At 36.6% G+C, this 288,358-nt stretch overlaps 1 protein-coding gene across 1 annotated transcript; it reads right to left on the minus strand.

Moving 5' to 3' along the window:
• Positions 1–36,949: 36,949 nt before the first annotated feature.
• On the minus strand, positions 36,950–185,834 carry LOC144450227 (histone-lysine N-methyltransferase EHMT2-like). The gene is made up of 9 exons (XM_078140819.1): positions 185,542–185,834; positions 178,925–179,020; positions 161,786–161,884; positions 149,020–149,118; positions 142,656–142,745; positions 138,125–138,217; positions 97,665–97,751; positions 51,976–52,074; positions 36,950–37,412 (listed from the first exon to the last, which is right to left on the minus strand). The coding sequence occupies exons 1-9, from the start codon at positions 185,578–185,580 to the stop codon at positions 37,389–37,391; spliced, it is 726 nt and encodes a 241-aa protein (XP_077996945.1). The 5' UTR covers positions 185,581–185,834; the 3' UTR covers positions 36,950–37,388.
• Between the last annotated feature and the right edge of the window lie 102,524 nt (positions 185,835–288,358).

Consider the following 288,358-nt stretch of genomic DNA (forward strand, 5'->3'; position numbering starts at 1 on the left):
TCATGGCTGCCAGGTCTTGGTCATGCGTACATCAGTCTACCCAGTCGCTGTCATGGGGTCAGTAGATGGCAAAACGTATGCGGTTTGCAAAACCTTCCTTCAAGTCTTCATTTTGTTATCGTGGTCGTACAGCTGGACGCAAACACTCCAAACCTAAGTTTTCGATTCCAACTATTATTAGTAATCGTTGTCCTGGGTCAAAAGATCTGAGGTGCGGAACAGGCTACTACGGCAAATTCCTATCTCCATTGATGCTACTTATGTTGAGTCGCTGCCTATTCGTACCATAATAACACCTAGGAGTGCACACCTTGTTAAAAACAAACGTGACTCTGTTCTAGTGATAATTCCGAGAGTTTCTTCATGCTTCCAGAAATTACAACTAAATGCTGGTCTGGGGAATGTACGTTCTATTAATGGTGAGATCAGTGATGTAATGTGGACATTGATCGAACGACCAGTTCCTGCACATTGTCAGGGTCTAGGTATCTCTAATCTCCGATCACAGTATCGTTATTTCGGTTTGAAAATTCAGCGACCACCAAATGGCAAGTTCAACATCTGGTGAAGGAATTTCTGAACAATTGACAAGGCTGACTTGCATGACAAACTTGCGGTCAGCATCGCAGACTATAGCATTGCAGACTGTCCACCTGTCATGAACGCCGAATGCTTGTCAGAATTTTATCATGAAACTGTTAGGAAGGTATTGGATACGATTGTCCTTATAACTGAATGTGTCATCACCCAGAAAGTGCGTTGCCCATGGTTTTGTGAGGAACTACTGTCATTGATCATGAGAAGAGAAGTGTGTAAATTCGAAAATAAGTGGCGCACATCACAACTCGAAATCGATCGGCAAATCTTCTGTACTAAGCGGGTTGAATATTTCTGTCGCTGTGATGAAATAAAGTCAGCTTTCCATCGGACTAGCATTAATGAAGGAGACAACAGAGGATTATTTAATATTATTACTGAGTTATTAAGTACCAAGGCATTCAATTCAAACGCATTTCAAAATGACATCCAAGTACCATCCAAATTCCTCGAATTCTTTGAAGCCAAGGTATCAAAGCTTCGTGTCGGACTTGTTGTTCAGTCCAAATCACATTTTCACTGAGTTTGAGTCTGTGTCAGTTAAAACGCTAGTAAAGCGGTTGTCTCCAAAATCATGTGAACTTGATATCCTCCCAAAAAACCTTGTCAAGAACTGTATTGACTCTCTTGTGCCTTTATTAGCTCATTTATACAATATTTCACTTTCGTCTGGCACCGTCCCTAGCCATTCTAAATCATCAATCATTTGTCTATTGTTGAAGCCTGATCTTGACCACAATGTACTGAAAAAAAAACTATAGGCCCGTATCCAATCTGTCTTTCTTGTTGAAAGTTCTTTAGAGAATTGTCACGCAGCAGCTAAATGACCATCTCGCCAAGATTCAGCTATACACCAAGTGTCAAGGCACATACCGAGTAATCACAGTACTGAAACTACACTCCTCCGCGTCCACAGTGATATTATGCTTGCATTAAGTGACAGAAAAGATGTAATTCTCGTCATGCTGGATTTATCTGCTGCCTTCAATACGACGAGGTCTTGTTAAATAGACTGCAATTTCATTTTGGTATCACAGGTATGGCTCTGTCCTGGTTCAGATCGCATCTAGTCAATCACCACCAGTATGTTAAAGTCAATTCAACTAAAGCATCCACATCACATTTGAAATATGTTTTTCCACAAGGATCGGTATTTGGCCTCGACTACATGATGTATCTTGACGACTCTGGTATTTATGTTATTTGCAATAGGCCTGATGAAGTTGTAGCTGATGTAGAGGCATGCGTCGACGATATTCGTAGCTGGATGATGTCCAATATGTTGGTACTCAATGATGATAAATCTGAGGTTGTTCATTTCTCCTAATGCCTAAAATCAGATGTATCAGAGCTAACTAGCCTTAAGATTGGTAGGATTGATATCACTCCATCCTCTTCAGTTCAGAATCTAGGCGTGATTCTAAATAGCGATGGCTCCATGTCTAATTAAATCGGTCAGATATGTAGAAATGGTTATTTCGCGTTGCACATAATTGGAACGATTCGTCGACTTTTGGACAAATAGTCTCTTGTATGGAATAACTAAAATTCAAATTAAATGTTTACAGACTCTTCAAAATGCCGTTGAGCGTCTTGTCAGATCAGCCGAGAAGCTGTGTCTAATTCAACTGTGTGGCAACTTTAACGAACATACCGACAAAGAGCCTTCTCAGTTTGCCCACCTTCTTTGTGGAATGCACTACCATTTGATATTTGTAGCGCTAAGACTATCTATCTGTTCACATGTCCAAAAGTGGATTGAAGACGCATCTTTTTAGACATTATTTAATTTGATGATTTCAAGTTGAGTTGCTAGGTTTCGCTGCAGGTCAGTTGACTCTTCTGAAAATTTTATCGAAAGAACTTTTAAACGACAAGGAATTTTAAAGTCATTTGTTGCCTTTCTTCTCTGACATTTTATTGTACATTTGTGTTAAATTATGTGGAATATAAAGCATTCTTAACTACTGAAGATCATGACTGTGTGAATGAGATGGTCTGGTTGATTATGTTGTATATTTGAAGTATTGTTCTGTTGGTAATTCAACTTTTCCAGTTAGTGATTTATATGCCATGGTTAGCCTGGAAAACTTTTGCCTGTTTTCTAATAGTTCCCATTGAAGCTCCCTTAGCATTGCTGTACCACTGTCAGTTTTGGTGTAGCGTTGAAGAACAAAGCGGGCCTGTCCGTCTTTGAATCATTTCAATGTCATGTTTGTCAGTAGTTGTATGCGGGTCCCAGGTACAACAAGCATAATTTCTAGGATGGAACGGACAAATGTAAAATATGACAAGTACATTATTTTGATGTCTTTTGGTGCGGATTTTAAGTTCCAGCGTAGAAATCCTAATGTTCTGTTGGCATATAGCTACTATGCCGTTAATGTGATGTCTCCATTTAAGATCATTTGATAGTTCAATTCCCGAATACGGATGATGTTTTACAGTTTCAAAGGGCATTCTCTTTGATATGATAGACGTGTATACGGTTTGTGTTTGAGGATGCTGTGTATTAATTATGTAAAATTTAGATGAATTAAATTTATGTTCCACTTGTCAGTCCAAGAGACGAGGGAATGTAGATCTTTTTGCAGCTGGAAAGGGTCGTTCAGATAGTTGATTTGCCTGTATAAACGACAGTCATCTGCAGATTGTCAAAGATTTGTATCTTTGGAAATATTTTCGGAGATGTCATTTATATAGAAAAGGAAGAGAAAAGGTCCTAATACGGTACCGTGTGAAACACCCAGGTCAACTACAATTGGTGTTGAAAGTTCTCCATTAACATCAACACGTTGTGGTCTGTTGTTATCGCATGGTTAGAAAGGATTCCATCCACTTTATACTTTTACCACGAATTCCGTAATAATGCAATTTGTGTTGGCGTTGGTGTGGAATGACATTGAATGCTACCGGGTGGATGTCATTTTAGTCGGTATGTGGTCACTCATAATTTGTAGAAGACCTGCGTCATTCGATGTAAGGTTCAGGTTTTGTTCCTTTTATTTATTTGTTTATTTATTTATTTATTTATTTGTATATTTACTTATTCATTCATTCATTTATTTGTTTATTTACTTTCTTCATAAATCTATCTTGTTAACATCATCCCTCATTTTGTAGAGATCAGCTTTATGGATTTCGTAAATTTTCCTTGGTTTTCTGCAGTTGAATTTTGCTTTAAGATCGATGAGTGCAGTTGGAATATCGTAGTCAATTATGCCTGGTATTACTTGGCATCTATTTACGAGTTCAGGTTTTGATGTAAACATTAACTCTAAGATGTTAACGCCTCGAGTTGGTTTATTTATAGTTTGTTTTATTGAAAAGTTAGCTGCTATTTGAAGTAGCTTTTTACATAGACCAGTTGTACGACTTGAAATGTTGTCTTAAAAATATTTTAAAATGTCAATAGTCTTTCTTATTTCAAAAAATAGCCAATTCAACAGAGAGGGTGCGCACACTTGAAAAGCCACCTGGCCCTAAGATTTATTGAAATTGCCATGTGGTTGGACTAAGAGTAGTTTTTCAGCAGAACACAGATTTGATGTTGGAACATAAATACCAATTAAATCTGACAGGTACAGTGGTGCCACATGATTAATAGTGATCAGTAGGATTTTGAAATTAATCCTGACCTCAACTGGAAGCCAATGTGAGTCAATGAGTACAGGAGTAATATGGTCAACACTACGTGTATTGACGAGACAGGATGCAGCATTCTAAAGTGATCGCACACAATATACCTGGTATTTTGAAATTCCATACAATAGGCCGTTGCTGTAATCGAGCCAGGAAGTCACAAATATATGTATTAATTTCTCTGTACAGGCTTTGTTTAACAGTTTGCGAATGTTTCCATTCTTGTATAATGAAAAGTAAACATTCTTGCAAATATACGCTACGATACGATATATTTTAATACCCGACCAAAAAGAGAAGAGAAAAATGACATCACAAATGTAAATACAATGAAGCAAATAATCAGATCGGATAACAGGAATCAGAAAATAGCAATGCTAATCGTGTCTGATCCCTGGAAACAGTAAATAATGGTATAAGTTTAGGGTGTAAATAAAAATAGAAAAGGTAGCTCTACCCTTGTTCCCCTTAGCTCACCCCCCCCCCCAATATATCTCTGAGCGGCAAAATACAAGGAAGGCATATCTTACATTAAACTTTCCACTGTTATATGGTATACTCTTTCAATAAATCTTTACATAATAATGCTATGAATCACTGTTTTCTCGGTTCGTTTCTGGTGACCTGATTTATTGAATGCCATGTAATTGCACCTGTGTATGTCATTGAGTGTTTACTATAATATGTTTCAACAGAAGGTACACATAAAGTATCCTGGTATTTTTGTATTGAAGTCATGGTTTAACACATTGAAGTATTCATCAATAGAATGTGATACATTTTTGTGCAGTAAATCATAAACAAAAGTCCTGACCAAAAACCTATTCATCTTATATACATCGAGAATCTAGCTAATTATGACATCCTCTAATGGAGCTGTATACAATGTGAATAGCATAGGACCTACAACTGATCCTTTTGTGACACAGTACTTTAAATGTGACATAGACGACACTTTGACATGTTGATGGCGATTGAGAATGTATGATTTAAACCGGGCTCGAGCTGTGCCAATGACACCAAAACGAAATTCCAGTCTATTTAACAAAATTTTATGGTCGATTTTATCAAATGCTGCTGATAGCTCCAACATGATAAGACCGACAGCCTTCTTATTATTTCAATCGGTAGCTCATTGTTGCTGTCATCGAACTGGGCACCGAGCCCGTTCCAAAGCGTCGAGACTTTGGTTTCGAAGTACTCTAGAAAGTTGTATGGAATAGTCATGACAGGGATGTCACATGGAAGAGTATTGGCATTTAATGCCTTGGTAATAGATAACACAGAAACGGTGTTGAATAGCTTTTTGTTGTCTGCTTCCTCACTTCAAGTCTGATAATAGGTTGATTTCGTTTTATCGCACAGACGGAAGTATTCAAGTCTTTTAGTTAGAAAAAAATAGCGATCGATTTCAAATTGCGAAATACGCCATTTAGGTTCAAACTTACGCATATCTTTCCTCAACACTATGAGTTCGTCGCAAAACCACAAGGCCAACACTATAGAGTGCAGAATATCAGTGATCTTTACCATATCACGTGAATCAGGGTGTTTAACATAAAAATCCAAGTCAATTACAAACAGAAGATGGCCAGACACCAGTGCAGCTGTTTCTAAGAGTTGAAAATTCAGAAGTCGGTGGTTGTTGATATATTTTTTGTATATTTTTGGAGGACGATAGATCGCAATAACAAGCAGAGACTGACTTGATGATCGGAAAGTTATATCTAGTGACTCAATAACTGAAAAGGTTTCCGATGGCTCGAAGATTCGACCGGGTTAATATAGCTCCTTAACCATCAAATTCGAATAGAACAACAATACTGATGGACAGTGTAGCCACTGATCTACAGAAGGAAATCAATGATCGCAGGATCGGCGGCACTCTTTAGCCATGTTTCTGTAATGTTGAAAATATTCATATTTTCGACAAACAGTTTTGACGCGAGAGCAGCAATCTTCCCATTGACAGAACAGGCATTCAACAGAGTAGCATTCAAATGTAATTTCTGGAAACAAGTTGAGATCCTTGGGATTTTCAGTAAATACAGTCACGTTTTCTTTCTTTTAAGGGTGTAATCACATTTTACATAGCATTAACTCACTATAAATTACTTCATTAACAATTGGAATTTGCTGCAGTGTCCAACCCAGCACCTGTTATATATGAAGCTGAATGACTTCGAAGTTCGCCAACTGGTAATAACTGTTTGAATCGAAAATATTGGTTTGTGATGTTTGTGTCCAGCTATTCAACCACGCAGTTTTAAAAAAGAATTGAGGGGCTGTCTTGTACTTGCATAGCATATCATTTGTTCTGTTAGCCACATCCCCCCAAGACACTGAAGTAGGTTGAATGACAAAGACCGGGAGGATGTGTTGATTCTGGTGCTACAACACATATACTCAGAAGGGTCTGCGAAATTACTAATTCAGCAAAGGACTAAAACCCTGCTACAGTTCACAAGCCGGTTCTAGGTATCGCAATAAAACAATCAGTAGAAATACAGAGTTAGAATGGTAAATGTGCAGGTTAAAGTCTTTTTAAAACTGGGAGCACGCTCAACAGGTAGGCAGCCGATCAACAGCGCCATCTACGGCATCTTCATTTGTTGTTCCATACCGGCCAATTCATATGACAATGTTTATTCTTATGATATGAGACTTTCAATATATTAATATTTATGTTTGCATATTAGGGGTAAATATTGCGAAGTACTTTAGCTGACCTCACTTTAAAAAAACAATTATTCAATTTTGATTCCACTTGTGTGGGTGGTTTTTATCATTTCTTATTCTCGTAAAACAATCATGTGTACAAGAACTTTGCATTTCCCAATAATACAATTCATTTTTAGAATAAACTTATGATTATTTGGTTTCCATGGATTTAGTAAGAATTTAAACCCCTTTCAAGTTTTGTTATTCAATTTATGGTAGTATTTTCAGTAAAATGAAACATTTGAATTTTATATTTCATAGCCTTCTTGACATAGCTAATCATTTGTCTCGTACAGATGAATGCTCTATGTAAAATCATGTTATACCAGGCAAACCGTTAAATTTAAATTTTAGTCAGTACTTAAATGTCTGATTGCGGGTAAATCAGAGGTCAATTACAATGTCGATATTTTTCTGATTCAATTCTTACAATATTATTATTATTAACAGAGAAGACAGATAAATTAAAGAAACTAAACACTCCTTTTAACACTAATATGGTTTGAAAGTATCATTTCAGTCTATCACATGTTTGTGTAAATTTACGACACTGATGATGACAGGAGTAAATAAAAGAATGATATGAAAGATATTGGCAGTTTAATTTGGTGACAAGAATGGTGAAATGAATAGGAATCACATAATATCTTCATGTCCTAGTGAACCTTCAATATAAGTAAACTCAGCTTATAATACCAAAGTGTATGAGAAAATTGTGTTTCTTCAAGTTCTAATAAGTTGACTTGATATCAGTACGGTGTATGAGAACAATATGTACACATTAGTATACATCGGTATCAGTAATATCGTACTGACTTTTGCAACATTGTTGGTTAGATGCATAAATATCATTATACCGTAAGGTTGATATTTCATGCAAGATGTGGTGGCTAATATTTATTGTCTTGATTTTTCCGTTAGGTAATAGCAACACAGAAATGTGAGTTACCTTTGATGATATTAAAGGGTATATTGGACAGTAGCCTATATGTAATTTGTTATTTCAAAGCCTTGTCAAAGACACGTTACTTGCAATGGGAGAGTTTGGGAAAATGATATATGTTGTTTATGCTAATGTAAATTAGTAGTTAATATAGACCTTTTGATGTACTTTACATGTAAGGGGGATTTGATAATGATGACAAACATGCTAAATTCATTTCCTACTGTAATGTAAATGAAAGGAAATATAGCTTTCACATATTTGTATTAAATTTGAATATGCTGATTATACTTTTACATAATTTACATATTAATTATGATGATTATACTTTTACATAATTTACATAATATGCTGATTATACTTTTACATAATATACATATTAATTATGCTGATTATACTTTTCCATAATTTACATATTAATTATGCTGATTATACTTTTACATAATATACATATTAATTATGCTGATTATACTTTTACATAATATACATATTAATATGCTGATTATAGTTTTACATAATATACATATTAATTATGCTGATTATACTTTTCCATAATTTACATATTAATTATGCTGATTATACTTTTACATAATATACATATTAATATGCTGATTATACTTTTACATAATATACATATTAATTATGCTGATGAGTAAACACATATCAATCATGAGTTTTTTGATGACGATAAAAAATTATAAAGGTAGTTTTCTATTTCAATCCTTAAACTGATAGAAGTATAACATGCCTTGGTGTTTTTGAAATGATTCATATCTATACACTACATGTTATTCATATGAATTAAGCTACTTAAAAATACTAGTTGAATTATTAAGCAAGTGTAAATGATGTAGTAGATGTATAATAATAATATAATTATCAAACGATGGTCCTAGTATGCTTTATCACCCTTAGATCTATTCATAGACATGTTACGTGCCAGGTTTATTTTGCAAAAACAGCATTTTATGAATATGGTATTTCCGCTAATTATGCTATTCACTAAAAACCCTCACTGAAACCATGTTCAGACTTTTCTTGACTTTTGATATGTTGTTCAGCTTACAATTCTGAGTAAGATGCATTAAAAATAATTTATGTGGCAATTATGTCCGGGTCAAACCTTATTCTGATTGGACTAAACTCTCAAGTATAGATGTGATATCATCGTTACCAGGGAGGACAAAAAGGCATGTCTCAATGAGGAAAAAAGACAAGATAATTGAACTAGAGGAACTTGAGAAAGTGATATTATTACAAGCCAACCTGAATGGTATTAAAGCAATGTCTCAATGAGGAAAAAGGCCTCATCTTCAAAATAGAAACAACTACGACCGGCCTTATAACAAATACATGGTCACGATACCATATGCGAAGGACGTCCCAAGAAACTGTGTCGGATCAACATCAAATATAACAACTCTGAGTCAGTGGCATTCAAACAGCAAACCACTCCACAAAAACGCTTTAATGTCACACAAGGAAAATACAACATCTGAACATTGAACCTGGGTGATATATAATGAGATACCTTTTAAGGACTGTCATCAAATGTATATAGGAGAATCGGGAAAATGGACAATACTGTAGCTTTCGCTAACAATTTTCCCAAAATATATAAGCGCTAACAAAATCTGACACAACCATCTCAAAATCAACACAGAGACAGGGATGATGAACTATTGACATCTACAATCAGCTGATCACACCACCACCTAGTGGTCAGTTGTTACTATGGAATTTCTCATTATGATGAGGATCGTCGGCCAAAAAAACCAAAATCATTGAACTTCTTGTGCGTCATAACATGTGCAAATCATTTGATCTACTAGTTGATAACCATTTTTGGTCAGTCCACTTTACAATTTTGTATCGCAATTTCACTATATTGATACATTGAGGTAAAAGTATGTACGTTTATTTGAGTATGTGTATACTTATATGGAGTGCAAAAGTAATGAGGAAAACAGTCTTTACAAATAAGTACAATCATTGATGCTTGGAATAAATATTCTTTCAAAAAAGGCTGTGGGAAGATATAGGTGGGTTAACGAACCAAGACATGTTGGTGTACTAAAAATAGATAGATACACCGCAACATCTTATAAACAGTAACTTGTGCATAGCATCGTCGTAAACCACAGCCTTCAAATGTTGGTTATCCTAGTATTTTTTAATGAGACTAGTAACTTTTACACGAGTCTTTTCAGACATTCATTTACTCAGTGCATGCAAGGACTGTTCACGTTATGTCCGCCTACTGTTGGACTCACTGTATACAGTCAGAAAATATTGTTGCTTCAAGGGCATGACCCTATAAACAGGACATTCATTCACAGTGACAAGTCAGGTATAAGTAAGAGTATTAGTATATTAGCCATCTCTGTTTATGTTAATATAATTTAGTATATTCGTTAAACATGACTGACATACATTTGTCCTATAAAATATGTTGATGTACCTTACAGCATTAATGAATAATTTGCATAATTAATTCATTTTTGGTAATTAGGCTATATCTTACGAATGCATACTTCAATTTCAATATAAGCTAGTGCATATTGAAACTCTGAGTCAGTGGCTGATGAAACCCAAAAATCCAGGTGTGAAGTTATGAATAAATGTGGAAAGTCAGAAAACGCAACTTGAAAATATAAAATTGTGTCATATAAAGTTTGTATAAACATGGTGGAAAGTATTCAAACATCGATGTTATTGAATCGAACAATTATTTGACTAAACTCATTCTGTTTGCGATACTTGTATCATTATGATGGAATATAAGGCCTACTAAAGACATGGAGTTCTCCTGCATGTTAACTTTACTGAAATGAGAAGGCTAGGCAGTCGTGCCGGGCATGCATATCGGTCATACAGTCTTTGCATCTTAATGATATGTAAAATACAACGTAGTATGACGTGGCATCGAATATGTTATGGCCTGCGATCAGTCTATAGTTACTAAATGCTATAACTATCACTGAGACGACACATCAGACTTACACAAAGTACGCCATCTTTATTACATTGTGAGCTGACGTCATCAACAACATTATACATGACCTTTGACCTATAACTGTGACTTCATACATGAACTCATATATACTAACATCTCCCCTTTTCCAAGATTTGTCTTTGTAAACATCTGACTTTGACATTATACAGTGTTTTGTTATTGCATTGTCTTTGGCAATTATGTAAAATCAGAGTAACGGTTATTGCATTGTCTTTGGCAATAATATCAAATCTCAGGCGAGACAGTAGACTACTGTAACGTGTTAATCAAAGCATATGATATGAAATCAATACTGTACTGTCAATAATTGTTCATTGTTCCGAGTCTTTATATCTTTATATGGTCCATACTTGCAGTTGACAGTTGCATGCATAACTGTACATTTATATAGTTGAACACAAACTATAACTAAGTTTAAACTTCAATTTAGACAGTAAAGTCTTTATACTTGTGTGGTACAACGCTTTGCCGCCCACACCTTGTGGTTACTACTTTTGTTACTGGTGTTGAAACCAATGGCTTAGAGTCAATGATATTGTCTTGAGATTTAGCTGTTGTGATGCTTGTTAACATATCCTTTTGTCCAGATGAGGGCGCTGTTTTGGAAGACTGTTTCACAGTGTTTTCCATTTCTGACTTTACAGGATGAGACATTGTTGTTTTCTCAAACTTACTGGGTGTTATTTGTGATGTATGTGGTTTGACATCACTATGATCTGGTCGTAGAAATTTCCTATTTCTTCGATACAGTTTGCCTTGTTCTGACTCTATCAAGTACGAACGCGTGCCAACCTTTGCTACACACATTCCTTTCTCCCATGGTTCTCTATGTCTTATCGGCTGTAATCTCACCGAATCCCCTATCTCCAATGCTGGAAGTGGCTTAGCATGTTTGTCATATGCTGCTTTGGCTTTCTGACGTTTGGTTATGATGTTGTCATAAACACCATCAACAATTTGTGGTTTTAGTAATGGTTCAGATGTTGGTATAGTGGTTCTTGTCCTTCTGGACATTAGTTTTTGAACTGGACTTGAACCATATATATCAGGTGTATTTCTCCATTCAAGCAAGGCTAATCGCATGCACTTACTATCACGTTTAGCTTTCTTAACAAGCTTCTTAGCAATCTTCACTGCTGACTCTACCTTGCCATTACTTTGGCTGTGATATGGCAAAGTAGTTGTGTGTTTAAACTCCCATTCGCTAGAAAAAATGGAAAATTCATCGCTGATGTATTGCGGACCATTGTCTGTTACCATATCCGCTCTTCCTTGTCTTGCGAAATGAATCTTTGTAGTATTGATTATAGTTTGGTCGTCTTTATACTGTGAGTGTTTACTGCGCAGGTAGAACAGCGTTCTAATCTAGCGAGTACGCGCTCGCTTTGCTCATTGTACCAACTGGCAAATCTAGTTTCTCATATATTTGACTGTCTGAAACATGATTGTTGACAGATGAAGGCAATATTATGACTCACTTATTGTTTTGGTCTATGGCTGAAAAGTGGTCTACAAATTCTTTAGTTGTAATACTCCTATGGATCTATAATGAACTTTGTGACAGTGAGCTTAGCCATTTTTTCAACCCAGGGCAGCATGTCAATGTTTATTGAGCCCGGTATAAACAGAGTGTGGACAATATACACTTGTATAATGTATTAAGGGTAAAATTGCGATATTGAAAAAATGGGCTTATTTTAGGAGGTTAGGAAATTTGAAATTTGAGAATCTGGGGGGGGGGGGGTCTGTGAAAGGAATTTGGCCAAAATAAGTTATCCTCAGCCACCTCGTCCTGTAAATTATGTCTGTTCCCTAAGCTACTAAACCTCTGTGTGTGGATATTATCAATTGTTTCAATTCTTATTTTTGAGTGTGTAGGAGCATGCGGTGCTTCAACAAATGAATTAGAATTGCAGAAAATAGTATTACTAACCTTGTTGACTGCATTAACTGTAGCTTTGTAGTCTAACAGCAGACTGCAAACCTCTGAACTGCCACTCCGTGCTGCTTTGTGTAATGGGGTATCTTTATCCTGTAAATATAGGAAAGTATCAGTGATAAGAATGATGTTTATTATGACTATTTCCATATAAAGATTGGCACTGTAATGAGTTATATATGAAGCATTAGATGTATAAATATTGGCTGTGATATTTAAAGGCAGATGTCCCCTGTATAAAGGGGATCATGGGTAAGGTATGCATATGCGGGAAATTCAAACTGCTGTAGGGAGCACTGACTTTGCCCTCATATCTTCATATCATTTTGCACTGAAAAAGTTTCACATGGCTCTCATTCAAATATACTGTTTGAAAATATACAGTGATGCAACATGAGTAGAAATAACTGACGTTAACTAAGTTTGGTAGTCAATATAGCAGGTTTATCATCAAATTGACGCAAAATTTGTTTCAAATTTGTCTAGTAAAAACCGTTTGTCCAGTTGTCAATTAGGCTTACAAGTTACACAAAGCATAAGACAGTGTGAATGGTGCAAATAAACAACGTGCGAAATGCCAAATACCGAATGCAAACAATACAAGCAAACAAAAGGGTCTGTATGCACTCTATTAGCCCGATATTTTGTCTAAAATCATCCAATTCAAGCTCACATGTACGAACGGTATGTGAAAATGATACATTGTTACTGAAATAAAATGACATTACAATGAAACCAACATGTTTCTCTGTTCCTCAGTTTGATCATATACGTTCTGGGTTGCTACACTCCTTAGTAAAATCACAATTTCATTCTACAACTTTTTGTGTGCGCGCCAAGTGTTTTCTGTCAAGTAGTTGTGTCTTTGACGTACCTAGTACCTAGTAGGCAGTGATGTAGATAATAGCCGGTTACCGGTCACAACGCCCAGCTATAAGTATAACAGTTGTGGGACCGGCTCAGGAAAGTACGCATACCTGACGATCATTGAAAAAAATTCTAAGGTCGGAAAATTAAATATGAGTTGCACAGAAGTACTAATAGCAACTAAAATACCCAAAGTGGTAAAAAAAATTTTGACGATTACGCGGTAAAACAAAACTGGCCACGATATCGCTAGTGAAAGCCTTCGAACTAGTTTCGTAGGGACGTTGAATTCGGATGAAGGAAGCGCGAAGCGAAGTATGCAGTATGCATGATGCATGATGCAACAACACGACGTTTACGTAGAGTAGAATTAAATGTTTTCTAAACTTCAGCGAAAAGAAATTTTGTCGATCAGACACTGACTATTTTCAAATTCTTAAAACATCTGAGAAAACTGGAGAGGAAGCAAAATGTAACACCGACAGACAAACTAGGCGTACGGTACATGTACAGAGGCGAGACACACCATGTGGTGCAAACAATGGTCGTGTGTGTCACGTATAAGGCATCAGATGTACATCACGTATAAGGCATCAGGTAATACATGCAATCTGATTAAAATCCGATGTGCTGAAAGCGGCTAGATGTCCTTATTTATCTATTCATCGTGTTGTGACTTTGTTTTGTTCGCAGTGATTGAACAAAACAACTGTCACAACACGATGAATAGGGGTAAGTAAGGACATCTAGCCGCTTTCACCACATCGGATTTTAATCAGATTGGTAATACATGTAGCTAACCAAATATTCTTGGACTGCAGTCTTTCCTGTAACAAGTATTGGAAATTGTCAGAAACCTGATGATTTTATGACTGAATATGTTTCGATCAAGAATTCCCATACTTTCAGTTAAATTTTCTGATGGCCGGGAAGCAAGACATTTTTGAAACTTTTAGTGCGATATTTGATACTGATAAGTGACGTTGATGACGGGTATAGTGTTATAATTCATAAACAAATCTAACATTGGCAACTCTGTTATTTCTATAATGATCCTCAAATATCAAGGACAACTGTCTATGTTGTACACAAAGATCATACATCACTACCAAGTCTAGTTCCTATAAGTCCTTACCTGTCGACTACGATATCTAGCTCTGTGCATGTTGTGGAGATGAACCTAACGCGAACTATTAAACTAGACTACAAGTACAATCATGGAGGCATCAGAAAATATTTGTTTCATTCGAATTTGAGAGTTCAGAAATCGTATTAAATTCTTTCCAGATTTCTCAAAAATCGTTTCCATATGTTTTGGCACTATTCGGCAATAATCCTCGTCATGCAAATGACATCGACTGACATCGTAGTCAAACATACGGAGACAGAGCGGAGACCAAACTAGAGTCGGTACTCACCCCACCACGACGTATGCATCTTTGTGTTTGTTTTGAAATAGCTGGGGTGGTACGCGTACACATCGGGATAACTCAGAGAAGCACATGTTTGTGATTTTATTGACTGTTTTCTGAGATGAGACATTGGGTTTCGAAATAATCAATCATAAACAGCCATAGCAGATATTTTCACAGAATTAGAACACGGAAGGAAAATAACGGAAACATCAATGACATTTCTACCAAACTCGAGATTGCAGGTAGCTAGCTACAGTAAGTGTGGAAGTGTAAAACTTAGTCCACTCTGGTTCGTGCGATAGTTAATTTTGAAGTTTTACCTATTATGTTGTCAAAACACGACCTACATGTAATCTGTAATCTGTAAAAAAATAATTGTCATCTATCTAACGATTTTGGTGTTTTCAAATTTACGTAACAATCGACCAAATGCCGACGCTAGTGTACGTGTACAACTGTAATCTAGTACATTGTACAAATGATACAAGTAAGTTAGTTTGTACCCAAGAATTTCAGTTTACAATTTCAATTGCACAATTTGTCACTGTGTAACAGTGTTTGGATGGTGTTGGAACAGGTCCCTCAAAATATAATTTTCTCGGGCTATAATTTATATATATTTCTTTATAGAAATACGTGTTTCACCCAGACTGGGTGTCTGGCCGTACGTACGCACCGGATAAAAACATAGCAGAAACACTGCAACTAGACTTGAAAAAAATATAACAAGGGACTCTTCGGATTAGGTAAGAACTACATGTAACCAATATGTGTGAACAACCACTAATATGTTGATAAACTACCTGGGTCGGATTTACCAAATGCTCCTCCCAGATAAACAAACGTATTCCGTTGCACATGCGCAAACCTGCTTCCGTAGCGTGGGCACATAGCCTGGTTGCACCTTGGGCTTTAAAATAGTTTAGATTATCTGACTCATCAATGTGTGGTTAATGACATATATTGGAGGTTGTAGTATGGACTACAGGGTTAGCTTAATGTGGGTCATGAACAAACAATCGAGCATCTGAAGGACAAATTTCATATTTACAAAGGTTTTAGTATTGTCATGGCTAACAGTAGCAAACATTATGAAACGCAAATCAATAAAGAAGTTCATCTTATTCTAAGGTTGAGATATTTAGTAGCTCTTGTCTGTAGTTTTGCCATTCTAGATGTTCCAATGTATTTTAGATGATAACCGGTTGTAGATAGATTGTCTTCTTTTATAAGGTTGGACATTCATCATGATAGTTGAAGGCAGACCCGTTGCTGCCCCCCCCCCCCCGGCATTCTTGCCCTCGACCCATTACCCCCTCCTCCGACCCATAACCCCTAGTTATTTTGACCCCCGGCCTTTTGCCCACTTTTGCACACTTTAGAAGCTTAGAAGTTCCTATTTCCATAGAACAATTGACTCAACAATGAAAATGTGCTTAGATACTGTGTGTTTGCGCTTATTTACTGTCCTGTCAAAAGACAGCCATCTGTATTAATGTCTGGGTGGGTGTGGGGTGGGGTGGAGGATTTACTCTAAATTTTGGAAAGAGGAGTGTTAGAGTTTTTATGATAATTCTATATGAACAACATGGATAATTAAAACTTACCTCAACTAGCAAAAATATCACGTTGCACTGCTACAGATACAATCTATAGTTTGCAACAGATGGCAACACCAATGCAACGTGAGGACATGTGAAATAATAGGATAGTTGTTTTGAATGCAAGAATATTGGATTTATATACAGAAGGTTTCGACAACTTTCACCTTTAGCTACAACTAGAGTTTTCTAGATCAGAGTTCATAAGTATTTCCTTTACTGTTTTTATTTCACATCAATCACCACGCTCTCTCCTGTTAGGGACACTTTACTAACATTACTATCATTGCTACATCGTAAATGGTCACACAGTGAACGATGGAGGGCATAGTTTACGACGGTATGTCAGATCAAACATTTATAAATCACGACGATTATGACAATTTAGCTGTTGGTCATGTGAATGGAGTCACACAGCTCAAATGGTTTGACTGACCGGCTCTGAAACTACAAGGTTGAAAGGTCGAGCCTCGCTACTGATGTGTCTTTCTGAATGGCTGAAGTTGTTTGGCAAGATTTAACAATGCTTGTGCCGTATCGGCCCACCTGTATAATAATGAACCTGGTACGATATAGTTTGCAATTGTAAACATACATGTGTGTGTGCTAACAGATGAAGCAACAATGTATTGTATGCACCTCATGAATTTGTGACCTCTAACAAGATTGTTTATGCTGTACTAAAAATGTATCACGTGAAGATGTGCCCAATTGGGAACAATGAAAAGTGCTTATAAAACTCTCTCTCTCTCTCTCTCTCTCTCTCTCTCTCTCTCTCTCTCTCTCTCTCTCTCTCTCTCTCTCTCTCTCTCTCTCTCTCTCTCTCTCTCTCTCTCTCTCTCTCAAAGTCATCTGACTTGCTACACATGAGGCTTCAACGCTCATCAAGGTAGGTCGAGGCTAATTCGCTGCGTGTACTTTTATGTGATCAATATCAATCACCGCGAGCTTCTGATGTGTTGCATCAGTCATTACAGTGGCGAACATAACATTTCATAGAAAGTTGCAAACTTTCAGGCCAAGCTTGATTTTGACCATTGGCAAGGAAAACAAAGAGCAACAAGGGGATCCGAAAGCAGGCGTTCATCATTGAACAGTTCTATCGATGTTATGATGAAAGTACTGGTGCAGAAGACAGAATTTCCGTACAACAAAAATAGCGCCAATGGTATTGCAGCACAACTGTACAGTTTTTAGATTTTTTATACACGTTGATCCATACTAAGTATAGGTGTTCATGTGGTGAATTTTTATACAGTTGCCTATCCAACCCTGTTGCTATCGTTGCAATATATGCGATCATTTGGCTGTTACTATGAGCGTTTTGCTAGACATATTTGCATACAGTTTTTGAATGGCCGTTCTATTGTCTAATATGTTATCTTTGTGATATACATCACCATATGGCTGTTGCTATGGGCGTTGTATTGTTGCTAGGAATATTTGAGTACATTTTTTGAATGTTTATTCATGTCTATTAATCATTGTTAATATCATTGCAATATATGCGATCATTTGGCTGTTGTTATGGGCGTGGTCCTGTTGCTAGGCGCATTTGCATACACTTTTGGAATTTTTTATAATAATAATAATAATGTTGGGTTCTTATATAGCGCTTTCCCACACCGTGCTCAAAGCGCTTTACATTAATATCCAGTTGTCTATTAATCCCTGTTGCTATCGTTGCAATATATGCGATCATTTGCATGTTGCTATGGGCGTGGTGTTGTTGCTAGACATTTTCGAATATTTATTTAGTTGTCTATTAATCATTGTTATTATTGTGAAATACAAAACTGAACTCGGTGTGGTCATGGTTGCTATGACCAATTGCGTCAAAATGTTTCAAACAAAATCTGCAGAATATCACTTTTAGAAACATCTCACCAAATTTAAGTCTCATTTTTAAGTAGTTTTTGAGATGTATAAGTTTTTGATCAAAAATCACATTTTTACACCTAATTTGCATATCACGGATGTACAATTGACAGTCGCCTTCGGAAAGTTTTAGCAATGGAAAGTAACACAGGATTTAGGTGCAACATGAATAATTTTCAGTAAAGTAACGATCATCATAAGCCAATATGAAAATAATGACATCGGCTATATTTTCATGGACACTCGACAAAAGATTATTTGACACAAAAATTTATAGTCAGATGTGGAATCAATTTGCTTTTACCATTTCTGTAGAAGACGACCACAAATGTAAGATAAACCTTTAATATGTATTCATCATAGCTATCAAAATATATTTAATTTTTCAAATTAATTTGTCAACATAAACACACTTGTAAACAATATACATGCGATGTTATCGGATTAAAATCATTGACGCTATTCTAGAAATATTGGAAAGTGATTATATTAATATTTGAGGTACGTGAACTGAAATCCAGAAATACTGGTGAGTGTGAATAACAGTGTTTACTTTTTTATTGTAAGTATGGTCTTCATATTTATCCCATAATGCCATTGTATGCTTTTTATTGTTTTTATTTGTTGTTGTTTTTTTATTTTTTTTTCATCGTTACCTTTCTCTGTGTATTTCTTGTGATAGGTAATACATCGCACTGTTCAACCTTTACGCCATAGTTACATTTACCCAGATGAGACAAGTTACTTCAGTGTATTCCTCGTTACTTTGGATAAGACCTACAAGTATATACTTTACATCAAAACTGGACTTATTTGATGACATGTTAATAAAGGTAGCTAGAACTAAATAACTGAGTCTGTAAAAATTAAGTTTAAGAGTTTGTTGAAGTCAATGTCACCAATCAATATCTGTATATTTATTAAAGTTTTCTGTCAGTAGGACAAAACGGTTAAAATCAAATACAGTGAAATCACAACTTATTCACTTTAGAAAGAAACGTACTGCATGTAGTAGTTTTATTTGTATGATTGTATGCAACTAAGTACAAATATATTAGTATTGTTATGGATGAATATCTTTTGTAGTTCTTTTCTGTTACCACTAAAGAAACATTTGCTGAGTATGGTGATAGACTGTAAGATGCGTCGTGTCATTCCGACCTCACCACCCTCGGGTTGACCGATGAGTGATGCCATCGCAGCGTACCATGCAGACTACTTTAGGTGCATTCTGTTCCAAATTCAGATCACTTCATTAAATTGTTCAATGCTACTGTGATTCTAATTCTTGAATTTATTGCCCTGTTATTTTACTCAGAATCGAGCAAAACTGTTGTATTTAGGTGTCCATAAATTTGCACCTACTCTCGCTAAATTATTAAAAACACTGGTTGGGATGCGTGTATTCCACGCAGACGGACTATTACGGCTCGGTATTGTAACAGACTTTGTACCCTTGACAGTGAAAGATTACCTACTAAGATTCTCATTTGGGACATGCTCTTTACGTTGGCAATTGGTCTTCTGTGATGCACAACAAATTTGAAAGTTTAGATATTATAGAATTGACACCATGTGATATTCACATTGTCAGGTTACGTTAACAGTCAAATTGCATAGAAAACTGGTATCAGCATGATCGTAATAAACCGGAATTACGCTCTTTATGGGTACATATGGACGTGAAAAATATTCACATTTAGATTTGTCCAGAGTTGAACGCTTGTCTTTTTTTTTGTTCGGTTGAGAATAGGAATTCTTCCACTTAGGTTCGAAACATGTCGTTTTAGGGGCGAGGGCCCGGAGGGTTTACAAGCTCGCCAGTGTGTGTAATGTAATGTAATACAGATTCAATTGAGGACAAATCCTACGTTTTATTTCACTGCAAACTCCACAATGTACTGCAATATATATCTCACTACAAGAGGGCAGCAGGTGGTATCAAGCTTCGAGAGAAAATTCATGGGTCACATGGTCGATTTAAAGCGTCCTGATTGGTTTATTCGATGCCATGATCATGTTCCATTAATGTTGGTAACAGGTAAAGCATTACAGACTAAATCTATCTGTATACTTTCTTTTCCTTTATTCTTTTTTCGAGTCTTCTATATTTATATAATTTTTTTCTGCGATTATTACAAATCTTTCATTCGTTAAAAGACCAGAAAGTGTACAAGTACATACATGTAATATTAATTATTAACCATTCCATTTTCTGGCCTTATAACCAAAATAACAAATATGTGTAGACGTGTATAATGAGTTTATTAAATATACTATAAATAAAGAAGTAAGTATGTAAATGTGACTCATAGCTAACTTGGGCCTTTATTACTTATATATCATTATCATTTTCAGATTTCACCAGAATTGTTGCCTCATGCCCCTGCTCTATCATGACTTAATAATGCACTTATAATATAACTTATAATATCTTACTTGATTCATGTCAAAACTTTGCATACTTTAATGAGTCAGACAAATGGAACTTTATAAACACCAATAAACCTATAGCAAGGAGTAATCATTTGTAAAATTGTTTGCAAAAAAACTGTTAAGGTTTTATGGTCAAACATGTCTAAAAATATCCATATTCAAACAAGTAACATCAACAAAAACAGAGATATTACTACCATTTGTACACGATGGGTGGGTGCAACCAGACTCATTTCTGTAAACAGTGAGCAGGAAATTCAAACAACCTGACTCATTGTAATTTAGTTTGCAAAATCAGTTTAAACTTTGATTACCTTGGATAATACTTGGTATGCATGATATCGTAATTTTGCTCCAGAAGTAAGTTTAAGTTCACACATATCCAATGAAATGATTGAAACTTGAACAAGTCATTGAGAATGACATAGTCCCCGCTATAATTGGGTTTTAAGGAATTATCACTACTCTGATCACGCAACAACATTTGTGAACCTAAAACAAACAGACTTAGATATAATGTGTGTGCTTGTTGGACATGGAATATGCCTCCAGCAATAAAGGATTGGTTGGGTATGGGGGATCATATCACGATGAAAATGGAGTCTGAGTTATGGGGCTTTGGACATGGAAAATTCACAAACAAAATGGCTGCCAGGCAGCCATATTGGATCGTATCACAACGAAAATGGATATGCAGATGTATGTCATAAAACACTATCCTAATACCAACTTTGAATGATATCTGTTTAAGCATGTCTGAGTTATGGCTTTGGACATGGAAAATTCACAAACAAAATGGCTGCCAGGCAGCCATATTGGATCGTATCACGACGAAAATGGATATGCACATGTATGTCATAGAACACTGTCCTAATACCAACTTTGAATGAGATCTGTTCAAGCATATCTGAGTTATGGCTTTGGACATGAAAATTCGCAAACAAAATGGCTACCAGGCAGCCATATTGGATCGTATCACAATGAAAATGGATATGCACATGTATGTCATAGAACACTGTCCTAATGCCAACGTTGAATGAGATCTGTTCAAGCATGTCTGAGTTATGGCTTTGGACATGAAAATTCACAAACAAAATGGCTGCTAGGCGGCCATATTGGATCGTATCATGACAACAATGAATATGCACATGTATGTCATAGAACACTGTCCTAATACCAACTTTGAATGAGATCTGTTAAAACATGTCTGAGTTATGGCTTTAGACAGGGAAAATTCGCAAACAAAATGGCTGCTAGGCGGCCATATTGGATCGTATCATAAAACAAATTGACGTGCATATGTTTGCCATAGTATGTTGCCCCTGTACCAAGTTTGAAAAAAATCGGTCCAGGCATCTCCAAGAAACGGCTGCAGACGGACGGACGGACGGACGGACGGACAGACGGAACCCAATCCATAAGTCCCCGTTCCGGACTTCGTCCGCGGGGACTAAAAAGTACAAAATGTTTTACTGTAAAAATCTGTTGGCTGTCAATTTTGACGACATAGTAGTTTAGAATTTTAAACTGGTACAATATTACCTTTTAAAAACTCCATTACTAATACCAGTCTAGCTCAGTCCCCAACGAAAGGTGTGTTTGGAACTTTTAGATTCAAAGCAATCGTTAGCCGTTTCGGACTCGCCAAACCTAGTAGACCGGCCATGTGTCCTCTCCGACAGTACATTAATTTGACCCCATACAATCAACACAAAAGGTTGATGTGACTGCAGCCAACCTCCATTGGCATTCGCTGTACATCGTGTGTACATTGTATATGTTTTACCAGCACCGTCTCTTACAACAATGCAAGGTCGAACGCCAGATTGATTCGTATGTATCATGTCATGCCACACATTACAATTATCGAATAAAGTCTATATACAAAATTTGGATTTCATGAGAGTGTACGTCTTATCGTAACTTTGAGTTACACATTGAAAAGTTTGTAAACTGACGAGGATAAGGATGATCCACGCAATACCGCGAACTTAAATACACTGAGACTACTCTACATCAAATTCCGAGTCCTCACCAGAGTGACGCATTGCCGTTTCGGTGGAAATATCCTTATATCGCGTACGTGTTGAAATACACATATGTCGGACTTAGAATCGACATGTGTCTGAGACCACGGCACATATACTATACTGCTTTTAATATCATGTTATATTACAATACACGGTTATCCTATATTAGGTAATTATAAAAGCTCATGATAGACTGATTTCACATTGCATTGATGTGTTAATGAGATTGGTTCATCTTTGCTTTTGTTTCACTATATAAAGATCATGCTTTCATAACATCTGGCAAAGGTAGACAAGGAAAATCAAACCGTGGCAAAATGTATTAATGTTACCAAAATGAAAAGAAAATATAAGCCTGGTCACAAAAACGAAAGCTTGTTAAGATAATTTTAATATCACATTTATCACCATAAATCTCAAAGTTCTCTATGTTAACTTTAGTCTTCTGTGAAGTCATTTGTTGATACGGGAGAGTCGTCTTGGTGGGGATCCTTCATGTAGAGGTGGTAGCGAATTATGTTGTTAAATATGTCGTACATTTTCGGAAGACAGGTACGCTGGTGACGACGGTGGCGGCCGCGGCAGAGATACAGTAGTCTGGAGGCCGGAAACACTGTAACCACCCCAGTTATATGTAGCTTGAGCTGGTTGTGCATCAGCTACAGGTAAACGAGTATATGGATTATATAAGTTGTGGTAGGTGTAAGTTGGGTATCCAACAAAACTACTAGATCCATACTGTACGAAGGGATGGGATGGTACTAGCAATTGCGCTTGGGGAAGATTTGTCGGTGCGAAAGCTGTAACATTTCTTGGAGTGTTCTGACCAGTTTGGTTCAATAAACTCATCTGCATTGCTTGTTGTAATTGTGTGTATTCTTCATTGGTTGAGCTTGGATATATTATGTTTTGGTCATCCATGGTGCTGCCAGTGGAATGAGACAGACTCGGGGCAGAAGTGGAAGGGGATGGTAATTTGGAATTCGGAAACGTTACTATGTACTTTGGATCAGTTTCCAACAGTTGCCGTACGCGATCTTTTGGCTTCGCGATAAGTCCACGCTTTTGTTTGTAGGAGGCGATAATTTGCTGATATTTTCCCTTTTTCTGATCAAGATTCGTTGGTATTTTACTGCCATAGTGTGATTTCAGGACAGAAATGTCATGGTTCAATACATAGCGTTTGGGTCGCAAGCCCATTGCAGTTTCTACCAAGTACATTGCTTTGTTGCTAATTATCAAGGAGGTTTCTATTTTCCGTTCAAATGACGACATCAAACTTAAGTACAGTAACTTGTAATTCTCATTTCTGGGTCAATTCAGTTTCCGAGTTCTTGACCTTCTTTTCTAACTCACCGCGTCGCTTCGCAAACGTATTCAGTCCCACTTTCTCATCCGAATGGCTGGGGTGGTTGATGTCACCAGAAATCTGACCTGATACTCATGTCGCATGTGGCAATGTGATTTATTGGGTCCTTCGCGAAGGTGGCAACGACCACACCTTTGTTTGGTAGTATGTTGGAAAGGAACTGCTGAGTATTTTCCGTTTAACTGATTAATATTTCCTTCAGTACCTCAAGTTCGTCTTGTAGGTCGCGCTCGTTGCTACGTAAGTCTAAATCTAGTCTGTATTTAGACGGGTCATATTTGGCTTTATTTCTAAAATAAAAATCCTTCTGAAATATTACTTTATTTCTTACTAATTGTGTACATATACATGTATATAGCCTGCAATATGCGATATAATAATCAGCATGTACAATGCACATTGTCTGTTCTATATACATGATACGGAATGTGCGCTACTCACTGAGCCTGGGATTCGAACACATAAAATATAATCCATCTTGACTTCAAGGAACGTCCAGCTCACACCATGTTTAAATCTATTAATTTCAGCTACGACAATAGTATTACAGATAAATTACAAAAAAATCAAGACGACTGTTGACAGTCAAGTGTAAAGTCTAGTGATGAGGCATACTCGACTTCACCATCGATATCTAATGACTCGGCAGATACGTCTCCATCACTGGTCTTGTCAGATATCAATTTCTTAGGTTGCGGTCCCCGATTGTCGTCTTTGGTTTGTCTTTTTCTCGACTAGGTAGAAGCCCTTCTACGTGATTTATTCGTATTCGTCGATAGTCTGCATTACCTACTGGCACTGCACATCTGAATAGGTCATTCATATCAACATCGTTGTCCGATAACCTCCCCACTACTCCATCCTCATTTTCATACGTAATCAGAAACGCAGTGAACAACATCGACGGAATGTGATCAATGATTAAGCTGCAACACTACGGCAGATATATTTGTCTGCACTTTCCATGGCAATGCACTTGAACTTGTAAAGCATACCGATACGTAGTTATCAATTCGAAGTTCTTGTCTGAGGATTAAATCATTTGTCATGTGTGTACAAATGATTGGCGATAATTCGTTCAGATTCACAGTGAGACTGTGAATGTTCATTCCATGTTAATACTGAGCTCTATTAAAATCAGTTGTCCTCTCTTGAGGCTTTTAAAAAAAATAGATCATCTATGTCATACTTTATAGGAGTACCTGTACCAAATGGTTTTGACCACCCTCGTTATTTATGAAACAAATCGGAAGTATCACGAACTTGTTGTTACATTTTGACAACCGAATCTCAAACCACACGTGTGCGATTTACTAGAGGTGTACTTGAAAGTCAGAATCGCAACACAACATTTTTTGATTATTTTGAAGGCATATGGTGATGATTCAAACTCTATGTAATATCGCACAACTTACATTAACTTACATAGATCACTAGTATTCCTCTTTGCGTCATAAAATAAATAAGTGTGAACACTATCAATCATAGCATAAATGATATTATCAAGTGATATTTTGCGACAAAATAATTTACGCACCATTTTCTATTTTGTTTTGCGAGATTACATATTATATTGTATATTATTTTGTCACATTTCCCATTACAACCCCCTAGACAGAAAAGACTTGATTGTAGCATAAAATATTATACATCTTGACTTCCACAGATTTCCGTATCAACCAATTATGCAACATTTACATGTAACTGTATAAATACATATGTAAATTAAGGACTCCATCGTTTTTAATGTATTAGATTGTTCTCAATTTTTTGATAATATATTTGTAAAACTATGTATCGTCACACGAAAATGTATCCTGTTGCGTTGTAGAATGCTCGAGTGTCTGCGGCTGCGGTCTTCGGTCGTGGTGTATATAGCAAATGGTAGGTTTTCATAAGCCAGTTGAGAAAGTGAAGGACGTTCGATGCGTTCCTTGATTTTACTAACACGGAATTACGGTGGGTTGAATGCTGGCGAGTATGTGGGTGTGGATATTACTTCGATACATTGAGTGCCTGCTTGAGCGTTTAGCCAAATGCCCAAGGCCTGAATGACCTGACTATGATGTATTGGAGCATTGTCCACTACAAGGAAATCACCAGGTTGGAGTGCAGACGGACCATATTCGTCTACTGTCTCGATGCATTGATTGATGAAGTCGGAATATGTTACTGAATTTGATGTTCCCAATGCATGCCATCAAGTGGCCAAGTTATTTTTTAATATACACTTCAATAAAGAAATTAGAAATAAGGGTAATTTCCAAATTTGATTTCCATCCTTCAATTAATAATCTATGTTTTTGTATTGTTTCTAATTTTCTAATTTTCTACTGTCACTACAAATCAGTAAACTGATGTCATTTTATCTGGCCAAATGGAATTACTCCTTCGATGTTAATTTGAAAATTCTGGAAAAGGGTAATGCCGAAGACATTCTATTGGAAAGTAATACAAAATAGAAACAAGCAGTCATCGGACATGACTCAGTCCCGCAATGGATGTTTTCAGAGAATTGCCACACGTCATGGAAGTGTGATGTATTAGATTGTATGAAATATAGTGGCAATGGCATTGTAGGACAACTGTATAGTTGATTGAATATTTGCATACATTTTTTGAATGTTTATCTAGTTTTCAATTAATCCCGGCTGTTATCTTTCAGTAATCATTTGGCTGTTGTTATGGGTATGGTCTAGTCAGAGGTAACATATGCTGACATCTATGCATATTTCATTACCAAGCCGAATCTGTACATTCACTCACAACTAAAATTGTACAAAAATTTAGATGTTTATCAATTTGTTGTTACTGGACAAACTTTTGATGTAATGTGTAAACAAATCCAAATTACTAATGATCAAAACACTGGATTTCTGGTTGTTGAAAGGTATGACATTCACAATGTATCTTCACTTCGCCTCTGAACTCCGTATGGGTTGCACTCAAAGCGGACGCCACAGTTATTGCCGTTCATTGTATTTGTATGGCTGGGCTTGGTGAAGCTTGTTCACATCATGGAAGTACAACCCACGTTATACTTCCATGTTCACATGTAGGAGCGGACCAGTTCTACATTGATGCAGTGATTCAATTCAAGAGGAGAACAGACATGTCAGCATGTACTTCAAAAATTTGCTCATGGCTCCCACCAACCTTGAAAAAGGTTACCTTTGAGGAAATATCAAAGATCAACTTCGGCAGACCAAACAAGAAATTCAAACACCTGTGCAACTCCAGTGTTACGGGACGTGTGGTTAGCGTTAGTGACAAATCTACAGGGAAAGCCCCGCTAGCGAAGTCTGCACCACCATTGAAACAAGGTGAATTAAAAGACTTCGTGACTAAAAGGAGTAAAAAGTGCTGTGTTGCGTATACACATCCTGACACATACAAGTAATTTGTACCAATGTCAACAAAGCTAGTCAACCCACTGAACGCTACAACCCATTGTTCCATGACCTCCTGTACAATGAGTTTTTGATAAAGTGTGACAATGTTTATGAAAACATGACCTTATCAAAAAGTGAGGCTGAGGACATAGAAATTGCTATACGTAAACAGGCCACTTCCAATGTTTAAACAAGCCATCGAAGATGACACAGCCCCCGCAGTGGATGTTTGAGACTTAATATGATTTAATAGCTGTAATGACCGAGGAACAGTGTTTTAAGTTAAGGACAATGGTGGAGTCACAAGAACATTTTATTCATTGTGCAGTGTCAATTTTAGGGATGGTGTACAATAAAAAGTCAAAATTACACAGACTGACGGTGTGTCTTGTGAACATGTACTTGCACCAGATTCAGTAATCAAAAATTGGGGTGAACCTTGATGTATACTACCAACAATTGCAAATTTACCAGGGCAAGTCTGTTTTGGTGTTGGAGGACCTGGGTTTGTTTCTATATCACCTCCAAGCAGGAGCAACATCCTGGTGTAATAATTATAATACAAGTAAAGGTGAAGAATACAAGCGCAGCGGAAGGACAATATCTTTGTTAATTTTACATTGATCATGTAGTGCACAGAATAAAAACTTCCTACAGACTGCCTGTATTGTTGGACACACATTCCCATGATTGTTGTATTGCTAATACCTAGTCAGTAATTTGAAATATAAACTAAGACAATTGAACTTTCTATTTCTAGTTCTTTCAAGTGTTTGTATCCTTGGTACAACTTATATTGTAGTGAGTTCTAGGACAAGTTTCTAATAATGTATGTACTGTCCTATCACCTGTCTTTTATTTTATGTATGTACTGTCCTATCACCTGTCTTTTATTTTATGTATGTATGTACTGTCCTATCACATGTGTTTTATTAGATTTTGGTTGTTGTCTTTGCTTTTGTTCTCTTTGTGTTCTCTAGTTCTCTAGTGGTCTATGTTCAGACCAGCAGTTAATTTGGGACGGTGCCCAAATCCTACTTTAACCTCCTCAACTGAAGAGTGTTCTCGGGTTCTGAGAACTTTGTTATTGTATTTATGTCTGTTGTGCAAGGTGTGTGCCTTTGTTGTGTCTGTATGCTTGTAAACCAGTACAGGATCCAACAATTTACTCACTATCATCTATCTGCAAAAGATAACAAGAAAACATGCATTAGCCAAATCTGTACCATGCACTTAAAAAAGTTCAAGTTTATCAGTAGCATAGATGTCATAAGTTGTATACCCATTAAATTAGAATTTTGGCGAAACTCAAAATGTGCTTGATAGAATTAAAGTGTATTTCACCTCTACAACTGTGATCTGTTTGTCCCTCATTGAGGTAAGATGTGACGTGACACAACAAATCGTGGGAAATCATGCTTTTTTTGGTGAAAATATGTCAATGTTATTCTATCTAAAAATAATTTCCATATTACCCAAGGACATTTTTACCTTAATACTGTGTATATGTAAGACAAGTTGTAAGTAAGTTAGACTTGTGAGACTCAAACATGATACTTGGACATTTTAAGTCCTTGCTGAGGGTGAAATATCAAGTAACAGGTAAAGATAATAATGTGGTAAGTGTTTCCATGGCACTCATGTTGTATTCAGTAAAAATTACTATTTCATTGGAGAAAGATTGTCTTTTTTTTTCACTCTGTTTCTGTGCACTTTATGTGGACTGAAGGTGTTGGTAAGTGTATGAAAAAGCTTGTTTTTATGTATACAAAATTGTTACCATACCAATGAGTTATTTCTGTGCATAAAATAGACAAAAAGAGCATGCAAAAATATCAACATCTGTCAACTTTTGTCAACATGGCATGAGAAAATGGCATACTTATTTGGTCTTGTTAATTTTTGAAAATCCTTTCATTTTGGGGTCATGTATGTCAAGGCTAAAAAATAGGTTGATAAAGTGACTATAGGGGTCTAAGTTAACGGTGTCCACAGGACCACCACTTTTCCATTTCGGACCATCAAATTTTATTATATTTGTTTAGGAAGCGTGATAACTGCTTTGTTCGAAAAGATGACCAAAAGGAAGGCAAACGGTACTTCCGTATTTGTTCTCTAAAGCAAAGTTGGCTGTGTCATTACATCGCCCAGCTGTCATTCAAGCAACCGTTTCGCGTCGCCCACCTTCACGACGCACCAGTAACTAGTATTACTATGTTTCCCGGGTATCCATGAAACTAATACTACTTTATATCATGTATGACGTTCGGTAATACTATTGGATATCACCAACAATGGATACGTATAAATTATGATAATTAACACCATCTAATGGTGCCATGTGGTTTTGGAATGATAATTGAATGTTGTGTCTGACTTAGCGTCGTGTTCAGGCTTGGTTGTGGGGCTTGAGAATTTCATTCCAAACCACAGCCTAGTGAAACGCGGACGAGTAACGTACGTACACTCATTGATTCATCGTGTCCCTAAAATCATAAACTGGATAATGTATTCAGTTACTTTTGCATTACTTAGAAAATTCAACATCGATCGTGATTCTACGAAGTATTGCTACAACTCATCGACGTGTCGATCTAGGGGCATGGACACGGCGGCCGGGGATATATACTGCAACTGTTTCATGGCTTGTGAAAACACTACTGATATAAGTTGTCTTACTTCCGAGTTGACGTTCATTGGTTTCGCGATCCCGTTCGGGTCGATTGGCAGAAAATAAACAGGTTATACATTGCAAATTAGAAGTATGCTTATACGACATACACGGTCACAACAAGTTCGGTTTAGAACTGGTGTAGAAAATACTATAATGTCTCCATCATGGTCATGGCCTCATGCAGTCAAACGGCGCCCAACTATAGTATAAATATAACGGCTGTAAACGAAGTGAAACCCCTGTTTTTTAAACGTAAACCCGTTGTATACATGCTGTCACAAATGCAAGAAAACATATTCGAACTCCCTTACCTTTACCGCACAATAATGTAGGGTTAAACTTACAACGGAATCTACTGTATCGTGGAGAATGGAAGAAATTTTGTGCGAGCACTACAATTCATGAATGAAATCTAAAGCACATACGTCATCAGCCTCTTTTTGGATAACGTTGGCGATCTTGCACAATATTCTCAGATTTGGATTCACACTATTAGACATATTCATATATTAGACGAATTGGATAGGGACCAAATAATTCTCAAAAAGTACAATAAACCGTTTTCCGGCCATATTTGATGATTTTGATAAACAAATATGCATACTTGCGCTTACAACTTTCATTCAAAAGCTTTATTTACACACATACCATTTACCACAAATGTACAATTATGATTGGCACAGCATGAAATGCATTGTATGTAATGAAGTGTGCACTAGTTTTCATACTGGTACAAAGCGAATTGACAATAAAGATTAATAATTATCCAAAGCACATTGACAATAAAGAATAATAATTCTCCTTACCTTTTATCGATGCAGATATAAAAAACAAAAGTCACTCTTACAAACATCCGAATCTAATCTGAATTTGAATTCGATAATCTAAATTTGAATTCGATTATTGCAATTCTGAACCCATGTTCATACACATGTACAATTTACTCTACAAATTATTGTTACAGACATGTGAACTATTTTAAATGTTTGTAAATCAGCTAAACCACATCGCATCCAAAAGAAAATCAGCGTGCATATGTAACTCATATCTAATTATGAATGTACCAATTTTGGAAGGAATCGGTCCATGATTGTTCGAGATATGGCTGAGGACGGACACACGCATGCATGCACGGACGCACGGACGCACGGACAGAACCCAATTTATAAAGCCCCCGCCTCGGACTTCGTCCGACGGGGGCTAATTAGGCAGCGTGCAGGTTTGATTACTGCTAGTAAATTTGTGTTGTACAAATCCAGGTATGCCGTCCCAGAGTCTTATTCTCAATATATGTTACCCTTCTAAACACAAATTTTCAAATGTTATGGTTGTATTCATGAAGGAGATGCATTGAAAGTTTGAAAGTGCATCTAATAAATGATTGGCATGTAGGAGTTGTAATTTTACAATGTGGTCTGTATCGAAACACTAAGTATCCCTTTCTTGCTGGTTCCCCTGATGCTTTAATTACATGTGAGTGTCATGGAATTTTTACAGTTGAAGTCAAGTGTCCCCTCAAATGTAAAGATAGGACTCCACAAAAGCAAACAGAATCAGATGCATCATTTTGTATGCAAAACATTGATGGAAAGTATGTTTTAAAGTGAACTCATCCATATTTTTATCAAGTCCAGCTACACATGTTTTTAGTTGGTATTCCGTGTAGCTATTTTGTTATTTGGTCACCTGTGGGTGAAATAATTCAGCAAGTGTATTTTGATGAAATCTTCATGGAGCAGATGATAAAGAAATATGATAATTTTTTTCAGGCATTGTATTCTCCACGAGATACTAGTTAAGTGGTTTTGTCCAAGTTGTTCTAAGAAAAGGACAGGGAAAAAATAGATTGTCCTACTCATTTGTCGGTTTAATTGTGTTTGTTTGTTTGTTTGTTTGTTTGTTTGTATTTGTAAACAAAACTGAGCCTGAGCTCGCTGTTGTTCAATAGGTGAAAAAAGAATTGTTCATTCATGAAAACCTTTTACTTGTCCAGTGAGTTCACATAGTTGATAGTTTTTGTGGTCTACATATGCACCTTTGCAATCAATTGTTTTTTCATTGCTTATGGCCATTGTCAACAAATATTACTTTGCAAGTTTCTGCAGGTACAAAACTGTTCTGTCCATAATAAACTGGATTAATATAGCATAACATGATTTTTTTGGATCAGTTATTATAAGTAGAATTGTTAACATAATCACATAATATTTTGACATGTCAATATGAAGAATTATTGCTCTAACATTTATATAAATATCAAAATTAAAATCAACAATTTTTTGTTTCAACATTTATATAAGTATTTCCTCTTGTGCATGTCCCATGTCAATATATTTCTTTTACTTCCACTTGCACATCTACTATATTTCCTCCAGTACTTGAATTTCTTTATTTTCATAGAACTATTTTCAGATAAAATCATGACAAAATTTGCAGATGATTTAATTACCTAAAACCTAAAAGATCGTGCACTCATGAAAACAATGACGAACATGTATGTTTTCCTGATAGACTAAGCAAGATGTATCAAGGACAGCTGGTCCAAATTGTTTTGAAATAAAAAGGTAGTCAGTCTAGAAAGACGTCTCTCTATTACTGCTACAATGTTTACAGTTTTCAAGACTTGTTGGTATCATACCATACAATGTAACCAAAATCATATCAGACGCGTGCTCGTTGGTAATCTTTCTACTAAATATTATGTAAATGCATTGATAATTCTTTGAGATATACTGCAAAGTAAACACGCTAAGGTGAAATGATAATCTGTCTAGAACCAGCATGTATATTAAACTACTGTATTGTTCCATGGACAAGGCTTTTTTCCTTGCCTGTCATTGTGCTGTACTGTGCTGTCACGGTACTCAGATTAGATGATGTTATTGTGAGTGTAATAAAGATCTATTGTTTCAATAGATTTCAACCGAGTGGTGTTGATGAAGAGGTTGTTTAGAGCTCAGCGCCTCTATGTACACCCAGCAAGATTGCTGTCCAAGCTACTAGCATGTCTCGTCTAGTCTCGCTTCACTTCTAATGTCATTTTTGCCCTTTTTCACGTTTTTGGTTTACATGAAGGTTTAGTACATCCATACGAAATATATATTATATAACATAATTTAGGTTAGCATTTGCATTCTTTGTGACACTGGGTAAAAAGTGCCCCCTGTCGGTAACGTCTAGATTTTTTTGAGAGTGGTTTCATACTTTCTGTTCCCATGTTCATATGAATTTGCCTCTCCAGAGGGCGCCGTGATAACTGCGTCATAGCAGTACGTTCATCACGTCTCTCCAAATCCACTTTGACACACAATCTTATTATATTGGTTACTCAGTACTTTCGTTTAGAATGGCTGACACGCGCGGTACATTTAGGCTTTATAAAATGTACTATTATCAGTGACAATAAAGAACCATTTATTACAAACATTGGGTGGGAGAAATCCCTAATTATTCTTTGCCTCTACAACAGGTAATCTGAAACGAAGAAACTAAATTTTCACTGTTGTGAGTAGTTATAAAAAAATTAACAAATAATTCACACATTAAAAACACATTTTATCATGTATTTTTCAGAATTATAGTCAAATATTTACAATACAGGCACTGATAACATACTCTTTCCTGTATTTACCCATTCATTTATAACGCTGCCCAGGTATAGGTGATGGTAAGGTTAATGGTTGGATTACATTATTACTTCTGAAAATGGTCTTTTAGCACCAGGCATTTAAAATAATGATTCATTTTCTAAATTTTGTGCATGGCATTATGAAAGCATACATGTAGTAGGTGGCATTCCTGTGTTGTATCTTTTGATTTTCTCCATTATTCATTGATGATTTTCATTCATGTGTTCCTCTACATCAAATAGTAAGACACAATCATACATTTAATCATATTCAGACACTTGTGTTGCTCATTTTCTTTCAAGAGATACACTTTTCCCGCCATACGTTCATTCAATTACTCAATACAACAAATGTTAGCTTTTAAAGATAATTTATTATAAGGTCAGACAAGCACTCAAATATCATGTAGAATTGCATGTAAAACAAGCTTTCACTCAAACAAGCTTTCAGTCGAAGACATCATCCCCCATCCCAATTGTTGTGTTATATGGCAATGTTATTGTACACTTTTTTATGGTTTCTCTAGATACAAAACAGCATCATTCATTGACCAACTGCTATATGACCTTGAATATGGAGATCAAAGTCAAAGATCAAGATTTTAAAACGGAAGCTTACCTTTGGGTATAGACATTTAAAAGGTGTCTTTTGTGTATTCAACTTCTTGAGTTAATGTAGAAACAAACAATTTGGTTATTTTACTTTGAAAATGTTTTTCAAAGTGAAATGTCAATGTCTCATTAGAAAGTTCATCATTGATAATATGAGGGTAGGCACTTGAATGGAGTCAGTGTGATTTATACATCCAAAGTTATGATGCATATTGTGAAATTTATCAACAAATATGGCTGCCATTTGGTCATATTTGATTCAGTCACAAAACAAATTGACGTGCATATGTATCACATAGTATGTTACCGTTGTGCCAGGTGTGGTTTAAATTGGTTGGTGCGTGCCATAGATATGAGGGTGAATACACACATGCACTCACAGACAGATGGACTGAACCCAATGTAAATATTTTCCCCTCTGGGTGACTATAATAACAAGTAACATTGCATGTATATGCGATAAGATGCACCTTTAAGTATCATTCTTCGAATTGGGCAGTGATGACCAAACTACTCACTTCTACAACTTGAATCATTACAAAATCTGTTGTGAGATATTTCTACTAGGGCAAGGCCATGGACTACAAAGAATGTTTCATTAAAGTCTTGCCAAACCTTGACAACTTTCTGGTGGGAATTGGATGACTGTGTTGTTTGTGTGCAACTGTAATGACCATGAAAACATTGAACATCCAGAGACAGTGTAGAAGCCTATGAAATATACAACAACATAATATGTACAATAACATGAAGTACATGTATCAGTAAAATGTACCTTGACCTCACAAAAATCAGTTTGAACTAAATAGATACATTTTGGAGTGATTTAATTCAGTATAGTACACTAAGATATCACATACCATAGGGTACCATACACTATGATATCACACACCATAGAGTACTTAGATGCAGTGTGTATATTACAGACACTATGATATCACACACCATAGAATACTTAGATGCAGTGTGTATATTACAGGCATTATGATATCACACACCATAGAGTACTTACATGCAGTGTGTATATTACATACACTATGATATCACACACCATAGAATACTTAGATGCAGTGTGTATATTACAGACACTATGATATCACACACCGTAGAGTACTTAGAGATGCAGTGTGTATATTACAGACACTATGATATCACAAACCATAGAGCACTTAGATGCAGTGTGTATATTAAATACACTATGATATCACACACCACAGCGTACTTAGATGCAGTGTGTATATTTCAGACACTATGATATCACACACCACAGCGTACTTAGATGCAGTGTGTATATTACAGACACTATGATATCACACACCATAGAGTACTTAGCTGCAGTGTGTATATTACAGACACTATGATATCACACACCATAGAGTACTTAGATGCAATGTGTATATTACAGACACTATGATATCACACACCATAGAGTACTTAGATGCAATGTATATTACAGACACTATGATATCACACACCATAGAGTACTTAGATGCAATGTGTATAGTACAGATACTATGATATCACACACCATAGAGTACTTAGATGCAGTGTGTATATTACAGACACTATGATATCACACACCATAGAGTACTTAGATGCAGTGTGTATATTACAGACACTATGATATCACACACCATAGAGTACTTTATAGATGCAGTGTGTATATTACAGACACTATGATATCACACACCATAGCGTACTTAGATGCAGTGTGTATATTACAGACACTATGATATCACACACCATAGAGTACTTAGATGCAGTGTGTATATTACAGACACTATGATATCACACACCATAGAGTATGTAGATGCAGTGTGTATATTACAGACACTATGATATTACACACCATAGAGTACTTAGATGTAGTGTGTATATTACAGACACTATGATATCACACACCATAGAGTATGTAGATGCAGTGTGTATATTACAGACACTATGATATCACACACCATAGAGTACTTAGATGCAGTGTGTATATTACAGACACTATGATATCACACACCATAGAGTATGTAGATGCAGTGTGTATATTACAGACACTATGATATCACACACCATAGAGTACTTAGATGCAGTGTGTATATTACAGACACTATGATATCACACACCATAGAGTATGTAGATGCAGTGTGTATATTACAGACACTATGATATCACACATCATATAGTACTGTATACTTAGATGCAGTGTGTATATTACAGAGTACCATAGTGATGAAATATTCCTTATTGTCCCCATCAATTCACTCTGACACTCAATCATGTATCCTCTCATAAATGAAATCTCTGTGGAAACTTAATTGTCCATAATACATATATTTCTTGCCAACACTGGTAACACATCAAAAAACAAATGTAGTATGGTAAGCATTTCCCAGTGAAAATTAAATGGTCTTGGGTTTTGGTCAAAATTCAAGATTGTATATTTTGGCTAATTCACGTCAGTCTTGAAAAGAAATTGTATTCATGTTCCTGTTGACCTTGACTATCACTAAAGTCATTCCTTCATCACATCTATGTGGGTTTGTGTCTTCTTTCTGAATATAAGCAGACATGGTATCATCCTTGATGTAGAATCTCGATGGATGTTTACTTATAGTTCCACAATGTCTTTTCTCATCCCTAGCTAAATGGTCTTCTCATTTTCTGTATTTAAAGAAGAACAAAAAATCAGGTTTTAGTTATCAGCATACATGCCTTGAATGGACTGTCTGGGTATTACAGTTTTGAGTTATGCAGTAAATATGGATTTTGAACTACAAATATGGCCGTCATTTGGTCAAATTTGCATATATCGCAAAACAAAGTGAGTTGCATATGTACCACATGATATGTGGTCACCTATATGAATGAAGCAGCATATTGCATGTCTGAGAAATGACATATTACGGATGGACAGGCAAACAGATGGATGAACAGATGGCGCCCATTCTCCCCATCAATTGCTTTAAGTCAATGTGATTTATCCCAATTAGTAAAGACTTTGTGGCCACTGTCTCCAATGAGGCTGATCAACAATGTGGTGAGATACACTTTGGTGGTGCTGAATTGACCATAAGAGCACAGAAGAGCAAGTACATTCATTGTGGTGACCATCCTAATGCTGAATGACTTGAACATGAAAATCAAATGACTTGAACATGAAAATCAAATGACTTGAACATGAAAGAGTACATAAAAATAGTAATTGATAAATGTATTGATGACTTCATAATACCTGACACAACAACAGAAAGAGTGACTACTGGTAATGACTCTACCGAGATTCATTTGAGTAGTATCAACCGAGACCATGCATACTGTGTTTCTTGTCACAATGATAATACCTACATTAAAATGAAAGATGCTCAGTAAATAACGATGGTAACTATCTGAAACTATACATTTTCAGAAATGTGATTATGTATACATTTGTTCATGGTGTTTTTTTTTCATACTGACCCAAATTGAGTGTTTTGGGGGTGACAACACAATTTCATTAATTCTATTAATTAGTCAATGAAAAAGTGTAACTTGACAATAAACTACAGAGACACGATGTTTCTGAGTGTTTTAGATTCTTCAGATGTAAAACATAAATTCAACAAAATTATATGCTTCTTACATGTCACGTTCCTTTTGAAACAAGACAGTGAAAGAGAGGTATTATAAATCTAAACTCTTAAATCACAGTACTTCACTTTCACTTCATAATATTGTAAAAGACAGGAGGTGATAGGAACATAGAACTTTGTTGAATTTATGTTCACATTCTGATGAATCTAAAACTTTCACATTATGACGCCACATTCTGCTGTCAAATCACATTTTCTCATAGGATTTTTTATAGTTCACACCCAAAACATAACCGTTTATGGTGAATGTGAAAAAATTAACAGCACAACAGTAAAAGTCACATACGGTTATTATCATTAGTTATACATGTAAAAGACGTTACAGCATAGAACATCATGCATCCACTATGTCTTGACTTTGTACTTGGTTTATCCATCCATCGTTTTTGTAAGAAAACCAGAATTTTTATGTGAAACACATAATGAAAAAAAACTAAGCAATCGGCCCACAAATCTGATGCACTGAAATTGGAGTGAGTTGAAACTGGGTCGAGTTGAAATCTAAACTAATCTTTGACCAACACATAAACGAGATTGTACAAACAGAAAACCGCCTAGTGGGAATAGTATGAAGGATTTTCAAGTTTCTCGACCAGGATACTTTTATTTTTCTGTATCCTAGACTAATCAGACGTCATCTTGAATATGTTTATTCAGTTTGGACACCATATAAATCAAATCAAATCACAGACAAAAAGTCTTCATACTTGTCTTTGGTCAAATCAACACCATCGAATCAGTACAAAGAAGAGCTACAGAATTGATCCCAGGAATGAAAGATTTATCATACATTGACAGACTAAAAGCCTTGAAGTTACCAAATTTAACTTACAGATGTGTTCGCGGCGATAATTGAAGTTTATAAATACACACATGGTTTCTACAAAACTCAATCTCCCTCACTATTGTAGTGAACCCTTCAACTCGTGGTCACTCTTTCAAGTTTGCCGGTAATTTTTCACTTATAGAGTCAATTTTTCACTTATAGAGTCTTCCGACCTTGGAATAATTTGTCTGAAGATGTTGTGAATGCACCGACCATTGATTGTTTCAAATCAAAACTTCATAAATACTGGAAATCAGCACCATTTCAGTATAACTATACCATTGACCCATATTTCAGAAACTACAGGCGTGGAGACTTCACACTTGATTGACACTTACATCTCACCAAATGAAACTTTGTACAGGTCACTGACCTACATCAACAGTACCAAATGATGATGATGATGATGATGATGATGATGATGATGATGATGGTGGTGGTGGTGGTGGTGGTGGTGGTGGTGATGATGAATTGATCCATCACTGTATGATCTCTACATTGTAACAACTCAACCATTACATTACTAGAGTGATATAACGGTAGTTGCATGAATAAAAGTTATTTTATAACCTTATTTCTGATTTAGATAGTTATCTCATTCAGTGTTCAACATTGATAAATCTACTGCCAAATTTCTAACTTTGTTACATTACAAACATAAACAAGACATCACATATAAAGCCAGAGTGACCAGCTTTGTTTCATTATCAAATTCAAAATAAGCAAATTTCTAGGTGACACGCAAGTATCAATCAACACCATATCAAAACTGACGAAAAATTTGATTGGTCAATCTATGGTCTGCTGTCATATTCGGTTCTAAAATGACAATGTAGATTGATGATGAAACTATATGCAGTACGTATATAGGAAATTTGTTTTACATGTAATACACAAAAACTTACCGCTACAGATTTATTTTCTCCACATTGTATTCTCGTCATCCATTGTTGATTGCTTCAACTCAAAATAAAGGCTGTGAAGTTGTATGTCAGCATTACCAGTTGTTGAAAGGTGAATGCTAGGCATATCTGACGACTCCATGGATGGCGGCTGCCATCTTGCTTTTAGGGGAGAACCATTTGATATGGGGGGGGGGGGGGCAGGAGGAAATAGGTATGGCAGCAATTTTTGTCCCCATCACTGTAACAGCAATTTTTTTCTATTGTCAATCCTGCATTAAATTATTTTTCCATATGCAGAAGCAATGCAATTTTTTTTCACGGTTACCAATTTTGTAATATGTGGTTCATAACTACACAGGGAACCTTGCACACCCTGTGACATTCACATGCCTAGGACAGGGGTGTGCACATAGCTGTACCAGCTCAGTTGAGCCACAGTGACTGTATCAGCTATGTGTACACTATCCATGTAACAACTCTGGCCAACACACTAGGTATAAACATACCTAGATTTGTAACTGGTATGCCAACATCAATGTAACATGGATGTGAAAAATAGCAATGCATCATAGGCTTTTACAACATCCATGTACAAGAGCTTTTTCCCACAGCCATGTACCAGCTATTATAGCATAGCTGTAATATAGATATTTCCCACAGCCATGTACCATCTATGTGAGCAATGCTAGTCAGATATGAGCAAACGGGTTGCTACTGTAACAGGGTATTATTCCGCCATAGCTGTTACATGTACATTGCATGTGCACAACTGTGTGCTAGATATGCAGTACTGGGATGTGCAAAACAGTCATGGCACAGAGGCGGTATTCCACATCCATTCAACAGGTTTATTTTTCACAACCATGTACCAGGTCTGTGGAAAAATATACCCTGTAACAGGGCTGTGATGCACACAGTTGGTATAGCTGTGCTCTTCTTCCTAGCACTAGGATGTCCTAGGATGTTCCCTGTATATACCTACATGTCACTGGTTCATTCTGGTCATCCAGACTACACCAAACCGACTGACACTTTTCAGTACCTCCACAGACACCCAAACACATGTCACCCAAATTCAGTCTTTAATGGTTGTTATTAAATTGAAACAATGAGGTATGAACGTGCAGTAACGAAGAAGATTTCCAAAACAAATTGAAATTCTTCATAAACAAATTGACACAAGAGGATACAATAAATCAGAAGTGATTTGCTCGTTGGGTCCATTATGAGAATAGGGAGACATTTCTAAAATCAGACACCAACTCAAAAGATTCCTCTGGTCTTCAAAACAACATATATAGTCCCAACATCAAAGCGTCTAAACTAAAAGGTGCATTAACAAAACATTGGGAACTGCTAGAAAATAATGTAACCTTGAACCAACTCTACCTGACCAAACCAATCATAGCACAGAATAGAACAAAACAAAAATCTTAAAGACATACTTCTCACAACTAAACTGAAGTCCTCTGCCTCTAAAAGCAAGGCTGAAAATAGCCTTGCTGATCATAATGTGATTGAAATACTAGCATCTCTGCTCTTTTTAGCCAAACAAATGCGAGAATGCTGTCTTGTTGGACATAACTGCGACTGATGGAGGACCCCAACAGCCAGTCCCAAACGTCTTAAAACAACAGTAAACTAGGTATCGACCAGGGGACTTATCGCCAATGTCTTCCCTGCTAACCTACCCTTATACCAGGGTCAAATAACCTTGACAAACCGGTCACTTGACTAACTGAACTTTAAACCAATTTATCATACCAATTTAACAAAATAATCAGCTTTGGAAAATGCTTCCTTTTATTAACAAACTTGAATTAACAACCCTGTGGTTATATGGTAAACGCAATGTCATAAACTTATTCAATATTGATGGTGTTCGGAGTCCCCTTCCCTTTCTTACCGCCGACATTTAGCTGACTCTCACCGAAGCAGCTTGCTTCCTCTATTTCGAACACCAATCTCGCAACCTGATTCGCTCATCAAAATGGATTTAAAGAGAGGTCTTGGCGGCGACAGTAGGGACGTTCTCAGGAGAGGGAACATATGAATATGAGTGAGTGCTTCCGCGTCATTCCTAGGTAGCAACGGATATCAATCGGTCGTCTGCTCATGCTCGCACTTTGTTTTGAAAGTGCGCCACAAACATCGATGTAAGGTAAAGCAGGAAGCTACGGTTCGGCACACGACCCAATGTTGTTCTACAGTGAGTAAGACTAGGTTTCCAGTAGTTTCAAGTGTTTATATTGATACTTTCGTTGAATCTGAAGATTATTACATCAAAGGAAAGAGGTGAACACAGAAAATACACATCACCAGTAGGCTTTATTGCAAAACTATAGTCATGATCGTTCGCTCACCTTTCACGCACATACATTGCTTATGCGTAAGTAATAATAATACATCATTTTACATTGCACAATTTGTATCACATATTGTTATTCGATTATAAATATCCATAATCATAGCTTTATTGTTCGATGATGCCCATGACTGATGCAACTTGCACATGATTTGAAATTACAGGAGGCCAGACAGGTAACCTCTTTGTATATTTGAAATCCATGTCGTCAAAATGTGAACTTGCTTCACTGAACAAGAGTAGTGTGTACTTGCACAGGACAATAATGTAAAGAAGAAATGGAAAAACAAGTACTACAAAGAATAGTTTTTTTTTTAATATTCTCAGTTTAAAATGAATTAGTACATTTGATTAAATATCTCCCCTTTGTTGTAAATTTTTCATTAGGACATCAAAATTGTTCAATATCAGTTCTGTACAATTAATTTCAATAGTATATTAAAGCTATAACAGTAATACCAGTATATATTTGTTATTTATAATGTAATGTGAGGTAAAATATGAAATAAATTACTGACACACTACTCAACATTGTTTTTACAATTCATTTGACAGTTGTTTGTTATTGCATGTACAGGAAATTATTTGTAAGCAAAGAGAATGAATACAAGTTAAAAGTGACTAAATCTAAGTCACAATTTGAAACTTCATATATTGTTACAATTCACCCCACATTGATCTAGGATTACAAGTTAGGTGTTATTAAATACCAGTTGTATGGCCTAGAACCAAAGAATAATCCTTTGTAATCCTCCTGATTCAACTGATAAGATAAACACTGATGTAAGACCTGGGGATTGAAACCCTTGCCTTTGATTACTAGTTTTTAAAATCATTTCCTGTACATACTGTGTAACAGATGTTGATGATCAGATCACATTATATTTAGTGTTTTAGTTCTCTACTATTTATTGAGTAACAGAGACAGACATGGTTTCCTCTTCTTTTCTTTTTTAACTACAACAAAACACATTCATATGACCGTTTTGAAAGTTCTTAGCTTTCTAGTATACTATTAAATCTATCAAATCTATCAATGGTGTTGTAGCCCAACTGTACCATACAGTTTTAAAAATGTGTAATACACGGTGAGCCATTCGAGGTATAGGTGGTTATTTGTTGTCTATTAATCCCTGTTGTTATCTTTACAATATATGTGATAATTTGGCTGTTGCTATGTGTGGTCTCGTTGCTAGGCACATTTGCATATATTTTAGAATGCTTATTCATTTGTCTATAATTCTTGTTATCTTTACAATATACGTGATTATTTGACTGTTGCTATGGGCATGGTCTTGTTTGTAGGCAAATCTATATACATTTTTGAATGATTATTCAATTGTCTATTAATCCCTATTGTTATCTTTGCATAATGTTATCAATTTGCTGTTGCTATGGGTGTGGTCTTGTTGCTAGGCACATTTGCATACATTTCTGAATGTTTATTCAATTGTCTATTAATCCCAGAGGTTATCTTGGTGAAATACATCACCGTTTGGCTGATGCTATAGTTGTGGTCATGGTTGCTAAGGACATTTTTAGCACAACTCAACTGAGGCTCAGTAGTGCTATAGGGATCGCCCAGCATCTGTCTTTCTGTCTATCTGTGTGTGTGGATGTGTGTGTGTGTAAATAAAATAAAGTACAAATACCAGTAATGGCATTGTAGCACAACTGTACAACAGTTTGTAAAAATGTTTATCCATATGCTAGTCCATGCTAACAATAGGTCTTCATTTCTTAAATGGCTATCCAGTTGCCTAACCAACTATGTTGCTATCTTTGTGATATACATGATCATTTGGCTGTTGCTATGGGCGTGGTCTTGTTGCTAGGAACATTTGTGTATATTTTTTGAATGTTTATTCATTTGTCTTTCAATTCCAGTTATCTTTGCAATATACATGATTATTTTCCTGTTGCTATGGGCGTGGTCTTGTTGCTAGGCAACTTTACATACATTTGCTGACTGTTTATTCAATTGTCTATTAATCCCTGTTGATATCTTTGTGAAATACACTACTGTTTGGCTGTTGTTATGGGCGTGGTCATGGTTGCTACGGATATTTGCATAATTTTTCGAATGTTTACTCACGTACCTACCAGATGGTGTTGTTATTTGATCAAAATATAGTGCCATTTGGTTGTTGTTAAGGGCGTGGTCATGGTTGCTAGTGCCAATTGTGTCAAAATATTTTGAGGAAAACCTGCAGAATAACACTTCTAGAAATATCTCACCAAGTTTCAGTCTCATTGACCAAGTACTTTTTGAGATATAAATTTTTGACCAAAATTCACATTTTTACACCTAATTTGCATATTGCTAATGAGATCATTACATGGTTAATATTTCTTCATCTATACACCAACAGATGCATCCGTGTTAAATTAAATTGGAATTATAGGTTTTTGACCAAAAAGACACATTTTTAGCCCTAATTTGAATATTTCTGAGGAATCATCATGTCATAAACAAATCTTAATTTACTCATCCCTAAGAATGTTCCCATCAAATTTCATGCTAATCTGCCCAGTAGTTTTGGAGTTTAGGTTTCAGACACTATGCCATGCCTATAGCTAACAAGCGACCTATGGGTCAGAATAGCTCCGCCGTTCTTTTTAGTTTTTATTCTGGTAGCGATGTAATAAAGTGGTTAGTGGTTTCAAATGATGTCTCACTATAAAACACATTTTACACAGAAAGTTGGTAAAATATTGTACTTTTATACCATAGTCACCATGTTATAAAAAAATTTACTGTTATGAAAATTACACAAAATCTCAGAAAAATAATGACTGGGAAATGTGCACACACACACACACACACACATACACACACACACACACAGAAATTTTGAGGTTGGCTATAAATAATTCCAGTGTCTTACAGCTTTAACCCTGGAAAATTTTAATAATGAATAGGGATCTAAAATAATTTTGAGGCAATTCGAATTTCAATTTTCTAACAAATTTACCAAAAACACTGTCCATAAGCTTATTTGTCAACAACATTCAACTTGTAGTAGACATAACATCGTCTAATATTTAAATTTACGGAGTGTCTTGTGACCTGCGCCTGTCAGCAGACTCGGCCATTTTTTTTTCATCATTCCATTGTATTAATAAACTTTTCTTTCTCTACAGATTTATAACTCTAATCTCAATTTTTGCACATCGATTTTTTTCAATCACAGTTTTTGATTAGTTTTCTCAAAAAATCTAAAGTTGTTTCAATCAAACTAAATATGACTGCAGTTTCAAAACTCTAAAAAGTTGCGTATATCCACACATACGCATCACGTTTAGATGAAATCTCGGGATACGTGAGACATCGCAATAGTTTGTGACATCACCACCCACCATTTTTGAAATTTTCATTGTCGTGCTATGTACAATGTCAAACTACTAAGTAAAAGTGTTTTCAGAGTAAAATTGAACAGAAAACTAATGATCGGACACAACGTCAACACTTTATAAAAAGGTATATGCAGCTGTTTTACTTTTTTGACGACGCTGAAGAATGCTAGTTGAAAGTTTGCAGCATCGTGTTTGCCCTGTAATTCACACGTACTGTACATGTGGATATCAATGTATAGCGTCAGCTGTTGTCAGTTCACACTTCGTCTTTAGAAATAGTTGAGTATTTGTCATTATTGTAATTAATGGTCGTCTACATTGTTCTTTTCCAAAGACACTTTTTAATACTTCATTATATTTTAAATCAATGCGACCATGTGGGCAGAAAATGAAAGTACAATTATTAAAGTGAGTGTGGGGGGTCGATGGTAACCAAATTGTGACACTTGAAGGTGGTGGTCAGCAACCTTTGAGTGGTGGCCGCCAAGACTGAGTCCCGGACGCTAGCGACCGGTGCCGACCGGTGTTGGCAGATCCCTGCATATTATCTGAAAACATCAAACTTTTATAGTGGGTCTAAAGTGTGATTTTAGTGAGTACCAAGAACTCCACGTTGCTTGCTGCTGGTTGTGGAAAATTGCCCGGTCAGATCAAGCAAGCTTCAACTTCCGGGTCAAATCAGTCGTTTTCTACCGAAAATTCTTGAACGGTCCGGACCGTTACACAACGATCCTACTAAATTTACTTGCCATGGTTATTTAAAACACATAAAAATCCACCTTTTTGTGAAATTTGTAAACTTTCCGGTCCGTATTGAGGAAACTATGACTCGAGCGAAAACCGGGTCAAAATTTCAAGGCCTCAAGTATACGTCCCGAATTTGTCGGAAAATCGGTATTCCTAAATGTAATGCCAAAATTTATTTTGTTGGCACGAAAGAAGAGATGTCAGTTGAGGTTTAGGCGTTTTAGTATCTAAAATGGGGGACTCTAGTGAAAGTTACGGCGAGTTGAAAATACCAAAAAATAAGGCCCGTGAGCAGCCATTCAAACTGTAACAGTCGCTATATGGAGGATAGATTGTATGCAAAAGAGACCGGATGTTGCGGACTGGCTGATTATGTAGAAGGGGTGCCGAATTTGGATTTGCAACCCTGTTTCGAACAAACACTTGTCATTTGGGCGACCAATGCGTAGAATTATGAGTATAGCACATATTACATTGCTTGTTTGACGCCAATAGTGTCTTTTGAAAAGTGGCAGTTTACTTAAAGTCTCGTCGACTGATTTCCAATATGGCGTCGGTCACAATGCTCATTAACATACTAATTTTTTTGTTAAATTACAAGAAAAAAATCATAAAAAATAAAAATGAAGATGTGCTGACTTGAAATTAACAAATCTGAGTAAGCTACCCCCTGCGCATCAACACACCAGATATCAAAGCAATCTGACAGGTAGTATTTTAGGAGATGATGAAAATGTCATTTTTTGAAAAAAAATCATAAAAATTGAAAATAGCACAGATCAACTTGGCATGAACAAATCTGAATAGCCTCCCCCCCCCCTCCCAAGGGAACATGCACACCAAATATCGAAGAATTCTGACTGTCACTTTCGGAGAAGATGATGAAAATATAAATATTTGACGGACACCAATGATTCCACCTATACTCTATTCCTTAATACACACCTATACCTAAAGCTATGCTTTCAGCTTTCACTGACAGCGGAGCTAAAAAGACAAGTTATAACAATTTGGGAAGGGTCAAAACAGGTGTGTATATATATATTCAGGCCATAGATATATGTATTGGTGTATATTTGGCAATACATAGGTCATTTTAACACCTTGTGTATATCATTAATGAAACCATAACAACAACAAATAATAGCAAAGACATAAAACACAACATGTATCTCATATTATCTTAACAAAGCCCATTTTTTAGAACAGGCAAAGTCAGAGAGGCCAAGCCAAAATGATTTGGTCTCATGCCATTTTGTTATTTGTGTGATTTTTTAAACCAAATTTACTGTGCAGATATAGTTTAATTTACCTAACAGCATACACAGTGAACCTTGCACACCCCTGTAACATTCATATACCTAGGGACAGCATTGTGCAAATAGCTGTACCATATCAGTGGAGCCACAGGGGGCTGTACCAGCTATGTGTACAATATCCCTGTAACAGCTCTGGCCAACACACTAGGTGTAAAATACTGTACCTAGATTTGACAGATGTATGACACTAGACTGGTATGGTAACATTAATGTAACATGGATGTGAAAAATAGCAATGCAGCATAATTAATTTATGTTTTTACAACATCCATGTACAAGAGCTTTTTCCCACAGCCATATACAAGACATGTTAGCATTGCTGTAACATAGGTATTTCCCACAGCCATGTCCCAGCTATGTGAGCAATGCTAGTCAGATATGAATAAAAGGGTTGCTATTATTCCAACATAGCTGTTAGGGACTGGTCAATTTCTTCGGCCTGGGGGGCCAGTGGATTGGGATTGGTGGTGGTGGGGGGGGGGGGGGTCACCCTGTTTTTGAAATTGGCGGGGGGGGGGGGGTGTCATGCTGTTTTGAAAATTGTGGATGGGGGGGGGGGGGGGTCATTGTGTTTTAGATTGTGATGGAAGAAAAAAATCCTTTCTACAATGGCGTATAGCCTTGTCTGAAATGTGGTACATGTCAATATTTGTTCTTGTCCCTGTTTCTTACATGGATTCTTTAACATTACTTATTAGTTCAAACATAACTATACATAAATTATACATATTCATATACATGTACCAGTATTACCTAGCTATCACACTACATGTAGTTACAGAACATGTCATGTAAATGCTTGGCTGTTTCACAATCAATGCTTCACTTATATTGCAGTTTGGGGCAAAAGTGAACTTTAAGGTTTCATAATGGTAATTTTCATAGATAGTTTATAAATGAAGTTAATCTAAATTGTTCTACTCATCATGTTATTGACACTACAAATCACCACATCTCATCAGATTCCAGTTTCTATTATACACTAGGTATGACCACCTAAAGTTCTCTAACATACCGGTGACTTTATTATACATGCAATATTAATGGCCCTATACTAATGTTACATGTCCATTTTATGTGATATGGGAAACTCATTTAAAACATACATTGACTTTAGCTTTTCGAAGCTTGGAAATAATTACCTCAAAGGTTATGAATAACCTAAACATTGCCTTAGTATCTCAAGCAAAAAACTCCAGATCTGCCAGGGGGAAAACCCCAATGACTGCCTCACCCCCAGAGGTCACTCATGCATTCAATCAACAATCAGATGCACCAACAACCTTTTTACTGTCATAATGGTATTAAACGTTTCTTAAATATTTTCATCCTATTCTAATTTGAGATGACATTGTCTTTTCAAGATGTGAAATGTTTGCCAAGTCTAAAATTGCCTTAATCTCCAAATCTTCCCTACCAATGATACTACCATTAGATGTGCTGACCTTTACTACATGTATATAATGATGCCATTTAACTTTTTAAGAACATATTTCAACCCTTAGTGTAAGTTATAAAGAATAGTTTCTGATACTTGCTGTCTTGTAATGCATGGATTAAGTTATTGCTTGAAAGGGTCTGAATAGCCTAAATATTGGTTATAAGAGTAAAAATCCTCCAGGGCTTCTAGAGGGAGACCCCCTCAGACCCCCGACAAGAGGTGGATATATCTCTGTCTCAAGCTCTTCCCCTCTTACTGTCAAGATGCTATCAAAGTATATTTCAAAAGTATTTCAATCCTATGTAGTTGCTTTTTACATGTTGGCGTTGTCTTGTAAGGCTTGGAAATTATTGTCTGAAAGGGTCTGAATAGTCTCAAAATTGACTTTTCAGAGTAAAAAACCTCTAGGGCTTCTAGGGGGAGACCCCATATGACCCCCCCCCCCCCCCACATGAGGTGTACACATCCCAGTCTCAAGATCTTCCCCCTACCTCTTACTGTCAAGATCCTATGAAACTATATTTCAAAAAATATTTCAATCTTATGTAGTTGCTTTTTACATGTTGGTGCTGTCTTGTAGAGCTTGGAAATTATTTTCTGAAAATGTCTGAATAGTCTCAAAATTGACTTTTAAGAGTTAACCTCCTGGGCTTCTAGGGGTCAGTGAGTTTTTATCAGCCCGATTTAAGAATCTACCTCCCTCCCAAGGCTGGAAAAGCTGACATTTATGTGCACAACTGTGTGCTAGGTATGCAGTATACACAGCTATGGTACTCGGATATGCAAAATAGTCATGGCACAGGGGCGGTATTCCACATCCAACAAGCATATTTTTCACAACCATGTACCAGGGCTGTGGAAAAAGTTACCCTTTAAAGGGATTGTGAGGCACATAGGTGGTACATAGCTGTGCTCTTCTTCCTAGCACTAGGATGTGGTCACATCCTAGCAATATGATGTGCACATCCTGCTAGGATGTACAAGGTTCCAAGGTGTAATGATGCTATTTCCTTTCCTTAAAAGTTGTATTTTTTAATATTAATAAATATATTTACATATATACCTGAAACTGTCCTATAATACCTTTATATGGTGACCACTGACCTTGCATTTTGTACTGACCAATGCAACTACCCTATATCATAAATCTATCCTGAAAGTTCAGATACAAATTACATTTGCAAGTACAGCCTGTTTTTTTGACAAACATTGCGCCCCCAGTGGCAAGATTTACAGTCCTGTTTTTTGAGGTCGAAATTTAGAAAAATTATTCCTGTTTTGTTACTTTTGGGGATTTTTTGACCAAATTCGATATGTGTGTATATGTCACCATGTCAAATAACATATTAGTAGTTATTGTTGGAAAATTTTGTTTCCCTTTTTATTTATTTAAATTTTTATTATTATATATTTTTTATTTTAAATTTATCAATTCACGTCCAATTTTTACTAACTACATCCCCACCAAGCATCAAATTAGTCCCACTAGTTTCAGATATTAAAATTTATGCACAGACAGATAGACAGACATATGGATATGTTACCATGTCTAAAGCTTGGTAGCATCTCATTGTTTAGTTGTGCAAAAATACTGTGTTTTCAAGTGACCTTGTAGGGATTAACAGTGGTTCCTAGAAGAGCATGCACGATAGTAATCCATAGTATCACTATTTTGTGCGATACGGTTGGTATGAAATATGCATGAGATACAGGTAATAGTATGAGTTTGGGTTTGGAGGTCTCAGAGGAGTACCATTTTATACACAGTCCTCTTCCCCCAGGTCTGCCAATCTCGATTTGTTGTATTTTCCCTACGTAGTCTTTTTTCAATCCATTTTCAATATACAGTGGCGCCAAACGTAAAACTTTATTGCGCATGCGAGAGCAAATAAATTTTTAATAGCCGAGGGAAATTGATTCTGACTGAGTAGCACTTGACCCTAAAGCCATGCTATAGGGTCTATGATGAAACATTTATGTCATAGTAACTTGACGATCATATTGAAAATAAAATAGTGTGCCTGATTCAGAGAGCTTTTGACGACGTTTTGTCCAGAAACACGCTCACATTTTCCAATTCACATGGTACCTCACAGATTTACTCCATATTGACTAATTCAGTGATGAACAATTGAGTATCGAATCTTGGCAGGCTTGTAGGTTATTTAGCCAAATACAATTAAATATATTTAATATTCTTTTCATGTTTATAACATTTTTATTGTAAAGGCAGAAGATGTTCATGATATATGCTTGAAATTGCTATAAAATGGTTGTAAGACTGTCAAGCTTAAAACTACTTTAACAATATATCTATCAGATTTAGCACTATGGCAGATGATTAACTTTTTAGAGAATTGTATGCAAATCTTTAAAAAAAAAAGTCTATAAAACTTCTATAGACGAATTTGCGTAAAGCATGTAAAAATCCAACTAATTAAAAGTACTTCAGAATTTCTATAATAGTCTACAAAAGTTCTATAAAACCTTTTTGTAAGGGTAGCTGGTTTTTTATGAAAATATGCAAGTACTTACCTTATCAGCTTGACAAATTACAGTCAAATATTCTCTGATGTCACATTGTACACGTCACAGAGTAGATAAATAAGATATTAGTCATCTAAAATCAACTTACGACATTTACTGAATTTACTTGGGCCCCAGCTTCCAGCAACAATTTACAGATATCCAAATGCCCCTTCCAAGCTCCGAAATGTAGACTTGTCCATTTATCCTATAATCAAAGGATACAAACTTATTAATTCCCCTTTTTATAATATTGCAATGTATTATATCAATAAATATTATTTTAATCTCTTTGTGTGAATATACAAATATTTTCTTGAAATGTTTCCTAAGTCTTATTATTATTATTATATAGATTGATTAATGAGTAAGGTCGGTAATTGTGAGTGACTGTTTGGTCCCACAGCTGCCGACGACAGTGAGCTGGACCCTGCCTGTTGACAAAATGCAGAATGCACACACACAACCACCCATTTGTAATTTGCTGTCTCAATCTTAGTTCTCACTAGATAAGATTATACAAAAATCACCTTCACTCTCTAGAAATTCATTTGGCATGGGTAGCATTTAAAAAAATGGCAATGGCATGACCTTGTTGGAATTATGGTATATATTCGTGTCCCTGTTTCTTATCTGTAATACTATTCTTTAATATTATTTCATCAAGAGTGATAACATAACTATACATAATACATAATGTATTACCTACCACACAAGTTACAGACCATGTCATGTTCTACTCTTCAATATAAAGGGATTAATACACATTGTACATTTTCTATTTTGGACACTACCCGGTACATGTTATTGACACTAATACAAATCACCACATCTCATCAGACTTCAGTTTGTATTATACATTGTAGGTATTAGCACCTAAAGTTCTGTAACATACCAGTGACTTAACTATATCTGCAATGGTAATGCCACTATACCAATGTTATGGACACTACATGGCCAATTTGTATGTGTTATGCATGTGAAACTCATTTAAAACTTACAAAAACTTTAGCTTTTCGAAACTTAGAAATATTACCTTCAAGGTTACAACTAATCTACAAATTGCCTTAGTAGACACACACAAACTCTAGTTCTTCTAGGGGAGATCCCTAGGACTTCCTCACCCCCAGAGGTCACGCATGCAGTCAACCAACAATCAGATACGCCAAAATTTACTTTCATAATGGTATTAAACTTTTTAACCAATGGCATTGTAGCACAACTGTACAGTTTTTTTAAAAAAATGTTTATCCACATGTTGAACCATGCTAGGTATAGGTGGTCATTTGCTGAATGATTATCCAGTTGCCTATCCAACCATGCTGTTATCTTTGCAATATATGCGATCATTTGGCTGTTGGTATGGGCGTGGTCATGTTGCTAGGCACATTTACATACATTTTTAAAAATATTTATTCTTTTGTCTATTAATTCCTGTTATCTTTGCAATATATGCGATCGTTTGGCTGTTGGTATGGGCGTGGTCTTGTTGCTAGGCATTTTAAAAATATTTATTCATGTCTATTACTTCCTGTTGTTATCTTTGCAATATACGTGATCATTTGGCGTGGTCTTTTTGCTAAATAAATTTACACAAATTTTATGGAAGTTTTTTCACTTGTCTATTAATCCCTGTTGTTATCTGTGAAATACACGACCATTTGGCTGTTGCTAGGGATATTTGCATACAATCTTTGAATGTTTACTGACTTGTTTGACCAAAATATACTGCAATTTGGTTGTTGGTAAGGGTGTGGTCATGGTTGCTAAGGCCATTTTTACACCTAATTTGCATATCTTTCATGGAATCATTGTATCTTTAGTATTTCTTCATCCATACATCCCTAGATGCATTCCCATTAAATTCCAGCCCTGTCTGCTCAGTGGTTTTGGAATTATTGATTTTTGACCAAAAGACACATTTTAGCTATAATTTGCATATCACCGATGGGACCATCATATCATGAACGATTCTTTAGTAAAACCACCCTGAAAAACGTTTCACCCAAATTTCAGCATTATCTGCCCAGTAGTTTCTGAGTTTAAGTTTTTTGACCAAAAATAGCATGTTTTTACCCAAATCTGAAACCGATGGTAAGATCATTTTGATTTGAACAATTTCCCAACTTTACAGCCAAGGTAATGGACCCACCAAATATCATGGCAATCGGTTCAGCGGTTTTTGACTTTAAGTTGTTTACACACACACACACACCGACACACATATTGACAGACAGACAGACGCCAGGTGATCCCTATAGCAATACTGAACCTCAGTTCAGTTGTGCTAATTATGATGGATTGATTTAGATGTACATGGTACATGGTCAACCTCATTTGCATAATTTTGAATAAAACAAGTTTCGTGTTACAATCATGACATGATTGACATAATACACAAATATCCTTTTACATCTGCCATACTTAGTAGACTGAGTGACCATTATATAATATAAGGTATTGGCCAGGAGAAATTACAGTGACAGGGGATATTAGAATAAAGTGGGACCTAATTAAACTTAAGATCAGACCATCCAGTATAGCAAGAAAAAAAACTAAACATTGTAAACAAAACATTGTTGATCTGGAAAACAGGATTGCCTAATTACAGAGGAAGATTTCCATTTCCCCAATGAGCTCTACCTCGCCAATCTACCTTGCTTGAGATCTACCTGGTATCAAAAGGGGGAAGGGGAACATTAAGTATTTCCTGAACTTAGAAAAGCATCACAAAAAGAAGTGAATGTATAAAGCCACGCACTTGAAGAAAGACCATGATGTAATCATTAACCAGCTAACATAAACTGTATCAGGAATCAGATCTTTCTACTCAAATCTATACGAGGTCCAACCATTTGGGGAGGAAGAATGTCAATGCTAGGAGACCCTGATACAGCATCTCAGGAATTACTTGTTGCCATATCTTGCAACAGAGGAGCTTTTTAATACATTAGCAACAATGATACTGTAGCACAACTGTTGACAGAACACATTAATTTTCTGTAATCATTATGTGGTCTTTTGTGCTATACATATTTGCATACATTCTTTGAAGGTGTATTCCCGTGCCTTCTCATACATGGTGTTATATCTGCAATATACACAATAATTTAATATTAATATGGGTGTGGTCTTGTTGCTAGGCATATCTACATACAATTTTGCAATGCTCATCCATTTACCTTACCGTCACCAGTGTTATTTTGGCATTATGTCATTGTTTACCTTTGTTGCTAAGGGCATTTACACATTTTACATATTCAAGTTCATAGTGACGAGTAGGAAACATTTTAGATTAACTTCTTTTATAAACTATCTATGAAGATTACCATTACGAAACCTTCAAGTTCACTTTTGCCCCAAAGTGCAATATAAGTGAAGCACTGATTGTGAAACAGCCAAGCATTTACATGACATGTTCTGTAACTAGTGTGGTAGCTAGGTATTACATGTATATGTATTTGTATAGTTATGCTTGAACTAATAAGTAAGAATTCATGTAAAAAACGAAGAAAAACAAATATTTACATGTACCACATTTCAGACAACCTGCTATATGCCATTGTAGAAAAAGGATTTTTTTCTTCTATCACAATCCAAAACACAATGACCCCCCCCCCCCCCCCATCCACAAGTTTGAAAACTGCATGACCCCCCCCCCCCTACTGCCAATTTCAAAAACAGGGTGACCCCCTCCCAATCCACCCCCCCGGCCGAAGAAACTGACCGGTCCCTAAAATAGTTAAATTCATCTTATCCCCCTGTAAATCTGTTGTTTTTGGAAATGTTGTGAAATTAATAGAATAATTTTCCACAATCCAAAGTTACCAGAATATCTCCATCTACTATGGAATAATATTCACTCTTACTACTAGCCTGGGTCCCCCTGCAGTCCAACCAGAACTGCATGACTAACATAAGTATCATCTACTAGAGATTGCCAGAGTTGAGGAAGCAATGTGAAAGAGGCTTATCAATAATGAACTTGATCAAAATGTAATGTCTCAATGTTGATGATTACAGTATTGCATTTTTGCTCTGGATTGTTTCCAATTTAGTGAGACTTCTGTATGGCCCTCTCATAACATGACTCTTAACTAAGAATTAAGATACAACACGAAAACTCTGCCACTTGTTAACTGACCTTACTGATAAGTAATGAGTATTTATTTTGGATTTAAGCAACTTTCCTTTAGGTCTGTTCATATTGCTTGAATACAATTGTAAATTAACTTTGAATAAACACAGGCATTCCCCTAGGCTAATCACATCTCTAGTCTGTGCATAAATGTGTACTTTTCCATATATTGAAATGTCACCATGCATTAAAAGCTTGATTAGGCCAAATAAAAAACATTCTTTGGTTCCGGTTACCTGACCCCCACCTATTTTTTCACGCCGACCCTAAATTTTGTTTTTACGTATTCGCGAAAAATATTAATAAAATTGAGAAAATCGTGAAGTCTCACAAGAAATAGTGGGTGCGGAAACTGACATCAACTTAAAAAGACAATATAAAACTATTCTGTAATGGCTGTACATCTGATAGGAAGAAATAAACAGCACAGACTGAGACCATATTGAAAACAATGGAAAACCTCACACATGAAAAAAAATATAATAAAATAAAAAAAAACTAAATTTACTTACCCCACCTATTTTAAAATTGAATGTAATTGGAACCATGCAATTTTTTGGTTATGCCTTACTAGTGGTTAGCTAGCTGTGTTGACTGTTTACAAGTCACTTCCTGCATGTATGTACAATAAAGATTATTCTTAACGATTGTTTTTTTCGGTGTTCTGCAAAAATAAACTTGGTCTGTCTATTTTACTTTTTTAGAATATAGCGCCAATGGCATTGTAGCACAACTGTATTTAGGTGTTGTTATGGGTGTAGTCTTGTTACTAGGCATATCGCATCCATACTTTTGAACCTGTATTCATCTTGCTACCCATCCTTGTTGTTATATTTGTAATATGCATAATTTCACTGTTGCTAAGGGCTTGGTCTTGGTTGCAAAGGCACATTGTGTCATAATGTTTTCAACAATAACTGGCGAATAACACCTCCAGAAACACCCCCACCACATTTCAACCTCACTCACCATTCAATTTAAAGATATAAGTTTTTGACAACAATTGGCATTTTTAGACCTAATTTGCATATCACAGATGGTATCATCATGTTATGAATACAGCTCCATTGACATATCCCCAGATGCATCCACATTAATTTTCAGCCCAATCTGCTTTGTTTTAGAATTATAGAGTTTGACCAAAATGTTCATATCATTAATGGGATGGATCATCATGTTATGAACAATTCTTAATCTAAACATCACTAAGAATGTTCTCATCAACTTTCAACCAAATCTGCTAAATTATTTTGGAATTATAGATTTTTGACCAAAAAGACACATTTTTAGCCCTAATTTGTATATCACTGATGGGTCATCATGCTGTGACCAATTCCTAATATAAGCATCCTGAAGAATATTCCAACCACATTTCAGCCCAATATGCTCAGAAGTTTTGGAATTAAAGAGTTTTGACCTAATTTGCATATCATTGATAGGATCATGATGTTATTAACAGTTCATAATCAAAACACCACTAAGAACGTTCTCATCAAATTTCAGACCGATCTGCCAAGTATTTTTTTAGTTTCAAATCACACATCAGTGGTAAGATCATTTTGAATTGAACAATTTCCCAACTAAACGCCCAAGGTAATATACCCACTAAATATCATGTCAATTGGTTGAGCTGTTAAGTTGTTTACACACACACACACACACACACACACACACACACACACACACACACACACACACACACACACACACACAGATGGACAGATTGACAGACAGACAGACAGACAAACCCTTTGCCATGACTGTATCACTACTGAACCTAAGAAGTTGAATTATGCTAAAAAAAAAACAACATAGTACAGTTGTTTTCTTGAAAAAACAAACAAATACAGGGTTAATTATGTTATGCACACACTATTTCTCAGACATCATTATGGACATGAGATCTCAAAACAAATCTTCATATAATTCCTGATTAAACCTGCACTAGCTGCATTATTTTTGCATTTTGTTCATCTTAACAATGTATTCATATAAATATGTTCAATAACTTATTAAATGAGATTGTACTTATTAATTTGTGGTCAATTATATCTATAAGCAGTATAATCTTGGGTTGAAATCTTTGCCATTGGGAAATGTGTAATGCTCCACTTGCTGAATTTCAAGCATTTTTTTTATCAAGACATCAACAATATATACCTGTTCAATAATTTATAAAATGACATAATGTTAATTTCTGCTCACTTAAATGTGTATGCAGTATAATAACGTTAGGGGCACTGATATATTGTCCGTTCAATCAATCACTATAATTGTATTTTATTGTGTGCACACCTATGCATATATGTACACACACATGTTTACATTCACATTCACTAAACTTCAGGGTGTACTACATGTATATACTGAATCGTTAAACAAGTTTCAACAAGTGACATAGCAGTCAGAATAGCTCCACTGTTTTTTTATTTATTTGTTTGTCTGTTGTTGTTGTTGTTGTTGTTGTTGTTGTTGTTGGTGATGGTGGTGGTGGTGGTGTTGGAAGGTGGGGGGTGGGGTGGGGGGTGGGGGTTAACGTGTAGTAGTGGTGCTGTTGTCCACTATGAAGTTTCGTTTTAGCAAAGTAATAAAGTGGTTAGTGTTTTCATATGCTGACTCACACACACTAACGAACACATTTCACACAGAAAGTTGGTAAAATATAGTACTTTATAGTCATGTTACAAAAATTCTATTTTTATCCTTATTTTTGCATATTAATAACCAAATCAATGTGTCTTCAACAAACTTATATCTGCTCATTCCAAGGCACTCACATAATAAATTTCAACTCAATTGGCTCAGTAGTTTTGGAGAAGATTTTTGAAACATTTTTACAAAAATTTCTATTTTAGACCTAACTTGCATATTTATTACCCGGCCATATATGTTTACATAATTATATACCTATAATACTTTTATCTGATGACCTTTGACCTTGGAATTTGTGCTGACCAATGTAACTAAACATTATAAATCTATAATGAAAGTTTGGACAAACAATTATATTATGAAGTATAGAAGATACATGTAGCTGGTTGTTGACAAACATTGTGCCCCCAGTGGCAAGACTTACTGTTTTTTTTAGGTCAAAATTTGTCATAGAAGACAGGCAGAACAAATGAAACATGCTACTAGCTGGAGATAAGTGTAAGTTTGTTGAGAACTAAGTCTTTTTACCAAAACAGTTTATAAACCTTGCACATACTCAGAATGGTTAACCTGGAAATGTTTGATGTTTATAAGAGAATAATTTGAATTGGTGGTGTATGATGGAGGTGAAAGCACTTCTTCAATAATTTCACCAACCAAAGTAAAAGAATGAAATTGTCACCAATTCCATGAATAAATACTGTTTTGCTTACAGATTGATACATGAGAAAAGATTTGCCGATTTGATCTAGCATGGAAGTATCACCCACCATTCTAGAATGGTAAACTCCAAACAAATTTGTCTTTACAGATGTCACATACATGTACATGTGTAATCTTATTGAATACATATTTCAATCAATAAGCCATTTGTGATAGTTTTGATTAGAATGGAATTCAATGCAAGGATTACATTTCATGTTAAAACAACATTACAGAGTTCGTTGCAATACATGAATGGCGGGGGGTTCGGTGGATTGGGCCGACAAAACGTCACTGAACCCCCACCCCTATATATAAAACAAAACAGGCTAAAGCACGATAACCCCCCCCACACACATCATATTCACATGACAGGTACTTTTTTATCGTAACTCAGTGTCGACTACTTGACAGTCTTGCAAATACATTATAAGATCCCAGGTTAAGATTATCATAAAATTATTGACTACACAGGGTAAATATATTCCAAGAATGGTTTAATAGAATCTTGAGTGAAAGGAAGGGGGAAAGCTTGAGAAGAGAATGTATACATCTCTCATTGGGGTCCGAGGGTGTCTCCCCCTAGAAGCCCTGGAGGTTTTTTACTCTGGAAAGTAAATTTTGAGACTATTCAGACACTTTCAGATAATAATTTTCAAGCTTTACAAGACAGCACCAACATGTACAAAACAACTACATAGGGTTGAAATATTTTTGAAATATAGTTTTTATAGCACCTTGACGGAATAGCTTGAGACTGGGATGTGTCCACCTCATGTGGGGGGGGGGGGTCCTAGGGGTCTCATCCTAAAAGCTCTGGAGATTATTTTTACTCTTAAATTTTAGGCTATTCAAACCCTTTCAAGCAATACATGTAACCTCCAAGCTTTACAAGACAGCACCATCAAGTATCAGAAACTATTCTTTATACCTTACTTAGGGTTTAAATATGTTCTTAAAAAGTTAAATGGCATTATTATAATAAAGGTCAGCCCATCTAATGGTAGTACCATTGGTAAGGGAGATTTGGAGTTTTAAGGCAATTTTAGAAAGTTGAAAGTTAGTGCTGTGGTAGGCGATATAATGCTACGAGGTTCGACACATCTTCCCATCTTTGAGAACAGATATGTCAAACCTTGTAGCTATAGTGTATACATCCAATGCTAGCATAACCATGGCTGGCCACAGTATCATAACCACACGTTGTTACAGTTTGTTAATATCATAACTAGGCAAAGCCCATAAGGTCACGCAGGGTAGATTCATTTGTGACCAGCTACCTCACGATGATATTGTAGATAGCACCCTCTGCGTGGAGATGTGCACAGTATATAGAACATGCATACGAAGTCATTGTGCTGCAATGCATCCTTCCAAAAAACATCACATAGTATATAGGACACACATGTGTACTAGTCATTGAGCCACTACAAGCTATTACAGTGCCCAATTCATAAATTCAAAGTTGATGTAATACTTATAATTTTTTGTCCAAAAGTCAGACATTGTTCAAATAAATATTGCAAAATGAATAGAAAATAACCTACTTTAGATCACAAGGTGTTTGTGCTAATGTATTAAACAAACTAAATTTATTATTGTACAGTTACTTGAATATGAATAAAGTGGAGAATATATACTCTGCACCAAGCTTATGAAGAAAAAAACAACACTTTTCAGATGCCAAGGATCAATATTTGTTTTGTAAGTCATAATATAAATATCATAACTAGGCAAACCCCTTAAGCTCCCACAGGGTAGATTAATTCATTACTGGCTGCCTAATGATGATATCGTAGATAGCGCCCTTCGCGTGGAGAATGTTCATAAGTATTTAGAATATGCATGCATAGTCATTGTACCGCAATGCATCCTTGGGTAAAACCATAAAAAAAAAACATCGCATAGTATATATGACGCGCATGCGTACTAGTCATTGAGTCACTATGCAGCAGCTTCGCGGCTGCTGCGCAAGCATCCCCAGTACAATGCATGTGTACACTACAGGTTAATAGCTGAAAATAAACTTTACCATATACCACATTTTGCCTAGCGTCGACTCAAGAAACTACGTAGGTGTAGTGAAGCTACATATATTTTATCATACTCGTAGGACATGCAATTGTGTAGTACTAGTACAGTTTTTTGCTGCATTCTGAGTGAGAGATAGTCCTGCTTGCAGACGGTGCATGCATTTCGCCCAGTTAAGCCAGGGACAACTTACTCCATATGCAAACAGGACTAAGCGAGAGAGTGCTGACCAGACCGGTTGTTGATCGTATAAATTACTGCTCGAAACTGCATGGGGCAGAAATTAGACTGCCCGGATAAAGCTAGGGGTTCAATGCTACACATGTATAATATAGAGTAGACAGAAAAAACTGCAATCAGGCTTCTACTAGTACTTATTGTGGTTTTGGTATATTGACGCTAGTACATGGTATCTCAATGTAGCACACTTGTGTGGTTTCACACAACTTAATTGTCAGCAAAACTACTAGTATTCTTTTGTTTTCATTACTGTAAATTTACCAACCCGTCTCACCTTTTTCTCTAGTCTAACAATATAGCTTCCGCTAATTTCTAAAGTACAGCCATTTTTGTTTTGTTTCCTTTTTAGCACAACTGAACCGATAAGGTTCAGTAGTATTGTAGGCATGGCAAAGTGTCTGTATGTCTGTGTGTGTCTGTGACACTGTGCATTTGACACTGTATCACACAACCGACTCTTACTCAAATTAGCACAATATGGTGTAGATGGTAAAATCAACAAATGTCTCATTCCATTCCTAAAAGAACGTAAACAACGGGTTGTAGTGGGTGGAGAACGTTCCACATGGGCAGATATGGAATCAGGCATCCCACAGGGAACAGTACTCGGACCACTGTTATTTCTCATATACATCAACGACCTACATTGAAACTTACACTCAACTGTACGACTTCGTAGATTGACTGCATAATTTATAGAAACATCAATAGTAAACATGACACTAAAACACTCCAGGAAGACCTAGACACATTATCTGAATGGAAAACCAAGTGGCAAATGAAATTCAATCCAGATAAATGTTATGTATTACAAATTCCATCATCATCAAGGTCAGAAATCATCACCAAATATGTATTAGACAACTCTATTTTACAGGAGACAAAAATTCACCCATATCTAGGGGTGTAGACATTCATCAAAATCTCAAATGGAACACACATGTAAACAGAATAACAACATCTGCAGGAACCCTTGGTTTCATTCGCAGGAACCAAGGCTCATGTACAAGATCAAATAAAAAAACAGCATACATCTCTCAGGCCAACCCTAGAGTACTGCTCTGCAGTGTGGGATAACTACACTAAAGAATTAGTACAAAAGGTAGGCAAAATACAGAGAAGGGCAGCAAGAATGGTCTACAACAACTATGACAGGAAAACGAGTGTAACAGAACTCAGAAATGAATTGGAATGGGAGAATCTATCAACAAGAACGAGAACATCAAGACTTAGCATATTAGACAAAGCCATAGGGGGCCATTTGGCACTGCTGGTACAAAACTACCTGTCACCAACTCAATGACAAACTCGGCATACGCACTCTAAAAGCTTCATACAACACCAGGCACGCATACACTGTCACAAATACTCAATTTATTCCACGGACCATCAGATATAGTCAACATAACAGATTCAGAACAATTCAAACAAGCATAATCAACATTCAACAGAACACAGGACAACAACATCAAGGACTAATAACAATCATTGCGCACATCACATCCTACTCGTTTTGTTCCACTAGGGACGTTGAGTAGTATCCTAAAGAAGAAGAAAAAAGTGTGGATGGATATGCCAAAGGGATAAAAATGTGTCTTTATGGTCAAAAATTTTTAATTTCCAAAACTACTCCGCAGATTGGGCTGAAATTTAATGGGGATGCATCTATGGGTGTACAGTTAACGAAATAGTAAGCATATAATGATCTCATCAGCGATATGCAAGTTAGGTGTAAAAATGTGAATTTTGGTCAAAAATGTATATCTCAAAAAGTACTTGGTTAATGAGACTGAAACTTGGTGAGATGTTTCTAGAAGTGTTACGCTGCAGATTTTCTTCAAAATATTTTGACACAATTGGCCCTGGCAACCATGACCACGGCCTTAGCAACAACCAAATAGCAGTATATTTTGGTAAAAAATAATAACATCATCTACTAGGCAAGTGAGTAAACATTCACAAAGATAACAGGGATTCTTAGACAAGTGAACAAACATTCAGGTGTATGCAAATATGCCTAGCAGCAAAACCACGCCCATAGCAACAGCCAATTGATAATGTATATTAGAAAGATAACTGATCATTAGACAAATGAATGTATACATACTGTATATTAATTTTACAAAATCACAAAGACAGTGAGACTTGCAAAACTATAAAGGAAACTGTAATTCTTCTTTGGAAATTTAACTTGTGAAGAAAGATAATGGTAAGCTTTAAGAAGGGAATCTTACTTCACAAGAGCTTATTAGACATGTTAATGAAATAGTTCCTATTATTACACAAGTCAAGCTAGATTTGTGACGTTTTCCAATTTGTTTATATAGTCTACAAAGTACCTTTTTCTGAGTACAGTGAGTGGGTACTTGTCTAAGTTCAGTTTCAATTTCTGAATTCAAAGTTCCTTAAAGATAGTATAATATCATCCATGCCATAGCTTCATGTCAATCATTGATGGAGTTCAATCCCATTTCATGAGAAATGACAGTATGTACATTTGTATATTTTTATTTCGATATGTATAGTGCTATATTCTGATCACATGTAGTAACTCTAGTATATATCGTATAGAATATGTAGCATGAATCACTGACAATAAATACACTCAAGATCATAGTTTTTGAAAAAATAAGTGTATGCACCACCATTACAATTGAACCATTGATTTGTCATGCTTTGAATATGCAAAATACAGTATCAACAATCCAAATAATATTAATTTTTGAGTGGTCACTAAGTATTCAGCTAGGGGGTCATGTTTGAATGAACAGCGCTTTGTGCGCGCTCTGCAAAAGTGATTGATAAATCTGCCAAGTACAGACCGTAAATAGCCGAGAAAAGGACCAAGATTTTCTGCAGTTGTGAGGAAAAATTTATTAGTTCATTTGGTCGCGTGTCAACTACTATGGATACTCGGTCTGTGTCGAGAAGCCGGCCACAAAAAACTACTAGTATGTGCACGTCAAAATACTTCCAAGATGGTAGCCACGAGGCAGCATGTGACTCAGGTTCTGACACTCGCACTCGCAGTAGTAACCCAGGTTCTGACACTCGCAGCGGTACGTCGGAAGACGCAACTAGCATACCTGTCATGGAAATGAGGTCAGTTATTAATGAATGCCTTGCCGGACTAGTTTCAACTGTGGACGGTATGGCTAAAACACTAAATGAAATGAGAGAAGAGCAGAAGGTAATACTAGGGCGCATAGAGACGGTTGAAAGAAAAGTTGTTGACATTGAGGCCAGCGTCAACTACACAGAAGACGAACTGACAACTCTGAAGATGCGGGTTGAAGACCAGGAAAAGCGATATGAAGAACTGGCTAATTCCCTGCAGACTACGAATGATAAGATGAAAATGATTGAAAATACGTGTTTAAATATGGAAAGGTATTCAAGATCATACAATCTGCGCTTCGGTGGAGTGAAGGAAGAAAAGGGTGAAAGCTGTGTTGAGGTGATAAAAACTATACTGAAAGAAAAGCTTCGCATGTCGGACATCATTATTGATAACGCGCACCACACCACCACCAGCTAGAAACCCTGTCAATGGAAACCGTCCTCTGTCTCCAAGACACATAATTGTCAAGTTCCCTCTACGAATACAGCGACAGCAGATTCTAATGAAAAAACGAGAAGTACTGAAGGATTCCGGAATATTTGTGCAAGTTGATATGTGCAATGCGGACTTTAAACTAAAGCAAGGACTGAGAGATGTAATAGAGAAGGCCTACAAGGAAGGAAAACGTATTCGTTTTGCAAACGGCAAGCTTACGATCAATGGTACTCTGTTTTGTGGCACGTGACATTCGAATTAATCGAGACTGAAATAACAGATTGGTCTGTATGAACATGTTAAACCACATTTTTGCTATTTATTTTGTATGTATCTAGAGCTATTTATTCACAGTAAGATGTAGAAAATGCCGTGTGTTTTTTCTTTCTTTTTCTTTCATTTTTCAAGATTTTGGGTGTAGAAATTTTCAGGTAAAGTATTTTGGGGCCGTGGGCCCGGGGTGACGTGTAATATTGCTCTTGCAAGTATAGAGTTACTTTCCCCTACCTGTTATGCTTGAATAGTCCTGATAATTATGCACCTGTTTTTTTGTTCCGTTTTTGCTTCACGGCTATTCTGTTTTATTGAATGAACATGGGATTGGCAGTAGATCAGTATGCTAATTTATAATGGAATTTGCATTCTCGCACATTCGTGTAACTACTACACACTGTTGCAGTTTTTGTCACCTATTTTTTCTAACATGATGGGCAGCTTCCAATGCGCCTGTTTGGCAGCATGGTTTTTCTTTTTGAACTGTTTTCCGTTTTTCTTCGCATGTGGGATTTCCACTGATGTTGTAGTTAGTGGGGGTGATTTTTTTCTGCATTGCGAGTTTTTGTGTACATGTCTTATTTGGTTGTCTAGTGTATGTTTTCATGTTTTCACCGTTCTGTAAAATTAGATTGAATTTTATTCATAGTATTATTGTACAATGTCTGAAAACTTGAAGGTAATTTCTTTTAACATCAGAGGTTTGGGAAACCAAAGAAAGAGGAAAAAGGTTTTTGACTGGTTGAAAAAAGGTAATTATAATATCATTATGCTCCAAGAAGCACAAAGTACACAAGATGGTGAGACCAATTGGTCCAAACTCTTCCCTGGTTACTTTGTATTTTCCCATGGAACATCTGCAAGTAGAGGGGTTGCTACAATTATTAGAGATGTTGACTTTGTGATTCACAAAGTTAAGACTGACTTAGATGGGAGATTTACTTAAATATCTATAGACATAGCAAATAAGCCATTCCTTTTGATTAATACATATGCACCAAACTTTGAAGGCCCCCATAGTTTATTTATGGAACAACTGTCTGATGTACTTAGTGAGTTCCACACTGATCCACAAAGGGAAATTATTTGGGGTGGAGATCACAATTTTTGTTTAAACCAAGTATTGGATAGATATGGTGGGAATCACACTGCCTGGAAACGGTCTGGTGAGATGTTTGAAAACGTTATGAATGATTTGGACTTAATTGACATCTGGCGTATTAGAAATCCATCATCAAGACGGTATACTTGGCGCCATTTACGCCCAATTTTAACCCAGAGTCGTTTGGATTACTTTTTAATTAGCAATTCACTTCAGTCATCAATTAGTTCATGTGATATTGTGCCAAACATCTTATCAGACCACTCTGCCATTGTGCTTTCCATGGGTGATAAAAGGGGAAAACTAGGTAATTCTCTTTGGAAATTCAACAATAGCCTTCTAAAAGATTCTGAATATCCACAGCTTATACAAGATAGTTTACAGGGATGGGTAATGGAGTACCATGATCCACAAAACAAACAGTGAGGGGTTGTGGGAATTCATTAAGTACAAAATTAAAACCATTACAATCAACTATAGCAAAACAAAAGCAAGAGAGAGAAATATGCATGTAACTACCCTTGAATCACGCTTGAGGGACCTTGACATAGAGCTTTGTAACAGGGAGTCAGAGGAGGTTAAATCTGCCATAGAGAAAACCCGTAATGAGTTACAACTTGAATATGATCACCTGACAGAGGATGCTATAGTAAGGTCTAGAGTAGACTGGTATGAGTTAGGTGAAAAAAACACTAAATAATTTTTGAGTTTGGAAAAATATAATGCAAAAAAATCACAAATTACACAACTGTATGTTTCTTCAGAAAATCTGTTGACAAATCCTAAGGATATTAAAAATTATATGAAGGACTTCTATGCCAAGCTCTATGCCACGCGTAACTATGTTGTTGATGATTCTGTTGTCGACTTGTTCCTTAATGAGGCAAACTTTCCAAAACTCAGTCAAAGTGACCAGGGAGGATGTGAGGGGACACTTACGCTGCAGGAGTGTTTCAACTCTCTCTCCAGTATGAATAAGAATAGGACACCAGGTAATGACGGCCTTACAGTTGAGTTCTATCAAACTTTTTGGCATAGCGTGGGACCTTTTGTCATTGATTCCCTAAATGAAGCATATAAAAAGGGTCATCTCTCTAGTAGCCAATCTCAGGGAGTGATTACTCTTATAGAGAAAAAAGATAAAGATAAAGATATATTTCTAACTGGCGCCCTATAACTTTACTAAATACTGATTATAAAATAGGTTCACGTTGCATTGCTAAAAGAATGGGAAAAGTTCTAGAGAGTCTTGTCAGTGTAACCCAGACAGCCTTTGACAAAAATCGCTCTATTGACCAATGTGTTCGTTTTATTGAAGGCATTCTGGATTATACAAAGGACTTGGACTTACCTGGTGTCCTATTGGCCATTGACTTTAAAAAGGCTTTTGATAGTTTGGAATGGAAATTTATGTTTCAATGTTTGGAAAATTTTAATTTTGGACCTTCCATTATTACTTGGGTCCATACTTTTTATCATAACCCTTCAAGCTGTGTCATGAACAGAGGTTCATCTACTGGTTACTTCGATCTCACAAGAGGAGTCAGACAAGGAGACCCATTGTCACCTATTTTATTCATACTCTCATTAGAAGCCCTATTAATTAAACTACAGCTGGATGAGAATATACAGGGTATTGGGGTTGAGGGTTATGAGATTAAAATTTCTGCCTATGCTGATGACCTTACATGTTTTTTAAGTAACGAACAATCTGTCAAGAACCTTTTTTCACTACTCAGTAATTTTCCATTGGTATCGGGTCTGAGTGTAAATTATGACAAGTCTGAAGCACTTTGGTTAGGGAAATGGAGTTCTCGTCAAGATAGGCTGTTCGCGGTGAAATGGCCTATGTCACCTATCAAGATTGTTGGAATTTTCTTTTCTTATAATCGCAAAGTAGCATATGAGAAAAATATGAGCTCGCCAATTAAGAGTCTTACAAATGTATTACACAGTTGGAATTGGGGCAATTTATCTATTATTGGTAGAACTCAGATCATCAAAACCCTTGTTATTCAAAAATGTTGTACCCTCGCAGTCTTATCAATGACTATGTCCACCAACAAGATATTAAAAAATACCGCCAATGGCGTTGTAGCACAACTGTATAGTTTTTATAAATGCTAACATGCAAACAATAAGTGTTCATTTGGTGAATGACTATCCAGTTGCCTATCCAACCATGTTGCTATCTTTAAGATATATGCTATCATTTGGCTGTTGCTATGGGCGTGGTCGTGTTGCTAGGCATATTTACATACATTTTTTGAATGTTTATTCAATTGTCTATTAATCCCCGTTGTTATCTTCACAATATATGTGATCATTTGGCTGTTGCTATGGGCGTGGTCTTGTTGTTAGGCACACTTGCATACATTCTTTGAATGTTTATTCATTTGTCTTCTATTCCTGTTGTTATCTTTGCAATATATGTGATTATTTGGCTGTTGCGATGGGCGTGGTCTTGTTGCTAGGCATATTTACATACATTTTTGAATGTTTATTTAATTGTCTATTAATCCCCTTTGTTACCTTTGCAATATATGTGATCATTTGGCTGTTGCTATGGGCGTGGTCTTGTTGCTAGGCACATTTGCATACATTTTTTGAATGTTTATTCATTTGTCTTTCTATTCCTGTTGTTATCTTTGCAATATACATGATTATTTGGTTGTTGCTATGGGCGTGGTCTTGTTGCTAGGCAAATTTACGTACATTTTTTCAATTGTCTATTAATCCCTATTATCTTTGTGAAATACACCACCGTTTTGCTGTTGCTATGGGCGTGGTCATGGTTGCTATGGTATTTGCATACATTTTTTGAATGTTTACTCATTTGCCTACCATATGATGTTGTTATTTGACCAAAATATACTGCCATTTGGTTGTTGCTAAGGGCGTGGTCATGGTCGCTAGGGCCAATTTTGTCAAAATGTTTTGAAGAATAACACTCAGAAACATCTCACCAAGTTTCAGACTCGGTGACCAAGTACTTTTTGAGATATAAGTTTTTGACCAAAAATGAACATTTTTACACCTAATTTGCATATCACTCATGGAATCATGGTATGCTTAATATTTCTTTGTCCATACATCCCTAGATACATTCCCATTAAATTTCAGCCCAATCTGCTCAGTAGTTTTGGAATTATAGATTTTTAAACAAAAAGTCACATTTTTAGCCCTAATTTGCATATCGCTGATGGAATCATCATGTCATGAACAAATCTTACTTTACACCCGCTAAAGAATCTTCCCACCAAATTTCGCACCAATCTGCCCAGTAGTTTCTGAGTTTAAGTTTTTTGACCAAAAATCACATTTTTTGACCCAAATCACACACCTGTGATGTGATCATTTTGATTTGAAGAATTTCCCAACTAGACACCCAAGGTAATGGACCCACCAAATATCGTGGCAATCGGTTCAGCGGTTTTTGACTTTAAGTTGTTTACACACACACACACAGACACACACACACACAGACACAGACAGACAGACTGACAGACAGACAGACACCGGGCGATCCCTATAGCACTACTGAACCTCAGTTCAGTTGTGCTAAAAAATCAACTCAAAATATATTCCTTTTTGTGGAAAGGACATGATACGCAACACGGTGATAGGTGACATAGGCCAAGGGGGGCTTGGTATGCTGGACCTATGTTCCATGCAGAAAGCTTTCAAACTCAAGTGGGTAAAGAACTATTTAGCTAACGATTTTCATCCCTGGAAACTTATCTTAGATTTTTACTTGAAGTCATTAGGAGGAAAGTTTATTTTTAAATGTAACTTTTCTATAGGAACCCTTCCAATTAAGCTTCCACCCTTTTACTCTGATTTGTTAAATGTGTGGAGTAGTCTTGGGCAAAATGAACATTTCTCACCTGCATATGAAATCATTTGGAAGAACAAGTCCATTCTTATTCAAGGCAAAAGTGTTTTTTATCGTGATATTTTTAATACTGGCATTGTATATATTGCGGATATTTTCAATGAAACTAGTCGGGTGAAAGGGTGGGAAGAGTTGCATATTTTAGGGATAAACCATATCAATTTTTTATTATGGCCGGGCATTATCTCTGCCATTCCCTCAGAGTGGAAAAGAGAAAAGGCTGTTTGTGTTCGGCCAGAAAATACATACCAAATCTACTGCAATGAGCAAGTCATGGGTCTATTGAATTCAACACAGAAATAAATCCAAAAGTTTATTTCCAATAGTTACTTTGTTGTCCCAAGAAGTCAGCTATTTTTTGAAGAGAGTTTTGAAAAGACTTTAGATGTGGGTTTTATATATCGTATGCCATTTAAGGTTACAATCTGTAGTTCACTGCGTGTGTTTCAATGGAAACTCAATCACAACATTCTATACACAAACTCTATGTTATTCCGACTGGGGTCACCCCTAGTCAGATCTGATAAATGTTCATTTTGCCATACAGCTACAGAAACAGTTTTTCACTTATTTGTTAGCTGCAATTTTTTTAAAGTCATCTGGTACAAAATGTGGGATGAGTGGGGAAGAGTTCTAAACTGTCCAAGGAACCCAAGCCCTGAGCAAATCATATTTGGTGATAGCAATTGGTCAGACTTACTTAATCATGTTATTTTGATTTACATAAAATCTATCTACTATCGTAAACTTGCGAAACAGTTACCAAGCTTTACATCAGTCAGGGCAAATGTGGACTATACTCAAAAAATGGAACACCAGATATCACAAAGGAAAGGTACCTTGGGAATTTATTTTAAAAAATGGGGAGATTTTGCAACAGGACTCTAACGCACATTGCAATTTACACTTGAGACAGACTTTTATTTGATAGTCAATATGGGTTTTCTAACTCGTGGCTGTTTTTTTCAAGTAAGCCAGGCTGATGATGTATGTCTTTTCTTTTGTTTGTTTTTCCTTCAATATTTAACAGAACGGTGAAATGTTTCTTTCTTTTTTGTGCTCTGTGTAGTCTGTATTGTCACTTTCTTTTGAATACAATAAAAACATTACAAAGAGAAAAAAAAAGTATTCACTTACTGGCTATTTCACATGGACTTTGCAGAAAATGCAGAGCAATAGGATGTCAACAACACAAAATAATGCTAAGCTAGACAATACAGTTAGTCAAAGTAAAATGTTATTCTCCCCTCATCCCATTTCCTAAAATATAGCCCCCCCCCCCCCCGAAACAATTTCTAACGAGCAGTCATCGGATATGAGTCCTCCCCCCCCCCCCAAATAGATGTTTTCAGAGAATTGCCACAAGTCATAGTAGTGTGATGTATTAGATTGTATGAAATATAGTGGCAATGGCATTGTTGGACAACTGTTCAATTGATTCAATATTTGCATCCATTTTTTGAATGTTTATTTATTTGTCTATTAATCCCTCATTATTTTTCAGTGATCATTTGGCTGTTGTCATGGGTGCATAAGTAATAGTTCAGTATCCATTTACTAAGTTTGAAAGAAATATATCAATGAATGTCCAAAATATGACTCTGGACGCACGTACACACATGCACAGATGGACGGACAGAGCCCAATCTATAAACCCCCATCCCAGACTACATCCGGTGGGGGCTAAAAAGTGACACCCTCTTCTAATACACCTTTACAGAAAGGTACCAGGATGTTACTCAAAACGAGGCTAAAGGGGGCGGGACTATGTTGCGTTGGTAGCAGACATCTTTAGCAATGGCGGCAGTGAATGTACCTGTGTTCTCTTGCTCTCGACAGTGTTGGGCTTACTCTGTCCGGGTTCTGATCTCGGCAAGAGAGATAAAAAACATTGAGGGTGCCAGAGCTTTCGTTTTGGCTGAAATGCAGAATGCTACCAGTATCTGGTACAAAAAAATCTTGGTTGATCGGTAGGTTTGATTTGTCACATTTTATCGTCTGCTGAGGTCTCTTACTTCATGCTTGTTTGTGGTTACACGGTGTCAGTCTCACAATATAGTCTAGAGCTTAGCAGAAATATCGACCTGTTCACATGACATCGGGACGGATCATCTGTACAAGGCATCGGTAGAGCTAGCTTTGCCATCATTCTAGCATAAAACTAATATTGCATGAAATTACTTTGAGTGTGGCTGGAAACAGTACATTGTTTGTACAATGCTACATTGTTTTTGGAACATGTATAACTTAGCAAATACAATGGTTCCTACAGGTCAAGCAGTGGCTGATATTGTGCTACGTGTATATATTAAAGAACAGTATTATGTAATAACATTTCTTGATGATTTCTGACTCTTGTACGTACGTGCTACAATTGTTGTACATTATTACACTGTGTAGAAATGGATTTCTTGTCATCAGCTGATATCCATAAAACAAGTGTTGTCTGTGAAAACGCAAATATATATATATGTAAATGTAGCACTATCAAACTTTAAACAGATGAAAGGTGTATTATATGTGTAATGTTAATACAGTGCTGATGAACAGATGGATGTATTCATGTCTGTTTGTCCTTGATTTGTTCTGTGTGATTCATCAACATCGTTCAAGCTCCCTGAAAGATATCAACTTCTGTCCAAGCCACCATCAGATAACAAATTTACCAGAGATTTGACAAAGTTGCCATTCCTGACATCTGGAGATATAGATGATGCTTTAGAACTGTACCACAAATTCTCAAATAAAATCGAGGTAAGCAACCACATTATGTAAAGTAGACATTATTTTTTTCTTGTCAATGTCATGATATATTATTAATCTTGAATTATGGGTTATAATTGAACTTCACAGATCTATGACATGTCCCTCATTTTGGAAAATATGCTGTTGTTTGTTTGTTTGTTAAGTACCAACAGTATATACTAGGCCACATACAATATGTCACTTATTTGTGTAGTGTACATAATTATAGTACAAATTAAATGTACATGTTAATATAATGATTGGCTATTTTCCTTGATTAAGGAAGAACTGTTTATAAATTGTATTTATTTGGATATTCCAGATATAAATGATCTATGTTAGGGAAAACATCAAAATAAAAAACATCGTAATTAAGTATCGTAACGAGTAAAGACGAGTAGCTACCAGTAGTTACGATTTACTACGGTTAATATTCATAAATCTCGACGCATATTCATGAACCTTTAGCTTGTAGACAATAAAAAGTAAACACTTATTGTCTTTTATTCATAACCTTTAGCTTGTAGACAATAAAAAGTAAACACTTATTGTCTTTTATTCATAACCTTTAGCTTGTAGACAATAGAAAGTAAACACTTATTGTCTATTATTCATAGATGTTACTGACAGGGTGACAACCGAAACTACTGACAATATTGTATTATATTTAAATTAGAATGTTGTTTGTTATTACCCCAGTAGTGATTATTTTGTTACAGGGTAACAGCAGTAGTGTCATAACTGGCAACAACTTTAGTAAAGGATTTGCCCTCTTCCACTCTAACTTTGTTCATGGCATCACACTAGCTGAGGATACCAAAAAAGAGTTGGTTTATATAAAGGGTTACTGCTGGGTATCTATGATGAAGGGAAGAAAACACAGTGTGATGGTGGTGCTTAGTAAATCAAACACTAAACGTGTGGTTAGGGCAGTTTGCAAATCAGAATGTGTTGCTGGGTATGTAACATCTACAGTAATTTACATGTGTACAAGTCCTGGGGGGGGGGGGGTGCAAGTTCTGGTGTGTGGCTAATACTGTCAACCCAAGACACCATTCTAAATCAATACCTCATTTCAAACCATTACAGGTTTAAAAAAATCAAATTTTTAGACCAAAATACATTTTGTAGTAGTTCCATATTTAGGAAATGGTGGATTGCATAATGAGTTTTCACTTTAAATTTATATTTTTCCCCCAGGAACATTTTGAGAGGCATTTAATGGCAGTTATGATTTGATAAATGACATGACAATGGACCACATTTTTGACAAAGCAAAATTGAAAGTAATGAGGATGAACCCCATTTTAGACTCTTCAGCTCAAAAAAGACAGACCTTATTATAGACCAAAGGGTTCAAAAACACACTCCAAGTCTTGCGACTGAATATGCATAGTGAAATAGGGAAAGTAACCCCCCCCCCCCCTGGGTACTAGTCTTACATGCATCAGTTCATAACACTGCTGTGCAATATCAAAAATACACTTGCATACCTGTATGCATATGTAAGTGGAAATGTCCGCAGTATTCCTTGTACTCAAAATCAAATGATCACAGTTTACTTTTCACAAAATCTACAGTATTGGATGAACATATCTCCTTGACACATTAGTACCATTGTTAAAGTACTCAGGCTACTGCACACTTGCTGTGTGCTTTACCTGTTGTACTTTCACTTACTACACTTCTGACAAAACAGAGAATACAAGAGCTCAAGCAAATACACCCAGCCTTTCAACACTGGCTCTCACATTTCATTTGGATTAGTCACATTGTTGAAATTAATAATCAAATTTATCTTCAAAATTAGACAGTGCTGTTTTATTAGATAAAATGATAAATGAACTTAAATAAATACTGAATAAGTTACTGAGGAGTAACTGAACCTGAAATATATTGACTAAACATTCTGTTTGCTTGTTTGTTTGTTTTAGTTAGAAGAACAGTGACAGACACATTTCCAGATAATTTATAACACCCAAGGGATTTATCTGATATAGAAGCAATTCAATTTGGTAAAGAAAATGAAAAACTTGTTTGTGAGTTGTACAGAGAGTACATGAGTAACCATGGTTCACCAGTAGTGACCTCAAATGTTGAATTAATCATTAATCCATCTGTACCACATGTTGGTGGCACTCCAGATCAAAATGTGTATGATGTACTAGAACATGATCCTTTTGGTCACTTCTGTCTTGTTAATGATAATGGCAAAGTCAGGTTGAACTCCCAGCACAATTATTTCTATCACATACAGGGTCAAATGGCCCTCAGTGGTCTTAAATAAATGGTGTGACTTTGTTGTGTACACTAGACATGATGAACTCTATGTTGAAAGAGTAAGATTCAGTGAGGAACTTTGGGTACATAAAATGTCAGCCATGGCATACTTACTGCAGTTTATATTGAAATGATCAGATACTTAACATGACAGAATTATAAGACACAGATACACAAATGTTGTAGTTCTGCTTGTAAGTCAGGAAGTGCTGGACACATTTTTCCACCAAAGGCATTTTATATTACATAGATATGTAGACTAAATTTAGCAAAAAATGAAGTGGCAAAGTCTGTAAAAATAGTCTAACTTTTGGACAGTGTTGGTATCAAAAATGCAACTCAACATACTAATTTCATATTTAGGAGCAAATCGATGTTGGCATAGATTGATAGAGGTGGTTCTGTATACACAAAGTCATGGTAACTGAGATTATGATATCGTTTAAAAAGTTCTTGATACCCAATGATTATATGTGATATAATAATGGTGTAAAGTGTACCAGTTCCTGGATATGACCAAACAAATAACACTGTTCTCAGTTATCAAACCTCTTTGTGTATACTCAACAATTGCTGTTTTTTGTTTTGATGTCAATTTGTTCCTGAGTGATCTTTAATAAGTGCTGTGTGTGTATTATTTGTCCTGACTGTAGTTGAAAATGATGCCTTATTTATAAACTTTACAACATATTAAAGTGAGTTGAATAATCAAGGGGAGTTAACTTTTTGCTTCTTATATAGACAGAGACTAAAACCATTGTTGCAACATGTTGATACAAGTTTATACAGAAAGTTGATGTTATTACACTTACTGTAGGGTAATTCGTCTGATACTATGTTTTACTTTGTGCAACAATATATTTAGTTTGTCTATCATAGGTAGTTGAAAGTTTGTTTTCTGTTGTAATAAAAAAGATACATACTATTTTAAAAGAAAATCAATTTTAATGATCACTTCAAATGAGAAATATTATGTATATAAAAGGTGCATAATCTAAGTCGAGATATTGAAATAGTAGGGAGGGAAGTAGGATACAAATATATACAGCTTTATCAGTGAGTCTCTACTATGTTACAATATTAGCAATGAAGTATACTTCATTGCTGAATAAGCAATATTTTATCAACCCTTGCTTGGTTTTCACTAGGATAAAGCATTGTTCAGAACAAATTTTCTCATATTTACATCTGAGATTTTAAGGTGATAACAAAGTAGTGAGTCGAAAGCTCAATGCTAAATATCTTGAGCTGCTTGTGTGTTACAACCTTTGTAAATCAAAGTAGTGAGTGTTATTCACCAACATCGACCATTTGGTCACATCACTTCATGGTTTAGTCAATTTCTAATACACACAAGAAAGAGTAGTATCCTATGACCACTTGATTTGTATTCTGTGTATAATATGATGTGTAAAGTGTGATCTTTTTTTGTAAAACTAAGCAAAATATCTAAATATTGTTCCTCAATATTTTTCTTTGCTCAGCCATGGCAAGTATGAGTGACCTTAGGAGACTAGTCACTACTTGTCAGTAGTAACAAAACATTAGGTTACAAGTATTGTCTGGATGAATGAAGACAAATATTGGGAATAATATAATAGTATACATCCTAAAGCATAATGTATGAACACATTTAGAAAAATAATGGTGAGGTATGTAGGCTTTGTTTGTCATAACATACAGCCATCAGGGTACATAATCTTTATTTTCGGTTCAAAAACATTAATTTGCATGGTATCATTAGATGTTATTCACCAATGTTATTCTTCATTCGGCCAAGGAAAATATGAGTGACCTAACGGGGGGGGGGGGGGGGGGGGGGGGGGTCACTATGAGTCGCTACATGAGGAGTAGGTCGTGAGTATTTTCTGGTTGAATAAAGAGAAATATTGGGGAATTATTGTAATTATACCTGTGCAAGTATAATTTGTGAAATGTCAAGGAAAATAATGGATGATTTGGAACATTTTTATTCATAATTTGTATATATATATGATGTGTTCAATCAGTACATCAGAAATAAATAAAGTTTATTTTCAAGAGATAACCTTTTGTAGTGTTGAACTTTATATTTATTCAAAAAAATGCACTTTTAATAAAGAATACACCACATTACTATCATCCCCATCACATCCCTATTTACACTGTGACCTAAATATCTCAACATGACAAAAAATGGGTTTTTGGAACTTCACTAGACTACAGCACACTAACTAAATCTGTTATATGGATCCATACAATGTCCAAGGGATCACCTGATCAAAAATGTGTCACCCCTTTATCCTTCTAATAGCCCGCTCAATATGTATTCAGACACTGGCTATTTTCTGGGTGTCAAAAACATCACTGGATTTCATTTGATTTTGTCCTGGTTGACATTTGGGGGGAATATTTAGTGTTACACCCCTGTCAATTAACATGTCCCAATTCAAAACCTTTGTCAGCCATCAAACTGTCATTTTGTTCTAGTAAATCAAGAATTCCACATTTCTCTGTGATAATCCTGTCAGATGTTGACTCTCCAAATAAATTACTAATAAATAATACACAAACTGATGAATTTATTCCCACTAACTAAGCCTTTGAATGTGTCATGTGACTTGTACTCTGACCAAAGTTCAGACGGGATTGAGTAGTCCTTTGACACTTCACATTTTAATTCAGTACAATCAATAATACACCTTGTACTTGGATACTTAAATACTATAGGCATGTTCTTATCAACTAAGTCTCTACTAGGCCAGATACGAAGTTCACAAAATTGTACAACAAGCTGTAGCACGTACAATACCACCTTCCCATGCTTGTATATAATTCACTATCGATAAGTTTGTAACCCGATACACTGGTTGCTAATGTAAAAAAAATGTGGCACGTCTCTGAACTTTACCCCTTTAGCCTCGTTCTGATTAACATCTGGGTACCTTTCCGTAGAGGTGTATTCCCCTGACCCCCCCCCCCCTCTCCTGTAATTACTGAAGGCTTCCTAATTTTAACTTGCATCATAATTGGGTTTGACTCCATAATTCTTCATTTCAATTTAGTTTTGCTTTTTAAAACTATATACAATGGAGTCTAGTTATACTGAAACAGAGTATTCTGGTTTGACAAAAATCCTATTCACATCTCACTGTCAGTCACAACAACAATCCTACCAACATTACTACCTGAGGTACATTTCTATATATCAGATATTGATATTGAATTTCATCATAACAGGAGGCATACATGATGGATGTGACTTATTTCAAAAGTAAGAGGTAACAATTAAATGCAGCTTATTCCTCTCTTTTTTTTGGAGAACCCCCTCCCCCGTCTAGTTTAATATTTTTTCAGAGACTCTTCTGATTCCTCAGACCTCCCCAGGTCATAATGACTCCTCCCTAATAAAGTATAGTGAAAAGACTATCATTCATTTTCACTCATGAATAGTTAAATTAGTTTACTCAGAAAACAATAGTGGTCCTTCTAACAAGACTTATAAAGTTATGTATATTGATCAGAACTTTAACCTGGTGTATCTCTGAAACTAAATGTCATGCAGGTTACGTACAATCATGAAATGGTTCCCTAGCAACCAAACTTTATGGAAATGGTTGTATTTTCTGGAGTTCTGTTCCCCTTTAATATAAATTGGCAGTACACACCTTAGCCATATGTATGTATAAAATGTACACCATGTGTATTCATAAGTAATGTCCCCACCAAATACTAAGGCGATCGGTCAGACGGACACACACACACACACACACTCACACACATTTCACCATGCCTATAGCCCTACTGAACCTAGATCAGTTGTGCTAAAAATGGTGACTCTCATATATACTGACAGTTGTGCATCAGTACATCCAGTGGTGGTTGGCAAGAAAACAATAACTGGTGTAATGTAATGTGATTCTGACACCCCTCCAACCAAAAAAAGAGAAAAGCTTGGCATTCCTCTCATGTGACCTTAAATCACCCATCGATATAATCATCAATATAACCAGCAATTGGCAAAAAGAAAACAATGGTAGTCAGCACTCGGTGTGATAAAACCTCCACTGGTTTTCAAAATACAGAGTTGTTCATCATTTTGAAAAAGTGATTTTTTTTCGGATGAATTATTTGCCTGTGTTCTATATTTGGCCTGTGTTCTGTTTTGTCTTTAAGTGATTTTAGCCAAAATATGATAGAGTGTTGACAATGGAAAACAAAATTTACATAATAAATGTAATAATGTAAATGGAAGACAAGCAGAATAAGTGAAACATTCTACTAACTGGAGATAAGTATAAGTTTTTTGAGATTTAAGTCTTTTTACGTAAACAGATTATAAACCTTGTACATATCAGTACTCAGCATGGTTAGCCTGGAAATGTTTGATATTGATAAGAGAATAATTTGAATTGGTAGTGTGGGATGGACGTGAAAGCACTGGCTTCCTAAATAATTTCAACAAAAAAATTAAAGAATAAAATTGTGACCAACTTCAACAATAAATACATTTTTTTTGCTTACAGATTGATACATGAGAAAGGATTTGCCGATTTGTAAGTTCTGTTACAATATGCTATATATGATACTCTTAAGTTACCAATAATAATGTATCTTGAACGAGGATGTAACTTGAACTCTCTCTCTCCCCCAACATGTCATCAGTCTTATAAGAATACAACAGTCGTTATAATGCTCTAACAATCTGTGTTTGTGTTATTTATTTATAACCATCCACAATTAAAACAAGTTTTACCATGGAAGTATCACCTACCATTCTAGAATGGTAAACTCCAAACAAATTTGTCTTTACAGATGTCACATACATGTACATATACTGTTATACATGTGCAATCTTATTGAATATATATTTTAATGAACCATTTGTGATAGTTTTGATTAGAATGGAATTCAATGCAAGGATTACATGTCTTGTTAAAACAATATTACAGAGTTTGTTGCAATACAGAAATGAATCATTTATACCATTCAGGTATCTCCCCTTATACCTCAATGATAATATTACCTTAACTACCTTGTCCATACCTAGTGAAATCTCACAAAGGTGTAATAGACCATGTATTTGTTGAGAGACTATAACATGAACCAATATGATGAACTGACAAATCCCATTTTAATATAATTACATTATCGTTTCAAATCTAAAAGGGACAGTACCTCCTTCCCTGAGCTTTACCATCTATTTAGTGTAAATGGGTTTGTATATTGACATACAAATGTAATTATCCAAAAACTGTCAAATGACCCTTTTTCTTTTTTTCAACATTTTAAAGACTCAAGCATCACAACTACACCAAAATCAATTGTTCGTCAGTTAACAGTTACACAAGCCAATATCAAATGTTGAACACAACTTAAATATGTTTATATTCTTCAAATATTTTGTGATGTAATCTAACATGATTTCACTCACGCTGTTTTAATTAGACATGATAACTGACAAGACTATCTATCATAACATCTCTGTAGACCACAATAACAAAACTATTGGAATAAAGTTACAAGTACTGAATACAACTTTTGTCAGAAGAGCAAAACACTTCCTTGTTAAATAACCAGAAAGAGTTTTGAAAAGAATCAATATCTGTGACCCTGTCATATTCTTACACAGTTTTATAAGAAAGAGATGACAGTAATATATCATCATTTATTTTGTGTACTATATAATACACTGAACAACATTCATATGATTTTAGATTTTTTTTTTAAAAGAATGAGTTTCACAAGAATAATATATAATCCACTATAAGTGTATACATTAATTTTGACAAATATATCTCGGCTAATGATAAAAAATTATAATATAATGAATGTTCTTTGGCACTTTATAAGATTTTCTTAATTTTAATCAAACATTCTCTTTGTTGCAGTTAAATTGGTGAAGAATTCAGAAGAAGACATAACATTCTAGGAAGAGATTGGCACATATAGGATGTCTAAAGAAGAAGGGGAAACCAGTGGTGTCAGCGTTACCAATGTGTATTTATTGCGATGGAGAATCTAGGTGTTTGATAATTTCACCAAAATTGTGGATGAAAGACTTAAAACAAAATGAAGAACACATCTTTGGAACAACACAACACAACACAACACAACACAACACAACACAACACAACTCAACACAACACAACACAACACAACACAACACAGCACAGCACAACACAACACAACACAACACAGCACAACACAGCACACCTCACAACAGACACAATTGGTGAAAGTTTTGTTTCCGACAGAGTGTGACCTCGAAGTCTAAATCAGACTACATTTAAGACAGCGTATCCTGTAATGATGTTGACATACAAAATTAATAACTGCATCCCAAGAATACTGCATGTTGAATACACCATGGAGGTATTAGGGGAGAACCTAACACCTCATTGAATATACCAAGGACTGTTCTAAGGGAGCCTTCACTAATTACAAAGGGGAGGGGAGGGGAGGAAAGGGACAGGGGAAATCAGGCCTGGACTGTTACATAAAAGGTGACCCTCCCCAGATTCTGTTGAGCCAAAAGTGTCCCTCCCTAAATTTCCTTCCTTAAAAATACGGCCCTTCCTCAGTTAAATATTTTTAAAACATGGTTTGAATGCTGTCAGACATGGAAAGGGACTGGAATCAATTGGTTTAAAAGAAGTAATTCCACTGCTTCCACCACATTGAAAGTTTTAAAGGCATTGGTTATTTCTCCAACTACTACTACCACAGTATATTTGTGTCAACTCATTGCATTAATCAGTACCTGTGTTTGGATTTCAATGGCTGAGTTGCAGGCCAGAACATTAACTCCAAAATACTAGTTGGCTCCAAATGTTGTCGTTGGGACTGTCAACATATCTAAACATTATCCCTAATACCTTACCCAACTGTTCCCGTTTTACTCCTGTGAGACCCACTTCTCTCTTCACAACTGATAATTAATTCACTATATGCCATATGGTTGTCAGCAGCGGTTTGATGACATGGTTTGATATAATGATACCTAACCCTAAACAAAAATTTAAGGCAACATTGGGTTGTTCATTACCATAGTTACAAGGGTGATATAGTAAAAGTGAAATAACAATGAAAAGATGATATTAATTTTTAGGGCTCACTAATTGTACCCGTACCAACTATATTGCATGGTTAGGCTGTTTATTACAAGGATGTTATAGTAAAAGTTAAATATGTTTTGAGCACCTCATACCCATAGCTAACTACAATATTAATTTTTGAGGGTCACTAAGTATTCACTTACTGGCTGTTTCGCATGGTGTTTGCATACAACAGGATTTCAACAACACAAAATAATGCTAGACTAGACAATACCATTAGTCAATGTGAAATGTGTTGCTCCCCTCATCTCATTTCCTAAAATATGGCCCTGTCAACCGGCTCCCTGTAGCGTAGTGGTTAGCGCACAGGATTAGCAGTCGGGAGGTCACGGGTTCGAATCCCACTGGAAACAGGGGATTTTCTGTGACCGACCCAAACCCAGGATGAGTGTTCTACAGACTCGATGGGTAGGCTGTATCACTCAGCCGTGTCTCACTCACAAGACGAGTGCGAATTTGGGGGGACTCCTGGAGTAATGACTCAAAAAGTCGGGGACGATTACTCACACGGAGCCCGCAGGTGCTATGTTTGCCGGGCCTGGGTGACTCTGGAATAGCCTGTGGACTGACTGGGAAAGCCTTGACAGTTCCACAGCAACTTGATATAGAGCGTGCTACATAGCCCTGTCACGTAGTCCCAAACCCGAATGGATCTCTGTAGCATTTGTGTTTGTTTGTTTGTATTTGTCTGCATAACAGAAAATCGCTGAGAGGAATTCCCAGCACAAAAATTTTTAAAGAAAAAAAAAAAATATGGCCCTCCCCAAGATATGATTTGTAAAAATACCGCCAATGGCATTGTAGCACAACTGTACAGTTTTTAAAAATGTTTCTCCATATGCTAGTCCATGCTAACAACAGGTGTTCATTTGCTGAATGACTACCCAGTTGCCTAGCCAACCATGTTGCTAACTTTGCAATATACGCTATCATTTGGCTGTTACTATGGGCGTTGTCATGTTGTTAGATATATTTGCATACATTTTTGCATTTTTTGTTCACTTGTGTATGAATTCCTGATATTATCTTTGCAAAATATATCATCATTTGGCTGTTGCTATGGGCGTGGTCTTCTTGTTAGACATATTTGCATACATTTTAAAATGTTTATTCATTTATTTTTCAATTCCTGTTGTTGTCTTTTCAATATACGTGATTATTTGGCTGTTGCTATGGGCGTGGTCTTGTTGCTAGGCAAATTATGTACATTTTTGAATGTTTATTCAATCGTGTATTATTCCGTTATCTTTGTGAAATACACGACCGTTTGGATGTTGCTAAGGGCGTGGTCATGGTTGCTAGGGATATTTGCATACATTTTTTGAATGTTTACTCGCTTGCCTACCAGATGTTATTATTTTTGACCAAAATATACTGCCATTTGGTTGTTGCTAAGGGCGTGGTCATGGTTGCCAGGGCCAATTGTGTCAAAATATTTTGAAGGAAATCTGCATAATAACACTTCTAGAAACATCTCACCAAGTTTCAGTCTCATTGACGAAATACTTTGTGAGATAGAATTCTTTCACTCAAAATGAACATTTTCACACCTATTTTGCATATCACTCATGACATCACTGTATGCTTAATATTTCTTCATCTATACATCCCTAGATGCATTCCCATTAAATTTCAGCCCAATCTGCTCAGTAGTTTTGGAATTATTGATTTTTGACCAAAAAGACACATGTTTAGCCCTAATCACCATGTCATGAACAAATCTGATTTTACACACCCCTTAAGAATGTTCCCACCAAATTTCGCACCAATCTGCCCAGGAGTTTCTAAGTTTGAGTTTTTTTTCAACAAAAATCACATTTTTTTTACCCAAATCACACACCTGTAATGCGATTATTTTCATTTGAACAATTTCCCAACTAGACCCCACAAATAATGTCTCCACCAAATACCAAAGCAATCGGGTTGGCAGTTTTTGAGTTTAAGTAATCAACACACACACACATACATACACAGACAGACACCACTCCATGCCTATAGCACTACTGAACCTACATTGTAGTTCAGTTGTACTAAAAAGAGACCCCACCCCCTCCTAATCCCCCCAACCCTCCCCTTATTAATTACTGAAGGCTTCCTAATTTAACTTGTTTCATCTCTAATGTTCAATTTAATAAGATTTGTTTTTTAAAACTATATACAATAGAATTTAGTTATCCTGAAACAGCATTCTGGCTTGATACAAATCTCATTCATATTGCTATATCTTACTATTACTCACAACAAAAATCCTACCAACATTACTATATGTGGTACATTTCTTTCTGTAAAAATACCATTATTTTAGCATATCATCACCAACTAAGTATATATTGTTACTCAATATACATACTTATGTACAAACATACATACATACATACATACATACATACATACATACACAAACACATACATACACACATACATACATACATACATACATACATACATATATACATACATACATACATACATACATACATATATACATACATACATACATACATATATACATACATACATACATACATACATACATACATACATACATACATATATACATACATACATAAATAACAAGTTATTTATCAACAATCACAAATATACAGACATGAATTATATACTATATAGCATACTAATCACAACTATCAATGTATAATTTTGACTGATGTGTAAATACTGGTAGCCAACCATCACCCGTAATGAGGCCTGAAAGAATCATTTGTTTGGTTCCGGTTACCTGATCCCCACTTAGCGTTTTACTGCTGACCCTAAACCGACCCTTTACGCATTCGAATAAAAAATCACAAAAATTGTTGTTTCACGAGAAATAGTGGATGCGAAAACTGATAATAATTTCAAAAGACAAAATAAAGCTGTTCTTCCAATCTGCAATGGCTGTACATCTGATGAGGAGAAACCAATAACACAGAGACCATTTGGAAAACAATAGAAAACCTGAACTAGACACTCACACTCACACATGAAAATAAACAAACAACAAATCTACCTATCCCACCTATTCTAAAATTGAGCTTAGTAGGAACCACACAATTTAAAATAGAATTACAATGGAGTGACTAATTGTAATGTATTAGAATAATTAGATTGTACTTTATTTCAGTTAATTATGTCAATATTTAATTGAAATGGTGTGCTATATTCTTCATGTATACATATTTATCAGTTGACACATATTCATAGATATTTTAAGCAATTAAACCACACAACACAGATATAAATTAAGTTATTTTTATAAACTTTAGTTCTTGAGTTATTTCATGATTTCATATCACAAACATACCTAGGTGTTCATTACCTCACATAAAACAAAGTGAATACATATTCATGTTTCAGCTAATACATGTGTATCTGTTGACTCCCATGAGTCCATAGCAAAGACAAACACTGAACGATGTCTGAGCAACTTGATAGGGGGCACAGGCTGAGTTTGTCAAATATTTTATTCACCTGAAAGTAGTTAATAAAACCCTAAATATTCTAGTATAGTTTTAATATGGACACATGCCATCTATGGTTATTTTTGAGGCATCGACGCAACAATACAATCAATGCTGATAGAATGATAGCAAATAAAATGTTTCATTTGATATATTTGAATTATTATAAAATGAAATTATTATTCTTGTCTTCCTAATTGTTGTGTCCCTAAATTGGTATGTCCCCATTAGTAATGATATAGCCACATGGCTGTTGAGTGTTGACTGCCAAATAATCGCCCTGAGCTTCTATTTAGTTCCTCTGTTGTTGTTTCCGAATTTGCTGATTTTCCGAATAGTGGCCCAAGGCTAGTTTTCGGAAAACTCCAGTATATAATACAATAATTATTGTCATCTTGCATTGTTACTATAGTTGATTACACAAAACAGATTTTCTTGACATTTTTAAAGTAAAAATACAATAAATTGTAATATGGGATATTTCGTTTAGGTCTGTTCATATAGCTTGAATATAGTTGTAAATTAACTTTGACTTTACACAGGTAATCCCCTAGGCTAATCACATCTCTAGTCTGTGAATAAATCTGTACTTTACAATTTATTAAAATGTCACCATGCATGAAAAGCTTGACTACTTGTGATTAGCTGTGTTGACTGTTTACAATTCACTTTCCTGTATGTACAATGTACTACAATTACTCTGTTTACAATTCACTTCTTGTATGTACAGTGTACTACAATTACTCTGTTTACAATTCACTTCTTGTATGTACAATGTACTACAATTACTCTGTTTACAATTCACTTTCTTGTATGTACAGTGTACTACAATTACTCTGTTTACAATTCACTTTCTTGTATGTACAGTGTACTACAATTACTCTGTTTACAATTCACTTTCTTGAATGTACAATGTACTACAATTACTCTGTTTACAATTCACTTTCCTGTATGTACAATGTACTACAATTACTCTGTTTACAATTCACTTTCCTGTATGTACAATGTACTACAATTACTCTGTTTACAATTCACTTTCCTGTATGTACAATGTACTACAATTACTCTGTTTACAATTCACTTTCCTGTATGTACAATGTACTACAATTACTCTGTTTACAATTCACTTTCCTGTATGTACAGTGTACTACAATTACTCTGTTTACAATTCACTTTCCTGTATGTACAATGTACTACAATTACTCTGTTTACAATTCACTTTCCTGTATGTAATTACTCTGTTTACAATTCACTTTCTTGTATGTACAGTGTACTACAATTACTCTGTTTACAATTCACTTTCCTGTATGTACAATGTACTACAATTACTCTGTTTACAATTCACTTTCCTGTATGTACAATGTACTACAATTACTCTGTTTACAATTCACTTTCTTGTATGTACAGTGTACTACAATTACTCTGTTTACAATTCACTTTCTTGTATGTACAGTGTACTACAATTACTCTGTTTACAATTCACTTCTTGTATGTACAGTGTACTACAATTACTCTGTTTACAATTCACTTTCCTGTATGTACAGTGTACTACAATTACTCAGTTTACAATTGTTTTCCTTTTTTTGCAAAAATAGACTTGGTCTGTGTGTTTTGTGTTTTTGTAGAAAATACCGCCAATGGTGTTGTAGAACAACTGTATTTAGCTGTTGCTATGGGGTTGTCTTGTTGCAGGGCATATTTACACACATTTTTGGAACCTTTATTAACTTCCCTGCCATGACCATGCCCTTAGAAACAGTGAAACGATGCATACTACAAAGATAACAACAGGGATTGGTAGGTAAGCGAATGCAGATTCAAAAATATGTATGCAGATACATCTAGCAAAAAGACCATGCCCGGCCCATAGCAACAACTAAATAATGGTTTATATTGGAAAGATGAAAAGTGGGAATGTTATTCTTCATAATGTTTTCAACCATAACTGAAGAATAACATTTCCAGAAACATCTCCACTAAGTTTCAACCCATTCACCTTGCAGTTTCAGTTTCAAGATATATTTTGTAAGTTTTCACCAAAATTGACATTTTTAGACCTAATTTTCACATCATTGATGGGATCATCATGTTTTGACCAATTCTTAATATAAACACACTGAAGTTCCAATCAATTTCAGCCCAATATCCTCAGCCATTTTGGAATTAAAGATTTTTTACCAAAAATTAGACATTTTAGACCTTATTTTCACATCACTGATGAGCTCATCATGTTATGAACAATTCTTAGTTTAAACAACACTACGAATGTTCCCATCAAATTTGACACCAATCTGCCCAGTAACACACACACACACACACACATACACACACACACACACACACACACACACACACACACACACACACACACACACACACTTTGCCATGCCTGTAGCACTTAGTTAACTGAACTGAAGCTCAGTTATGCTAAAAAAGATTTGCTAAAAAGATGGTACATTTTTTTAAAACAAATACTAACAAAATACCCATTTCTCATCCATACAGGATTAGTTATGTTATGTACAAAGTGTTTTTCAGCAAACATTATGAACATCAGATCACAAACAAATCTTCATATAATTCCTGATTATTGACATTAAAACTACACTAGCTTTTTTTTTTCTAATCAAAACAATCAACAATATCTACGTATAAATCTGTTGAATAACTTATCAAATGAGATTGCACTTGTTAATTTGTGGGTAATCAAATCTGTATGCTATAATAACGTTGGGGTGGTGATATATGGTCTAGACCATCAAATACTGTAATTGTATTTTATTCTGTGCACACTTATACATATATGTACACATAGATGTTTATTGGGGTGTCAAAAATAGCAGCAATGGCATTGTAGCACAACTGTATTTAGCCGTTTCTATGGACGTGGTCTGGTTGCTAGGCATATTTGCATAAATTTTTTGAATCTGCATTTGTTTACCTACCATCCCTGTTGTTATCTTTGTAATATGCATCGTTATTTCACTGTTGCTAAGGGTGTGGTTATGGTTGCTAGGGCCAAATGTTTAAAAATACTGCCAATGGCGTTGTAGCACAACTGTACAGTTTTTAAAAATGCTAACATGCTAACAATAAGTGTTCATTTGGTGAATGACTATCCAGTTGCCTATCCAACCATGTTGCTATCTTTACGATATATGCTATCATTTGGCTGTTGCTATGGACGTGGTCTTGTTGCTAGGCATATTTACATACATTTTTTGAATGTTTATTCAATTGTTTATTAATCCCCATTGTTATCTTCTCAATATATGTGATCATTTGGCTGTTGCTATGGGCGTGGTCTTGTTGCTAGGCACACTTGCATACATTCTTTGAATGTTTATTCATTTGTCTTCTATTCCTGTTGTTATCTTTGCAATATATGTGATTATTTGGCTGTTGCTATGGGCGTGGTCTTGTTGCTAGGCATATTTGCATACATTTTTTGAATGTTTATTCATTTGTCTTTCTATCCCTGTTGTTATCTTTGCAGTATACATGATTATTTGGCTGTTGCTATGGGCGTGGTCTTGTTGCTAGGCATATTTACATACATTTTTTGAACGTTTATTCAATTGTCTATTAATCCCTGTTGTTATCTTTGTGAAATACACCACCATTTGGCTGTTGCTATGGGCGTGGTCATGGTTGCTACGGTATTTGCATACATTTTTTGAATGTTTACTCATTTGCCTACCATATGATGTTGTTATTTGACCAAAATATACTGCCATTTGGTTGTTGCTAAGGGCGTGGTCATTGTCGCTAGGGCCAATTTTGTCAAAATGTTTTGAAGAATAACACAGAAACATCTCACCAAGTTTCAGACTCAGTGACCAAGTACTTTTTGAGATATAAGTTTTTGACCAAAAATGAACATTTTTACACCTAATTTGCATATCACTCATGGAATCATGGTATGCTTAATATTTCTTTGTCCATACATCCCTAGATACATTCCCATTAAATTTCAGCCCAATCTGCTCAGTAGTTTTGGAATTATAGATTTTTAACCAAAAATACACATTTTTAGCCCTAATTTGCATATCACTGATGGAATCATCCCGTCATGAACAAATCTTACTTTACACCCCCTTAAGAATGTTCCCACCAAATTTCGCACCAATCTGCCCAGTAGTTTCTGAGTTTAAGTTTTTTGACCAAAAATCACATTTTTTGACCCAAATCACACACCTGTGATGCGATCATTTTGATTTGAACAATTTCCCAACTAGACACCCAAGGTAATGGACCCACCAAATATCGTGGCAATCGGTTCAGCGGTTTTTGACTTTAAGTTGTTTACACACACACACACATCCACACACACACACACACACACACACACAGACAGACAGACGCCGGGCGATCCCTATAGCACTACTGAACCTCAGTTCAGTTGTGCTAAAAATGTTATCAACAATAACTGCAGAATAACACCTCCAGAAACATCCCCAACATATTTCAACCCCATTCACCAAGTACTAAGTAGTTTCAAGATGTAAGCTTTTGAGCAAAATTGACATTTTTAGACCTAATTTGCATATTGCTAATGGGATTATCATGTTGTGAATACACTTTCATCTACACATGCCCAGATGCCTCCCCATTAAATTTCACCCCAATCTGCTCGGTATTTTAGAATGATAGATTTTTGACAATCTGCTGTTGTTTATGAATTATAGATTTTTGATCAAAAAGACATATTTTCATGCCTAATTTGCATATCACTGATGGGATCATCATGTCGTGAACAATTCTTAATACATTCTAACCAAATTTCAGACCGATCTGCACTGTAGCTTGGGAGTTTATTTTTTTTTACCAAAAATCTCATTTGTTGACCGAAATCAAAAACTAGTGATACGATCATTTTGATTTGAACAATTTCCCAACTAGACACCCAAGGTAATGGACCCACCAAATATCATGGCAATCAGTTCAGCAGTTTTTGACTTTAAATTGTTTACATCACACACACACACACACACACACACACACACACACACACACACACACACACACACACACACACACACACACACAAACAAACACAGACAGACAGACAGACAGACAGACAGACAGACAGACAGACAGACAGACAGACAGACAGACAGACAGACAGACACTTTGCCATGCCTATAGAACTAATGAACCTTATCAGTTCAGTTGTGCTAAAAATTGACTAGTAAATGGCAAAAATACAGACTTGTGCTGTTCTGTTTGCTGAGAATGTGTGGGTTTTGAAATCATTACACAAAAAATCTAGAATATAACCTTGATAGAAAAACATATATAAGTAACTTGTTAATTCCATTGTCACTTGTAGTATTACTAATATTATAATATTGATATGTGTAAAACAAACAGTCTTTAAACTCAGCTAACCCCTGTTTATCAGAAATAATTGCACACAGGAATCATTGACTTTTATTGTAACACACCATATAACTATGTGCCAATCAATCAGTTTAAGGAGGTTATGATATTTGTGATAGCAGACGACATCACTGACAAATGACTCTGGACACTTGTTCCTTCGGGGTGGCAGACATAACCCTCCCCTGCTCCACCCACAAAAGACACATTTTTATGCTCTAATTTGCATATCACTGATAAAATCAGCATATCATCAGTACTTCTAAATCTAAACACTCCTAAGTGCGTTCCCACCAGACCTAATTTGCATATCACTGATAGGACCATTACTTCATCAGCAATTCTTAAATTAACACCCCTAATCTTACTCCTATCACATTGCAGGTTAATCTGCTCAGTAGTTTTGGTATTATAGATTTTTGACCCAAACCACACATCTCTGATGCAATCATTTTTATTTGAATAATTTTCCATCTACATGCCCTATGTAATGTCCCATCAAATATCAAGGCAATCAGTCTTTCAAAAAAATATTTATTTTGAGTTATACCTCTTTTTTGACTTATAGAATCAATATATTGTTTTAACCATGGTGACTGGTTGAATTCTAATACTTTATGAACATTCTTAACGTTCAAACCTAGATTGGTATATAACTGTATATAACTATAGATATCTATAGTGTAAATTTTTACCCCCTCAGTAGTAATGTGTTTATCTTGAATTTTGTACAAAAGCCTACATTGGTATCTATAACTATCGATTTCTATATACCAAACTGTTCCCATTTTACTTCTGTAAGACCCACTCCTCTCCTCACAACTGACAATTCATTTACTATATGCCGTATGGTTGTCAATGTCAGCAGTGATTTGATGACATGGTCTGATATTATGATACCAAACCCAACACCTAAACCATTAATTTATGGCAACACTGGACTGTTCATTACCATGGTTACACGGATGATATAGTAAAAGTGAACTTGTTTTGATTATTTCATAACCATACCTTATAACAATGTAAAGTACAGTGTCTACAATCAAAATAATATTAGTTTAATTTTTGAGTGGTCACTAAGTGCCAACCTACAGGTTATTTCACAAGTAGTTTACATATGATGTGGAGTGATAGAATGCCAAAATCACAAAATAATGCTAAACTACACAACATAGTTAGTCAAAGTAAAATGTGACCCTCCCCTATCCCATTTTCTAAAATATGACCCTTCTCCAAGAACCGATTTGTAAAGGGTGACCCCCCCCCCTCCTAATTCCGCTGGCCATACCCCCTTTAAATTACTGAAGGCTTCCTAATTTAACTTGTTCCATCAATGCGTTTGACTCCATAATGTTTATTTAAATGAGTTTTGATTTTTAAAACTATATACAATGGAATCCAGTTGTCCTGAAACACAGCATTCTGTCTTGACAAAATATTATTCATATTGCTACATTTTACTGTCAGTCACAGCAAAAATCCTACCAACATTACTACTTGTGGTACATTTCATTCTATGAGATACCAGTATTTAAGCAGATCATCACCAACTAAGTATATATTGTTACTCCATGTATGTTGACAATCTAAGACATTGGTAACCTATGCAAAAAAACATGTAGCAATGTTGATAACATTTTGGTTCTCTACATTGTAGATGATGAAATGTAGTAATTCTAGTATAAATGTTGACATCCTAGATGATAAATTTGTAGCATAGTAAGATTTTGTGTTGAACCACACATTGTTCTGTTTTAGGTTAACTGGTTTCTATTGTAACTTAAGACATTGTACAATTTTGATGAATGTCTTTGTCAGAACATATAACTGATGACATTCAGTTCACAATTCTAAAAGTTGTCCACAAAACAAGTGTAAATTGTGTATCCTCACTCACTACCTCTACATGTTATTAATGATGTGTCATCAACATGTTCCCTCACAACACTTTTTGACATCAGGATTTACCTAAAGCAAATGTACAGTTAGTTCCCCTCATGTTTGCTGCTGACAACCGTATGGCATATAGTAAATGAATTGTCAAACCAACCAACCAACCAACCAACCAACCAACCAACCATTCCTGCCATGTCTCACATCACTCATCTTAATTCATACCCTGCTGTATATAGGTTACATAGGTTGACAACCCCCTGCATAGATACTATGATGATTACAAGACAGTGCCAACATGTTCTCCTGAATGGCTAGTAGATGGCTTTACAAACTATCAATACCTGTTTGGGGGCCAGCGACCAATTTTACAGGTCACCTATACTTTTCATTGCTTCCCAAGGGAATAGAAAAATTATTCCATGTATAATAACTAACAAATGATAGATTAAGTTATAATTAATTTAGAAAAAGTCTGTATGCATGTCTATTTGACCTTTCACCTAACATCTCATTTGACCTTTTACCTTATCAGTTCTGTGTTTAGTACATGAGTGTGAAGCTACCATCATATCCATATTCATCTTCACTTTCAAAACTTGACCTCTACTCTCAATGTGAATATGATGATAGCTTCACATGTTCATCATCAGACTCGAAGTCTTCCGAATGGGTACGAATGCGCGTTCAGCAAATCACATAAATCCTTCATTGGCAGGTTGAAATCATGTGATTGTAGGTATTTTTCACTTGATTCGCATGGATTTGCATGCTCTCTTTTTATTTTTGCCAGAGTATCCAATTTGCTCCATGAATTATTGTTGTCATATAAAAAACTAATTTGGATGTTTAGTATGCCTTTCCCATATCTTTTCAAATGAAATATCAATATTTGGGTGTACAAAAAACCTGTATGGGTAATGTAATAAAAATAAGTAGTTGACTCGCTCGCTGGATCTACACTCTTATACACATACACACGGTGTCATTTCCTCCAAAGTCTGCCCCGAGATCAAATACATATGACATTACAAAGACTGATTAATACAGCCTGGCTGGCTGTGTTTTGATTTCCTGCAGTGTCGCTATCTTTGAAACATAACAAACCCCACTGGTGAAATTTACACAAAATAGTCACTGTGTTATCAAGACCGCAATTATCACAATGTATGTACCGGTAGTTCCCTTGATCGGGGACGATCAATGTAATCGATTGTAAACAATAATGGTCCATTACAATAATTCATGGTGCAAATTGGATACAAGTTACATCAAATTAGTCAATCTCAAGTTTAAACAATCTCTACTAACCAATCCTATATTTTCCAAATTCATCAATCAAATGAAGGTCAATATCAAATTCACCCCAATATGTATGGAATGTAGTAAAACCTATATAAACCTTCATTTCTGTGTGATCTGTAGGAGTTTTGTTAGATGTCAATAAAGTATGAATAGCTACCTTTCTAGTACTTGGTTATACAGCATCATTCCTTTTCTGAACCTGTTTCTAGACAATTCCCTTACCCCATAGTAAGCTGACCCTGAATATGCCATTGCTACAAAAATTATGACAAACTATATAATTTGCTATCTGATTTACTATCTGATGTCTGCAGTAGTTTATAGCAAAAAACTTATGTGAGTGTTTTGATAAAAGTGTAAAATTGAGATGACCTTGTAATCAGACTATGACCTTGACCTTGGATTTAAACGACCTTGTGATAAGTGATTTGCTTGTACTCTAAAACCTATATATGGACACTTCCATCATATCTATAGCAATTCGGAACCATGAGATATTCAGTATTTACATATTTTGGTATAATCACAGATCTCGATACCAGCTGTCTTGGGAACAGAATTTTGTTACGAACGAAGCCAAAATACACTTTTGCTGCAAAAGACTATAATATAATTTGCTATTTGAGACGGATTTGCAGCCTGACACATTATGTCTTGGTGGTAGTTAGGGAAAACACCTGTGAATATTGACAGCAGTTGTCTTGGTAACAGCTTTCTGTTACAAACAACTTCATATATATTTTTTTTCACATTTTTCGGAAAGATTTTATGTTTGGCTATTTTCTTGACTGTCTTACAGCTTTACAAGTCATATCTGATGGAAGTATACAGAAAAGTATCGATGAATGTTTCGATAAATTTGACAAATTGAGTTGACCTTGAAGTTTGACTATGGCCCTGAGCTTGAATCGACAAGGTCATGTAATCATCGAGTTCCCTGTCCCCTAAAATATATATACACAATTCCTCATTTGCACAGATGAATAAATGTGGATATCTAAGGGAGTGGTCAATTTGACGGGGGGGGGGGGGGGGGTTCAGAATGCTGTCATTACACTAAGGCTAGAATTATTTTCTTTTTGTCTGTTATTCTTGGATGGAATTATTCATTACTTGAGGTTACATAAGGGGAGGGTCCAATATTTAGAAGGGGCCTCCAGAGTGATGGCACTGCAATATGGCAAGCATAGCTTTCTTTCTTTCTTTCTTTCTTTCAGTCTTTCTACTATTACTGGATGTACTGATGTAAACATTTCGGTACATAACGGAATAACACTTTTTTGGCAGTCATTACACTATTGAAAGAATTATTTTCTTGGATGGAAAGATTTATAACTTTAGATCACATAAGGGGAGTGTCAAATTTTAAAGGGGGAGGGGGAGGGGGTAAGAGTTTTCATTTCAATGTCTTACCATAATATGTTTTATTTTTTGTGATTTTTAGTTTAAGATTTTTTTTAAAGTCTTTCCTAGATGTGGTATCACCTAATACATAGACTAAAGATGCAAAGACTTGTCAGATACAACTATATATATATAAAATACCGCCAATGGCGTTGTAGCACAACTGTACAGTTTTTAAAAATGTTTATCCATATGGTAGTCCATGCTAACAATAAGTGTTCATTTGCCTATCCAACCATGTTGCTATCTTTACGATATATGTGATTATTTGGCTGTTGCTATGGACGTGGTCTTGTTGCTAGGCATATTTACATACATTTTTTGAATGTTTATTCAATTGTCTATTAATCCCCATTGTTATCTTCGCAATATATGTGATCATTTGGCTGTTGCTATGGGCGTGGTCTTGTTGCTAGGCACACTTGCATACATTTTTGAATGTTTATTCATTTGTGTTTCTATTCCTGTTGATATCTTTGCAATATACATGATTATTTGGCAGTTGCTATGGGCGTGGTCTTGTTGCTAGGCAAATTTACATACATTTTTTGAACGTTTATTCAATTGTCTATTAATCCCTGTTATCTTTGTGAGATACACGACCGTTTGGCTGTTGCTATGGGCGTGGTCATGGTTGCTACGGTATTTGCATACATTTTTTGAATGTTTACTCATTTGCCTACCATATGATGTTGTTATTTGACCAAAATATACTGCCATTTGGTTGTTGCTAAGGGCGTGGTCACGGTCGCTAGGGCCAATTTTGTCAAAATGTTTTGAAGAATAACACTCAGAAACATCTCACCAAGCTTCAGACTCGATGACCAAGTACTTTTTGAGATATAAGTTTTTGACCAAAAATGAACATTTTTACACCTAATTTGCATATCACTCATGGAATCATGGTATGCTTAATATTTCTTTGTCCATACATCCCTAGATACATTCCCATTAAATTTCAGCCCAATCTGCTCAGTAGTTTTGGAATTATAGATTTTCAACCAAAAAGACACATTTTTAGCCCTAATTTGCATATCACTGATGGAATCATCCCGTCATGAACAAATCTTACTTTACATCCCCTTAAGAATGTTCCCACCAAATTTCGCACCAATCTGCCTAGTAGTTTCCGAGTTTAAGTTTTTTGACCAAAAATCACATTTTTTGACCCAAATCACACACCTGTCATGCGATCATTTTGATTTGAACAATTTCCCAACTAGACACCCAAGGTAATGGACCCACCAAATATTGTGGCAATCGGTTCAGCGGTTTTTGACTTTACAGTTTTACGGTTTTTGACAGACAGACAGACAGACGCCGGGCGATCCCTATAGCACTACTGAACCTCAGTTCAGTTGTGCTAATAAATATCATGGACATAGGCGCGGCAAACACGTATGGCACAAAAAGTTGTAGTTTGCAATCAAATCTGATAATTGCAAACATTTTTAACATTAATGCCTGTTTAGCTATTGTTGTCAATATTCCATTGTAATCATCTTATCTTTATGTCAACCACTCTGCAATCAATTTTGTTTTGTAACTAAATATTGTTTTATTATTAGCAATGAGCTACTTATTGATACACTTACCCAAGATTCATTTATAGGCAATGATCTCATTTATTTACTGATACACTTACCACATCTACATAATTGACATCATAACCATTCTTCAAGTAGAATTTAACCTTCTCTATATCTCCACTTTCAACAGCATAAATGAGATCCTAATATAAAACAAACACATACAATGATTAGACTAATTTACACCAGTTTCACAAATCATGTCAAAATTACATTAAAAATATGCTTACTGCAAACCCAGTGTTAAAGTGACCAAATTAATGAGGATTAGGTATTTATTTTGAATTTTTAATTTATAAAACAACTTTACTGTATTTTCTAATTGAAAAAAAAATAATGTGAAATAATATCTACCAATTCCTTGTTTGTAACTCAGTAAATTGAAAATCAATAAAATATGTCTAAAATGTTTGTTATTATGCAAAAAAATAACAAAGTGTTTACACTTTTTTCATCTTTTTTCATCTTTTTGTAATCAAATGAGTTACAAACAAGGTCTTGATATTTATAATATGTTATTTCACATTATTTGTTAAATTAGGAAAACAGTAAAGTTGTATTATGAATTAAAAATCCAAAATAAATACATAATTCTCATCCATATGGCCACTTTATTAATATTATAATATTTCCTTTTAGACAACATTTAAATATATATATCAAAAATATACATAAGGTAGCTGTCTATTTTATCATTCACACAAATGATATTATGTAATATTATATGATTAATATGTAATTTATATCAATCTATTTTAATTAATATCAATCCATATAAAACACACTTTTTTGTCACTTCAATTCAAACATATGATTATTGTAAAACACAGGTAGGGTTGATTTGAACAGTTTTATTTGAGATCATTATCATTTTGTCAAATCACAACAACCTGGAAAGACTTTACATAATTGTATGATACAAATCATTAGATTAGCTTTGTAGATCAAATGATTTATAAAGGTTATAAGACACAAATAGTTCAAAGTTGTTTTAGCATTAAGTTTTCAATCTGTCAAAATCTAGTTAAAGCTGACCACTAGGTGGCGGTATGGTCAGCAGATTAGTCAGCTGTAACAATGAATATCATTCTGATGAGGATCGTCAACAAGACAGATCAAAAGCTCAATGCTAAAAACATTTTGAACTGATTGTGCGTTATATCATTATGTAATACATTCACAATGCTAAAACATGTAACATTAAAAAGCTATATTGATGATGGACAACTGATATATACACATACTCTATGTAAATTAGAATATTAACACATGTATCTGTGTTATGGTTTCTAAGAATTACTGGACTGTAAGATATGTCGTGACGTTCCGCCCTCACTGGCCTCTGATGTGTGAGGGCGCCCCATCATGGTGTACCTTACAGACTAAAGAATTACATGATTATACATCTTTACAAAGTTTGAGGAAATTTAAATCTGACCATGTCATCTGATACATTTAGATATTTACAAGATACGTTTTCATGTATGACGTCACTGTACTACACCTAGCCATTTCACAGCTACAGACTTTATTGTTTCAGGGGTGAGGGATGTAGCTGCCTGCTGGGGGTGTAGCTGCCTGCAGGGGGGATGTAGCTGCCTGCTGGGGGTGTAGCTGCCTGCTGGGGCAGGGGGGTGTAGTTGCCTGGGGTGTAGCTGCCTGCTGGGGAGGGGGAGGTTTGTAGCTGCCAGCTGGGGGGGGGGGTGTAGCTGCCTGCTGGGTGGTGTTGTTGCCTGCTGGGGGTGTAGCTGCCTGCTGGGTGGTGTTGTTGCCTGCTGGGGGTGTAGCTGCCTGCTGGGAGGGGGGAGTAGCCCCCTCAATGGCAAGGGGCTGGGTAACCAAGACTACAGACTTTAAATGGATAGATGTACTTAAATAAATTAGTGACAATGGCATTATAGCACAAATCTATAATAATCACATCCTCAAAGAGCTTTACAATTATTACTCCATGGCACAGACCTATAGTGGCACAATGGCCCTTTACTTCCTCAACTCCCTGGGGAGCATACAATCAACCTCTATAAGTGCATGGGATTAAAGCATTCACATTCATTTCAACATCTATCCTACCAGGTCCCCAATTAATATAGCTAGGTTAACCAAAGCGCAATTGTGGTTCAAATCTTACCCGAGAACTCGTCATTCAGAAACAAATGCCAGCAATGGGCTCAACCCTGCAACCTGCAGATTCCTAGCCAGCCACTCTAAACATTCAACCATCATGACTGCACATCTATCCACTTGCCTTATACCAATGATGTTATTGTACAATATATATATATCACTAATTCATTATTGCTATGAGTATAGTCTACATTGTAGTAGTCTATCAGCTAGCCCTCGGATGTTCTTCCGATAAAATACGACACACAGCTGAACAACGCTATTGAGGATGGAACATCCGAGGTCTAGCGAATGTCATCAGGATATAAATAACTGCCAATCAGAGAACCGTATTAGCGACAAGCACAAACAGAGGACAATAGCTAAATTTTCATGCATATTCATCTTAAGGAGGGGCTTGTAAAAATAACCACCAATGCGTTAACTAAAATGTATGAATGACAACATCTACACACACATATATATGCATATATGGCCCAACCCACCGCTTATCGTAATCTCAATGGAATGTCCGGTCTGAAAATGACAGTCGCTAGACTGTTCGGGCAAGCCCTCACATGCGAACTTCGTTCGCTTATAGTTATAGCATCGAAAGAAAGCCCGAACGTCTAGCAGCAAGACTAACATTGTAGTAGCTTTAGCATGTATGTGTTCACCTGCCAAATGTTTAATTTGCCTACACAACCCTGTTGTTACATTCCCCACATACGCCATCAATTGGAGGTTGCTTATGGGTGAGGTATCAATATTTTAGCATGTGACTTCACTTTTGGATATTTAACAGGCCTAGGTTGCCAAGCAACCAGTTACCTTAAACAGATGTTAATCTTTACAGCATTGACATTGAAATGTGAAGTAGCCCATAACAGATTTAATGATTTCATTACATCAATAAAACAAGAATCTTACATTTCCAGGCTGAAGTCAAAGTATTTTGTAATACAACAAATCACATTTTCAAACGTAAAATGCACATTTCTGATGCGATCATTTTCATTTGAACAATTTCCCAACTAGTCAACAGAAGTACCATGACTACAAAATATCAAAGCAATTGGTCTAGCAGTTTTTTACTTTAAGTTGTTTACACACACACACACACACACACAGACACACACACACACACACACACACGCACGCACACACACACACACACACACATACATACACACACACATACACACACACATACACACATACATACACTCACACACACACACATACACACACATATACACACACATACATACATACACACATATACACACACACACACTCACACACACAAACACACACACACACACACAGACAGACAGACACTTAGCGATCCCTACAGCACTACTGAACCTTATCAATTCAGTTGTACTAAAAATGAGTTAAAGGGGAACACCACTCAGTGAAATAATTGTATTTCCTGAGAGTTTTTTGGTTTTAGATGACAATTTGTATAGTCATGATGACTCTTGGTTCCTTTTTAGTCTTCAATGGGTAAACTAATAATATTGGTGTGCATCCTAAGTTCACAAAAATACATTCATTTCTCCAGTAACACCACTTTTCTGGATTGGAACCGTTAAAGGGGCATGGTCTGAAACGTCTATCTTTTTTCTTTCTTTAATTTTTTTTTTTTTTTTTTTGGGGGGGGTTATTTTTTGTTACCTGTATGTACCACTGACTGTAACTTGTTTAATGGTCAGTAATTCATATGCAAAGCCTATACCCTGTTATCTAATGTATTCTATACTAAGGAATACCATAATATTCTTTTATACTTACAGTATCACAGTAGTTTACAGAGTGAGAATTTTGCAAGCAACTACCAGTCATTACACAAGTAACAGTGAATGACTGTTTATTTGACCAACCAAAATTGTGCATTCTCCTACCTATTATTATGTTGTGACTCACATTTATACAATTACCGATAGTTGATTACATACTTTTCAGGATGAATGTCAATATATCGAAATGACAGTTCCAAAAAATAATTCCAGTTGTAGCTAGTTTAGCTTTAATAATTGATCAACTTTTATAGAACAGTCTATGACAACTTGCTGCTTTCACTTGATTCTAGGCAGTCAGAAGTACAGAGCTCAGGTTAGACTAATGAGGTTAAAACAAGTAATTTTGAAAACACCAACTTTTGAGGTGCTTTTCTCACAAATGTTTAGCCACAGAATCAAGGCAAATGAGGATTGTGTATTTTGGTTATATCCCATAACCAAAATTCAAAATCCCAAATTGCCCGGATTCTAGGCCAACAAACATATGACGATATCATATATGGAGTATCCAGCTTTCAGTACAGGTATTACAAAATTGGCCATAAAGATGAACTCAATGATACAACAGAGATAGTAATGCATCACTATGCATCACCCCCTCCTTTTTTAATTCTTGTTTATTCTGTATCATCGTCATCATAATTTGATGAATGTATCCAAATTGTCCAATACTTTGGTTTTTCACCTTCTTTCACCCTTACTATAGTTAGATTAATACATTTATAGTCTATGTACAGAGTACAACTTATAAATATTAATACTAGATAGGAGTTAGTTGTAAAGTTATACATTTACAATCTATGTACAGAGTACAACTTATAAATATTAATACTAGATAGGAGTTAGTTGTAAAGTTATACATTTACAATCTATGTACAGAGTACAACTTATAAATATTAATACTAGATAGGAGTTAGTTGTAAAGTTATACATTTACAGTCTATGTACAGAGTACAACTTATAAATATTAATACTAGATAGGAGTTAGTTGTAAAGTTATACATTTACAATCTATGTACAGAGAACAACTTATATATATTAATACTAGATAGGAGTTAGTTGTAAAGTTATACATTTACAGTCTATGTACAGAGTACAACTTATAAATATTAATACTAGATAGGAGTTAGTTGTAAAGTTATACATTTACAATCTATGTACAGAGAACAACTTATATATATTAATACTAGATAGGAGTTAGTTGTAAAGTTATACATTTACAGTCTATGTACAGAGTACAACTTATAAATATTAATACTAGATAGGAGTTAGTTGTAAAGTTATACATTTACAATCTATGTACAGAATACAACTTATAAATATTAATACTAGATAGGAGTTAGTTGTAAAGTTATACATTTACAATCTATGTACAGAATACAACTTATAAATATTAATACTAGATAGGAGTTAGTTGTAAAGTTATACATTTACAATCTATGTACAGAATACAACTTATAAATATTAATACTAGATAGGAGTTAGTTGTAAAGTTATACATTTACAATCTATGTACAGAATACAACTTATAAATATTAATACTAGATAGGAGTTAGTTGTAAAGTTATACATTTACAGTCTATGTACAGAGTACAACTTATAAATATTAATACTAGATAGGAGTTAGTTGTAAAGTTATACATTTACAATCTATGTACAGAATACAACTTATAAATATTAATACTAGATAGGAGTTAGTTGTAAAGTTATACATTTACAGTCTATGTACAGAGTACAACTTATAAATATTAATACTAGATAGGAGTTAGTTGTAAAGTTATACATTTACAGTCTATGTACAGAGTACAACTTATAAATATTAATACTAGATAGGAGTTAGTTGTAAAGTTATACATTTACAGTCTATGTACAGAGTACAACTTATAAATATTAATACTAGATAGGAGTTAGTTGTAAAGTTATACATTTATAGTCTATGTGCAGAGTACAACTTATAAATATTAATACTAGATAGGAGTTTGTTGTAAAGTTATACATTTACAATCTATGTACAGAGTACAACTTATATATACAGTCTGGATGCTAACGTTGTTTCTAACTAAACCACATCTGGTCAAAGTCACTCAATTAGCACAAAAAGTTGTTCATCCAATCAGTGAACCCCAACTGCTATAGTGATGTAAACACTGTATGAGAAGCATCCTGAGCTGACAAATATACCATATATGGACATTACAGTACCATATTTAGACATTACATATTAAGGGCCAACATAAACACCAACTTTATGACAGACTGTGATTGATTAACAAAGACATTATGTTAATGACCGTGTTGGTGGCTGTGGATGGATTTTAAAATGTATTTCATACATCTCATGACTGCTAGAGTAACGACTTTGACTATACTGTGAGTAGAGGTATAAATGGTAAGAATACTGTATAGGAACTAGACTAGTGGGTGGAGATGTAAATTGTAATGATACTGTATAGGAATTAGACTAGTGGGTGGAGATGTAAATTGTAATGATACTGTATAGGAACTAGACTATGTGAGTAGAGGTATAAATGGTAAGAATATTGTATAGGAACTAGACTATGTGAGTAGAGGTATAAATGGTAAGAATATTGTATAGGAACTAGACTATGTGAGTAGAGGTATAAATGGTAAGAATATTGTATAGGAACTAGACTATGTGAGTAGAGGTATAAATGGTAAGAATACTGTATAGGAACTAGACTATGTGAGTAGAGGTATAAATGGTAAGAATACTGTATAGGAACTAGACTAGTGGGTGGAGATGTAAATTGTAATGATACTGTATAGGAACTAGACTGTGTGAGTGGAGGTGTAAATGGTAATGATAAAGGAACTAGACTATGTGAGTGGAGGTGTAAATGGTAATGATACTGTGTAGGAACTAGACTAGTGGGTGGCGGTGTAAATGGTAACGATACAGTATAGGAACTAGACTGTGAGTAGAGGTATAAATGGTAAGAATACTGTATAGGAACTAGACTAGTAGGTGGAGGTATAAATGGTAATGATACAGTATAGGAACTAGACTATGTGAGTGGATGTATAAATGGTAATGATACTGTATAGGAACTAGACTAGTGGGTGGCGGTGTAAATGGTAATGATACTGTATAGGAACTAGACTAGTAAGTGGAGGTATAAATGGTAATGATACTGTATAGGAACTAGACTAGTGGGTGGCGGTATAAATGGTAATGATACTGTATAGGAACTAGACTAGTGGGTTTTGGTGTAAATGGTAATGATACTGTATAGGAACTAGACTATGTGAGTGGAGGTGTAAATGGTAACGATACTGTATAGGAACTAGACTATGTGAGTGAAGGTGTAAATGGTAATGATACTGTATAGGAACTAGACTAGTGAGTGGAGATGTAAATGGTAATGATACTGTATAGGAACTAGACTAGTGAGTAGAGGTATAAATGGTAAGATTAATGTATAGGAACTAGACTAGTGGGTTGAGATGTAAATTGTAATGATACTGTATAGGAACTAGACTAGTGAGTAGAGGTATAAATGGTAAGATTACTGTATAGGAACTAGACTAGTGAGTAGAGGTATAAATGGTAAGATTACTGTATAGGAACTAGACTAGTGAGTTGAGGTGTAAATGGTAACGATACTGTATAGGAACTAGACTAGTGAGTGGAGATGTAAATGGTAATGATACTGTATAGGAACTAGACTGTGTGAGTGGAGGTGTAAATGGTAATGATACTGTATAAGAACTAGACTATGTGAGTGAAGGTGTAAATGGTAATGATACTGTATAGGAACTAGACTATGTGAGTGAAGGTGTAAATGGTAATGATACTGTATAGGAACTAGACTATGTGAGTGGAGGTGTAAATGGTAATGATACTGTATAGGAACTAGACTAGTGGGTGGCGGTGTAAATGGTAATGATACTGTATAGGAACTAGACTAGTAAGTGGAGGTATAAATGGTAATGATACTGTATAGGAACTAGACTAGTGGGTGGCAGTGTAAATGGTAATGATACTGTATAGGAACTAGACTAGTGGGTTTTGGTGTAAATGGTAATGATACTGTATAGGAACTAGACTATGTGAGTGGAGGTGTAAATGGTAACGATACTGTATAGGAACTAGACTATGTGAGTGAAGGTGTAAATGGTAATGATACTGTATAGGAACTAGACTAGTGAGTGGAGATGTAAATGGTAATGATACTGTATAGGAACTAGACTAGTGAGTAGAGGTATAAATGGTAAGATTACTGTATAGGAACTAGACTAGTGGGTGGAGATGTAAATTGTAATGATACTGTATAGGAACTAGACTAGTGAGTAGAGGTATAAATGGTAAGATTACTGTATAGGAACTAGACTAGTGAGTAGAGGTATAAATGGTAAGATTACTGTATAGGAACTAGACTAGTGAGTTGAGGTGTAAATGGTAACGATACTGTATAGGAACTAGACTAGTGAGTGGAGATGTAAATGGTAATGATACTGTATAGGAACTAGACTGTGTGAGTGGAGGTGTAAATGGTAATGATACTGTATAAGAACTAGACTATGTGAGTGAAGGTGTAAATTGTAATGATACTGTATAGGAACTAGACTATATGAGTGGAGGTGTAAATGGTAATGATACTGTATAGGAACTAGACTATGTGAGTGGAGGTGTAAATGGTAATGATACTGTATAAGAACTAGACTATGTGAGTGAAGGTGTAAATGGTAATGATACTGTATAGGAACTAGACTGTGAGTGAAGGTGTAAATGGTAATGATACTGTATAGGAACTAGACTATGTGAGTGGAGGTGTAAATGGTAATGATACTGTATAGGAACTAGACTATGTGAGTGGAGGTGTAAATTGTAATGATACTGTGTAGGAACTAGACTATGTGAGTGGAGGTGTAAATGGTAATGATACTGTATAGGAACTAGACTATGTGAGTGGAGGTGTAAATGGTAATGATACTGTATAGGAACTAGACTATGTGAGTGGAGGTGTAAATTGTAATGATATTGTGTAGGAACTAGACTAGTGAGTGAAGATGAAAATGGTAATGATACTGTATAGGAACTAGACTATGTGAGTGGAGGTGTAAATGGTAATGATACTGTGTAGGAACTAGACTATGTGAGTGACGGTGTAAATGGTAATCATACTGTATAGGAACTAGACTATGTGAGTGAAGGTGTAAATGGTAATGATACTGTATAGGAACTAGACTATGTGAGTGGAGGTGTAAATTGTAATGATATTGTGTAGGAACTAGACTATGTGAGTGAAGGTGTAAATGGTAATCATACTGTATAGGAACTAGACTATGTGAGTGGAGGTGTAAATGGTAATGATACTGTATAGGAACTAGACTATGTGAGTGGAGGTGTAAATGGTAATGATACTGTATAGGAACTAGACTACGTGAGTGGAGGTGTAAATTGTAATGATACTGTGTAGGAACTAGACTGTGAGTGAAGGTGTAAATGGTAATGATACTGTATAGGAACTAGACTATGTGAGTGGAGGTGTAAATGGTAATGATACTGTATAGGAACTAGACTATGTGAGTGAAGGTGTAAATGGTAATGATACTGTATAGGAACTAGACTGTGAGTGGAGGTGTAAATGGTAATGATACTGTGTAGGAACTAGACTATGTGAGTGAAGGTGTAAATGGTAATGATACTGTGTAGGAACTAGACTATGTGAGTGGAGGTGTAAATGGTAATGATACTGTATAGGAACTAGACTGTGAGTGGAGGTGTAAATGGTAATGATACTGTATAGGAACTAGACTAGTAAGTGGAGGTGTAAATTGTAATGATACTGTATAGGAACTAGACTATGTGAGTGGAGGTGTAAATTTTAATGATACTGTATAAGAACTAGACTATGTGAGTGGATATGTAAATGGTAACGATCCTGTATAGGAACTAGTAAGTGGAGGTGAAAATGGTAATGACATTGTATAGGAACTAGACTAGTAAGTGGATATGTAAATTGTAATGATATTGTATAGGAACTAGACTATGTGAGTGGAGGTGAAAATGGTAATGATACTGTATAGGAACTAGACTATGTGAGTGAAGGTGTAAATTGTAATGATAAAGGAACTAGACTAGTGAGTGGAGGTGTAAATGGTAATGATACTGTATAGGAATTAGACTATGTGAGTGGAGGTGTAAATGGTAATGATACTGTGTAGGAACTAGACTAGTGAGTGGAGGTGTAAATGGTAATGATAAAGGAACTAGACTAGTGAGTGGAGGTGTAAATGGTAATGATACTGTATAGGAACTAGACTAGTGAGTGGAGGTGTAAATGGTAATGATACTGTGTAGGAACTAGACTATGTGAGTGGAGGTGTAAATGGTAATGATACTGTATAGGAACTAGACTATGTGAGTGGAGGTGTAAATGGTAATGATACTGTATAGGAACTAGACTATGTGAGTGGAGGTGTAAATGGTAATGATACTGTATAGGAACTAGACTATGTGAGTGGAGGTGTAAATGGTAATGATACTGTATAGGAACTAGACTATGTGAGTGGAGGTGTAAATGGTAATGATACTGTATAGGAACTAGACTATGTGAGTGGAGGTGTAAATGGTAATGATACTGTATAGGAACTAGACTATGTGAGTGGAGGTGTAAATGGTAATGATACTGTATAGGAACTAGACTATGTGAGTGAAGGTGTAAATGGTAATGATACTGTATAGGAACTAGACTATGTGAGTGGAGGTGTAAATGGTAATGATACTGTATAGGAACTAAACTATGTGAGTGGAGGTGTAAATTGTAATGATACTGTGTAGGAACTAGACTATGTGAGTGAAGGTGTAAATGGTAATGATACTGTATAGGAACTAGACTATGTGAGTGAAGGTGTAAATGGTAAATATACTATATAGGAACTAGATTATGTGAGTGAAGGTGTAAATGGTAATGATACTGTATAGGAACTAGACTATGTGAGTGGAGGTGTAAATTGTAATGCTACTGTGTAGGAACTAGACTATGTGAGTGAAGGTGTAAATGGTAATGATACTGTGTAGGAACTAGACTATGTGAGTGGAGGTGTAAATGGTAATGATACTGTATAGGAACTAGACTAGTGAATGGAGGTGTAAATGGTAATGATACTGTATAGGAACTAGACTAGTGAGAGGAGGTGTAAATGGTAATGATACTGTATAGGAACTAGACTATGTGAGTGGAGGTGTAAATTGTAATGCTACTGTGTAGGAACTAGACTATGTGAGTGAAGGTGTAAATGGTAATGATACTGTATAGGAACTAGACTAGTGAGAGGAGGTGTAAATGGTAATGATACTGTATAGGAACTAGACTATGTTAGTGGAGGTGTAAATGGTAATGATACTGTGTAGGAACTAGACTATGTGAGTGGAGGTGTAAATGGTAATGATACTGTATAGGAACTAGACTAGTGAGTGGAGATGTAAATGGTAATGATACTGTATAGGAACTAGACTGTGTGAGTGGAGGTGTAAATGGTAATGATACTGTATAAGAACTAGACTATGTGAGTGAAGGTGTAAATGGTAATGATACTGTATAGGAACTAGACTATGTGAGTGAAGGTGTAAATGGTAATGATACTGTATAGGAACTAGACTATGTGAGTGGAGGTGTAAATGGTAATGATACTGTATAGGAACTAGACTATGTGAGTGAAGGTGTAAATGGTAATGATACTGTATAGGAACTAGACTAGTGGGTGGCGGTGTAAATGGTAATGATACTGTATAGGAACTAGACTAGTAAGTGGAGGTATAAATGGTAATGATACTGTATAGGAACTAGACTAGTGGGTGGCGGTGTAAATGGTAATGATACTGTATAGGAACTAGACTAGTGGGTTTTGGTGTAAATGGTAATGATACTGTATAGGAACTAGACTATGTGAGTGGAGGTGTAAATGGTAACGATACTGTATAGGAACTAGACTATGTGAGTGAAGGTGTAAATGGTAATGATACTGTATAGGAACTAGACTAGTGAGTGGAGATGTAAATGGTAATGATACTGTATAGGAACTAGACTAGTGAGTAGAGGTATAAATGGTAAGATTACTGTATAGGAACTAGACTAGTGGGTGGAGATGTAAATTGTAATGATACTGTATAGGAACTAGACTAGTAAGTGGAGGTGTAAATTGTAATGATACTGTATAGGAACTAGACTATGTGAGTGGAGGTGTAAATTGTAATGCTACTGTATAGGAACTAGACTAGTAAGTGGAGGTGTAAATTGTAATGATACTGTATAGGAACTAGACTATGTGAGTGGAGGTGTAAATTTTAATGATACTGTATAAGAACTAGACTATGTGAGTGGATATGTAAATGGTAACGATCCTGTATAGGAACTAGTAAGTGGAGGTGAAAATGGTAATGACATTGTATAGGAACTAGACTAGTAAGTGGATATGTAAATTGTAATGATATTGTATAGGAACTAGACTATGTGAGTGGAGGTGAAAATGGTAATGATACTGTATAGGAACTAGACTATGTGAGTGAAGGTGTAAATTGTAATGATAAAGGAACTAGACTAGTGAGTGGAGGTGTAAATGGTAATGATACTGTATAGGAATTAGACTATGTGAGTGGAGGTGTAAATGGTAATGATACTGTGTAGGAACTAGACTAGTGAGTGGAGGTGTAAATGGTAATGATAAAGGAACTAGACTAGTGAGTGGAGGTGTAAATGGTAATGATACTGTATAGGAACTAGACTATGTGAGTGGAGGTGTAAATGGTAATGATACTGTATAGGAACTAGACTGTGAGTGGAGGTGTAAATGGTAATGATACTGTATAGGAACTAGACTATGTGAGTGGAGGTGTAAATGGTAATGATACTGTATAGGAACTAGACTATGTGAGTGGAGGTGTAAATGGTAATGATACTGTATAGGAACTAGACTATGTGAGTGGAGGTGTAAATGGTAATGATACTGTATAGGAACTAGACTATGTGAGTGGAGGTGTAAATGGTAATGATACTGTATAGGAACTAGACTATGTGAGTGGAGGTGTAAATGGTAATGATACTGTATAGGAACTAGACTATGTGAGTGGAGGTGTAAATGGTAATGATACTGTATAGGAACTAGACTATGTGAGTGGAGGTGTAAATGGTAATGATACTGTATAGGAACTAGACTATGTGAGTGGAGGTGTAAATGGTAATGATACTGTATAGGAACTAGACTATGTGAGTGAAGGTGTAAATGGTAATGATACTGTATAGGAACTAGACTATGTGAGTGGAGGTGTAAATGGTAATGATACTGTATAGGAACTAAACTATGTGAGTGGAGGTGTAAATTGTAATGATACTGTGTAGGAACTAGACTATGTGAGTGAAGGTGTAAATGGTAATGATACTGTATAGGAACTAGACTATGTGAGTGGAGGTGTAAATGGTAAATATACTATATAGGAACTAGATTATGTGAGTGAAGGTGTAAATGGTAATGATACTGTATAGGAACTAGACTATGTGAGTGGAGGTGTAAATGGTAATGATACTGTATAGGAACTAGACTATGTGAGTGGAGGTGTAAATTGTAATGCTACTGTGTAGGAACTAGACTATGTGAGTGAAGGTGTAAATGGTAATGATACTGTGTAGGAACTAGACTATGTGAGTGGAGGTGTAAATGGTAATGATACTGTATAGGAACTAGACTAGTGAATGGAGGTGTAAATGGTAATGATACTGTATAGGAACTAGACTAGTGAGAGGAGGTGTAAATGGTAATGATACTGTATAGGAACTAGACTATGTGAGTGGAGGTGTAAATTGTAATGCTACTGTGTAGGAACTAGACTATGTGAGTGAAGGTGTAAATGGTAATGATACTGTATAGGAACTAGACTAGTGAGAGGAGGTGTAAATGGTAATGATACTGTATAGGAACTAGACTATGTTAGTGGAGGTGTAAATGGTAATGATACTGTGTAGGAACTAGACTATGTGAGTGGAGGTGTAAATGGTAATGATACTGTATAGGAACTAGACTAGTGAGTGGAGATGTAAATGGTAATGATACTGTATAGGAACTAGACTGTGTGAGTGGAGGTGTAAATGGTAATGATACTGTATAAGAACTAGACTATGTGAGTGAAGGTGTAAATGGTAATGATACTGTATAGGAACTAGACTATGTGAGTGGAGGTGTAAATGGTAATGATACTGTATAGGAACTAGACTATGTGAGTGAAGGTGTAAATGGTAATGATACTGTATAGGAACTAGACTAGTGGGTGGCGGTGTAAATGGTAATGATACTGTATAGGAACTAGACTAGTAAGTGGAGGTATAAATGGTAATGATACTGTATAGGAACTAGACTAGTGGGTGGCGGTGTAAATGGTAATGATACTGTATAGGAACTAGACTAGTGGGTTTTGGTGTAAATGGTAATGATACTGTATAGGAACTAGACTATGTGAGTGGAGGTGTAAATGGTAACGATACTGTATAGGAACTAGACTATGTGAGTGAAGGTGTAAATGGTAATGATACTGTATAGGAACTAGACTAGTGAGTGGAGATGTAAATGGTAATGATACTGTATAGGAACTAGACTAGTGAGTAGAGGTATAAATGGTAAGATTACTGTATAGGAACTAGACTAGTGGGTGGAGATGTAAATTGTAATGATACTGTATAGGAACTAGACTAGTGAGTAGAGGTATAAATGGTAAGATTACTGTATAGGAACTAGACTAGTGAGTAGAGGTATAAATGGTAAGATTACTGTATAGGAACTAGACTAGTGAGTTGAGGTGTAAATGGTAACGATACTGTATAGGAACTAGACTAGTGAGTGGAGATGTAAATGGTAATGATACTGTATAGGAACTAGACTGTGTGAGTGGAGGTGTAAATGGTAATGATACTGTATAAGAACTAGACTATGTGAGTGAAGGTGTAAATGGTAATGATACTGTATAGGAACTAGACTATGTGAGTGGAGGTGTAAATGGTAATGATACTGTATAGGAACTAGACTATGTGAGTGAAGGTGTAAATGGTAATGATACTGTATAGGAACTAGACTATGTGAGTGGAGGTGTAAATTGTAATGATACTGTGTAGGAACTAGACTATGTGAGTGAAGGTGTAAATGGTAATGATACTGTATAGGAACTAGACTATGTGAGTGGAGGTGTAAATTGTAATGATACTGTGTAGGAACTAGACTATGTGAGTGGAGGTGTAAATGGTAATGATACTGTATAGGAACTAGACTATGTGAGTGGAGGTGTAAATGGTAATGATACTGTATAGGAACTAGACTATGTGAGTGGAGGTGTAAATTGTAATGATATTGTGTAGGAACTAGACTAGTGAGTGAAGGTGAAAATGGTAATGATACTGTATAGGAACTAGACTATGTGAGTGGAGGTGTAAATGGTAATGATACTGTGTAGGAACTAGACTATGTGAGTGACGGTGTAAATGGTAATCATACTGTATAGGAACTAGACTATGTGAGTGAAGGTGTAAATGGTAATGATACTGTATAGGAACTAGACTATGTGAGTGGAGGTGTAAATTGTAATGATATTGTGTAGGAACTAGACTATGTGAGTGAAGGTGTAAATGGTAATGATACTGTGTAGGAACTAGACTATGTGAGTGACGGTGTAAATGGTAATCATACTGTATAGGAACTAGACTATGTGAGTGGAGGTGTAAATGGTAATGATACTGTATAGGAACTAGACTATGTGAGTGGAGGTGTAAATGGTAATGATACTGTATAGGAACTAGACTATGTGAGTGGAGGTGTAAATTGTAATGATACTGTGTAGGAACTAGACTGTGAGTGAAGGTGTAAATGGTAATGATACTGTATAGGAACTAGACTATGTGAGTGGAGGTGTAAATGGTAATGATACTGTATAGGAACTAGACTATGTGAGTGAAGGTGTAAATGGTAATGATACTGTATAGGAACTAGACTATGTGAGTGGAGGTGTAAATGGTAATGATACTGTATAGGAACTAAACTGTGAGTGGAGGTGTAAATGGTAATGATACTGTGTAGGAACTAGACTATGTGAGTGAAGGTGTAAATGGTAATGATACTGTGTAGGAACTAGACTATGTGAGTGGAGGTGTAAATGGTAATGATACTGTATAGGAACTAGACTGTGAGTGGAGGTGTAAATGGTAATGATACTGTATAGGAACTAGACTAGTAAGTGGAGGTGTAAATTGTAATGATACTGTATAGGAACTAGACTATGTGAGTGGAGGTGTAAATTTTAATGATACTGTATAAGAACTAGACTATGTGAGTGGATATGTAAATGGTAACGATCCTGTATAGGAACTAGTAAGTGGAGGTGAAAATGGTAATGACATTGTATAGGAACTAGACTAGTAAGTGGATATGTAAATTGTAATGATATTGTATAGGAACTAGACTATGTGAGTGGAGGTGAAAATGGTAATGATACTGTATAGGAACTAGACTATGTGAGTGAAGGTGTAAATTGTAATGATAAAGGAACTAGACTAGTGAGTGGAGGTGTAAATGGTAATGATACTGTATAGGAATTAGACTATGTGAGTGGAGGTGTAAATGGTAATGATACTGTGTAGGAACTAGACTAGTGAGTGGAGGTGTAAATGGTAATGATAAAGGAACTAGACTAGTGAGTGGAGGTGTAAATGGTAATGATACTGTATAGGAACTAGACTAGTGAGTGGAGGTGTAAATGGTAATGATACTGTGTAGGAACTAGACTATGTGAGTGGAGGTGTAAATGGTAATGATACTGTATAGGAACTAGACTATGTGAGTGGAGGTGTAAATGGTAATGATACTGTATAGGAACTAGACTATGTGAGTGGAGGTGTAAATGGTAATGATACTGTATAGGAACTAGACTATGTGAGTGGAGGTGTAAATGGTAATGATACTGTATAGGAACTAGACTATGTGAGTGGAGGTGTAAATGGTAATGATACTGTATAGGAACTAGACTATGTGAGTGGAGGTGTAAATGGTAATGATACTGTATAGGAACTAGACTATGTGAGTGGAGGTGTAAATGGTAATGATACTGTATAGGAACTAGACTATGTGAGTGAAGGTGTAAATGGTAATGATACTGTATAGGAACTAGACTATGTGAGTGGAGGTGTAAATGGTAATGATACTGTATAGGAACTAAACTATGTGAGTGGAGGTGTAAATTGTAATGATACTGTGTAGGAACTAGACTATGTGAGTGAAGGTGTAAATGGTAATGATACTGTATAGGAACTAGACTATGTGAGTGGAGGTGTAAATGGTAAATATACTATATAGGAACTAGATTATGTGAGTGAAGGTGTAAATGGTAATGATACTGTATAGGAACTAGACTATGTGAGTGGAGGTGTAAATTGTAATGATACTGTGTAGGAACTAGACTATGTGAGTGAAGGTGTAAATGGTAATGATACTGTATAGGAACTAGACTATGTGAGTGGAGGTGTAAATTGTAATGCTACTGTGTAGGAACTAGACTATGTGAGTGAAGGTGTAAATGGTAATGATACTGTGTAGGAACTAGACTATGTGAGTGGAGGTGTAAATGGTAATGATACTGTATAGGAACTAGACTAGTGAATGGAGGTGTAAATGGTAATGATACTGTATAGGAACTAGACTAGTGAGAGGAGGTGTAAATGGTAATGATACTGTATAGGAACTAGACTATGTGAGTGGAGGTGTAAATTGTAATGCTACTGTGTAGGAACTAGACTATGTGAGTGAAGGTGTAAATGGTAATGATACTGTATAGGAACTAGACTAGTGAGAGGAGGTGTAAATGGTAATGATACTGTATAGGAACTAGACTATGTTAGTGGAGGTGTAAATGGTAATGATACTGTGTAGGAACTAGACTATGTGAGTGGAGGTGTAAATGGTAATGATACTGTATAGGAACTAGACTAGTGAGTGGAGGTGTAAATGGTAATGATACTGTGTAGGAACTAGACTGTGTGAGTGGAGGTGTAAATGGTAATGATACTGTGTAGGAACTAGACTATGTGAGTGGAGGTGTAAATGGTAATGATACTGTGTAGGAACTAAACTAGTGAGTGAAGGTGTAAATGGTAATGATACTGTGTAGGAACTAGACTAGTGAGTGGAGGTGTAAATTGTAATGATACTGTATAGGAACTAGACTATGTGAGTGGAGGTGTAAATTGTAATGATACTGTATAGGAATTAGACTAGTGAGTGGAGGTGTAAATTGTAATGATACTGTGTAGGAACTAGACTGTGTGAGTGGAGGTGTAAATGGTAATGATACTGTATAGGAACTAGACTATGTCAGTGGAGGTGTAAATGGTAATGATACTGTGTAGGAACTAGACTAGTGAGTGAAGGTGTAAATGGTAATGATACTGTGTAGGAACTAGACTAGTGAGTGGAGGTGTAAATTGTAATGATACTGTATAGGAACTAGACTATGTGAGTGGAGGTGTAAATTGTAATGATACTGTATAGGAACTAGACTATGTGAGTGGAGGTGTAAATTGTAATGATACTGTATAGGAACTAGACTAGTGAGTGGAGGTGTAAATGGTAATGATACTGTATAGGAACTAGACTATGTGAGTGGAGGTGTAAATTGTAATGATACTGTATAGGAACTAGACTAGTAAGTGGAGGTGTAAATTGTAATGATACTGTATAGGAACTAGACTATGTGAGTGGAGGTGTAAATTGTAATGATACTGTATAGGAACTAGACTAGTGAGTGGAGGTGTAAATAGTAATGATACTGTATAGGAACTAGACTATGTGAGTGGAGGTGTAAATGGTAATGATATTGTATAGGAACTAGACTAGTAAGTGGAGGTGTAAATTGTAATGATACTGTATAAGAACTAGACTGTGAGTAATGATACTGTATAGGAACTAGACTATGTGAGTGGAGGTGTAAATGGTAATGATACTGTATAGGAACTAGACTATGTGAGTGGAGGTGTAAATGGTAATGATACTGTATAGGAACTAGACTATGTGAGTGGAGGTGTAAATGGTAATGATACTGTATAGGAACTAGACTATATGAGTGAAGGTGTAAATGGTAATGATACTGTATAGGAACTAGACTATGTGAGTGGAGGTGTAAATGGTAATGATACTGTATAGGAACTAAACTATGTGAGTGGAGGTGTAAATTGTAATGATACTGTGTAGGAACTAGACTATGTGAGTGAAGGTGTAAATGGTAATCATACTGTATAGGAACTAGACTATGTGAGTGGAGGTGTAAATTGTAATGCTACTGTGTAGGAACTAGACTATGTGAGTGAAGGTGTAAATGGTAATGATACTGTATAGGAACTAGACTATGTGAGTGGAGGTGTAAATTGTAATGCTACTGTGTAGGAACTAGACTATGTGAGTGAAGGTGTAAATGGTAATGATACTGTATAGGAACTAGACTATGTGAGTGGAGGTGTAAATTGTAATGATACTGTGTAGGAACTAGACTATGTGAGTGAAGGTGTAAATGGTAATGATACTGTATAGGAACTAGACTATGTGAGTGGAGGTGTAAATTGTAATGCTACTGTGTAGGAACTAGACTATGTAAGTGGAGGTGTAAATGGTAATGATACTGTATAGGAATTAGACTATGTGAGTGGAGGTCTAAATTGTAATGATACTGTATAGGAACTAGACTATGTGAGTGGAGATGTAAATGGTAATGATACTGTATAGGAACTAGACTATGTGAGTGAAGGTGTAAATGGTAATGATACTGTATAGGAACTAGACTATGTGAGTGGAGGTGTAAATGGTAATGATACTGTATAGGAACTAGACTATGTGAGTGAAGGTGTAAATGGTAATGATACTGTATAGGAACTAGACTATGTGAGTGGAGGTGTAAATGGTAATGATACTGTATAGGAACTAAACTATGTGAGTGGAGGTGTAAATTGTAATGATACTGTATAGGAACTAGACTAGTGAGTGGAGGTGTAAATTTTAATGATACTGTATAGGAACTAGACTATGTGAGTGGAGGTGTAAATGGTAAATATACTGTATAGGAACTAGACTATGTGAGTGGAGGTGTAAATGGTAAATATACTGTATAGGAACTAGACTGTGAGTGGAGGTGTAAATGGTAAATATACTGTATAGGAACTAGACTATGTGAGTGGAGGTGTAAATGGTAAATATACTGTATAACACATGGTATTTTGACTTCAGTATTTAAACAATTTAAACTACTGAGAATGAGATGTTTTTTTTATACCTTCACGTCCTTGTTTGTTGGATATCGAATTGTACTGAATTCTGTTGATAATGTTACTTTGTTGTTGAACTACAGTGTCATCCATTTTTTATTCACACAAGTTTAAAACCTGGTTATTTTAAAACAATGTAAATGCTTTCACTCTTAATTGGTCGCACAAAGGGTTTCAGTTCTTGATATTTCATGTACTGTTTCCTATGTATATACATAGACCCTAATATTCCCAAGGTGTGATGTCAAAGTAGGGTAATATCCATACATCTCATATTACTTTTCTTTGACGTCACACTCACAGTATAATAATATGGTTTGATATGGTTTCCTTTCTATTCATGGATTGCCAAACATCGACCATCATCATCAGTTTAAACAGTGAACAAATACACCTCTTTTGGTCACATCTATCGAGACAGGTGCGGTATTGTTGGATTGCATAATAGCCTTCTAAATAGCAAAGTGGCTAATAGCTAAATTAGCAACAAGAATAGATCTATTATAGCTTCAAATGGCTATTCAGGCTATTTTCATTTTCCACCAGTAGTTTTTAGCCACTTTTAGCTATTAGTAGCCAGGTAATAGCTTGCAATCAGCTACTGTAAAACCAGGAATATAGTATAAATATCGCCCTAGGCAGCTATTCAAGCTATTAGCCATTAGTAGCCAGGTAATAGCTGTCTTTCAGCTACTAACCCTCAGCACTGTCCATGGGCTGGCTATGCAGCTATTCAAGCTATTAGCCATTAATAGCCGCTATTAGCCATTAATAGCAAGCTAGTAGCTGGCTACCAGCTATCAACCTCTCAGCTTTCTCCATGGGCTGGCTATGCAGCTATTTAAGCTATTAGCCATTAATAGCCACTATTAGCCATTAATAGCCAGCTAATAGCTAGCTATCAGCTATCAACCTCTCAGCTTTCTCCATGGGCTGGCTATGCAGCTATTCAAGCTATTAGCCATTAATAGCCGCTATTAGCCATTAATAGCCAGCTAATAGCTAGCTATCAGCTATCAACCTCTCAGCTTTCTCCATGGGCTGGCTATGCAGCTATTTAAGCTATTAGCCATTAATAGCCGCTATTAGCCATTAATAGCCAGCTAATAGCTAGCTATCAGCTATCAACCTCTCAGCTTTCTCCATGGGCTGGCTATGCAGCTATTTAAGCTATTAGCCATTAACAGCCGCTATTAGCCATTAATAGCCAGCTAATAGCTGGCTACCAGCTATCAACCCCTCAGCACTCTCCATGGGCTGGCTATGCAGCTATTCAAGCTATTAGCCATTAATAGCCGCTATTAGCCATTAATAGCCAGCTAATAGCTGGCTATCCGCTATCAACCCCTCAGCTTTCTCCATGGGCTGGCTATGCAGCTATGCAGCTGTTCAAGCTATTAGCCATTAATAGCCGCTATTAGCCATTAATAGCCAGCTAATAGCTGGCTATCAGCTATCAACCTCTCAGCTTTCTCCATGGGCTGACTATGCAGCTATTCAAGCTATTAGCTATTAATAGCCGCTATTAGCCATTAATAGCCAGCTAATAGCTGGCTATCAGCTATTAACCCCTCAGATATCTCCATGGGCTGGCTATGCAGCGATTCAAGCTATTAGCCATTAATAGCCGCTATAAGCCATTAATAGTCAGCAAATAGCTGGCTATCAGCTATCAACCTCTCAGCTTTCTCCATGGGCTGACTATGCAGCTATTCAAGCTATTAGCTATTAATAGCCGCTATTAGCCATTAATAGCCAGCAAATAGCTGGCTATCAGCTATCAACCTCTCAGCTTTCTCCATGGGCTGACTATGCAGCTATTCAAGCTATTAGCTATTAATAGCCGCTATTAGCCATTAATAGCCAGCTAATAGCTGGCTATCAGCTATCAACCTCTCAGCTTTCTCCATGGGCTGGCTATGCAGCTATTCAAGCTATTAGCCATTAATAGCCGCTATTAGCCATTAATAGCCAGCTAATAGCTGGCTATCAGCTATCAACCTCTCAGCTTTCTCCGTGGGCTGGCTATGCAGCTATTCAAGCTATTAGCCATTAATAGCCGCTATTAGCCATTAATAACCAGCAAATAGCTGGCTATCAGCTATCAACATCTCAGCTTTCTCCGTGGGCTGGCTATGCAGCTATTCAATCTATTAGCCATTAATAGCCGCTATTAGCCATTAATAGCCAGCAAATAGCTGGCTATCAGCTATCAACATCTCAGCTTTCTCCGTGGGCTGGCTATGCAGCTATTCAAGCTATTAGCCATTAATAGCCGCTATTAGCCATTAATAGCAAGCTAGTAGCTGGCTACCAGCTATCAACCTCTCAGCTTTCTCCATGGGCTGGCTATGCAGCTATTCAAGCTATTAGCCATTAATAGCCGCTATTAGCCATTAATAGCCAGCAAATAGCTGGCTATCAGCTATCAACATCTCAGCTTTCTCCGTGGGCTGGCTATGCAGCTATTCAAGCTATTAGCCATTAATAGCCACTATTAGCCATTAATAGCCAGCTAATAGCCAGCTAATAGCTGGCTATCAGCTATCAACCTCTCAGCTTTTTCCATGGGCTGGCTATGCAGCTATTTGAGCTATTAGCCATTAATAGCCGCTATTAGCCATTAATAGCCAGCTAATAGCTGGCTATCCGCTATCAACCCCTCAGCTTTCTCCATGGGCTGGCTATGCAGCTATTTAAGCTATTAGCCATTAATAGCCGCTATTAGCCATTAATACCCAGCAAATAGCTGGCTATCAGCTATCAACCTCTCAGCTTTCTCCATGGGCTGGCTATGCAGCTTTTTAAGCTATTAGCCATTAATAGCCGCTATTAGCCATTAATAGCCAGCTAATAGCTGGCTATCAGCTATCAACCTCTCAGCTTTCTCCATGGGCTGGCTATGTAGCTGTTCAAGCTATTAGCCATTAATAGCCGCTATTAGCCATTAATAGCAAGCTAGTAGCTGGCTACCAGCTATCAACCTCTCAGCTTTCTCCATGGGCTGGCTATGCAGCTATTCAAGCTATTAGCCATTAATAGCCGCTATTAGCCATTAATAGCCAGCTAATAGCTGGCTATCAGCTATCAACCTCTCAGCTTTCTCCATGGGCTGGCTATGCAGCTATTCAAGCTATTAGCCATTAATAGCCGCTATTAGCCATTAATAGCTAGCTAAGAGCTGGCTATCAGCTATCAACCTCTCAGCTTTCTCCATGGGCTGGCTACGCAGCTATTTAAGCTATTAGCCATTAATAGCCGCTATTAGCCATTAATAGCTAGCTAATAGCTGGCTATCCGCTATCAACCCCTCAGCTTTCTCCATGGGCTGACTATGCAGCTATTCAAGCTATTAGCCATTAATAGCCAGCTAATAGCTGGCTATCAGCTATCAACCTCTCAGCCTTCTCCATGGGCTAGCTACGCAGCTATTTAAGCTATTAGCCATTAATAGCCGCTATTAGCCATTAATAGCTAGCTAATAGCTGGCTATCCGCTATCAACCCCTCAGCTTTCTCCATGGGCTGACTATGCAGCTATTCAAGCTATTAGCCATTAATAGCTAGCTAATAGCTGGCTATCAGCTATCAACCTCTCAGCTTTCTCCAAGGGCTGGCTATGCAGCTATTCAAGCTATTAGACATTAATAGCCGCTATTAGCCATTAATAGCCAGCTAATAGCCGGCTATCAGCTATCAACCTCTCAGCTTTCTCTGTGGGCTGGCTATGCAGCTATTTAAGCTATTAGCCATTAATAGCCGCTATTAGCCATTAATAGCCAGCTAAGAGCTGGCTATCAGCTATCAACCTCTCAGCTTTCTCCATGGGCTGGCTACGCAGCTATTTAAGCTATTAGCCATTAATAGCCGCTATTAGCCATTAATAGCTAGCTAATAGCTGGCTATCAGCTATCAACCTCTCAGCTTTCTCCATGGGCTGGCTATGCAGCTGTTCAAGCTATTAGCCATTAATAGCAATCTAATAACTGGCTATTAACCCCAAGAGTTAAGTTTGTTGAAATTAAATGAATGAAAAAACAAACCATGATCGAGATTTATTATTTGAAGAGTCAAGGAGTACAGTGTGTTCTAAACACCTTAACACCTGATAATATAATGATGCTATGTCAAGTAATTTTGATTTGTTCAGATTAAAGTACTTTAAAAGACTTTGTAATTTAGATGAATCATGATGGACTAAATGTGTCTTTAACCATCTCAATTCCATTAGTGAAGAATCTGAAAGAAATGTGATAAAACTGTCCTGGAATTGGCGGAAAACTGTAAATAATGTGTTAATAGACCTTAATATTGATAAAGACCAAATTCAAACTCTTTCAGATAATAAAATCAAACATATCATATTTAAAAATGACGAGCTCAAATGGAAAGACACTTGAACACTTTCTTTTTACATGTGAAAGCCATTGTACACAACGACAGATCTTAATGAAAGGAACAGAAGAACTATTACTCAACAATAAGGAGTTGAACTTATATCAAGATTTTAAACAAAGGAAAGAACTACTCTGTTTATTTATAGGAGATAATACAAAATACTACAATGCTCAGTCTATAAGTAAACAAATAGATAAACTTGTCAAACAATACCTTATTGAAGTAATTGAAAACAGAAAAGATTTTGTTAAAACTAATATAGAATAGTTTAGCCGTTAGATTTTCTGACAACTAACATTTGAAGCATACAATTTTTATTTGTATTGTCGTTTTATCAATATTCTTACCTCACTTCGGTTTATTTTGTTGTTTGTTCCTGTATATGTTTTTTACTCGTCTTTATGGTAGTGTATGTATTTTTAATTTTTTCTTAGTGCTGCTCCTAACAATCTTAGTGAGTCCCCTGATACAAAAGGGATGCAATAAATAGATAAATAGCTGGTAGCCGGCTATTAGCTGGCTATTAATGGCTAACAGCAGCTATTAATGGCTAATAGCTTGAATAGCTGAATAGCCATGTGTGGGAGAGTACTGGGGGTTGTTAGCTGTTAGCTGGCTATTAGCTGGCTATTATTGGCTAATAGCGGCTATTAATGGCTAATAGCTTGAATATCTTAATAGCCAGGTCCTGGAGACTGTTGGGAGTTGTTAGTTCGTAGTCGGCTAGTAATGGCTATTAGCGGCTAGTAATGGCTATCAGCTTGAATAGCTACCTAGGGAGATATTTATACCATATGCCCAGTTTGACAATAGCTGATAACAAGCTATTATCTGGCTATTTATGGCCAATATTGAATAGATGTTAGCTAGCTATTAGCTGGCTATTAGTGGCTAATATCGGCTATTAATAGCTAATAGCTTGAATAGCTGAATAGCCATGTCCTGAAGAGTGCTGGGGGTTGTTAGCTGGTAGTAGGCTATTAATAGCTAATAGCGGCTATTAATGGCTAATAGCAGCTGTCAATGGCTCTTAGCTTGAATAGCTACCCAGGGAGATAATCACACCATATTCCCGTTTTTATAATAGCTGATAGCAAGCTATTACCTGGCTATTTATGGCTAATAGTATTAAGTTGAATAGCCAATAGCCGCTATTTATCTGTGATTCAGCTATTTTGGTAATTCAATAAATCCCCAGTAGCTGCTATTTACCTTCAGATCAAGCTATTTTGGCAACAAAGGAAATAGACAACAGCCACTATTTATCTCGAATCAAGCTATTTTGGGGATGAAACTATTTTGGCAATCCAATAAATAGCCAATAGCCGCTATTTAGCTCAAATCAAGATTGAATCAAGCTGTTTTGGTAAATAGCCAATAACCGCTATTTATCTGAGATCAAGCTATTGTGGCAATCCAACAATACCGCACCTCTATACAGGGTTATAGCTGAGATGTATACTGATAATGTGTACTAGTTGGTTAGAATGCACACTTTTTTTTTTTTGGAGAAATAATTATTCAAATATCTACTGACTCCCCATCCCTATATATGCCTATAAGTAACATGGTGGAATATGAAAAGTTTAATAATTTAAATAAAGACAATATTTATTCTTCCAGAGATAAATTTAAGTATTCATAGGTAGTATCACTACTACTTACAGCTATAAAAATGTGTGCACACTCTATTCTTTGTCAATTACAGCTGTTAGTATTAGATTGGAAATTACCCAGAAGGCCATATGAGTACACAAAGTCGTGTCTGCTGGGTATCAATGACAATAATTATTTCAAGCCACCTATACAGGGTTATAGCTGAGATGTATACTGATAGTGTGTACTAGTTGGTTAGAGTGCACACTCAATATTATTGGAGATATAACTTATTCAAATATCCACTGACTCTCCATCCCTACTGGCATATGCCTATACGTTACATGGTGGAACATGAAAAGATTAATAATTTCAATAAAGACAATAATTGAGATGCATACTGATAGTGTGTACTAGTTGGTTAGAATGCACACTCAATATTTTTGTAGAAATAACTTATTGAAATATCCACCGACTCCCCATCCCTATACATGCCTATACGTTACATGGTGGAACATGAAACGATTAATAATTCCAATAAAGACAATAATTATTCTTCCAGGGACAAATGTTAGTATTCATAGGTAGTATCACTACTACTTACAGCAATTAAAATGTGTGTACACTCTATTGTTTGTCAATTACAGCTCATACTATTAGATTGGAAATTACCCAGAAGGCCATATTGAGTACAAAAAGTCGTGTCTGCTGGGTATGAATGACAATAATTATTTCAAACCACCTATACAAGGCTATAGCTGAGATGCATACTGATAGTGTGTACTAGTTGGTTAGAGTGCACACTCAATATTATTGGAGATATAACTTATTCAAATATCCACTGACTCTCCATCCCTACTGGCATATGCCTATACGTTACATGGTGGAACATGAAAAGATTAATAATTTCAATAAAGACAATAATTGAGATGCATACTGATAGTGTGTACTAGTTGGTTAGAATGCACACTCAATATTTTTGTAGAAATAACATTGAAATATCCACTGACCCCCCATCCCTATACATGCCTATACGTTACATGGTGGAATATGAACAGATTAATAGTTTCAATAAAGACAATATTTATTCTTCCAGGGACAAATGTTAGTATTCATAGGTAGTATCACTACTACTTACAGCTATAAAAATGTGTGAACACTCTATTCTTTGTCAATTACAGCTCATAGAATTTGATTGGAAATTACCCAGAAGGCCATATTGAGTTCAAAAAGTTGTGTCTGCTGGGTATGAATGACAATAATTATTTCAAACCACCTATACAGGGTTATAGCTGAGATGTATACTGATAGTGTGTACTAGTTGGTTAGAATGCACACCCAATATTTTTGGAGAAATATTTATTCAAATATCCACTGATTCCCCATTCCTATATATGCTTATATGTTACGTGGTGGAACATGAAAAGTAATAAAGACAATATTTATTCTTCCAGAGATAAATTTAAGTATTCATAGGTAGTATCACTACTACATTGAATATTTGAAATGTGTGCACACTCTATTGTTTGTCAATTACAGCTCCTCGTATTAGATTTGAAATTACTCAGAAGGCCATATGAGTGCACACAGTCATGTCTGCTGGGTATCAATGACAATAATTATTTCAAACCACCTATACAGGGTTATAGCTGAGATGCATACTGATAGTGTGTACTAGTTGGTTAGAATGCACACTCAATATTATTGGAGATATAACTTATTGAAATATTCACTTCAATATTATTGGAGATATAACTTATTGAAATATCCACTGACTCCCCATCCCTATCAGTGTTTTTGCTAAGGTTTGGGAACCCCGGTAACAGAAAGGGGGAAAGAGGTAAAACTGGTAGTGCTTCGCATGCAATGTATCATAGTTTAGGTGGGGAACCCCGGTAAAATGATGTGGGAACCCCGGTAGATTTTACCTACTTACCGCCCTTAAATAAAACACTGCCTATACATGCCTATACGTTACATGGTGGAACATGAAACGATTAATAATTCCAATAAAGACAATAATTATTCTTCCAGGGACAAATGTTAGTATTCATAGGTAGTATCACTACTACTTACAGCAATTAAAATGTGTGCACACTCTATTGTTTGTCAATTATAGCTCATACTATTAGATTGGAAATTACCCAGAAGGCCATATTGAGTACAAAAAGTCGTGTCTGCTGGGTATCAATGACAATAATTATTTCAAACCACTTATACAGGGTTATAGCTGAGATGCATACTGATAGTGTGTACTAGTTGGTTAGAGTGCACAGGAATATTTACTATTATGTCCAATGATTCCCTATTGCTATACATACCTATACGTTACATGGTGGAACATGAAAAGATTAATAATTTCAATAAAGACAACAATTATTCTTCCAGGAACAAATGTTAGTATTCATAGGTAGTATGACTACTACTTACAGCAATTAAAATGCGTTGGCCCATGCATCTATTGTTTCCTTGCTGACGGACAAGCTATGTATAGTTTGAGCAAAGTCACGAGTGTCTGTGGTTTGAGCTATTGAGGCTACTGTGAACAGTGCCCCCGTGCGGTGGCTGATGGAGAAGTGGCTGCTACGTTCAGCACAGTATGACTATGAGCCGAGTTCTATGCATAACCGGTGTAGGCATCCGTTCCTTAGTCAGTCTCTCCGTATGTATCATTTTTTTCCGATCAATGTGTCTATATTTTATCAAAGAATTAATCACTACTCTTGACAAACGTCCAAACGTTGGCAAAATATTCCCTACCTGAAAGTTTGTGGCGTAATTTTACTGACCTCAACATATACCTTAGTAGTAGTAGTAGTAGCGACGGCAGCTGTTGCAATGGCGACTACAATCTGAAACTGAATGAACAGCTGAGCGCTGTAGCCCCATCACTTCAAAAAATTGATGCGCGTTCAGCGTAAGTTTGAGAATATTTTTGTTCAAAATTGTCATCATAATAGAAAAAAAATAGTGGGTGTATGTATATAATAAATAAATAATCTTCCGGTATTTCTCATTCATGCTACGTCATCGAGGACGAATGATTCCCTCATGCCGATAGGCTCGGAGGGATACTGCCGACATTAGGAAATCATGACGTAGCACTCATTTGGAATACCGGTCTTACGAAATATTTCGTCCATGTAAAATAGTATCCGGGTAAGGCTTATGCGCATGCGTACGTATTTATCGTTCGTGACTGTAAAGTTTTGTCCTCTTGGAAATGTTAAACCAGCCGTTTTGCAGAAACTCCATGATAAAAAATTCTTGGTAAAGTAATAATAAGTTCAGGTGTATTTACTTACTTGAAATGTGGGATTGTGGGATGGGGATATATATTCCCTGTCAGTTTACCGTGACTTAGTCAGACAATTTCAAACTAGGACACAGCACCATTTCGAGTTTCTAATATTTTGCTACTACACGTGTACACACGCTTGTGTATGTGTGATTTATGAGATGTAGTCTTGCTTGCAGACGGTGCACGGGTCTAGATTGCTGACAGGAGAAGGACATATATGCAAGCAGGACTAGTCGCGGTGGCGTGGCGCTGTACATAAATTGTAGAAATAATACAAAGTATTACAATATCAAAGAAACCGCCAAACACAATCGATCTGATAAAAATATGTCTCACTTTCTCACTCTGTTAACTTAGTATTTCAACTACCTGTAGTGGAATAGGACCAGCACCCCCGGGAGTACGTCTTCTAAGGGGGTGGGGGCACTGTCAACAGTGCCACTGGATCAGCCGAGCTCAGTGTGCAAGAAGACTGCTGATGATCAAGATGTATACCTATATTGTTACAGAGTGTATTATCTTTATTGTTTGTTCCTACTCTTCATGGAAAACCACTACCAGACGTTTTACGGTAAGCTGGTTCTCTACATACCTTTCAAACGTGTAATGTGTAAGCAGGGGTGCGTTTGCTAGCCAAAACGTTTTCTCATTGTTTGGCCAGGGGGCCCTGGCCCGGTTTCTAACCATACAATGCATGTTGAGCGTTTCAAACAGAAGATTGTCGCATTTTGTGTACATTCAGCATTCATCACTGAAAATTACACCTTTGCAGTTCTGTCAGGATGCTAGAATGCCTAAAAAAAATGCCTGTGCATACACTATTCTTACACTAACAAAGTGATCTTTGACCTGTGACCTGACCCCAAGTTTATCTCGCATCGCTCAATGTACGTCAAATCGACCGTACCATTATGCCAAAGGGTATTTGTATTTCTAAATACCGTTGCTAATTGTAAACGACCAATTTCATGAACATTTTTGCAGTGCTGAATCAAAACTAATGTACGTGTGTGAATGGTCGACTCCGGAGAATCTTTGGATTATTTTACTGCGGAGGTTATGTTCGATTCAGCTCCACAGATCCTCCGGAGGCAAGGATTGGCTTGTACTAAGTTGTAGGTGTGAACGTTTTACGCCGGTGTAAGTGCCCTCAATCAGTGTATTACTTGGTGAGCTTGCTAATCTTTATTCAGAACCACCAATGTATAAAAAAAAACATTGAAGTCGGCAACGAACCATAAATATTGTTATTATGATTGATGTACCACACCGCATCATCCCTTCAATGAATCGGCCTTCCATGTAACATTTACGTGGTTCACTCAAACTATGTCTTATACTAACTGCAATAAGTGTAGCATGTACTGTGATTTTGGGGTTCTTTCCTCTGTTTTTGTACCTTTTTCGTTCCGATGTTTAACTGGAAGCAATCGCTAGAATTTCTCCAATGGTAACGCAAATGGCCAAGGTCACAATGAAAACGTGATTGAGATGTCAGCGTACTACCCGTTTCAAAATGTTGCTACTTTTGGGTTTTCCTCACCGTCGAATTGCAGAGCCAAACTTACGCGAAATATTAGGAGAACAAGAGGATAATTTGCTATTTCAACCACCGTATTTCCCAAAATTTAACACGTGTGAGATATGTTTTCGTTATCTGAAAAGTTACCTTATGTTAGAGCACACGATGTCTTCGCCACTGTATTTATGGAAACGGCTATCAAAGAAGTTGTTGCCGAGATAGCACCGTAATTTGTGTAAATATTCTCTTCTGATTTTGTGGATTTCCTTTGTATTGACTCTCGATTATAAGTTTTAACAGTACAGTTAGGCCAACATGCGAGCATCACAGCCATAAAAGTTCAAACACTGTGAGCATTGGAGGTACATGTATCTGTGAATATATGGTTTGTGTAAAAGTTGCTATTGATGTCTACGTTTTAGGTACTTGTCCTCGGGTTTTAATTTTACGATATTTCCATCTTGAAGTTTTTCACTGAATGTGAATGTACTCGGAAAAGTAATGGGGTGACTGGTCCCCTTTTACATGTGCAAGTCAGATGGCGTCACATAATTAATCTGCAAATAAATGCAGCTCGTTCTCAACATCACGTAATTGCGTACAATTAGTGTTCAGTAGGATTTTTTGTGTGGTTTACTGAAATATTTCATAGCAGACGACTGATGTGCGAAGTGAAATTGATAACATATATTGGGTCATTTCACAAGTGCAGGAAGTGTTTAGTATCATTTTTGACTTTTTTACCAGTGAATGTCTACGCCACACTGCGGGGGGACATTTTGGATTGATTACTTTCAAATTATTAGTGAAAGTCAAGTTAATTGTAACTAGATAAACTACAAACACTGGTATGCTGATTATTTCCTCAACTCAACTCTGACATAATTGAAATTACTTTCTTTAGAACTATGTTGATACCAAGATTTGATGACAAAATCACATTTATTTTAATGTTAATGTTTTTAAAACATTGTGTCTTCCAGGCAAGACATTCCTCTTCATTGGAAAGGATAGTGATGGTTCTAAGCAAGTGTTACTAACCCAACAAGAAAGGGAGGAAGTTTTCAAAGAATGTCATGTTTCTGCAATGTTGGTCATCTTGGCATCAACAAAGACTGTGAAGAAGATTTCATCCAGGTTTTATTGGAAGACCATCTCAAGTGACATGCAACAATTGGTAAGTATGATTATTTAGTTAGATAATGGTTCTGTAAAATAGTATCCCCCTAAAGTACTTAGTACATTAAAATTTCATACATTTTCACAAGAGAAAGCAGTAAATATCTTCTTGGTAAATTTATCTATACTTTGATACACATGATGCTTGTAGTCAACTGAACAATAATAACTCTGTCATACATAGCCTGTTTCCCATCATATTCACTGCAACAGCCATGCTGAGACCAGTAAAATAGTATCCCCCTCCCCCCTGAGTACTAAGTTTGGCACTTCCAAAATCCATACTTTTTCAGAATGGAAAGTGTTAAACATGTTGGTAAATATATGCTTTGATACACATGATGCTTGTATTCAGCTGAAAAATACAACTTCAGACATCAGACCATGTTACAAACAGGGAAAGTAAACAACTGAATTAGATTTTAATAACTTTTGGCTCAGCATGTTGGAAGTACAGACAAGTATTACATTCCATCATTTGATAAGAACAGTTTTATGACCACTTTACATAAATTTACAGTTCCCCTGGTATTTCATGTACACATAAAGAGGCAATAAATCTGTTCTTATCAAACCATGGTGTGAACTACAAGTCTCTGCTGTTTTAACATTTTGAGCCAAGTGTAATAAATCCAATTTGCTTGTTTACTGTCCCTGTTTCAGTGTTTGTAACAGGTTCAGTTGTCCATAGTCTGATGTCTGAAGTTATAATATCTCTGTCATACGTATAGCCCGTTTACCATCATAGCCATGCTGAGAACTGTAAAATAGTATCCCCTCCAGAGTACTCCAGAGTTTTCCACTTCCAAAATTCATACATTATATGTCTATAATACTTTGATGTACATTATGTTTGTAAAGAATTGAAAAATAATAATCATATACTATATACTATAGTCAATATTCTCTATAATGTTGTTCTGAACGTTATTATATTTTATTAGATCAAGAGTTGTGGTAAGTGTCAGAGGTTTGAGAAAATAAAAACTTGTGTTCCTGAACTGAACCCTATTCCGATTAAAGCTCCATGGTATATGCTTGGAATCGATTTAGTTGGCCTATATCCATAGGTGATGCCTATTCCCACTTGAAACCGTACACATAAATCAATAATCAACCTCCAGCAGACCAGTCCCAGATAGAGCACCAGCCTTCAACCACTCCAGCAGACCAGTCCTAGATAGAGCACCAGCCTTCAACCACTACAGCAGACCAGTCCCAGATAGAGCACCGTCCTTGAACCACTCCAGCAGACCAGTCCCAGATAGAGCACCAGCCTTCAACCACTCCAGCAGACCAGTCCCAGATAGAGCACTGGCCTTCAACCACTCCAGCAGACCAGTCCCAGATAGAGCACCAGCTTTCAATCACTACAGCAGACCAGTCCCAGATAGAGCACCAGCTTTCAACCACTACAGCAGACCAGTCCCAGATAGAGCACCAGCCTTCAACCACTACAGCAGACCAGTCCCAGATAGAGCACCAGCCTTCAACCACTACAGCAGACCAGTCCCAGATAGAGCACTGGCCTTCAACCACTCCAGCAGACCAGTCCCAGATAGAGCACCGGCCTTCAATCACTACAGCAGACCAGTCCCAGATAGAGCACCAGCTTTCAACCACTCCAGCAGACCAGTCCCAGATAGAGCACCAGTTTTCAACCACTCCAGCAAACCAGTGTCAGACAGAGAACCAGCCTTCAACCACTCCAGCAGACCAGTCCCAGATGATAGAGAACAAGCTTTCAACCACTCCAGCAGACCAGTCCCAGATAGAGAACCAGCTTTCAACTACTCCAGCAGACCAGTCTCAGACAGAGAACCAGTTTTCAACCACTCCAGCAGACCAGTCCCAGATAGTGAACCACCTTTCAACCACTCCAGCAGACCAGTCCCAGATAGAGCACCAGCTTTCAACAACTCCAGCAGACCAGTCTCAGAGAACCAGCCTTCAACTATTCCAGCAGACCAGTCTCAGATAGAGCACCAGCTTTCAACCACTACAGCAGACCAGTCCTAGATAGAGCACCAGCCTTCAACCACTACAGCAGACCAGTCCCAGATAGAACACCAGCCTTCAACCACTCCAGCAGACCAGTCCAAGATAGAGCACCAGCCTTCAACTACTCCAGCAGACCAGTCTCAGATAGAGCACCAGCTTTCAACCACTCCAGCAGACCAGTCTCAGATAGAACACCAGCTTTCAACCACTCCAGCAGACCAGTCCTAGATTGAGCACCGGCCTTCAACCACTCCAGCAGACCAGTCACAGATAGAGCACCAGTTTTCAACCACTCCAGCAAACCAGTGTCAGACAGAGAACCAGCCTTCAACCACTCCAGCAGACCAGTCCCAGATGATAGAGAACAAGCTTTCAACCACTCCAGCAGACCAGTCCCAGATAGAGAACCAGCTTTCAACTACTCCAGCAGACCAGTCTCAGACAGAGAACCAGTTTTCAACCACTCCAGCAGACCAGTCCCAGATAGTGAACCACCTTTCAACCACTCCAGCAGACCAGTCCCAGATAGAGCACCAGCTTTCAACAACTCCAGCAGACCAGTCTCAGAGAACCAGCCTTCAACTATTCCAGCAGACCAGTCTCAGATAGAGCACCAGCTTTCAACCACTACAGCAGACCAGTCCTAGATAGAGCACCAGCCTTCAACCACTACAGCAGACCAGTCCCAGATAGAACACCAGCCTTCAACCACTCCAGCAGACCAGTCCAAGATAGAGCACCAGCCTTCAACTACTCCAGCAGACCAGTCTCAGATAGAGCACCAGCTTTCAACCACTCCAGCAGACCAGTCTCAGATAGAACACCAGCTTTCAACCACTCCAGCAGACCAGTCCTAGATTGAGCACCAGCCTTCAACCACTACAGCAGACCAGTCCCAGATAGAGCACCAACCTTCAACAACTCCAGCAGACCAGTCCCAGATAGAGCACCAGCCTTCAACCACTCCAGCAGACCAGTCCCAGATAGAGCACCAGCCTTCAACCACTACAGCAGACCAGTCTCAGATAGAACACCAGCCTTCAACCACTCCAGCGGACCAGTCCTAGATTGAGCACCAGCCTTCAACCACTACAGCAGACCAGTCCCAGATAGAGCACCAGCCTTCAACCACTCCAGCAGACCAGTCCCAGATAGAGCACCAGCCTTCAACCACTACAGCAGACCAGTCCTAGATAGAGCACCAGCCCTCAACCACTACAGCAGACCAGTCCCAGATAGAGCACCAGCCCTCAACCACTACAGCAGACCAGTCCCAGATAGAGCACCAGCCTTCAACCACTCTAGCAGACCAGTCCCAGATAAAGAACCAGCCTTCAACCACTACAGCAGACCAGTCCCAGATAAAGAACCAGCCTTCAACCACTACAGCAGACCAGTCCCAGATAGAGCACCAGCCTTCAACCACTACAGCAGACCAGTCCCAGATAGAGCACCAGCCTTCAACCACTACAGCAGACCAGTCCCATATAGAGCACCAGCCCTCAACCACTCCAGCAGACCAGTCCCAGATAGAGCACCAGCCCTCAACCACTACAGCAGACCAGTCCCAGATAGAGCACCAGCCTTCAACCACTACAGCAGACCAGTCCCATATAGAGCACCAGCCTTCAACCACTCAAGCAGACCAGTCCAAGATAGACCGTCAGCTTTCAATCACTCCAGCAGACCCACATTTTCCCAGTCCCTTACCCTTCAGAAGGGAACCAAGAAGATTCATACTTGAACAGAGCCATTCACTTGCAAACTTAAAAAGAAGAAGAGAATTGACAAAGACAGAGCACGTTTAGGGAAAGATATTCCAAGTATGGTAAAACTCATTAAAACACCAGGACAATGGATGACTGACCATGTCATGAATCACGCACCAGCTCTATTTCAGCAGCAGAGTCCACACATGGACAGTCTACAGGATGTCCTTGTAATGACGGCAGGCACAGCTAGCATCACACCAGATCAAGAATTCATCCAAATACTGAATATAGACCAAAATCACTGGGTTACAGTATCCAATATTGCTGCAGCAAAGGCGTAGTGAATGTATATGATTCCATGGGGTGTGGGCTAGATAGAAGAGCAAAGAAGGCTGTAGCCTGTCTGCTATTTCATGGAGGGATAAGTATAAAAATACAGTGCGTGCATACACAAACAATTAGGGTGTGATGACTGTGGACTATTTGCTATGGCCAATGCAACAGCCAAATGTTTTGGACTTGAACCAACAGAGTTCATGTGGGAGCAGACATCGATGAGAAGCCATCTCGCAACGTGTTTTCAACATCAAATCATGGAGATTTTCACGTCATGGAGAAGACGACGGGGCCATAAAATCTGGAAAACGTTAATGTTACCCATCTACTGCCATTGCAGGCAACCAGATCGTGGAAGCAACATGATGCAGTGTGACAAGTGTAAAGACTGGTACCATACTGATTGCAAAGAACTGTCAGCAAGTTTACTTAACAACAAAAGACTGAAATTTGTGTGTACAAAGTGTAAAAACCAAATGTGTCACTAAATAACTGCCTCAACTAGCAAATAACCAATGCTTTTCGTGGTTCCGATAACAGATGTAATGTTTTTAGGTGGAAACTTGTATCATAAAAATTTTGAACTTTCTTGCAAGGCTCATGTGTAAAACTGCCGACCTTTAGCCAATATTGACAAAATAGTCAAACACTTTGAAATATGACAATCTACGTTGTATATTTAAAGGCCAAATCAATTCACATGAGTAAAATCAAGGTGCAGTATCAATATACATAACAAAAATGAATGTCACATATAATGAATGTCACATTTGCTGCTAAATTTGTGTACACATTGATTCTGAAAAAGAACGCCAGTGAAAAAATAAGAACAACTCTTAGTATTATAGTGACCATGGTCACACTTTACTTTTCACAAAGTCTACTTCTTGAGCACTAAACAATGCCTACAGTTCGCTTGAGCAAATAAAATGCCTCTCTTTTGAAGTTGTGTAATGGCCTAGCTTTTTAATAAATTAAGACCATATGGAACTACAATTTTGCACAATGAACATCAAGTTCAATTTAACTAAATAGTTAACTTATCCTGTTTGTAACAATTGTAACCAAACTATGAAAACGTGAATTCACATTGGCTAAAAACGTTTCTAAATTGTGCCTTTACAGAAAAGAAAAATATCTAAGAAAGATTTGGCAATGTTCATGCACCTTATGGTGTGAGCCATGACTTGGTCACAGACTACATGTATGTTAAGTAACATCAATTCATATGTCTTGAGTAGCATTCGAAATGTATCGTTGATAGCAATGAATGTCATATAAAACAGTCAAGTGAGTATAACTGCTAATATTTGTAATCTAAGATCATAAGGAGAAAACCTGGCTCACAACTCCTATTTTATAATGTATATGACTTTAGTTGCTGTTCATTTTAGTGCTTTGTACATATGTGTGATGTCCTGTGTAAAAATATCGTTTTTTTATGGAGTTGATTTGTGTAGTCGATATAATTTAAATGTCTTAAAATTATTTGATATAGTTGTGTGTAATTGAAATGAAATTGAAATGTATAGATGGACAAGAATCGCACGTCTGATTATTTCGGAGAATTAATATACATATAGTTCAATTATAAAAATTGGTGCAGATCATCAATTTTAGAATTCAATTTAATATTAGTGGCAGTACATTCTATTCATATCATGATGAAACAATAAGTGCTTGGTAAGATTTGCTTTTATAGAAATGTATCTTTCATTTTTTAAACGTTAATATCATTAAAAATGAACCAGCATGATTTAAAACTGTTTGAATTGTACTGTATGTGTCATCAGATGAGTTTTGTTATACAGTGCATATGGGAGAGAGTAAATGTGAGGTTATGAAATTTCTACTCAAGAGTCCATATAGAAACGCTGCTGAGACATTTTTTGATAGCGTAGTAATTTCCATTTGAAAAAAAAAAAAAATATTTGGGAACCTTGGTCATCTATTGCATATGTTAAAATAATGTCGTTGGGGAAAACTTCGTTGGCATGTTTTCAATATGTTGCCATTATTATTGGATGCATCTTGTACTACACATACAACAAGGTCTCACTGCTAAGATTATAATACATCTCTAATAAGCTGATTTTAAGACGGTTCTGTGCATTGACATCACCGACAGACTTGTAAAACACAAGTTTCTGTCCAAAATTTGTGCTTCTTGTAGATATTTGAAACTGGGATTGTACTTACTCAAAGAATATAAAAGAACTTTCAGTTTTATTTGAATTCATTATTTACCCATCATTTGAAATCAAAATCACCAATCGATTGGATTCTAGGCTAGTATGCCCCTAGATGTATGTGATAGTGTGCATAATAAAAATCTATTTCAACAGAATTATTTATTTTATTTTCAAGTACACCCTTCTAATCACAGTTTTTCTAAAGTAACCCTCCAACAGAGGATGAAAATTTCGGAAGTACTAGCCCTCGATTTTCCGACCTCCGCCCTCCTCCAGATGTTTGAGAATGAAGCTTCGTTTTGTGTGTAGATTGAAAATATAACGACCATTCTCTAATAACACACACAACCAATCACAACTCATTTGGAACTGGCGATAGTAGATCGGACCGGATGTTATTTTACAGGGGGATACAATGTTATGCTGTAAAACATAAATTTTAATCTGGGCCCATTTTAACGATGCGCATAAACGTTACCCAGATTCTATTTTACTGTGGACTAAAAAAAACATTACACCAGGAGATTATATATATTATTAATTATTCCTGTACAGCTACTAATATCAGAGGTATGTTTATGTATCTAAGAGTTCACTTTCCACATGTAGCATTAACACCAAAGCTCCACATGCTGGACAAACCCATAGAAGCTCACACTGTTGCTAAATTTACCACTAGAGGGCGACCTGAAGGTCGTAAGTACGATCGAGAAGGAAAGACACTCTAACTCCTACTCTAACTTGTGAGATTTAATTTGACAGCTCGGAAATATACAAAAAATAAACATCAACGGTCAAATAAATAACGTCTAGTGATAGTAAATACCTTAAATTCTTTACTGTATAATTGTCATCTGTTTAAAATGGCTACAGCTGACAATATTTAGTAATATAAGTTAACCTCACTCAAATCCAACACTTGCCCCGTACCCTAGGTATCACCCATATCCAACTGCAGTGCAAGGACACAGCAACGACTGTATGTGTTGCATGATGACACATCGTAATGGCATTTTTCGATTGTTTACATAGTACAATTGCTTCCTGATTGGCTGTTTTGGTGTTGGAATGAACTTTTACATAGTAAACATTCTCTGAGTGCCAATCTACGTGAATTGGGTCAGCCTTTACTGTGTCTTTGGCACTGCAGTTGACCAAACTTGTACTTATTGAGATATAAATTTTTGACCAAAATTCACATTTTACACCTACTTTGCATATTACTGTGTGAGATCATTATTTGCTTAATATTTCTTCATCCATACCCCCTCAGATACGTCCAAATTAAATTTCAGCCCAATCTGCTGAGTAGTTTCGGAATTAAAGATTTTTGACCAAAAAGTCACGCTAATTTTGCATATTACTGATGGAATCATCTTGTCATGAACAAATCTAAATTTTTGACCAAAAAAGTCACACTAATTTTGCATATTACTGATGGAATGATCTTGTCATGAATAAATATAAATTAAGTCACCTCTAAGAATGTTCCCATCATATTTCAGACCAAGCTGCCCAGTGGGTTTTGGAGTTGAAGTTTTTTTTTTTACCAAAAATCACATTTTTTTACCCAAAAGGGACATCTCGGTTGCAATCATTTTCATTTGAACAATTTCCCAACTAGATATCAGAAGTAACATCACTACCAAATATGAAAGCAATCGGCCCAGCATTTTTTTACTTTAACTTGTTTACACACACACACACACACACACACACACACACACACACACAAACACACACACACACACACACACATACACTTTGCCATGCCTATAGCACTACTGAATCTTATCAGTTCAATAAAAATTACATGAGCACCAAGAATAATTTTTATGTATAGTTCTTTTCTTCAACATTACTTGTAAACATGATATCAAAGGCCATTAACAATATACTTATCGGATTTAGTACTATGTGAAGGTGGTTGTCTTATGAAAACATGTGAATACCTACCTTATCATATCAAGAAGTTATCATCAAACATATTCTATGTCACATTGGAATAGGTGTATGCGTCACGTAATAGATACATAAAAGATTACCTCATCTAAACTCAACTTACTATGTTATTTCTTCGTGCACCAGCATCCACCAACAATTTAAAGATATCCAAATGTTGATTCTTAGCAGCATAATGTAGACTTGTATTGTTCATCTATAATTAAAAGAAAGAATTCATATTACTCTTTCTGTAATAAAAATGGATCATATCAATAATTACAATAATTATTGTAATTTTATCTTGTAAACAAATAAAATATTTTATTTCAACATATTGTTATTGTTATGTTGATTGGCTGTTGCTATGGGCGTGGTCTTGTTGCTAGGCACATTTACATAAATTTCTTAAATATTTATTCATTTGTCTGTGAATCCTTGATGTTAACTTTGCAATACACGTGATCATTTGGCTGTTGCTATGGGCATGGTCTTGTTGCTAGGTACATTTGCATACATTTTTGGGCTTTATTCATTTGTCTATTAATTAGTGTTATCTTTGCAATAAACATGATAATTAGGCTGTTGCTATGGGCGTTGTCTTGTTGCTAGGCACATTTACATCCATTTCTTAAATGTTTATTCATTTGTCTGTGAATCCCTGATGTTACCTTGCAATATCCGTGATCATTTAGTTGTTACTATGGGCATGGGCTTGTTGCTAGGCACATTTACATACATTTTTTAAATGTTTGTTCATTTGTGTATTAATTCATTAGTTATTTTTGCAATACACGTGATCATTTGGCAGTTGCTATGGGCATGGTCATGGTTGCTACTGATAATTGCATACATTTTTTTTGAATGTTTACTGACTTGCCTACCACATGATGTAATTGGACCAAACTCTTCTGGCATTTGGTTGTTGCTAAGGGCGTGGTCATAGTTGCTAAGGCCAATTGTATCAAACTATTTGGAAGAAAGTCTGCATAATAACAATTATTGAAACATGTAACCAAATTTCAGTCATTGATCGAGTACTTCTTGAGATGTAAAATTCTGACCAAAATTCACCTTTATTGCATCTAATTTGCATATTACTGTTGAGATCATTATATTTTCAATAATTATTCATCTATATACACTTCCAGATGCATCCCCATTAAATTTCAGCCCAATCTGCTCAGTAGTATTGGAATGAAAGATTTTTGATCAAAAAGACACATTTTTAGCCCTATATTTCATATTACTGATGTAATTATTATGCATTGAGCATATCTTAAGTTACTTACCCCTGCATACATTCCCACCAAAATTTCAGGTATAAACTGTCCAGTAGTTTTGGAGTCTAAGTTGTTTGACCAAAAATCATATTGTTTGACCCAAAATGCACACCCTTATGTCCCAACTAGACACCAGAAGTAACATGACCACCAAATATCAAAGCAATTGGTCCAGCAGTTTTTTTTACTTTAAGTTTTTACACACACATACACACACACACACACACACACACACACCCACACAAACAGACAGACAGACAGACATACATACAGACAGACAGACAGACAGACAGACAGACAGACAGACAGACAGACATACATACATACATACATACATACAGACATACAGACAGACAGACAGACAGACAGACAGACAGACAGACAGACAGACAGACAGACAGACAGACAGACAGACAGACAGACAGACAGACAGACAGACAGACAGACAGACAGACAGACAGACAGACACTTTGTCATGCCTCTAGCACAACTGAACCTTATCAGTTCTAAAAATGATAAAATCAAGAAACTGATATATTTTATAAAGAGTTGTAATTTCGGGGTGTTTCACAGTCACTGATTTTCATCTGATTGTTATCATTTGCCCATAAGAGCACTGCAATACCGTTGTGTGTGCATAATATCCCACTCACTCATTTCATCATTTTAGTGTCTTATTTAACAACAAAAACATAAAAATATTTGATCTAAAAAAAAAACACATTTAGTATTTATTAGAATACATAGTGATTTAGACCTACTACATTTAACAGTGGGACAATGGATCTTACTAAGACAGGCCCAAGCGATACCCAACACGAGACAGAATAACTGAACATCAGACCTACATTATCTACCAGAACAGACAAGGAAACCATTCAGTCAGAGGTTAATTTGAAGTTGCCAATGCAGCATAAAGCACTGGACGAACTCCTTGCATCACTGGGTAACAACGCCCTGAAAGACGAACTGGTAGACAGCAGTATAAACAAAACCTCTAGTGCAAGTAATGTGAAAGGTGAGAAAAAGCTACTACTAATACAAGACTTTATATCATCAAAAAAGGGATCATTTGATGTCTGTTATGAAACAGAAGTCATAAATGATGGCCAAACTAAACTTGTGGTGCGTTCGTCTACAAAACAACAACAAAGCCAGATCAGGTTACACTCCCCCAATGGATTTCTGCAAACGTCCTTATACTGAGAACGCTTATCAAACATGGTCTATCACAGGATGTAATCTTAATTAAGCTACCTCGAGCATATAATTAATATTGGTGACTATGCCTAATCATACATCACCAAATCTGTTATCATGTTTTAGGACTTAAAATATAGGAAGAACCAGGCTTTGGCAACCTTGCCATAGAGAACGGTTGACCTCTACCTGTCACTCTATGACCACCTCTCCCACAAAAAACTAAACCTACGATAAAATCACGCTCTTTCAACCCTACTGGCAAGGAAATGTGTTTTGATTTCCAAAACACAACTGGCTGTCACAGGAAAGGACACAACACAATCACAGTCTAAATTGGAATAAAGTTGTTAAACTGAAACTGCGACAACCACTCACTTTCCTATGAATTCAAATCAACTCAGTTACACGAACCTTATCTCTAAATCAAAACAAATTAAACGACTTTTGTAACACAGTATTTCTGGTAAAACAAACTTACTACAGGACCTGTACAACACCAACTACAAAGCCTGGTTACAGAAGTACCTACATATAAAAGACTAGCATATGCAGAGACAACAAAGTGCACTTACAGTTCACAATGAACAGCTTACCTGTGTTTTTATTTGTACTTTGGTATCCAGCCAGTGCCATGCAGTCAACTTAATGTGTGCCATTATGCAGTGTTCCTACCTTAAAGCAAACTGGTACACCAGGATACTTTAATATTATCAGATTACTACACACCGAGGCTGGTTTACCCAACCCACTGGAAGACAACTGACTCCTTGATATTGTGAAACGCGGCATCTCACGTGGTAATGGATCACCACTAAAACAAAAACTCCCTATAACACCCACAATTTTATTAGACATTCATACACAGTGGGATTTAATCATTCCGTTCAATGCAACCTTCTAGTCAGTCTGCCTAGTAGCCATCTTCACATTCACAAGAAAGTCTACACTGTTACAACAAATGGCCTAACTACCAGCAGATGTTAAATATTTCCACAGGTCGGACATCTAATTATATACAGACTATGCTATCTTAAGCATAAGACATACCAAGATGATTCAGTACAGACAACGTGTATTGCAATTGTCATTACATGCTATTCCTAATTCTTTTCTTTGTCCAATTGCATCCATTAAACACATACTCCATCTTTGCCCTTCAATCAAAACAACCGACCATTTGTTCTCATATGGTTACTCAAAATAGTGATTTCAAAACCCTCAGTTAACACTAACCCACACAAATTTCACTAAATCATTAAAAGTGGTACTAATTAGTTGTGGATACAAGTCATCACAGTACTCAGGTCATTCTTTCCATAGAAGTGGAGCCACTTTTACATTTAGGGATACCATCAATTCTTATCAAGCATCAAGGTGACTGGCGATCCAATGCCTTTGAACTTTATACAATTGCTAACAATGACACTAAGCTTAAGGTCACAAAATCCTTTGCATTGGTCTTATCTTAATTATGACGTGGACAAGTAAAACTGCAACTTGTACATAGTGTTGGTTCACTGTGTCAATGTAGGGGATTTTCAGAATTGACCACATTTGCTGTTTGTCAACATATAAATAAAAATTGACCCTTGACCCTTGACACCAACACTTGGCTGGTGCTATTTATTATTTGTATTGTTAGTTGTTTGATAGTCATTTAAGTGTAATTATGATGAAAATATCCTGGCCATGCCCTTCCATATCAACTAATAGGCCAAACATGTGCTCACTTAATGAAAAAATATTAACGCTTTGACTTTGAATATTGCAAATTCTATTGTTTATACATCTAGATATGAGGAGCTCAAAATTGGATTCATTTCAACCATAAAGTCTATGTAACACAAAAAATAAACTTGTCTTAACCGGCTTTAGACTAACCAAGGTTTCACCAGATAATCCAACATCATATTTAACCATGGTCAAACATGTTCATCCGTGATCCCCCAAAAATTCAGCTGTGCCTTATACACCACGGTGGACCATGATTGACTGTGGTTTTGCATCATGGAATTTTGACAGTGAATGACATGGTGCCAGTTACCAAGCATGGTCAACCATGGTTACTACCAAAGTCAGAACACGGTCAACCATGGTAATTGACCATAGTGAACCAAGTTCTGACCATTGTTAACCATGTTGTAGAAAGCAGGGAATTGATAGACTTACCCAAGATTCATTTGTATCATTCACACCATAACCATTCTCCAAGCAGGATTTAACCTTCTCTATATTTCCACTCCAAGCAGCAATGAGAAACTAATATAAAACAAACATATGTAATGTTTAGACTAATTTACACCATTTTTACAAATTATGTCAAAATGAAATCAAAAAGTTGCTTCCTGTAAACACAGTGTTAATAATATCTCAATATTTCCTTTTAGATGACAGTGAATATGTATGTCAATAACTTACAGTAAATATTAATACCTAAGGTAATTTACCTATTATGTCAATAACTTACAGTAAATATGAATACATAAGGTAATTACCTATTATGTTAATAACTTACAGTAAATATGAATACCTAAGGTAATTACCTATTATGTCAATAACTTACAGTAAATATGAATACATAAGGTAATTACCTATTATGTCAATAACTTACAGTAAATATGAATACATAAGGTAATTACCTATTATGTCATTTTTATCTCATTGTGTTTGCATTTTTATTTCAACCTCTTATTTTGTTTGCATTTTTATCTCATTTTGTTCACATTTTTATTTCAACCTCTCATTGTGTTTGCATTTTTATTTAATTGTGTTCACATTTTTTTTCATTTTTATCTCATTGTGTTTGCATTTTTATTTCAACCTCTCATTTTGTTTGCATTTTTATCTCATTTTGTTCACATTTTTATTTCAATCTCTCATTTTGTTCACATTTTTATTCCAACATCTCATTGTGTTTGCATTTTTAATTCAACCTCTCATTTTGTTTGCATTTTTATCTCATTGTGTTTGCATTTTTATTTCAACCTCTCATTTTGTTTGCATTTTTATCTCATTTTGTTCACATTTTTATTCCAACATCTCATTGTGTTTGCTTTTTTATCTCATTGTGTTCACATTTTTAATTCTACCTCTCATTGTGTTTGCATTTTTATCTCATTGTGTTTGCATTTTTATTTCAACCTCTCATTGTGTTTGCATTTTTATTTAATTGTGTTCACATTTTTTTTCATTTTTATCTCAGTGTTTGCATTTTTATTTCAACCTCTCATTTTGTTTGCATTTTTATCACATTTTGTTCACATTTTTATTCCAACATCTCATTATTTGCATTTTTATCTCATTGTGTTCGCATTTTTATTTCAACCTCTCATTTTGTTTGCATTTTTATCTAATTGTGTTCACATTTTTATTTCAATCTCTCATTTTTTTTGCATTTTTATCTCATTGTGTTTGCATTTTTATTTCAACCTCTCATTTCGTTTGCATTTTTATCTAATTGTGTTCACATTTTTATTATTATTATTATCATTATTATTATTTTAATGTTGCATAAGTATACTTTAAGGCCTGTCCCACAATCCTTTACACAAAATGGCTGGTACAAATGGTTTGACACGGGCTAATGAACTGCTAGCAATTACTGATTCCCTTCGATTGTCATCCCAAGTTGGATCATTAGTCCAAGAACATGAAGAAAATACTGTGTTCTCAACAACACCCAATCATCGGGTAGAATGTTCGATTGAACTGAATGCTCCAAAATATGTCCATGGAAACAACATAATATATCCATATGCCTATAATAGCCATAGCCATAGTATGATAAGTGAAACTGCGACTGATGAAGAGACCCTATAGTTGGTTTCAAAATGTTCATCTAGAAGGATCAACTATTAAGCTTACCGAACATATCGCTAAAAGTTTCCCTACACAAACCAACCCAAAATTGTAAGGGTTCCAACCTGTACATAGCAACCACACGGCTGGTTAACTCTAACCAAAATACCATACAACCTGGATGAATTTTGTCCATGTTCGGAGCCCCATCCCCTCTCATACATAGCTGTAGAACATTTTATAACCTCAACTTTTCTTGAACCTCGAGATGTTTGGCAAATTTCTACACCATCTGCATTTTCGATTTTGGGATATGCAGCACTCAAAAACTCAATCACCTCCAAGCCATTTAAATTTACAGGCATGTGTAATTTTTTTCTCACCAAGGCCAGCTTTCACCAATTCCCTCTTTTCCTGCAAAGTAGGAACCCAATCCTAACGCGACCCAAACGTGTGGCCAAGTTGGACGCCCGGCTGGTCGACTCCATGAGCGGGATGCAGATGCAGTGCCCTCACAGACCTGCCATGACGAGGATGACTCCTAGAACGAAAACACCTACTCGACCAACTCACTCCGTAGCACTTGTGTCTCCGATGTTGGAGTAGCTGTAGTCATAATCTGGGCACGGGTTGGCGGTGTCTATAGAGCTTGGCATGATTGGACATTGCGTGGAGAGTCCCCAACATGCCTGACGCTCGATTGTGATTGAGAGACGGTGGGTGATGTGATCAAAGGGGGGAGCAGCGTTCTTCCTCCGGATAGAGCTTGTCTAAGCAAGCTGCTGGCCTCATTCAGTGCCTGACATGCCTCAGATATCGTGGCACTGTTCAGAGAAGCGAATCTGTCTGTACTAGAAGTATTGGAGTGGCCGCTGTCCCACTTCTACGATGACCAGACGATATTTTCAACCACAGAAACATGTGCCTTTTAACTTAGTACTTTTATTATCACAGATGACTGAACGTTTCACGAAAGCGTGACACTGAACAAAGAGTCCAGTCACCTTTAAGTACAGGTGTCAAAAACTTCCTAAATCTGTCCAACGAACTAAAACGATAGCAAAAGTATTTATTTCGGGTAAAATTTAAGAATTTCACACTGACAGGAAAGCCAACTCTAGGCTAGGGAGATACATAAATTATGATAAGGAGATAGATAATAAAAATGTGAACACAATGACAACCAAATAAAAATGTGAACAAAATGAGAGGATGAAATAAAAATGCAAACAAAATGGGATGTTGAAATAAAAATGCAAACACAATGAGATAAAAATGCAAACAAAATGAGAGGTTGAAATAAAAATGTGAACACAATTAGATAAAAATGCAAACAAAATGAGAGGATGAAATAAAAATGCAAACACAATGAGATAAAAATGCAAACAAAATGAGATAAAAATGCAAACAAAATGAGAGGTTGAAATAAAAATGCAAACAAAATGAGAGGTTGAAATAAAAATGCAAACAAAATGGGATGTTGAAATAAAAATGCAAACACAATGAGATGTTGGAATAAAAATGTGAACACAATGAGATAAAAATGCAGACAAAATGAGAGGTTGAAATAAAAATGCGAACACAATGAGATAAAAATGCAAACAAAATGAGAGATTGAAATAAAAATGTGAACACAATGAGATAAAAATGCAAACAAAATGAGAGATTGAAATAAAAATGTGAACACAATGAGATAAAAATGCAAAGAAAATGAGAGATTGAAATAAAAATGCAAACACAATGAGATGAAAATGCAAACAAAAAGAGAGGTTGAAATAAAAATGCAAACAAAATGAGATGTTGAAATAAAAATGCAAACAAAAAGAGAGGTTGAAATAAAAATGCAAACAAAATGGGATGTTGAAATAAAAATGCAAACACAATGAAATAAAAATGCAAACAAAATGAGAGATTGAAATAAAAATGTGAACACAATGAGATAAAAATGCAAACAAAATGAGAGGTTGAAATAAAAATGCAAACACAATGAGATAAAAATGAAAACAAAATGAGAGGTTGAAATAAAAATGCAAACACAATTAGATAAAAATGCAAACAAAATGAGATGTTGAAATAAAAATGCGAACACAATGAGATAAAAATGCAAACAAAATGAGAGATTGAAATAAAAATGTGAACACAATGAGATAAAAATGCAAACAAAATGAGAGATTGAAATAAAAATGTGAACACAATGAGATAAAAATGCAAAGAAAATGAGAGATTGAAATAAAAATGCAAACACAATGAGATGAAAATGCAAACAAAAAGAGAGGTTGAAATAAAAATGCAAACAAAATGAGATGTTGAAATAAAAATGCAAACAAAAAGAGAGGTTGAAATAAAAATGCAAACAAAATGGGATGTTGAAATAAAAATGCAAACACAATGAAATAAAAATGCAAACAAAATGAGAGATTGAAATAAAAATGTGAACACAATGAGATAAAAATGCAAACAAAATGAGAGGTTGAAATAAAAATGCAAACACAATGAGATAAAAATGAAAACAAAATGAGAGGTTGAAATAAAAATGCAAACACAATTAGATAAAAATGCAAACAAAATGAGATGTTGAAATAAAAATGTGAACACAATTAGATAAAAATGGAGACAAAATGGGAGAATAAAATGAAAATGTAAACTAAAAATAATGTTAAGACAAGTGTTTTGGCATTAATCTCACCTCATACCAGTGTCCATGGTAGTTTAGTACCTACATTTGGGTTTCTTTGTATAGTTCAGTGGTACATTGCATTTTCTATATCAATTATTTGATTGTTAATGGGATCACTGTATTACATGAGCACAAGACACAGTGTGATCTCAAGGAAGCCATCACAGGTGAAATACATTAAGTGAAATGTTAGATGTCAGACTGACAAAGGAATCTTTGTCTTTGCGTTAACACTGTTACTGTATTAAAATGAGCCATTTTAGCTCTATGTTGTGAATGTATTTCGGTAGTTAATTTGTATATTCCTTTTATAGTGGAAATAAGTGGAATTAACAAACTATAGTAAAAACCTAAATTAGATTTCGTCAAAGATTTACAATGCCGTCGATTGATATTTGAAAAATGTTGTGCCAATGGCGTTGTACCACAACTGTACAGATTTTGAAAATATTTATACACATGGATACAGTATAGGTATTGATTTTTACCCCTAACTTGCATATCACTGATTGGATCATCATGTCGTGAACACTTCTTAATTTAAACACCCTTAAGAATGTTCCCATCAAATTTCACACCGATCTGCCCAGTAGTTTTTTTATCCAAATCATACACCGGTGGTAAGATCATTCTCATCTGAACAATTTCCCAACTATACACTCAAGTAAATACACCGAGTGGATTTGGACTTTAAGTTGTTCACACACATCCACACACATCCACACACATCCACATAGACAGACAGACTGACAGACAGACACTTAGTGATGCCTATAGCACTACTGAACCTTATCAGTTCAGTTGTGCTAAAAAAAACATACATCCTCATAGCTTTTGACTTTAAGTTGTTCACACACACACACACACATTTCTCGATGCCTATAGCACTACTAAACCTAGTTCAGTTGTGCTAAAAAAACAAACATCATCAGCTTACCCCCCCCCCCTCCCACCCACACCAACATTTGAAATCATACAGAGATCACTTCCATCATGCAGTCTCCAGCATTATGAATTCTACTTGTATCCAGCCCTATTTGAGTGGATACCACACAAACTGTATCCATATCCTGTACTGGAACACAGTATCCAGTAGTGTAAATATTCCACGTTGAATTCTGGTGGAAACTGCACTGGAATTATTTAGGCTAGCTTCTATAACTGTATTCTGATGTTCCATCTCTATTGGAATACACTGCCTTTATTGTACATGGATTCTGGTAGTCTCCATTATGTATTGTGAAGAATTCTACTGGATACTACCAGTATCCGTAATAGTATAAACCTCAATACACTATGTATGTATACTGGGCCAATTCACAAAGTGTAAGAATGAACAAATTTGAGACCTTGACCTTTGACCTTGAGGGTCAAGCATTAAATCAAGCCAATTTGTCTATCACAGACACATTGTAGTTTCTGAGGGTTGTGTCTTCAACGAAGACTAAAAGATAGTTTGCATTGGATAATATGGGGTAGACAAAGTGATATGAGCTCCAAAAATAATGCTTGTGTATAGTTCTTTTCTTCAAGATTACTTGTAAAAAAGAAATTGGCAATATGTAAATACCTAAATGTGTATATGATAGGCAGGACTTGTCTTGACTTTGATAATTGACCCTGAAGGTGATTGCAATAAATGAATTGTCTTTTTAATTAAGATAGTCCTAACATTAACAATACCATTGTGATACTATCATAGGCCATTAACAATACCATTGTGATACTATCATAGGCCATTAACAATACCATTGTGATACTATCATAGACCATTAACAATACCATTGTGATACTATCATAGGCCATTAACAATACCATTGTGATACTATCATAGACCATTAACAATACCATTGTGATACTATCATAGACCATTAACAATATACTCATCGGATTTAGCGCTATGGCAAGGTGGTCATCCTATGAAAACATGTGAGTATTTACCTTATCAAATAAAAAAGTTATAGTCAAACACATTAAATGATAACACATTGGAATGGTTGACATGTACACATCATATAATCGATAAAAAAGATATTAGCTAATCAAAACTCAACCTACTTCTCCAACTGCATCTATTTTGGCACCAGCTTCCAGCAACAATTTACAGATATCAAAATGTCCACTGATAGCGGCACAATGTAGACTTGTCCTCTTGCGCTATAATTAAAGGATAATTCAATACATATTACTCTTTCTGTTATAATAATGTATCATATCAATAATTACGATTGTAATCTTATTGTGTAAACAAATAATACATTTTTTGAATGTTTATTCATTTGTCTATTAATCCCTCTTGTTATCAGTGTGAAATACACCACTTTTTGGCTGTTACTATGGGCGTGGTCATGGTTGCTAGGGATATTTGCATATATTTTTGAATGTTTATTCAATTGCCTATTAATCCCTGTTATCATTACAACATCAATGATCATTTGGCTGTTGCCATGGGCGGGGTCTTGTTGCTAGGCATATTTGCATACGTTTTTCGACCGTTTGGCTGTTTCTAAGGGCGTGATCATGGTTGCTAGGGATATTTGGATACTGTCTATTAACTTCTATGCATCATAGCATGTATTTATTATTTTAGTTTAGTTTAGTTTAGTTTAGTTCAATTCAGTTCAGTAAAAAAACAATATCGACAGTTTGTGTACGACTGAGATGATAAATCCATTCCTACTTGGTATACATTGCATAGCACACCATTTGGTGCTATGTACAAGTCAGGCCGCCGAGAAAGTGCCGTATCTGAGGAAATACCAGCAAAGTCTCACTGATATATACTATCACTTTTCAAGATTAGCCATACGCACTGAAACAGTGAAATCAATACAAGTTATCCTCAACGATCCCTGTCTGAAATACAAAGAAGTTCATGAAGTACGGTGGTTCTCCTTCTACTCTGCCCTTGAAACTATATATCACACGTATGGATCGCTCGTTACATATTTCGAAGCACAAGCTGAGAAATTACCTACCGCAAAAGGTTTGGCAAAGACTATGCGTATCAGTATGAATTCATTGCTACAACACACCTACTCATGGATGTAATTCCTGTCCTTACTCACCTCAGTATAGTATTTCAAGCATCAGACATTGATATAACGATCGTACAAGCCTCACTACAAATTACGACTATGCAGTTAGAAGGATTAGTTACAGATAACGGAAAATTTCTCTCTGATCTTGAGAAAATGAAGGAAACTGACAAGTATGTCGTTTGTGATCATGACATTAAAACAACACCTAATGTGGTAAAATACTTCGCTAACTTTAGGCGTGACTTTATTCAGAACATCCTAGAAAACCTAAGGCTGCTTTCACAAAAACTTGTTAGGGGGGGGGGGAGATTTTTTGTAAAACCCTAATTTTTTTTTCAAGTACCCTCCTGCCATATTCCGAAATTTTTCAAGTACCCCCCCCCCCCCACCAAAGCACCAAATATTTCAAGTACCCCCTACCCGAATAAATTTTTTTTTGGAATACTCTTCCTGTGCGTTAACATTCCATACCAAGTACAAAACTGTACATAATACACTTAATCCCAACTTTGTCCATTTTATATATATAATCAATTTGTATACTGTGTATATATATATATACACAAACACCAGTTAAAACAAAATGATGTTATGTTAACCAGTGCATTGCCGTTCCAAAAAACATATACTTGTAAATAAATTACACTTTGAATAACTCTTGTAAGATGATGATGATGATGATGATGATGATGATGATGATGATGATGATGGTGGTGGTGATGATGAAGAAGAAAAAGGAGAAGATGGAGAACCCTTTCAAACATAAATCAAGTAGATCAAGTGGAATATCAGTCTTTCCTTTGTAATGTTTTAGAAGAGGAGGAAGAAGATGACGATTTGGATGATGATGATTTGAATGATGTTGATGATGATTTATGACTGACAATGCCTAGTGCAATATTGACATGAAAAGATAATTTATTTGTTAATTTTTTAAATGAGTATGTTTGTGTATTATTATTATTATTATTATTATGTGCTGCTTCAGATATGTTTTTAACAGAGATATGTTTTAAGCATTCTAAAAAAATTCCACAGTTTGTGCAAACACTACTTTATGAAAATGTTTATTGAGACTATATTGGAGTATTTGCTCATATTGTTTCAGTTCACTACCTCATTCCTGCCATATATCTTTAGGGTAACTTTATATTGAGAGTTATGTCAAAGTTTAATTTATCTTTATATTTACAAGTAATAGTATATTCATGCAAAGTTGAAAAGTATGTGCAAAAAACTTATTTTACTTTTTCTCTGTTAACTCAGCTTGTGAGATATTGTCTTCTGTTTCAAATGTAGCAGATGTTGCCAATATGCTAATTTTAGGAAATATTTAGAATGTGTTATTAAAAGTTTATGTTGAAAATTATAGTCATATCTATAGGATGAAAAAATACCTTGCACAGACGTTTTTGATACTTGTCAAGTATGTTTTAGTGCAGGTGCATCTTTTACATTTTGATGGCAGGCTGAGATGAACATTTTCCAACTCTTTTTTTTTTTTTAACTTCCAAGAGCTGCAAATGTAAAATGTTGTCTGTCATATTTGTCTGTCATTTAATACTAGTAAGAATTTACATGGAAAAGTTACATATCATTGTGATAACCACAAACCAAAACACAGTCATGTCACAAAGAATATTTTCAGTACAGTGTAAAGGTAATTTCACACATTAAATGAACCAAATTTCAGTAGATAGTAGTGTACATGAAAGACACTGATATTTTCAGACAAAAAACAATCTGTACCACTCAATTCGCCCATTTCAATTTATCATTACATTAACAGTTTCTTAAAAGAAAATTTAAAATTTGACTGTTTTTGTTTTTCATTTTACTAACTTGTGAGCAACTGCTGTTTGTAGCTGCTGCTGTTGTTGTTGTTGTTGTTGTTGTTGTTGTTGTTGTTGTTGTTGTTGTTGAAAAGGGAAGACCAACATTTTAAAACCTTATTTTCCCATGTCTGAAAAGTCATGATGTCAATTTATTTTCAGGTACCCCTACAACCCATAACATTTTTTTCAGGTACCCCCCCCCCCACCCACACACACACACACACTATCCATATATTTTCAAGTCCCCCCCCCCCCCCTGAACAAGTTTTTGTGAAAGCAGCCTAAGTGAGAGATTTCCTCAACAATCAACCGAGTTAATAAATGCATTCGCTGTTCTAGCCATGCGGCCGCTATCATTTTTGTCCAAAGATGAACTTACTGAATATGGAAACCAAGAAATCGGAGTATTAGTAAACCACTTCGGGGAAGCTACAATACGCGGCGATGATACAGTTGTAGATGGCACAGTGGATCCAGCGTGTGTAATGCGTGAATGGGCAACCGCCAAAGAACTTGTGTTGTCAAAGTTATACCCACGCGATAAGATGGCTACATTGTGGAAACTGATGTATATTTATCATAAAGACCAGTTTCTGAACTTGGTAAAGCTTGCTAAAATAACTCTTATATTACCTATCCAAACAGCAAATTGTGAACGCGGGTTTTCCATTCAGAATAAGATCAAAACAAACATTCAAAATAGACTTGAACCTGATAGACTGAATGTCTTATCACTGATCTCAGCTGAGGGACCACTGATTGACATGTTCCCATTCAAGGAGGCTCTTAAAGAATGGAAAACAGCAAAACAAAGACACATAGAGAAAAAAATAGTGACTTTTTGTGTATGGTCTATGCTTTACTGTGGATAATTTACAAAGATAATCAGTCAGCAATTGTTTTAACAATTAAACAGACATCACGTTGGAGAGAGATATGTTTATCAAAAGTCAGTGATACAATTATCAAAGTAACCATCATGAGTTCATGAACTCATCAAGTCTTGAACAGTACATTGACAATGATTGACAGTAACAATGAACAACAGTTAGTCAGCTGTAGTTATAGAAAATATGACTCCACTCTAATCAGTTTTCACATTTGCATGTAAACACTGAAACAAGATTGGTGCAGGATTAAACTTACCTGTAATTGTGTTATATATGAGTGTTTTATTGAGTTTGTTATAGACTAGTACATTTGGTGTAATGATAAATTTTGTGATGTCCCACAAAAAAAATAAGATGACCCAGAAAAATGAAAGTCTCGGGACACAATGTCCCACTCTGAGAAAAAGCTGGCTGCAACACTGCTGCTACTAGAAAAAATGTCTTGGCAGGGAAATGATGCACAAGTTCAAGTGTACAGTTCAACCTGCTAGTACCTCTCCAACACGGACACTTGTCAAATCATGACAAACATTTTCAAACACATATCAGGGACCAGTCAGTTTCATTGGTCTGTGGTACATATATATATTTGTTCTTGTCTCACTTTCTTTCAGATTTTTTTTAAATATTACTTCATGTAAGGGTTCAAACATAACCTACATAAATTATACAAATACATGTTTTACCTAGCTACCACACTAGTTACAGAACATGTCATGTAAATGTTTGGCTGTTTCACAATCAGTGCTTCACTTATCTTGCACTTTGGGGCAAAAGTGAACTTGAAGGTTTTGTAATTGGTAATCTTCATACTATTAGATAGTTTATAAAAGAACTTAATCTAAATTGTTCTAGTCTCTTCAGTATGAATTTGTCAGAAGGGATGAATATAATTCCTATTTCGGACACTACATGTATCGACACTACAAAATAACCAAATTCAAGTTTCTATTGTACACTAGGTATGACCTCCTAAAGTTCTCTATCATATCAGTGACTTTACTATATATGCAATATCAATGCCCCTATACCAATGTTACAGGCCCATTTTTATAACATGGAAAACTTATTTAAAAAGGTTATATTTACTTTAGCTTTTCGATGCTTGGCAATATATATCTCAGAGGCTATGAATAACCTAAAAATTACCTAAATAGAAACAAAAAACTCCAGATCTGCCAGGGGTGAAACCCCTTGGACTATCTCACCCCGGAGGCCACTCATTCGTTAAACCAACAATAATATTCACCAAAATTGGTAAAAAAAACTTCAAAGGCCTCTGGAGGGAGACCCCCTAGGACCCCCATAAGAGGTAGACATGTCCCATTCTCAAATCAAAGTTCTTTCCTCCACCTCTTACTGTCAAGATGCTATGAAAACTTTATTTTAAAAATGTTTCAACCTTATGTAGTTGCTTTTTACATGTTAGAACTGTCTTGTAAAGCTTGTAAATTATTGTCTGAGTTCACTAATCAAGTTTCCGAATTGCATTTTCTGTGTGTCATCATACCATGGCATAAAAACTGTCAATGATGTTTATATTTAATTGAAAATCAAACATGTATTGAAATATGTAGTTTTCTAAATATAATCTGTGTGTGATAGACCAGCATCTTTTTACTCTCTTTATTACCCTGTGCGAAAACCAAACAGAAAATTGTGGCAACAAAAATAGGAGTTCAACATAGGCGTCAAAAAAAAATTCGGATATCTCAAAGAAGGAAAGAAAAATAAAAGTTGCCAGTATAGGCGAAGGAGAAAAAAAAATAATTCACAGGCAAGCAGGTGAAAAAAAATGACTCCACCAATCTTCCAAGCCCCCCCCCCCCCAGGATATCAAATGGTCTACCCTTTAGTAAAGATTTTTTGAACTTGAGATTAACTAATTTGATGTAACTTGATTGGTTATGAAGATTGCAGTCAGGATCCTATATTTGACTCAAGCTCAGTGTATATTAAAGCTCAGTGTATATTTCATTCCCGATACTTACCAACAAAAGTTTGTAACATCAAAACAGAATCTTTATCTTATGAAACACTTACAATACATTTAAAGAAATAATTTCAAATGAGTCATGGTTGTAATTCAAAGCTTTTTTTTGAAATTGTTTCATGTTACTCCTGATATTTTGTTAATCCTGATATTTTGTTAATCCTGTGATTTATGCATTGGTTTAGCCTGTGTTTTATTATCTATATACATTATTTTATATAAAACAAAACTAATCTATCAGATCTATCCTGAAAATTAGGATAATATATAATATCTGGCAATTATTTTAAAATCCAATATTCGTATAAAGATGTTTTGGATTTAAAGACTGTTGACCAAAAAGATACATTTTAGCCCTAATTTGCATATTACTGATGGAATCATCATGTTGTGAACAATTCTTAATCTAAACACCTATAAGAATGTTCCCTCCAATATTTAGACATATCTGCCTAGTAGTTTGTGAGTTTAAGTTTATTGACCAAAATTTTTTACCCAAATCACAGTCACTGTGGTGATGTGATCATTTTGACTTGATCAATTTCCAAACTAGACACCCAAGGTAATATACCCACCAAATATCATGGCAATCAGTCCAGCGATTTTTGACTTTAAGTTGTTTACACACACACGCACACACACACACACACAAACACACACACACACACACACACACACACACACACACACATTTAAATAGTGATGCCTATAGCACTATTGAACCTTATCAGTTCAGTTGTGCTAAAAGATCTAATGAGTGTTCTTTAGCACTTGAGCAGATTGTTTTAAATTTTGATTAATCATTCTCTTTATTTCAATTGGTAGAGAAGTATTGAATTCAAAGGAAGACATAAATTGTTGGGAAGAGGTTGGCTCAGATAGGATGTCAAAAGGAGATGGCAAGACATGTGGTGTCAGTATCATCAATGTGTATTAATCACGATGGAGAATCTACCTGTAGGTGTTTGTTAAATTAACCAAAACTTTGGATGAAAGACTTAATAAAAAGGACTATAATAATAAATCACAACAGACACAATTGTTGAAAGGTTTGTCTCTGACAGAGTGTGATCTAAAAGCGTTGACTAGGACTACATGAAAGATATCGTATCCCTGTATTGACAGATAATACTAATACCTACACCCTAAGAACACAACAGGTTGAATATACCATATTGGACTGTTCTAATTTAACTTGTTTCATCAGTGGTTTAGTCTAGTTCCTATACAGTATCGTTATGATTTATACCTTCACTCGCAGTATAGTCAAAGCTCTGATGAAAGGTGTTAATTATGGCTCAACCTCATTGTGAGTAAAACATGAACAGCACATACCACTAGTAATAAAGGGGTGTCATCACTGCTCATTAAATATTAATTTGGTACAGCTGTTTTTACAAAATCCAATGTCCAACCAGGACTCCACCACAGGTATGTTTAAACTAAATCATGTGGGGATGCAACAACATAATCATATTTAGATGAATGCTGTATGAGGGAGCACAGGAATGTGTGCTGATTAAGGGACTTTGACCAGACTGTGGTTAGGGTTAGAAACCATAGTTTGGCATCCAGACTATCACTGGGTTTGACTCCACAATTTTCCTTTCAATTAGTTTTGCTTTTTAATACTATATACAATGGGATCTAATTATTAATATCATCCATATCCAGTGTAAAATAACACCACTTTAATTGTAATGTTAGCATGTGGACCTTCCAACTGTAGTCCATTTGTAAACAATGTTGTCACAGCTAACAGTGTAATGAGATTGTCCCAACTGTAATTATCAATAACTGTAAGTGAGATATCCTTGTCTTATTACATATGTGTTTAATAACTGGTGTTTCATGACAATTGAACTTTTTACTTCACACTGACAACACTATTTACAGACTGATTGCATTTAGAGATACCTCACTGGGATGCTAATTAAAATAAATGTAACTGGTGCATTTATACACTTGATATGGGATGTCATAAACGATTGTGACTAGCAGTGAAAAACTTTGGTCTGATGTTAAGTTTTGTAATTTCTGAAAATATTTGAAATTAAAGACAAGTCGCATAGAAGTCATGTTGAGATTGTAGGAACATACAAAATTGTTTCATCATTATTTGGGGAAAAAGATTGTTTTTTGAAGTTAACCAAAGTTAAACTTATTGAATTAAAGGTTGTTCATTAAACTGACATTGATCTTTTGGCTTCTAAGAATATCTATATCTTAGCATGTATTCAAATTTTAATTATGACAACATGATTAGCAAATGTGGATAACAATCTGAGGCTACGTTTTCCCTGTGAATGGACTAGAAAAGCTGTGTAAATGGCAAAAATACAAACTTGTGCTGTTCTGTTTGCTGATAATATGTAGGGGTGAGGTTTTGAAATCATTACGCAAAAAATCTAGAATATAACCTTGATAGAAAAATATATAAAAATAACTTGTCAATTGCATTGCCACTTGTAGTATTACTAATATTATAGTATTGATATGTGTAAAACAAACAGTCTTTGAACTCAGCTAACCCTTGTTTATCAGAAATAATTGCACACAGGAATCATTGAGTTTTATTGTAACACACCATATAACTATGTGCCAATCATTCAGTTTAGGGAGGTTATGATATTTGTGATAGCAGACTCCCCTGCTCCACCCACAAAAGACACATTTTTATGCTCTAATTTGCATATCACTGATAAAATCAGCATATCATCAGTACTTCTAAATCTAAACACTCCTAAGTACATTCCCACCAGACCTAAAAACTGAACAGAAACAAATGGCTGAGCACCAAAACACCAAAATTGCTACTAAACTACCGCCAAAAAGGGTGGGGCCCTCGCAGTCCGTAATTAACAATTTATCCCTAGAGAAATATACATATTACAGGTTAATCTGCTCAGTAGTTTTGGTATTATAGATTTTGACCCAAACCACACATCTCTGATGCAATCATTTTCTTTTGAACAATTTTCCATCTACATGCTCTATGTAATGTCCCATCAAATATCAAGGTAATCAGTCTTTCAAAAAATCTTTATTATGAGTTCTCTGTATTGCCTCTTTTTTGACTTATAGAATCAATATATTGTTATAACCATGGTGACTGTGGTTGAATTCTAATACTTTATGAACATTCTTAACATTCAAACCTAGATTGGTATATAACTGTATATAACTATATATATCTATACTGTAAAACATTAATTTTTACCCCCTCAGTAGTAATGTATCTATCTTGAATTTTGTACAAACCTACATTGGTATCTATAACTATAGATTTCTATATACCAAACTGTTCCCATTTTACTTCTGTAAGACCCACTCCTCTCCTCACAACTGACAATTCATTTACTATATGCCGTATGGTTGTCAATGTCAGCAGTGATTTGATGACATGGTGTGATATTATGATACCAAACCCAACACCTAAGCCATTAATTTATGGCAACACTGGACTGTTCATTACCATGGTTACACGGATGATATAGTAAAAGTCAACTTGTTTTGATCATTTCATAACCATAGCTTATAACAATGTAAAGTACAGTGTCTACAATCAAAATAATATTAATTTAATTTTTGAGTGGTCACTAAATGCCAACCTACAGGTTATTTCACAAGTAGTTTGCATATGATGTGGAGTGATAGGATGCCAAAATCACAAAATAATGCTAAACTTCACAACATAGTTAGTCAAAGTAAAATGTGACCCTCCCCTATCCCATTTTCTAAAATATGACCCTTCTCCAAGAACTGATTTGTAAAGGTTGACCCCCCCCCCCCCCCCCCCATTCCTCCTCCTAATTCCACTGGTCATAACCCCCCTTTCAATTAATGAAGGCTTCATAATTTAACTTGTTTCATCAGTGCGTTTGACTCCATAATGTTTATTTAAATCAATTTTGATTTTTTAAAACTATATACAATGGAATCCAGTTGTCCTGAAACACAGCATTCTGTCTTGACAAAAATATTATTCATATTGCTACATTTTACGGCCAGTCACAGCAAAAATCCTACCAACATTACTACTTGTGGTACATTTCTTTCTATGAGATACCAGTATTTAAGCAGATCATCACCAACTAAGTATATATTGTTACTCCATGTATGTTGACAATCTAAGACATTGGTAACCTATGCAAAAAAACATGTAGCAATGTTGATAACATTTTGGTTCTCTACATTGTAGATGATGAAATGTAGTAATTCTAGTATAAATGTTGACATCCTAGATGATAAATTTGTAGCATAGTAAGATTTTGTGTTGAACCACACATTGTTCTGTTTTAGGTTAACTGGTTTCTATTGTAACTTAAGACATTGTACAATTTTGACGAATGTCTTTGTCAGAACATATAACTGATGACATTCAGTTCACAATTCTAAAAGTTGTCCACAAAACAAGTGTAAATTGTGTATCCTCACTCACTACCTCTACATGTTATTAATGATGTGTCATCAACATATGTCCCTCACAACACTTTTTGAAATCAGGATATACCTAAAGCAAATGTACAGTTAGTTCCCCTCATGTTTGCTGCTGACAACTGTATGGCATATAGTAAATGAATTGTCAGTTGTGAGGAGAGAATTGGGTCTTACAGAAGTGGCTGGCTTTGAATCTGCAGGCTGCAGTATCGAGCCCCATCGCTGCCGTTTGTTTCTGAGTGGCTAAAGTCCTTGGGCAAGTTTTGAACCGTGCATGTGCTTCAGTCAACCCAGTTGTATAATTGGGGACCTGGTAGGATAGAGGTTGCAGTTTGAATGCTTTAAACCTATGCACTTATAAAGGCTGTAATGGATTGTGTGCTCCCCAGGGAGTTGATGAAGTATAAAGGGCCGTTGTGCTGCTATAGATCCATGCTAGGGGTAATAATTGTAAAGCGAGAAACAATCGTGTAATATGTAATAGATACAGTTTAGGTATTGGTTAATATGTATTACTGATTAGGTACCCCCTCCCCTATGACACTGAATGGAGACATATTGTTTTAAAAGGAATTAGTTGCAACAAATATTTACCTCTGTGATTGAATGAAGAAATGGTTTAAAACAAATTAGTGACAACAAAGTGATACTAAAGAGTGTGTCAGTCACATAAAGGAAATGACTGGATTTTGGTAATTGAATGGGAAATTAAAATTCATGGTCAAAAGTCGAGATCTGAAAAGTAAGTTTACACCAACTACATTGTAATGTAGGGATAAACTCTTAAAGTTGAATGAAGTCTCCACATATTAAAGCTTTTGACTTTTGCAGTAAATCATGATTGTCCATGTATATTCATTAAAAGTTACATAAACACCAAAAGTAATGCATGCACACTTCATTTCTCTGCTTCTCTTGTTCTACATTACATTATTTTTAAACATACATGCTACAGACTCTATGCAAAACACAGTTTGATTTTGATAATTCAACTAACAGGTCAGGGTCAAAGGTCACTTTCTTTCAACAGAACTTGCAAGTGATTATATGGGCTTACACACTTGAATGGATGTTCTTTGTATTGAAGTTTTTATGTTATGCAACTTAATATATTGATTTATTACTCAAAATATGGCCACCATTCATTAAAAAGTTATATGAGCACTATAAAAATTATCCTTGTGTATATTTGTCTTCTGCTATATTAATGATGGACATGATTTAAAAGAAACTGGCAACAAATAAATATGACAAAGTGATAGTTGTGTAATAGGCAATAAATGGCTGAATTTTGATAATTGACCTTGAAGGTTATCAAGGTGAAAGGTCAATATCTTAAAAGAAAGCTTGTACCTGATAATAAAAGGGGTAGACACTTGAATGGAGTCTCTATGTATGATAGTTTTTAGTTATGTCATAAATATTGATTTTAAACTACTAATATGGTTGCCATTCAATCAAATTTGCATATGTTGCAAATAAAGTGATGTGTGTATGTACCATATGACCTGTCATATTTTTGGCAGGTTTGAAAGAAATTGGACATGTCATCTCTGAGAAATAACATATTACAGATGCACGGTCAATAGGATTGATGGACAGACAGACGGATGAAGGGAGGGATGAATACATGTACAGACTGCCGGACGGATGGAATCCACTCTAATAGCCCCCCTTCACGGGACTGCATATAAGGATGGCACCTTCGGCTGTATGTAAAATATTGACATCACAAATTGCAAAGTGGTTATTTAATTGTTTCATACTGTAAACTGTTTTATACAACAAAATAAAATTATACAAAATGCTGTTTTGTATACTTCTTTATTCAGAGGTAGGTCAGAATATCATCCCTTGGCCACGTTTTGGGATGATATCATGACCATACTGACAGAGTGTGAAATATTTGGCAGCATTGCAGAAATTACATGAGAGACCAAGTTGAGTGTATATTTCTGCTATCCTTTCAAAAGATTGTGTGGTTGTATATATCTCCCATCCCCCTAAAATATCATGCACCCTAATTTGATGTTGATCTCTAAAATATTAATCTGTGAAACCATTGTTCACAAAAGCTGTTGCTAGGTACATTTGCATACATCTTTAGAATATTTATTCATTTGTCTATTAATCCCTGTCCCCACCCCTAAAATATCCCCCAACAAGTTTTTGTGAAAGCAGCCTTAATATCAAATTGTAAGCTTTATTGAAAAGAAGTATCATCCAAACACACAAACAGACCTAGTAGAAGTGAGCCACCAATGCAATGGTTGTGAGTTGTGTGTTTCTGAACTTTCTTTTATGTCTGTTCATATTGCTTGAATATAGTTGTAAATTAACTTTGAATAAACAAGGGTAATCCCCTAGGCTAATCACATCTCTAGTCTGTTACAAAAACATGTCAAAATATAACTCTATAGAATTTCTATAGTTTTCTACAAAATATCTATAAAATCTTTTTGTAAGGGGAGCTGATTTTTTTATGAAAATATGCCGGTACTTACCTGATCAAGTTAAATTATTGTAAAAATATTCTCTGAAAAAATCAATTGACCTCACATTGGGATGTGTGTATATGTCACAGAGTAGATAAATAAGATATTAGTTCATCTAAAATCAACTTACGTCATTAGCAGCATTTACTTGGGCCCCAGCTTTCAGCAGCAATTTACAGATATCCAAATGCCCTTTCTCAGCTCCATAATGTAGACTTGTCATGTTGAGCTATAATTAAAAGACACATTATGTATTAATCCTCCTGTTATAATATTGCAATGTATTATATCAATAATATGTGTAAAATTACTTGAAATGTTTCCCAAGTCTCATTATTATTATATAGTTTGGTTGATGTTCACATAGAAAAAACTATGTATTTAAAATTTGACGTTATTTGTATTTATTACATGTAATTTGTACTGTAAAAGTATTTATTTTGATAAAATACCTGGGTGGGTGGGTGGGGGGGGGCGGGGGTAACCGGAACCAAACAATTATTTTTATTTGGCCTCATCCTCATGTACATCCTGTACTACACAATGCATATATTACAAATCTATCTGGGTGAGACTGAGACAGTGAGAGTGAAATGAAACAAAAATTAATATCCAGTAGTAGTAGTAGTAGTAACAGAATGACATGATAAACTACACCTCAAGAAGTGTTTTTCTAAAGAACTACTGATATATACCCAGGCATTTTATTGGGGGTTCCATTATTTATTTCAAGATATCATAACTTTACTCGATTAAGGCCCCTATTTTCCAGCAAAATGAATGCACATGATACTAGCGATATGCAACTCTATGAAATTTTACTATATTAAGACCTCAATTACTGGGGTTTCCATAAAAATTTATGTACACAATACTAGTATGCAACTCTATGTAAATTTTACCAGATGTCCCCCATCTTGTTTATGCACATTTGCTGCATAGAGATTTGGTTATCTTTTCGCTACATTACTTGACTGTCTGGAAACCATGGTAACAAAAATGGGGAAATGTCACAAAACTGGCAGAGTTTTCCATATATTTTACCATGGCAATATATTCGTTGGCGAGTGTATGTCAATTATAGCAACCGTATGTCTTATGATGTTTTCCACCTGACCAACCAACCAACCAACCATTCCTGCCATGTCTCACATCACTCATCTTAATTCATACCCTGCTGTATATAGGTTACATAGGTTGACAACCCCCTGCATAGATACTATGATGAATACAAGACAGTGCCAACATGTTCTCCTGAATGGCTAGTAGATGGCTTTACAAACTATCAATACCTGTTTGGGGGCCAGCGACCAATTTTACAGGTCACCTATACTTTTCATCACTTCCCAAGGGAATAGAAAAATTATTCTGTGTATAATAACTAACAAAAAGCCAGTATGCATGTCTATTTGACCTTTGACCTATTATCTCATTTGACCTTTGACCTTATCAGTTGTATGTTTCGTACACAACTTTACATGTTTTGTCTATACATATATAGTAAACAGCTGACTGTCTAACTTCACTAAGTGACCGTCCATGTAATTTTAGTTCAAATAAAATGTTTTAATATTTCATAGGTATTTGATTAGCCTGTGATCAGAAGGGGTTATTAATCTTAACTTGGGGGAGGGGGGGGGGGGGGGGGGGGTTATTAATTTTAACTTGAGGGAGTGGTAGGGTATTTATTCTGGATACAAATACCATATTATTTTTAGTACATGAATGATATCATACATTAGGTGGAACAATACATACTTTGTTTATATCAGACACTTTCATTAATTATTAAAACTAACCAGCCAATGAATGTATTATTTTTTACAAATTGAATTATTGCGTATTTATTGAAATGTAAACTGTAGACAGGATTATCTATGATTGCATTTGATAGCCTTGAATTAGTTTTAATAAATCACCAATTAATTATTGAAATTACAGTACAGTATGGGTATGTGACTAGTGTACCAAATAAGGTTGAACAGTGTGTTTGTGTCTATCTGTCTGTCTGTCTGTGTGTCTGTCTGTCCACAGGGAGCTCAGGCTCAGTTAGTTTTGTTTACAAATATAAACAAACAAGTAATCAAACAAACAAATAAACAAAACACAAACAAGTAAAAACAAACACACAAACAAACAAATAAACAAGTAAACAAACAAATAACCAAAACAAGTAAACAAACAAACAAACAAACAAACAAACAGGTAAACAAATAAACAAAATAAAACGACAAATGAGTAGATACATACATGAGTAAACGACAACAAACCAACGAACAAACACCCCACCCCCACCCCCCCGAAATGGTCACATATGGAAATAACCCACAAGGGTTGAGACTGATCAAGTACTATGAGTACTATTATAATTTTCATATCCTGGAAAAAATGCAATAAATTGACTTCAGCTCAGTCAAAAATCCACCTCGCTAGAACAAATATGCTTAGAACTCACATTTTACCAGGCGAAATTGACAATAAAATGAACAACGACGGTGAAGTACCTTTTAGTGATCATAAATGACTGGAAAGAATTCAACCTATTTTACAAAAAGTTCAATGATACTGTACCGTACACTGGCAATACAATGTATGTCAATAATAAATAAAATTATATGGGAGACAATTTCAGGAGATAACTTGGTTATGAAGTGAACCATTCATTGCATTATTTTGATGAGGATATTTTATTTTTACACATTTTTTTTAATTTGATACTTTCAATTCCACATTATAGTTTACTTTAATACAAAGGTAACAACACTCTGAAATTTCTACTTTATAGTTACCATAGTTACCAAGAATGTTGAATAAAATGGTTATTATTTTGAAAGGAAAATAGATCTTGTCTGTTTTATTTGTTGTCACAGTTTACCCCTAAAGTTAACATGCAGACAGACAGACTGACAGACACAATTATACATACATACATACATACATACATACATACATACATACATACATACATACATACATAGCATACATACATACATATGCATGCATGCACGCACGCATACATACACACATACATACATACATACATACATACATACATACATACATACATACATACATACATGATTGTACATACATACATACATACATACATACATACATACATACATACATACATACATACAAATGTACATACATACATACATACATACATACATACATACATACATGTGTACATACATACATACAGACAAATATACATACAGACAAATACACACACACACACACACACACTATCCTCTGTACAAGTGAATGTGTCTACTATTCTCTACATAGTCTATACCTAGGCTACCATATTGGTTCATTATCCATACATCAGATATGATTATATCATATCAACTACAAATACTGTATGAGTCATATCTTAACAAAATTACATTTACAACATCAGGGGAAATAAATATCTGGTTGCTATGAATATATTCACAAAGTCTATTTTAATATCTGTAACTTACAAATATAAACAGGGGTACCGGTACATAGCGTAAACTTGTGATTTTGTCAACAATTGACTTCATCATTAGAAGCAATTTACTTTGAAAAAAATATGAAATGTAGAAACTGACATTTGCTGAGTACAGAGGTTTTGTATTATTGAAGAACCCAATATAGGCATGCTTTCTTTAGGGGATGGCCAACTTCATTCCATAAAAGGGATGTGCTACCTTGGTGACACAAGTACTCATTTGAAGCATAATTATGAATACAATAATACAAACATTTCTGATTAAGTTCTCAATAAATAAAGGTTTTACTTGATATATTTTGAATTATCGTAAGATGACATTATCCTTGCATACTTTCACCATGTGGTGTTCAACTTGAAGAGTATGTTTATTGATACTGTAACTATAATAAGTCTCCAACAGCAAAGCTGAAGGGGCTAATTAGTCAGGATGCCAAGGTCCTAAAAGTGGCTTAAAACAAGAGTTACCTTACATGGTTTGAAGTACAATTTTTGACATCATTTGACAATATTCTATCAGTATCCACAATACATACATACATACATACATACATACATACATACATACATACATACATACATACATACATACATACATACATACACACAAACACACACACACATACATACATACATACATACATACATACATACAAACATACATACATACATACACACACACATACATACATACATACATACATACATACATACATACACACAAACACACACACACACACACACACACATACATACATACATACATACATACATACATACATACATACATACATACACACAAACACACACACACACACACACACATATACATACATACATACATACATACACACACACATACATACATACATACATACATACATACATACATACACACAAACACACACACACACACACACACATACATACATACATACATACATACATACATACATACATACATACATACATACACACACACACACACACACACACACACACACACACACACACACACACACACACACACACACATACATACATACATACATACATACATACATACATACATTCAGTCAGTCAGTCACAAGAAACATAACAATGATTATCTCGTTTTACGAGAGGTATTCTGTGTCAATATGATACCCCTCCACTGCAACGACGATATTTGTATTGCACATAATGGTATGAGAGTGACTACAAATTGAAGAATGTAAGCTGATAATATTATGATAATAAGTTTATAATACTCATTACAAACACATTTACCAGATAAATACTTATATAAATAACTAACGGGACAGGGGAAATGAAAATAGTTGTCAAGCAACTAATCTAGTCCAGCCCCGATAAATACATTTAACAATGAATATGATCTGGGCACATCCAATATGATACAATAAATCTGGGATTCCAAAACTTACAAATACATACATTTGTCCATTGGGCCAACTAAAAGGTCACTGACACCCCCCCCCCCCCCCATTTTTAAAACCGAAAACAGGCTGAACACCTTTTTAACTCTAAAAAGTCAATTTTGAATGTTAACTCAATTGTCTATTAATCCCTGTTGTAATCTTTGCAATATATGTGATCATTTGGCTGTTGCTATGGGTGTGGTCTTGTTGCTAGGCACATTTGCATACATTTTTTGAATGTTTATTCATTTGTCTAAGAACCCTGTTCTCTGTGAAATACACCACCATTGGTTGTTGCTATGGGCGTGGTCATGGTTGCTAGGGAATTTGCATACATTTTTTGAATGTTTACTCACTTGCCTACCAGATGATGTTGTTATTTGACCAAAATATACTGCCATTTGGTTGTTGCTAAGTGCGTAGTCATGGTTTTAGGGCCAATTTTGTGAAAATATTTTGAGGAAAATCCGCAGAATAACACTTTCAGAAACACCTCACCAAGTTTTAGACTCATTGACCAAGTACTTTTAGATATAACTTTTTGATCAAAAATGAACATTTTTACACCTAATTTGCATATCACTCATGGAATCATTGTATGCTTAATATTTCTTCATCCTTACATCCCTAGATAAGATAAGATAAGATAAGATAAGATAAGATAACACTTTATTTTAGCCGTTTAGAAAATTTTACATTTCTAATTTGGTATTTAAACAAAATAAAGTTAATAATGATCTATGAAATATAAATATTAAAGTATACAGTAGTTCTAGTGTGTGTCTATTGACTACATGTATCATCCAGGTATATGTAGAGAGCGGTTATAATATCCTTATGTTTTGATTGTAGTATATATCTAAATTGCTCTCCTCTATCTAAGTTTATAAAGTTTGAGTTGAGGGTAGTGATAATACTAAACATTTTTTCTCTTTGTTTTGTATATAATTTACAATGAATTAGATGATGTCTTTCATCTTCTATTTCTTTACAATGTGTACATAGTCTGTCTTCTACTGGTGTTTTTGGTTTTGTATATCTACCCTTCTCAATGGCAAGTTGATGGCAACTTAATCTAAATTTGGCTATTGTTTTGATGTGTTGTTTATTGTTCATTACTTTAATGTATTCTTCTTGTTCCAGGGAATTTTTGAAGTTGTTGTATGTACGTAACTTAGAGTTTTCCCTTTTGTTATTTTCATTCCATTGATTGATATAATATTGTCTAATTGAGTTGTATAGTTCTTGTTTTGTTAAATTGTTGATATTCTTGCTGTTATATAATTGTATATTGTGTTCAAAGGTAGTTAGCCATGAACCTGTGTAATCATTGTTCTCCATGTCATTCATTGCATAATAGGCTAAGTTGTTATTGTCTAATGTCTTGAGGTATTTGTAATAGTTTATTGCTGAGTAGTATATTCTACTAATCAGTGGTTCTCTCCCAAGTTCCATTCTGCATCCTATTTTGCTCACTCTGTTGCTGACATTTAATATTTGGCGACAAAAACGTAGATGGAATTTTTCTGTCTCTGTTTTGTCCCAAGTTGTTTGATTTTGGAGAACACCCCATATTTCGCCAGCATATGTCAGGATAGGTAGCTGTGTTGTATTCATGAGTTTTTCCTTTATCTTAGTACTGTTTATCTTTGTCGAATATATCTGTGACTGGATTCTTGCAGCTTTGCTGGCTTTGTCTGACAATCTGGTTGCTGTGGAGCTCATAGAGCCATTTGTCTTGAATGTTACACCGAGATATGTGTATTGTTCTGTAGTTTTTATTTCTTCCAAGCCACATTTGAATTGTCTTGTATCTTGTTTGCATCCTGATTTTCTAAATACCATTATTTGTGTTTTGTTTGTGTTTACTTGCAATCGCCAGTCTGTTGTGTATCGATGAAGGTAGTCCAGTGCATTCTGTATTCCTTCATAGGATGTTGACATCAATGCAATATCATCTGCATACAACAGGCTGTTGATTGTTTTGTTATTAAGCTTTGGTGCATTTGTTTCAATGTTTGCGAGTCCGGTAGTGAAATCGTTTACAAAGATATTAAACAATGTCGGGCTTAGTGGACAGCCTTGTTTAACTCCATTATCAATTTGGAACTTTTCTGTTATCACGTCAGTTAATTTCACGATGAAGTTCATATTGGTGTACATGTTTTTCATTATGTTGTATACATTTCCGTTGATGTTGTTACATAGTAATTTATAGAGTAGTGCTTTCCTCCAAATTGTATCAAAACACTTTTTGAGGTCTACAAAGCAACAGTAGATTTTCTTATTTCTTGAATGGTATTTCTTTATAATAGTGTGCAGTGTAAGAATATGGTCGATAGTTCTATGTTTGCGTCGGAAACCTGCTTGGTTTGGGTGGATGATGTTATTTCTTTCCAGATAGTTTGATATTCTATTGTTAATGATCATACTAAATAATTTAGCTATCACATTACCAACTGAAATACCTCTGTAGTTGTTTGTGTCTGTCCTGTCTCCTTTCTTGTGTACTGGGGTTATAACGCTGGTATTCCATATTTTTGGATAGATTCCTGTATCTAGTACATTGTTGTATACTTGTGTCAGTGCTTGTTTAACTTTGATGTTGCTGTATTTTACTAGTTCTCCTGGAATGCCGTCTGGTCCACTTGCTTTATTATTTTTTATTGATCTTGTCACTTGTACCACTTCTGATAGTGTTATTGGTTTATTTAATTCATGATTGTTTTCCATTTCATTTTCTAATTGTATTAGTTGTGTTTCTATTTCTTGTATTCTATCCGGTGTGGTAGTGTTATTTTTGCCAATTTGTTGGAAGTGTTTAGTCCATATAGTGTGCGGGATTTCTTTCAATTTGTTGTTTTCTTTGGTATTTGTGATAGAATTTATCTTCTGCCAGAAATCTTGTACATGTTCATTTTCATCTGCAAGCTCTATTTGTGATAGTATTTTTTGTTGTTTGTCTTTCTGCATTCGTTTTACATATTTCCTGAAGTCTTTTTTCTTGGTGTAGTACATTATTCTAAGTGTACCATCTGTTGGGTTTCTTTGTAGCATATTTGCAATCGTTTTCAGTTCTTGTTTCTTCAGGTTGCACTGTCTATCTGTGTAATTCATTTTCCTTCGTTGTGTCTTCTTCTTTGATTTCCTCTTTATGGAACATATGTTTGCTATTTGATGTATCATCTCTTGGAATTTCGTTGCCATTTCATTACTTGTGTTATTTGTATTATTTTTTGTAAATGTGGTCACAATATCCTCGCTTTCCTTTGTCTTCATGTATAGTTTGTATATTTCTTTATTCATTGCATTCCATTGGTAGCTTTGATGTGCAGGTTTTAGGTTTACATTGGTATCAGTAGTTTGTCGGTATTTTGGTATTTTGACGATAGTTTTGATAGGACAATGGTCACTTGATGGATGAAGTTTCTCAACTTTGAAATGGATGATATACTTTAGTAGTTCTTCATTTACTAATGTGTAGTCCACTGTACTTGCACCATGATAACCATAGCATGTGAGTTGACCTGACCAATCTCCTGATGTCCGTCCATTGAGTATTTGTAGATGGTTTAATTTACATAGTTGTATTAGTTCTTCACCAAATTGATTTTTCCATGTATCAGTGTTTCTTCGTCGTTTGACTGATTTGCCATATGTATATGTGTCTGGTAGTGGAATGTTTATATGTATGTTGTCTTCTTCATCAAGAATTACATCATCAATGTTGTTCGTTCTCGCATTAAAGTCACCTTGTATAAGTATATGTCCATGAGTGTTATATTGTTGTAGCTCTTTGTTGATTTCTTCATAAGGATTACAGTCATTATCATTGTAGAAACTGGAATTTTGGGGTGGTATGTATGTTGTGCATATGTAAATGTCTTTTTCAAGGTTGAAAAATTCTTTATTAATTTTACACCATAGTGAGAATTTACTTGTAGTTGGTATAATCTTGACTCCATCTTTGATACTATTCTTGATGAAAATGCTGATTCCTCCTGATGACCTCCATGCTTTCTTGTTTTTGGGTCTAATGCTGTGGTATGTGTAATATCCCTTTGGTTGTGGAATGAGTTCTTTACTTTCAGTATTCAGCCATGTCTCTGCCATTGCGTATATATGGTAGTCTTTGATTTGTGACTCTATGTCTAGTGAACTTTCTGTTTTGTTGTCTATAGTTCCTTGTCTGGGTTTGTAGTTATACCTTAGACCGGCTGTATTCCAGTGGCCAATTGTAAGGTAACTTGATGTCATTGTATTAATGTTTTTTCTATTTCTTTTACGTTGTACTGTCATTATTTATATTTTAAGTTGATTCAGTACCGTGTTCTTTCTCTGTATCCATCTTGCCATCCAGGTGTATTACTGTGATGTCTTTCTGGAGACATTGTGTACATTTCATGTCCTCTCCTGTCATACATGTAGTATTCATTTCTCGTGTCTCTATTTCTTTCCTGGCGATGATCATTACGATTTTGATTTAGTGGGTCAGTTGAGTATATTGGTTTATCATATTGTTTTGTTCTTGGTCTTCTTTCTAGTGGATACAAGCTGTTGATTTTTGTATTGATATTGTTGATGAAAGCATGAGTTCCTGCATCAATATTCAGATGTACACCATCTCTTCCTAACATGTTAGGTGTTATGTTATCCATATCTATGGATGATATGGCATTTGATTTATTACTCCTGAAATAACTGTTTATTGTTTTCATTGTGTTGGTTGTTGATTCTTTCCAGTGTTGGCGTGGGATGACCACACATAAACATTTGTGTTCTCGGATACCTTTGCTGTATTTCAGTTTGTAAATCTTGTATTTCACTTTTTATTGACTTAGGGTCTCTGTTACTGTCGATGTCATTTCCACCTATATTGATAGTAATACTTTTCAGACTTTGTGGAAAGTCGTTCTCAGCAATGACTCTTTTGATGTCAGATATTTCAGCACCACTGTAAGTGAGGACCATCTGGTTCTTGGCAAGATATCTGTTTTGTATATATTTCGATTGGGAGTCACTTATGATTAAGTGTTCTACTTGTTGTGGTATTCTTCTTACTTTGAATGGTCGTTTATTGCTCATGTTTGGTGTAGAAGGTTTCTTGTTAATTTGTTTTCCTTGTGGTGTATGAGATTGTTGTTGCACTATGTAGCTGTATGTTTTTGTACTTTGCATTGGACTGTTTGCTTCAGTTGCTGTAGTGAGTTGTTCTTGGGTTGAATCTTCCGTTTGGTGTCTGTTTCTCTTCTTAGATACAACTGTCCATTGTTGGTGTTGTTTACTTGTTTGTTCAGGTAAACATGTATCTATCTTTTCTTGAAGTTGTTGGAATTCTGTCATTATTGATGCTGTTATGGTTGATTTAAAGTCCTGTACATCTTTCCTGGTTTGTTCTTGTGCATTTAGTATGTCAGTCTGGCTCTGTTGTTGTTGTTGTTTGGAATGCTCAACTTTCAGTCTCTCAATTTCTGCATCTTTCCTTTGAAGATTATCCTTAAGTGTGGTAATTTTGAAAGTTTTCCAGGCATTTTCTTCTTCTTCTTTCTGTAAGGATTGTTTAGTAGATTCAAGCAGTTTGTGTTCACTCTGTAACTGTTCTTTTAGACTCTCTATCTCTTTGTTCTTCTTTAACATTTCCCTTTCAAGCATTGTTTTGTTGGTATCTTTTGTGACATCTGTAAATTTCTTGAGAATGTCATTATGACTTGTTGACATTTTTTCATCCAGTTCAGTGATCATTGTAATGTATTTGTCATGTTTTTCTTCTATCATTTCAATGATTGTTTGTAACATGTCTTCTTTGTTGTTACTTGTTAATGATGTGTTCACATTGATAGTTGATACTGGTATTTTGCTTGGTGTGTCTTCTTTTATGTTAGGTGTTGACTTGTTTGATGCATTCCCATTAAATTTCAACCCAATCTGCTAAGTGGTTTTGGAATTACAGATTTTTGACCAAAAAGACACATTTTTAGCCCTAATTTGCATATCACTAATTGGACCATCATATCATGAATATTTCTTAGTAAAAACATCCTGAAGAATGTTTCACCCTAATTTCAGCCCAATCTGCCCAGTAGTTTTTGAGTTTCAGTTTTTGACCAAAAATCACATTTTGTTGACCCAAATCACACACCTGCGATGTGTTCATTTTCTTTTGAACAATTTCCCAACTAGATCCCACAAGTAATGTCCCCACCAAATACCAAGGCGATTGGGTTGGCAGTTTTTGAGTTTAAGTCGTCCACACACAACACACACACACCACACACACACACACATACACATACACACACACACACACACACACACACACACAGACAGACACCGCTCATTGTAGTTCAGTTGTGCTAAAAATGTAACTAATCAGAAAGATGAATGATTTCTCGCGTAGTAAGAAATAAAATATACAAACAACTTCCTTACAGACTAAAATCAATAGACACCACAAATACTATCTAGAATCAACAAGAGAAGTATTGTCAAAAATCCTTGAAGAGTATGTAACGCCTCAAAATGTGAAATGACCACCCAAATGTATGTATCTGTGAGTTGCCAGTTTTTTTGCATAATTCTGTATCTCACACTTTTGTAAGTAATATATGTATCGGGAATGAAATATACACTGAGATTGAATATACACCAAGCTTGAGTCAAATTTAGGATCCTAACTGTAATTTACATAGCCAAACAAGTAACGGTCAAATTAGTTAATCTCAAGTTTAAACAATCTCTACTAACCAATCCTATATTTTCCTAATTGACCAATCAAATGAAGGTCAATATCAAATTCACCCCAATATGTATGGAATGTAGTAAAACCTATATAAACCTTCATTTCTGTGTGATCTGTAGGAGTTTTGTTAGATGTCAATAAAGTATGAATAGCTATCTTTCTAGTACTTGGTTATACAGCATCATTCCTTTTCTGAACCTGTTTCTAGACAATTCCCTTACCCCATAGTAAGCTGACCCTGAATATGCCATTGCTACAAAAATTATGACAAACTATATAATTTGCTATCTGATTTACTATCTGATGTCTGCAGTAGTTTATAGCAAAAAACTTATGTGAGTGTTTTGAAAAAAAGTGTAAAATTGAGATGACCTTGTAATTAGACTATGACCTTGACCTTGGATTTAAACAACCTTGTGATAAGTGATTTGCCTGTACTCTAAAACCTATATATGGACACTTCCATCATATCTAAAGCAATTCGGAACCATGAGATATTCAGTATTTACATATTTTGGTATAATCACAGATCTCGATACCAGCTGTCTTTGGAACAGAATTTTGTTACGAACAAAGCCAAAATACGTGTTTGCTGCAAAAAAACTATATAATTTGCTATTTGAGACCGATTTGCAGCCTGACACATTATGTCTTGGTGGTAGTTAGGGAAAACACCTGTGAATATTGACAGCAGTTGTCTTGGTAACAGCTTTCTGTTACAAACAACTTCATATATACTTTTTTTCACATTTTTCGGAAAGATTTTATGTTTGGCTCTTTTCTTGACTGTCTTACAGCTTTACCAGTCATATCTGATGGAAGTATACAGAAAAGTATCGATGAATGTTTCGATAAATTTGACAAATTGAGTTGACCTTGAATTTTGACTATGACCCTGAGCTTGAATCGACAAGGTCATGTAATCATCGAGTTCCCTGTCCCCTAAAATATATATACACAATTCCTCATTGCACAGATAAATAAATGTGGATATCTAAGGGAGTGGTCAATTTGATGTGGGGGGGGTTGTTTCAGAATGCTGTCACTACACTATAAAGGCTAGAATTATTTTCTTTTCATCTATTATTCCTGGATGGAATTATTCATAACTTGAGGTTACATAAGGGGAGGGTCCAATATTTAGAAGGGGCCTTCACAGTGCTGGCACTGTAATATGGCAAGCATAGCTATCTTTCTTTCTTTCTTTCTTTCTTTCAGTCTTTCTACTATTACTGGATGTACTGATGTAAACATTTCAGTACATAACGGAATAAAACTTTTTTGGCAGTCATTACACTATTGAAAGGATTCTTTTCTTGGATGGAAAGATTCATAACTTTAGATCACATAAGGGGAGTGTCAAATTTTAATGGGGGGAGGGGAGGGGGGTAAGAGTACTGACACTACAATATGGCAAGGATTACTTTCTTTCTTTCTACTATTTATGGATTCGTGAAAGGCTTTCAAGTTTCATGCAATGAAAATCTTCTTAATCCAGAAAGTGCACGAAATGTGCAAGTGTCTGGTCTTCAATGTACACTCAGTAGAAATGTCATTAGTGGAATCCTATCCCTATTCACTTATGATCAGATCAATGAAATATAGTTTGACTCACAGTAATATCAACATACCTCTACAAGTGTTCTGTATTCTTGATCATCAAGTCGACGACCAATTATTGACATTTTTTGGCTTCAGAAAATGTAAAAACAAGACACAGCATCTCTGTCCTTTGGGAAACTGATCATGTGTATTATAGTGATCTCATGACCAGAATTTTCACCATAATTTGAATGTCACCCAAGATTACGTAAGAGAACCGATCGTACATTTAAAATGTTGACATTCAATATGCACTATAAGTTATGACAATTTGATTTGTTTGTTGTAGATTGTCACACAATTTCTAATGCACATGGCTCAGTCAATGACATCTGTCAATCAATGACGGTGATTTGTCAATAGCACATCTATGACAAAATCCAAGTTACATATTCCGCCGACAAGATATCTCACATTATAGAATACATGTTTATTATTATTATTAACTTTATTGCCATAAGTATAAGTATAAAATTATACAATGGAATTCGCTTTGGTTATACGTAGCTCGGTTAAAACACAAACAGTGTGGATATGAATAACTATTAAAAGTGGAAAATATGTACATATACGCTAAAACGCTAAGACAAATTACGAATCATTTAAAATACGAACTGACAAAGGATAAAAACTATTTTTGAAGCGATTTGTTTTGGTTTTGATTGATCTATATCGAGTACCAGAGGGCAGCAGTTCGAACAATGTGTGGGCTGGATGGTTTATGTCCTTAATTACAGATTTTGTTTTCCTGGTGACGCGTGAATTAAAAAGTGACTCAAGAGATGGAAGTCCTATACCAATAATACGTGATGCCGTTCTCACAATTCTATTTAACTTAGCACGATCCTTATGAGTAGTGTTTCCATACCAGACTGTGACTGAGAATGTCAGAACACTCTCAACCACAGCCCGGTAGAATTTCTTTAAAATAGCTTGACTGACACCAAAGCTCTTTAAACGGCGTAGAAAGAAAATGCGTTGTTGGGCCTTTTTTACAATGTGATCAACATTTTTCTCCCACTTTAAATCCTCTGAGATAAGTGACCCGAGAAATTTAAACGTATCTACGATTTCTACCTCTTTTCCATGAATATTCAGGGGTGTGTGATACATTCTCTTTTTCCTAAAATCTACGATAATTTCTTTTGTCTTATCAACATTCAACTCAAGGTTATTATCGGCACACCAACCAACAATTCTGTCCACCTGGTCTCGGTATGCTGTCTCGTTGTCATATTGAATAAGACCCACAATTGACGTGTCGTCAGCGAATTTAAAAATCAAAGAATCGCTAGCGGATGAGGCACAATCATGGGTAACGAGAGAATACAGCATGGGAGAAAGAACGCAGCCCTGGGGAGCACCTGTATTTAAAATGATTGGTTCCGAAAAGAAAGAACCCGTCTTAACCACCTGGGGTCTATTTGATAGAAAGTCAAAAATCCAATTGCATAGAGAACTATTGAGACCAAGAGACAGTAGTTTGTTGTGAAGGTTTGCTGGAATTATGGTATTGAAAGCCGAGCTATAGTCAATAAAAAGTATTCTGACATAAGAATTTACCTTTTCAAGGTGGTTGATCGCATAATGAAGGGCCAAAGACACAGCATCTTCGACCGAACGATTTGGACGGTAAGCAAATTGATATGGGTCGAATGAAGGAGGGAGACTAGATTTAATAACTTTCAGTACTAAACGTTCAAATACTTTCATTACAACTGAGGTTAGAGCAACGGGTCTGTAATCATTGAGTTGGGAGATAGTGGCTTTCTTAGGGACAGGTATGATTATTGACTTTTTAAATATACTAGGAACCTTACTAGTACTTAGAGACCTATTAAAAATGTCAGCGAAGATACATGAAAGTTGACTCGAGCAAGCCCGTAATAGACGAGGTGACACCTCATCTGGGCCAGCTGCTTTACGTACGTTCAACTTCGCAAAAATGTGCCTTACATCATCGTCCGATACCGAAAAGGCCCCAGAACCAGACATGTCAATATTAGGATGAACAGTTTGCTTGTCGAAGCGGCTAAAGAAAATGTTTAGTTCGTTTGCAAGTTTTTGATCGTTCAAAGTATCCGACTTGGATTTAGACTTGTAGTTCAGTATTCGTTGAAGACCTTGCCACAAATCTCTTGTGTTGCTTGTTGTTAGATTGACTTCAAGTTTATCCTTGTACGCCCGTTTGGCTTGTTTTATTGCATTCCGCAGGTCATATTTGGCCTTTTTGTATTGTTGATCGTCTTTCGACTGATATGCCACCTGTTTAGCTATGATTTTTTGTCTAATGTTCTTGTCAAACCAGGGCTTGTCGTTTGGAAATTTGGTCATCGCTTTTACTGGAATACAAATATTTTCACAGAATTTAATGTAATGAATGACAGTTTCTGTATATTCGTCAAGATCAGCTGCGTTTTCTTTGAATACGCCCCAGTCAGTCGCATCAAAACATGCACGGAGACATTCAATGGCATCATCCGTCCACTGGGGTATAGATCTTTTCACAGGCTTGCAACGTTTAAGTTCCTGTCTGTAAGCTGGTACAAGGAAAATCGTAGAATGGTCTGAATTGCCGAGAGGTGCACGGGGAATAGAACGATAGGCATTTTTGATAGTTGTATAGCAGTGGTCCAGTGTGTTACTACCACGAGTTGTGCATGTAACCTGTTGGTAATACTTCGGCATGTCTTTCCTCAGATTGGCCCTGTTAAAATCTCCAGTAATAATGGAGAAAGATCCAGGATTCTGATTTTCACTTCGTGTTATTATATCTGACAGTTGATTGATAGCTGAGACAGTATTAGCCCTTGGGGGTATATAGACAGCAGTGAGTATAATAGAGGAAAATTCCCGAGGTAAATAGAGTGGCCTGCATTTGATGGTAAGTGATTCTAGTTCGGGAGAGCAAGATTGTTGGAGTATTTTAACATCGGTACACCATGCGTTATTAATCATGAAGCACACACCGCCGCCTTTCACCTTATTTGAACGCTGGAATGACCGATCGCATCTGAATATTGTAAACCCAGGTGGTTGGACAGCTGAGTCAGGAATTGATTCATTCAGCCATGTTTCCGTAAAACAGAAAACACTACAATCTCTAAAATCTCTTTTTGCGTCCAAGCAACAGTTCAATTCGTCAATTTTGTTGGAAAGGGACCGAACATTTGCCAAAATAATGCTCGGTAGCGGAGGGCGTTGGGAACGTCGACGCAATCTCACTAACGCACCACCACGTTTTCCACGTTTTCGCCCGCGTTGCGTGTTATTGTTGGCTTTCCTACATCCACCATTAGAGACTTCAGGAATATGTTCTAAAATGTCTAAAATAGGATAACCATCCTTCTGGCACTCACCAACATTTGTCCTGATGTGAAGTAACTCTTCACGGTCATACTTGTGCAATGCTGACATGCAACACACAAATAAAAGTGAGAGTAAATACAAAATAACTGGAGCTCGCATAACCGTGTCGCCATTGACCGGCGCCATTGACCGGCGCCATTTTTAATGTTACAGTACTTTTGTTTCACTTTTGTTCTTTATTGTTTAAAGTGGGCAATATCTTTTGGACAAAAACATTATTTTTAACTGGATCACAAGTGTGTTTTGTGTTCAAGTCTTACCATGACATGTTTTATTTTGTTTCATTTTTAGTTTAAGGTTTTTTAAAGTCTTTCCTTAGATGTGGTATCACCTAATGCATAGACTAAAGATGCAAAGACTTGTCAGGAATAACTAAATATAAATAATTATCGTGGACATAGGCAAACACTTATGGCACAAAAAGTTGTAGTTTTCTATCAAAACTGATAATTGCAAACATTTTTAACGTTAGTGCCTGTTTAGCTATTGTTGTCAATATTCCATTGTAATCATCTTATCTTTATGTCAACCACTCTGCAATCAATGTTGTTTTGCAACTAAATATTGTTTTATTTATGAGCAATGAGCTACTTATTGATACACTTACCAATGATTCATTTATAGGCAATGATCTGATTTATGTACTGAGTATACACTTACCCAATCTCTTTCATCTACATAATTGACATCATAACCATTCTTCAAGTAGAATTTAACCTTCTCTATATCTCCACTTTTAACAGCATCAATGAGATCCTAATATAAAAAAACATGTACAATGATTAGACTAATTTACATCAGTTTCACAAATCATGTCAACATTACATTAAAAATATGCTTACTGCAAACCCAGTGTTAAAGTGACCAAATTAATGAGGATTAGGTATTTATTTTGAATTTTGAATTTATACAACAATTGTTTTTTCTAATTGAAAAAAAAAATAATGTGAAATAATATCTACCAATTCCTTGTTTGTAACTCAGTAAATTGAAAATCAATAAAATATGTCTAAAATGTTTGTTATTGTACATACAATAACACTTTTTGTAATTAAATGTACAATAACAAACTTTTTACACTTTATGCATCTTTTTGTAATCAAATGAGTTACAAACAAGGTCTTGGTATATAATATGTTATTTCACATTATTTGTTAAAGTAGAAAAACACAGTAAAATTGTATTATCAATTAAAACGCCAAAATAAATACATAATTCTCATCCACACGGCCACTTTATTAATATTTTAGCTGTAACAATGAAAGTCATTCTGATGAAGATCGTCAACAAGACAGATCAAAAGCTCAATGCTAAAAACATTTTGAACTGCTTGAATGTGCGTTATAACATTTGTAATGCATTCACAATGCTAACACATGTAACATTAAAAAGCTATATTGATGATGGACAACTGATATATACACATACTCTATGTAAATTAGAATATTAACACATGTATCTGTGTTATGGTTTCTAAGAATTACTAGACTGTAAGATTGTCATGATGTTCCGCCCTCACTGGCCTCTGATGTGTGAGGGCGGCCCATCACGGTGTACCTTACAGACTAAAGAATTACATGATTATACATATTTACAAAGTTTGAGGAAATTTAAAACTGACCATGTCATCAGATACATTTAGATATTTACAAGATATGTATTCATATATGACGTCACTGTACTACACCAAACCATTTCACAGCTACAGACTTTATTGTTTCAGGGTTGGGGATGTAGCTGCCTGCTGGGGGGATGTAGCTGCCTGCTGGGGGTGTAGCTGCCTGCTGGGGCAGGGGGTGTAGTTGCCTGGGGTGTAGCTGCCTGCTGGGGGGGGGGGGGGTTGTAGCTGCCTGCTGGGTGGTGTTGCTGCCTGCTGGGGGGTGTAACTGCCTGCTGGGAGGGGGAGTAGCTCCCTCAATGGCAAGGGGCTGGGTAACCAAGACTACAGACTTTAAATGGATAGATGTACTTAAATAAATTAGTGACAATGGCATTATAGCACAAATCTATAATAATCACATCCTCAAAGAGCTTTACAATTATTACTCCATGGCACAGACCTATAGTGGCACAATGGCCCTTTACTTCCTCAACTCCCTGGGGAGCATACAATCAGCCTCTATAAGTGCATGGGATTAAAGCATTCACATTTCAACATCTATTCTACCAGGTCCCCAATTAATACAGCTAGGTTAACCAAAGCGCAATTGTGGTTCAAATCTTACCCAAGAACTCTAGTCATTCAGAAACAAATGCCAGCAATGGGCTCAACCCTGCAACTTGCAGATTCCTAGCCAGCCACTCTAAACATTCAACCATCATGACTCTACAACCTGCAACCTGCAGATTCCTAGCCAGCCACTCTAAACATTCAACCATCATGACAGCACATCTATCCACTTGCCTTATACCAATGATGTTATTGTACAATATATATATATCACTAATTCATTATTGCTATGAGTATAGTCTACATTGTAGTAGCTTTAGCATGTATGTGTTTACCTGCCAAATGTTTAATTTGCCTACCCAACCCTGTTGTTACATTCCCCACATACGCCATCAATTGGAGGTTGCTTATGGGTGAGGTATCAATATTTTAGCATGTGACTTCACTTTTGGATATTTAACAGGCCTAGGTTGCCAAGCAACCTTAAACAGATGTTAATCTTTACGCCACTGACACTGACATGTGAAGTAGCCCATAAAAGATTTAATGATTTCATTACATCAATAAAACAAGAATCTTACATTTCCAGGCTGAAGTCAAAGCATTTTGTAATACAACAAATCACATTTCTAAATGTAAAATGCACATTTCTGATGCGATCATTTTCATTTGAACAATTTCCCAAATAGACAATCGAAGTAACATGACCACCAAATATCAAAGCAATTTGTCTAGCAGTTTTTTAATTTAAGTTGTTTACACACACACACACACACACACATACACACACACACACACACACACACACACACACACACACACACACACAGATACTTAGCGATCCCTACAGCACTACTGAACCTTATCAATTCAGTTGTGCTAAAAATGAGTTAAAGGGGAACACCACTCAATGAAATAATTGTATTTCCTGAGAGTTTTTTGGTTTTAGATGACAATTTGTATAGTCATAATGACTCTTGGTTCCTTTTAAGTCTTCAATGGGCAAACTAATAATATTGGTGTGCATCCAAAGTTCACAAAAATACATTCATTTCTCCAGTAACACCACTTTTCTGGATTGGAACCGTTAAAGGGGCATGGTCTGAAACGTCTATCTTTTTTCTTTCTTTAATTTTTTTTTTTTTTTTTTTTTGGGGGGGGTTATTTTTTGTTACCTGTATGTACCACTGACTGTAACTTGTTTAATGGTCAGTAATTTATATGCAAAGCCCATACCCTGTTATCTACTGTATTCTATACTAAGGAATACCATAATATTCTTTTATACTTACAGTATCGCAGTAGTTTATAGAGTGAGAATTTTGCAAGCAACTACCAGTCATTACACAAGTAGCAGTGAGTGACAGTTTATTTGACGAACCAAAATTGTGTATTCTCCTACCTCTTATTATGTTGTGACTCACATTTATACAATTACCGATAGTTAATTACATACTTTTCAGGATGAATGTCATTATATTGAAATGACAGTTCCAAAAAATAATTCCAGTTGCAGCTAGTTTAGCTTTAATAATTGATCAACTTTTGTAGAACAGTCTATGGCAACTTGCTGCTTTACTTGATTCTAGGCAGTCAGAAGTACAGAGCTCAGGTTAGACTAATGTAGTTACAACAAGTAATTTTGAAAACACCAACTTTTGAGGTGCTTTTCTCACAAATGTTTATTCATTTGTCTTTCAATTCCTGACCCACCAAATATCATAGCAATCGGTTCAGCGGTTTTTGACTGTAAGTTGTTTACACACACATCCACACAGACAGACAGACAGACAGACAAACAGACAAACAGATGCCGCGCAATCACTATAGCAATACTGAACCTCCGTTCAGTTGTGCTAAAAACTAGACACAATCAATGTTGCTGGTGTTTTTCATAGTTCATTTTAAACTCAGATAAAATTAAGAATGTGATATTAGTGATATGGATTTTAAAGTATCTAGGATAAGTTTATTAAACTGCCATGCCTCCATTTTGTGAGAAATTATCACATTGAAGGTGTAGTCCAGTGTCCATCAGTTACACCTTCATTTCTGTACAGTGGCATAATAATTAAACCAAAGACCATCCCTAGTTTTACTTAAATCCACATAAACATTCTCACACCATAGCTAATATAACTAATAAACCTGTTTACAGATAAAGTGCCAAGCTATACCCTGAGACCATTTGTGGTAGTTATATCTTCATATGATATATGTTATTCTTCTCAAAAATAAGATTCATGGTAAATAATACAAGTACTGTGAATGGCACCACACACAATTACATTTTTGCCAGTTACTAACAGTATGCTGAGTGTGGGTACATGTAGTTAAAGAGTTTAGGATTTTCAAAATCCAAACTGTAATACATAGTAATCATTCTACTGAACACAATGGTTTTAGAATTTGTAACAGAGAGAGTGGTGATAGCATAGCAGTAAATATCAATAATAATGTCTTGATATTTGGGTTATATGCCTTCAATGCAAGGATATAATAAACATTATGCATAGCGGAGTGCTGATTGTATATTTACACCAAAGGCATTTAACAAAAGATCCAAGCTCTAATATTTGTATTACATGTCTCTAAAGATATTATGTTCATTTGATAAATTTCATGTCAGAAACATTAAAAAAAGAATACAACTTGAATATTTGTCAATGTAACATGTGGTGTTTGAATATATGATGCATTAATAAATTACAGTATAGACTAAACTAAAATCAAACTACAACTCTTTCTGTATATCAACCTGGAACTATTTTGGCAAAGTGCAATAAAGTTCATATTAGTTGAGAAAGATATACTGCTAGATAGAAATTCTGCTGTAAAAACTACTTACAGGTTACACTACTGACTGACATCACAACTATATCTATGTATACTATTACGGCAACAGTTTGTAACTTAGTAAAGTAAAGTTATCTTGTCTGTAGAGCGTGGTGTAATCTCCTGCATCCATCACAATATGACTGGATGAATACAGTTAATCATAAAAAGTGAAACAACATCATTTTACATGTATGTATGTATGTATGTATGTATGTATGTATGTATGTATGTATGTATGTTTGTATGAATGTATGTATGTATGTATGTATGTATGTATGTATGTATGTATGTATGCGTGCGTGCATGCGTGCATGCGTGCATGCATGTGTATGTGTGTGTGTGTGTGTGCGTGTGTATGTATGTATGTATGTATGTATGTATGTATGTATGTATGTATGTATGTATATGTGTGTGTGTGTGTGTGTGTGTGTATGTATGTATGTATGTATGTATGTATGTATGTGTCTATCTATTGGGGGAGGCTACTCCCCTTATATGACATACATATGTGTGCTGCCCTTTGGCGTGCGTTTTCTAGCCCTTTGGTCTAAAATGGGGTCTGCTTTTTCGAGCTGACGAGTCTAACATGTAGTTTTTGACCCAAATTGAGATTTTACACCTAATTTGCATATCACTGATGGGATCATCATGTTGTGAATACACTTTCATCTACACATCCCATGATGCATCCCCATTAACTTTCAGCTGAATCTGCTAACTAGTTTGGAAGTATAGATATCGAAGTAAAGAAGTATATAGGTATTAATATCGTATGTATAGTAAAGTCAACGGTATGTTAGAGAAATTTAGGTGGTCATACTTAGTGTATAAAATAGAAACTGGGATCTGATGGGATGTGGTGATTTGTAGTGTCAATGACATGTAGTGTCCAAAATAGAAAGTGTATTAATCCATTCTGACAAGTTCATAGTGACAAGTAGAATAATTTAGATTAACTTCTTTTATAAACTATCTATGAAGATTACCATAAAAAAACATTGAAGTTCACCTTTGTCCCAAAGTGCAATATACATGTACAATGTAAGTGAAGCATTCATTGTGAAACAGCCAAGCATTTATATGACATGTTCTGTAACTAGTGTGGTAGCTAGATATTAAATATATGTATATGTATACGTATAGTTATGTTTGAATTCTTACGTCAAGTAATATTAAAGAACTGATGTAAGAAACAGGGACAAAAACAAATATGTACATGTACCACATTTCAGACAAGGCTATATGCCATTGTAGACACAGACTTTTTTATTTCATCACCATCCAAAACACGGTGACCCCCCCCCCCCCCCATCCACAATTTTCAAAACAGCATGACTCCCCTGCCAATTTCAAAAGCAGGGTGACTCCCCCCCCCCCCCACCAATCCACCCCCACCCCCACCCCCCGGCCGAAGAAACTGACCGATCCCTTACTTATTTACCCTGCAACTACCTCAGTACCTACTAAGTATTTTACATCATCAAGTAGCGATAATTTTAAGCTGCACTTTATGACTACTCAATCCAAAAACAACAAAATCATGTGATAAATTTTCATTGGCCCTTTTCAAAATGATTACATTCCTGCTACACACTTATTCATAGTAAATCCTTTCATGTCGTGTTCAGACATTCACACTCTCCTACAAATTGTGAAATGCAGAGGATATCGAGAACGATATACATGTATGTGAAACATCACACGAGTAAAGTTACACAATAAACAGTCGTGTCCTGCTTTGACCCCAGATGACCCAGTTTCACGTGACTGGTGATTTACTGACCTTACGAGGTGAGGTTAACGTTAGACATGTTATGGGTGAATGGCTATAACAAGTTCAATATTCTAAGTGTTTCATAAGGTGCGTCTGATATTATGGGATACTAAGGTACAAATCTTACTCCCCTGAAATGTAGCTAAGTCCATCTAGGCTATTGTAAGTACTACGGGTACAAGTCCACTGCATTCGATCACGCCATGACGATTAGTATTAAATGTACCAGTACACGTTGGAGATATCTCTCGCCAACGTTCATGGTCTAACGTTACGCTAATATTCTCCTAGATACGTTTTATTGTGTGTCGCGTATATTTTGCACACTTACTTTATTAGCATAAAAGGAATGGACGGTACAAACTGTCTGTATAAGTTTTAGAAGTTGAACAAAGTTGTACACGAGTTGCCGCTCTCATCGCCATTCACAACAAACCTGCAGTGTGTGTTTATAGTTATACATAATACAAATCCTAACATCATAAAGACACTTACCCGTGGCCTCTTTTCTTGACTGAGTTTCATATTTCCCATTTCACCCTGACCCTGTTCAAAACGCAGTAAATCTTACAAACTTGAAGACGACCACACAGGCTACCATCATCACACCGGGTCCTTGGAAATTAGGTCAACTGTTTAACCCGGAAATATTGTTGTGGACACGTGATCGGCAAACGGCGTACGTTACCAGTTCCCTATCAATGGATGGGGAAGACAGTGTGTACTATTACCCAATGAGAAGATCGGTGATGTCATATCTTTTTAGTCAGCCGGTCAGAGGTTACGCGCGTTTGTTCTTATACCATCACTCCACCACGCGTGCGAAGCTACAAACATATTCATATTCATATTCACTTTCAAACGTTGACCTCTTCGCTCAATGTGAATATGATGAAAGCGTCACACGTTCATCGCCAGATTTGAAGTCTTCCAAATGAGTTTGAGTGTGCGTTTGGGCAAATCACACAAATATTTTATTGACAGTTTGAAATCATGCAACTGAAATACTTTCCACTGGATTTGCATGGATTTATGAGAGGGGGGAATGGGACTCCAAGCATGAACAAAATTCAACCAGGTTGCATGGTAGTTATGTTAAAGATTAAACTGTGGGGTTGTTACATACAGGTTGGAACCCTCGATATTTTGAGTTGGTTTGTGTAGGGAAACTATACGTCCCCGGATCGGTAATACTTGATCATTTTTTGTTGAACATTTCATAAAACCAACTTTAGGGGTCTCTTCATCAGTCACAGTTGTTGTGATAAATAATCATTCCCATATTTATTTGCCCAAAGTTTAATTTGTTCATCAAACAGAAATGCCAGTATTTCTACATTCCTAAACTATTATCTAGGTTTTTTGCTCACAGATTTTTAAATTCAGAATGTTTTAATTTAGTGCTGACTAGTTTGTCTTTTCAGTTCTTATTTTGTGTTTGTGTTATGATTGGTCTTTTTGGATATAATTGATTTATCTCGTTGCCAAACGCGCGTTCGTTCCCATTCGGAAGACTTCGAATCTGATGATGAACATGATTGATACTCTATCATAATATTCACATTGAATAGGTCAACTTTTGAAAGTGAATATGAATATGAATATGTCGGTAGCTTCATACTCATCACTCCATTCCTAACTTCCTGCATGGTCGAGCACGTCAATCGTTGTGTATGGTTCGTGGCTTACGGGCCCTGGCGGGGGGGGGGGGAGGGGGCAACTCCCATAGACGGCTATACGGGGAGGGTCCGCGCGAAAGGGGTCGTTTTTTATGCTGGTTGGTATCAGAAAGGGTATACTTTTCATGAAGTGTTGGTATCAGAAAGGGTCTGTAAATTAGACTATGCAATCTTGAAGCGTTTCAACCTGTTTTTCTCCCTTGAAAACTTCTCTCGTCGCTCATGCCACTTCAGATCTAGGGCCACCTCCCCCTGAAAACCTTTGGTTTTAGTCACGTACAGCATGCAATATTCCTGCAACCAGTAGAAAGAGGGGGAAGGGGACTCCGAACACCATCAATGTTAAATACGTGTATGACATTACGTTTACCATGTAACCAACTATGGGTGTGTTAGATCCTAACATACAACACGTTTGAATTTAATGGAGATTACTACAAACAAATATGTGGTTGTAGTATGGGCTCACCAGCGTCTCCAGAGATCGCATTCCACAAACTTGAGTGCCGCATCATTGAAACATACATGGATAAAATATCACTTTGGACATGTTTCAGAGATGATATATTCATGCCATTCCGCATGTAAGTAATTGGCCCAAAACTGACCAAGTACGGGCAGAGTTACGAGCTCGCAAGTCTCAAGTACGAGTGACGTCACTCATACAGAATGAACGTACACGTACATGTACGCTGCATATCACACTTACACATATGTTACATGCACTCTCAGACAAATAAAACGTACCGTACTACATAGAAACCATTTTTAATGAATTGTACTTATTTAATACTAAAACTAAATACAGAGTTGAATATAAGATTGTTGAATTGAATATGTGTAGAATAAATCAAAAAACGTATTTACAAGAAAGACGACGACGTGGTGGACAGCTGATAAGAACGTATTGTTGTCATGGTTGCATCTATAAATAGTGTTCACTGACATGTAAATGTAATCAAATTGTATCAATGTGTATAAAACGATGTGTCCGCAATTTAGCCACTCAATGAGAAGAAAAAATAAAGTTCAGAAAAACGAAGTCAGGGGTTTCTGTTTCATTGCACGGCTGTCTGCTGCTTTTCTGGGTAAACTACGGAGCAATAACAACTGGGTAGGTTCACAATCAGGCTGCGACTCTAGCCATAACAAACACGGAGAAAGCATAGCTGCCGCTTCGCCGTGCAATGGTACTGGTTCACACGGGACATCTTTTTCGGCTTTGCCTGTTGACAGCATTGTTATCTTTAACATCATCTACTACAAATACATGTATTTCTTGTCGCCATCTTCTGACCGATCTGCCCAGAAGTTTATGAGTTTAAGTTTTTTTTACCAAATATGACATTTTTGACCCAAATCCCATACCTGTGATGCGATCATTGCTTTGAAAAATTTCTCAACTAGACACCACACGTAATGTCACCAACTACCAATGAAATCAGTCTGGAAGTTTTTGTGTTGAAGCCGTACAGACACACACACACGCACACACGCACACACGCACACACACACACACACACACACACACACACACACACACACACATTATACCCAAAGTTGTCTGACGTAATAGTAACTTACAAAATAAGTGTATAACTGTATTGCTGTCACTGGAAGTTCAACTCAGTTGTATCACAGAGCAAAATCGTTTATATACGTGCAGTATTTCTAATCCATAGTTTGGTCAAAGTCCTTCAATCAGCACAAAAAGTTGTTCATCCAATCAGTGAACCTCAGCTGCTATAGTGACTGTAAACAGTATATACGTAGCATCCTGAGCTGACAAATAACTATATTTGGACATTACATAACTGCTCCAATAAACACTAACTTTATGAGGTACTGTGTTATCGGTCATAATTTTGTGATTGATGCTAACTGTACTATGAGGGACTGAGTGGACGTTTGATGGTAACAATACTGTATAGGAACTAGACTAGTGAGTGGAGGTGTAAATGGTAACAATACTGTACAGGAACTAGACTGTTAGTGGAGGTGTAAATGGTAATGATACTGTATAGGCACTAGACTGTGAGTGGAGTTGTAAATGGTAATGGTACTGTATAGGCACTAGACTATGTGAGTGGAGGTGTGAATGGTAACGATACTGTATAGGAACTAGACTATGTGAGTGGAGGTATAAATGGTAACGATACTGTATAAGAACTAGACTATGTGAGTGGAGGTGTAAATGGTAATGATACTGTATAGGAACTATACTGTGAGTGGACGTTTGATGGTAACAATATCTTATAGGAACTGGACTAATCTGAGGAGTACATTGAGTCTATGTTATGTATACTTCATGAAATGAACTTTCCAAGGGGGGGGGGGGGACTACTCCCCTTATTTGAATATACATATGAGTGCCACCCTTTGGGGTGTGTTTTCTAACCCTTTGGTCTAAACTGAGGTCTGTATTTTTTCGAGCTGAAGAGCCTAAAACGGGGTCCACTTTGCATAATTTTCGATTTTTCTTGCTCCAAAATGGTCCTTTACCAAATCATAACTGCCATTAATTACCCCAAAATGTTGCTTCCTAAGGAAAATATATTAAGGTGTAAACTTTCCTCCTTTAAAAACCTGTGATGGTCTAAAATGGGGTATTTATGTTTGGTCTAAAATGGGGCATTGGGTTTACAGGACTGGCCACACACCCCTACCAGAACTGGCTTCTGGTACCGCCCGGGAACTCTCCCGGTGCATTCATATATCAAGTGACTATAGCTTTGTCAACACGTCGTGTGCATTGTGAGTATACCTAAGTGTAGCCCCTGTGGGTACTCCTGCTTATCATATATATATATATATATATATATATATATATATATATATATATATATATATATATATATATATATATATATATATATATATACATTGTATATATATATATATATATATATATATATATATATATATATATATATATATATATATATATATATATATATATATATATATATGTATATATATATATTGAGAGTAGAAGAAACTCAGCATATATTTTTTTTCTGGTGATGGGCAATATATCCTCATGCGGGCTTCTCATTTTTTTCTTTACATTTTCTGAATAGTACATGTAACAATACAATGTATACATTTGAGTCTATTCCAAATTATATAATATCTTATACAGTGGTTTACTTGGCTCTGATGTTGCATACAAGCATGAATTGAGATTAAATATCCAATGTGTACTTTTTAAAAAAGAATTGAACAAAAGTTTACGACCATTGGGCCATCAAAAGTCTGAAAGTCTTGAAATGTTCTTTATTCGTGATTTTTTGAAACCAAATTAAACGTCAGTAAAAGTCATTTACCAAGTGCACATCCGCATAATATCTTTCAGCATTGCCACAACAAAATACACTTCCAAATAATATGTAATGCATTCCATAATTGTTTCAATTCTGGTATTTTATTATGGCTATGGTTTGATATTTTATGCCTCTAAATGGCCTCCTACACTGTCTTATTTTCATTTTTTTTCACCTTTGGAGTTGTCTCCTTCCAATGCATCATTGTACCATATGATTTTATATCTCCACTGTAGTGTAGGTGACAGAAGGGGTGGCTAAAATAATGCTTGGGTTTCAATTGGCGGTCCTTAACATTTTTTGAGAAGAGAGGGTGAGAGGAACTACACCATTTGTTTAACCGTAGATTGTGTACATTTCCTAACTGTAGCTATGCAGACAAATTGCAAGAGATAGTATCAAGATGACTGAATAAGTTCTATCAAAACTCGACCTGAAATATTTTGCTGTCATTATATATGGTTTGTTTTATCCTTGTCAAGCATAGCATTGTGAAAAAATGAAATCGACCTACTTACCCAATGTGATGGGTTAGGTTACCCGTTGACAAGCATTTTTTTCCCCTGACCTTTCATATGATATTTAATTGCGTATGCTAAAATATATATGTAAATTGAATGTAAATTTATGTAAATTAGCACTCTTCTAAATTTTAAATGCAAGATTGCACCAAGACAAAGTTCTGCCCCCCTTGTCAATTTGGTCAGGCTACGGCCCTGATATCGGTAGTCTATCTGCTAGACCTCGGATGTTCTTCCGATAAAATACGACACACGACCGAACATCGCTATCGAGGATGGAACAACTTCGTTCGCAGGAAAGCCCGAACGTCTAGTAGCAACACTAGAATTAATAACGGCCGGCTGTCATTATATGCGTGGCTTGCTCCAGGGAAGTACGCCCTCACTTGATGACCTCAATTTAGCTCCGTTGATGTGGTTTTCAGCTCAGACATGTACTACTCGAGTACCAGATCTATGCGTTGCGAGTATCATTAGCAACTCCTGTGTCTGGTACAGTCATGAGCGTTACCAGTTCTGTCATGCGCTGTCGTGTGCAAGTAAAGGTCAAACCCCACTGCGTAATCTTCCTACGTCGACTGACTGACAGTTATATATTATGTATATAGCGTTTGATTACGTAATTATTGTTTGTGCCACCCCACCCCCGTGCACCCCACCCCACTCGTACGTCCATGCAGAGACCACGGTGACGAACAGTAAAACTTAAAAAGTCTTTACACAGAAAGATAGACAGGGAAAGGGAATTTCCTAGTATATTGTGTTGACATGTATTAACGTTTGATTAATAAATGCAATGTATCCTCTGTTTATTGTTTATTTGAATGGTGGTCTTTATGTGCGTCTTGCGTTTAATGTTTGCCGCAACTTGGTAATTACGCATCCAGATACATTGTACACAAAATTATATTACCAAGATGTTTTATACGTACGTTCATGCGTTCTCAGTAGTATAGCGCCACCAACATTCACGTTAGCTTAAAAAGTCTTATAGTTCACTAACTGACATCTACCAATCCGACTAACGGTTGGTGTATTACCATTTGTCAGTTAGTAGATATTTACACTGGTTATGGAAATATGTTACTAGTAATTTGCCAAATAGCCTACCAGTTTGATCAAGGATATTAGCTGTGCACTAATTAATTCAAAGTTGGTAAGCTACAAAGAGACAGAGAAGACGATAGATTTGATTTAAAACTTTATCAACTAGAGATGTTATCTGATAAAAACATGAATAACATTATAAAGCTAAGAAATCGCAAAGACACCCACTATTATTTATTCGACCTGGTGTCACCAAGGTTGGTGTGTAGGGGTGATCCTAATGTTTAAAAATGTTTTTGTTTTTTTCCATGGAAAATTTTGGTCGGTCGGTCGATTTAAAAAAGTATATAAATAAAAAATCATCTTTGAATTCATGTTTCTTTGCCTCTCCTTTTCCTCCTTTCAATCATCTTTTCATTGGATTCCTAGAAACAAGCCCTTCTCAGCTTTTCTTAGGGACCGGTCAGTTTCTCCAGCCTGGGGGGGGGGGGGCGGTGGATTCTTAAATCGGGCCGACAAAAAGTCACTGACCCCCCCTATCTGTAAAACCCAAAACAGGCTGACCCCCCTATCACTTAATTCTAAAACATGATGACCCCCCCCCCCCCCCCCATATATGATATTCGCATGAGTGACAGGTATTTTTTGATCGTGACTCAGTGTGGACTGCTTGACTGTCTTGCATCTACTTTATAAGATCCCGGGTTTTTATATAGCACTATCATAATTATAATTATTGACTACCCAGGGTAAATATATTTGAAAAGGAGTTTAATAGCATCTTGACAGTGAAAGGTAGGGGGAAAGCTTTGAGAAGGGAATATGTACAGCTGTCATGGGGGGTCCTAGGGGGTCTCCCCCTAGAAGCCCAGGAGGTTTTTAACTCTGAAAAGTCAATATTGAGACTATTCAGACATTTTTAGAAAATCATTTCCAAGCTTTACAAGACAGCACCAACATGTAAAAAGCAACTACATAAGGTTGAAATATTTTTGAAATATAGTTTGATAGGATCTTGACAGTAAGAGGTAGGGGGAGATCTTGAGACTGGGATGTGTACACCTCATGGGGGGGGGGAGGAAGGTTCCAAGGGGGTCTCCCCCTAGAACCCCTGGAGGTTTTTTCCCTCAATTTTGAGACTATTCAGACCCTTTCAGACAATAATTTCCAAGCCTTACAAGACAACACCAACATGTAAAAAAACAACTACATAGGGTTGAAATACTTTTGAAATATACTTTGATAGCATCTTGACAGTAAGAGCGGAAGAGCTTGAGACTGGGATATGTCCACCTCATGCGGGGGGGGGGGGTCTGAGGGGGTCTCCCTCTAGAAGCCCTGGAGGAATTTTACTCTTATAGCCAATATTTACACTATTTAGACCCTTCAAGCAATAACTTAATCCATGCTTTACAAGACAGCAAGTATCAGAAACTATTCTTTATAACTTACACTAAGGGTTGAAATATGTTCTTAAAAAGTTAAATGGCATCATTATATACATGTAGTAAAGGTCAGCACATCTAATGGTAGTATCATTGGTAGGGGAGATTTGGAGATTAAGGCAATTTTAGACTATCTTGGCAAACATTTCACATCTTGAAAAGACAATATCATCTCAAATTAGAATAGGGTGAAAATATTTAAGAAAAGTTTAATACCATTATGACAGTAAAAAGGTTGTTGGTGCATCTGATTGTTGGTTGAATGCATGAGTGACCTCTGGGGGTGAGGAAGTCCTTGGGGTTTTCCCCCTGGCAGATATGGAGTTTTTTGCTTGAGATACTAAGGCAATGTTTAGGTTATTCATAACCTTTGAGGTAATATTTCCAAGCTTCGAAAAGCTAACGTAAATGTACGTTTTAAATGAGTTTCCTATATCACATAAAATAGACATGTAACATTAGTATAGGGGCATTAATATATGTATAATAAAGTCACCGGTATGTTAGAGAACTTTAGGTGGATATTGTGTTTTATTGTGTTTTTGTGTGGTCATTGTGTTTTAAATTGTGATTGAAGAAAAAAATCCTTTCTACAATGGCATATAGCCTTGTCTGAAATGTGGTACATGTCAATATTTGTTCTTGTCCCTGTTTCTTACATGAATTCTTTAATATTACTTATAACTTCAAACATAACTATACATATACATATACATGTATTACCTAGCTACCACACTAGTTACAGAACATGTTATGTAAATGCTTGGCTGTTTCACAATCAATGCTTTACTTATATTGCAGTTTGGGGCAAACTTGAAGGTTTCGTAATGGCAATTTTCATAGATAGTTTATAAATGAAATTAATCTAAATTGTTCTACTCGTCATGTTATTGACACTACAAATCACCACATCTCATCAGATTCCAGTTTCTGTTATACCCTAGGTATGACCACCTAAAGTTCTCTGACATACCGGTGACTATACTATACATGCAATATTAATAATGTCCCTGTACCAATTTTACGGGCCCATTTTTATGTGACATGGGAAACTCATTTAAAACTTACATTTACGTTAGCTTTTCAAAGCTGGGAAATATTACCTCAAAGGTTATGAATAACCTAAAAGTTGCCTTAATAGAAACAAAAAACCTCCCGATCTGTCAGGACGACAACCCCCAAGGACTCCCTCAGCGCCAGAGGTCAAAGGGGGGAGGTCAGTGAGTTTTTGTCGACCCGATCGTATTTTTCTAATTCAAAAATTGGTCTTCTAGTTCAAGTGTCGGTCTTCTAATTCAAGTGTTGGTCTTCTAATTCAAGTGTCGGTCTTCTAATTCAAAAATCGGTCTCCTATACTATACTATACTATACTATACTATACTATACTATACTATACTATACTATACTATACTATACTTTACTATACTATACTATACTATACTATACTATACTATACTATACTATACTATACTATACTATACTATACTATACTATACTATACTATACTATACTATACTATACAATACTATACTATACTTTACTATACTATACTATACTATACTATACTACTAGTATACTATACTATACTATACTATACTATACTATACTATACTATACTATACTATACTATACTATACTATACTATACTATACTATACTATACTATACTATACTATACTATACTATACTATACTATACTATACTATATACTATACTGCATTATAGTGTAGTGTAGTGTATTGTAGTGTAGTGTAGTATAGTATTGAGGAGTGTTGTATTTCCGTATTTGTTTGCCCAGAGTTTACTTGTATTGTTCATCAAATAGAGATGCCAGTATTATGATAGTGGACTCAGGTTACTAGTATTTATTTCTGTTTCATTATAGCCTCTTTTCGCCAGTTTCCAGGTGAAGAATTTAATTTTCTTTTGAAATTCTTTTTCGTTACTACATGTTCGTATGTATCTGATCGTTTGCCGTTACTACATGTTCGTATGTATCTGATCGTTTGCCTTTGAAGACTGAGTTCGGGCGGCAGTATTACCTGTGTAAATATTGGAATGAGTTTTGATATCCAATACTTTGCGTTATTGGTGCCGTTGACATTTGTGGATTGTGATATGTTACTTCCGTATCTGAGCTTTCCAACGAAAATTTGAAAGTTGGATGTATTTGGTTTATTTTTTCACTCAGATTATTTAGTTCAACTTGGGTGCCACAAAATATCATGAAAACGCCACCCCTGAAATGTGTCCAGAGTGATATTTTATCCGTGTAGATTTCAATAATGCGACTTTCCAGTTCATGGAATGTCGGCTATTTCGGGTGATGCCCAAGAGCCAATGCACATGCATGTTTGTGTGTAGAATTCTCCTTTAAATTTAAATGTGTTTTTCGTGAGAATCACATAATAGTTTTAGGAGATGCACAGGTGGTGGTTTTGGAATGCTATAGTCGATTGTTTGTGTAACTGGCGAGTCAAGTGCTTCGACAACTGACTGCATTGCGCCAGACTGCAAAGTATGTGTGTACATACCACATGTAAAGTGACTAGTATCCAATTTTCAGGAACTACATACAGTAGCTTCTGATGCCATGTGATGATACACTTTGTGCAAGTGTGAGACATATCTCGCTGGACACCCACAAATGAGATCCCATTGGTCTTCAACACAACATACAGTCTCTATATTAACGGATCTCATCTACGAGATGCAATAACTAAACACTGGGACGTAATAGCAGACAATGAGATATGAAATCAATTATATCCAAAAAGACCAATCATAGCACAGAAGCGAAACATAAACTTAAAAGACAAATAGGTCAACACTCAATTGCAGCATTCCGAATTTTAAAAATCTAGCGGAAATAAAACGAGATAATATTATAATATAGTATGGTATAGTATATAGTACAATATATAGTATATAGCACAGTCTAGTATATATTATATTATAGTATAGTATAGTATATAGTATAGTATAGTATAGTATATAGTAAAGTATAGTATAGTATAGTATGGTATAGTAGAGTATAGTATAGTATAGTATGATATAGTATAGTATACTATATAGTACAGTATATAGTTTAGTATAGTATAGTATAGTATAGTATGGTACATTAGAGCATAGTATAGTGTATAGTGTAGTCTAGTATATAGTATAGTATAGTATAGTATAGTATAGTCTAGAATATAGTATATAGTATAGTATATAGTAAAGACAAGTATATAGTACAGTATATAGTACAGTATGTAGCATAGTCTAGTATATAGTATAATATAGTATAGAATAGTATAGTATAGTATAGTATAAAGTACAGGATATAGCATAGTCTAGTATATAGTGCAGTATAGTGCAGTATAGTATAGTATAGTATAGTATAGTATAGTATAGTATAGTATAGTATAGTATAGTATAGTATAGTATAGTATAGTATATAGTACAGAATATATTATATAGCATAGTCTAGTATATAGTGCAGTATAGTATAGTATAGTATAGTATATAGTATAGTATAGTATAGTATAGCATAATATATTATAGCATAGTATAGTATAATATAGTATAGTATAATATATAGTACAGAATATAGTATAGTCTAGTATATAGTATAGTACAGTATTGTATAGTATATAGTATATAGTATAGTATAGTATAGTATAGCATAATATAGTATAGCATAGTATAGTATAATATAGTATAGTATAATATATAGTACAGAATATAGTATAGTCTAGTATAGTATAGTATAATACAGTATAGTATTGTATACTATACTATATAGTATAGTCTAGTCTAGTATAGTATAGTACAGTATAATATAGTATAGTATAGTACAGTAGAGTACAGTACAGTATAGTATATTATAGTACAATGTATAGTATATGGTATATAGCATAGTATAGTATATAATGTAGTCTAGTATATAGTATAGTCTAGTATAGTATAGTATATAGTATAGTATAGTATATAGTAAAGTATAGTATAGTATAGTAGAGTATAGTATAGTATAGTATGATATAGCATAGTATACTATATAGTACAGTATATAGTTTAGTATAGTATAGTATGGTACATAGTATAGAGCATAGTATAGTATATAGTGTAGTCTAGTATATAGTATTGTATAGTATAGTATAGTATAGTATAGTATAGTATACTATACTATAGTATATAGTACAGTATCGTATAGAATAGTCTAGTATATAGTATATAGTTTAGTATATAGTATATAGTAAAGACAAGTATATAGTACAGTATATAGTATAGTATATATAGTACAGTATACAGCATAGTCTAGTATATAGTATAATATAGTATAGAATAGTATAGTATAGTGTAGTATATAGTCCAGTATATAGCATAGTCTAGTATATAGTGCAGTATAGTATAGTATAGTATAGTATATAGTACAGAATATATTATATATCATAGTCTAGTATATAGTGCAGTATAGTATAGTATAGTATATAGTATAGTATAGTCTAGTATAGTATAGCATAGCATAATATAGTATAGCATAGTATAGTATAATATAGAATAGTATAATATATAGTACAGAATATAGTATAGTCTAGTATATAGTATAATACAGTATTGTATACTATACTATACAGTATAGTATAGTATAGTATAGTATAGTATAGTATAGTACAGTATAATATAGTATAGTACAGTAGAGTACAGTACAGTACAGAATAGTATAGTATATAGTACATAATATATTATATAGCATAGTCTAGTATATAGTATAGTATAGCATAGTACAGTATAGTATAGTATAGTATAGTATATAGTACATAATATTTTATATAGCATAGTCTAGTATATAGTACAGTATAGTTTAGTATAGTATATAGTATAGTCTAGTATAGTATAGTATAGTATAGCATAATATAGTATAGCATAGTATAGTATAATATAGTATATAGTATATAGTATAGTCTAGTATAGTATAGTATAGTATAGCATAATATAGTATAGTCTAGTATAGTATAGCATAGCATAATATAGTATAGCATAGTATAGTATAATATAGAATAGTATAATATATAGTACAGAATATAGTATAGTCTAGTATATAGTATAATACAGTATTGTATACTATACTATATAGTATAGTATAGTATAGTATAGTATAGTACAGTATAATATAGTATAGTACAGTAGAGTACAGTACAGTACAGAATAGTATAGTATATAGTACATAATATATTATATAGCATAGTCTAGTATATAGTATAGTATAGCATAGTACAGTATAGTATAGTATAGTATAGTATATAGTACATAATATTTTATATAGCATAGTCTAGTATATAGTACAGTATAGTTTAGTATAGTATATAGTATAGTCTAGTATAGTATAGTATAGCATAGCATAATATAGTATAGCATAGTATAGTATAATATAGTATAGTATAATATATAGTACAGAATATAGTATAGTCTAGTATATAGTATAGTACAGTATTGTATACTATACTATATAGTATAGTATAGTATAGTACAGTACAGTACAGTACAGTACAGTATAGTATAGTATAGTACAATGTATAGTATATAGTATAGTATAGTATATAGTAAAGTATAGTATAGAATAGCATAGTATAGTAGAGTATAGTATAGTATAGTATGATATAGCATAGTATACTATATAGTACAGTATATAGCTTAGTATAGTATAGTATAGTATGGTACATAGTATAGAGCATAGTATAGTATATAGTGTAGTCTAGTATTTAGTATAGTATAGTATAGTATAGAATAGTATAGTATAGTATAGTATATAGTACAGTACAGTATAGAATGGTCTAGTATATAGTATATAGTATAGTATATAGTAAAGACAAGTATATAGTACAGTATATAGTACAGTATATAGCATAGTCTAGTATATAGTATAATATAGTATAGAATAGTATAGTATAGTGTAGTATATAGTATAGTATATAACATAGTCTAGTATATAGTGCAGTATAGTATAGTATATTATAGTATAGTATAGTATATAGTACAATATATAGTATATAGCACAGTCTAGTGTATAGTATATAGTATATCGTAAAGAATATATTATATAGCATAGTCTAGTATATAGTATAGTATAGCATAATACAGTATAGTATAGTATAGTATAGTATAGTATATAGTATAGTATAGTCTAGTATAGCATAATATAGTATAGTATAGTATAATATAGTATAGTATAATATATAGTACAGAATATAGTATAGTCTAGTATATAGTATAGTACAGTATTGTATACTATACTATATAGTATAGTATAGTATAGTACAGTATAATATAGTATAATATAGTATAGTACAGTAGAGTACAGTACAGTACAGTATAGTATAGTATAGTACAATGTATAGTATATAGTATATAGCATAATATAGTATATAGTGTAGTCTAGTCTAGTATAGTATAGTATAGTATATAGTATAGTATAGCATAGCATAATATAATATAGCATAGTATAGTATAATATAGTATAGTATAATATACAGTACAGAATATAGTATAGTCTAGTATAGTATAGTATAATACAGTATAGTATTGTATACTATACTATATAGTATGGTATAGTATAGTATGGTACATAGTATAGAGCATAGTATAGTATATAGTGTAGTCTAGTATTTAGTATAGTATCGTATAGTATAGTATAGTATAGTATATAGTACAGTACAGTATAGAATGGTCTAGTATATAGTATATAGTATAGTATATAGTAAACACAAGTATATAGTACAGTATATAGTACAGTATATAGCATAGTCTAGTATATAGTATAATATAGTATAGAATAGTATAGTATAGTGTAGTATATAGTATAGTATATAGCATAGTCTAGTATATAGTGCAGTATAGTATAGTATATTATAGTATAGTATAGTATAGTATAGTATATAGTAAAGAATATATTATATAGCATAGTCTAGTATATAGTATAGTATAGCATAATACAGTATAGTATAGTATAGTATAGTATAGTATAGTATATAGTATAGTATAGTCTAGTATAGTATAGTATAGCATAATATAGTATAGCATAGTATTGTATAATATAGTATAGTATAATATATAGTACAGAATATAGTATAGTCTAGTATATAGTATAGTACAGTATTGTATACTATACTATATAGTATAGTATAGTACAGTATAATATAGTATAATATAGTATAGTACAGTAGAGTACAGTACAGTATAGTATAGTATAGTATAATGTGTAGTATATAGTATATAGCATAGTATAGTATATAGTGTAGTCTAGTATATAGTATAGTATGGTATATAGTATAGTACAGTAGAGTATAGTATAGTATATAGTACAGTATATAGTATATAGCATAGTCTAGTTTATAGCATTGTATAGTATAGTGTATAGTATAATATAGTTTATAGTATATAGTATAGTATAATATATAGTACAGTATACAGTATATAGCATAGTTTAGTATATAGTAGAGTATAGCATGGTATAGTATAGTAAAGTATAGTGTAGTATATAGTACAGTATATAGCATAGTCTAGTATATAGTATCGTATAGAATAGCATAGTATATTAGAGTAGAGTATATAGTATAGTGCAGTGTAGTATATAGTATAGTATAGCATAGTATATAGTACATTAGATAGTATAGTCTAGTATATAGTACAGTATATAGTATATAGCGTAGTCTAGTATATATCATAGTATAGTATAGTAAAGTACAGTGTATATTGTACAGTATAGTGTATAGTATACTATAGTATATAGTATAGTATAGTATATAATATAGTATAATATAGTGTAGTATACTATATAGTACAGTGTATAGTATATATCATAGTCTACTATATAGTACAGTATAGTATAATATACCATATACTATACAATACTATCCTATGCTATAATATATACGATACACTATACTATACTATATACTCTACTATATAATATACTATATTATACTATATACTACACTTGCCTATATACTATACTAAGCAACACTACACTATGCTATATTCAATATACTCTACTATACACTACTATATTGTACCATACTATACTATACTAGAATATACTATACTATACTATACTATACTATACTATACTATACTATACTATACTATACTATACTATACTAATTTTATACGATACTATACTTGACTATACTATACTATACTATACTATACTAATTTTATATGATACTATGCTTGACTATATACTATATACAATAGTATAGGTATGCTATAGTATGCTATACTATAACCTACTCTATGCTATACTATATTCCATATACTAGTATATTATACCATACTATACTATACTATACTACACGACACTATACCATATACCATATACTCTACTATACTCTATTATACTATAGTATACTTAAGCAATAAACCACACCCTGGGGATGGTATACCACTCGGTTTTGAGCAGTGAACTCAATATATTTCGTTCACTGGTCAAAACCGAGTGGTATACCATTCCCAGGGGTGGTTTATCGCTATTATATTATACCAGTATATTGAAACTGTCGGAAACAAGATATGACGCAACATTTTCTGGTTTCATTTGTGCCCCCATCCCTGCGCGGACTATAATGTTCGTAGACGAACAGTGAGAGAACATCAAAATTTTGACATGTGCCAACTGTTCATTATCGCTCAGTTTAGACGCGCTAGTTCGATGCCTAGATCAATCAGATCTCTCGATTTGCGCCATCAATATACTGGACTGTATACTATACTATATACCACATACTCTACTATACTATAATCTACTACACTATACTATACTATACTAGACTAGACTATACTAGATTATACTAGACTCTATACTATATACGATAGTGTAGGAATAGAATAATATTATAGTATATTATTGTACAGTATATAGTAGAGTATATTATACAGTACTGTATGGTATAGTATGCTATACTATACACTACACTATAATATACACTATACACTATATTCCATATATTCTACTATACTATAATCTACTACACTATACTATACTATACTATACTATGCTATACTAGACTCTATACTGTATACAATAGTGTAGGTATAGAATAATATTATAGTATATTATTGTACTGTATATAGTAGAGTATATTATATAGTACTGTATGGTATAGTATGCTATACTATACACTACACTATAATATACACTATACACTATATTCCATATACTCTATTATACTCTAGTATATTATACTATACTATACTAGACTATACTATACTTTGCTATGCTATACTATATACCATATGCTCTACTATACTATACTATGCTAGACTATATATGATAGTATAGGTATAGAATAATATTATAGTATTGTATTGTACAGTATATAGTATAGTACGGTATGGTATAGTATGCTATACTATACACTAAACTATACTATATTCCACATACTCTACTATACTCTAGTATATTATACCATAATATACTATACTATACTATACTATACTATTATATACTATAATATACAATACTATACTATGCTATGCTATACTATATACCATATACTATACTTTACTATATACCATACTATATGATATACTATGCTATACTATACTACAATGTACACTACACTATACTATATTCCACATACTCTACTATACTCTAGTATATTATACCATAATATACTATACTATACTATTATATACTATAATATACAATACTATACTATGATATGCTATACTATATACCATATACTATACTTTACTATATACCATACTATATGATATACTATGCTATACTATACTACACTACACTATACTATATACTCTACTATATTATACTATACTATACTATTCTATACTATATAATATACTATATTATAATATATACTACACTATACTATGTACTATACTATACTACACAAAATAACATATACTCTACTATACTATACTATGTACTATACCATACTACCAGTATACTATACTATATATTATACTATATAATGTACTATACTAGACTATATATAATATGTACTATATATTATAGTATAGGTATCGAATAATATAGTATAGTATTGTACAGTATATAGTATACTATACTATGTAGTATGGTATATAGTATAGTATATAGTATACTAGTAGTATAGAATAGTATAGTATAGTATAGTATAGTATGGTATAGTATAGTATACAGTATAATATAGTATAGTATATAGTACAGTATATAGCATAGTCTAGTATATAGTATAGTATAAAATAGTATAGTTTATGGTATATAGCATAGCATAGTATAGTATAGTATAATATAGTATAGTACATTATACAGTACAGTGTAGTATATTATAGTATAGTATAGTGTAGTATAGTACAGTATAGTATAGTGCAGAATAGTAAAGTATAGTATATAGTATATAGCATAATAAAATACATAGTATATAGTATAGTTTAATATATAGTACAGTACATAGCATTATAGCAATATAGCATTATAGTCTGGTATATAGTACAGTATAGTATAGTATAGTTTAGTATATACATGCAGTATAGTATAGTATACTATATAGTATAGTATAATATAGTATAGTATACTATATAGTACAGTATATAGTATAGTCTGGTATATAGTATACTATACTATATAGTAGAGTATACTATACTATATACCATATACTATACTATACTATACACTATAATTTACTATATACCATACTATATGATATACTATACTATACTTGATTTAATACTATACTATACTACACTACACTATACTATATTCCATATACTCTACTCTACTATATTATACCACACTATACTATATTATATTATACTATGCTATCATGCTATACACCATATACTATACTATATTATATAATATACTATATTATACTATATACTATACTTGACTATATACGATACTATACTATACTATGCTATATACCATATACTATACTATACTCTACTATTCACCATATACTATACTCTACTATACTACACTATACTATATACCATATACTATACTCTACTATACTACACGACTATATACCATATAGTATACATTACTATACTCTACTATACTATACTATACTAGACTACCATACTAGACTATATACTATATAATATAGTATAGGTATAGAATATTATAGTATAGTATTGTACAGTATATTGTATAGTACAGTATATAGTATAGTATAATATAGTATATAGTATATAGCATAGCATAGTATATAGTATATAGTCTTGTATAGTTTATAGTATAGTACCATACACTATTATAAGCCCAGTGGATGTATTTGTATAGAACAAAATGTTCACTTGGTAAGCCCACATAGGGCAAGTAAATAAATAAAACAAACTATACTATACTTTGTACTTGATCTTTTTTTCATTATCATTTGTGTCAATATGACTTGGAATGATTTAAACTTTTGAAACCCTAAAATTAGTGATACTTTTATGATATAACTAAGTTGTGTTTTACTTATGAATGGTGCTCTAAATGGCCTCCAAAAGGTGTTCATTTTTCAAAAGATCTTACCATGGGAGGGGGACACCCCCTCCCACTTGTATAGCATGCACGCATGGGCATAGCATGCACTTCTCCCGACACTTTTTCAAGTTCTCTCCCTACTTTGAAACTTACTGAAACCCCTAGGTTTACAATTATGTTAATTTCATTTCTAATAATGTACTTTATAATTAGCTGAATTAATCTATAATGATAATAGTTCACTCAATGTAAGAGATATCCTAGAACTTTTGGTTACTAAAACCATGAATATTTTGCACAGCTATGAACAGACAATCATACTTCTCATAGGGTTCCTGCCTAAAGAGCTTTATATATTGCAAGAAAGAACAAGAATATTTCTTGTCAACAGATGTGGGGGGGGGGGGGGGGGGGGCAGTGTTTTTTTATTTGTCAGCAGGGGTGGGGTGAACAAAAAGTCAGCGTAAAATCTGATCGCTCCCTAAAATCAGTCTCATTCAACAACAAAAAATAAAACTGAATCAAATAAAATGAAATCATTCACCACTTACATGCTAGCTTCACTCTGTGTATAACATGTAAAATTGTCAGATATATAGAAGTCCACACTGGTTTTCTGTTCATTTTACATTTTATTACTTATTAATATTATCCATGATTTAAGTTATATGACTATATCTCTTTGCAATATCCAAAATTTTTCTAATGACAAAAGATTGTGTCTTTTAACATTCTCATTTAACAAGTGCTTGAAGTACAAATTACAAAAACACGTGTGTTTACACCAACGAAGAGAGCCAAGAGACAAGATTAAACAAAATTCACATTTTTATACCTAATTTTCATGTCACTGATGAGATCATCATATGCTTAACACTTCTTCATCTATATACCCCAAGAGCCATTCAAATTAATTTCCAGCTCATTACTTTTGGAATTAAAGATTATTTTACCAAAAAGACACATTTTAGCCATAATTTGCATATCAATAATGGAATCATCATGTTCTGAATAATTCTTAAAGCAATAAAAAAAAATAATTGTTTGATTCCGGTTATCTGACCCTGCCTAGTTTTTCACTGCCGACCCTAACCTTTTTATTAACAAGTTCAAGAAAAAAATTGTAACATCACAAAAATTATGAAGTCTCGCAAGAATTGGTGGATGCACAAACTGACATCAATTTAAAAAGACAATATAAAACTTTTCTTCCAAAATGTAATGACTGTACATCTGATGAGAAGAAACCAAAAACAGAGAGCATATGGAGAACAATGAAAAACATAACTACCTCAGATATGAAAAAAAATATTTAGAAAAAAAGAAATATAAAATGGCATTGTAGCACAACTATTGTTTTCCAAAATACTGCCAATGGCGATGTAGCACAACTGTAGTTTTTTAAAATATTTATCCATATGCTAGTCCATTCTAAAAATAGGTGTTCATTTGTTGAATGACTATCCAGTTGCCTATCCAAACATGTTATGTTTGTCACATATGTGATTATTGGGCTGTTGCCATGGGCGGGGCCACTGTTGCTAGGGATATTTGCATACATTTTTTGAATGTTTACTAACTGCCTACCAGATGGTGTTCTTATTTAACCAAAATTTACTGCCATTTGGTTGTTGCTAAGGCCATGGTCATGGTTGCTAGGGCCAATTGTGTCAAACTATTCTAAAGGAAATCTGCAGAACAACACTTCTAGAACCATCTCACCAAATTTCAGTTTCCCTGACCAAGTACTTTTTGAGATATAAATTTTTGACCAATTTACATGTTTACACCTAATTTGGATGTTACTGATGAGATCATTATATGCTTAATATTTCTTCATCTATACACCGGCAGATACATCCCTGTTAAAAGTTCAGCCCAATCTACTGAGTAGTTTTGGAATTGTAGGTTTTTAACCAAAAAGCCCTACTTTGCATATTACACATGGAAACATCATGTCATGAACAAATCTTAATTTACACACCCCTGAGAATGTTCCCACCAAATTTCAGGCCAATCTGCCCAGTAGTTTTGTAGTTTAAATTCTTTGACAAAAATCACATTTTTGACCCAAAACCCATATATCTGATGTGATCATTTTCATTTGAACAATTTCACTACTAGACATCCAATATAACATGACCACCAAGTATCAAAGAAATCGGACTGCAGTTTTCGACTAAGTTGTTTACACACACACACACACACACACACACACACACACACACACTCTTCATTTCAATTGTATTAAAAATGTTCAAAATAGAGCTCATGTCCTTGTGCACAACTAATTGATTTAAGATCTAAATTTCTGTTTTACTACACATAGAGTCTGAAGTTATTTTTTTTCTCTTAGAGACGAGCAAAACAACACCTTCTTTGAATAGGACATCTGTTATGTACTGTGTAACAAACCTGTAAGAGATAAGAAAGTTAACAAAGGATTAATACATTTATTGTTCAACTCTAAAACTTGCAAATATTTATGGTCAAAGTATTGGTGTAGTATTTGATCATGATTTCTTTTGCTAGTTATGTTTCTGTTAAATGAGATTTGGAAAAGAGCAAAGTTTGCAAGGCTAGGTACATGTAACTCTGGTGTCCGGTCTCAGTTACATGTACATGCTAAAAATCAAAATGGCGGACATTTTTCTAATAAATTTTAGTAGTTTAGTCTAAGATGGATAGAAATAGGTGAAAAACAGTGAGAGTGTTATTGTAGCATGATTCAATTTGGAAAGGAGTATAGTTTGTAAGGTTAGGTAACTCTGGTGTCTGGTCTCCTAGTTACATGCTAAAAATCAAAATGGCTGACATTTTTCTAACAAATTTTAGTAGTTTAGTCTAAGATGGATAGAAATAGGTGAAAAACAGTGACAGTGTTATTGTAGCATGATTCAATTTGGAAAGGAGTATAGTTTGTAAGGTTAGGTAACTCTGGTGTCTGGTCTCCTAGTTACATGCTAAAAATCAAAATGGCGGACATTTTTCTAACAAATTTTAGTAGTTTAGTCTAAGATGGATAGAAATAGGTGAAAAACAGTGACAGTGTTATTGTAGCATGATTCAATTTGGAAAGGAGTATAGTTTGTAAGGTTAGGTAACTCTGGTGTCTGGTCTCCTAGTTACATGCTAAAAATCAAAATGGCGGACATTTTTCTAAGAAATTTTAGTAGTGTAGTCTAAGATGGATAGAAATAGGTGAAAAACAGTGACAGTGTTATTGTAGCATGATTCAATTTGGAAAGGAGTATAGTTTGTAAGGTTAGGTAACTCTGGTGTCTGGTCTCCTAGTTACATGCTAAAAATCAAAATGGCGGACATTTTTCTAATAAATTTTAGTAGTTTAGTCTAAGATGGATAGAAATAGGTGAAAAACAGTGACAGTGTTATTGTAGCATGATTCAATTTGGAAAGGAGTATAGTTTGTAAGGTTAGGTAACTCTGGTGTCTGGTCTCCTAGTTACATGCTAAAAATCAAAATGGCGGACATTTTTCTAATAAATTTTAGTAGTTTAGTCTAAGATGGATAGAAATAGGTGAAAAACAGTGACAGTGTTATTGTAGCATGAATGAATTTGGAAAGGAGTATAGTTTGTAAGGCTAGGTAACTCTGGTGTCTGGTCTCCTAGTTACATGCTAAAAATCAAAATGGCGGACATTTTTCTAATAAATTTTAGTAGTTTAGTCTAAGATGGATAGAAATAGGTGAAAAACAGTGACAGTGTTATTGTAGCATGATTCAATTTGGAAAGGAGTATAGTTTGTAAGGCTAGGTAACTCTGGTGTCTGGTCTCCTAGTTACATGCTAAAAATCAAAATGGCTGACATTTTTCTAACAAATTTTAGTAGTTTAGTCTAAGATGGATAGAAATAGGTGAAAAACAGTGACAGTGTTATTGTAGCATGATTCAATTTGGAAAGGAGTATAGTTTGTAAGGTTAGGTAACTCTGGTGTCTGGTCTCCTAGTTACATGCTAAAAATCAAAATGGCGGACATTTTTCTAATAAATTTTAGTAGTTTAGTCTAAGATGGATAGAAATAGGTGAAAAACAGTGACAGTGTTATTGTAGCATGATTCAATTTGGAAAGGAGTATAGTTTGTAAGGTTAGGTAACTCTGGTGTCTGGTCTCCTAGTTACATGCTAAAAATCAAAATGGCTGACATTTTTCTAACAAATTTTAGTAGTTTAGTCTAAGATGGATAGAAATAGGTAAAAAACAGTGACAGTGTTATTGTAGCATGAATGAATTTGGAAAAGAGTATAGTTTGTAAGGCTAGGTAACTCTGGTGTCTGGTCTCCTAGTTACATGCTAAAAATCAAAATGGCTGACATTTTTCTAACAAATTTTAGTAGTTTAGTCTAAGATGGATAGAAATACATGAAAAACAGTGACAGTGTTATTGTAGCATGATTCAATTTGGAAAGGAGTATAGTTTGTAAGGCTAGGTAACTCTGGTGTCTGGTCTCCTAGTTACATGCTAAAAATCAAAATGGCTGACATTTTTCTAACAAATTTTAGTAGTTTAGTCTAAGATGGATAGAAATAGGTAAAAAACAGTGACAGTGTTATTGTAGCATGAATGAATTTGGAAAAGAGTATAGTTTGTAAGGCTAGGTAACTCTGGTGTCTGGTCTCCTAGTTACATGCTAAAAATCAAAATGGCTGACATTTTTCTAACAAATTTTAGTAGTTTAGTCTAAGATGGATAGAAATAGGTGAAAAACAGTGACAGTGTTATTGTAGCATGATTCAATTTGGAAAGGAGTATAGTTTGTAAGGTTAGGTAACTCTGGTGTCTGGTCTCCTAGTTACATGCTAAAAATCAAAATGGCGGACATTTTTCTAATAAATTTTAGTAGTTTAGTCTAAGATGGATAGAAATAGGTAAAAAACAGTGACAGTGTTATTGTAGCATGATTCAATTTGGAAAGGAGTATAGTTTGTAAGGTTAGGTAACTCTGGTGTCTGGTCTCCTAGTTACATGCTAAAAATCAAAATGGCGGACATTTTTCTAATAAATTTTAGTAGTTTAGTCTAAGATGGATAGAAATAGGTGAAAAACAGTGACAGTGTTATTGTAGCATGAATGAATTTGGAAAGGAGTATAGTTTGTAAGGCTAGGTAACTCTGGTGTCTGGTCTCCTAGTTACATGCTAAAAATCAAAATGGCGGACATTTTTCTAATAAATTTTAGTAGTTTAGTCTAAGATGGATAGAAATAGGTGAAAAACAGTGACAGTGTTATTGTAGCATGATTCAATTTGGAAAGGAGTATAGTTTGTAAGGTTAGGTAACTCTGGTGTCTGGTCTCCTAGTTACATGCTAAAAATCAAAATGGCTGACATTTTTCTAACAAATTTTAGTAGTTTAGTCTAAGATGGATAGAAATAGGTGAAAAACAGTGACAGTGTTATTGTAGCATGATTCAATTTGGAAAGGAGTATAGTTTGTAAGGTTAGGTAACTCTGGTGTCTGGTCTCCTAGTTACATGCTAAAAATCAAAATGGCGGACATTTTTCTAATAAATTTTAGTAGTTTAGTCTAAGATGGATAGAAATAGGTAAAAAACAGTGACAGTGTTATTGTAGCATGATTCAATTTGGAAAGGAGTATAGTTTGTAAGGTTAGGTAACTCTGGTGTCTGGTCTCCTAGTTACATGCTAAAAATCAAAATGGCGGACATTTTTCTAATAAATTTTAGTAGTTTAGTCTAAGATGGATAGAAATAGGTGAAAAACAGTGACAGTGTTATTGTAGCATGATTCAATTTGGAAAGGAGTATAGTTTGTAAGGTTAGGTAACTCTGGTGTCTGGTCTCCTAGTTACATGCTAAAAATCAAAATGGCGGACATTTTTCTAATAAATTTTAGTAGTTTAGTCTAAGATGGATAGAAATAGGTAAAAAACAGTGACAGTGTTATTGTAGCATGATTCAATTTGGAAAGGAGTATAGTTTGTAAGGTTAGGTAACTCTGGTGTCTGGTCTCCTAGTTACATGCTAAAAATCAAAATGGCGGACATTTTTCTAATAAATTTTAGTAGTTTAGTCTAAGATGGATAGAAATAGGTGAAAAACAGTGACAGTGTTATTGTAGCATGAATGAATTTGGAAAGGAGTATAGTTTGTAAGGCTAGGTAACTCTGGTGTCTGGTCTCCTAGTTACATGCTAAAAATCAAAATGGCGGACATTTTTCTAATAAATTTTAGTAGTTTAGTCTAAGATGGATAGAAATAGGTGAAAAACAGTGACAGTGTTATTGTAGCATGATTCAATTTGGAAAGGAGTATAGTTTGTAAGGTTAGGTAACTCTGGTGTCTGGTCTCCTAGTTACATGCTAAAAATCAAAATGGCGGACATTTTTCTAATAAATTTTAGTAGTTTAGTCTAAGATGGATAGAAATAGGTGAAAAACAGTGACAGTGTTATTGTAGCATGATTCAATTTGGAAAGGAGTATAGTTTGTAAGGTTAGGTAACTCTGGTGTCTGGTCTCCTAGTTACATGCTAAAAATCAAAATGGCGGACATTTTTCTAATAAATTTTAGTAGTTTAGTCTAAGATGGATAGAAATAGGTGAAAAACAGTGACAGTGTTATTGTAGCATGAATGAATTTGGAAAGGAGTATAGTTTGTAAGGCTAGGTAACTCTGGTGTCTGGTCTCCTAGTTACATGCTAAAAATCAAAATGGCGGACATTTTTCTAATAAATTTTAGTAGTTTAGTCTAAGATGGATAGAAATAGGTGAAAAACAGTGACAGTGTTATTGTAGCATGATTCAATTTGGAAAGGAGTATAGTTTGTAAGGTTAGGTAACTCTGGTGTCTGGTCTCCTAGTTACATGCTAAAAATCAAAATGGCGGACATTTTTCTAACAAATTTTAGTAGTTTAGTCTAAGATGGATAGAAATAGGTGAAAAACAGTGACAGTGTTATTGTAGCATGATTCAATTTGGAAAGGAGTATAGTTTGTAAGGCTAGGTAACTCTGGTGTCTGGTCTCCTAGTTACATGCTAAAAATCAAAATGGCTGACATTTTTCTAACAAATTTTAGTAGTTTAGTCTAAGATGGATAGAAATAGGTGAAAAACAGTGACAGTGTTATTGTAGCATGATTCAATTTGGAAAGGAGTATAGTTTGTAAGGTTAGGTAACTCTGGTGTCTGGTCTCCTAGTTACATGCTAAAAATCAAAATGGCTGACATTTTTCTAACAAATTTTAGTAGTTTAGTCTAAGATGGATAGAAATAGGTGAAAAACAGTGACAGTGTTATTGTAGCATGATTCAATTTGGAAAGGAGTATAGTTTGTAAGGCTAGGTAACTCTGGTGTCTGGTCTCCTAGTTACATGCTAAAAATCAAAATGGCTGACATTTTTCTAACAAATTTTAGTAGTTTAGTCTAAGATGGATAGAAATAGGTGAAAAACAGTGACAGTGTTATTGTAGCATGATTCAATTTGGAAAGGAGTATAGTTTGTAAGGTTAGGTAACTCTGGTGTCTGGTCTCCTAGTTACATGCTAAAAATCAAAATGGCAGACATTTTTCTAACAAATTTTAGTAGTTTAGTCTAAGATGGATAGAAATAGGTGAAAAACAGTGACAGTGTTATTGTAGCATGATTCAATTTGGAAAGGAGTATAGTTTGTAAGGTTAGGTAACTCTGGTGTCTGGTCTCCTAGTTACATGCTAAAAATCAAAATGGCGGACATTTTTCTAATAAATTTTAGTAGTTTAGTCTAAGATGGATAGAAATAGGTAAAAAACAGTGACAGTGTTATTGTAGCATGAATGAATTTGGAAAAGAGTATAGTTTGTAAGGCTAGGTAACTCTGGTGTCTGGTCTCCTAGTTACATGCTAAAAATCAAAATGGCTGACATTTTTCTAACAAATTTTAGTAGTTTAGTCTAAGATGGATAGAAATAGGTGAAAAACAGTGACAGTGTTATTGTAGCATGATTCAATTTGGAAAGGAGTATAGTTTGTAAGGTTAGGTAACTCTGGTGTCTGGTCTCCTAGTTACATGCTAAAAATCAAAATGGCGGACATTTTTCTAATAAATTTTAGTAGTTTAGTCTAAGATGGATAGAAATAGGTGAAAAACAGTGACAGTGTTATTGTAGCATGATTCAATTTGGAAAGGAGTATAGTTTGTAAGGTTAGGTAACTCTGGTGTCTGGTCTCCTAGTTACATGCTAAAAATCAAAATGGCGGACATTTTTCTATCAAATTTTAGTAGTTTAGTCTAAGATGGATAGAAATAGGTAAAAAACAGTGACAGTGTTATTGTAGCATGAATGAATTTGGAAAAGAGTATAGTTTGTAAGGCTAGGTAACTCTGGTGTCTGGTCTCCTAGTTACATGCTAAAAATCAAAATGGCTGACATTTTTCTAACAAATTTTAGTAGTTTAGTCTAAGATGGATAGAAATAGGTGAAAAACAGTGACAGTGTTATTGTAGCATGAATGAATTTGGAAAGGAGTATAGTTTGTAAGGTTAGGTAACTCTGGTGTCTGGTCTCCTAGTTACATGCTAAAAATCAAAATGGCGGACATTTTTCTAATAAATGTTAGTAGTTTAGTCTAAGATGGATAGAAGTAGGTGAGAAACAGTGACAGTGTTGTTGTAGCATGATTCAATTTGGAAAGGAGCATAGTTTGTAAGTCTAGGTAACTCTGGTGTCTGGTCTCCTAGTTACATGCTAAAAATCAAAATGGCGGACATTTTTGTAATAAATTTTAATAGTTTATACTAAGATGGATAGAAGTAGGTGAGAAACAGTGACAGTGTTGTTGTAGCATGAATGAATTTGGAATAGAGCATAGTTTGCAAGGCTAGGTATAACTCTGGTGTCTGGCCTCATACAAAAATGTAGTTACATTTGTACATGTTTAAAACGAAAATTGCGAACATTTTTGTAATAAATTTTAGTACTTTAGTCTAAGATTGGTAAAGGAAGGTCAAAAACAAGGAAAGAGTTGATTTAGAATCCACCAGTTTGGAAAGAGCTTGTTTTGTCAAGAATGATAGCCCTGTGAAACTTACAAGTGTGTCTCTGAATTGTCTTTTATATGCTGATGAGTCTCTACCACTAGAAATTAAAGTTGAGTTGCAAAGTTGTTTATTTAAATTACATTATTTTGTACAAAGTAGAAAATAATAATCAACATTAAGAAATCAAGGTCATATGTAAATACAGGAAATCCAAATTTTATTTTTTATAATTTTACTCTCGACAATGTAAGCCTAAGAGAATACTGTTTTCTTGGTATCATTATTTCTTCTAACAGTAAATTTAAACAAAACCTCAATAACTTGAAGTTTAAATCCACGAGAGCTCTCTTAAGTTCATGTATAACTATTTCTTCTAACTAGAGTATTTCTATTGATGTGGCTTTAGATCTCTTTGATTGTTTAATTGTTGCTATTGTGACTTACAGATGTGAAGTTTGGGGTTATGAAATTGAGAAATTTTCAGATTCTTGTTGATGTTTTTTTTTTCTTTTTATAGATTTCTACTTTGGGTTTCTTATAAGATATCAAGATGTGGTATTGTTGGAGAATTAGGTCATTTCCCCACTAATTTCACTGTAATTAAACTTCTGTTAAAGTATTGGTATAGATTAATTGTCGATGGACAATTTATTGTGAGCAGCCTACATTTGTTCTATGTGTTATTCAACATGGGGTATTTATATTTTATTATTAGAAACTTACTTGTTAAATATAATGAGAACAGTGTGTGGTCAAATCTTTGCAGGTTTAATTATACTAGGAAGGTTCATCATAATTTTATGACTTATGTCTAGAATTTTGTAATCATGGTACAGGGAATTACATAATGACATTAGAAGAAAAAAGTACTAATAAAAACAAAATGAGAACATTTAGATTATTTAAAACAGCTTTTGGTTTTGAGAAACATCTTCTGCAAATTAAAAATCCAGTTGGTAGAAGACTAGTGACTAAATTTAGAATTTTGGATTATAATATTTATATTGAGTTGGGGAGATGGTGTACTCCTAAGATTCCTGTACATGATGAAAGAATCTTTAAATTTTGTCAAATTATGCGGTAGAAGATGAATTTCATCATTTCATGCTTTATTCTCATTATACAAATTAAAGAAAGGCACTTATTCTTCTTCTTTTTCATTAGATAATTCAAATTTTCATTCAGTTTCTGCATATTTTGACCTCAGATGATAGACTTCCTCTTGGAAACTTTCTAGTCGATGTAAACAGTGCTCCATCAGTTGGTTAAAAGAATATATTTTAATCATTTTATTTCTGCATGTTATTTTTGTATGCTTTACCATGCATGTAAAGATTGACTGACTGTAGACACAGCTGAGAATACAGTACTACTACCAGTATCAATGTCTGTTGTTAAACTTCATGCTAGTCACTAGGAAAGCTCAGAAAACTGTCTATGTATACACAATCTTGCATGGTTCTCTTCAAAACATCGTTCATTCCAACAGCTGTGTTTATTCAAAACTCATTATATGGCCCATTTTAAACCCACAGAATGTTAATTGTACTTGTGTCAATTGCTTTGTACATTGTATTTTGAGCATAAAGATGCATTCATAATCATGTACGCATAATAAATGTTACACCTCGTTATCTTATCTTTATCTGTGTTTATGTGTTACAACTCAGAGTGAGACAATGCATAGGGATGGGTCTATACATGGATGTATCACTAATACATCCATGGTCTATACTAGCGACAAACACACTACTTTCTAAACTGCATGTCCTGCTTGATATTACGGGAAACGTTTCTGACAATGGAGAATCAGTCCCTTGTGACGTGAGCTAAGATTCTATTCAAGAATGCTATCTATGATGATCATACAAAATAATGACGTTATTTGGGTATATACAATATTCAAAGTTATCGTTGCCGGCGATTGCTCCGGAATATTCAGCTGCCAATATTGATTGTTTTGTATTACGGTCGAAATAGAGTAGAATATTGCCATCATTGAATAGTGTATACTTATTAGCACACAATTACAAGTTGTTGTGATCCAGACACACGCATAGTTTTTCTAATAATAGTGACACATGTACATTTTTGTCGATGAAAGAACAGGGGTCAACTTACCGTGAAAGTTCGCACTTGCACTACGCTCTCGCGATGTATACATCTAGACTGGAACACAGACAATTCTGTGACTTGAAGGAGCACTAGCACTGCACGTGAAGTACAAGTGACACATGTGCATGATGTGAATAACTATATACACAAACAAATTGTAACGTGTGCAAAATGCGCAGGCGTAAACCCGAATATGTATTAAACCAGACACAGGCGTTGTTTACCAGTCACATGCGTTACTGGCAACTCTCATGTCTGCAAACTCGACAACGCGCGTACTGCCTCTATCTTTCAGCTTGCTGGGCTGAGGAAGCGGAAGTATCTTAATTTTTATGAATATCGTTCCGTGTTTAGAACGCTGCACCCCATCATTATCACAATGACGGCTGTTGATGACATCACGTTCTCAGTCTGTAAAACTGTTAACGTGTGTTTTCCAGAAAATGTACAGAATGCGATGTTTGTAAATAATCGATGTGGAAAGAAATCTCCGATCGCACTTCCGGGATGTGAGGTCACGCCAATGTCTGTACCAGGTAAGCCTGATAGTTGTTATTGTTATTTTAACTGCCTGTCACAGATACTAACATGCGCTAATATTTATTATGTAGCGAAAGTGCACAAATGTGGGTGGAAGGTGTAAGCAAGTTAATGTGGGGATTACCGATACTTTCAACATATAACTCAAATTTAAAAAAGAATAAAAATGATTTGTGTCATTGTGACCTGGTGGAAACCGTGTGATGATTTTATGTGAAATAATAAATTATTTAGTTGATATAACATTATTCTAGTATACCCCTCTCTGTGTGTGTCTGTCTCCCATGTGTGTGTATGCGTATGTATATATGTCCGTAGCGTAAATCCATAATGTAATATCATACTCGTCTTCTTTCATTTTATGTATGGTATGCTCTCCAAGGTGATTGAACAATCTAAGAAGAATGAATATATACAATATGTGTGTGTGTATGTATATGTATATGTATATGTGTGTATGTGTATGTGTATGTGTGTGTGTATGTATGTAAGTATGTATGTATGTATGTATGTATGTATGTATGTATGTATGTATGTATGTATGTATGTATGTATGTGTGTATAATATTAAATATACCAGTATTTTTAGGGTTGGGTGTATATTAGGGAGGTTAATATTTTATTGATTGATTTGGCGTATATTTTGTTATACACAGAATGTCACCATGTGTTGGAGCAAGTAGTGAAAACAAATAAAATGAAATATTTAGCTGATTGTTTTAGACAGTCAGCCCAGAAATTAGCCAATGGATTGGAAAATAATAAACTCTCAGAAAAAGGTATGTAATGTAAAACAAAATTAGATGTTGTTGTGTGCCTCATTCATATTTGAATGTTTGTGTGCTGCATTCATATTTGAATGTTTGTGTGCTGCATTCATATTTGAATGTCTTGTGTGCTGCATTCATATTTGACCGTCTTGTGTGTGTCATTCATATTTGAGCGTCTTGTGTGACACATTCATATTTGAAAGTCGAGCATTGTATTGTTTTCAATGGAGAAAGTGATGACGTAGCGGTCTGTATATTATGGTGCTGACTGAAATCAACACAGAACTGTTTTCTATTGACTGAAATCAACATGGAACTATTTTGATAGATTTTTGATATGTATATATAAATTATGTCATCAAATCATTCATAAATTATATCCTAATACCAGGTTTGAGTTCAGTTAATTGCAAGTGATGGGTGCTTCAGTAAATAGACACTAGAGGGCGGTATACTAATTATATAAATTGTGTCATCGAATCATTCATAAGTTATATCCTAATACGAGGTTTGGGTTCAGTTAATTGCAAGTGATAGTTAAGTATACATCAGTATATAAGAAATAAATAATCTCCCAGTATTTCTCATTTGTGCCACGTCATCTCATACTCATGATTCCCCAATGTATGTATCCCTCCTTGCTTATCGCCTGGGAGGGATACGGCCGACATGAGGGGAATCATTCGTCCTCAATGATGGTAGCACTCATTCAGAATACCGGGAGATTAAATATAAATGTCGCCTACTCCTATGAGGTCAGTGGAACGCAATATATTTCACACGACTATCTATAATCTATCACACATTGATAAATATGAAAACAAACGGCGAATGCTCTAACATAATTCATGTATTCTATTTCAGAAAAAAGTACAATGGTAAATTTTCTGTGGAAGAGTGGAATTATTGGTATAAATATAACTACAGCCGTAGTAGCAGAAACGAACATATCAGTATGCAGTAACCATGGTGACCGTGAGGTACAGCAAGAGAATGCTGGTAAAGCTGTCCACAAAGCAAATGATAATGCCAGTAATGTGATGCCAAGTCACCAAGATGGGCAGAGTAGTCATGGATACCAAGGTCAAAGTTCACTGACAGACAACGACAGGATAGGACCTGATAATGCAGGCTTTGGGACTAATGTGAGACATGAACAAACAAACAGACGAACAGAAGACGTACACAGAAGGAATATCATGAATGAGGAGAGCAATCTACAGACCAGTAGTGACAGACAACACTCTTATAGGAGTCAGCTACGGACAGACAATGTTAGTAACAGAAGACAGCAAATAAATAGTAGTAGTGGTCTACAGACAGACAATGTCACTAGCTACAGACAACAAACATTTAGGAGTGGTCTACAGACTGATGATATTGGAAAAAGTAACAACCAACAAACATACAGCAGTAGTCTATGTCCTGGCAACATTGGAGAAAAGATCAGCAACCAACAAACTTATGATCGAATTGGAAAAAGTAGCAAGGAAGAGCAGACTTCCAGTAGGGGTCTACTGACAGACAAGATGGAAAAGAGAAACAACAAACACACACACACTGGTGGTTTACAGATAGGCAGTGATAGTACAGTAGAGAGAGAGTTAGACAACCAAGGAACAGTTGCTGGGGGTGTAAGAAGAGATGATGTTGAGAAGAGAGATTTAAAGGGATTGGGAGATACCGAACAAGCTGTGATGAGAGGTTTTCAAACAAATAACATCCGACAGAAACTGGAAGAGGTACCTAGAAAGAGAGACTGCCTTCACAGCACTGACACAGATATGTGGACTCAGAAACACATGCAACCGAGAAATGAGAAATTTTTACAAACAAATAATGTAGATATGGAGATCGGAACAACTTATATGCAGACACACAAAGACAATAATCAAACTATTGCAGGAAGGCTACACTTGCAGAAAAAAACTTTTCATACCACTGAAGGCAGTATACATGGAGAGAAACACAGTTCTGAGGGCGAGGTCGGACAGCCATGTTTGAATAAAGGTAGTTTCCAGGACACTGGCAACATGTCGGGATACAGTGTAGGAAGAGTAGGAGAAAATAAACAGATAGCTTGGAAAAGGTCTTGGAATTCAGGAAAAGGTCCTCAGACTGGTGTACAGAATATACAGTCATTTGCAATCGACAATAGAATGCAGAATGAGAATCAGAATACATTCACGGAAACAGCGCCCTCTAGTGTTGATAAGCATCTAACTCATGAGGGCAGTCTAACTACGGTTGGAGAGAGTCATGTGATGTCTGATTTGTACGGCGGGACTGTGCAGTATTTAAATAAAGTAAAAGAAGCCACTAACTCCTGCTATAACACGTACCATATTGATACAACAACGACCGTTATGGTACCAGTTGACGAACAAAATACGGGCGAAACAGACGTACAAGAACCGCTATTTGATGATGACATTTCGGCAACAGCACCTTTAAAACAAGAAAATAATTATGACCCCAACGCTCTTACTTTTGTGGAGAGTATTGCTTTCCCAAGGCAAAGTTCAGAGATCGGAGGTGAAAGTTCAACAAATGATGTAAATATGATATTGAATATCAAAATGGAAGAAACAAACGATAACGTAACTGCACACGCGAGTACAAGTGATAACAGAGTCAGTAAAGAATCGTGTCGTGGGCCGTACACGTGCACAATTTGTCAGAAACAATTCTCTTTCATAGGTCATCTCAGCCAACATATGAATATTCATGGTCCAACCGACAAAAACGAATGTTGTATTTGTGGGAAAGCGTTTAGCTATAGTACAAGTTTGATGCGACACATCAAAGTGGTTCACATCGGCGAAAAAGCATATAAGTGTAAATTTTGTGGAAAGAATTTCAGTCAAAAAATTCATCTGACTGGACATATGAGAACACATACTGGTGAAAAACCATACAAGTGTAAATTTTGTGATAAAGCATTCACAAGGTGCGATACACGGACTGTTCACATGCGAAAACATTGTAGCGCACTGCCGTTTACGTGTCATATATGTGGTGTAGGCTACATTGATAATCAACATCTGTTACTACACAAGAAATCACACCATAAAACTAAACATAGACCCGAGTCCAGCATTGCAAACTCAAGCATCTCACCCTAACTTTTTGAAAGTGCTCTCCCTTTAAAATAGTGGTTGAGTCAAATGGAATTTGCATAACAAATAAATGTTATTCTAGAACCTTAGCAAGCCTTTAGTAATTATAGATGGCAAGGCTGATGGAATTAGAGGGCGGGGTGGGGGGCAGATTTTACAAGTCGGTTCTCAGGGGAGGGTCATGTTTTAAGAAAATGGAATTATGGGATGTTATAATTTACTTTAACACATCATTGTATGCTCTAAATTTGCAATATTTTGTGATTTTGACATCCCTTAATAGTCAAAACTGCCACATCCCATAATAGTCATAGTTTAAACACTAGAAAGTACAACAAACAAGTGGGCTACCCCCTCTCCCCAGGGAAAAAACAAAAAAACTTGCCCAACCCATGACATTAACGTGTTATCACCCTCCTCCCGTCCTCTCCTTTGAGAACTACCCACACTACACCAAACAATGCCTGTACAAACACACACGTCACAGTTTAGCCCACTGCACTGTACAATATCTTACCCACAACTCTCTCTGATTGGTATGCTTGGAGGTTCCTTATTTTATAACTTTTTCAATAATCCATACTTTTCAACATTTTAAGCATAGTAATTAAGTTTAATTAATATGTAGCAAAAGAACGCTTAGGAATCAAAAATAAAGTTCTAAATTTTGTATAAAAATGAACTAACAACTAAATTAAGCATGTGCTGTGAATAAAACACTTCACCGTCAAAGTGTCAATAACTTGGGTAGTCAGTGTGTATGATGAGTTTTAGTATGTAAATTTCTTTTGTCATACCTATTCAAATAAATCTATATCTTTGGCAAAGTCATAACAGGTGCATATATTTTCCTTAGTTTCGTCACAAATATTCTGCATGTCTTTCAAGAAATCTGCTGACAAATTCCTAAAATTGCTACTCCTTCTACAATAAATCACTGATACCAGAACCGATGAAAATGGGTATTCAGAAACTCATCAGTGGCAATTCTACGCTTGCCAAATGGAAAAAAATGTTTTTACAAAACCCTATACACTGGTGAGATTTGTCTGACTTCAAGGAGACGATGTCCAAAACTACAAATCAGAGAGAGTTGTGGGTAAAATGTTGTACAGTGCACTGCCATAGTAACCAGGGGAGAACAGTATAGCTTAGTCTAGCTCCTATGATGTGTTGCGATTACTCCAATCATCTCCATCCACGTACAGGGAAAGTTGTTATTCTAGCACAGAAATATGTGCTACCACCACTGGTCAAAGGGTAAATGACAAGTCAGTAGTAATCCATCACAAATTGACAGGCAGTTGCAATTGGTTAGTTCCTTTAGACAATGACACATTAACCGAACTCACTGTGATATGATGACATTATTGCGTCCTCACATGATTTTAGTGTCAGACTGGAGAGGTGGAGTTCAGTTAATGAGTAATTGTCTAAAAGAACTAATTTCAACTGCCTGTCTCTTTGTAATGGATTACTACTGACATGGGTCATTTACCCTTCACCCAGTGGTGGTAGTACAGATTTCTGTGCTAAAATAATGACTTTCCCTTATGTGAGTGGAGATGATTGTAGCAATCATAATGTATCGTATTCTAGGAACTAGACTAAGTGTAGCTTGGCTAAACCAAAACCTAGTAGTCTAGTTCTAAACTTCACTACTTTACCAGTCAAGTCAAGGCAGTTGTTTAAGCATATATTTCTGTGCTCCCCCAACCGTAATCATATATGATGACGTCGTCGCGTCCCCACATGATTTTAGTTTAAACCTCAGACTACTGAGTTTAAACAGACTGGAGGTGGAGTCCTGGTTGGACATTTGCATATCAGTGCAGTCCGATGACGACAGCCTGTCAGTTTGTGATGGATTACTACTGACATGTGCCCTTTGCGCTTCGCTCACTACAGGGGTGCACCACAATTTAACACCTTTCATAACTGCCTTGACTAGACTGGTAAAGTCATGAAGTTTTTAATACGTAATACTGTACCAGTTTAGCATTAGACTAAAAACCCAGGACCTGTCAAATACTACAGAGATGTTCTATCAACTGTACTATCCCGGCAAATATTGACCCATAATTGAAAAGCCAAATATCCATGAACAGCAGTGACACCATTTTATTCAAATTTTAGATTTACCGTACAAACGATGAAAGACCTTGTACATGTACATAATTTACTCTATATTTTATAGACTAAGTAGCACAAAATACATAACATGCAAACTTTAAATTAGACTATATAGTCATAAAATATATTTTTTGTTCAGCCATGGAAAATAAAAGACGTTGATATCAGGCCTAGAAAAAATTGTGTGGTTCCGATTACGCTCAATTTTAGGATAGGTGAGGTAGGTAGATTTTATTTCATTTTTTTCATTTTTTATTCATATGTGAGTGTCTAGATCAGGTAATTATGTTTTCCGTTGTTTTCCATATGGTCTACCCGACCTATTCCATACCGCCTACCCGACCTATTCCATATCGTCTACCCGACATATTCTAACATTGAGTGTAATCAGAACCACACAATTTTTCTTGTTCGGCGTTAATGTCAGGGCACAAATATTTTCATGCTGAATAAAAAACTATGTCAGGAATACCATATGTTTATAAAATATGAAAGTGACAGTGTGGATGAGAATAGGCATTTGTTTTATACATTTACATAATAAAATAACTTACTGTGTTTTACTACTTGGGAATTTAAGGTCAAAAAACAGACTTAGCACACACAAAAAAAGAATTGTTTCGAGTCAGGACATTTTGTCTACAGTGGTGCGATGACGTGAATTTATCATTTTTTTTAGTTATTTTTTTTTATTCTCAACAAACCTCTCACTCAGTCTACTATTTATGGCAGTTACTGTTCTTTTTATTTAGTACTTTAGAGCAAGTGTGTATGTGGGGCAGATGTCATTTGCTTGTTCATAATTAGCTCTGCAGTTGTCTTCACTGAAGTAGGGAGGGTTATATTTGTGTTTCTAGCTGCTAGACCTCAGGCTTTGTTCTAATAGATATGAAGGTGAAACACCCATTCAGGCTATCGCTTTTATTAGTGACCTTTGGTTGCCTTAACAGTATGCAGAATAGCCCAAGGCGTCTAGCAGCAAGACTACCTCCGGATCTGCAGACTGCATGGGCTAGACAAACACACAAGAAAGAATGATGCAAGGGATATATCAGTGACATGCACACTGACCAGCAACAATTCGTTTCTTTTTTTGCCGTAGTGTTCACAATTGATGGATTGAAAAATAAACAAAAAAAATAGTTGTAAAATTTTGTTACTATTCATCATTACTGGGACAAGCCATTAAAGAAGCAAGTCCACTTGTTATCAAAGAGTACCAATATTTACACATGTGATGATGGGCTCTTACATAACACAAGTAAACAGTGTAGTTCACAGCGTAAGATCATTTCTAAGGAGTGGGTCAATTGAGGCAAACCTTATCTCCGTCTTATATCAGTTGTTATCAATTTATTAGGCTATTATAAGTAACACTACAAACAGCTTTAGAGATGCAAACAACTTTTATGACACCCGTTTTCGTCAGGCAAGCCCGCGGGTTTGTTGCACTTGTTACACTGATTAGACCTGTGTAAGTCTGATGTAGTGATAAAACAAAGCAATGTAGAGTAAACATCTGTTTAAAAATCTAGTTTGTCGATATTAAGATTGAAGTGGACACAATATGTGGGGAAGTGAAATACACTTGTTTGTTTACAACCTTGTTTGTTTACAAACTACTTCCTTACATGACATTCACAAGCCATTAAATTGTCATCCATATGGTCACTTTAATGGTAAACTTTGTCATTTGTAGGCTGTATTTAATTGTGTATTCAGTGTTTAAAAGATCGTATTTCGTTTTAAAGATATAAACCATGTGTATATTTTTATATTGTATCTTCAGCTACATTTCAATATGTGTTGATGTATGGAACCACGTCACTGTAATTTCTCTTAAGTTACGTCACCGTAATTTCTCTTACGTCACCGTAATTTCTCTTACATCACCATAATTTCTCTTACGTCACCGTAATTTCTCTTTGAGAGATAATGAAGTTTTCTTGTACATGTAGCTTGTATTGTATATAGTGATTCTCACCAGCCATGTTGGGGTTTTTGTGTCGAATTGCGTCATGTTGTATAGTTACTCAGTTGTTACATCCTTTGTACATGTATTGGTATTTAACAGTGTGTTCGTTGGTCAAGAGACCTAATTCAATAAATTGAATATGAATGTGAATATGAATGTGAATATGAATGTGAATGTGAATATGAATGTGAATGTGAATGTGAATATGAATGTGAATATGAATATGAATGTGAGTATGCATACATAAATATTTTGAATACTTGACTGTGTTTACTTTTGATTAAAAACAATTAATTGTGTTTACCAAGTCTGTTTACAATTCTCATACTTTCTGTTCAAATATGTACAACTTGGCTTTAGGCTAGTGCACAAAGGAGCCAGGTTCTAGAGTCCAAATATCCATATTATCATATGTACAGACTACTTCAATCCGTAACTTCTACAGAGCATTATGGTTCAAGGAGAGCAGTAATCCGATTATGATGAATAGCGCCCTCTAGTAGTTGTCCGATTATGATGAATAGCGACTCTCTAGTAGTTGTCCGATTATGATGAATAGCGTCTCCTAGTAGTTGTCCGATTATGATGAATAGCGTCTCCTAGTAGTTGTCCGATTATGATGAATAGCACCCTCTAGTACTTGTCCATATTGTATGGTGTGTTCATACTACATGCTATGCCATACATATATTGTACATGTACGATGAGTTCATACTACATGCTATGCCATACATATATTGTACATGTACGATGTGTTCATACTACATGCTATGCCATACATACATTGTATGATGTGTTCATACTACATGCTATGCCATACATATATGGTTTAATAGTGCTTCAGACATCGGTTCAACAGAACACAATGTCAGCAAACTGTGAATGTTTATTCATTGAATACTCACATGCGTGTTGCAGTATGAGTTTCCGTTAAATTGTTTACCACAGTGTGTTACTGTGTGATATGGTTCATATCGTATGTTTTGTGCTACTGTGTGATATGGTTCATATCGTATGTTTTGTGCTACTGTGTGATATGGTTCATATCGTATGTTTTGTTCTACTGTGTGATATGGTTCATATCGTATGTTTTGTGCTACTGTGTGATATGGTTCATATCGTATGTTTTGTGCTACTGTGTGATATGGTTCATATCGTATGTTTTGTGCTACTGTGTGATATGGTTCATATCATATGTTTTGTGCTACCGTGTGATATGGTTCATATCGTATGTTTTGCCATGTGTTTCAATAGCAGTGATCTACGTGAGTATTCAACACCACACAGTGAACAGCTGTGAACGTTTATTCCGGTGTGAATGCGCACATGTGTGTTGTAGTTCGATTTATCGTTAAAGCGTTTACCGCAGTGTGGACATTTGTGTGGTTTCTCACCGGTATGAATTCTGGTATGAATTTTCAATTTATCTCTGGTTCGAAATCCTTTGTTACATAGATTACAAAGGTATGGTCGCCGACCAGTATGGACACTTTGGTGAATGTTCAAGTTTCCTTTCGAGGCGAACGTTTTGTGACAAATTAGACAGGGATAACGAGCACCAGGGAGATGTACTTTCATATGCGATGTAAGTCCGCGATGGTGATCAAACCATTTTTCACATACCTGACAAACAAAACCTTTTCTGTTTGTCTGTTGTACATCACTAAAGTCAGACGATGACTGAATATTGGTCGGATTATCAAACTGGTCGTTCGGGCTGCTGTAAAAAATTCTAAGTTCCCTCTCTTGGATTTGATCTTTCTGTTCACTTATTGGCAAACTCTGGTCGTCATGGCGAATTGTCGATGTAATTCCAACATCACAACTTTCTTCAAAGTGTCTATTTTCTTCTTTAATTGTCACATCACAGTTCATTTCTTGTCTCCCTCTTCCGTCTCCTCTTTTGGCATCTTCTAGGTCATCTTGGTGTTCTGTGGGAAACGACACACTTTCCACAAAATTGATCTGATTACTGTCTCTCTCTGCGGTATGAGTTTCTTCTTGATCAAGAGATTGACTATGCTCAATATTGATCTCCTCAAATTGATGTACGTTTTCTGAAATGGAAATCAAGTTTGTTGCCGAAATATTTGAAACATTTTGTTCAGTATTCATGCTTCTCTGTTTTCTCTTTGATTTTCTCTTTTTTATCATATTCGTCCTTGGAAGTTCTGTATCATCAAATTTCAAGTCACCATGGTGAATTGCGCCCTCTTGTGTTGGACATTGAGTACTTGGTACAATAGAAAATGTATCGCTATCATGGTACACTACCAGTTCAGGGTCTCTGTTAGTAGATTGAACTTCAGATTTCACAGTTACGGAATGGCCATGTTTTTTGTTGCCATGATTTGCATTAGGTGCTGTACGTTTATATGTCGCATCTGCTGATTGGTTGTTGTCCTCAATGTAAAAATGATTTCCATTGGATGCTATCATTTTTGATACCACATCCACAGATTGTCTGTTTTCCTTGATGTACAAAGGATTCTGATTGGGTGATGCCATTTCTGATGTCACTTCCTCTGGCTGAATTTCTTCACTGTATTCAGGACTCTCATTGGTTGCTAATGTTACACCCTGTAACTGGCTGTTTTTCTCCATGTAAGCTTGGTTTTCATTGGTGGATACAAGCTCTGATGTCACATTCATGTGAATGACACCTTGCTCACACAGAAAGTTCATAACTGTTGTTTTATCTGAGAAAAGAAAGAAAAATTGTTACAAATATTGTACTTTATAAGATCAAATATGAAATTACAACATAGGAAATGAAAACAAACAATCGAAAACAGCACAGTGTCATGCATTTGAGTAGTCTGTAAGGTATGCCATGAAGGGCACCCTCACATATCAGTCAACCCCTCATAAATCTGAAACTACAACATAGGAAACGAAAATGAACAATCAAAACTAACAGAGTACATTTTGTATCATGCTTTTGAGTAGACTGTAAGGTATGCCATGAAGGGCGCCCTCACATATCGGTCTGTAAGTCATGCCGTGAATGGCGCCCTCACATATCGGTCTGTAAGGTATGCTGTGAAGGGTGCGCTCACATATCGGTCTGTAAGGTATGCTGTGAAGGGTGCTCTCACATATCGGTCGGTAAGTCATGCCGTGAATGGCGCCCTCACATTCGTCTGTAAGGTATACCGTGAAGGGCCCTCACATATCGGTCAAACATGTAGGGTCAACGACATGACTTATCTTACAGTCTAGCTTTTGAGATCTTCAGACAAAAGCATGAAATTTATATATTTGAATAGTTTGATGTTTTCTTCTCAGTTTCCTTAGTTTTCAGGGCCTGAGTGATTTTCACAACACCATTCAGTTTTTTCTGTTCGATACAACCATGCAGAAACCAACAAGAAACTGCATATGCCACACTTCAATACCAAGATCGCATTTTTGCTACATTTTGTCTAAATGAAATAAACCATTTAAATGTATTGCAACTCCATGCAGACATTTTTGCGCCAATGTTTTTCTTAGTATCAAACACCCAATGAAGGGCACGTAAAAATGTCCTTTGCAGTGTACATTTGATGTCTGTATGGTGGCATGTGTAGTTCATGCCACATTTCACAAAATGTAGCAAGAAACTGTACTCATTCAATCTTGCTATCTTACACTGTAGCACAATCTGATTAAAATCCGATGTTGCGATTTCTTTTTGGCTGTTACGTTTACTGTCGTTTGTTCTTTTGTGAGCGCTCACAACACCATATGCATTCCATTACCAAATCTCGGTGCTGAGTGAATTCACTCAACGAATGAGAATGCGTTAAAGTTATTGTTTGGTGGTTCTCTTTCTTTCAATTTTGAATGTTGAGTGTATATACATTTGTATTGTAAGACAGATTCTGATTGGCTGCTCGTAAGTGCAACATTTGGTACAGGAAAACCTATGGTAAGTGTACAATACATGTACATCAGATTTTAATTAGATTAAACTTCCTATTGGTTTCTGCATGGTTGTATCCTGCATGATATCATGAAATTCACATTATAACAGTACTCTGCCAATGACTTTGTAACTCTGTTTTGAAATCCTGTTATGTTCATGCAAGAAAGTATACCAGGGGTTAGTGGCAACTATTCATCTAATTGGCATTTCACTGCAATACAATGTACATGTACATTTGTGATCTTCTCCAGCCATACACACTGAGTCGCACTCTATGTTCTACAAACAAGAATCTGCTTGCAACAACAAATTACAGACAAGTCACCTATGAAGGTTGTTTATTCTCATATGTCCCCCCCCCCCCAATCTCTTTGATACTTGACATTGACCAAGCCTACAACCTGGATTGTTTCAAAACAAAACTGAAGACTTATTTGTTCACCAAAGCCTATGGTGTGCTTCAGCCATTCAGTACTACTGAACAGAACATTGCTCTGGAAATTGGTGCTGAAGAAATTTGATTGATTGATTGATTGATTGATTGATTGATTGACATACCTTTTTCTGTGAGTGTATCATTGCTGAGACCAAGAAATAATTTCTGAGTTGTTTTAATAAAGCAGTCTCTGATATCGTGCATTTTGTTTTTCTTCTTGGCTATTTCAAACACATAGGAACAATCTGTGAAGAGAAACAGAGGAGCATGTGTTCAACAATTTGACACATTGCAGGATAACCATATAAGGAATGTAAAATTTGAATATATGAATATTTATGAGATAATGGTTGTCATTTTGACACAGCAGGATAACCATATAAGGAATGTAAAATTTGAATATATGAATATTTTATGAGATAATGGTTGTCACTTTGACACATAGCAGGATAACCATATACATGTAGTCTCTCTCTTTTTAATGTTATGATTTTCAAAACAAGATTTATTTATCAATAACGAGGACCTGGATATACTATTGCATCATTCCATGACTTCCATAGTAACCAGTCTAGTTCCTGATGGACCGTATTCTGTACTTTGAAGCTATCTTCATACTATATATCTAGTCAATCCAGTTACTCTCACACAGAATTCTGTGCTCCCCCAACAGCGTTCATATAAACATCACCAGGGGTGAACAAATCATTTTGTGAACTGGTGGTCCCGGGACCAGTACCTTAAAAATTCCAGTGGTCCTGCTGAAAGACTTAGTGGTCCCAGGTCCCACTAATACGAAACATTGAATCTTGCCTATGAATCTGTATATTCACATGACTTTTTATCATAGTTAGTGAGTGAGTGGAGGTGTAAATGGTAACGATACTGTATCGGAACTAGACTGTGAGTGGAGGTGTAAATGGTAACGATACTGTATCAGAACTAGACTGTGAGTGGAGGTGTAAATGGTAACGATACTGTATCGGAACTAGACTGTGAGTGGAGGTGTAAATGGTAACGATACTGTATCAGAACTAGACTGTGAGTGGAGGTGTAAATGTTAACGATACTGTACAGGAACTAGACTGTGAGTGGAGGTGTAAATGTTAATGATACTGTACAGGAACTAGACTGTGAGTGGAGGTGTAAATGGTAATGATACTGTATAGGAACTAGACTAGTAAGTGGAGGTGTAAATGGTAATGATACTGTATTGGAACTAGACTGTGAGTGGAGGTGTAAATGGTAACGATACTGTATAGGAACTAGACTGTGAGTGGACGTGTAAATGGTAATGATACTGTATAGGAACTAGACTGTGAGTGGAGGTGTAAATGGTAATGATACCGTATAGGAACTAGACTATGTGAGTGGAGGTGTAAATCGTAATGATACCGTATAGGAACTAGACTATGTGAGTGGAGGTGTAAATGGTAATGATACCGTATAGGAACTAGACTATGTGAGTGGAGGTGTAAATGGTAATGATACCGTATAGGAACTAGACTATGTGAGTGGAGGTGTAAATCGTAATGATACCGTATAGGAACTAGACTATGTGAGTGGACGTGTAAATGGTAATGATACTGTATAGGAACTAGACTGTGAGTGGACGTGTAAATGGTAATGTTACTGTATAGGAACTAGACTGTGAGTGGACGTGTAAATGGTAATGATACTGTATAGGAACTAGACTATGTGAGTGGAGGTGTAAATGGTAATGATACTGTATAGGAACTAGACTAGTAAGTGGACGTGTAAATGGTAATGATACTGTATAGGAACTAGACTATGTGAGTGGAGGTGTAAATGGTAACGATACTGTATAGGAACTAGACTAGTGAGTGAAGGTGTAAATGGTAATGATACTGTATAGGAACTAGACTACGTGAGTGGAGGTGTAAATGGTAACGATACTGTATAGGAACTAGACTGTGAGTGGAGGTGTAATAGTAATGATACTGTATAGGATCTAGACTATGTGAGTGGAGGTGTAAATGGTAACGATACTGTATAGGAACTAGACTATGTGAGTGTAGGTATAAATTGTAATGATACTGTATATAGGAACTAGACTAGTGAGTTGAGGTGTAAATGGTAACGATACTGTATCGGAACTAGACTGTGAGTGGAGGTGTAAATGGTAACGATACTGTATAGGAACTAGACTATGTGAGTGGAGGTGTAAATGGTAATGATACTGTATATAGGAACGAGACCTGTGAGTGGAGGTGTAAATGGTAACAATACTGTATAGGAACTAGACTAGTGAGTGGAGGTGTAAATTGTAATGATACTGTATAGGAACTAGACTAGTGAGTGGAGGTGTAAATGGTAATGATACTGTATAGGAACTAGACTAGTGAGTGGAGGTGTAAATTGTAATGATACTGTATAGGAACTAGACTATGTGAGTAGAGGTATAAATCGTAATGATCGATACTGTATAGGAACTAAACTATGTGAGTGAAGGTATAAATCGTAACGATACTGTATAGGAACTAAACTATGTGAGTGGAGGTGTAAATGGTAATGATACTGTATAGGAACTAGACTAGTGAGTGGAGGTGTAAATTGTAATGATACTGTATAGGAACTAAACTATGTGAGTGAAGGTATAAATCGTAACGATACTGTATAGGAACTAAACTATGTGAGTGGAGGTGTAAATGGTAATGATACTGTATAGGAACTAGACTAGTGAGTGGAGGTGTAAATTGTAATGATACTGTATAGGAACTAAACTATGTGAGTGAAGGTATAAATCGTAACGATACTGTATAGGAACTAAACTATGTGCGTGATGGTATAAATCGTAACGATACTGTATAGGAACTAGACTGTGAGTGGAGGTGTAAATGGTAACGATACTGTATAGGAACTAGACTATGTGAGTGGAGGTGTAAATGGTAATGATACTGTATAGGAACTAGACTAGTGAGTGGAGGTGTAAATGGTAACGATACTGTATAGGAACTAGACGAGTGAGTGAAGGAGTAAATGGTAATGATACTGTATAGGAACTAGACTAGTGAGTGGAGGTGTAAATGGTAACGATACTTTATAGGAACTAGACTAGTGAGTGAAGGTGTAAATGGTAATGATACTGTATAGGAACTAGACTACGTGAGTGGAGGTGTAAATGGTAACGATACTGTATAGGAACTAGACTAGTGAGTGGAGGTGTAAATGGTAACGATACTGTATAGGAACTAGACTAGTGAGTGAAGGTGTAAATGGTAAAGATACTGTATAGGAACTAGACTACGTGAGTGGAGGTGTAAATTGTAATGATACTGTATAGGAACTAAACTATGTGAGTGAAGGTATAAATCGTAACGATACTGTATAGGAACTAAACTATGTGAGTGAAGGTGTAAATGGCAATGATACTGTATAGGAACTAGACTAGTGAGTGGAGGTGTAAATAGTAATGATACTGTATAGGAACTAGACTAGTGAGTGGAGGTGTAAATTGTAATGATACTGTATAGGAACTAGACTAGTGAGTGGAGGTGTAAATGGTAATGATACTGTATAGGAACTAGACTATGTGAGTAGAGGTATAAATCGTAACGATCGATACTGTATAGGAACTAAACTATGTGAGTGAAGGTATAAATCGTAACGATACTGTATAGGAACTAAACTATGTGAGTGGAGGTGTAAATGGTAATGATACTGTATAGGAACTAGACTAGTGAGTGGAGGTGTAAATTGTAATGAAACTGTATAGGAACTAAACTATGTGAGTGAAGGTATAAATCGTAACGATACTGTATAGGAACTAGACTGTGAGTGGAGGTGTAAATGGTAATGATACTGTATAGGATCTAGACTATGTGAGTGGAGGTGTAAATGGTAACGATACTGTATAGGAACTAGACTATGTGAGTGTAGGTATAAATTGTAATGATACTGTATATAGGAACTAGACTAGTGAGTTGAGGTGTAAATGGTAACGATACTGTATCGGAACTAGACTGTGAGTGGAGGTGTAAATGGTAACGATACTGTATAGGAACTAGACTATGTGAGTGGAGGTGTAAATGGTAATGATACTGTATATAGGAACTAGACCTGTGAGTGGATGTGTAAATGGTAACAATACTGTATAGGAACTAGACTAGTGAGTGGAGGTGTAAATTGTAATGATACTGTATAGGAACTAGACTAGTGAGTGGAGGTGTAAATGGTAATGATACTGTATAGGAACTAGACTAGTGAGTGGAGGTGTAAATGGTAATGATACTGTATAGGAACTAGACTATGTGAGTGGAGGTGTAAATGGTAATGATACTGTATAGGAACTAGACTAGTGAGTGGAGGTGTAAATTGTAATGATACTGTATAGGAATTAAACTATGTGAGTGAAGGTATAAATCGTAACGATCGATACTGTATAGGAACTAAACTATGTGAATGAAGGTATAAATCGTAACGATACTGTATAGGAACTAAACTATGTGAGTGGAGGTGTAAATGGTAATGATACTGTATAGGAACTAGACTAGTGAGTGGAGGTGTAAATTGTAATGATACTGTATAGGAACTAAACTATGTGAGTGAAGGTATAAATCGTAACGATACTGTATAGGAACTAAACTATGTGCGTGATGGTATAAATCGTAACGATACTGTATAGGAACTAGACTATGTGAGTGGAGGTGTAAATGGTAATGATACTGTATAGGAACTAGACTAGTGAGTGGAGGTGTAAATGGTAACGATACTGTATATGAACTAGACTAGTGAGTGAAGGTGTAAATGGTAATGATACTGTATAGGAACTAGACTACGTGAGTGGAGGTGTAAATGGTAACGATACTGTATAGGAACTAGACTAGTGAGTGGAGGTGTAAATGGTAATGATACTGTATAGGAACTAGACTACGTGAGTGGAGGTGTAAATTGTAATGATACTGTATAGGAACTAAACTATGTGAGTGAAGGTATAAATCGTAACGATACTGTATAGGAACTAAACTATGTGCGTGATGGTATAAATCGTAACGATACTGTATAGGAACTAGACTGTGAGTGGAGGTGTAAATGGTAATGATACTGTATAGGATCTAGACTATGTGAGTGGAGGTGTAAATGGTAACAATACTGTACAGGAACTAGACTATGTGAGTGTAGGTATAAATTGTAATGATACTGTATATAGGAACTACACTAGTGAGTTGAGGTGTAAATGGTAACGATACTGTATCGGAACTAGACTGTGAGTGGAGGTGTAAATGGTAACGATACTGTATAGGAACTAGACTATGTGAGTGGAGGTGTAAATGGTAATGATACTGTATATAGGAACTAGACCTGTGAGTGGAGGTGTAAATGGTAACAATACTGTATAGGAACTAGACTAGTGAGTGGAGGTGTAAATTGTAATGATACTGTATAGGAACTAGACTAGTGAGTGGAGGTGTAAATGGTAATGATACTGTATAGGAACTAGACTAGTGAGTGGAGGTGTAAATGGTAATGATACTGTATAGGAACTAGACTAGCGGGTGAAGGTTTAAATGGTAATGATACTGTATAGGAACTAGACTACGTGAGTGGAGGTGTAAATGGTAATGATACTGTATAGGAACTAGACTATGTGAATAGAGGTATAAATCGTAACGATCGATACTGTATAGGAACTAAACTATGTGAGTGAAGGTATAAATCGTAACGATACTGTATAGGAACTAAACTATGTGAGTGGAGGTGTAAATGGTAATGATACTGTATAGGAACTAGACTAGTGAGTGGAGGTGTAAATTGTAATGAAACTGTATAGGAACTAAACTATGTGAGTGAAGGTATAAATCGTAACGATACTGTATAGGAACTAAACTATGTGCGTGATGGTATAAATCGTAACGATACTGTATAGGAACTAGACTGTGAGTGGAGGTGTAAATGGTAATGATACTGTATAGGAACTAGACTATGTGAGTGGAGGTGTAAATGGTAATGATACTGTATAGGAACTAGACTAGTGAGTGGAGGTGTAAATAGTAACGATACTGTATAGGAACTAGACTAGTGAGTGAAGGTGTAAATGGTAATGATACTGTATAGGAACTAGACTACGTGAGTGGAGGTGTAAATGGTAACGATACTGTATAGGAACTAGACTAGGGGGTGAAGGTGTAAATGGTAACGATACTGTATAGGATCTACTATGTGAGTGGAGGTGTAAATGGTAACGATACTGTATAGGAACTAGACTATGTGAGTGTAGGTATAAATTGTAATGATACTGTATATAGGAACTAGACTAGTGAGTTGAGGTGTAAATGGTAACGATACTGTATAGGAACTAGACTGTGAGTGGAGGTGTAAATGGTAACGATACTGTATAGGAACTAGACTATGTGAGTGGAGGTGTAAATGGTAACGATACTGTATAGGAACTAGACTATGTGAGTGGAGGTGTAAATGGTAACGATACTGTATAGGAACTAGACTATGTGAGTGGAGGTGTAAATTGTAATGATACTGTATAGGAACTAGACTATGTGAGTGGAAGTGTAAATGGTAACGATACTGTATAGGAACTAGACTAGTGAGTGGAGGTGTAAATGGTAACGATACTGTATAGGAACTAGACTGTGAGTGGAGGTGTAAATGGTAACGATACTGTATAGGAACTAGACTATGTGAGTGGAGGTGTAAATGGTAACGATACTGTATAGGAACTAGACTATGTGAGTGTAGGTATAAATTGTAATGATACTGTATATAGGAACTAGACTAGTGAGTTGAGGTGTAAATGGTAACGATACTGTATAGGAACTAGACTATGTGAGTGTAGGTATAAATTGTAATGATACTGTATATAGGAACTAGACTAGTGAGTTGAGGTGTAAATGGTAACGATACTGTATAGGAACTAGACTGTGAGTGGAGGTGTAAATGGTAACGATACTGTATAGGAACTAGACTATGTGAGTGGAGGTGTAAATGGTAACGATACTGTATAGGAACTAGACTATGTGAGTGGAGGTGTAAATGGTAACGATACTGTATAGGAACTAGACTATGTGAGTGGAGGTATAAATTGTAATGATACTGTATAGGAACTAGACTATGTGAGTGGAAGTGTAAATGGTAACGATACTGTATAGGAACTAGACTAGTGAGTGGAGGTGTAAATGGTAACGATACTGTATAGGAACTAGACTGTGAGTGGAGGTGTAAATGGTAACGATACTGTATAGGAACTAGACTGTGAGTGGAGGTGTAAATGGTAATGATACTGTATAGGAACTAGACTGTGAGTGGAGGTGTAAATGGTAATGATACTGTATAGGAACTAGACTGTGAGTGGAGGTGTAAATGGTAACGATACTGTATAGGAACTAGACTATGTGAGTGGAGGTGTAAATGGTAACGATACTGTATAGGAACTAGACTATGTGAGTGGAGGTGTAAATGGTAACGATACTGTATAGGAACTAGACTATGTGAGTGGAGGTGTAAATTGTAATGATACTGTATAGGAACTAGACTATGTGAGTGGAAGTGTAAATGGTAACGATACTGTATAGGAACTAGACTAGTGAGTGGAGGTGTAAATGGTAACGATACTGTATAGGAACTAGACTGTGAGTGGAGGTGTAAATGGTAACGATACTGTATAGGAACTAGACTATGTGAGTGGAGGTGTAAATGGTAACGATACTGTATAGGAACTAGACTATGTGAGTGTAGGTATAAATTGTAATGATACTGTATATAGGAACTAGACTAGTGAGTTGAGGTGTAAATGGTAACGATACTGTATAGGAACTAGACTATGTGAGTGTAGGTATAAATTGTAATGATACTGTATATAGGAACTAGACTAGTGAGTTGAGGTGTAAATGGTAACGATACTGTATAGGAACTAGACTGTGAGTGGAGGTGTAAATGGTAACGATACTGTATAGGAACTAGACTATGTGAGTGGAGGTGTAAATGGTAACGATACTGTATAGGAACTAGACTATGTGAGTGGAGGTGTAAATGGTAACGATACTGTATAGGAACTAGACTATGTGAGTGGAGGTATAAATTGTAATGATACTGTATAGGAACTAGACTATGTGAGTGGAAGTGTAAATGGTAACGATACTGTATAGGAACTAGACTAGTGAGTGGAGGTGTAAATGGTAACGATACTGTATAGGAACTAGACTGTGAGTGGAGGTGTAAATGGTAACGATACTGTATAGGAACTAGACTATGTGAGTGGAGGTGTAAATGGTAACGATACTGTATAGCAGGGCTCGAAATTCGTTTTTTTTCTTGGTAGCCCAGGTGGGCTACCATCTTTAAAATTTGGTAGCCCGAGAGCAATGACTGGTAGCCCATATGCATGCATTCCTAAATTAATGGTGTCTGTATATATATGTAACTATATGATGTATTGAATTCGATGATTGATTGAATAACTTAAGAGTCACGTTAACTCGTTATATGTGTGTATTTCATGCCATATTTTGACATTGGGAACGCAATTTTTTGCATGTATGTGTCTCTGGGGACGTGTCATAAAGAGGGACCGTATGAGGCTTACTGTTACAACGTATGGTTATCATTGCAATGAAGAAAAAACATGTAGTCGCAGTTCGTACTTGTAACTATTATCTAAATCTCTTGGTGCAGTGAGACCTGTAAAATTTGAATATGATTCAACGTATGGAAAACGTATAAACAGTTTCATAAGCCCCATGGCCATTTCCTGATGTGGAGACTACATCTTGGGTAGTTTAGAAACTATGTGCTGTTATCATTATCTATCCACGTGATTGGTTACTTATTAACAGACGGGTTAGACAGGATTTGTATTAATACATGACGGCCATTATGGCAAAGCCCCTTCCATTCATGGGCGAAGAGATAATCAAACAGAGTCTAAGACCACATCAGCAGACGGTCCATGCTGAAAACTTCACTCAGATAAATTCAAATCATCATGTCACCATTTCATTCTCACTAGAACTTCAACTTTCTTTTGAGCTTTGCTACTACTACTAGATCGAATGCATTACGTGAATTTACCATTCACCACTGCATGCTCTCAGGGGTTGCGTGAGCGTGGTTTACACACGGAATGTTTTAGGCATCGTTCAAGAATAAATGAATCTGTAGGTGTATACCAAGTTAACAGTTCTCATCAGCATAAAATTTTATCAAACACCATTACAACTGTGTCTCTGTCAAGTTGAAAGTTAAAGCTGTCATTCATGTTATGGAATTTAGTTACTGCAGCAGTGCTGTACCGAGAGTGTACTGTACTCCGACTCCGAGAAGAACCGAAAGGGCCCGGGCCGGAGAGCAGATTTCCAGAGAGTGATTACCATGGGAAATTGAAAGTACAGAAAGATAACATTAAATCGCTATACAGAATATTGTTGCATATAAATGTTTTGTTGTGACATTTTGGAAGTACAAGCTGTGTATACGATGAACGGAAGAATGACGTGTACAGTGTACATGTATTCCGTGTACATTTGATATACATGATGTAGTGGGGATGCAAATTTGGAAAAGACGCACAGATTTTGACGCTAATTTTGGCGAGAACACGTCCCACAGGACTGCGACTTCGGAGGCCCCTGGCCCGGGAAGGTGTCAGAGTCAGGGTGTCACAGTTTCATTCAAAACTTAGTAGCCCAATTGGGCTACCACTCACATAATTTGGTAGCCCAGAGACAAACATTGGTAGCCAAATGACACGGGGCTACCGTTAATTTCGAGCCCTGTATAGGAACTAGACTATGTGAGTGGAGGTGTAAATGGTAACGATACTGTATAGGAACTAGACTATGTGAGTGGAGGTGTAAATTGTAATGATACTGTATAGGAACTAGACTATGTGAGTGGAAGTGTAAATGGTAACGATACTGTATAGGAACTAGACTAGTGAGTGGAGGTGTAAATGGTAACGATACTGTATAGGAACTAGACTGTGAGTGGAGGTGTAAATGGTAACGATACTGTATAGGAACTAGACTATGTGAGTGGAGGTGTAAATGGTAACGATACTGTATAGGAACTAGACTATGTGAGTGTAGGTATAAATTGTAATGATACTGTATATAGGAACTAGACTAGTGAGTTGAGGTGTAAATGGTAACGATACTGTATAGGAACTAGACTATGTGAGTGTAGGTATAAATTGTAATGATACTGTATATAGGAACTAGACTAGTGAGTTGAGGTGTAAATGGTAACGATACTGTATAGGAACTAGACTGTGAGTGGAGGTGTAAATGGTAACGATACTGTATAGGAACTAGACTATGTGAGTGGAGGTGTAAATGGTAACGATACTGTATAGGAACTAGACTATGTGAGTGGAGGTGTAAATGGTAACGATACTGTATAGGAACTAGACTATGTGAGTGGAGGTATAAATTGTAATGATACTGTATAGGAACTAGACTATGTGAGTGGAAGTGTAAATGGTAACGATACTGTATAGGAACTAGACTAGTGAGTGGAGGTGTAAATGGTAACGATACTGTATAGGAACTAGACTGTGAGTGGAGGTGTAAATGGTAACGATACTGTATAGGAACTAGACTGTGAGTGGAGGTGTAAATGGTAATGATACTGTATAGGAACTAGACTGTGAGTGGAGGTGTAAATGGTAATGATACTGTATAGGAACTAGACTGTGAGTGGAGGTGTAAATGGTAACGATACTGTATAGGAACTAGACTATGTGAGTGGAGGTGTAAATGGTAACGATACTGTATAGGAACTAGACTATGTGAGTGGAGGTGTAAATGGTAACGATACTGTATAGGAACTAGACTATGTGAGTGGAGGTGTAAATTGTAATGATACTGTATAGGAACTAGACTATGTGAGTGGAAGTGTAAATGGTAACGATACTGTATAGGAACTAGACTAGTGAGTGGAGGTGTAAATGGTAACGATACTGTATAGGAACTAGACTGTGAGTGGAGGTGTAAATGGTAACGATACTGTATAGGAACTAGACTATGTGAGTGGAGGTGTAAATGGTAACGATACTGTATAGGAACTAGACTATGTGAGTGTAGGTATAAATTGTAATGATACTGTATATAGGAACTAGACTAGTGAGTTGAGGTGTAAATGGTAACGATACTGTATAGGAACTAGACTATGTGAGTGTAGGTATAAATTGTAATGATACTGTATATAGGAACTAGACTAGTGAGTTAAGGTGTAAATGGTAACGATACTGTATAGGAACTAGACTGTGAGTGGAGGTGTAAATGGTAACGATACTGTATAGGAACTAGACTATGTGAGTGGAGGTGTAAATGGTAACGATACTGTATAGGAACTAGACTATGTGAGTGGAGGTGTAAATGGTAACGATACTGTATAGGAACTAGACTATGTGAGTGGAGGTATAAATTGTAATGATACTGTATAGGAACTAGACTATGTGAGTGGAAGTGTAAATGGTAACGATACTGTATAGGAACTAGACTAGTGAGTGGAGGTGTAAATGGTAACGATACTGTATAGGAACTAGACTGTGAGTGGAGGTGTAAATGGTAACGATACTGTATAGGAACTAGACTGTGAGTGGAGGTGTAAATGGTAATGATACTGTATAGGAACTAGACTGTGAGTGGAGGTGTAAATGGTAATGATACTGTATAGGAACTAGACTGTGAGTGGAGGTGTAAATGGTAACGATACTGTATAGGAACTAGACTGTGAGTGGAGGTGTAAATGGTAATGATACTGTATAGGAACTAGACTGTTATACGTACAATAACAAACATTTGCCACATTTATTAATGTTTTAAAGGACTTGGCATTATGTTGTTTCTCAGTGATTTTCAAACTGGGAAGCCATGATAAATTTGTTCATAAATTAAAAAAATCCAAAAATAAATACTCACTCCTCATCGATATGTTATAGGTGCTTGTCATTTGTGTTGCATAAATAAATCTACCAACACAAATGAAGTTTTACGCCGTATGTTCACAATGAATGATCCCTCCAGTATGAACACACAGTGGCATTGTACTACTGCTAGTGGCAGTACTACATATTATTATTAGTAGATGTGTTACAGTTTATGAACGGAAACTAAAAAATTCGCTAACCTTGAGGGCAAAGCAACGTATTATTGCGGCTGTTCAGTGCTGATGGAAACACCGTTCTCCCCGTAGGACAGTCATTGAAATCGTCTGAATCCCTCGCCTTGCTGGTAAACGTAATACTAATAGTTTTATGCACGGACAGATCGATACCAGCTGTTGTGTCCATTTTCACAACGTCGATTGAAGTAATAGACGGGTCAAAGTTCAAAGTTGTAATGGTTATTTTTGGACGACAGAGGGCGCTAGTTGAAATTGACTTCATATTCAGTTGATATCGGTACGAAGTTTTTTCGTGCCCCCCCCCCTCCATTTTCTCCTCAGTTTCCCCTTTCGTAAATTCTGCCCGTTCCCTTATATTCCTCGTTTGCGGGACTTCTAGTTCTATTTCAATATTTCTGTGTAGTAATAATCCTGAATTTTGTGATTTTCTAATGTCTGAAGTACACAATCTCACAAAAGGTCATTTTTTGGTCAACATCCACTCTGCAGTGGTTACTTCTCCCAAAACTACATTTTTAACATTAGCCATATTGCCATCCATGGCCAGAAGTCAGATATTTTGCCCGAAATACATTTTTTACATTTAACTCATGCACGTTTTACATTTTTTTAAACAGAAGTTAGAAATCATTTTTTACATTCTCTGACTGCACGAAATACATTCTAAGATCGGGCGGACGGTCCAGGGAGCTTGTAATAAATGCATTTAATACATTTCAGAGTTGTACGAAATACATTCTAGTATTGGGAGACGGTAGAAGACTTGCATTTAATACATTTAATACATTTAATACATTCTGAATTGCACGTACGAAATACATTCTAGTATCAGGAGACGGTACCAGCGCTATGGAAGACGAGTGGATCCACAAGAATTGATTAAGCCCACGAGTAGTTCTGTTTACAGCGGCAAATCAGGCCAAAACAACGAGAAGAAAAGAAAGACCAAGATATATTTACTATTTCTGACGAGGAGCGCAACGACTTAGATTCGCTTGGCTGCCAAACTGAGAAATCGCGAAACAGAAAGGACGAACCCATAGGACAGCAGAGATCTGTGCTGCAGTATAGTGTGGGATAGTGTTTGGTTTATGTGAACTTTCGGCTCAGAGTGTCACTATCGTAAGTTTACTGTTTCTTGATTTGGTTGTTGTGCCACAGTGAAAGTTTGCCGATGTACTTTGCATATGACAACGGTTGTCATTTACATAACTTTGTAAAAAATCCTAAACGTACTGATCCTCTACAAAAAGTGTCAGAGTTTTGAATGATTTAACCATTGGAGTTGACTGAATGCATTTCCAAAATCATAGCTCAAGTATTTTGGGTTTTTAACTGAATGTATTCTGGTATTGTTAATATACGGGTTTCCTCTACATTTTGTATGTATGTATTACGTACAATAAATCACGTCAACATTGAATTGTTTAGTCTGTCTGTCTGTCTGTCTGTCTGTCTGTCTGTCTGTCTGTCTGTCTGTCTGTCTGTCTGTCTGTCTGTCTGTATGTCTGTCTGTCTGTGTATGTATGTATGTATGTATGTATATATGTATGTATGTATGTATGTATGTATGTGTGTGTGTGTATGTATGTATGTATGTATGTATGTATGTATGTATGTATGTATGTATGTATGTATGTATGTATGCATGTATGTATGCAGTGATACAGTACATATGCCATCATAAAGACTGCAATTTAAAATGTCTGTCTGTCTGCCTGCCCGCCCGTCCGTCCGTCCGTCCGTCCGTCCGTCTGTCTGTCTGTCTGTCTGTCTGTCTGTCTGTCTGTCTGTCTGTCCGTCCGTCCGTCCGTCCGTCCGTCCGTCCGTCTGTCTGTCTGTCCATATATAAAAATACATTGAAAGTATTGGTAGAGACGATGTCGATGTTGAGTTGTTTGCATTTAGATATCCCATAGTCTGTAAGGTACGCCGTGACGGGGCGCCCTCACACATCGGCCACCCCCCCCCCCCCCAGTGAGGGCTAAACGTCACGACGTATCTTACAGTCTAGAGAAGTGCCAGTGTTTATAAAATTGACAACAGATAGACAGTGATAATCGGCAATACGCAATATTAACTAGAGCTAATGTAACTTATAAAAAGAAAATGCTAACCGTTCACAGGTGGATGAACTTTTCCCGTTATTTAAGTTAATCTCGAATGGATTTTACTTTGCTACTCGATATTACAACATCATCATGTTTTCCCGTACGTACACGGTGTCCCCAAAATGGCTGGCGCTGGCGCGCTATGGAGGCTTTTTTGACGGTTTGTGCGCATTACGAGAAATGAAATAATACGTTGCTATTTGGTGTTTTAAGGTAGAATGGAAGCATTTGTGGAGTTCCGTGTGATTTATTTGTTGGTAAATGTCCAGGGACGAGAAATATCTCGGGTGGTGGCAGTAGCCGTTCCAGTGAGGGCGGGCTACTGACACCGGGGTGGTACTAGACACTCCGTTAAGTTAAAATGAATTGTTGGGCTTCCTTGAACGGAGGCTGTGGTCCCTCATGTCACCGAGTTGTAAGCCTGGGAAGGACTTTACGTAGACCAAGGACAGTTACCTTTCTTATAACTATGAGGACACCCCTGGAACGAAGTGGAATAATTGATCATCATCACGGTATCGTCTGATGTGTATGCTACTTATAGGACTAACACATTTATGAAAAGAGGGGTGGGTGGGTAAGTGGATCTCGTAGTCATGTGATATGTGGGACTACATGTAGTTATATTTTTAGCTGAGTGCAATGGACTGCGGTGATTAATTTAACAACGGATAGATAACCGTTGCTATAGATACCTGAGTGAATGAATGAATGAATGAGTGAGTGAGTGAGTGAATGAATGAATGAGTGGATGAATGAATGAATGAATGAATGAATGAATGAATGAATGAATGAATGAAGAAAAGAACACTAGTACTCTGCTTGTAAAAAAATAAACAATGTCATGTGACCCCTTGTCAATGATGTGATGTGATATAATACAATTTTAAGAGTGGGTGTCAGACTAGCAAAATACCTTTGTTTGATTGAACTCATGTCCACTCGATAACAGCATAATGCAGTTTACGATGTTTTACTGATCTCTGATACAAAAATATGTACACACCGTGTGCATGACTATGAACGGGCATGGCACAAGTTATATTCATCCGGTTGAACGAGCGCCCGCTATCAAGGCAACGCGCGAGGATGTGACCTTTCACCCTTGTAAGCTTCACCAGTCGAAAACAAAACACGGTTCAATAACATGGACACATCAGCTGGTATCAGTCTGTCCCTACGTAAAACCATTAATGTAACCTTTAACGAGACAGAATACCAGCACGACAGAGATGACATTTCTACGGGGAGATCGATATTTCAGTCCGTCCAGACAAAAGACTCACGTAACGTCGACGGCTTGTCCTCACAAGGTAAGTAATATCACCGATCAGGCACGGAGAAAGTCTCCGTTTTGGTCTAGTGTGCCTTGCTGTCAGGGACGTTCTCGGATTAGTTCATTCCAGATGAATGAAAGAATCGCAGTCCTAATATTCCGTGTAGTTCTGTTTTGGATCTCCATCTCTGTTTATGTGGACACTCGGTCCCATTGCGATATATAGTCAATCTTGATGGGTGTTTTCGGTTTTAAAAAAAAATTAAGCGGTTCGTCCACAGAGACGAATACGTTGTAACTTGAATGGTTATTTTAAAAATGATTTTCACTCAAACTACATTTTATGTAAAAACGCTTATTCGTATCATATAGTCAATTGTTGTGCACTATCTCAGTTTGAAAGTCCATACCACCATATTAGGCCTCAAAAATACGATATTTTGAATTTCATGATGAACAAAATGTCTCTACATTTTCCATTAGGATGGAACCATGCTGTTCTATTCAACAGCAATAAGCATGGCATGTATGTTGTGTGTACTGTACGCTGTACATCTCAGAATCCATGCTGTTTTGCTTCTGTGTCCTACCACCCAGCATCGGCACTGTTTTGTCTTGTACTCTATTATACTGTAGCCTAGAATCCATGCTGTTCTGTTCTGAAGCAAAAAACCATGCTGTTCTAGGGTAGAGCCTAGAATCCATGCTGTTCTGTTCTAAAGCAAAAAACCATGCTGTTCTAGGGTAGAGCCTAGAATCCATGCTGTTCTGTTCTAAAGCAAAAAACCATGCTGTTCTAGGGTAGAGCCTAGAATCCATGCTGTTCTGTTCTAAAGCAAAAAACCATGCTGTTCTAGGGTAGAGCCTAGAATCCATGCTGTTCTGTTCTAAAGCAAGAAACCATGCTGTTCTAGGGTAGAGCCTAGAATCCATGCTGTTCTGTTCTAAAGCAAAAAACCATGCTGTTCTAGGGTAGAGCCTTGAATCCATGCTGTTCTGTTCTAAAGCAAGAAACCATGCTGTTCTAGGGTAGAGCCTAGAATCCATGCTGTTCTGTTCTAAAGCAAAAAACCACGCTGTTCTAGGGTAGAGCATTGAATCCATGCTGTTCTGTTCTAAAGCAAAAAACCATGCTGTTCTAGGGTAGAGCCTGGAATCCATGCTGTTCTGTTCTAAGGCAAAAACCCATGCTGTTCTAGGGTAGAGCCTAGAATCCATGCAGTTCTGTTCTAAAGCAAAAAACCATGCTGTTCTAGGGTAGAGCCTAGAATCCATGCTGTTCTGTTCTAAGGCAAAAACCCATGCTGTTCTAGGGTAGAGCCTAGAATCCATGCTGTTCTGTTCTAAGGCAAAAACCCATGCTGTTCTAGGGTAGAGCCTAGAATTCATGCAGTTCTGTTCTAAGGCAAAAACTCATGCTGTTCTAGGGTAGAGCCTAGAATCCACGCTGTTCTGTTCTAAGGCAAAATGTCATGCTGTTCTAGGGTAGAGCCTAGAATTCATGCAGTTCTGTTCTAAGGCAAAAACCCATGCTGTTTTAAGGTAGAGCCTAGAATCCATGCTGTTCTGTTCTAAGGCAAAAACTCATGCTGTTCTAGGGTAGAGCCTAGAATCCATGCTGTTCTGTTCTAAGGCAAAAACCCATGCTGTTCTAGGGTAGAGCCTAGAATTCATGCAGTTCTGTTCTAAGGCAAAAACTCATGCTGTTCTAGGGTAGAGCCTAGAATCCACGCTGTTCTGTTCTAAGGCAAAACGTCATGCTGTTCTAGGGTAGAGCCTAGAATTCATGCAGTTCTGTTCTAAGGCAAAAACCCATGCTGTTTTAAGGTAGAGCCTAGAATCCATGCTGTTCTGTTCTAAGGCAAAAACCCATGCTGTTCTAGGGTAGAGCCTAGAATTCATGCTGTTCTGTTCTAAGGCAAAAACCCATGCTGTTCTAGGGTAGAGCCTAGAATCCATGCTGTTCTGTTCTAAGGCAAAAAACCCATGCTGTTCTAGGGTAGAGCCTAGAATTCATGCAGTTCTGTTCTAAGGCAAAAACTCATGCTGTTCTAGGGTAGAGCCTAGAATCCACGCTGTTCTGTTCTAAGGCAAAACGTCATGCTGTTCTAGGGTAGAGCCTAGAATTCATGCAGTTCTGTTCTAAGGCAAAAACCCATGCTGTTTTAAGGTAGAGCCTAGAATCCATGCTGTTCTGTTCTAAGGCAAAAACCCATGCTGTTCTAGGGTAGAGCCTAGAATTCATGCTGTTCTGTTCTAAGGCAAAAACCCATGCTGTTCTAGGGTAGAGCCTGGAATCCATGCTGTTCTGTTCTAAGGCAAAAAAACCATGCTGTTCTAGAGTACAGCCTTGAATCCATACAGTTCTGTATCTGTATCTGTACCATGCATACTGTATGTTATCCAAGTTCTTCTAGAGTACACAGCACAGTCAGGATTTCATGCTATACTGTAAAGCCTTGACTTGAACCCAATCTGTGTTATGTGTGTGTTTGTCGTACTGCCCAGAATCCATAAGATTTGCATGGCACCATACTGTTCTCTGTTGTGTACAGCATAGCTTAGAAGTCTTGTTGTTTTGTTCCCAATAACATGGGGCCATGCTGTTCTATTCTTGTATGGTACTAGCTTTATATCCATGCTGTTCTGCTCTATAGCAAGTGATATCCATGTTGTTCCCAGGAAATGAAAATGAAATGCAATGTAATCCATACGTTACTCTGGTAATTGAGATTTCACTCAGGTTTACTCTCAGATAGACACAATCTAAAACTACTGACATGTTGATACAACCATAGACCCTACACCACCTTCTCTGACATAAAATTATGATATGTTAATTATGGTGTAGAAAGAACACCTTTATACATAGCCCCTAGAGTCTATGGTTTATATAGTCTCAGTGGGGAGTTCAAGTTTCATAAACTTATACTGTAGTGTTTTGGGATTTCCAATATTTACACTATCTTGATAAAGGGTGATTAGAATCACACAACAGATTAACTGCTATCACCCATTTGTATGATCAACCACATTGAAGAACAATAGATTTAAAGTTATGTATATATCTTAGAAAACTGAAGGCTCTATTGCCAGTGTACATGTAATGTCTAAATATTGGTATTTCTAACAATGTTTATCTTAAACTGTGAAATGTTCACGGATGAAAGAAAATCAATATTAGCACACTTTAAAATATGGCCCCCAGATTTGTCAGACAGAAAAATTCCTAAATATAATGAACAGTAAAAATGAGAATATAATTAAAGAAGTGGCTAAATACACATACACATGCTTCAAACTTAGAGAGCGGTACACTGTCAGCTGCCTCGAAAAAACAAATACATAAATATTTTAAACATAAGCCGTTTTTGACACCCTACTAAGGTGTATTTTCTTTGTTTTTCTCTGTATTGTTATTGTCAGGTTATTTTCCTTCTTTATTGTGAATAGGTCTGATGTCCAGATTTGGATAAAAATACAATAACGAATTATTATTAATGATTAATTATTAATTAATTAATTAATGATATAGTGTTGGTTGTCAGATTGCAAATGTGTATACAGTTACAACTAATATCTTTACATGTGCAGAGAGAGCACACCAAAGTACAATCTGATTAGATTCTGATGTAGTGTACATGTCACAATTTCTTTTTGGCTGTTACATTTACTGTCGTTTGTTCCTTTGTAAGTGCTTGTTACATACATCTGACACAATACGATAGGATTTCCTCAGCCTTACGAGAGTGCTGAATGAAATCATTCAACCAATGAAAATGCGTAATATGCCAAAACATACGAGTGCATAACTTCAGAGCGATCTTGTCGAAAAGAGCATGAGCACAGAGCACAGACAATGTTATTGTCTGGTGGTTCTCTTTCTTTCATTTTTGACTGAGTTTTAAGACGGATTCTGGTTGGCTACTCGTAAGTATGAAATTGGGTACAGGAAAACCTATAGTATTGTGTCAGATGTATGTAACGAGTGCTCACAAATGAACAGACGACAGTAAACGTAACAGCCAAAACAGAAATCACGACATGTACACTACATCGGATTTTAATCAGATTTACCAAAGTATAAAATGGATTTATCTGTTTGTTAAAATTCAAGATCTTTATTATTTTATTATTTTATTTATTTATAAATGGTTTTGATGCAATTACTGAATATAAACAAATACAAATACAGAGTTAAATACAAATATACGAGACAGATACATTTGTACCAAGATTATGCAAATTTTGAAAACTGAGAGGAGTGGTAGAATGCAGAAGTCATTAGATTGATGAACTGTATTTGCTACAATGTATGCCCTGATTTATACTCACAGTGCAATATTAATCATTAATTTTCATTTCTATGTAAAAAAAGAAAACATTTTTCTTCTTGGCAAATTTTAAAATGGCCATTTCCCTTTCTCTGTATTATTATTTCTAGATTGTTGCTACCTATGGGAAGCAGTGAAGAAGTCTAATAAAGTACAAGACATCAGAGACTGTTTTATTAAAACAACTCAAGAATTATTTCTTGGTCTTACCAATGATACACTCACAGAGAAAGGTATGTACTGAAGTCTAATGGTACATTTATACAGGTATCTATCTTAGAAATTGTTAATATATTATAATTCCTTTCTGTTTTGATAGCCCGATGTCAGTCTGATGAAAAAACTGAACAAGCCTATCTAACTAACTAGTGCAGGCATTAATCCTAAGCTAGTCTGGATAGGACTGGTGTAGACATTAACCATTCCAGTTGCTAACACATACTGGTGAGGTGTTAGTGCCAGCCTAGTGTTAGCACTGAGCTAGTCTGGTGTTAACATACGACTGGTGCATTCATTAACCCTTCCAGTTGCTAACACATACTGGTAAGGTGTTAGTGTCAGCCTAGTGTTAGCACTGAGCTAGTCTGGTGTTAACATACGACTGGTGCAGGCATTAACCCTACCAGTTGCTAACACATACTGGTAAGGTGTTAGTGTCAGCCTAGTGTTAGCACTGAGCTAGTATGGTGTTAACACAGGACTGGTACAGACATTAACCCTTCCAGTTGCTAACACATACTGGTAAGGTGTTAGTATCAGCCTAGTGTTAGCACTGAGCTAGTCTGGTGTTAACATACGACTGGTGCAGGCATTAACCCTTCCAGTTGCTAACACATACTGGTAAGGTGTTAGTGTCAGCCTAGTGTTAGCACTGAGCTAGTATGGTGTTAACACAGGATTGGTACAGACATTAACCCTTCCAGTTGCTAACACATACTGGTGAGGTGTTAGTGTCAGCCTAGTGTTAGCACTGAGCTAGTCTGGTGTTAACATAAGACTGGTGCGGGCATTAACCCTTCCAGTTGCTAACACATACTGGTAAGGTGTTAGTGTCAGCCTAGTGTTAGCACTGAGCTAGTATGGTGTTAACACAGGATTGATACAGACATTAACCCTTCCAGTTGCTAACACATACTAGTGAGGTGTTAGTGTCAGCCTAGTGTTAGCACTGAGCTAGTCTGGTGTTAACATAGGACTGGTACAGATATTAACCCTTCCAGTTGCTAACACATACTGGTAAGGTGTTAGTGTCAGCCTAGTGTTAGCACTGAGCTAGTCTGGTGTTAACACAGGACTGGTACAGACATTAACCCTTCCAGTTGCTAACACATACTGGTGAGGTGTTAGTGTCAGCCTAGTGTTAGCACTGAGCTAGTCTGGTGTTAACATAGGACTGGTAAAGATATTAACCCTTCCAGTTGCTAACACATACTGGTGAGGTGTTAGTGTCAGTCTAGTGTTAGCACTGAGCTAGTCTGGATAGGACTGGTGCAGGCATTAACCCTTCCAGTTGCTAACACATACTGGTGAGGTGTTAGTGTCAGCCTAGTGTTGACACTGAGCTAGTATGGTGTTAACACAGGATTGATACAGACATTAACCCTTCCAGTTGCTAACACATACTAGTGAGGTGTTAGTGTCAGCCTAGTGTTAGCACTGAGCTAGTCTGGTGTTAACATACGACTGGTGCAGGCATTAACCCTTCCAGTTGCTAACACATACTGGTAAGGTGTTAGTGTCAGCCTAGTGTTGGCACTGAGCTAGTATGGTGTTAACACAGGATTGATACAGACATTAACCCTTCCAGTTGCTAACACATACTAGTGAGGTGTTAGTGTCAGCCTAGTGTTAGCACTGAGCTAGTCTGGTGTTAATATACGACTGGTGCAGGCATTAACCCTTCCAGTTGCTAACACATACTGGTAAGGTGTTAGTGTCAGCCTAGTGTTAGCACTGAGCTAGTCTGGTGTTAACACAGGACTGGTACAGACATTAACCCTTCCAGTTGCTAACACATACTGGTGAGGTGTTAGTGTCAGCCTAGTGTTAGCACCGAGCTAGTCTGGTGTTAACATAGGACTGGTAAAGATATTAACCCTTCCAGTTGCTAACACATACTGGTGAGGTGTTAGTGTCAGTCTAGTGTTAGCACTGAGCTAGTCTGGATAGGACTGGTGCAGGCATTAACCCTTCCAGTTGCTAACACATACTGGTGAGGTGTTAGTGTCAGCCTAGTGTTAGCACTGAGCTAGTCTGGTGTTAACATACGACTGGTGCAGGCATTAACCCTTCCAGTTGCTAACACATACTGGTAAGGTGTTAGTGTCAGCCTAGTGTTAGCACTGAGCTAGTATGGTGTTAACACAGGATTGATACAGACATTAACCCTTCCAGTTGCTAACACATACTAGTGAGGTGTTAGTTTCAGCCTAGTGGTAGCACTGAGCTAGTCTGGTGTTAACATACGACTGGTGCAGGCATTAACCCTTCCAGTTGCTAACACATACTGGTAAGGTGTTAGTGTCAGCCTAGTGTTAGCACTGAGCTAGTCTGGTGTTAACACAGGACTGGTACAGACATTAACCCTTCCAGTTGCTAACACATACTGGTGAGGTGTTAGTGTCAGCCTAGTGTTAGCACTGAGCTAGTCTGGTGTTAACATAGGACTGGTACAGATATTAACCCTTCCAGTTGCTAACACATACTGGTGAGGTGTTAGTGTCAGTCTAGTGTTAGCACTGAGCTAATCTGGATAGGACTGGTGCAGGCATTAACCCTTCCAGTTGCTAACACATACTGGTGAGGTGTTAGTGTCAGCCTAGTGTTAGCACTGAGCTAGTCTGGTGTTAACATACGACTGGTGCAGGCATTAACCCTTCCAGTTGCTAACACATACTGGTAAGGTGTTAGTGTCAGCCTAGTGTTAGCACTGAGCTAGTATGGTGTTAACACAGGATTGATACAGACATTAACCCTTCCAGTTGCTAACACATACTAGTGAGGTGTTAGTTTCAGCCTAGTGGTAGCACTGAGCTAGTCTGGTGTTAACATACGACTGGTGCAGGCATTAACCCTTCCAGTTGCTAACACATACTGGTAAGGTGTTAGTGTCAGCCTAGTGTTAGCACTGAGCTAGTCTGGTGTTAACACAGGACTGGTACAGACATTAACCCTTCCAGTTGCTAACACATACTGGTGAGGTGTTAGTGTCAGCCTAGTGTTAGCACTGAGCTAGTCTGGTGTTAACATAGGACTGGTACAGATATTAACCCTTCCAGTTGCTAACACATACTGGTGAGGTGTTAGTGTCAGTCTAGTGTTAGCACTGAGCTAGTCTGGATAGGACTGGTGCAGGCATTAACCCTTCCAGTTGCTAACACATACTGGTGAGGTGTTAGTGTCAGCCTAGTGTTAGCACTGAGCTAGTCTGGTGTTAACACAGGACTGGTGCAGGCATTAACCCTTCCAGTTGCTAACACATACTGGTAAGGTGTTAGTGTCAGCCTAGTGTTAGCACTGAGCTAGTCTGGTGTTAACACAGGACTGGTACAGACATTAACCCTTCCAGTTGCTAACACATACTGGTGAGGTGTTAATGTCAGCCTAGTGTTAGCACTGAGCTAGTCTGGTGTTAACATAGGACTGGTACAGATATTAACCCTTCCAGTTGCTAACACATACTGGTGAGGTGTTAGTGTCAGTCTAGTGTTAGCACTGAGCTAGTCTGGATAGGACTGGTGCAGGCATTAACCCTTCCAGTTGCTAACACATACTGGTGAGGTGTTAGTGTCAGCCTAGTGTTAGCACTGAGCTAGTCTGGTGTTAACATAGACTGGTGCAGGCATTAACCCTTCCAGTTGCTAACACATACTGGTAAGGTGTTAGTGTCAGCCTAGTGTTGGCACTGAGCTAGTATGGTGTTAACACAGGATTGATACAGACATTAACCCTTCCAGTTGCTAACACATACTAGTGAGGTGTTAGTGTCAGCCTAGTGTTAGCACTGAGCTAGTCTGGATAGGACTGGTGCAGGCATTAACCCTTCCAGTTGCTAACACATACTGGTAAGGTGTTAGTGTCAGCCTAGTGTTGGCACTGAGCTAGTATGGTGTTAACACAGGATTGATACAGACATAAACCCTTCCAGTTGCTAACACATACTAGTGAGTTGTTAGTTTCAGCCTAGTGTTAGCACTGAGCTAGTCTGGTGTTAACATACGACTGGTGCAGGCATTAACCCTTCCAGTTGCTAACACATACTGGTAAGGTGTTAGTGTCAGCCTAGTGTTAGCACTGAGCTAGTCTGGTGTTAACACAGAACTGGTACAGACATTAACCCTTCCAGTTGCTAACACATACTGGTGAGGTGTTAGTGTCAGCCTAGTGTTAGCACTGAGCTAGTCTGGTGTTAACATAGGACTGGTACAGATATTAACCCTTCCAGTTGCTAACACATACTGGTGAGGTGTTAGTGTCAGTCTAGTGTTAGCACTGAGCTAGTCTGGATAGGACTGGTGCAGGCATTAACCCTTCCGGTTGCTAACACATACTGGTGAGGTGTTAGTGTCAGCCTAGTGTTAGCACTGAGCTAGTCTGGTGTTAACACAGGACTGGTGCAGGCATTAACCCTTCCAGTTGCTAACACATACTGGTAAGGTGTTAGTGTCAGCCTAGTGTTAGCACTGAGCTAGTCTGGTGTTAACACAGGACTGGTACAGACATTAACCCTTCCAGTTGCTAACACATACTGGTGAGGTGTTAGTGTCAGCCTAGTGTTAGCACTGAGCTAGTCTGGTGTTAACATAGGACTGGTAAAGATATTAACCCTTCCAGTTGCTAACACATACTGGTGAGGTGTTAGTGTCAGTCTAGTGTTAGCACTGAGCTAGTCTGGATAGGACTGGTGCAGGCATTAACCCTTCCAGTTGCTAACACATACTGGTGAGGTGTTAGTGTCAGCCTAGTGTTAGCACTGAGCTAGTCTGGTGTTAACATACGACTGGTGCAGACATTAACCCTTCCAGTTGCTAACACATACTGGTAAGGTGTTAGTGTCAGCCTAGTGTTAGCACTGAGCTAGTATGGTGTTAACACAGGATTGATACAGACATTAACCCTTCCAGTTGCTAACACATACTAGTGAGGTGTTAGTTTCAGCCTAGTGGTAGCACTGAGCTAGTCTGGTGTTAACATACGACTGGTGCAGGCATTAACCCTTCCAGTTGCTAACACATACTGGTAAGGTGTTAGTGTCAGCCTAGTGTTAGCACTGAGCTAGTCTGGTGTTAACACAGGACTGGTACAGACATTAACCCTTCCAGTTGCTAACACATACTGGTGAGGTGTTAGTGTCAGCCTAGTGTTAGCACTGAGCTAGTCTGGTGTTAACATAGGACTGGTACAGATATTAACCCTTCCAGTTGCTAACACATACTGGTGAGGTGTTAGTGTCAGTCTAGTGTTAGCACTGAGCTAATCTGGATAGGACTGGTGCAGGCATTAACCCTTCCAGTTGCTAACACATACTGGTGAGGTGTTAGTGTCAGCCTAGTGTTAGCACTGAGCTAGTCTGGTGTTAACATACGACTGGTGCAGGCATTAACCCTTCCAGTTGCTAACACATACTGGTAAGGTGTTAGTGTCAGCCTAGTGTTAGCACTGAGCTAGTATGGTGTTAACACAGGATTGATACAGACATTAACCCTTCCAGTTGCTAACACATACTAGTGAGGTGTTAGTTTCAGCCTAGTGGTAGCACTGAGCTAGTCTGGTGTTAACATACGACTGGTGCAGGCATTAACCCTTCCAGTTGCTAACACATACTGGTAAGGTGTTAGTGTCAGCCTAGTGTTAGCACTGAGCTAGTCTGGTGTTAACACAGGACTGGTACAGACATTAACCCTTCCAGTTGCTAACACATACTGGTGAGGTGTTAGTGTCAGCCTAGTGTTAGCACTGAGCTAGTCTGGTGTTAACATAGGACTGGTACAGATATTAACCCTTCCAGTTGCTAACACATACTGGTGAGGTGTTAGTGTCAGTCTAGTGTTAGCACTGAGCTAGTCTGGATAGGACTGGTGCAGGCATTAACCCTTCCAGTTGCTAACACATACTGGTGAGGTGTTAGTGTCAGCCTAGTGTTAGCACTGAGCTAGTCTGGTGTTAACACAGGACTGGTGCAGGCATTAACCCTTCCAGTTGCTAACACATACTGGTAAGGTGTTAGTGTCAGCCTAGTGTTAGCACTGAGCTAGTCTGGTGTTAACACAGGACTGGTACAGACATTAACCCTTCCAGTTGCTAACACATACTGGTGAGGTGTTAATGTCAGCCTAGTGTTAGCACTGAGCTAGTCTGGTGTTAACATAGGACTGGTACAGATATTAACCCTTCCAGTTGCTAACACATACTGGTGAGGTGTTAGTGTCAGTCTAGTGTTAGCACTGAGCTAGTCTGGATAGGACTGGTGCAGGCATTAACCCTTCCAGTTGCTAACACATACTGGTGAGGTGTTAGTGTCAGCCTAGTGTTAGCACTGAGCTAGTCTGGTGTTAACATAGACTGGTGCAGGCATTAACCCTTCCAGTTGCTAACACATACTGGTAAGGTGTTAGTGTCAGCCTAGTGTTGGCACTGAGCTAGTATGGTGTTAACACAGGATTGATACAGACATTAACCCTTCCAGTTGCTAACACATACTAGTGAGGTGTTAGTGTCAGCCTAGTGTTAGCACTGAGCTAGTCTGGATAGGACTGGTGCAGGCATTAACCCTTCCAGTTGCTAACACATACTGGTAAGGTGTTAGTGTCAGCCTAGTGTTGGCACTGAGCTAGTATGGTGTTAACACAGGATTGATACAGACATAAACCCTTCCAGTTGCTAACACATACTAGTGAGTTGTTAGTTTCAGCCTAGTGTTAGCACTGAGCTAGTCTGGTGTTAACATACGACTGGTGCAGGCATTAACCCTTCCAGTTGCTAACACATACTGGTAAGGTGTTAGTGTCAGCCTAGTGTTAGCACTGAGCTAGTCTGGTGTTAACACAGAACTGGTACAGACATTAACCCTTCCAGTTGCTAACACATACTGGTGAGGTGTTAGTGTCAGCCTAGTGTTAGCACTGAGCTAGTCTGGTGTTAACATAGGACTGGTACAGATATTAACCCTTCCAGTTGCTAACACATACTGGTGAGGTGTTAGTGTCAGTCTAGTGTTAGCACTGAGCTAGTCTGGATAGGACTGGTGCAGGCATTAACCCTTCCGGTTGCTAACACATACTGGTGAGGTGTTAGTGTCAGCCTAGTGTTAGCACTGAGCTAGTCTGGTGTTAACACAGGACTGGTGCAGGCATTAACCCTTCCAGTTGCTAACACATACTGGTAAGGTGTTAGTGTCAGCCTAGTGTTAGCACTGAGCTAGTCTGGTGTTAACACAGGACTGGTACAGACATTAACCCTTCCAGTTGCTAACACATACTGGTGAGGTGTTAGTGTCAGCCTAGTGTTAGCACTGAGCTAGTCTGGTGTTAACATAGGACTGGTAAAGATATTAACCCTTCCAGTTGCTAACACATACTGGTGAGGTGTTAGTGTCAGTCTAGTGTTAGCACTGAGCTAGTCTGGATAGGACTGGTGCAGGCATTAACCCTTCCAGTTGCTAACACATACTGGTGAGGTGTTAGTGTCAGCCTAGTGTTAGCACTGAGCTAGTCTGGTGTTAACATACGACTGGTGCAGACATTAACCCTTCCAGTTGCTAACACATACTGGTAAGGTGTTAGTGTCAGCCTAGTGTTAGCACTGAGCTAGTATGGTGTTAACACAGGATTGATACAGACATTAACCCTTCCAGTTGCTAACACATACTAGTGAGGTGTTAGTTTCAGCCTAGTGTTAGCACTGAGCTAGTCTGGTGTTAACATACGACTGGTGCAGGCATTAACCCTTCCAGTTGCTAACACATACTGGTAAGGTGTTAGTGTCAGCCTAGTGTTAGCACTGAGCTAGTCTGGTGTTAACACAGGACTGGTACAGATATTAACCCTTCCAGTTGCTAACACATACTGGTGAGGTGTTAGTGTCAGTCTAGTGTTAGCACTGAGCTAGTCTGGTGTTAACACAGAACTGGTACAGACATTAACCCTTCCAGTTGCTAACACATACTGGTGAGGTGTTAGTGTCAGCCTAGTGTTAGCACTGAGCTAGTCTGGTGTTAACATAGGACTGGTACAGATATTAACCCTTCCAGTTGCTAACACATACTGGTGAGGTGTTAGTGTCAGTCTAGTGTTAGCACTGAGCTAGTCTGGATAGGACTGGTGCAGGCATTAACCCTTCCGGTTGCTAACACATACTGGTGAGGTGTTAGTGTCAGCCTAGTGTTAGCACTGAGCTAGTCTGGTGTTAACACAGAACTGGTACAGACATTAACCCTTCCAGTTGCTAACACATACTGGTAAGGTGTTAGTGTCAGCCTAGTGTTAGCACTGAGCTAGTCTGGTGTTAACACAGGACTGGTACAGACATTAACCCTTCCAGTTGCTAACACATACTGGTGAGGTGTTAGTGTCAGCCTAGTGTTAGCACTGAGCTAGTCTGGTGTTAACATAGGACTGGTAAAGATATTAACCCTTCCAGTTGCTAACACATACTGGTGAGGTGTTAGTGTCAGTCTAGTGTTAGCACTGAGCTAGTCTGGATATGACTGGTGCAGGCATTAACCCTTCCAGTTGCTAACACATACTGGTGAGGTGTTAGTGTCAGCCTAGTGTTAGCACTGAGCTAGTCTGGTGTTAACATACGACTGGTGCAGACATTAACCCTTCCAGTTGCTAACACATACTAGTGAGGTGTTAGTTTCAGCCTAGTGTTAGCACTGAGCTAGTCTGGTGTTAACATACGACTGGTGCAGGCATTAACCCTTCCAGTTGCTAACACATACTGGTAAGGTGTTAGTGTCAGCCTAGTGTTAGCACTGAGCTAGTCTGGTGTTAACACAGGACTGGTACAGACATTAACCCTTCCAGTTGCTAACACATACTGGTGAGGTGTTAGTGTCAGCCTAGTGTTAGCACTGAGCTAGTCTGGTGTTAACATAGGACTGGTACAGATATTAACCCTTCCAGTTGCTAACACATACTGGTGAGGTGTTAGTGTCAGTCTAGTGTTAGCACTGAGCTAGTCTGGATAGGACTGGTGCAGGCATTAACCCTTCCAGTTGCTAACACATACTAGTGAGGTGTTAGTTTCAGCCTAGTGGTAGCACTGAGCTAGTCTGGTGTTAACATACGACTGGTGCAGGCATTAACCCTTCCAGTTGCTAACACATACTGGTAAGGTGTTAGTGTCAGCCTAGTGTTAGCACTGAGCTAGTCTGGTGTTAACACAGGACTGGTACAGACATTAACCCTTCCAGTTGCTAACACATACTGGTGAGGTGTTAGTGTCAGCCTAGTGTTAGCACTGAGCTAGTCTGGTGTTAACATAGGACTGGTACAGATATTAACCCTTCCAGTTGCTAACACATACTGGTGAGGTGTTAGTGTCAGTCTAGTGTTAGCACTGAGCTAGTCTGGATAGGACTGGTGCAGGCATTAACCCTTCCAGTTGCTAACACATACTGGTGAGGTGTTAGTGTCAGCCTAGTGTTAGCACTGAGCTAGTCTGGTGTTAACACAGGACTGGTGCAGGCATTAACCCTTCCAGTTGCTAACACATACTGGTAAGGTGTTAGTGTCAGCCTAGTGTTAGCACTGAGCTAGTCTGGTGTTAACACAGGACTGGTACAGACATTAACCCTTCCAGTTGCTAACACATACTGGTGAGGTGTTAATGTCAGCCTAGTGTTAGCACTGAGCTAGTCTGGTGTTAACATAGGACTGGTACAGATATTAACCCTTCCAGTTGCTAACACATACTGGTGAGGTGTTAGTGTCAGTCTAGTGTTAGCACTGAGCTAGTCTGGATAGGACTGGTGCAGGCATTAACCCTTCCAGTTGCTAACACATACTGGTGAGTTGTTAGTGTCAGCCTAGTGTTAGCACTGAGCTAGTCTGGTGTTAACATAGACTGGTGCAGGCATTAACCCTTCCAGTTGCTAACACATACTGGTAAGGTGTTAGTGTCAGCCTAGTGTTGGCACTGAGCTAGTATGGTGTTAACACAGGATTGATACAGACATTAACCCTTCCAGTTGCTAACACATACTAGTGAGGTGTTAGTGTCAGCCTAGTGTTAGCACTGAGCTAGTCTGGATAGGACTGGTGCAGGCATTAACCCTTCCAGTTGCTAACACATACTGGTGAGGTGTTAGTGTCAGCCTAGTGTTAGCACTGAGCTAGTCTGGTGTTAACATACGACTGGTGCAGGCATTAACCCTTCCAGTTGCTAACACATACTGGTAAGGTGTTAGTGTCAGCCTAGTGTTAGCACTGAGCTAGTATGGTGTTAACACAGGATTGATACAGACATAAACCCTTCCAGTTGCTAACACATACTAGTGAGTTGTTAGTTTCAGCCTAGTGTTAGCACTGAGCTAGTCTGGTGTTAACATACGACTGGTGCAGGCATTAACCCTTCCAGTTGCTAACACATACTGGTAAGGTGTTAGTGTCAGCCTAGTGTTAGCACTGAGCTAGTCTGGTGTTAACACAGGACTGGTACAGATATTAACCCTTCCAGTTGCTAACACATACTGGTGAGGTGTTAGTGTCAGTCTAGTGTTAGCACTGAGCTAGTCTGGTGTTAACACAGAACTGGTACAGACATTAACCCTTCCAGTTGCTAACACATACTGGTGAGGTGTTAGTGTCAGCCTAGTGTTAGCACTGAGCTAGTCTGGTGTTAACATAGGACTGGTACAGATATTAACCCTTCCAGTTGCTAACACATACTGGTGAGGTGTTAGTGTCAGTCTAGTGTTAGCACTGAGCTAGTCTGGATAGGACTGGTGCAGGCATTAACCCTTCCGGTTGCTAACACATACTGGTGAGGTGTTAGTGTCAGCCTAGTGTTAGCACTGAGCTAGTCTGGTGTTAACACAGAACTGGTACAGACATTAACCCTTCCAGTTGCTAACACATACTGGTAAGGTGTTAGTGTCAGCCTAGTGTTAGCACTGAGCTAGTCTGGTGTTAACACAGGACTGGTACAGACATTAACCCTTCCAGTTGCTAACACATACTGGTGAGGTGTTAGTGTCAGCCTAGTGTTAGCACTGAGCTAGTCTGGTGTTAACATAGGACTGGTAAAGATATTAACCCTTCCAGTTGCTAACACATACTGGTGAGGTGTTAGTGTCAGTCTAGTGTTAGCACTGAGCTAGTCTGGATATGACTGGTGCAGGCATTAACCCTTCCAGTTGCTAACACATACTGGTGAGGTGTTAGTGTCAGCCTAGTGTTAGCACTGAGCTAGTCTGGTGTTAACATACGACTGGTGCAGACATTAACCCTTCCAGTTGCTAACACATACTAGTGAGGTGTTAGTTTCAGCCTAGTGTTAGCACTGAGCTAGTCTGGTGTTAACATACGACTGGTGCAGGCATTAACCCTTCCAGTTGCTAACACATACTGGTAAGGTGTTAGTGTCAGCCTAGTGTTAGCACTGAGCTAGTCTGGTGTTAACACAGGACTGGTACAGACATTAACCCTTCCAGTTGCTAACACATACTGGTGAGGTGTTAGTGTCAGCCTAGTGTTAGCACTGAGCTAGTCTGGTGTTAACATAGGACTGGTACAGATATTAACCCTTCCAGTTGCTAACACATACTGGTGAGGTGTTAGTGTCAGTCTAGTGTTAGCACTGAGCTAGTCTGGATAGGACTGGTGCAGGCATTAACCCTTCCAGTTGCTAACACATACTAGTGAGGTGTTAGTTTCAGCCTAGTGGTAGCACTGAGCTAGTCTGGTGTTAACATACGACTGGTGCAGGCATTAACCCTTCCAGTTGCTAACACATACTGGTAAGGTGTTAGTGTCAGCCTAGTGTTAGCACTGAGCTAGTCTGGTGTTAACACAGGACTGGTACAGACATTAACCCTTCCAGTTGCTAACACATACTGGTGAGGTGTTAGTGTCAGCCTAGTGTTAGCACTGAGCTAGTCTGGTGTTAACATAGGACTGGTACAGATATTAACCCTTCCAGTTGCTAACACATACTGGTGAGGTGTTAGTGTCAGTCTAGTGTTAGCACTGAGCTAGTCTGGATAGGACTGGTGCAGGCATTAACCCTTCCAGTTGCTAACACATACTGGTGAGGTGTTAGTGTCAGCCTAGTGTTAGCACTGAGCTAGTCTGGTGTTAACACAGGACTGGTGCAGGCATTAACCCTTCCAGTTGCTAACACATACTGGTAAGGTGTTAGTGTCAGCCTAGTGTTAGCACTGAGCTAGTCTGGTGTTAACACAGGACTGGTACAGACATTAACCCTTCCAGTTGCTAACACATACTGGTGAGGTGTTAATGTCAGCCTAGTGTTAGCACTGAGCTAGTCTGGTGTTAACATAGGACTGGTACAGATATTAACCCTTCCAGTTGCTAACACATACTGGTGAGGTGTTAGTGTCAGTCTAGTGTTAGCACTGAGCTAGTCTGGATAGGACTGGTGCAGGCATTAACCCTTCCAGTTGCTAACACATACTGGTGAGTTGTTAGTGTCAGCCTAGTGTTAGCACTGAGCTAGTCTGGTGTTAACATAGACTGGTGCAGGCATTAACCCTTCCAGTTGCTAACACATACTGGTAAGGTGTTAGTGTCAGCCTAGTGTTGGCACTGAGCTAGTATGGTGTTAACACAGGATTGATACAGACATTAACCCTTCCAGTTGCTAACACATACTAGTGAGGTGTTAGTGTCAGCCTAGTGTTAGCACTGAGCTAGTCTGGATAGGACTGGTGCAGGCATTAACCCTTCCAGTTGCTAACACATACTGGTGAGGTGTTAGTGTCAGCCTAGTGTTAGCACTGAGCTAGTCTGGTGTTAACATACGACTGGTGCAGGCATTAACCCTTCCAGTTGCTAACACATACTGGTAAGGTGTTAGTGTCAGCCTAGTGTTAGCACTGAGCTAGTATGGTGTTAACACAGGATTGATACAGACATAAACCCTTCCAGTTGCTAACACATACTAGTGAGTTGTTAGTTTCAGCCTAGTGTTAGCACTGAGCTAGTCTGGTGTTAACATACGACTGGTGCAGGCATTAACCCTTCCAGTTGCTAACACATACTGGTAAGGTGTTAGTGTCAGCCTAGTGTTAGCACTGAGCTAGTCTGGTGTTAACACAGAACTGGTACAGACATTAACCCTTCCAGTTGCTAACACATACTGGTGAGGTGTTAGTGTCAGCCTAGTGTTAGCACTGAGCTAGTCTGGTGTTAACATAGGACTGGTACAGATATTAACCCTTCCAGTTGCTAACACATACTGGTGAGGTGTTAGTGTCAGTCTAGTGTTAGCACTGAGCTAGTCTGGATAGGACTGGTGCAGGCATTAACCCTTCCGGTTGCTAACACATACTGGTGAGGTGTTAGTGTCAGCCTAGTGTTAGCACTGAGCTAGTCTGGTGTTAACACAGGACTGGTGCAGGCATTAACCCTTCCAGTTGCTAACACATACTGGTAAGGTGTTAGTGTCAGCCTAGTGTTAGCACTGAGCTAGTCTGGTGTTAACACAGGACTGGTACAGACATTAACCCTTCCAGTTGCTAACACATACTGTTGAGGTGTTAGTGTCAGCCTAGTGTTAGCACTGAGCTAGTCTGGTGTTAACATAGGACTGGTAAAGATATTAACCCTTCCAGTTGCTAACACATACTGGTGAGGTGTTAGTGTCAGTCTAGTGTTAGCACTGAGCTAGTCTGGATAGGACTGGTGCAGGCATTAACCCTTCCAGTTGCTAACACATACTGGTGAGGTGTTAGTGTCAGCCTAGTGTTAGCACTGAGCTAGTCTGGTGTTAACATACGACTGGTGCAGACATTAACCCTTCCAGTTGCTAACACATACTGGTAAGGTGTTAGTGTCAGCCTAGTGTTAGCACTGAGCTAGTATGGTGTTAACACAGGATTGATACAGACATTAACCCTTCCAGTTGCTAACACATACTAGTGAGGTGTTAGTTTCAGCCTAGTGTTAGCACTGAGCTAGTCTGGTGTTAACATACGACTGGTGCAGGCATTAACCCTTCCAGTTGCTAACACATACTGGTAAGGTGTTAGTGTCAGCCTAGTGTTAGCACTGAGCTAGTCTGGTGTTAACACAGGACTGGTACAGACATTAACCCTTCCAGTTGCTAACACATACTGGTGAGGTGTTAGTGTCAGCCTAGTGTTAGCACTGAGCTAGTCTGGTGTTAACATAGGACTGGTACAGATATTAACCCTTCCAGTTGCTAACACATACTGGTGAGGTGTTAGTGTCAGTCTAGTGTTAGCACTGAGCTAGTCTGGATAGGACTGGTGCAGGCATTAACCCTTCCAGTTGCTAACACATACTGGTGAGGTGTTAGTGTCAGCCTAGTGTTAGCACTGAGCTAGTCTGGTGTTAACACAGGACTGGTGCAGGCATTAACCCTTCCAGTTGCTAACACATACTGGTAAGGTGTTAGTGTCAGCCTAGTGTTAGCACTGAGCTAGTCTGGTGTTAACACAGGACTGGTACAGACATTAACCCTTCCAGTTGCTAACACATACTGGTGAGGTGTTAATGTTAGCCTAGTGTTAGCACTGAGCTAGTCTGGTGTTAACATAGGACTGGTACAGATATTAACCCTTCCAGTTGCTAACACATACTGGTGAGGTGTTAGTGTCAGTCTAGTGTTAGCACTGAGCTAGTCTGGATAGGACTGGTGCAGGCATTAACCCTTCCAGTTGCTAACACATACTGGTGAGGTGTTAGTGTCAGCCTAGTGTTAGCACTGAGCTAGTCTGGTGTTAACATAGACTGGTGCAGGCATTAACCCTTCCAGTTGCTAACACATACTGGTAAGGTGTTAGTGTCAGCCTAGTGTTGGCACTGAGCTAGTATGGTGTTAACACAGGATTGATACAGACATTAACCCTTCCAGTTGCTAACACATACTAGTGAGGTGTTAGTGTCAGCCTAGTGTTAGCACTGAGCTAGTCTGGATAGGACTGGTGCAGGCATTAACCCTTCCAGTTGCTAACACATACTGGTGAGGTGTTAGTGTCAGCCTAGTGTTAGCACTGAGCTAGTCTGGTGTTAACATACGACTGGTGCAGGCATTAACCCTTCCAGTTGCTAACACATACTGGTAAGGTGTTAGTGTCAGCCTAGTGTTAGCACTGAGCTAGTATGGTGTTAACACAGGATTGATACAGACATAAACCCTTCCAGTTGCTAACACATACTAGTGAGGTGTTAGTTTCAGCCTAGTGTTAGCACTGAGCTAGTCTGGTGTTAACATACGACTGGTGCAGGCATTAACCCTTCCAGTTGCTAACACATACTGGTAAGGTGTTAGTGTCAGCCTAGTGTTAGCACTGAGCTAGTCTGGTGTTAACACAGGACTGGTGCAGGCATTAACCCTTCCAGTTGCTAACACATACTGGTAAGGTGTTAGTGTCAGCCTAGTGTTGGCACTGAGCTAGTATGGTGTTAACACAGGATTGATACAGACATTAACCCTTCCAGTTGCTAACGCATACTAGTGAGGTGTTAGTGTCAGCCTAGTGTTAGCACTGAGCTAGTCTGGATAGGACTGGTGCAGGCATTAACCCTTCCAGTTGCTAACACATACTGGTGAGGTGTTAGTGTCAGCCTAGTGTTAGCACTGAGCTAGTCTGGTGTTAACATACGACTGGTGCAGGCATTAACCCTTCCAGTTGCTAACACATACTGGTAAGGTGTTAGTGTCAGCCTAGTGTTAGCACTGAGCTAGTATGGTGTTAACACAGGATTGATACAGACATAAACCCTTCCAGTTGCTAACACTTACTGGTGATGTGTTAGTGTCAGCCTAGTGTTAGCACTGAGCTAGTCTGGTGTTAACATAGGACTGGTACAGATATTAACCCTTCCAGTTGCTAACACATACTGGTGAGGTGTTAGTGTCAGTCTAGTGTTAGCACTGAGCTAGTCTGGATAGGACTGGTGCAGGCATTAACCCTTCCGGTTGCTAACACATACTGGTGAGGTGTTAGTGTCAGCCTAGTGTTAGCACTGAGCTAGTCTGGTGTTAACACAGGACTGGTGCAGGCATTAACCCTTCCAGTTGCTAACACATACTGGTAAGGTGTTAGTGTCAGCCTAGTGTTAGCACTGAGCTAGTCTGGTGTTAACACAGGACTGGTACAGACATTAACCCTTCCAGTTGCTAACACATACTGGTGAGGTGTTAGTGTCAGCCTAGTGTTAGCACTGAGCTAGTCTGGTGTTAACATAGGACTGGTAAAGATATTAACCCTTCCAGTTGCTAACACATACTGGTGAGGTGTTAGTGTCAGTCTAGTGTTAGCACTGAGCTAGTCTGGATAGGACTGGTGCAGGCATTAACCCTTTCAGTTGCTAACACATACTGGTGAGGTGTTAGTGTCAGCCTAGTGTTAGCACTGAGCTAGTCTGGTGTTAACATACGACTGGTGCAGACATTAACCCTTCCAGTTGCTAACACATACTGGTAAGGTGTTAGTGTCAGCCTAGTGTTAGCACTGAGCTAGTATGGTGTTAACACAGGATTGATACAGACATTAACCCTTCCAGTTGCTAACACATACTAGTGAGGTGTTAGTTTCAGCCTAGTGTTAGCACTGAGCTAGTCTGGTGTTAACATACGACTGGTGCAGGCATTAACCCTTCCAGTTGCTAACACATACTGGTAAGGTGTTAGTGTCAGCCTAGTGTTAGCACTGAGCTAGTCTGGTGTTAACACAGGACTGGTACAGACATTAACCCTTCCAGTTGCTAACACATACTGGTGAGGTGTTAGTGTCAGCCTAGTGTTAGCACTGAGCTAGTCTGGTGTTAACATAGGACTGGTACAGATATTAACCCTTCCAGTTGCTAACACATACTGGTGAGGTGTTAGTGTCAGTCTAGTGTTAGCACTGAGCTAGTCTGGATAGGACTGGTGCAGGCATTAACCCTTGCAGTTGCTAACACATACTGGTGAGGTGTTAGTGTCAGCCTAGTGTTAGCACTGAGCTAGTCTGGTGTTAACACAGGACTGGTGCAGGCATTAACCCTTCCAGTTGCTAACACATACTGGTAAGGTGTTAGTGTCAGCCTAGTGTTAGCACTGAGCTAGTCTGGTGTTAACACAGGACTGGTACAGACATTAACCCTTCCAGTTGCTAACACATACTGGTGAGGTGTTAATGTCAGCCTAGTGTTAGCACTGAGCTAGTCTGGTGTTAACATAGGACTGGTACAGATATTAACCCTTCCAGTTGCTAACACATACTGGTGAGGTGTTAGTGTCAGTCTAGTGTTAGCACTGAGCTAGTCTGGATAGGACTGGTGCAGGCATTAACCCTTCCAGTTGCTAACACATACTGGTGAGGTGTTAGTGTCAGCCTAGTGTTAGCACTGAGCTAGTCTGGTGTTAACATAGACTGGTGCAGGCATTAACCCTTCCAGTTGCTAACACATACTGGTAAGGTGTTAGTGTCAGCCTAGTGTTGGCACTGAGCTAGTATGGTGTTAACACAGGATTGATACAGACATTAACCCTTCCAGTTGCTAACACATACTAGTGAGGTGTTAGTGTCAGCCTAGTGTTAGCACTGAGCTAGTCTGGATAGGACTGGTGCAGGCATTAACCCTTCCAGTTGCTAACACATACTGGTAAGGTGTTAGTGTCAGCCTAGTGTTAGCACTGAGCTAGTATGGTGTTAACACAGGATTGATACAGACATAAACCCTTCCAGTTGCTAACACATACTAGTGAGGTGTTAGTTTCAGCCTAGTGTTAGCACTGAGCTAGTCTGGTGTTAACATAGGACTGGTACAGATATTAACCTTTCCAGTTGCTAACACATACTGGTGAGGTGTTAGTGTCAGCCTAGTGTTAGCACTGAGCTAGTCTGGTGTTAACATAGGACTGGTACAGATATTAACCCTTCCAGTTGCTAACACATACTGGTGAGGTGTTAGTGTCAGTCTAGTGTTAGCACTGAGCTAGTCTGGATAGGACTGGTGCAGGCATTAACCCTTCCAGTTGCTAACACATACTGGTGAGGTGTTAGTGTCAGCCTAGTGTTAGCACTGAGCTAGTCTGGTGTTAACACAGGACTGGTGCAGGCATTAACCCTTCCAGTTGCTAACACATACTGGTAAGGTGTTAGTGTCAGCCTAGTGTTAGCACTGAGCTAGTCTGGTGTTAACACAGGACTGGTACAGACATTAACCCTTCCAGTTGCTAACACATACTGGTGAGGTGTTAATGTCAGCCTAGTGTTAGCACTGAGCTAGTCTGGTGTTAACATAGGACTGGTACAGATATTAACCCTTCCAGTTGCTAACACATACTGGTGAGGTGTTAGTGTCAGTCTAGTGTTAGCACTGAGCTAGTCTGGATAGGACTGGTGCAGGCATTAACCCTTCCAGTTGCTAACACATACTGGTGAGGTGTTAGTGTCAGCCTAGTGTTAGCACTGAGCTAGTCTGGTGTTAACATAGACTGGTGCAGGCATTAACCCTTCCAGTTGCTAACACATACTGGTAAGGTGTTAGTGTCAGCCTAGTGTTGGCACTGAGCTAGTATGGTGTTAACACAGGATTGATACAGACATTAACCCTTCCAGTTGCTAACACATACTAGTGAGGTGTTAGTGTCAGCCTAGTGTTAGCACTGAGCTAGTCTGGATAGGACTGGTGCAGGCATTAACCCTTCCAGTTGCTAACACATACTGGTGAGGTGTTAGTGTCAGCCTAGTGTTAGCACTGAGCTAGTCTGGTGTTAACATACGACTGGTGCAGGCATTAACCCTTCCAGTTGCTAACACATACTGGTAAGGTGTTAGTGTCAGCCTAGTGTTAGCACTGAGCTAGTATGGTGTTAACACAGGATTGATACAGACATAAACCCTTCCCGTTGCTAACACATACTAGTGAGGTGTTAGTTTCAGCCTAGTGTTAGCACTGAGCTAGTCTGGTGTTAACATACGACTGGTGCAGGCATTAACCCTTCCAGTTGCTAACACATACTGGTAAGGTGTTAGTGTCAGCCTAGTGTTAGCACTGAGCTAGTCTGGTGTTAACACAGAACTGGTACAGACATTAACCCTTCCAGTTGCTAACACATACTGGTGAGGTGTTAGTGTCAGCCTAGTGTTAGCACTGAGCTAGTCTGGTGTTAACATAGGACTGGTACAGATATTAACCCTTCCAGTTGCTAACACATACTGGTGAGGTGTTAGTGTCAGTCTAGTGTTAGCACTGAGCTAGTCTGGATAGGATTGGTGCAGGCATTAACCCTTCCGGTTGCTAACACATACTGGTGAGGTGTTAGTGTCAGCCTAGTGTTAGCACTGAGCTAGTCTGGTGTTAACACAGGACTGGTGCAGGCATTAACCCTTCCAGTTGCTAACACATACTGGTAAGGTGTTAGTGTCAGCCTAGTGTTAGCACTGAGCTAGTCTGGTGTTAACACAGGACTGGTACAGACATTAACCCTTCCAGTTGCTAACACATACTGGTGAGGTGTTAGTGTCAGCCTAGTGTTAGCACTGAGCTAGTCTGGTGTTAACATAGGACTGGTAAAGATATTAACCCTTCCAGTTGCTAACACATACTGGTGAGGTGTTAGTGTCAGTCTAGTGTTAGCACTGAGCTAGTCTGGATAGGACTGGTGCAGGCATTAACCCTTTCAGTTGCTAACACATACTGGTGAGGTGTTAGTGTCAGCCTAGTGTTAGCACTGAGCTAGTCTGGTGTTAACATACGACTGGTGCAGACATTAACCCTTCCAGTTGCTAACACATACTGGTAAGGTGTTAGTGTCAGCCTAGTGTTAGCACTGAGCTAGTATGGTGTTAACACAGGATTGATACAGACATTAACCCTTCCAGTTGCTAACACATACTAGTGAGGTGTTAGTTTCAGCCTAGTGTTAGCACTGAGCTAGTCTGGTGTTAACATACGACTGGTGCAGGCATTAACCCTTCCAGTTGCTAACACATACTGGTAAGGTGTTAGTGTCAGCCTAGTGTTAGCACTGAGCTAGTCTGGTGTTAACACAGGACTGGTACAGACATTAACCCTTCCAGTTGCTAACACATACTGGTGAGGTGTTAGTGTCAGCCTAGTGTTAGCACTGAGCTAGTCTGGTGTTAACATAGGACTGGTACAGATATTAACCCTTCCAGTTGCTAACACATACTGGTGAGGTGTTAGTGTCAGTCTAGTGTTAGCACTGAGCTAGTCTGGATAGGACTGGTGCAGGCATTAACCCTTGCAGTTGCTAACACATACTGGTGAGGTGTTAGTGTCAGCCTAGTGTTAGCACTGAGCTAGTCTGGTGTTAACACAGGACTGGTGCAGGCATTAACCCTTCCAGTTGCTAACACATACTGGTAAGGTGTTAGTGTCAGCCTAGTGTTAGCACTGAGCTAGTCTGGTGTTAACACAGGACTGGTACAGACATTAACCCTTCCAGTTGCTAACACATACTGGTGAGGTGTTAATGTCAGCCTAGTGTTAGCACTGAGCTAGTCTGGTGTTAACATAGGACTGGTACAGATATTAACCCTTCCAGTTGCTAACACATACTGGTGAGGTGTTAGTGTCAGTCTAGTGTTAGCACTGAGCTAGTCTGGATAGGACTGGTGCAGGCATTAACCCTTCCAGTTGCTAACACATACTGGTGAGGTGTTAGTGTCAGCCTAGTGTTAGCACTGAGCTAGTCTGGTGTTAACATAGACTGGTGCAGGCATTAACCCTTCCAGTTGCTAACACATACTGGTAAGGTGTTAGTGTCAGCCTAGTGTTGGCACTGAGCTAGTATGGTGTTAACACAGGATTGATACAGACATTAACCCTTCCAGTTGCTAACACATACTAGTGAGGTGTTAGTGTCAGCCTAGTGTTAGCACTGAGCTAGTCTGGATAGGACTGGTGCAGGCATTAACCCTTCCAGTTGCTAACACATACTGGTAAGGTGTTAGTGTCAGCCTAGTGTTAGCACTGAGCTAGTATGGTGTTAACACAGGATTGATACAGACATAAACCCTTCCAGTTGCTAACACATACTAGTGAGGTGTTAGTTTCAGCCTAGTGTTAGCACTGAGCTAGTCTGGTGTTAACATACGACTGGTGCAGGCATTAACCCTTCCAGTTGCTAACACATACTGGTAAGGTGTTAGTGTCAGCCTAGTGTTAGCACTGAGCTAGTCTGGTGTTAACACAGGACTGGTACAGACATTAACCCTTCCAGTTGCTAACACATACTGGTGAGGTGTTAGTGTCAGCCTAGTGTTAGCACTGAGCTAGTCTGGTGTTAACATAGGACTGGTACAGATATTAACCTTTCCAGTTGCTAACACATACTGGTGAGGTGTTAGTGTCAGCCTAGTGTTAGCACTGAGCTAGTCTGGTGTTAACATAGGACTGGTACAGATATTAACCCTTCCAGTTGCTAACACATACTGGTGAGGTGTTAGTGTCAGTCTAGTGTTAGCACTGAGCTAGTCTGGATAGGACTGGTGCAGGCATTAACCCTTCCAGTTGCTAACACATACTGGTGAGGTGTTAGTGTCAGCCTAGTGTTAGCACTGAGCTAGTCTGGTGTTAACACAGGACTGGTGCAGGCATTAACCCTTCCAGTTGCTAACACATACTGGTAAGGTGTTAGTGTCAGCCTAGTGTTAGCACTGAGCTAGTCTGGTGTTAACACAGGACTGGTACAGACATTAACCCTTCCAGTTGCTAACACATACTGGTGAGGTGTTAATGTCAGCCTAGTGTTAGCACTGAGCTAGTCTGGTGTTAACATAGGACTGGTACAGATATTAACCCTTCCAGTTGCTAACACATACTGGTGAGGTGTTAGTGTCAGTCTAGTGTTAGCACTGAGCTAGTCTGGATAGGACTGGTGCAGGCATTAACCCTTCCAGTTGCTAACACATACTGGTGAGGTGTTAGTGTCAGCCTAGTGTTAGCACTGAGCTAGTCTGGTGTTAACATAGACTGGTGCAGGCATTAACCCTTCCAGTTGCTAACACATACTGGTAAGGTGTTAGTGTCAGCCTAGTGTTGGCACTGAGCTAGTATGGTGTTAACACAGGATTGATACAGACATTAACCCTTCCAGTTGCTAACACATACTAGTGAGGTGTTAGTGTCAGCCTAGTGTTAGCACTGAGCTAGTCTGGATAGGACTGGTGCAGGCATTAACCCTTCCAGTTGCTAACACATACTGGTGAGGTGTTAGTGTCAGCCTAGTGTTAGCACTGAGCTAGTCTGGTGTTAACATACGACTGGTGCAGGCATTAACCCTTCCAGTTGCTAACACATACTGGTAAGGTGTTAGTGTCAGCCTAGTGTTAGCACTGAGCTAGTATGGTGTTAACACAGGATTGATACAGACATAAACCCTTCCCGTTGCTAACACATACTAGTGAGGTGTTAGTTTCAGCCTAGTGTTAGCACTGAGCTAGTCTGGTGTTAACATACGACTGGTGCAGGCATTAACCCTTCCAGTTGCTAACACATACTGGTAAGGTGTTAGTGTCAGCCTAGTGTTAGCACTGAGCTAGTCTGGTGTTAACACAGGACTGGTACAGACATTAACCCTTCCAGTTGCTAACACATACTGGTGAGGTGTTAGTGTCAGCCTAGTGTTAGCACTGAGCTAGTCTGGTGTTAACATAGGACTGGTACAGATATTAACCCTTCCAGTTGCTAACACATACTGGTGAGGTGTTAGTGTCAGTCTAGTGTTAGCACTGAGCTAGTCTGGATAGGACTGGTGCAGGCATTAACCCTTCCGGTTGCTAACACATACTGGTGAGGTGTTAGTGTCAGCCTAATGTTAGCACTGAGCTAGTCTGGTGTTAACACAGGACTGGTGCAGGCATTAACCCTTCCAGTTGCTAACACATACTGGTAAGGTGTTAGTGTCAGCCTAGTGTTAGCACTGAGCTAGTCTGGTGTTAACACAGGACTGGTACAAACATTAACCCTTCCAGTTGCTAACACATACTGGTGAGGTGTTAGTGTCAGCCTAGTGTTAGCACTGAGCTAGTCTGGTGTTAACATAGGACTGGTACAGATATTAACCCTTCCAGTTGCTAACACATACTGGTGAGGTGTTAGTGTCAGTCTAGTGTTAGCACTGAGCTAGTCTGGATAGGACTGGTGCAGGCATTAACCCTTCCAGTTGCTAACACATACTGGTGAGGTGTTAGTGTCAGCCTAGTGTTAGCACTGAGCTAGTCTGGTGTTAACATACGACTGGTGCAGGCATTAACCCTTCCAGTTGCTAACACATACTGGTAAGGTGTTAGTGTCAGCCTAGTGTTAGCACTGAGCTAGTATGGTGTTAACACAGGATTGATACAGACATTAACCCTTCCAGTTGCTAACACATACTAGTGAGGTGTTAGTGTCAGCCTAGTGTTAGCACTGAGCTAGTCTGGTGTTAACATACGACTGGTGCAGGCATTAACCCTTCCAGTTGCTAACACATACTGGTAAGGTGTTAGTGTCAGCCTAGTGTTAGCACTGAGCTAGTCTGGTGTTAACACAGGACTGGTACAGACATTAACCCTTCCAGTTGCTAACACATACTAGTGAGGTGTTAGTTTCAGCCTAGTGTTAGCACTGAGCTAGTCTGGTGTTAACATAGGACTGGTACAGATATTAACCCTTCCAGTTGCTAACACATACTGGTGAGGTGTTAGTGTCAGTCTAGTGTTAGCACTGAGCTAGTCTGGATAGGACTGGTGCAGGCATTAACCCTTCCAGTTGCTAACACATACTGGTGAGGTGTTAGTGTCAGCCTAGTGTTAGCACTGAGCTAGTCTGGTGTTAACATAGACTGGTGCAGGCATTAACCCTTCCAGTTGCTAACACATACTGGTAAGGTGTTAGTGTCAGCCTAGTGTTGGCACTGAGCTAGTATGGTGTTAACACAGGATTGATACAGACATTAACCCTTCCAGTTGCTAACACATACTAGTGAGGTGTTAGTGTCAGCCTAGTGTTAGCACTGAGCTAGTCTGGATAGGACTGGTGCAGGCATTAACCCTTCCAGTTGCTAACACATACTGGTGAGGTGTTAGTGTCAGCCTAGTGTTAGCACTGAGCTAGTCTGGTGTTAACATACGACTGGTGCAGGCATTAACCCTTCCAGTTGCTAACACATACTGGTAAGGTGTTAGTGTCAGCCTAGTGTTAGCACTGAGCTAGTATGGTGTTAACACAGGATTGATACAGACATAAACCCTTCCCGTTGCTAACACATACTAGTGAGGTGTTAGTTTCAGCCTAGTGTTAGCACTGAGCTAGTCTGGTGTTAACATACGACTGGTGCAGGCATTAACCCTTCCAGTTGCTAACACATACTGGTAAGGTGTTAGTGTCAGCCTAGTGTTAGCACTGAGCTAGTCTGGTGTTAACACAGGACTGGTACAGACATTAACCCTTCCAGTTGCTAACACATACTGGTGAGGTGTTAGTGTCAGCCTAGTGTTAGCACTGAGCTAGTCTGGTGTTAACATAGGACTGGTACAGATATTAACCCTTCCAGTTGCTAACACATACTGGTGAGGTGTTAGTGTCAGTCTAGTGTTAGCACTGAGCTAGTCTGGATAGGACTGGTGCAGGCATTAACCCTTCCGGTTGCTAACACATACTGGTGAGGTGTTAGTGTCAGCCTAATGTTAGCACTGAGCTAGTCTGGTGTTAACACAGGACTGGTGCAGGCATTAACCCTTCCAGTTGCTAACACATACTGGTAAGGTGTTAGTGTCAGCCTAGTGTTAGCACTGAGCTAGTCTGGTGTTAACACAGGACTGGTACAAACATTAACCCTTCCAGTTGCTAACACATACTGGTGAGGTGTTAGTGTCAGCCTAGTGTTAGCACTGAGCTAGTCTGGTGTTAACATAGGACTGGTACAGATATTAACCCTTCCAGTTGCTAACACATACTGGTGAGGTGTTAGTGTCAGTCTAGTGTTAGCACTGAGCTAGTCTGGATAGGACTGGTGCAGGCATTAACCCTTCCAGTTGCTAACACATACTGGTGAGGTGTTAGTGTCAGCCTAGTGTTAGCACTGAGCTAGTCTGGTGTTAACATACGACTGGTGCAGGCATTAACCCTTCCAGTTGCTAACACATACTGGTAAGGTGTTAGTGTCAGCCTAGTGTTAGCACTGAGCTAGTATGGTGTTAACACAGGATTGATACAGACATTAACCCTTCCAGTTGCTAACACATACTAGTGAGGTGTTAGTGTCAGCCTAGTGTTAGCACTGAGCTAGTCTGGTGTTAACATACGACTGGTGCAGGCATTAACCCTTCCAGTTGCTAACACATACTGGTAAGGTGTTAGTGTCAGCCTAGTGTTAGCACTGAGCTAGTCTGGTGTTAACACAGGACTGGTACAGACATTAACCCTTCCAGTTGCTAACACATACTAGTGAGGTGTTAGTTTCAGCCTAGTGTTAGCACTGAGCTAGTCTGGTGTTAACATAGGACTGGTACAGATATTAACCCTTCCAGTTGCTAACACATACTGGTGAGGTGTTAGTATCAGTCTAGTGTTAGCACTGAGCTAGTCTGGATAGGACTGATGCAGGCATTAACCCTTCCAGTTGCTAACACATACTGGTGAGGTGTTAGTGTCAGCCTAGTGTTAGCACTGAGCTAGTCTGGTGTTAACACAGGACTGGTACAGACATTAACCCTTCCAGTTACTAACACATACTGGTGAGGTGTTAGTGTCAGCCTAGTGTTAGCACTGAGCTAATCTGGTGTTAACATAGGACTGGTGTAGGCATTAGCCCTTCCAGTTGCTAACACATACTGGTGAGGTGTTAGTGTCAGCCTAGTGTTAGCACTGAGCTAGTCTGGTGTTAACATAGAACTGGTGCAGACATTAACCCTTCCAGTTGCTAACACATACTGGTGAGGTGTTAGTGTCAGCCTAGTGTTAGCACTGAGCTAGTCTGGTGTTAACATAGAACTTGTGCAGACATTAACCCTTCCAGTTGCTAACACATACTAGTGAGGTGTTAGTGCCAGCCTAGTATTAGCACTGAGCTAGTCTGGTGTTAACATAGGACTGGTGTAGACATTAACCCTTCCAGTTGCTAACACATACTAGTGAGGTGTTAGTGCCAGCCTAGTATTAGCACTGAGCTAATCTGGTGTTAACACAGGACTGGTGTAGGCATTAACCCTTCCAGTTGCTAACACATACTGGTGAGGTGTTAGTGTATTATAGGAAACTGTCAATTTTACAAGATTTCCTCCTCTCTGTTACTAGGGTTGTAAAACCTTAGTAAAAACACTGAATTAATATCAATGTAGATGATAAACTGTTGATCTCACTCCGTAGTTGAAGAGTCAATTACAAAGTTGATAAACATCTATTTTTATTTTTATTTTTATAGAAAAAACTACAATAATGAACTTTCTGTGTGAAAGAGGAGTAATTCACATGAATGTGACATCAGAGATGGTATCAACCAATGAAAATCCAGGATATACATCAGTGGATGTGACATCAGACGTTGCTCCAACCAATGAAAATCCTTCTAATAAAGAAAATGATGTTTGGTCAAGGCATGAAACAGAAGTTACTGTTTTGGCCAAAGAAAACACAACACACATCATGGAACTTGACAAATCAGCAAATACATTAGAAATGCCATCAACCAATAAAAATCCAGAACACATTCTGAAACACAGCCAACAGATGTATATGAAATCTGAAATACTACCAACCAATCAAAATCCAGCATCAGTGGTGCACCATGACAGTGAAACATTTTCTATTGTTCCTGAGTGGCAGCCTCTAGAGGGCAGTATTCAACTCCATAGGTCTGAAACAGTTCGTCCAATCAAATTGAAGTTTGACAAAAAACGTTTACTTAAGTATGATAGCGTCAGAAAAAAGCTGAAAAGCAAACTGAAAGTGAGAAACACCGAACAGTCTACCATGACAATTTCTGGTGAAAAAAATGAAAACTGTGATCTCAGAGTTGCGGATAACGGAACTTCACTACAACATCATCAAAGTGCTAGTAGTGCTACTAGAAATGTTGATGATGGCGGGGTTCAATTTGAAGAAAGTATTTCATACCCAGGTGCAAGTTCATACAACATTGTTGAAGGAGCTGAAGTGAATCCAACGATCGCGATCAAAACTGAGGAACGGCGCCAGTGTGAACAAGGTCATGTTACTGAAACCATCTCAGCCAACGTCTATGATAGCCCAAGTTTAACCACACATGAACACCTGCCAGAGAGGGCACTGGACAATTTTTATGGTGAGCGGCAGCCATATTGTAACCCTTCTGTTCCCCAGCCATCATTTGAACTACACACAGTCACTCAACAACAGAACAAAGAAGTTTTTGTCTGCGACATCTGTGAGAAGAGTTTTGATTTCCATAGCAACCTTGTGTCACATATGCGCACACATATGTCAAGTGTCCGGCACCCTTGTCAAATTTGTCAGAAAACATTTTCAACAAAACGAAATTTATCCGTCCATCTTAGTATCCATACAGGCGTGAGACCATTCCAGTGCAACATCTGCAAAAAGCGATTTATAACTAGGGACAAACTTAACATTCATACGAGAATTCATACTGGCGAAAAACCACATCGATGTGAGTACTGCGGCAAACGTTTTAACACAAAGTCTAACTACAATACCCATGTAAGGATACATACTGGCGTTAACGCTCATACGTGTACAGAGTGTGGTTCTCAATACTCTCGTAAATCTCTCCTCATTAAACACATGGCTAAACATGCAATATAGTTATAGAAGCAGCTATGAAAGACACGACAGTGGAGACTTACAAATGTATATATACATGTAAATACTTAGATTTCATACCCAAATATTTTCATTCAAGAGTCGAGAAAAATACAAGTGACATAAGGGGTCTTGCCACTATGAGTCTAGGGCAAGTAGTGACAAGACTCCTCATGTAACCAGTAAATTTCTGCTGAATGAAGGAAATACTAGAGAATAATTGTAATTATTAGATATACATATATACCAAAGATTACTCGCACCATTGCATGCAAACACTAGTGGTAACTGCACTGCAGTGCAATACCGAAAACATTAATGCTTACCTGTATGCAAATTGTATGCAAATGAAGGGACGCTAGGTCATTGTACACCAAAGCCAGTGATCACACAGTGTCATTTTTATAGAAATTTGCTGTTTCAGTTAAACTCATGTAATAATAACAGAATCGCATTCCGTGTGAGGTCCACTTTCAGTGTGGTTACTCAGGATATTTGTACTTAAGCTTGCAGTGTATGCCACAAAAGGCCATTGCAGACTCCACACAGGAAATTGAGAATACACCGCCCTCGCTCAAAATGGGGGTATCATCAAATCATACCATTTCTTACGAGCTTTATCCCTTGGTATTCTGTAGAAGTGTAAATCAGGGATGTTTATATTGTTCAGACATTGAGGAAAGTAGCAGTGCTCTATGATTAACTGAGTAACCTACACCATGGATATCCCAAGGTACACACAGACAGGAAGTAGAGCGCCACCATGTGGCAAAGTTTGGAAAGGCCTATTGCACTCATGCAAATACCCTGAGTACATGTATGCCACTCGTGCGTTGTTGGGTTCTGTCATACCTTCACAAATAAATGGACAAATAATGGACCTGAAGAATATTTTAACTTCTTTTGAACTACTACTGTAGATACACGTTTCACCACAGAACAACCAGGGTATAAATTTCATATTTTCTGTTTCAACAAGTACAATTTGGTTTGCACTTGGTATAGATTTAATAGTATAAAGACTCACTCAATCACATATTTTGATATACATGTATTTAACATTTTGTTATTATAGCTCTTTTTTAAAAGCTAAATTGCTTGCCATAGATATTGTACTACTAGTATTTTAAAAAAACTACTCAGTCTTAATAATCATTATGATATATCTTTTGTCAAACTTGTATATGTTATGTACTCAATAAGAATAATAAATGCAAATTTATAACGGACCTTTCTTCCTATGAGCTCAAGCCGCTCACAATTATTGCCCCTGACACAGATCAATGTCAGCACAATGAAACTTTATACTTCCTCAACTCCCTGGGGAGCATACAATCCATTACAGCCTTTATAAGGACTAAAGCATTCACATAGCAACCTCTATCCTACCAGGTCCCCAATTATACAGCTGGGTCAACTGAGGCACAAACATTGTTCAAATCTTGCCCAAGGACTTCAGCCATTCAGAAACAAATGGCAGTGATGGGGCTCAAACCTACAACCTGCAAATTCCAAACTGACCATGCAAAACACTTCCCCATCATGACTCCATTAAATGGTTGTGTACAATGTAATTAGTACTCTAGATAACAAAAGATGGAAGGAGATTGAACACATTTGTAAGTGTGATGGAGAAACGTTCAATGAAAAATACCACCAGTGTGAGGAGAATAAATTGTAGTAGTTCAACGTAAAGTTTATACAGGATGAGAAAAAATTTCCCTTTGGGTCCATCCACAAGTGGCATATTGATTGCTTTTTGATTTTACCCAGACTTTGAATAGAAATTGTACATGTCCAATTGTATAATCATATAGTCGCCTGATACATCATGCAGTTGACGAACAGAAACTGTTACAAACAGGGAAAGTATACAAATGAATTGGATTAATAACACTTGGCTCAGCATGTTGGAACAGCAGAGACTTGTATTACACACCATGGTTTGAGAAGAAATTTATGGCCTTTTTATGTGTACATGAAATGCCAAGGGAACTGGAAATTATTTTTCGAAAATAAATTATTATATAAAGTGGCCATAAAACTGTTCTTATCAAATGATGGAATGCGAATACAAGTCTGTGTACTTCCAACATTCTGTGCCAAGTGTTATTAATCCAATTCAATTATTTACTTTCCCTGTTTGTAACAGGTTCCGTTTGTCTATGGTTTAATGTCAGAAGCTGTATAACATGCTGTGCCAAGTGTTATTAATCCAATTCATTTGTTTGCTTTCCCTGTTTGTAACAAGTTCCGTTTGTCTACGGTTTGATGTCAGCAGTTGTATTACAGTTTTCATTCACAAAGAAAGCCATCAATATTACTACAGTGTAACAATTGACGGGAAAGTTTATCTTGGATACATTTAAGGTCGTGCATAGAAAATCATTTGACCATTTGACCGGTGTTTTGAAAGTACCATCCCCTTAAGGAACCTTTTGGTTGAAGAGGTAAGGGTATCTGTGTAGAGGACTTTGAGTAAAAATAGCGAATGTTTATTGGTTGGACATTAACAAAAATATATGTATGAATTATTCATGAACCAGTGACGTAGACACGCGTTGTCGTGACATAAACGCACGTTGCCGTGACGTAGAACGACCAAAACACATATCATGACGGCTTTCCCCTATTAGCCGTTCAAGTGCTACAAACCCGATTTGGTGAGCCAGCAAGTCGGGTATAATAAACATTGTTTGCATCTCTAAAGCTGTTTGCAATGTCACTGATAATAGGTCAATAAAACTGATAATAGCTTATATAACATTGAGCTTTATTTTCTTACTCCAGTCTTTCTCTCCTGTTCTTTTATAGAGTTTTTTATTTGACACTGTGTGGGGCCATTTTATCTTCAACATTTTTCTCAGTATATTACTTTGGAACACATCTATCTCCATCTCTTTCCTCTTTGTCAGAGTCCAGAGCTCACTTTTATACATGCATACACTGGTCACATTGGCATTGAATAGTCTAGTCCTAGTTGTAAACTTTACTCGTACTGGTCTCAGTCTTTTCATATGTAAGAAAAGTTGCCATAGCCAGTTGTTTCCGATGTTTTATGTCTTTTTCAGAGTTCATACGGGAACCTAAATATCTACATCTCTTCCATTCTTCTGGTCCTACTCTTTTGATCGTGTATTTTTCTGTTTTCGCTTCATTTACTCCAATTTTTTTGTTTGTTTCAGTTTCTTTGGTGCTTCTTGTCTTCTAAAGGCTGATATTTCACTTCTGTTTGTTAACAAGGTGGTGTCATCTGCATATTGTTGATCTATGATGATTTCGTCATTGTCAACTTTGCTGTGCGAAGGATCTTGTAATCCCTGTTTCGCTTTTGCTTAAGTGTGATCATCGTGGGTTGTATCGTCTGCAAGTGCCTTTGCGAGGTATAGCGTAAAGAGTGCCGGGCTCAGGCAGTCTCCTTCAGGAGCTCCTACATTCGTGATAAATGTTTCTGCAGTAATTTTTCCACATCTAACTTGCAGTTGTACGTCCTTCAACAGTACTGTTACCATATGGAGCTCATCTTCATCAAGAATGCTTTTTAGATCTTTAAATAGTACCCCCTGTCCACGGTGTCAAAGGCTTTACTCATGTCCAATAATAGTATGGTTGTATCGTATGTGCTTGATGTTATTGCTTTTTCTGCCAGAATTCTTGCTGCAAATACCAGTTCTGTATGCTGCTTGACTAATTGTATCTGTGACTATTTATCTTATTATCTTATGTATTCTTCGGATCATGCATATTGCTGTTATTTTCGTGAGCATGCTGAGGAGAATAATTGACTTTAAATTTACAAGTGGTCCCTTCTTCTTGTTTGGTTTTGGAAGAGGGATACACTCCTTGATCTACTGTGGATATTTTCCAGTCCTGGATATGCTGTTGAGTAGATTAGCTATGTCTTTGCTTATCAGTGTGGATCCATACTTTAGTTGTTCTGCCATGATATTGTCTATTCCGACACTCTTCTCGTTTTGAGGGATTTTATGGCTTTTCTCACCTCTTCTTCTGTGAACGGGATTGTCATCTCTTGTGGTGATATCTTTGTTATTGGCGTTTGATTGTCTTAAATGAAAGTTTTCTGGAAGAAGTCTGTTATGATCTCTACTGCTTCTTCTTCGTTTGATGTCAATCCAATCCAATTGCTATTCAAAGTACTCAATGAATTGTATTATCATTTTGTATGCATACAAGGCATCCCTACTTGTGTTTGGAGTATTCTTGGCATGGGAAGTACGCTCTGTTGAGATTCAACTTGTGTTTGGAGTATACTTGGCATGGGAAGTCCTCTCTGTTGAGATTCAACTTGTGTTTGGAGTAGTCTTGGCATGGGAAGTACGCTCTGTTGAGATTCAACTTGTGTTTGGAGTAGTCTTGGCATGGGAAGTACGCTCTGTTGAGATTCAACTTGTGTTTGGAGTATTCTTGGCATGGGAAGTACGCTCTGTTGAGATTCAACTTGTGTTTGGAGTGTTCTTGGCATGGGAAGTACGCTCTGTTGAGATTCAACTTGTGTTTGGAGTTTTTTGGCATGGGAAGTACGCTCTGTTGAGATTCAACTTGTGTTTGGAGTAGTCTTGGCATGGGAAGTACGCTCTGTTGAGATTCAACTTGTGTTTGGAGTAGTCTTGGCATGGGAAGTACGCTCTGTTGAGATTCAACTTGTGTTTGGAGTGTTCTTGGCATGGGAAGTACGCTCTGTTGAGATTCAACTTGTGTTTGGAGTAGTCTTGGCATGGGAAGTACGCTCTGTTGAGATTCAACTTGTGTTTGGAGTGTTCTTGGCATGGGAAGTACGCTCTGTTGAGATTCAACTTGTGTTTGGAGTAGTCTTGGCATGGGAAGTACGCTCTGTTGAGATTCAACTTGTGTTTGGAGTAGTCTTGGCATGGGAAGTACGCTCTGTTGAGATTCAACTTGTGTTTGGAGTAGTCTTGGCATGGGAAGTACGCTCTGTTGAGATTCAACTTGTGTTTGGAGTGTTCTTGGCATGGGAAGTACGCTCTGTTGAGATTCAACTTGTGTTTGGAGTGTTCTTGGCATGGGAAGTACGCTCTGTTGAGATTCAACTTGTGCTTGGAGTGTTCTTGGCATGGGAAGTACACTCTGTTGAGATTCAACTTGTGTTTGGAGTGTTCTTGGCATGGGAAGAACGCTCTGTTGAGATTCAACTTGTGTTTGGAGTGTTCTTGGCATGGGAAGAACGCTCTGTTGAGATTCAACTTGTGTTTGGAGTGTTCTTGGCATGGGAAGTACGCTCTGTTGAGATTCAACTTGTGTTTGGAGTGTTCTTGGCATGGGAAGTACGCTCTGTTGAGATTCAACTTGTGTTTGGAGTAGTCTTGGCATGGGAAGTACGCTCTGTTGAGATTCAACTTGTGTTTGGAGTAGTCTTGGCATGGGAAGTACGCTCTGTTGAGATTCAACTTGTGTTTGGAGTAGTCTTGGCATGGGAAGTACGCTCTGTTGAGATTCAACTTGTGTTTGGAGTAGTCTTGGCATGGGAAGTACGCTCTGTTGAGATTCAACTTGTGTTTGGAGTATTCTTGGCATGGGAAGTACGCTCTGTTGAGATTCAACTTGTGTTTGGAGTGTTCTTGGCATGGGAAGTACGCTCTGTTGAGATTCAACTTGTGTTTGGAGTATTCTTGGCATGGGAAGTACGCTCTGTTGAGATTCAACTTGTGTTTGGAGTAGTCTTGGCATGGGAAGTACGCTCTGTTGAGATTCAACTTGTGTTTGGAGTAGTCTTGGCATGGGAAGTACGCTCTGTTGAGATTCAACTTGTGTTTGGAGTGTTCTTGGCATGGGAAGTACGCTCTGTTGAGATTCAACTTGTGTTTGGAGTAGTCTTGGCATGGGAAGTACGCTCTGTTGAGATTCAACTTGTGTTTGGAGTAGTCTTGGCATGGGAAGTACGCTCTGTTGAGATTCAACTTGTGTTTGGAGTAGTCTTGGCATGGGAAGTACGCTCTGTTGAGATTCAACTTGTGTTTGGAGTGTTCTTGGCATGGGAAGTACGCTCTGTTGAGATTCAACTTGTGTTTGGAGTGTTCTTGGCATGGGAAGTACGCTCTGTTGAGATTCAACTTGTGCTTGGAGTGTTCTTGGCATGGGAAGTACACTCTGTTGAGATTCAACTTGTGTTTGGAGTGTTCTTGGCATGGGAAGAACGCTCTGTTGAGATTCAACTTGTGTTTGGAGTGTTCTTGGCATGGGAAGAACGCTCTGTTGAGATTCAACTTGTGTTTGGAGTGTTCTTGGCATGGGAAGTACGCTCTGTTGAGATTCAACTTGTGTTTGGATTGTTCTTGGCATGGGAAGTACGCTCTGTTGAGATTCAACTTGTGTTTGGAGTATTCTTGGCATGGGAAGTACGCTCTGTTGAGATTCAACTTGTGTTTGGAGTGTTCTTGGCATGGGAAGTACGCTCTGTTGAGATTCAACTTGTGTTTGGATTGTTCTTGGCATGGGAAGTACGCTCTGTTGAGATTCAACTTGTGTTTGGAGTATTCTTGGCATGGGAAGTACGCTCTGTTGAGATTCAACTTGTGTTTGGAGTAGTCTTGGCATGGGAAGTACGCTCTGTTGAGATTCAACTTGTGTTTGGAGTGTTCTTGGCATGGGAAGAACGCTCTGTTGAGATTCAACTTGTGTTTGGAGTGTTCTTGGCATGGGAAGAACGCTCTGTTGAGATTCAACTTGTGTTTGGAGTGTTCTTGGCATGGGAAGTACGCTCTGTTGAGATTCAACTTGTGTTTGGATTGTTCTTGGCATGGGAAGTACGCTCTGTTGAGATTCAACTTGTGTTTGGAGTAGTCTTGGCATGGGAAGTACGCTCTGTTGAGATTCAACTTGTGTTTGGAGTGTTCTTGGCATGGGAAGTACGCTCTGTTGAGATTCAACTTGTGTTTGGATTGTTCTTGGCATGGGAAGTACGCTCTGTTGAGATTCAACTTGTGTTTGGAGTGTTCTTGGCATGGGAAGTACACTCTGTTGAGATTCAACTTGTGTTTGGAGTGTTCTTGGCATGGGAAGAACGCTCTGTTGAGATTCAACTTGTGTTTGGAGTGTTCTTGGCATGGGAAGAACGCTCTGTTGAGATTCAACTTGTGTTTGGAGTGTTCTTGGCATGGGAAGTACGCTCTGTTGAGATTCAACTTGTGTTTGGATTGTTCTTGGCATGGGAAGTACGCTCTGTTGAGATTCAACTTGTGTTTGGAGTATTCTTGGCATGGGAAGTACGCTCTGTTGAGATTCAACTTGTGTTTGGAGTGTTCTTGGCATGGGAAGTACGCTCTGTTGAGATTCAACTTGTGTTTGGATTGTTCTTGGCATGGGAAGTACGCTCTGTTGAGATTCAACTTGTGTTTGGAGTATTCTTGGCATGGGAAGTACGCTCTGTTGAGATTCAACTTGTGTTTGGAGTAGTCTTGGCATGGGAAGTACGCTCTGTTGAGATTCAACTTGTGTTTGGAGTGTTCTTGGCATGGGAAGAACGCTCTGTTGAGATTCAACTTGTGTTTGGAGTGTTCTTGGCATGGGAAGAACGCTCTGTTGAGATTCAACTTGTGTTTGGAGTGTTCTTGGCATGGGAAGTACGCTCTGTTGAGATTCAACTTGTGTTTGGATTGTTCTTGGCATGGGAAGTACGCTCTGTTGAGATTCAACTTGTGTTTGGAGTAGTCTTGGCATGGGAAGTACGCTCTGTTGAGATTCAACTTGTGTTTGGAGTGTTCTTGGCATGGGAAGTACGCTCTGTTGAGATTCAACTTGTGTTTGGATTGTTCTTGGCATGGGAAGTACGCTCTGTTGAGATTCAACTTGTGTTTGGAGTATTCTTGGCATGGGAAGTACGCTCTGTTGAGATTCAACTTGTGTTTGGAGTAGTCTTGGCATGGGAAGTACGCTCTGTTGAGATTCAACTTGTGTTTGGAGTGTTCTTGGAGTGTTCTTGGCATGGGAAGTACGCTCTGTTGAGATTCAACTTGTGTTTGGAGTAGTCTTGGCATGGGAAGTACGCTCTGTTGAGATTCAATCTCTGAATAAAAGTAAGCATCGTCATACTGTCTCGATTTACTTGTTTCTGTTTGTTGGGAAATAAAGTTATTTTTTGTAAACTTTAGGTTGCAGAGAGTCATTTTATGATTTCACATCACTTATATTACGCGCGATTGCCGAGAAATACGAAGTGAACATTGTTTGCCATCTATTGTTCAGTGGCAGCCCTTATTAGAGGTCGCGCGTTGTCTTATAGAACTCGCCTCATAAATATAAAATGGTTGAACACTGCATATTCATGAGTATCGAAGACATGTATATTTAAAGTGGCCATATGGATGAGAATTTGGTATTTATTTTGGATTTTTATTTGATATAAAAGCTTCACCATGTTTTTCTACTTGAAAAAATAATGCAAAATAACATATACCAAATCCATGTTCATAACTCAATACATTGCAAAAAGATGCAAAAAGTGTAAAAAGTTTGTTATTGTACGTACAATAACAAACATTTTACACATTGTTTAATGTTTTGCCGTTTATTGAGATGTGAACATGGACTTGGTATATGTTATTTCACATTATTTTTTCATGTAGAAAAACATAGTGAAGCTGTTTTATCAAATAAAAATCCAAAATAAATACCAAATTCTCATCCATATGGCCACTTTAATATTCATGAGTTGCCTTGCATTGTCTTGCCAAGTACATTAACATAATATTTTAAAATATGTAGTACCTTTTAACTGAAGCTGAAAGTAACTTTTTGCTTTTTTTTTCACAGAAAACCACCAGACTTGCTGCATTGAAGCAACTATTAAAGGAGTTAAATCTTTGTTCTTTGAAACAAGTTTTGCAGTGTATGGGAGCGGTGTCGTAACCATTTAATAGTCAATTGAATGCATGTTGCCATATAGAGACTTTCTTATACATCAAGCGAATGTTACTGTATTAAAAATTTCGTACACTTATCACTTCAGATTCTACTACTTTTGTGACTAATGAACAATTAGTTTAATATCCTTCATCAAATATCTTTCTGTAATGTAATTATGCCAAGCCATTGTATGTCAGGTATATTCCCCTGACTGTTACATACCGAAATAACAGTTGTTAAATGAGTTCCAAAACCATGTCTTGTCAGAAATTTGAGAACATGTTCTTGAAAGTTTAAAAATCTAAATTTCATCTTTTTGCCAACCAATTAATATACAGTAAACTTCATTTTAAATGATATATAAGATGTTTAACTATATTTTATAGATATATTATATAATTTCATAATTAATGGTTTCAATATATTCAATATATTCAATATATTCAAGCTGTAAAAACATAAATGTATATCATGAAACTTATATAGACTATGTATTTCTTACCTCTTCGAAATTCGCTATCTAAATCTGACGGTTTATTGTATATTCTACAACACACCTATCGCAATTTAACATTTAAACATTTAAGAGAATAGCTGAGAATACTGTACTGTTGTTGACCATATGTGATTACAATGATAATACAGCATTTCATTATACTCATTGTAGTGCTGATCATTTGACAAGTTGTGTGAATTTTAAAAGTTATCTACAGGAATTTCACTTTTTTTTCAAAGAAGATTGTCAAAAGAATGCACTTGGTAATATCAGGTTTAGTTTTAATACCTAAAATGATATCTAGAGGAGATTTGATAGAGTAAATGGTATATAATATAATATAATATAATATAATATAATATAATATAATATAATATGATATAATGTAATATAATATAAGCTCAGTATATGTCAAATGTCTATGCGGGAGTAAACAGTGCTCAATATATATAGAGACACATGATGATTGCAACAGCGTCAAACACTGTAATGGATCCTGTGCATCTTGCATGATACTGTGTTATATTATATAATTGCACATATATTGCCGCTATCATTATTTCCATCTTATGTAAGGAAAGGTTATGCAATGTGTCTGTCTGTCTGTCTGTCTGTCTGTCTGTCTGTCTGTCTGTCTGTCTGTCTGTCTGTCTGTCTGTCTGTCCGTCCCTCCCTCCCTCCACCCCTCCCTCCGTCCATCTGTGTCTGGGCGTCTGTGAACACGATATCTCAAAAACTACTGCATCAGTTCAAATTAACCTTGCTACACATCTTCTTTATGGTAAACGTTAGAAACGGAAAGGTTTTGGTAACCACTTTAATTACGTTTTAGTAATTATGCCATATGTTATGAATGCGACATTCAAACAACATATAACTTAGTATGTAGATCAAGTGCATGAGTTCTATAAAGGATGTTTATGTAGCTTGAAGTTATAATGATTCATTGCACAATTAATGATTTTCGTTAATTCGGCCATATCTTAAGAAAACACCTCAAATAGAATTTGATACAAACATCAAGATGTATTACAAGACGTATAAATTATGTAAAGGTTGTTGACACAACCTATAATTTTCAAGAGTCATTTGCATAATTAATTATTTTCAGTAATTTGGCCCTATCTTAAAAAATTAAACTTCAAGTTTTATATAATTGGTACATTCATTGATGTTATCATTGCGTCGGTGTTTTGGTTAGTTTGTTGCTTTAGTATTTAATTTCATTTAGTCATTTGCATAATTAATGATTTGCGATAATTAATCAAGAATTCAATTGTCAAATTTCGTTTAATTTGATGCATACATTGATGATAACAAAGTGAATGTCTGCCATAAAACTCGTTGGTGCAGCGTTAGTTACTGAATCATTTGTACAGTTATTTAAACAATAATGTACGCCCTCCCAACCCATAATGGACGAAAGCAAACTTTGAACGACATAATGGGCGAGGCGACAGCCGAGCTCATTATGGAGTGCAAAGTTTGCTTGAGTCCATTATGGACTGGGAGGGCATACATTATTGTTATTATTTTATAGTTTTGCCAATTCCAGTGAATTTGTAGACCGAGAAACGCAAAACAACGTATAATATACACAGCGCTGAACATCGTCTGCCATGTTTGGCCCGGAACCTGAATACTAATCATAGCCACACATGTACGTATACGTACACACACATATGTATACACTTCAATGAACTGCTGTGAACACAAATTTGTTTCATGAATGCGTTGTATTTTTAAACAGTAGAAATGACAATCATAAGTAACAACATACATTTCGAAAAAATACCTAGTCGTATGAAGGAACAGAACAATTTAAATCTCATCGCCATTTAGTACATATATGCCATGTACGACGCGACGTCCCGACACAGCCAAGTAACTCAGTAACACTAACAGTGGGTACGATCAGCTGATCATATATGAATATATTAGATAACATGCGTATATAGCGCAACATTCAAAAAAATTCTTATGGTGTTTACCCCATAATTTCCCTGTTCTTAAATACTCACCTTACAGACATAAGCTTGTATTGTTATGCTCGTTCCGGGGCCGCGATGCCCAATAATGGAGTACATTATCAGTAATAATGTACAGCGATGACGTCACAAAATTCACTGGAATTGGTAATGCTATAATATAATATGCAATATTGTAAGTATCCACTCTTCAAATTTCGTATAGATTGCTTTAGTTAATTGCCTATAATGGTTACATCATGTATGACAGCTAATTCTAAATTTTAATTAAAAAATCTAAAGACTTTTCCCTTATGGAAGGCATAAAGTTCACTTCTGATTCGTTTACATTGTCGCAATTTGACTATAAATTTATTTTATATAAGTGTGTGTGTGTGTGTGTGTGTGTGTGTGTGTGTGTGTGTGTGTACAGACGTGTTGGAGAGTCATAATTATGCAAACTATTGCCATTTCGTATGCAAGTATATTCGTTGTTTAAAATACTTGCGCTATATACGAGGAATTATTACGAATCATTTCATATTTTGTAGGATGTCACCGTGTCGAACATTTCGTCTACAGATAGATGTACACCCAAAGATGTTGTTAAAAGGGCAATTATGTTCTTCAAAGTAATCGGGAAGGCATTCAAAAACGTAGAAACCAAAATGGATAAAATTGATGTCTACTTGCCATGTGAAGCCTTACAAGATGGGAAAGAAAATAACTT

This window comes from Glandiceps talaboti, chromosome 19 (assembly GCF_964340395.1).
Source record: "Glandiceps talaboti chromosome 19, keGlaTala1.1, whole genome shotgun sequence".
Taxonomy (NCBI): Eukaryota; Metazoa; Hemichordata; class Enteropneusta; family Spengelidae; genus Glandiceps; species Glandiceps talaboti.

Bases quoted from the DNA above. Each gene is read 5' to 3' on its own strand.
- LOC144450227 (XM_078140819.1), bottom strand. From the start codon at position 185,580: ATGGGAAATATGAAACTCAGTCAAGAAAAGAGGCCACGG. The intron at 179,021-185,541 runs GTAAGTGTCTTT...TTTTTATATTAG, and splicing joins GTCAAGAAAAGAGGCCACGG to GATCTCATTGATGCTGTTAA. The intron at 149,119-161,785 runs GTAAGTTGATTT...CTTTAATTATAG, and splicing joins AAGTAAATGCTGCTAATGAC to CGCAAGAGGACAAGTCTACA.